The sequence below is a fragment of the Cavia porcellus genome, unplaced genomic scaffold (assembly GCF_034190915.1).
Source record: "Cavia porcellus strain 051 isolate PalLab524CR breed Dunkin Hartley unplaced genomic scaffold, mCavPor4.1 scaffold_21, whole genome shotgun sequence".
NCBI lineage: Eukaryota > Metazoa > Chordata > Mammalia > Rodentia > Caviidae > Cavia > Cavia porcellus.
In genome coordinates this window covers 63,120,887-63,391,603 of record NW_026947504.1, presented here as the reverse complement: position 1 = coordinate 63,391,603, position 270,717 = coordinate 63,120,887, and the positions used below count along the sequence as shown (strand labels likewise).

General features: G+C 39.1%; 4 protein-coding genes, 2 long non-coding RNA genes and 2 pseudogenes across 10 annotated transcripts; 3 read left to right on the top strand and 5 right to left on the bottom strand.

The window, feature by feature from the left end:
* Positions 1-2,867: 2,867 nt before the first annotated feature.
* On the top strand, positions 2,868-25,527 carry Med4 (mediator complex subunit 4). 2 transcript variants are annotated; one of them, XM_005007069.3, is made up of 7 exons: positions 2,868-2,970; positions 10,304-10,370; positions 15,416-15,586; positions 17,379-17,436; positions 19,003-19,089; positions 20,504-20,635; positions 22,386-25,527. In XM_005007069.3, exons 2-7 carry the CDS (start codon positions 10,317-10,319, stop codon positions 22,556-22,558), a joined length of 675 nt encoding a protein of 224 aa, XP_005007126.1. In that variant the 5' UTR covers positions 2,868-2,970; positions 10,304-10,316; the 3' UTR covers positions 22,559-25,527. The 2 variants fall into 2 exon arrangements, with proteins under 2 accessions (XP_005007126.1, XP_003477529.1); XM_003477481.5 differs by having other exon boundaries at positions 2,870-3,031.
* Positions 25,528-28,459: 2,932 nt separating this feature from the next.
* Positions 28,460-65,975, bottom strand: LOC106025117 (nucleotide triphosphate diphosphatase NUDT15; the record flags this gene model as incomplete). Its single annotated transcript, XM_013140926.2, has 3 exons — positions 28,460-28,801; positions 62,168-62,364; positions 65,818-65,975. Coding segments are annotated over 3 exons (516 nt in total), but the record flags the coding sequence as incomplete, so codon positions are not given.
* Positions 57,371-59,930, bottom strand: LOC100715452 (nitric oxide synthase-interacting protein-like; annotated as a pseudogene).
* A 2,077-nt stretch (positions 65,976-68,052) lies between the features above and the next one.
* On the bottom strand, positions 68,053-70,626 carry LOC106025151 (transcriptional coactivator YAP1-like; annotated as a pseudogene).
* Nudt15 (nudix hydrolase 15) lies at positions 68,053-129,594 on the bottom strand. Of its 2 annotated transcripts, XR_010041827.1 has the most exons (4): positions 129,190-129,594; positions 123,122-123,318; positions 75,149-75,396; positions 68,053-70,661 (listed from the first exon to the last, which is right to left on the bottom strand). XR_010041827.1 is itself a non-coding variant. In XM_003477315.5 (3 exons), the coding sequence occupies exons 1-3, from the start codon at positions 129,345-129,347 to the stop codon at positions 75,236-75,238; spliced, it is 516 nt and encodes a 171-aa protein (XP_003477363.1). In that variant the 5' UTR covers positions 129,348-129,594; the 3' UTR covers positions 68,053-75,235. The 2 variants fall into 2 exon arrangements, 1 of the variants encoding a protein (XP_003477363.1); XM_003477315.5 differs by having other exon boundaries at positions 68,053-75,396.
* Positions 129,595-130,771: 1,177 nt separating this feature from the next.
* Sucla2 (succinate-CoA ligase ADP-forming subunit beta) lies at positions 130,772-208,041 on the top strand. 3 transcript variants are annotated; one of them, XM_063232779.1, is made up of 13 exons: positions 130,772-130,923; positions 131,479-131,587; positions 133,286-133,341; positions 160,626-160,806; positions 167,572-167,671; positions 167,840-168,002; positions 178,370-178,498; positions 180,777-180,915; positions 196,698-196,859; positions 196,954-197,096; positions 197,906-198,026; positions 206,320-206,408; positions 207,269-208,041. In XM_063232779.1, the coding sequence occupies exons 3-13, from the start codon at positions 133,333-133,335 to the stop codon at positions 207,341-207,343; spliced, it is 1,311 nt and encodes a 436-aa protein (XP_063088849.1). In that variant the 5' UTR covers positions 130,772-130,923; positions 131,479-131,587; positions 133,286-133,332; the 3' UTR covers positions 207,344-208,041. The 3 variants fall into 3 exon arrangements, with proteins under 3 accessions (XP_063088849.1, XP_005008834.4, XP_063088848.1); XM_005008777.4 differs by lacking the exons at positions 130,772-130,923; positions 131,479-131,587; positions 133,286-133,341 and adding an exon at positions 148,463-148,618; XM_063232778.1 differs by lacking the exons at positions 130,772-130,923; positions 131,479-131,587; positions 133,286-133,341 and adding an exon at positions 148,486-148,670.
* On the bottom strand, positions 137,130-148,398 carry LOC134472002 (uncharacterized). The gene is made up of 2 exons (XR_010041828.1): positions 148,004-148,398; positions 137,130-144,800 (listed from the first exon to the last, which is right to left on the bottom strand). It is a non-coding gene; the product is annotated as an uncharacterized LOC134472002 (long non-coding RNA).
* A 24,566-nt stretch (positions 208,042-232,607) lies between the features above and the next one.
* Positions 232,608-249,647, top strand: LOC134472058 (uncharacterized). The gene is made up of 3 exons (XR_010041883.1): positions 232,608-233,047; positions 244,145-244,236; positions 249,329-249,647. It is a non-coding gene; the product is annotated as an uncharacterized LOC134472058 (long non-coding RNA).
* Positions 249,648-270,717: the final 21,070 nt, after the last annotated feature.

The window sequence follows — 270,717 nt, the reverse complement described above, 5'->3', positions numbered from 1 at the left end:
ATGCTAGGAAAGCATTTTACTATTGAGCTCTATCTCTAGTCCCTTGGCATGTTAAGTAAATAAAACTTCACAAGACAGTAGTAGCCTCTTGGAATCTATAGATTAAGGAAGTACTTAACACCTGAAATTACAATGAATTCAGTAATACTTTATAAGATAACTTGTATTTTGTTCATCATACCAGGCTCTGTACAATTTGCATGAGAGTGTATCTGTGGGAATGATATTACTTATGAGTCTACAGACATTCTTTAGTGTGCATACGAATTTGCAATCAATCTGAGGTCTAGAGTTTACAATACAAATATGTTTCATACACTGATTCTCAGTGCCTGCAAAGTAGCACTTGTAATTGGTTGTTTTAATTGACTAGAATGTTTCAGTAGAAGCCACACTAGTATGATTTTTCCCTCCACCAGAATTATGGTCTAAAGTGACCTTGTATGTGCTGAGTAAACAAAATCAACACATGCTGCAGGAGTTTGACATCCTGTAAACTTAACATAAGAAATTATTGTCTAGTGTATTGAGAGGCATATTTAGAATGCAGTTGTAATAAAGAAAGCTTGAATCTAATTCATTTCATTGCCTGAGAACTGACTGCATTAATAGAAGGAATTAGCAGGAAACAGTAATGGGAAATAACCAGAAAACAAGAGGTGTCAGTGGATCTCTTGCCTTGTGCAGGGGAGGAACCATCTTGACTTATGAACACAAACATTTCAATCTCTTTAACACAAACAACTACACTGTAGAGATACTTAGCCTTCAGACTGAGGCATTAGGTGTTTTAAATAAAATCTATCTTTATTCATTCTAACTGAAGTTTACCAAATGACTTTCTAGTGATAATTAGCTTCCCATGTAGGTTTGCTTGTGAGAGAAAATGCAGATAGCATTATCTCTCTTCATTTTAAGTAAATAAATTGGCATTTTGGATTATATAGCTGTTGCTATGAATGAATTCATTCAATATGAGCCTGTTAAGGAATTCTCCATTCTGGAGCCCAGAAAAAATCAGGCTCCAAAGGACAGATGAAAGGTTGGAACCTAAAATGAAGGCAGGCAGCATGGGCACCATTGCCAGCTGCTATCTGTACGTGGCATCTGCATCTCATTGTAAAATCTACATAGCATAGTGCAGAACCCTTCAGAATGGGGTTGACAGACTCTGGATTTTCCTGGTAGGAAAAGACACTTGCTACATTGCTTTCTCCAGGAATAGTGGGCTAAGGTGCAGTTTTTACTTTGATGCCTAGTTCTGATTTGGAATGTCTTATGATTTAAGCATGGTATGTGCCCCAAAACTCACGTGTAAGGCGTTAGTTACCTAAGTGTTCAGAGGAGTGGTTTGGGAGGGGCTCTAACTTCATCAATGGATTAATTCACTGATGAATTAGTAGATAAATGAGCTTCTTAGGAGATGAAGCCTAACGGGATGAAGCAGGTCGCCAAGTGCCTGGCTGTAATGAGTATGTTTTTCTTTATCTCCTTCCTCTTTGCCATTCTCTGCTTCCTGGCTGCCATGAGGTGAGCGGGTTTCCTCTGCCATGGAGCTTCTGCCTCATTACAGGCCAATGGAGCTCACTGACCGTGGACTCTGAAGCCAGCAGTCAAAATAAAACTTTTTCTCCTTTAGAATATTTTTCTCAGGCAATTTGTCATAGTGATGGAAAGCCGACTCACACACAGTGTGTGCTATCTCCTGACTGAATGGACAACTCTTGTGAAGACAACGAGATATACTGTGGTACCTATTACTGTTATCCCGGTATCCTGCTGTGAAGTTCTGTACCAATTTCACTGCATTATCTTGATTGGCTTTGTTCTGTCTTATTCTGTTGTATTTTACTACCTTCAAAATAAAAAAAAATTCTTTACACCTCTTAACTGTCATTCACATGCTATATTGACTCATTATTTCATTGTGAGATGTAAGGTACAAAAATGAGTTACAAATATGGTGGAAGCAACTCAAGTGCCCATTATCCATGAACGGATGAGTGAAATAATATATATGTAAAATAGGGTGTTATTCAGCAACATGCAGCAACATGGACGAACCTTAAGGGCATTATGAAAGCACAACAAGCCAGATACAAAAAAGATAAATATACCGCAATTGTGCTCATACGAAGTACCTAATCTAACTCATAAAAACAAAGAGGAAAGTAGTTGTTGCCGGGGGCTTGGTAGAAGGCTGGCATGCGAAGTTAGGTTTCATGAGTACAGCATCACTATGGGAAGATGTAAATTGTTTTTGGAGATGGATGGTTGCTTAACAGTATTAATATACTCTGCACTTAAAATGATTAAAGATGGCACGTTTTACATTGCTATGATAAAGAATTGAGAAAGCAGGTTTTTGGTTCTTGTCCTAAAACACTTACTAAGCATCTACAAGAGGTCAACAGGAAGGCGGAAGAACATTATGGAAATACAGACAACAGAGGTTAATCCTGAGGAGAAGCCAACAGTGATGACAAACCTTTTAGAGCTTTTACTGTAACAACCAGCCCCGCCTTCCAACACGTGTGCCATGGGTTCACAACCAGTGCAAAGATCTCAAGACAAAAAACTGGTTGTTCATGAGGTAACTCGCGCAGCTACTTAGAATGCATTTATTAGCAGCCTCCTGAAGCTACTGAAAAACAGACGCTTCAGGAGAACCCCACTGCACTGCACTCTTGTTCTCCGTCTAGAGGTCGCTCCGAGATTGTACCGGAGAAGCCCTCTTTGACCCAGCAGATGGCGCTGTCGCCGGCGCCGGCGCCTGCAGTGCACCTCCAGGAGCTCAGGGGGCGCTCTGTGTAGGCCGCTCTACTCCTTGCCTCGCTGACCTTTCCTTCCGCCTCTTCGTACCCAGCGTGCCCTGCGCAAGCGGAAGCTGCTGGTTTGCTGGAAGCATGGCGGCTTCTTCGAGCGGTGAGAAGGAGAAGGAACGGCTTGGAGGCAGCTCTGCCTCGGCAGGTAGTAACAGTACGCGGGAGCGACTGTTGTCTGCACTTGAAGATCTGGAGGTCTTGTCAAGGTGATGCTACGGGCCAGAGTACCCGGCTAGGGCCTTTCTGGGGCGGGGACCAACTCGGAACCGACTCGCTCTGCCTTTGCGTTGGTCTCAGGAGCTCGGCGGGGAGGGTCGAATTCGATGCCAGTGGGGCCCCAGTCTCCTAGACTTGGGGTTCGCAAACCTTCTGGGACCCTGGGCGGCATTTTTTTTCCCGTTAGAAAATATTTTGGTACGACAGTGATTCTGCAGCCCAAAGACAGCCATCGCGGAACGTAAGAAATCACTAGGTTTGAACCTGTTTCTTCCACGGACACTTAGCCAGCACTTAAGGAACACCTCCTGAGTACCAAACTCGGGAAGACTTTAGTGGTGGGGCGACTGGTTGCCATCGTGGAGGAGTCGAGTGTCAGAAGAGCTAACTGTGTAAGCCGTGGCGCTGGGCCCTTTTTGATATGAGCGGTGAGCTTCAGGGCAATGGAGCATGGGGACATCTGTTCCGGTTATAATCAGGGGAGGCTTCCTGAAGAAAGGGCTGTTTAGAAAGAATGAGTTCACCAGACTTGTTACCCAGCAGAATTGCTCTTGTTACCCAGCAGTTGTTGGGGAGGACCGGAGGGCAGCCTTTGTGGTAAAGAAATGAGATGAAATTGGGTGCCTGTTCTCCATATTCAACTGTCTTTCATGGTCAGTCTTTCAAGTAAGATATTTCCTTAATGCTCTCAGTTCAGGTATAAAAATGCATTGGTTCTCCCACTTGCAGTGCTGCTCAGATCTGTCATAACTGTTTCTTAAATGCAGACTCCCAACAGTTCTACTCTCCTTCATGCTTTTTCACTTTATTCATCCATGTTGCAGAAAAACAGAACTAATTTTTTTTTTTTTTTTTTTTGTCTTTTTCCTTTTTACCGGTACCGGGGATCAAACTCACGACTGCCTGCTTGCAAGGCAGGCACTTATGCCGCTGAGCTAAATCGGCAGCCCCAGAACTGATGTTTTAAAAGGCATCTTATACTACTTTTCTGCTGAAAAATATTTGGTAGATTCCTGTTGTCCAAGGAGATAAAATGCAAATTCCTTAGCTGAATGCGCAGTAAAGACGTTCTCTGTTTCTTCACACTCCATCCTGTTGTCTTCATTTGCTGCTGCTCCTTTCTGCCTTCCCTTCGCCTCTGTGAGGACAGTCATACAGCTCTACGAGATACAGGGGTATGCAGTGGTGGACCCATAAGATTAAAATGGAGCTTCAAAATGTCTGTGGTCATTATAACATAGAATACTGGTGTGAGCCTACTACAATGCCAGTTGAAAAGTATGGCATATATAATTGTCTACAGCACATAATTGATAATAAGACCTCGATACTGGTTTATGTATTTGCTAGACATTTTATCATTGTTTTAGAGTGTCCTCTTACTTGTAGAAAAATTTTACTATGAAAGAGTGTGCTGTTTTATGCCAGCAGCTACCTAATTTATACTGTGCTTATCACATTCTTGGATTTCCCCTCATACAGCTTCAACAATGACGGAATCATTTAATGATACATTTCCCAGAAATTTTCTACCCTTAAGCTAGATATACTTCCACAAGAAAAGCTAGCTGTACTTCTTCATGTTCAGGGCAATCAATCATTTAATCTATTTTGTTTTTGTTTGAGACCAGGTCTTACTTTGTATCTTAAACTGACCTCAAACTGGTGCCTCAACCTCAGCCTGGGTTGCACCAGTCCATTGTTTAAACTATTTTAGATTCAGATACCACTAACTGAAATTTTCAGGCAGCCAGTGGTCAGTATGAAAAACAAACAAACAAACAAAAAAACCTCAGCTCCAAGGCAGCTGTCTTAATGCATTGCATCTGTGTACATGTTTATATAGATTCATAAAATGCTATTTTCTTCCTTTTGTTTGCTGAATTTGTTGTTTGTGATGGAGAATGTGTTAATTTTCTAAGTAGCTAAATCCTCTTAGGTGTGTTCCCACATTATTTCTTAGTAAAAAGATACCAGGAAGATGGAACATTTGAAGTACAGTGTTTTCAGTTAAATTATAGTTCTATTCCCTGACCATCTTTGGTGTCACTGAAAATTCATTTACTTCATGTTAAATTATTCTTTGTAAATTATTAAAATACAGGTTAACATCCATAAATGTTGCCAAGCCCACTGCTCTTTCAAATAGAACTATTATTTGGAAAAATCCACATGCTTAATCTAACCAGTGCTTTTAGATCCATTGGTCAACCAGACTCAGTCTCTGAAGTACCTTGAAGAGACCATGTAGTTCTGATGCAAATTTTTATTTCAGTGGATTCAGAACAACTAATTGGAAAATACGTGTGTTGCTCTTGCATGAATTGGTTTTTCTGCTTGTTCTCTTGAGCTATTTCTTTACCTGGAAGAATTTTGGTTTTTGTTTTTGGTACTAGGGATTGAACATATGACTGCACACTTGCAAGGCAGGCGCTTAGGCACGTGAGCTAAATTCCCGGTCCAACCTGGAAGAATTTTTATCTGAGGACCATATCTAATATTTGTTTGGCTTCTTAACATCTTTGCTAAAGACTCTTGATGAGGCAGCTTAGGGCTATTAGTTGAGTCACACTATTCTTTATTGTTTGATAATTTTGACCAACCGTCTGTTATGGATGGTAGTGGTTAATTTTTCTGTAAATATATTGCTTGTGGAAGGAAGTCTCACCGTTTTTAGGAAATAGCTGTTGTATTTTTGCTGAGTGCCATTCTTAGAATTTAAAATCTTGTCTTGCTGTATTCACAAAACTATTACTTCTCAAAACCAGCTCCCCTCCTTTCCCCCCTTACATTGGGAAGGGAGGCTTTATCAGTGAACTGCATTGCCAGCCCTTTAAAAACAATGTTTCTTTTGTTTTGTTTTTTCTGAGACAGGGTTTCACTATGTAGCTAAGCTGCCCAGGCTGGGTTGAATTTTGTGTTTCTCTAGCCTCCCCTCCTAAAGAATTGCAATCATGTACACCACAAGAGCTCCCTCTTCTACTTTGGCCCTGGAAATTCTTTTCTGAACTTAACTTGTTCCATAATTTACCTTTCTGTTTTTATAAGCCTTCCCATGTAAGGAAAAGATTTTGAGATTCTTTTGACATTTGACAATTCACTAGTCAGTTTGAGGTCTTGCCTTTGATTAATTGGCTGCTGGGCTTTGTATCTGTAGTGTTTTTCTGAAGCTGTCAATACCTGTAGGATTGTATATACATGATCTTCATGTACTTGAGAGGACACAGTTAAGTGACTTAGGTGACTTATCAGTATAGTATGTCCTGCTTGATGAAATTATTTGATGCTTTAAGTAGTAAATCATCATTTATAGTTTCCTCAGAATCCTATGTGTTTCTGAAACTCTCTACTGCAGCTCTTTAATTTTATATAATTGGCTGAAATGCTGGGTTCAAGAGCATTCTGTGAAGGAAGCTTTGGTTATGTTGTCCTTTCTCCAGGAATACCAAAAAGATTAATTGTCATTAATTTAACAGATTGGCAATAGTCTTCTTATTTGAGGCACTTTGCATTCTGTATTAAAAACCTTTGTATTGGTGGTTTGTTTTGTTTTTCTTCGATTTTTCAGGTGATTTGTTTTCTGTTGTTTTATTTGTTTATGCATAGAGGCTGACAATAGGTAAGTGAAAATTTACCTCTTGTGACCCTGAAAATGGTTGGTGGTAGTGGTAGAGAAGACAAGATTGTTTGCTTCCTAAGGGTCATTGAAATGTCTCTGCAGAGTGAAGCTGCTCCATTGTGCTTGATTTAGCAGGTTCCACTATGTGCTCCTTTAAACATAGCTACATGAACTTATTCATGATCTGTGACATTTGTCATTATCTTCTGAATGAAGTTTGTGTGTGGCTTGTGTTTTAAGAAAAATGAGGCTGTAGGTAAAGCTTAGTGGTAGACTACTTGCTTAGTATGTGCAAGGCCCTGGGTTCAATCCTCAACACTGCAAAAGAAAAAAAGAAAGAAAGAGAAAGAGGAGATCACTGGTATACCTTACATATCTTTATGTCAGGCCTCAACTTTAAAAAATAATGGATTTGAAATTTAGGATAAATTTTTGCTGTCACCCAGTTATATATCTATAGCTTGTAAGTATTTTTATTACTTTGTAAATGTAATAGAATGGAGTGGTATTTGGAGGAATTTAAAAAGTTGGGGACACAGGGTCAGGGATTTAGCTCAGTAGTTCAAGTGCCTGCTTGGTAAGTGCAAGGTCGTGAGTTAGATCCCCAGTACAAAAAAGGGGGGTGGGGCATAGATTATGGACATTTTTTTTTGAGACAGCATGGCTATGTAGCTCAGGTTATTCTTGAACTTATAGTTTTGTTGCATCAACCTCTCTTAAGTGCTGACGTTTAGACTTTGATTTCTAAATCTGTTTGTAACTTACTGTCCTCTAGAAACCATCCATCCTGGTAGACATCCGGAGGTTTCCACACAGCCAGTTAATTCTCTTTACCTATAATTTACCTGAAGGGTAGTACCACAGGTTCTAAGGCCTATGTAAGTTACGGTTCTGTGGGGAAAGTGTGGTTGGATTCTAATTAAGAATAAGAGGTATATGTCTCTGGTGGCAGAGTCGGGCTCTTTATTTTCACAATTGTAACCAGAATGAGCCTGTAGGATTCCTTTGGCCTCTTCTCACAGTGCAAGGAAGACAGTCTCTTTGTCCAGAGACTGCTAAAAAGCTGCCTGAATCTTACAGTCTTTTCTCTGGCGTATCCTAGTGCAAGCCTTGTAAGGCTTCCTGTGAATTTGGACTCAGAGATTTGTTTAAAAAGAAAAAGATTTAATTCACTGCCACACCCTGTCATTACCCTGAGTCCAGCTTTTCCTTACACCAGAGAAGTTCTTGGCCATGTCTCTCCAGGGTACAGAAGAAGGTTCAGATGACATGGTCTTTTCATGCAATGTGGATTTAATTCATCAACAAGTTCAGTCAGCTCTATCTCCAAATGTATACAGAATCTATTCATGTTCCTCCATTTTTATGAGTAAATCCTAGCGGTTAGGACCGAATCAAAGCCACTGTCATCTTTAGCCTGGAATACAACAACAAACACCTTGCTTTGTACCTATTCAGGTGCTCTTAAAACTAATTCAGCAAATAGCTCAGTGACTGTTTAAAAGTGTAAATCAGGTCATGTCATTTTCTTCTTTAAAGTGACCCGGGGACTTACTCCACGTGGAATGAAGCACTGATCTGTCTGTACTGTTGGAGAGCCTTACTCCCTGCCTACCTTTGGCTTACCTTGTGTTCCTCTCCTTGGTACTGCCGCAGCTTCTCAGAACTAGTACCTGTTTCTTTGCCCAGTGTCTTAGTTACTTTTCTCTAGTTGCTGAGACAAAATACCTGGTGTCTGAAGTTAAAAGCAAAGAGGTTTACTTAACTCACAGTGTGAGAGGTTTCAGCCCATAACCAGCTGTGTCCAAGGCAGGGTGGCTTGGCAGAGAGGCCTCCCAGGGGACAAACGGTTCATGATGGCAGATGACAGCGAGAGCAGCAGCTTAGGGGGAGGCAGGCCTCTTACTGTCCCTTGCATTGTATCCAGTCTACCAGGGTTAGGGCAGTGCCAGTCCGTGAGTGGAGTGATCCAGAAGTCGCCGCCCTTAATTCTAGCATTGCACCACGAATCACTCATATACTCTAGATTCAATCACCTGAAAAAGCCCCATCTAAAACTATGGCTTTGAGGCTTTGAGGACATGTAGATACAAACCATAACACCCAGCATTCTTCCTCCTAGACTCATAGCTGGCTTCTATTTCATTTGTGTCTTACTTCAAGATGTGTCCGTATAGAGGCATTTCCCAACCACTCAATTTAAGTAGCCAACCGACTTTACCAACAGTCTGTACTGTAATTCTTTGCTTGTTTTTTCTTACCAACTTTTATTACTCTGGTTTTATTTCTTCTTATATTTATTCTTGTTTCTTGTATTAGAATTTGTGTCACTTTCCATTTCTATAAGTATCTAGAAGTGCCTGGTGCATCACAACTACCTCAATAAATATTTGATGAATGAATAAATGACCTTGCCTTTCCATATCTCTTTTTATTAGTTAAGTTATTCATATATATATATATAGTGGCTTGAAAAAGTAGTAAGGAACGGGTTCAGTCTGACTGTCGCCATCCAGAAAAAATGATGTGAAGCTTGCAGAAAAGAAGGTAGACATACAAGAGGTAAAATATTTTGGCAGCCAGCAAGAAGGTACAAACACTAGTTCTACCTAGACCAATGTCAGGTAGGTAGTTGTGAAGCTTTCCTCTCTTTGATAACTTTTGAAATGTACCATTGAGCAGCAAGTTTGAAAGTGATATATAAATATCACCTGTTACATATTTTTCCTATTTCTTGATAAGGTTTTCATAATTATATATATATTTAATATAATTCATAATTATATATATATATAATCATATATTTCATAATCATAAATATATGATTCTAATTATCATATAGGAAAATTGATATACCTATTGAGTATTCTAGAAAGATGGAATTTTATTATGTGTAAGAATTTCTGTTAGCTGATAGATGTTAAGCTAATAAAGTGGAGAATGATTAAATCATTAAGATGACACATGCACTCTTTGTTTTGTTTCACCTTAATGTGTATATTTCATTCACTAGTCATCCCATTAATGAGAAAGCTTTTCTGTAAAGAGGCAGATTGTAAATATTTGTTTCTGCCATGACTACCTGCCTCTATCTACTGTTGTAGAGGGAAATCAGCCATCAGCTTAATTTACAAACTGCAGGTGTGCTGTCGGCCACTGCAGACTGTGAGGTAGGCGTTCTCCTTGTGTAAGTCACTCATCCACTGTTGCACCTTCTACCTGGGCTGCTTAGGAGTGAAACGAGAACTTAGCCCTCTCAGGAAGCGCTGTGAAGGCAGCCTTTCCGGGCTTTTCCTGACTTTCCTGCTTCTTTTTTTTTTTTTTTAATCGGTACCAGGCTTGCCTGGTTCTTTACAGTTGTCCTTGCAAACTTCTGTTCATGCAGTCAGCTTAGGTTTTTTTTTGATATAATTATGGTAATAAGTAAAATGGTATAAATAAATTCAAAAGGAACACTAGCTGCTCTACAGGAAGAGTGTGGAGCAGCTGGTGAGAGCTGAGGTGCTGAGTGCACCGGAGGGCAGTAGCCATTGATAGCCAGCGTGTTGTAGTACCATGAATGAACCAGGCAGAGACTAGTTAAGAAAGTTTCTATGATATTTACTGTGTAAAACGTTTTGCTTCTTGGTTTGTTTTCTTTTAGGGAACTTATAGAAATGCTAGCAATTTCAAGAAACCAAAAGTTGTCACAGGCTGGGGAGGAAAACCAGGTAAGTGATCCATTAATTAAAATGACAACAAAACTCCACCTGGGTAGCCTCGGGAGTCCCCGAGAAGCTGTGGTAGGATAGCACAAGTTGGAATGCAGTCTGGGCAGTTTAGCAAGAGCCTGTTCCAAAATTAAAAAAAAAAAAGAAAAAGGCAGAGGAGGGGGTACAGGGGGCTCAGTGTGAAGATCCAGTGTGAAGATTTAAACCTCAGTTTATATAAACAAACAAAAATCTCAGTAATACCTGTCTTATATTTTCTTTGTGTGAGAACAGGAAGGTATTACTTGAAACTTTAAATTGCTAATTTTTTTATATCACATACATAACTGCGCTTAAGGAAGAAGTTTCCTAGGGGTTTAGCAGAATTTTATTTTTGTGTTTTTAGTTCTAGTGACAATTACACATTTATTCATTTTTATGTTTTGAATGAACCAATAAAGTCTTGGTAAATGAATATTAAAACAGCAGGTTGAATCTAAAGTTAATATTCTTATAAATTTAGCACTTAATTATAGGTTTGTTTTCCGTAGAACATCCTGAAAACAGGAAACCTGGAAATAAAAGAACACTGTTAATAGAAGTTTTCTTGTGGGTGTAAATATTATACCCACGTGGATACTTTTTATTTTCCTTATACTTTCTTGTTCTATCAAATTTTCTACTGTGAAATTTTTAAAGACAATTGACCGGAGCCGCGGGAGACAGGAGACCAAACTCGAGCAGGATCAGCTCTCAAACTTTATTACGTACAGCGAACCGGACCTGACAAGGTCCGCCACCCTCGGTGTTGATTCCTCTTCCGCCGTTGGGGGCAGGAACAACCTCTTATAAGGGGAAGCAGTATCCAATCACAGAGAAGCGCGCCTAACAAGCTGATAGGCTAGCGTCACGGGTAACTGGGCAGACATGACAATTTGGCGGGCTTGTTCAGGCCGGGAAGAACCCGGAAGCAGGAAATGGGCACCATCATAGGCGGCTTCCCACATCTCCCCCTTTTTTATTTATTAAAATAGGATGGTCTGTGGGTCCCTCCAAGGTGTCTATGACCTTGTTGCTGTTAGACACCTAGGAGTGGGCCTACCTTATAGGCCGAGGCATGAGAGAATGTAGAGGTCTATACCCTGCTGTGCATCACCCTGTTTTGTGCATATCCTTGCGCCAGGACCATGCTCAAGGTGAGTGGTTCATTTTTTCGCAGGGCCAGGCTTTTGTGAACCGAACCTGGATGCATATAGACATTCATTCCTGCCTTCCCCCCAACCTTTGGGGCGGATGGCACTGCAGTACCCTTGGTCTCGCATCTCAATGCCAATAATTTGACTCCAGAAGGGACCCCTGGCCTTATAGGCCATGTATATCTGAGTGGAGCCTGTCTTAGGTTGACCGGGAGGGCTTTTCCCGTCTTACCCGTCATTGGCTTGCCCACTCAGCTCTTATAGCTGATGTTCTGCAATGTGAAGGAGATATGCGGCGGCCTGCTGGCCTGATGGGCCACCTGCTGCCATTTGCATGGCTGCCATAGCTGTGATCTTAACCTGCTGCTGAGTTTGTATGAAGCGATCTAACAAGCATTTAATAACCACAAGCCCTACTAGGATAGCCATGGCAATTAGGATCCAAAAAGAGGTAATCGTGGGACAGAAGGAAGAGAAATGGAGGGTCGACCGGAGTTAAGCGGGTGGGTCATAATCAAGGACTGTTTGATTGATGGTGTAAACCCTGGGTGAGGCGGGCGAGGCCGCCGAAAAAGGTGCCAATGTGGGCGGGTGGTGCCAAGGACCCCAAAGATATTGTGGTGGTTCTGTGGAATCTGAGCATATCACAGGGGTGATTAATAGGAACCCACAGAATAGAAAAAGCTCCAAACCAGACATTTTAGTTTGTAGATGGTCTCGGGCGCTGAGCGTCGGTCCCAGAAGGGTCGAGTTGACTTGTGTCCGCGGGCTTATCTTCCTGTGCTTTATCAGGAACTGGTGGGGAGTTTACTGCTCGCGTCAATCTTTCCGGGACCCACAGCGGTTCGCAGCCTGGTTCCTGTGGGAAGACACAAACCGCACCTCGGGTCCAACTAACCACTGGATCCGGGCCCATCCATTGTCCTGTAAGGACATCTTTCCATCTCACCAGCCCTTTGTCGGCCGGGGACGGGTTATTGTGCTCCATGGCAGGGGAATGATATGGTAAAGAGTGCCAATGATATTCTTCCTTTGGGCGTTAGGCCGTGGCCTATCCCCTCTTTTTGCTTTTGTAAGACACCCTTGAGTGTCCGATGTGCCCGTTCAATGATGCCTTGTCCTTGAGGGTTATATGGAATGCCGTGCTTAAGGACAACATCCATTTGTTGACAGAATGTTACAAAAGTTTTGCTGGTGTAAGCAGGACCATTGTCTGTTTTTAATATATTGGGCTTTCCCCAAGCAGCCCAGGCTGCAAGACAATGATTAATAGCATGGGTGGCCCTTTCTCCCTTTCCAGCCAGCCGTCTCCAGGCCTGGAGGCCACAGCGGCTAATTTGTTCATAAACCTGGCGAGGGTATTGAGTTTGATCTTCCTCAAAGGTTCCTCGCCCTAATAGCATATCCCTGTTCCACTCTCTCTGGTTATTTTCCCTGTTGGCTGCCGCCTGCTCTACACAGAATCCGGGGGAGAGGCAGGCGCGTGCCAGCTGGGTCCAATCTCCAGGAGTTAAAAGCAGACCTGCCAATGCCTCTAAAAGCACCATGATAAATGGCGCATTGGGCCCATAAGCTGAAACTGCGTCCTTGATAGCTTTAAGTTGTTTAATTTCTAAGGGCTCATAATATCCTCCTCCTCCCCTGCCTCCTACTTGTACCGGGAATGCATGGAGACCGGAACACTCAAAGGGAAGCCGCGACCATACCCTCTGGTGGAAGGAACGTCCTCCTCCCTCCCCAGATGGGGGCGCAGAAGGCAACCCAGGAAGTAGCTCTCCCTCTAACCAGGGCGGTGCCATAGGTTGTGGTGGCAGCCCAGGGAGCAACTCCTCTTCCGGCCACGGCGGTGCAGTGGGGCCTGGCGCCCTGAAAGGAGTGACCATGGGTCGCGAACTTGCCAAAGGGCGGAAGGGCTTAAGCTCTTCCCGTAAGGCGGAGTAGCTCGGGCAGGGTGGTGTTTGGTTCCCCTTTTTATCTTCCCGAGCCCTAAGTTCCTCTTTTAACGGTGTAGGAGGGTCATGCTTAGCAAAGACGACCTCCTCTTCTGAGCCTTCCGAATCCGAATCAGAATTAGAGCCCTGAGGGTCCTCCGGAGACCCACAATCGGCAGTGGCTCCGGGCTCCTCTGAGCATTCCGATCGAGCTCTATCAAAAGCCTGTCGGGCTGTATTAGCGAAGCGAAAGCAAAACAGATGCAAAGGGAAAAGAAAAGAAAAAAAAACCCAGCGTCCACTCGTGTGGCGCTCAAAATCTGTTAGGTGCGTCCACCCAACCCAGGTGACCCAGTACTCACCTGTCCCGGGAACCGCTGTATCTCACGTAGCTGATCAGGGTGAAGAGAAGAGGCACTCGCGGCCTTCCATTGTTATTGGGCCAGGTCCTCCGTCGTACCGCAGGCGACAGCAATCGCACCTCCCGGCCGAAGAGGCACGTCGCTGAGTCTTTTACCTTTTTCCCCGTACGGGCGGCCACCAGATGACCGGAGCCGCGGGAGACAGGAGACCAAACTCGAGCAGGATCAGCTCTCAAACTTTATTACGTACAGCGAACCGGACCTGACAAGGTCCGCCACCCTTGGTGTTGATTCCTCTTCCGCCGTTGGGGGCAGGAACAACCTCTTATAAGGGGAAGCAGTATCCAATCACAGAGAAGCGCGCCTAACAAGCTGATAGGCTAGCGTCACGGGTAACTGGGCAGACATGACAATTTGGTGGGCTTGTTCAGGCCGGGAAGAACCCGGAAGCAGGAAATGGGCGCCATTCATAGGCGGCTTCCCACAGACAATTGAATGATAAATCTTATAGTAAATGCTATATATATACACATATATATGATAGAATTTTCAGCGTGGCTAAAAAGATAGAAATATGAAATAAAAGTGGCCTTTATTTTAAGAATGTGGAGAGACTGCATGACCTCTGGGGTCTGGCCTTCTCTCTGCCCCACACGTGGTGTGGGGGCATACACATAGCTTAGGTTTGGGTGGAGCCTGAGGGGCTTACTGATGCACAGGTAGCCCCCTGGAATTCATTTCGCGCCACAGGTAAATTGCCTGGGGGCGGGGAAGGTGACCTCAAGATAGAGCCCTTTGGTTCCGCCTCCCAGCCTCCCACCGCTACAGCTTCCCATGCAGGGCAAAATCCTTTCAATAGATTTGTTTTTTTGTATTTTTTTTTTTTTTTGTATTTTTGAGATAGGGTCTCATGCAGTTCAGGCTGGCCTTAAGCTCATTTTGTAGCTCAGGTTGATCTTGAACTCGCAATGATCCTCTGCCCCAACCCCCAGAGTGCTGGTATTCCAAGTGTGTATCATCACGCCTGGCTAATTTTACCATAATTCTTGAAGAGAGAAAATTAGCCAGGCATGGTGGGTGCACACCTGTCATCCCAGCACTGGGGTGGCTGAGACCACAGGATCACTTAGAGTTTGAGGCCAGCCTCGGCTACATAGTGAATTTTAGGTCAGTTTGAGCTAGATAGTGGGAGGAAAAAACAGACAATGAACTAGGAAGGTTAATATTTTTAATAAAGAAGAAAACTAGCGGAGAAGACAGTGTGTGATAGACTTCCCTGTCGTCTGCCTCATCAGATTAGTTTTCCCTTAGGACATATTTGGGGGCGCAGGAATCTGATGAACGGGGTAGCGTCTTGTTGAGTTGCCCACAGTTGGCTTTGTACTCTACCCGTCCTGGTTCTGAGATTGCATGTGTGTATGAACATGCCTGCCAGCTTTATTAACAAAGAATAGGAATAATGATTTACAAGTATTAAAATTTTATAGCCTCAGCAATTCATGTATGAATTCTCTGTGTCGTTGGAATGTGGGCTTTTAATATTCTGTTTTTTGATGTGGTCAACTATTATCTGACAGGTTCTTGAGCTGTTAATCCACCGAGATGGGGAATTTCAGGAACTAATGAAATTGGCACTTAATCAGGGAAAAGTCCATCATGAAATGCAAGTTTTAGAAAAAGAAGTAGAAAAGAGAGATAATGATATTCAGCAGCTGCAGAAACAGCTAAAAGAAGCTGAACAGATACTGGTAAGTTGATCGGTTCATAAGGCAAGAACAGCATTTAAACTGTTGCTGAAAAATAAACCAATTGTCACTAATATGAAGGGCACAAAACTGTACTTTCATGTGTAAAAGTGACATTCTGTCAGGAATTGTTTTTAAATTTTAGTTTTTATTACTATGTGTTACATAATGATTATATTCATTGTGGCGAAAACACACTGTACCTGAAGAGCACATATACACAAGGACACCTTAATTCTTTTTACTATCTCTTCCTCTTCTTCCCCTCTTTTTTCATCTCTTAGATTTTCAGTAGTTAAAGGAAAAGCCTTTGCTGTTTTACATTTTATTTTCAGACAGTCTGAACTTTTAAAGCACATTTTCATATTTAAAGATTTTACAATATTGAAGTATCGAATGGAAAGTTTTGCTTTTATCCTGCTGTAATACAAGTTTTAATTATTAGTGGTCTAAATCTTGAGTTTTTAAAATTTGTGAAATCAAAAAAATATATACTAATTTCACAAATTGATTAAAATTTACATTAACTTATTTGGTCTTCCTCTTAAGCCTATGGCATTAATACATGTGTTAGGGAATACATGTGTTTTTGCTTTGTTCTCACTTACCCTTTCAGAGGCAGTTTAGTAGCCATTACTGCCCTAGTTATCTTACTAAAGACTAACTGCCAGGTGACCTTCATACCAAAACAGCTGGGTTTGAGTTTCCTAAGAGCCGGACATTTCTGTCATCTTATCTTTGAGGAACCTCTTGAAAGTGTACCAAAATGGGCTCTTCATAAATAGGCTCTAATAGTTCGTGGTACCTTAGAAACTCCTCCTGAGGAAACAATCCCAAGTAAATGCTTTCAAAACATATGTGTATTAAAATACATTTTTCCTTATGAAATTAGTATTTACCTATCAAAAGGAAATTCAGAAGATACAGAGAAGTAGAAGGAAGAAAAATTGCCTTTAGTTTTGTTGCTCATACAGTGTCAGTATTTACTGTTTGGTCTTTTTGCTTTTTGAGACTCAGGAGAGTGTTTTCAGCTGTTGTGATTTGGAAGAAATTTGGAAAACATTTTCCATACAATTGTATCCTCTTCCAAGTTTATATTATAAATAATGTTTGGTGAGTATCTTTGCAGATAAAATTTTTTCCTTCTGCATTTTGGATTGCATTCTTTAGATTTCCAAAAATTACTTTTTAAATTACGGAGAATGAACACAGGACCGTTAGAAGAAAATTTTTTGTTAGATGGTAGCTTCTTTGTGTATTAACTCAGTCTTCCTAATAGTTTTTTTAAAGTCAGTGTCATTATAAATGTGAACAAAGAAACCCAGACTTTAAATGGTTACTTAAGTTTCTTATGGAAGCTAAAAAAATAGATAGAAATTAAACCTAGGTCTTTCTGACTTTGTACTCTTGATTATCTAGAATGCTTTTACTAGAAAAACATTTTTATGGGTACTTTTTCCTTGAACTAGATACAAGTATAGGATGCTTTTAAATGATAAATGGTCTGGATCTCTTCTGCATATTTATGCTATGTGAAATAAAATAATTAGCAAATGAATTTATAGTTTGTAAACTATTGTGAGTGGGAAACTGGTGCATGAATATAATCCTTCCTTCCTTAAATATAACTGATATAAATGGTATCAGGTGGTATTTCAGACCATTAGAGATAAATTGGAAGATTTCCAAGTTTTGTAAATTTTTCTTGTGCACAAATGTCTTGTTAACTAAGCCAAGAGCTTTACATGATATAGTTAAGAAATCATATATATATTTTTAATGTTGTTTAAATTAGGCAACAGCTGTTTACCAAGCAAAAGAGAAACTCAAGTCAATAGAAAAAGCAAGAAAAGGTTAGTGCCACGGAAAAGGTGGGTGGCCTTCTGGAAAACCTAAGTTCTTGTTTCAGGAAATTCCTTTCATTGGTAATCATTTTCTGCTGTTGCAAAGGTTCTAATAAATTTTCATTGTGAGTGTGCTGTATTCTAGTATTGCAGTAGGCATCTCTAGAGAGAGAGAAGTATCCCATCTTTTTTGAGGTTATTATAAGAAGGAATAATAGAAGCCAGTTGTGTCTGTGTATTTGAGAGTGTGCAGTAAAGAGGATGGTTCGTAAAGGTTGTTGGGAGAAGGAAAAAGAGATGGTATTTGAATTGGACCTTGAAGGCTAGGATAGAGAATGAGAGAGCATATCCATTGGACAACTAAACTGGACAAGAACGTTATGGAATCTACTAGAAACACCGTTGGGATGTTGAGCACATTGAGTGGAGCCTTCCTGTCCTGCATTAAGAGGCTTGTATTACCAACTTACTGAGTCTTTTCATTCGCCTACTAAAAGTGGAATTATAATTAAAACTTTAGTTATTTGCCTTTAGTGATTTGTTGATTTGAGTTACATTTTATCATCTCAGATTAATGGTTTAATTTCTTTCCTCTTTCCTGTTTCTTTGGGAACCTACTTTTTGATCGTTAGTTGTGAAAAATAGCAAATATCCTCTGAGAAACAAAGTAGGTTTCTCTAGCAGTAAACAAGTCTCTAAGAGAGATGACTAAGGCTGGCTTTTGAAATGTAAAGCATGTTTTCATTTTATTTTTAGCCCTCAAATATTTTATATTCCTCTGTACGGTATTTTGTTAGATTGAGACAAATCTATAGAAAAATCAATTTTAAAAATTTGTTCTTACTTTTCAGAGGTAACTACTTCTGATGTTTGATACATGTCTTCTAATTTTTTTCTAAATTTATAAATATGTATATGGTAAAAATACTAAAAAATAAAAACATTTATTTTAAAGCAGAAAATTGTCACACTATACAGTCAACAGCCTTTTAACCAAATAAATGCATTCTATACATCTTTTTGTGAGGTCTATTTAGATCCTAAGCCATGTTACACACAAAATTGTGTAAACTCCTGCTGATTTCATAAGTTGGATGATATTGGGCAATGAAACACTGTTTTCTTTATTTGTATTTACTATTGCTTTCTGAAGAGTAATGTTAGGTGTTTAGCAGTAGTTATTGATTGAGATTATTGTGTAGTGTACTAGTCTCTCAAATGTTTATTTTAGCTGATTTTGCTGTATGAGTTGCATTTTTAGTTTGGATATATATATATATAGTTTTGGTTTGTAATATATATGGAGGTATTGTTGGGGAAGTTAAGTGGTTGAGATAATCCTATTTTCAGATGATTTAAAATTAACTAGGTATAGTAGTGCAATTCCGTAATCCCAGTACTCTGGAGACTGAGGCAAGAGAATCTCTGATTCTCTGAATTATACAGAGCCTGTTTCAAAGGAAAAAAAGAAAAAACAGAACAAGACAAATAAAATTAAGTATACTGTGTAACTATGATGCATGCCCTTCTAAACTTGTATATTTATTAAACTTTCATTGTTTCCTTAATTCTTAGGTGCTATCTCCTCTGAAGAAATAATTAAGTATGCACACAGAATTAGTGCAAGTAATGCTGTATGTGCCCCACTGACCTGGGTTCCAGGTAAAAATACTTTTTTATATGTAGTTTAGAAATTTTGAGGTTTTATGAATACAAAAACAGATTCAAATATAGAATACATATTTTAGAAACATCTGCCAATAAAGATATTTTCAAATCCTTGATATCTTACAAATGATGATATATGCCATAGTTTTTATAAATAAATTATATGCTATAGGTTTTCTATAAAGCCAGTGGCACTAGGGACTATTTCTTTCCTTTTTAAAAAATTATAAGTTGCCATTTAAAAAGATTTAAGTTAATTTGTGATATATCTACAACAGTGGATTTATATGTCTGTAAAACCCCAGCTGGCCATAAGCCCCCTCCTGGAGCCATTAGGATTTCCACAAACAGTGGAACCTGAGAAACACACAGTCCCAGCACTCTTAGGTGCTAAATTTACACAAAGTACTTGGCACCCAGCAGCAAACACACAGGCCTAGGAAGAGCTGAGAGAATTAGAAGTAGCAAGAGAGACACAGTCTACCAGTCATATTCACAGTGAATAAAATAAAAGACACGAAACCTAGGGAGGAGCAGTAGCCTCTTAGGAGGAACGAGAGAATTACCTCCCCGCAGTCCCTCCTGAAGGCGGTGTTTACCACTGCTGAAAGTGCTGAGTTATGGTTTTGAAAGTAAGTAATCTGGAGTGAGTGAGAAACATTACCTAAAGATGTTCAGGACCTGCCATGCTTTTATCAGTCCCAAGCTGCTGGCTGCTGTTTAATACGGTTTCCTGATTGGAGTAAGAACACCTACTCCTGGGGCCTGGGATTTAGCTCAGTGGCATATGTGCCTGCCTGGCATCGGCAGGCACGTATGCAACTGAGGTTGTTAGGTCAATCCCCAGTACCAAAAAAAAGAAACACCTATGCTGTTACCCACTAGAAAGTTACAGGAATTAATCTGTTGATACCCACTAGAAAGTTATAGGAATTAATCTGCTGATACCCACTAGAAAGTTACAAGAATTAATTTATGACGAGATCAAAAAGTTTGGTTAGAAGAAGGTTTAATTAAGTAAACCTTCCAGTAAATACTACATTCCTTATACGTGTTCTGATCATTGTTATTCTTCTTAGTAAAAAATAGTATTAAGTTAGAAGAATTGAAATTACTGTGATTTTTTTCAAATTGTCGTTTGAAATGTTTGTTAAATGACTGTCATCTCTTTTTCATATACAGAACAGTATATTTATTCTTGGGAAGATTGAGAATAAAAGTACATGTATTTTTAAAATTAATATATTATGCTCTTAATAACAGTTGATAAGGTGAACTTCATATTCCAAAATTTAAAATGTAATTTAAATTTTCAGTATGCACCAAGAAAAATTAGTACTTTAAAGAACATTGATGTTTTTTGTTGTTGTTAAATATGATTGGCTTAAAAGCATTCTTTATGGTTTAGGGGACCCACGAAGACCGTATCCAACCGATTTAGAGATGAGAAGTGGATTGTTGGGTCAGATGAACAATCCATCCACGAATGGTGTGAATGGTCATTTACCAGGTGATGCCCTTGCAGCAGGTAGACTACCAGGTAATGTTAATCAGAAGAATGTTTCCAAGGAGACAAGTGGTTTGAGGACCAAGCAGAGATGACAGTGATGGGCTTTGAGGCTTTCTACATTTGAGCCTCCAAAGCCAACTCATTGTCATAGCTAGGTACTCAGCCAGTATATCCTGCTTTCTGTGTACTCCATTAAAGACTTCTAGATGGAGGTTATAAAATTAGCTTTATCACCATTACATGTAATAGTCTGCCATATTCCTCAGGCTTTGGGGTCTTCCTGTGGTTTTTTTCCCTGCTCTATGCCAGCATTTTTGCAGTTGTGAAATATGCTATATGAATAAACATGTGCTTATTTTATAAACAATTAAGATGCAGTTTGTAGGTAATTTGTTTTGATTTATGTAGTAGAACATCAGAACATCTGTAAGATACATAAAAGGAAAAAATTAGCCTTTCTGAGGCAGTAACTTTGAATATTTTAGCATTTCCTTTTTACTCTGTATTTTACGTTAAAAATATACTGTTATGTATTGCTTCTTTTGCTTGACATTATAGGTTAAGGATGTCCAAATGTTACTGAAAACGCTCTGTACATACCATTTCTGTTACCTGCCTTAACGTGCACACTGAGGGTGGCGGTGTGTACATAGATTAATTTCCTTGGATAGACCTCATCTTTGTCGTTCTAATTGTACTGAATTACATACCAGTCTCAATTCTGTCAGTAGATCAAGCATAGCAGTAATGTGAATGGAAAAATTGAAAGAATTATTAACTCATAATAATGTACTAATGGGTAAAAACTGTTTTTTAAAGCACATGAATAACAGACATGGAGAGCTGTAACTACACGTAGGCAGAAGCAAGAGACCCGAGGAGAGGACAGACTAGAAAGGGTCCTTCCCACCCTGTCCCAGGTCTGATATGTGGGCTAACCATGGCGACTCCAGGTCAGAATACGAGGTAACAGAGGCCCTTGCTGGCAAGCAGGAAGTTGTGCAGTGGGCCTTTAAGATTGTAGAGAAACTGACTGGCAAACTACCTTCAGGACTGCTACCAGTGTTGCCTGAGGGTAAACCCGCTATGATTTGCATACCCACCAGCCCGCAGGAGTGAAAGCATACAACACTTGGACAAGGAAAGAGAGTGCAGGCCACTGTCCTGCAGAGCTGTGGTGTTGTGCCCTGCTCCCCACCCAGCCCATACCTTTTACCCGTAAAAGCTAGATGTTGCGGAAGCTGGTGGAGGAGGGTCCAGGAAGAAGGGCGGATTTGAACCAGCTGGCACACATACCGAGTTACCACCAAAGCTCCCTAGAATTCTGCCTTCTCTTAATATTGAACTTGTTTGTATGATACTTCCTTTATTAGTCAGTTTTTCTAGAATTATGTATAATAGCATATGTATCTTACAGAAAAAAAACTTGTCAAGAGGCTATGTGGATAGTTTCTTACAGAGTAGTATGGTATTTTTTATATATAAAATAACCTCCTATTTGCTAAAATATTGTACTTTTCATTCATTGAGCTTTCTTATGGCCTTCCTTACTTTGGCCAAATGAACAGTTTTATTTTTAGCCTTAAAAAAACTTACTTCAGGGGCTATACATGTGTCCTAGTGATAAAGTGCGTACTTCGCATGTTTGAAGCCCTGGATTTGATTCCCGGCACCACAAAAAAAATCATTTTTACTTCAAGTTATCTAGGAAAAGGAAAGAAAAATATTTCTTAGAATCCTTCAAAAGATAACTGTTTTCATATTTGCTTCTTTTCCCCAGATGTCCTTGCCCCACAGTATCCATGGCAGTCAAATGACATGTCTATGAACATGTTACCACCAAACCACAGTAATGACTTTTTGTTGGAACCTCCTGGGCATAATAAGGAAAATGAAGATGATGTAGAGGTTATGTCAACGGACTCCTCAAGCAGCAGTAGTGACTCTGATTAAAAACATGGGACGGCCTGCAGAACTGAAAGCCACAGAGTTCTGGTTCTCGTACAGTAACAAGGAGGTATAAACAGCAGAGGCAGAAGGAGAAGCCACATAAATGTTGGCTAAAGTGGATTTGTGCAACCCATTAAAAATCAACATGGGTTTTCCTTTTAAAGCCCCAAATCATGGTTTTAGTTTTAATCCACCAGGCAAATATTTGGGGATTAGTTAAAATTCACTCTTGGAAAGAAAGAGTATTCAGTAGTTCAGTGCTTTCCTGCTCTGTTCTGTTCCTTTTATGATGTATTTGTGCATAGTTCTGAAAATAAGATTTGAGAGACATAAGCCCTGCACATATCATTAATATACTTTCAGGAATTGTTTAAAACAGGGCAGTGGATTACTGAAATATGTTGTGTTTCAGAATAAAAATTCATTGAAAGTGAAGTCTCAGCTTCAGTTTCAGGAGCAGAAGAACAGTTGTATTATTTTTTAATTGTAATTTTTGTAAATAAATGTGTTTCTGTTTGTATAATTTTCTTTTCTGCTTTTTAAGATAGGGTCTTGCTTTATAATTCAGGCTGGATTTTAACCCACTGCATACCCCAGGTTAGCCTTGAACTCATGGCAATTCTCCTGCCTCAGCCTCCCGAGTGCTAGGATTATGCATCATCACACCTGGCTATATATTGCTTTTTAATTTAAATTTACATTCTTTGAAGTATTTATCTTAATGACTGGTCTGTTATATGGATGAGTTTTATTGTATCTGCTTTTTTATTATTGGATACTTTAATGTCTTTTTTTTTTTAAATTCTTGCTGCAAAATTTTAGGAAAGATTCAGAAAGAATATGTATTTTTAAAAAATTCAATATTGTATCAGTTTTGAGTTGCTGCTGGAACAAACTGCCACAGATTCATTGGCTTAAACAGCATAAATAAGATACCCTATAGTTCTGTAGGTCTGAAGTCCAAACTGGGTTTCACTAAGCTAAATCCCAGATGTGGCCAGGATTGCTTTCTTTCCTGGAGGCTGCCGGGTTTTAGGAGGTTGCCCTGGTTCTGTGGCTCTGGGCTCCCAGTTTTTGAATTTCTCCTATTGCATCACTGACATTCTTCTGCCCACATTGTCCAGGTAAGAACAAGCCTTGTGGAGCCAGCCTGATCCCCTTCAGTGTCCCCTCCAGCGGTACACTGAGCCTGTCCTATTCTAGTCCCCTTTGTTAAGGATGGGCCTGACCTTGTGAGCTCCTCAAGCTGAAATCTTGAATGATTTCCTTTCTCCTGATTTTCTTACTCTTTTATAAAGGACTGGTCTGATCTTCATCAGCAATTCAAGCTAAAGTCCATCACTTTCTCTTTCTGAGTAAAGTTTTTTTTTCCTATTTAAAAAACAAAGAATCTGTGATTATACTGGATCTACTGGATTATTTATAAAAATCAGCAGGTTAGGAACTTTATTGTGTTTGCTATTGTGTTGTTAAACTATGATGTTCAGTAGGTTAGGTGTATTAAATACATTTTTCGTGTACAGTATTTCAAATCATAATGGTTACCAGGGTATAATATCATAAGTCTAGGAGCATCTGTCTTTACAGTAATCAAAATGTGAAAGTTGGTACAGTGGTTACATACCTGTGATCCCAGCACTTGTTAGGCTAGGGCCAGCCTGCGCTGCATATTGAGACCCTGTTTCAAACAACAAGAAGAAGTGGAGGCAACTCAAGGGTCCCTTGATGGATGAATGGATGAAATGTGATTTACAGATACAGTGGAATATTAGCCTGAAAAGAAAAATTGTAAAGAAGCTGTATATGTGGCTAGACCTTAACATAATGGAAGTAAAATAAGCTACCCACAAAAAGACAAATACTACATGATTTCACTTTTATGAGATACCTGGAATAGTTATTTATAAAGACAAAATGAAAAGGTAGTTACCAGGAACTAGGGGAAGTTGAGTAGTTAGCATTTAGTGGGTATAGAATTTGAACAAGGGAAAATGAAAAACATTTTGCAGATGGATGCTGATTATGCAGCAGCACTATAAAACTTAACTGCCAGGGCTGGGGATTTAGTTCAGTGGCGTAAGTGCCTGCCTTGCAAGTGCATGTCGTGAGTTCGATCCCCGGTACCAATAAAAAAACAAAAAAAAACTTAACTGCCAAGATGAAAAATTGGAGCCCTCGTATATTTCTGCTATGGAATGGGACAGTCACTTTGGTAAACCATTTGGCTGGTCCTCAGAAATGAAACATAGTTAAAACTGTATGACACAGCGATTCCATTCTTAGGTCTGTATCCAAGAGAACTGAAAATACAACTACAAAAGTTTGTATGCAAATGCTATCAGAAGCGGTACTCAGAGTAGAAAATGGAAACAAGCAAGTGTCTCCTTGATACATGGGTAAATAAAATGACATAATGGAACAACTTTTAACCATAAAAAAGACGGAAAGATTGATACATGTCTTAGAGCAGGGATACCCCTGGAGGACACGTGCTAAGAGAAGCTAGCTACACCCACATGTGAGTCCGTTAGTGATTTCAGGGGTGCAGGGACAGGTGGATGGGGAGTGATGCTAATCTGATGCAATGAAAAAGTTCCAAGTTCGATGGTGATTGAATAATTCTGAATGTACTCAAGCCTGCTGAATTGTACTTTAAACATTTTTAATGGTGTATGTGCTATTTTGATGAAGAAGTGTAATATGGATTTGAAACGTCGATATGGTGAAGCAACACTTAGGGAAGGGTGGCAAGCATTTGGGCTCACGGAAGGGTGGTAGACGTAAGGCCCTTGCACGTAGTTGGCACACGGGTGCAAAATGAAATGTTTTGTAGGACCTTGAGTACAAACTTAACAGTTTTCAGTTTTTTGAGGGATACAAAGTGGAAGGCATGGATTATTCCTGTCCATCAACACCTGGTGTTACCTTTCATTATTTTTTTTAATAATAAAACTACTCAAATGCAGCACTGACTTCTGTGTACAGCATAAGTAATTGATTGCTCAGAGAGACTGAATATGTGATTTTATGTTGGAAGAAGGCTTTGTCTATCTTCTGCCATATCGGTGACTTCTTGAGTTTTCTTCACAATTCCTATTAGGATCCTTGATGTCTAAAGAGTATTTTATATAAAAGTATTTGCCTTCCTTGGAAAGCTGGCCGTTGAGATGATTTAAAAAGTGTCTCTTAAGGGGCAAAAGCCTGGGGGAGTCACTGGTGTACCACTGGGCTGACTTCTACCAACACGTTGCCAGAGTCAGCGGGGCAGCACCTGCGTATTTTGGAATAGACAATACCTCAGGGCCTTTAGTATGTTTTATTTTTGACATCCCAGGGTTTAATTTAGGAACAAGAACCTGGCAGAATGCAGTATACCTTGAGGACTCTAGCTGACATTTAGTGCTACGAAAATGTTAGTAGGCAGTGTTAATCTTTGTTGTGATTATCAAGATAGCTAAGAAACTGCTTAAGAGTTCAAAATCTGCTTACTGCAGTCCTTTAGAGACGCACTGAAGGACATTTACCAAATAATTACTGGCTGCCACCTGAGCATTTCAGAGGCTGAGGTAAATTCAATCCCTCTTACACAAAGGCCTTATCTTTTTACTTTTTCATATGAAGAAAAGCTTAGACTCATGTTTCTTTTGCATTGAGACCCTGTTTCATGTCAAGTTGGGTGAATTAAAAAAGTAAGACAAACCCCTCAGAAGTTCTGCAACAGTTTGTTCACTAAAAAGTTAAAGAAGCAGTTATAGTAAGACTCCAAGTTTGTGATAAAGCTTTTGAAGCTATAAGACGCCTGCTTGCAGAGGTACTACAATAAAGTTGGTATCTCAGCAAAGTCCTAGTCAACTATATCTGAGCTAAGCCTTGGGGACGGTTCATCCAGAAGGCTTGTCTGCTTTATTCTTAGAAGCCTCAAATGTGCCCTTTTAGCATAAATCAGGAGCAGTCAGCCAATCAAGGCAGAGAGTGAAAAAATAATAGAAGGATGTGGAATAATCATATGGAGTAGAAAAAACTAAGAGTCATCAGTGTATTTGAAGTTCAAGGAGTACACGTTTGTCATGGTTGAACAAGCATTCTAGCAAAGAAATAAGAAAATAGAAAATGAGATCTATAAATATATAATACAGGAGAGGTATATGCATATAACTTTGAAAAAACTGAAAAATGATAATCCCTTATTGGAAAAAGATTCCTGTATAAGAAGTACTATAATAATGCCAGTTTTTTGAAAGAGCAAAATTAAAACCTAAAGTTTAAGAGGAACATAGAAATTCATAGAAGTGGGATTCCAAAAAAAAAAGGTGGGGAGTGTATGGCCCAATCTAGCAAGTCTCAATTGTTTTGGTCTTGGTTTCTGTTATGGCTTCTATCTAAATGTCCCCCAAAGTTCCATGTCCTGTGGGTGGGGCTTAGGGAGGTGGCTGGGTCATGTGAGTGATCCTGGGGTTTAGGAAGTGGGACTAGTCATAGTCCACTGTTTGGAGTTAGTGTAGTTCTGGGATCAGCTGAATAGATTTACTGAAAACAAGCCCCTCGCTGTGTGGCTGGCTGGCCCAAAAGGTGTGTACCCAGCTGGGATAGGAGGCAAAGGCAGGCTTGCTGCTTGCTGCTTCCTGCCTCACCGCATGAGCTGTTTCTCTTCTGTGATGCCCCTGCCCTGTCGCCTGGCTTTCCAGCCAGCTGATTGTGGACTGAGCTTTACAAACTGTAAGCCAAAATAAATGTTTTTTCCTTTCACTGTGAGAGACGTAATTAACACAGTTGCCAAAACTCTTAAAAACTACAGAGTTGTTATAGGGTGATCCTTGTGTTAGAAATTAAAACTGGCCATGCGCGGTGGTGCACTCCTATACAGCTGTTCAGGAGGCAAGAGAATCACAAGTTTAAAGACAATCTGCAGTATTTTAGCTGGGGAATTAGCTCAGTATTAGGGGGGTCCCTGAGTTTGATCCTCAGTATCCCCACCCCATAAACAAAAAGTAAAACTGAAAAAAATTCATCAGGTAGCTGAACTAGGAGGTTGTAAGTTTGATATTTAGCTTGGTTTATATTCTGAAATCCTATCTCAGAAACAAAAAAAAAAAAAATTGAAAATGAGCTTAAACTTTCATTAATCATTTACAGATAAAAATCCTGTGCGTACTATAATTTTTTTAAAAAATCTGTTTCTGAAAATATTATTCATTAGTGAGAAAAGTGCCACTGATATTTTTGCAAATCTCTTTAATGTCTCAACAGAAGAAAACTGGATTCCCATTTCTGCTTTTATATTCTGACACCATGTATCAGGCAGAGTCTAGAAAACGTGTGTGTATGATGGTGAAAGGATGAGAGTGGAAAAGTTAAATGTTGTTTTAGGATTATAAAAGCAGGTATCTTTGGCCTTGAATACCCTGAAAGGCTCTTGAGGAGTCCTACAGCCCACACCGGGAGAACTGCTGCCCTGCCCTAGAGCAATCCCTGCCTCTTCTGTACAAAGACACTGGGTCTCGGGCAAAGTGAGGCACTCACAAAGCCCTGGCCTGTTGATGTGGGATCCAGATCTTAGGTGGTTTGTCTCACTTCTCATAGTTTAGGGTCTCACCCAGAAATCTGGGAAATATATAGCATACTGACCTGGCCTGTTCTTACTAGTTGCAAATTGTCACAATATATTGCCAGTTCTCTTAAACAATAAAAAAAAGAACGAACGAAAAATCAACAAACAATGAATTCTGTAACAGGCAATGGTTTAAATCTGCATTGTGAGACCTGAGGGGGGATCTCTATTTTAACTGGAACACTAGAGCAAATCCTATTGCACTCTGCCTGGTGTAAGGTGTAATGATAAACCACACAGTGAACATCACAGATAAATTTGGAAAACAGATTAACCACAATATCTCTATTACATATTTTGTCCCTGAAATACCATTCAATGACATGTTCCAGAAAGATTTTTCTTGAGGTAGTGAGTATTAAGAGAATACAAATAAACCAGATTCACATGTAACTTTTTCAATAAAAATGGGAGTTTTCAATATTTTCATTCTTTAACTTGACCTTATTTTTGTAGTTTTTTTTTTTTTTTTTTTGATCAAAGACTCTTCTTAGTCATGTAGAGATGATTGCCTTTGTATCCTACCAGGTGGTTCAGATCTTCTTTAAATGGATCATAGCCTTGCTCCTTTAAACAACGCAGTGCCCAGAAAAGCTGGTCCAGTGGAGGGAATTCTTCCCATGGGACCCACTCCCAACCTCGAAAAAAAGAGGCCACATTCATATGGTTAGCTGGCAGTAAACAGGAGTATTTATTTTGATAAAATAACATATTTAGAAAAAATAACTAAATTTAAGTGATCTGTAATTAATAAACTCCAATAGTGATGCCTTGCAAGAACTTATACAAATATAATTTGAATTTAGAACAAAGATTTTAAGAAGAGAATGGTGATGACATAAAACACTGTTATTTGGATAGGCAACCAAGTTTACAAAGACCAGATGGTGATAAGAAAAAACCAAAACAATACAACAACAAAACTGCCTTGGGTTTGGTATTATTCAGTGCTAATTTAAATTGTTTACCTATTGTTCTATACGGCTGAGAAGTACTCTCTTGCATAAAATAGGGCATCTGTTTTTTCCATTCCTCAGTTGATGGGAATTTAGATAGTTTCCAAGATTTGGCTACTATAAGCTGTACTGCTATAAACATGAGTGCGCAGGTATCACTGTGGCATGATGTCCTTAATTCTTTTGGGAAGATACCCAGGGGAACATCTGGGCTGAATGGGACCTCCAGTTCTAGGTTTGAGGAATCTCCACACTGATTTCCACTGTGCTTGCACCAGTCTGCATTACCAAAAGCAGCAGAGAAGGGCTCCTTTTTCCCCACAGTCTCTCCAACTTTCATTGTTGGTTGATTTCTTGATACTAGGCATTCTTCCTTGGGTCAGGAGGAATTTACTGTTGTTGTAATTTGCATCTCTTGAGTGAAGTGTGATGTTGAAGATTTTCCCCAAATTTATTTGTGGTTTGTATTTCTTCAAGCAAATGTGGTTTCATTATTAGTGTTTTCCCTTCATGTTGTCTATATCCGCCCCACAATGGATAATTAACCAACAATAGTTTTCCTAGTTATGATTAAATTTAATTTTGGTGTGAGAGACCCACTCATTTAGCTTCCAAAATTTTTCCAAATGTAAATGATCAATGATCCCAATATTCATGTATACTTGATTATTTAAGATTGCAGTACAATCCAGTAAGGAGCCCAGAGATTTACTGTGAACAGCCCCATGTGGTACCAGGGTATCTACCCTCCAGATCAAGCTACAGAACCTTCAACCTCCCTGAAGTCTCCACTGTGCCCTTCCAGGAATGCCCCACCCTGGGGTAACCAGCATTCTGGCTGTTCCTCTGGGGTTCTGTCTTATTGAGGGAAGAGTTTGTTCACTGCCTACTTTGTGGTGTGACTCTAGAGTTGTACCACATTCATTCGACTGAGGGCTTCCCAGATCATGGGATTCCTTCAGACTTCCCATGCACCTGCTTATAGCCTGGTCTAGCCCTGGGTGATGAATGCTGTCACTGCAACCCCAGTGTGAAATACAAAAAAGAGAAGTGTTGACAGTGTTGATGATCATAGAGGCCAGTACTGGATACTAGAGCCTTCCAGCAGAGCACTACGCTCTACTGCTCAGGAAACTTACAGTGTCTTCTCTACTAATGTAAGAGTACTTTTATATATTCTTGTGGATTTTTACTTTAAACTTTCTATTGTGAAATTTTGAGACCTATAAGAAATTACATAGATAATACCATGGAGTTCTATGTCATTTAGTGTTTGCTTAGTTTCTCCCAGTGACAATGTCCTTCCAGAATCATAGAACTTCAGACACAACTGTAAAAGAATGACTCCCTGTTCCTGAAATATCACAGATGATCAGTGCCCAGCAGTACCTCATCATCCTTCATCTTCTCCCATTACACACGGACCATGATATTAATAAAGCTAATCACATCACACGTCAACTTTTCATCATGGTCAAGTACAGTACTAGTGTTCCACAAACATGATTTAATTTCATTCAGTTAATGTTGGTTATTATTGTACAATAAAAAGTAGTAATAGGTCAGTGTTTTAGTGCTACTAGAGCTTGTGGGGCCGGAAGAAGGCTCCTGGAAAGACCGCATGTGTTCTTAATCAGATTGAATGTAGGGTACAGGCATTTACAAGATATGCCTACAATGGCTGCCCACAGAGTGAAATTTAGAAGAAGGTAAAAGATCTATCCTTGCCCTGGAGATCTGAAGGATGCAGCCAAATATCTAGAACCCAAGGAAATGTCCCTTTGGAGTCCATATCAAGAGGCAGAAGTATCTAGCACGGAAGAGTCGGGAGATCAAAGTGTTGGCTCTAGAAGCTGGAGAGTGTACCAGCAGCCAAAAGGCCAGCGCTTCAAACTGAAAAATCTGCACTGAAATCCAGGAGATGATACCCATTATAAAGGGAGAGACTGGTGTCGATGTCCGCTCCCGGCCGGCAGGAAGGACACACGACAAAGTCTGGTAGTGGACAACCTTTTCTTTTTATTTTCCTTCTCCGTACAGCCTGCCCTGGGTTCTCCCAGCTGAAGCCTCCTCTGGTCCGCTCCCCGCGGCTCCTTTTGTGCTTTAGTCTGCCCCAAAGCCTCTATCGGTCCGCTCTCCGCGGCTCCTTTTGGGCTTTTACTTCTGGGCTTCTACCTGGCTTCTTCTTCCGCCCAGGGGTGGCACCGGTATATATACGGGTACAGTGTCCAATCATGTTAAAGTAAGCAAGGCAAGCTGATTGGCTAACATCATCAGTTGCCAGGCAGACTATATTGTTGAGCGGGTTGTTTACGCGGTAAGCAGGAAACTAACATATTTGATGGGAGGGGTAATCTACCTCAGGCTTTGCTCTTTACCACAGGCCGCACGTCCGCCGCGCAAGGCGAGCTATCACAGACGCGGCTCCCAACATCTCCCCCTATTTTATTTTTTATGAATGTGCGCATCGTAGCCCTTCCTGGACTGGGTGCAGAGGCTTATGCCCTATGTGTAGGTCCACCGTAGGTCCTTGGCTTAGACCCTGGTTGGCCATGCCATGGTCTGTCAAGGCCCTGAGGCCCTCGTCCTTTTTCTAGGGCCAGGCACAAACTGGACGGAACCTGGATGCACACAAGCTTGCACTCATTTCCTCTCCGTAAAGAAATCCCCTCGGAGAGAAATTTAGACCTGGGCAGCATCTAACAGTCCAGCGGCTTACGTGCAGGATGGGGTAGGGCCTGGCTTAGGTCGAGTCGTGCTGGGGAGGCACGCTCTTACCCGTCATTGACTCACCTACCCTGCTGTGTATTGTCACCTTATGGAGGAGAATGAGGGATGCCCGCCATATCTAGACTCGGTCGTGGGCCAATTGAGCAAGCCATGCATATGCCTGAGGATCTTCTTGTCCATTTCGGGCTACCGCTATTTTTATTCATCTTATTGGTTGGTCTGTGATGGATCTCCAGTAGGGCAGGTCTGATCTTCAGTCGAGGGCTTTGTTGCCCGTGTCAGTCTCTCCGGTATCCACAGTGGTTCTCGTCCCGGTTCCTGTGGGAAAACACAAACCGCGCCTCGGTTCCAGCTGACCACTGGATCCGGGCCCATCCATTGTCCTGTCAGGACATCTTTCCACTTCACCCACCCTTTATGGTTGGGGGAAGGGTTGCAGTGCTCCACAGCTGGGGAGCGATTATCATTATTTAAATTTTAAAAATTGTGTGTGAATAGTGCCATGGATAATCGTGCCTTTGGGGCCAGGCCTTGGCCTACTCCCCCTTTTTGTTTTTGTAAAATTTGTTTGAGGCTTGTATGAGCCCTCTCAATGATTCCTTGACCTTGGGGATTGTATGGGATACCATGTTTTAATTGAACCTCTATCATTTTGTAGAACTCATTGAAGGCTTTGCCTATATAGGCTGGTCTATTATCAGTTTTTAATATTTTTGGTTTGCCCCATGCGGCCCAAGCTGCCAGGCAATGATTGATCACATTAGACACTTTTTTACCTGTTTCTGTTGTTGTGAATATGACGTGAGAACAGGTGTCTGTGGAAACATGAACATATTTAAGAGTCTCAAACTCCTGTATATGTGTGATGTCCATCTGCCAAACATCACCAGGGATCAAACCTCGAGGGTTTACTCCCATCGGTATGGCAGGTTTGTATGTGGCACAGGAGTCACATAGTCGCACGATATCTCGTGTATCTGTTTTAGAAACATGGAAATGGTTTGCTAGTGTCCTGCCATTAACATGAAATTTATCATGGAAGGCACGGGCTCGCTCGATTGGTGTTAGTAAGGTAAAAATCCATAACGGGCGAGTGGCAGTGTCAGCAGCCGCATTCCCCTGTGCCATGGGCCCCGGCAGGGATGTATGTGTTTTTATGTGGGTGGTGAAGACCTTATGGTGTCTGTTCTGAAGCAATGTCTGGATAGACAGGAACAGTCCAGCCACTGTGGAAGTGGATCTAATTAAACTGGCAGTCTCAAGCACTTGCATAGCATTGACCACATACCTAGAATCGGAGACAATGTTAATGGCTTCTGAGAACCGTTTAAGAATCATTTTAACGATCTGCAGTTTTACCACCTGAGGCTGATCTGGTTTAAATTGTATGGTAACCGGGGGCTTGCCTAGGATCACATAGGCGCCTATCCCCGTCTTGGAGCCATCTGTGTATATTGTAGTTGCTGGGACTAATGGCTCAGAGGCAGTAACCTTTGGAAAAATTATAGGGTGCTGAGTGACAAATGACAAGATAGGGTCTTTAGGGTATTGATTGTTTATATCCCCATGGAAAACACATCTCAGAATGGCCCAGGTATCTATGCAGGCAGCCAGGGTCTTGATCTGGCTGGCGGTATAGGGTACTCGGATGGCTTGTGGTCCTGAGCCAAAATGTTGGACAGCTCTATCATGCGCTTCAAGGGCCAATGAAGCGACTGCCTCCGGGTAATGCTCTATGACTTTTGCAGGTGAGACCTTAGGGTGTATCCACAGTAGTGGTCCTTTCTGCCAAATCACCGCTGTAGGCTGTAGACTAGTCTGTAGCAAACAGACATCAAAGGGTCGCCCTGGTTTAATTCTGTGTAAGGTAGCCCCACCTAAGGCTTTTTTTACTCTCTGTAAGGCAGCTCTTGCCTCAGGAGTGAGCCTCCTGTGGGAGGCTATATCTGGGTCTCCCTTCAGAAGGTCGAACAGGGGTTTGAGATCTGAATTTGGTATATGTAAATATGGCCTAATCCAATTAATGTCTCCCAATAGCTTTTGCATGTCATTTAGGGTCCTACCGCCATCCGTCCTAATGGTGACCTTCTGTATAAGTCTGGAGGCGACACTGAGGTCCACACCTGCTGACCCAGGGGTGGCCCTTGTTGAAGGCTGCCACCCTGAGCTGTCCTGTCTCTGGGGCGGGGGCCCGCCTGTGAAGGGGGCCCCCTCTGGCCGTTTTTTGGCTCTCTAGCATCTTGTCCACAAATACGGTTGCCCTGAGCATCAAAGACCGACCTACACTCCTCAGCTTTGTGTGATCCCTTTTTGCATCGCCCACAAACATATGGTTTTTCATTCCTAGGGCGAGGCCTAGCATCTGCATTGTTTGGGCAATGACGTTTAATGTGTCCTGGCTCCCCGCAGGCAAAACACCCTTTAGCCTTACATTCCCCTTCTAACCCGCGAGGTCCCCTCTGCTGTACAGCCGCGGCCAGGAGAGCAGCCACTCCCGAGTTGGAGAGCGGCCCCCCTATCTCTCTGCATATCCTAATCCAGGCGTTGAGGTCCTTGTTCTTATGAGGAGCTATCGCTGCCTTGCACTCCTTTGTACATTGCTCAAAAATCAGCTGTCTTACCAGCGGTTGAGCCACTCCCGGATCAGGAAATATCTTATCGGCAGCATCTTGCATTCGGGCCACAAAGTCAACAAATGGCTCTGTGGTACCCTGAATTATTTTTGAAAGACGCAAGGAGGCTGTTCCGGCACCACTTACCTGTTTTTAGGCGCGGAGCCCTATGGCATTGATTTGTTCATAGACAGCGCCGGGGAACTGGGTCTGGTCATCAGCGTGCCGACCTTCTCCCATAAGCATTTCCTTGTTCCACCCCCGGTTTCCCCGATTGGCGTTTCTCTCAGCCTGCTCTGCAGAGAACTCTGCGTACCAGGCTCGCCAATCCAGGTAACTGCCCGAGGGCAGACACGCCTTTGCCAGCTGAATCCAGTCCGCGGGGGTGAGGGGCCCAGAAGACAGATTCTCCAGCATGGCAATGGTGTAAGGCGCAGTCGGCCCAAAGGTTGTAACTGCATTTTTAAGTTCTCTAATCTGCTTTATCTCAAAAGGCTCCCATACATTGCGTCCCTGGCCCATAGCTACTTGTACAGGAAATATCCCGTAGGGGCCACTATCTATCCCAGGTGGATGTACCTCATGAGACAAGCGTCCCCCCTGCCAAAGCCGCCTGTAAAAATACCGACCCGCCGGCGGCGGAGCATAAGACAGCGGCCGTGATTGGGCGAAAAATGGGGGCCCGTGCATCACTTCCTGTTCTGGCGAAAGGGGAGAGAGCTCCCAGGCGGCCGCCTCGTGGCGAGGAATCGCCTCCGGAAACGGCCCCCAAGGTGGGGCGGAAGGCTTCGCCTCCCTCTCGCGCCGGGGAGCGCTCAGGAGCTCTCTACTCCTCCGCAGACCAGGTTGAGCAGAGCGCAATTCGCGGGGCAACGCTGGAAAAGAACCCTGCGACTCCTTATTGAGCGATTTAGGCTCCTGACAGCTGGTCTCTTTGGCCTCCTTGCCATTCAACTTTCCCTCGTCCTCGGAGTCAGACGACTCCGAGGCTAGAGCCCCGTCCTCCTCCTTAGCATCCTTGTTCCCCTTGACGGACCCCTCTCGGGAGCTCCCTGACTGGGCCTGCTCAGATACCCTGCGTACTTTTGTAAGCTCTTGAGAGCTTTCTCCACAACCACCCTCGCTCTTAGTGTTGCTACCTAACATGTTTCCCATCTTTTAATATGTTACTCACCGCGTGAGGCCCAAGGAATCCGCCACTTACGCGTGAGCCTGAGGGGAGTCTAAAAGCCCTGTAGGTGCGCGCCACCCAGAGCCCAGGCTTATCCCCAACTCACCTGTCTCGCAGCTCTGTACTGGAGCGTTGTCCACTTCCACGTCTCGGGGGTGATCAGTCCCCGGGCGGGCCTCCAAATGTCGATGTCCGCTCCCGGCCGGCAGGAAGGACACACGACAAAGTCTGGTAGTGGACAACCTTTTCTTTTTATTTTCCTTCTCCGTACAGCCTGCCCTGGGTTCTCCCAGCTGAAGCCTCCTCTGGTCCGCTCCCCGCGGCTCCTTTTGTGCTTTAGTCTGCCCCAAAGCCTCTATCGGTCCGCTCTCCGCGGCTCCTTTTGGGCTTTTACTTCTGGGCTTCTACCTGGCTTCTTCTTCCGCCCAGGGGTGGCACCGGTATATATACGGGTACAGTGTCCAATCATGTTAAAGTAAGCAAGGCAAGCTGATTGGCTAACATCATCAGTTGCCAGGCAGACTATATTGTTGAGCGGGTTGTTTACGCGGTAAGCAGGAAACTAACATATTTGATGGGAGGGGTAATCTACCTCAGGCTTTGCTCTTTACCACAGGCCGCACGTCCGCCGCGCAAGGCGAGCTATCACAGACGCGGCTCCCAACAGACTGGAGCTCTTCTGAGGCGATTAGTAAAACTCCCTGAGTAAAACTGGCCCCAATGAAGCTCTTGCAAATCAAATTAGCAGAAATCCTTCCCTCTCTTTGTCCTTCTCATACCGTTTTGACAACAATCCTCCTTCAAGTGAATCTTCCACACCCACAAGCATGCTGCCCAATTTAGCTGGGTGAACCCACTCAAGTTGCCAATTAGTCAATGACTACAATAATAACTATCAAGTTTACAGTGATATGTACCAGGAATTGTGTTGTATATAATTTATCATCTTCATATCCTCAATATTCTGACGAAATTGTATTGTCAGTTTGCACCACTATAACAAAATACCTGAGGCAGTGACTGATAGAGAGGATATGTCCCTTTGACTTGATCTGATTCAAGCTGAGGTCAACAGGTTCCATTTCTTTAACAAGTCAAAGCAAACTGCGTGCCTTATAAGCCAGAAAGCAAGAGAAATAGGAAGGGGCTGGTGTGCACACCTCAAGGACATAAAGGCCACCCTGCCACTCCCAACAGCACCCTCACAGGACCAAAGCATTTACACTAACACAAGGACCTTATGAGTCCAAATGAATCCTAAATTGCAGTAGAAGTATTCCAATTTCCATTTGCAAGATCATTCTTATTTTTTCAATGAAAAAATTGGCAACAAAACAGGTACAATTTTTTGACTAAACTCACAGGTAGAGTCACGATTTGAATTCGAGAAGTGTGACTCTATGGCCTTTGCACCATAGAGTTGCATAACATTTAGGAGGCTACATGTTAGCCATGGGATTATTAACTACAACCATAGAGCAATTTCTGTCCCTCTGGGTGCTAACAGCACTGGCAGATAATCTGGTCAAGTCCTCCAGGCAACACTGAACACATCTGTATTGCTTGTTTTCACCTTGGCTTCAGGATCCCAGGAGCTGCCTGCAGACCCCAACTATGGCCTCTAGGTGGCAGGATGCACACCATTTGTTTTTCAATGCCTCCTTTTCTCTGTTATTCAGAGCAGGAAAGAGGCACACTGGAGCCATGGGTAGCTTGGCCAAGGGTGGGAATAGATAGGGTGGAGAGAGGAGCAAAGAACAAGAAGAGAAGCTATGAGATGAAGTCTCCTGTGCTCCAGGCCTTCGTGTTGCATTGCAGGCGGTGAAAACAACTTCCACTTACTCTAGCTTCTCTGTATTTTTGCCATTATTGTTTGTTTTCCTTAGTGTGAGGGAGAAAAGTGACAGAGATAACAGGAGAAAAAGAAACAGGTGTTTCTTCAGGGCATAGGAGGGCTGCTGAAGAGAGGCCGGTACCCTTCAGAAGCTTCAGGGAAACCCCCAGACATTTTATTTGGAATTTAACAGGGACTGAGCTGAAGGGGCTGGTGCATGACATATTGACAGCTGAGAGGAGCCTGTGCACATGAGCCAAGAGCAGGAGGTGTGACCTGTGTCTGTGTGAAAAGGACACAAGGGGGCGCTGTCCAGGATCAAAGGGAGCTGGTATATGAAAAACCTGCCAGGCCCAACTTTTGATTGTTAGGGCATGACATGTCTCTCTAGCTACTTCCTTCTCAACAGAGGCATCATATTTGGGGTTGGGATGGTTCACAGTGTGACAAGTCGGCCTCTCGCAAGGTTGCATGGCATAGATGTCCCCGAGGGCCTGCATCTTGAGCATTAAATTCATGAATCTTAGATTAAATGAATGTCAAATCATGTTTAAAGACACGCTGCCATGAGCAAAAATAGGATAATAGTGATGAGGGGGGCTTAAGATGGAAAGTGGGATAGTGCCCCATGAATCTAATGGGGGCCACAAGGAAGACCAGAGTAGAACTGGAGGCTGTGTATCTCTTTCCCAGTTTTGCTGCAAGTTCTCTGAGTCTCTTTACCTGTCCTTTTATAATATCTGATTGGTGTACAAAACAACGACATTCTTCCAAAAACATTGCACAGTCCCCCCACCCAGCTTTTTTTCAGCTATAAGTACATCAAGCCCATGTCCCTGCTGGAGCACAGCTGCAGCCAAGGAACTCATTTGCTCCTGCTGAGATTGAACACATTTAGAGACTGCATCAATAGAGAATCTTACATCATATGAGAACTGACTATAACAATGGACATTCATTCCAATTCCTCCTGCCCCCATTCCTATGGCTGAAAAGATGCCCATTCCTGTCCAGATAGGAGCTATTGCAGCTCTGCATGTTAGTGTATGAGGGATGTTGAGGTAGAAGTTTGTTGTCTCTGTATGATTTGCGTTTTTGATGGAGTGTTACTTGTGGAGCCACTACTTCTACTGTAGAAAAACCCTATCAGACAGACAGGAGGCAGGTATATGCTCCAATCCCACAGACAAAGAATTGTCCAGAGTCTGAACATATTGTTCATGACTTATGAGACACATTTTGAGAGTGAGTGCAGGAAGATAAAGTACCTATATGTGAAGTGGCCTTGGAGTCATTGTCAAGGTGTACACAGATCAGATTTGTAGGCCAGAATTGTCCTGGTTCTAATGGGAGGGGTCCAGCAATTGTAGCCAGTGGATGTATTTGAAATGTGGATTGGTCCATTGGGACCAGGTAAACACGATATGGATCCTGTAGTAAAGGTAGACATAGCCAAGAATCAGAGAGAAGAGCATCATCCTCCGACAGCTGGAGTGCTTATCTTACAAACTGGTAAGTTTTGAGAGGTGAGGTCTGGGTAGAGGTACAGAAGTGAATTTGGAGGGTGAGGAGCAAAATAAGAGAGTGTCTGTGATAGGCTGTATGGTGGAGAGAAGCGATTGGTGAAGTGTTATAGATTTTTTTTTTTGAGAGAGGACAATCTATATATGAAATCCCCAATTCAATGGCATGGAAGTAGTGTGAAAATTTCTGCTCTTTTATGGAAACACGACAGACCCATTTCCAATATGTCCTGCACATGTGGTAGTTATGTTTGTGTAAATGTAATCATCATGATTGTTTCAAAACGGAGGATTACTACTTCCATCAAATGGAAGATTTACAACTCCAGTAGGGGCAGTGAAACCTGGAATGATCAAAACATGTCACATATTAGTTAGGATTTTGAGGGCCGAGGTACAATCAGGGAGCAGTGACTGCATATACGGGTTGTCCAGGATGGGACCTTTAGGAGCCAGGACACTGCAAGAGATGTTAAGCATTGAGGGTCCTCAAGTCCGATTGGCCTGAGCAATAATGGTGTAGATGTAGCCAGCTATGCAGCCATGTTTGGTCACACAGAAGCTATGGGATGGGAGGAGGGGAAGTTGTGGATGAGATGGGGGAATTAGGAGTAGTATCCAAATTTGCTAGGTCATCTTGTTTGCTGAGACAATAGAGAGCAGTGAAGAGCCCAATTATGAATAGGAAGAATCCTGTGAAGTCAACCTTGTGTGCAACCTTAGAGTCCTCAAGAAAGACTGCTGGAAGGACTACTATAGAAAAATGAACTCTAAGGCTATACAGAGCCAAAACACAGCATGAGTAGCAAAGCATGTGTCAAGTGGGTGTCAAGCATGTGTCAACTAATCTCAGGCCTTGTCATAGGACAAAGCTGCTTCTGGGCTCCCCACATGCTGGCCTGACTTAGAGATACCAGCCTGGTCACTGTCCTTCTCCTCAACGTTTGCCTTCAGAGACCTGAGGCACACATAGTTAGTTACTGTCTTCTCTGGCGTACCTGGGGTGTCTTACAGGATCAGTGATGGCCCAATGAGACCAGATGAGGAGCCCAGGCAGAATACACAGGCCAGAAATAAGAGCAAGAACCGATTTGCTCTGGCACTCAGGTGGTGTTAGGCAGAAATGAACATCCCAACAGCCCTGGCTGATGGTAGGCACAGGGTGGCAGCAGTGCCACGTGATCAGTAGACTTAGAGGACAGGCTGTTACTGGCTGTCAGAGATAAGGAAACATCAGCAAGCAGCCTGCCTAGCGAAGGCCCCACACAGAGCCCCTGCTCACAAAGCAGAGAAGCTGAAGTTTGCCTCTGATCTATTCCATCTTTCCAGAAACCTCACCTCTCAGAAGCCCTCTAGGGCTCTCTTCTGTCACCCAGAGATGCATGGTCCTCATTATGTACCCAATCTTCTGACCTCTGTTCTCTGGAATTGATCCTGAGTACAGGTGTTAGAGATGACAGCTGACAAGCAGGTTGCTTTCCAACTCCCTGGCCCAAAAAGGCTGCTGAGGGAGACTGCTATGGGGCAGGAAGACCCTTAACTGAGTGGCTCATCCAGGCCATGGAATCAGCATTAACAACGTCATTTTGCAATTAGGCTATTAAGGGACCAAGAGGATGGGGAGGGAGGAGTCCCTCCTGCTCCCATCCCCATGGAGCAAAGCTGCTGGTCTAGCACGCGGGTCCTAGTGTGGGGCTGAGTTCTGCAGCTTCGGGCTCAGCTCTACCTCTGCCATCCCTGCTCTGCACTGCTTTCCTCTCTGTGGCCCCAGCACTTATGCAGGGCTAAGCCAGGACACATGGGTTCTAGGTCCTCACCTGGCTCAGCCTCAGTGAGTGATTTAGGGAGCACGAGCAAATCACTTTCCCATCTGGCCTCAGTTTCTTCAGGAACTGCGGTTACTAATGTGTGACAATCTGGTGTGCCAATTGGCATGAGGCTCCAGTGAGATAAATACATCTCAGACCACTCAGGTAAACACAGAACAGAGCCAGGGCTCAGCTTAGGGCTCAGCTCTGCCTGACTTCTCAGTCAGAAGTGTCAAACATTGTTTCTTTTGATGTTTCAGGTCTTCCCTCACCCTTTATTTTATATTATTTTTTAAATTTTACTCTACTTTTTAATTTCTCCCTCTTTTCTCCACTTAGCCCTTGATTTCAATTTGGCCCAGCTGCTGAGCTCACATGTCACACCTTTCTCTTTTCATTGCTTCTATTTCTGTCACACAAATGATTTTTGTACTCTTGCCTATTTGCTGAATTTTCAAACACATTTGTCAAATTCACTCTATTTCCTCATTTGTTGCAGATGGAGAATATGTGCAAAAATTATTTAGCCCTCATTGGGATACCATTGAGGATGACTTTGAGGTTCCCGTGCATGGTTATCCATCATCCTGGCATGACAGTTTTTAACTTATGTTCCTGTGACTCTTTTCCTTTTGTGCACGTGGATGCCTGCCAGACTTTGGCATCACCCATAACACTTCTGTCTCTCAGCTGTTCAATCTGTAATGATATCCACGTCTACTCTAGTTCTCTAAGCCCTCTTTGCCTTGTCTTTAACCACTGAGCCCTCCACTCCCTGGCCACTTCCCCGTCTTTCCAAATTACTTGCTGCCTCTTAGCTTGATTCTTTTCACACCTGGCCAAGATCCCTGATTCATCACAGCAAACGTCTCCCTGCCAACATCTCACGTGCCTTTCTGCTGCCCTGTTTCATTCACTCAATGCTTTCTTCCCCAGTGCTGGGAATTGAACCCAGAACTTCACAATTGCTAGGCAAGTGCTCTTCCACTAACGTGTAACACCCCCAGAACGGCTGGTCTAATGTTACTGTCAGCTCACACAGCAATGTTCTCCTGCATCAGAATGCAAATTTTAAGGAGCAGAATTCCAGGGCTGCACTGAAGGAAGAGAGAAATGATTGATGACGTGCAGGCCTTGTTCGTTTTCTCCAATGTGCTTAATCACATAAAATAATTTTTCCTATCAGTCACTTGCCAAAAGTGCTGATTGGAAAAGTTGAACATATTATCTGTGGCTGGGACTAAAACAGAAATATTCTAGGCTGTGAAAAAGAAACCCCAGCAAGGACTGATGTCAGGTATTATCGCCCACCCTGTGGAGAATGTGGGCAATGATTGAAGGGCACACGGGCACAGACCAGCTTTGGAAAGAATAGTACTCTGTCCCGCAGTATAAGAACTGGGGAGGGTGCACGTCCAACACTGGAACCGGTTTTTGCAGGAGTCCACGGATATTTCTGAGCCTTGAGATCACACTGGGCAACCACATTGATAAACTCTCCCATGTTGTGGCATCACTACCGTGCAGATCTTAAGCTTTGGATGAAAAAAGGAGTTCAGTAAGCATCTCAGTCCTTACACCTAAGAAGCTGTGTCCTAACAGACATGCTGGTGTCTGCGCATGTCGCACTATCTTACTTGATAGAGATATTGTCACACCTGGAATCTTGAAAACCACTGAGACCTTCCCACAATTGTGTTTCATCCATTTTCTGCATATAGAAACTTTATCCTTTGATTTTCAAAATCTGCTTTGACTGGCCTTTCTGTGTAACTTAATATCTTGGAGAGGTATACCTGATGAGCGTTGAAACTGTTAGGGCGAGTAATATGTTGCTTTCTGCTTCCTGTGCACAGGCAACCGCTCGTCTGATTTCTGACACGTGATTATTAGCTTGCATTTTATATGAATGAAAGTGTACACTATGCCTCTCCTCCTGCCTTATCTTCACTCAGCACGCTCAACTTGAGATTTATCCTTGTGTTCCAGCTCAGCAAAGTTTCTCCATTTTCATGGTTGACATTCCAGTATATTGATTAAAAAAAAACATAATTTGTTGCTTCATTCAGCAGTTCACACATATTAAAAAGTCATGTTTACTATATTGTATTTCAAAATAAAATATCAAAAATGATTTCCTACTAGCAAAATATAACATCAAGAAAGAAATGTGATGACACTATGCAATAATGTAGATGGTTAAATTTTTTTTTAAAATTTGGTCATAAGTTTTCCTTTTTTATTGAAAGAGAAAAATAACAAAACAAAACAGTGAAAGGGTACAAGTAATACAGAATTTCAAGAAAAAAATATACAGTAAAAGATCACTAGTTAGTAGATTACATATTGTCAACTTAGTAGTTGTTCAAATTACAAAATTAAAGCATGCAAAGTTGACATTCAAACAGTGAGATTGCACACAGTTCTGTTCAGTGATCCAACAAAACTTGTAATATGGTTTTCTATCTTACACACTTACATATATATGCAGTTATATCCTTTAGATCCCATTCTTTTCCTCTTTTTTACAATAACAATTACACATTTTGGGTTTTATTACTCCCACAGTTCTTATTACTTTCCTTTGAAGAGAAAAAATCCAAATGTGACAAAGCAAAACAATCAGTTAGAAGAGAAGGCTGGGCATAGTACATGATGTAAAAACAAATGCCAGGTGATCACCAATGGTTACCACTATGCCTCTTGCTATCTTAAAAAGAGTTGCCTATATCATCAGGTATGATAGAACTGAACCAAACAGTACAGAACAAAACCAACAAACCTAAACATTAGAGACCGTACAGGACTTCAAAAGAAGATAATAGTCAAACCATAATGGGCATCATAGTAAATCTCATTGCCTTCAAAGTGATTTCCTATACCCTCAAACTTGATACTATCAAACAAAACAGAATAGAGTAAAATCAGTCAAAACAAGATGGGGAGACCAATACAGGGCGTCAAATCAGGTTAATAGGAAAACAAAAAGGGTACTATATCCTACTATTTTTTAATTTACTTTTCCCTTAATTAAAAAAATAGTAGGAAAAAATCAATTATTTTTTTTAAAAAAGGAAAAAAGGGGAAATTGAGATAAAAAAGGACATAACAACAGAACAACACAGGTCAGAACAGAACAATTTAAGCATCATAGTGTTTCACAACCAGATAACCAGACGTAATAGTAGTTACCATAATGTCTCTTTCCTTGAAATATTTGAGTATAACTTCGGATACGGTACCATCAAACATATCAAAACAGTGTGAAACTATTCAAGAGAATGAAAGCATTATGAGGTATTTAGAAGCAGCTAACAGAGAATCAACAAGTGTTTCTATATTATCTTTTTGCCTATAAAAATTTTGTTTATACTATCACATATATTAAAATATAATAAGATACAACATGTTAAAACCAATGGAAACAGACGAACAACGGCTTGATGTGACTTCAAAACAATTTGATATTAAATCAGTACTAGCTATTATGATGTCTTGTTTTCTTCAAAATAGCTATTTGTACTATCCCAGACCATCAAATCGAACAACCCAGATTACAGCCATTCCAATTAATGAGTGAAAACATTATATGGCTTCAAACCAATATAATTGGGAATCATGATTACCACACACTTTTATGTATTCTTATCATTTCTTGCACTAGGGAAACTATTCGGTACTTGTACCTGTGAGTTTGATTTTCTTCACTTGTGAGTATGGTCTCCAGCTGCGTCCATTTAAGATGACTAAAATTAAAGGTGACTATGGTGCCAAATGTGGGTGAGAATACGGAACACCTGAAATGCTCAGACACTGCTCATGGGAAAGAAAAGTAGGACTTTACTTACTTGGAGTGGTACAAAAAATCATCAGCATCCATGGCTACTTCTTTCCATAAACCTCCTTGCTTATCTCTGGTGAAACACCTTGAAACAGAGTGACTGGGTCAACTTGCAAACGCATGTGTCACTTTCAAAGGAAATATCAAAGGCATGGTTCTCCTTACATCCCAGTCTCCTTGCCCTTCCTAACTTTTTTTCACGCTTTCTCTCTCCAGATTTCTTTCTGACATCAGTTTCTTGCTAAGTCGCACAGGCTGATCTCACACAGGATCCTCTTCTCTCAGCCTCCCGTAAAACTGCTGTTTAAATTCCAAAAATGCATGCTAACCTGATTTACTCACTAGAGCTTTAAATTTCTGCAGACTTGATCATAAACCTCAGACTATGGTGTCAATTGCTAATAAAGACACATTTGATTTTTTCTGTATTTGTTAAGTATTTTATTTAGATTATCTTAAAAATGAAACAGAAGGTACAGAAGCAGATATCACATTGTAATGATCAAGGCAGTATTTTACATGACAATAATCATAACAAGACAGAGTATGAAGTAAATGTACAGGCACAAAATGAGGTACTTAAATTTTAAGCAGGCTGCACATACAAAATATAAGCTGATCACAGGCATTGCCAAATTCATTTATAGCCTAGAACCCCAAATTAGCAACCATTGTTGCTGGGTACTGCCTTATAACCCTTTGAGAGTTCCTCTATATAGCATGGAAAGTACTTGCATGACACTTAAAGATGGCACAAATTGGACACAGTTCAAAACATACTTGTACTGTTTTTCTGCTTCAAATATACCCAGTAATTCTTACTAGTAAAAACCTTTAAAGACATAAGAGCACCCTAAAAATGAGTTAAAAACTTAACGAAGAAAATGCTCTTTGTTTGTAAAGACTTGTTACAAAACTAGTAAGTTTTTATCTTTGTTGGGTGTCTCATTTCATGAGAAAGAGAACATTCCTAAAACTTATGGTCATATATCCCTTTCTCCTAAGAGCCAAGTTTGAAAATCATGAAAATATCCAAGGAAAATGTTTCTCTACAATCATGTGTCCATTTGCAAGGTTGATGAGTTTCTCTTAATACGTGAAACTTATTATAAAACAAAAACTAGAACTCACTACATACACTTACATGGAATTCTGCCTCATCAGAAAAACGTTTGTGATCTTGCTTTGAATTGTTGCTATTCCTTATGGAGCATTCAGAACCAAGGATAATCACACAAGGAGCTTGGTTAAAAAGTTTCTTACATTTGTTGGGAGGGGGATGGACAGGGAAGATATCTAACACAGTCATCTATTTAAAATTTGTTAAAGAACATTCACAAGGTTGTTCTTCACTCGGTACGATCTAAACATTGTATAGCATGGCTGTACTCTCTACTATTGAACCTCAGGACAAAACAATCACTTGAAGAAAGTTTTTCTCAAAATGAAGGCGAAATGCCTTAAAGGACTGTAAGGTGGGCTCTGTAAGAAACTATTTATACAAGCTCCTTCTGTGATTCCCCTGTATTCTGAATTGCCCCACAGGGAAGAGGAACATTTCAAAGCAAGATGGCAAGCGTATTTGTGACAAAACAGAATTCTCTGTAAGTGTATGTTGTGTGTGCTACTTTTTGTTTGACACTAAGTTCCAGGTTTTGAGAGAAACACACACCTTGGAAATGAACATGTGACTGAATGGAAACATTTTCCTTAGATACTTTCTGGACTTTCAACTTAACTATTAGATGAAAAGACAATATATGAGTGTAAACTTTGGGAAAGTTATTTTTCTCATGAAATGGGGACTCTGACAAAGATAAACATACATATTTTTTCTTGATAAGTATGTTGATAAAAATATAGTGGAGTAAATACAACTTTTAAATCATCCTACATTGAAAACTAGGTAGTGCACCTAAAATTAAATTGTACTAAGATTGCAAGATAGTACCTCCTTTAGATGAGGATAGCTACATTTCGTGTCCTTTGTGTCAATCATGGTACTTATACAGGAATTCTATACCTGAAAATTCTGTAATGAAATGCTAGCCCAAAGGCTTTGAAGAGTTCTGTTTCAAAATGACTGCTACTATTTATTTCCTGTGTTATTCTACAAAATAAACTTACCTAAGGAGATAAGAGTAAAATACATGTGTTTTCCTCAGTTCTATTGAAAATGGCTGTTATTTTTGGTTTTCCCTGAAGACTCTGAAAACTGGGTACCAAAAGTATAGGACATATGTTTTGGAAAGAAACAAGCATAGTTGTGATGTTGTACTTAAAAGGTAAATCATTTTCCTGAATCCTAAAACACATCGAAACTAACATGCATGCTATCTCTGCTCAACAAATGCAATGTGCAGACAAGTTTGGTTCACAAGCAATTGACTCACTCTTTGTGAAGTCCAATCATAAACAGTAAATGTAACAACAATAACTGAAAATTATCTATTTTCTAGTATACTCTAAGAATGAAGGATCACACCTAAAAGTAACTATAACTATAAATTTCTATTATCTTCCAAACACTTAGAAAAGGCTGTGTTGACTTTAAGCCGGTTCAAGTTTTGCGTGGGTGAAATGTCAAGCTAAGTAGGAGGCACCTTTGGAAAATGATCCCAACATTCTTCTTCATCCATGGATGGGCAAGAGACGTACTCAGAGTGTGAAACTTCAGATCCCTCAATTATGGAGCCGTTTTCATCAGGAGTTAACTGGACAGGCTCCTGCGTGAACACACAATCAAAATTGTGCAAACCCAAGTCTGCAGATATGCTGGGTGGAAATGGAGGTGGCACCTGCTTTCTCTCCATCCTGGCCCAGTCCACTTCGCGAAAGAAGGGATGCTTCTGAATATCGGGCAGTCCATTTGGAGGTCGACAACCCAGTCGCTGCTTTGGGTCTTTGTTTAGAAAAGCATACAGGATGCCTGCAGCCTCCAGAGAGAGCCAGGCAGGGATGGAAATGTTGCTTTCTACTATTAAGCGTAGGAGGTGCGAGATGGACTTTGCCTCGGAGGCCTCAGGGAGCTCTGCAACTACAAAGGGGGACTCTCCCACCATCATCTCAAAGGCTATGACTCCCAGGGCCCACCAGTCCACAGGGAATCCATACACTTCTCCGCGGATTATCTCAGGAGCCAGGTAATTCACAGTGCCACAAAAGGTGCTGGTCAGGTCTCTGGGCCCCATTCCTTCCTTACTTACACAGAAATCTGTGATTCTGATGTGCCCTTGGGGATCCAGCAGTATGTTGTCGAGTTTGAGGTTTCTGCAGAGGATGCCTTGCTGGTGCAGATGGTTGACTGCTAAGGCGATCTCGCCACAGTAAAACTGGGCCTGTGCTTCTGGGAAGGCTCTCTTTCTCTGTAGGTGGAACATGATGTCTCCTCCACTGACATAGTCCAGGACAAGCATGATTCGACTTTGGGTCTCCAAGTAAGCATGCAGGCCAACGAGGAAAGGGTGGTGCCCCACCTGCTGCAACACTCGCCTCTCGGTCTCGGCCCGGTGACTGTGGACGCGGCCTTTCTTGACTACTTTCATGGCAAACGTCTTCTCTGTGTTTCGAAGTTGGACTAACATTATTTTAGAGTAGCTTCCTTTACCAATCACCCTGAGGAGATGAAAGTCCTCCAAAGCCAAAGCAGGTGAGGCCTGGTCATTTTCCTGGGCATTGGTGAACTCTATGTGTTTGGTGCCCTGTTCTAAACCATGCACACTGGGAGGGTGACATGAGCTCCCTGCATGTGCCTGCTCCGACACCCGGGGTGGTGGGTTCCCAGGCATCACTGGCTGCGATGGAAAGGAGCAACACTGGCCACACTGGATGGTAAGAAGTGTGCGGCACCTCTTATGCACCAGCATTCTACAATGGGTGCATATGTACGCCCGGCGCCCAAATCCCCCTGCAAGGTCCTTGCACACGGCACAGGGAACTCGCCTGATGAAGCGCTTGGCCCGGAAACTGTGGCCTGCACCATAGCTCAGCTCTTCCCCGATGGAAGCAGCGCCATGTTGGATGGAGGCAGCTCCTGGGCCGGCCACCTCGGGTTGCTCTGTGGCACAGGGCAATGTGTGGATGGAGAGCTGGGACTCTTTCTTGAGCCCAGGTGGGGCAGTGGAGTCTTCCGATTGCCAAGGTGATGTGGTCCAGGGATCTCCTTCCTGCCGTACAGCTTTTGGGATGAAAAGCTGCTCACTGTTTAAACAGCCCACCTGTCTGAAATCATCCCAGCAGGCCGGCAAGGGGCTTGAGGTCCCCAAAGGTGGTGTGGTGACCCTTTCCCCCAGCTTCAGAGCCTGTTGGGGAGAGGTGAGGGTCACGGAGGTGTTGGGGAAGATGGGCCCAAAGTAGGGTTCCCCGTTCAGGAAGTTGGGCAGGGAGGGCTCAGGGAGGAAGCGTGGCCTGAGCAACCGCCCTGAAGACAGCACCCTGATTTCTTCACGGCCCCCTGGAAAGTAGTCTCCAGCATCGGTCAGGCCAGTGTGGATGGACACTGGGTCTTTCAGGGTGGCTCTGGGCCCGGTGGCTGTGACTGGGGTCTCACACCTCAGACCGGTTAGCATCTCTGGGGGCTGTGTTCCTGGATGTGGGGAGTCCTGGCCAGAGTTCCTGGGATTTTCTTGGCCAGGTGAGACTCGCACTGGAACTTCTGGCTTTATGTTGCCCTTGCTACTTTGGCTTGAGGAGATGTCAGCCAGGTAACCTGAGGTTTCTCGGGAAGGTAGTCCTGAGGCCACCGTCCCAGGGGTGTCTGAGAGGGAGCAGTGTCTCTCCCATAGCGGCCTGCAGCGACTAGCTGGAGCCAAGCGCCTCCTGAGCCTTTCACACAGACTCTCCCTGCCCAGGCTCCTTCGTCCACGGTCATGGTCTCGACCTCGGCCTCGCCGAGTGGGGATGCAGCTCAGCATGCTAGCTTTTTACCTTCTCAGGAGCAGCAGATCAAGACAAGGCTCTTACTTCGGTGGGAGCCTTGAGGCAGGCTCCCAAGTTCCGTTTGGATGTGTTGCCAAGGAAGTGAGGTCAGGTCTCAGGATTCCACACCTGGAATCCTGCTTAGCAGAAAATCGTTTCTCTGCTAAGAAAACCCTGTGACCCACCTTTTTCTTTATAATGAAGCAATCACTGGCTATCTAATACAATAGAAGTGAAACGCTTTAATTATTTTAAAAATTATGCCAAAATGGCAACTGAAAAGAACAATAAACATGTATTAACTCTGATAGTTTTTTTTCTGGTTGTTGTTTAATATTGCAAATCGAACTTCTAACGTGCAGTTTACCTGGCAGGTTTTGTGGCATTGAGCTATATCTCAAAACCCTCTTTGATAGTTTCTGTGTGTCAAGAATTCAAGGCTGGCTTAGTGGCGCTATTTGCTTTTGACTTTGTTTTTTGTCAGGATTTAGTCAGGACACCAATTATTATTTGAAGACCTAAGTAGATCAAGGAGTACGTAAGAGTGTTTTCTGTGGGGGAGACAATGGATCAAGCAAAGGAGATGGGGGTGGGCGGTCTGCAATGGAGTAGAGGGCAGGAGCGTTCAATTTTAAAGAGAGCACCATGTCAGATCATGCTGAGAAAGTGAAGGAGGAAGCCGTGCAGATCCTGGAGTTAAGGCTGTGCCAGAGGGAACAGCTGTGGCAAAGTACCGGAAGCAGTGTTTTGGAGCAAGGGGAGGATGTCAGTGTGGGCGAAATGCAGAGAGCAGAGGTGGAGCCCGCAGGAGATGGAGACAGAGGCAGCGCAGCTTGTTCCCAGGCTGCCCCACTTGGCCGGCTCTCACTGCCTTCTCAAGGGCCTCCCTTCCTATCTGATCACTTTCTCCTTCCTGACCTGATTATTTATGCTCGTCTAGAACTATGTCCAGTTGCTGCTCCAGAATACAACTTTCGGGAGGCCTTAGCTTCTCTAGCTGTGGTCCCCATTCTCTTCTACCCTGAAAATAAACACACTTTCAATTTTCCACTGCTTTTCTTTGCCTCTCATTCTCTTTTTGGATACCATTTTTGTCCCTATCATACCACCGGGTGAACTCACATCAGGGTATCCAGTGGTCTCCCTTGTGCCAGAACTGAGCGAGTTTTGGTCAGCATCTCACTTGGCCTTGTAGCACTTGGCCTGCCTGCCCCATCTCCTTACCATATTTTGCTGGAGTCCTGCATTGTCCCGCGCTAACCTGATTTTCATTTGATCTCACTGGCTGCCCTTCGATCTCCTTTGCTCCCTTCTCTTGTCCTACCAAGCTGGTACATGTTGGAAGGCTTTAAGTGCTCTTCTTGGATCTCTTATTCTAGGTATTCTCGTCAGTGCCATCACTTGAAATATCATAGATCCATGTGTCCTCCAGCCTGGATCCATCCTCGGAATTCAGCGTTTGTTACCAGCTACCTGCCCATCTTTAGATTGCATTGTTTTTCCTTTTTGCTGCTGTGGGGCCAGTGTTAACATTGTTCAAGATTTTAGAAGCCATTGGTTGCCAAATGGAGATGGTAAGAAGATGTTAATATGTAATCTGTCAGGGACTGAACTTATGATTTGTCTAAATCATTTTAGTAGCTGTCCAGATGATTTTATTTTTTGTGGTGCCAGAGCCAGGCTCATAGCTTGCACTTGCCAGGCAGGTGCTTCTGAGCTGAATCTCTGGCCCTGCCCTTGGGACTTTTAAAGACTTTTTTAAAAACCCATCTTATTCATACAAATCAACCTTTTGTTTTCCCTTTCTTTTTTCATTTTTTAAAGACTGGCTAGTGCAGGCTGGACTTGAACTCATGCTGTAGCCCAGGCTGACAGTGGACTCATGGCAATTGTCTTGCCTCAGCTTTCTGAGTGCTGAGAGACCAGGCATGTGCCACAATACCCAGGAGAAGGACACTTTTTAACAATACCTGTTCTGAGAGTTTTTAATGTATCAATGTCTTATTAGCTGTGCCTCAGATCCCTGAGAGGTTTTGCATGACAGAAATTCCAGCTAAGGCCTGTCTGTATTTCTAGACAGCATCTATGTGTCTTGCTATGGTGATGAACTAACTTAAATAATCTAAACAAATCGTTTACTCCATAACTCAGAGGATCTCTAATGATGACTGTACGGTCAAGGATCTCTTTCTAACCCCTAAGATGAAAGTTTTCATGTCCCTCAAAACACTAAGGCTTCTAAATAGATAAAACTTCCCAGAGACATCCAATGCCCTTTGCTTTGCATCAAGATATGTGTTTTTATTCTTAGAAGAAAGGCTGGGGCATAGGGAAATTAATTAAAGGATGTGTTGAGTAGAAATAGAATGAATAATTAGGGTATTGATAAGGCAACTACATTTGTGTCCAGAAGATAGCTAACAATAACTGACTGGTGGCAATATAACAAACGGTTCTTCTGTGGAAAAAATGAGCAAAATTATTTTTTAACCAATTTATTAGTTGTAGTCAATTAAGAATTTACATTAATCATCATATTTTGTTTTGTGTTAGTGTATAACTACATTTGAAAGTTGTGGTTTTCTTTTAAGGTTATAGTCCTATTCTGAAACTTTTCTTAGTTGGTAAGAAGGGTGTTTTCTTAAGGACCTATTGAAGTCTGGTAAAGAATCCCAAAAGGTTCTGGGCTGGAGCTTTTTAAATAGTGGCAAATGAGACCCAGTAGCACCCTTTCTTTATGGTTAAGGTTTAAAATGTAACTCTGTGTGAGCTGTTAATTTAGAGGCTTTAAGTTGTGCAGCATTACAAGAATGCTCCTGAAGCTGCCCAGGCCTGTGGTTGTCTGTGGGAAACCATGTGGGCTGGGAGCTAGAAGGTGCCTTGGCCTGCAGAGGGCGCCCTGAACTCTGGCAGTAAGGCCTGGCTGAGGTTCAGGCCAGTGGGCAGGGAGCGTGGCACTGTGTGGGTGCCCAGTGTGCTCACTGCGGCTGCCGTGGTCTGTGCGTGGGTGCGTGAATGCTGCGCCTCTTGTGACCAGTGCTTAGTTATCTTCCCTCCCTGCGGGATGTGGCATGTGGGCTCTATCCTAGCTCTTAATGCAGATTCGGCTGCTGGGCTCCTGATTCGCAGCATTCATTTTGTCACCCCAAGACTCACCTCCGTGTGGCAGCAAGACATGAGCATATCACTGGCAGCTCTAGAGCTCTCTCTGGCCTGGCATAGGTGAGGAGGGCGGCCCTTATATTTTACCCCAACAGCTTTGCACCATGGCTGTTCATTCTGTATGTTTTGACTCCTTAGGTTAGGAATTGCAGAGTTGGCTTTCTCAGTTTATATCAAATTGTGCAACATTAAGTTTCCAAGTGAAATTATACAAAGTGAATTGTTTGTTATTTTTGCAAACAGATTCAACTGAGTGTGTTGACCCAATGCTGTAAACTTTTATTTTTTATTTTAAATAAAGATTAAAATAAAAGAGGACATGACAACCCAGGTGAGAACAGAACAATTAGCCCTTGGGAAGAGGAGAGAATAGGGCTACAGATTTAGCTCAGCAGCATAAGCACCTGCCTTGCAAGCTGGTGGTTGTGAGTTCAATCCCTGGTACCAATAAAAGAGAAAAAAAGAACAGGATAATGAGCTTAAGGCCATCCTAGAGTACCTTGTGAGCACAGGCCAGGCTCGGTTACATAGTACGACTCTGTCTCAATTGTTTAAAAAAAATTAAGTAACAATAGGTCCAAAGAGTATGAATATTTTTGCTGTGTAATTACATAGAACATAATTCTTGCTATTTAATTGAACATAGTAGGGTACATGTTGGTTTTAAGTTTTTACTGAACGAACCAAGCAAAGTAATGATAAATGATGGAGGACTCCAAAACAAGATAACAGGGAAGTAGCAGTGGCCACCGCCTTCAGAAGGAGATGCCCCCTAATTCCGCACTGCACACCGTGTCCCGTGAAGATGTTGGTTTTATATAGAATGGTTGTTCTCAAGCATGCTAGCTGGAATTTCATGTGATGACTGTCTTCCATTACCTGAGATAATTGAAAATGGGCAGTTCAGAGTTCTTTCCCATGTATCATTTCATTTCTGTGCAACCTTAGAGCTGAAGGATCTCTTGAATTTCTTGCCTCCATCCCTCCCTTCAAGTTGGACACATATAATATAAAATTAACCATTTTATATCCCTTGTTTGTTTGTTTATTTATGTATGTATGTTGAATCAGAGTTTCACCATGTTGTCCAGCGTAGCCTTGAACTTGCTAAGTTGTCAAGGCTGATCTCAAAGCTGCAATCCTTCGGCATCAGTGATCTGATGGCCTGGATTACAGGCATGCACTACTCTCCCTGGCTCAAAATCAATAACTTGAAAATGAGTAACATGGCAGCATTTCTGTGCAAACATCAACTGTCAGTCCAAAGTGTTTTCCCCACCTCAAAATGAGAACTCTGTACCCGTTAAGCAGTGCTTCTTTGCCCCTCCTTCCCACCTCAGCCACTGACAGCCTGCGTTTTATAGAGATCCAGCTACCCATTCTAGACATTTTACATAAATGGGGTAATACAGTACTTGAAATTTTTTGTGGTTGAGTGTTTCACCTAATAAAATGTTTGTGTTTTACTCCTATTGTAGAATTTGTTAGAATTTCATTAACTTTTATGGTTGAATAATACGTGTCGAATGTGTATTCCACACTATGTCTTTGTTTTTGTGTCGGAGTCTCATTAAGTTGTTAATTTGCCAAGGCTGGCCTCAAACATGTGATGTTTCTGCCTCAGCTTCATGGAGGGCTGGGATTACATGTGTATGTTCTCATATGCCACTCAAAATAACTTTCAGTAACACGAATATTTTGGTGGTGTGATATCTGTTATATATATATCCTATATTATTTTTTTAAAAAATCTTTTTGAGACAGGTTCTTGCTATGCAGTTTAGGGTGGCCTCGGGCTCACTTTGTAGCCAAGGCTGGTCTTGAACTTGCAACAATCATCTTGCTTTAGTCTCCTGAGTGCTGGGATTACAGAACTGTGCTACCACCACAGCTTTCTATCACATTTTTACAGCTCTGAAAACTCCAAGTTATTGTTGACTCCTCATAGGGAAAGGAAAGGAACTAAAACTTATGGGTTTATTAGTTGGCCCCAGATACGCATGAAAGTAGCACTTTGGAATCATGAGGACCTAGTTTGGTACCTGTGCCTTTGTTAGTTAAGCCACCCAAGGTTCCAAAATTGAACTGACTTTTTAAGGACTACATCTGAACTTGTGCTATATTGTATGGAATGATTCCAGACCTGTCAAAGAAATACAAGTTTAACTCTTAAAACTCTGAATTGCCTCATCCATGAGATTAGCCCTGAATAAGGGACATTCAGGCTGAGCAGTAGTGTTCCTAAACTCATTCATCAATCATGAAATCTAAAAGTTGATGGACACTTTTTTAAAAATATAATTAAGCACACAATTATACAGACTGCCTGACTTAAGCATGTGCAGTAGCACTGCACATTCCAACTGATTTTTATATGTAATGTTAGGGAAACATGGGCATCAAAGCAGACTAGGGAAATACATGTCATTACCACTGGGCATTGAGCATTATGTAATAAATAGAATGTTATTTGTATTATTTTAACAGCTTTTTGTTCCTGAACCTTGTCCTGTTCCTACAAATGCTGTTGGATTTAAATACACTGTGAAACACGGGCCATTTCAGAAGAGAGAGACAGAATTCCTGCTGTCAAAGCAGATCTGAGCATTCCGAATTTGCATGAAACTGTCACGGAAGAAGTAAGATAAATTTTTTAAGTTGTTGTTAAGGAAAATGAGTACAAACATTCTTAAATGATGTCTGTGCTCAAGGCATTGCTTTCAATGTATGGAAAGAACTTGCAGCAAACTGAGTGTACATTGTGACTGACTGTGGAATTGGGCCTCTCTGCTGAGAGTCAAGGTCACTGGCTGCCTGGGTTTTTTGCATGGTAGATCTCAGTAGTGTGATGACACGATTAGACTGTAGGATGGAGAAATTTAGCAGGGAGACAAATTCAGAGAGCATGTGACAGTTGAGCAGGAGAAAGGAATGACTGCATCACTGAAAATGAAGTTGAATACAGCGTGTTGTAGAGGTAGTTCCGGGTAGTCCTGGGTTGACAAGGGAGAAAACAGCTAAGAAATTTTAGATTTCGATCTTGAGTAAAAAGAAATGTTGGGACTCTTTGCAGACATACAGTTACCAGGAAAGAGACAGGTTTGGGAAGATGGGAAAATTGATTTGGCTTTAGATTAATTTAGATGTTTAGAATAAACAAATTTCTCTCTGAGAGAAAAATTTGAGAAATTTGAACAACGTAAATTAGATTATGAGAGCACAAGGCAGGAATGGAGAACTCTACTCTCAAATGCTGGAGAGATCTGGAATAAGGAGCAGTAAGAAAGGGCTCTAGATCTGAAGATGAATGGCACCTGAGCTTTGAGAGCAGGTTCAAAGGAGTGCAAAGTGGGGGGCTGAGCCTCAGGGGTTAGGTAGTGATGTATGTGAGTGAGAAGTGTGTCTAGGTACCCCACTAGCTGTGAAGGGCAAGAGAGAGAGAGCATTAGGAAACAGGCTCACTGAGGAAAGACAAGCATAGATTTCCTTTTCTCTTGTACATTCAAAAATGGGACAAATATTAAATGCTTATAGGTTGGACAGAAGACCCTAGTGGAGAGAGAACAGCTAACACTAAGGGAATTATCACTAATAAAGGCAGCAGAATCAAGAGTCAAAGTGATTTTATCTAGAAAGGGGATATTTCTGATAAGACAGTATTGTTCAGAGAGTAGGAAAAGGTTCAGAGACATTTGATTGCAAAGAAAAGAAACTGAAAAACCTTGTGTAAATTTTGGGCTCAGTTCTAACAATAAACACAAGGATCAGCAATAGTTCTAACTTGCCAGGCCACCCAGACAAGGCCAAGCAGCATATGTGTGGTCAGGTTACGTAGCTCTCTGTACTCACTTCAAGGCTCTGGCATCTGAGAGCATAAATAAAGAATTGGAGTGATGTAGAGTTTGACAGGGTCAGGAATTTGGGAGTTTAAAGCTCAACACAGCCACTGTATGTGCCTAAGCAGAGGACATTAAGATGTTAGGTTTGGGTGGGTTTAGCTTAGTTGGGAAGCAGAAGGATACTGAGGGCTTGGAAAAGTAGGAGGAGGCTTGAGTGCCTTTCAGTGATGGGAAAGCAGAGGCTCAGCTAGTACAGGAAGTGGGTTGAGGATTGGAGTGGAAATTTCAGAGATACAGCTCTTAAAATTAGGTCTCAGATGATTTCAGATGTTTTTAGAACTGGTCAGTGTGTGGCAAGTTTATAAACTGGGAAGGAAAGGCAGGAGGATCACTAGTCAATGTCCTTCCATTGTCACCCACACAATCCAGGCTCAAAGTATCAGGCAATTGAGTCACAAAAAATATTGCTGAAAACCGCATGATAAAGAGGGGTGTGGTGGTCTATGCCTTTAATCCCAGGACACCAGGAGGCCAAGGCAGGATGATCCCAAGTTTAAACCCTGTCACTTAGCAAGACCTTGTCTCAAAAACTGAAAAAGTAAAAATAGGGCTGGGGATTTAGCTCAGTCTGAAAGTCCTGACTTCAATCTCTAGTACTGGGAAGAAAAATTCACATAATAAAGTTAAAATTATATAATCCTGGGGGTAGGGTCGCATTACTAGCTGCTAGCTATCCAAGATTTCAAGATCTCGTCGGTGTGATTACTCGGACCCCGGAATAAAACCCAAGGAAGCAAGAAATTAAAATTTGGGGAGCAAAGGCTTTATTTTAGGCCAGGCCTGGTGATACAGCCTCTGGTAGCCAATTTGGAGACTGCGCACCTGACAGCTAAAAGTCAGGGCTTTTATCTTGTAAATCCACAAAAAGCTGCAGGTCACACAATGTAAGGAGCCTTGGGGTGTGGCGCACTACAAAACAGAAACACAGCAATCAATCACATGTCGTGGGAAGAGCAAGATCAGGTAAGGGTTGTGCTAACAAGCAAGACTCCCTGCATACAAGCAAGTTTAGATAAGAAGAAATCCTGTTTTCCTCAGCAGAGAATAGTAGTCTAGCAGTAATTAACAACTCCTGTTAGCTTACCTTAGCATCACATCTGTTTTTTGTAGAGGGCAACAATGGTTAACATATCAAGTAGCTAAGATTTTACAATTCTTTACAGAGGAGAGCATTGATTAACATATCAATTAGGTCATCCAGAGGGGGAAGGGAAAAACACATATATAGTAAGGACAAGTTACAGGTATTGCTATGATATAAATATAACCAAGCTATTTTTCTAGAGTACAACATTCCCCACTGATTTTAGTCATTGAGTCAAATCATTGACTCATAGGGCATCTCCTTATAACCTTTTGTGTGTCTTTAAAATCATAAGCTTTTAAGATCTTTGACATAGTTTATCAACTTGTTTACAATAGGAGGATTAACATAGGTCTAGCAGCTGTCATTATTAAAATTGTTAACCAAACGGAGAAAGAAAATCAACATTTAAATTTACTCTGTTCTATACTAAGTATAAATACAAGTAACATTTTTTTTCTTTCCTGGCAGAGGCAGTTTATTTGGCCTCTTTGACCCCTCAGGCCTGCATCACTGGCTGGCCTGCAGCTTCACCCTGGAGGCTGCAAAGCTGGTGCCCCCCCCCCCACCGCAGCACAATGATATCACGCTCCTTGAGCTTGTCCCCATTCACGGGGTCCACCATGCCCTTGCGAATCAGCTTCTCCACACACTCCAGGGTCACCCCGGCGCCAGAGGGCCGCAGCACGGCGCATGACGCGGCGTTACTCAGTCTGTCCCGAGTCACAGCGCACACGGAGCGCTCACTGCACGTGATGAGCCCCACGCGGTCCACAGAATCCTCCAGTGGAGTGAAGCGCAGGGAAGTCAGGTCGGCCATGCGCAGGGGCTCACCAGACATGGGGCAGGTGACGATGCCTGACGGCTTCTCCAGCTTGGTGGCCTTGGCCTCGGGCGTCAGTGAGGGGGTCTGCTGGGCAGCGCCTGGTCCTTCTCCTTGTCCTTGCCAGGGGCCCCGGCACTGGGTCCGGGCTCGGTGTCATCTGGGCCCGCAGCTGCCTTGGCTGAGAAGGGGCTGAGGGGGCGGCTCACGATGGCCGCCGCCGTCTCCAGGAAGCGCGCACCTGGTCCTGTGCTGCTGCCCGCTGCAGCTGCTTCTGCTCCTCCCGCCGCGTGGCACGCTGCTTCTTAGGCCTTCATCTGCCAGGCAATCTGCCTCTTCTGGTGCAGAATGTACTCCAGGATGGCCTCACGCTCACACAGGTAGCCATCCGGGGTGACGACGGATCGTGGCAAGGCTGTAAGGACAGGCAGCAGCAGGCGAAGTCCTTCACGGCATCACGGCTGAGCTGGATGTTCTGGGTCCCCTAGCCAGAGGCCGCCGTGTCCTTCTTCTTCTCATGGTAGGTGTACACAGCGCCTGCCATGCGGTTCTTGCTCTGCTGTGTCATCCTGGGGACGAAGGGACGGTGAGGGCTGTGGCCACTGAAAGGGTTTCGGCCCAGACAAGACTCTGTAGTCAGGAAAGCCTCAACCGGAACCAGGAAGCCCCATCTCCCCCGGCCCAGGAAGTTACCTGTGAGGCCACCGTCCCGCCCCTGGGAATTTGCCTATGGCGCCAAACCTAGGACCAATGTGCTACCTGTGCATGCCTAATGCCCCCCTTAGGTTCCACCCCAAACCGAGGCTACTTATGTGCCTCACTCCACGTGTTCCACGGAGAGATTGCTGGACTCCAGCAGTGCGGGGTGCCGGTCATCTCTCTCCATGCTCTCAGAATAAAGGCCGCTTTTTGTTTTATACTTCTCATGTTTTCAAAATACTTTTCATCTTTTGGAAATAATCCTATTTGTCCCTATCAGCCACTCCTCAGAAGCAAAACTCATTAGTCTTCCTTTGAAAACAGGCTCCCCTAACCCTCAGCCCACCTCTCAAATTTTTTGAAGTGATCAAGCACAAGGCTGTGCTAGATTTAGATTCAGTTTGCCGCACGGCCAGCAGAGATATCAGTTTTTCTCTCCTGTGGGAGAATCTAAGAGACAGAGATAAGATTAGGAGGAGGAGACAGAATAACAATGAGACGCCGTTTTTTGGGCTCATAGAAGGAGTTCCTAGGAAAGAATGTTATGTTAGATTTGGGATAAGCAAAAGGAGAACAGTTAGACCAAATGGACTCACAAACAGACATACAAGACAAGAAACTCTGCAGCAAAATGGCCTTTGCTCAAAAATTGGTCTTATTTTGGGATCTGGAGGAATGTACAAATTGACTGCAGTCCAAACAAACACTCCAGAGTACTTACTTTTAGGTGTTCAGAATTGAGTCTGGGGTCTTGCTCCCATCCTGCATGAGCCCCCAGATGGGATAACTCAGACCCTGGAATAAAACCTAAGGAAGCAACAAATTAAAATTTGCGGAGCAAAGGCTTTATTTTAGGCCAGGCCTGGTGACACAGCCTCTGGTAGCCAATTTGGAGACTGCCCTCCTGACAGCTAAAAATGGGGGCTTTTATCTTGTAAATCCACAAACAGCTGCAGGTCACACAATGTAAGGAGCCTTGGGGGTGTGGCGCACTACAAAACAGAAACATGGCGATTACATGTCTTCGGAAGAGCAAGATCAGGTAAGGGTTGTGCTAACAAGCAAGTCTCTCTGCATACAAGCAAGTTTAGATAAGAAGAAATCCTGTTTTCCTCAGCAGAGCACAGAAGTCTAGCAGCAATTAAGAGCTCCTGTGAGCTTATCTTAGCATCACATCTGTTTTTTGTAGAGGGCAATAATGGTTAACATATCAAGTAGCTAAGATTTTACAATTCTTTACAGAGGAGAGCATTGATTAACATATCAATTAGGTCATCCAGAGGGGGGAAGGGAAAAACACATATACAGTAAGGCCAAGTTACAGGTACTGCTATGATATAAATATAACCAAGCTATGTTTCTAGAGTACAATAGTGGGTTTAATTTTTTTTTCATTTTTGGTAACCCAGATCTGCTGTAAACAAATTCTCCATGTTTTTGTATTTCCAAAAAGTATTCATTTATGCTCATTTTAAAAGGGTACTTGCACTTTCCATAGAATCCTAAGTGAACTTTTTTTAACTTCCTTTTAAGAATGTTAAAATTTGCATTCCATTGCCTTCTGTTTTGGCTTCTATTATTCGTGACATGAAATCAGTAACAATTATGATTTTGTTTGCCATTTCTTTCTTCTCTGGTTCTTTTTAAGAGCTTCACTTTGTCACTGGTCCTGAACAATGTCCTGAACAATCACTTGGGAGAACTGTTGAACGTTACTTATTGTAAAATAGACTCTTTCTCTCTCTTTTATGGTGATAAAACCAAGAAAAATATACAAAGTATTTTTCTTGAAGTCACAACCTTAAAAAAATTAAGCACTAAGATTTATTAGTCATTTACTATTATATTTATTAGGTTCTTTTTTTAAGAGAAAAATATAAAAATAACAATGAAGTTCAATCCCTGTACCAAAAATAATAATTATAATAAAAACAATGAAACAATTTCACAATAGGTTAGTAGGACAGTTCTTACTAGGTTCTTATCTGTACATGTGAACTCATTTAATCCTTCTGAGAATCTATCTGAGGTGGTTACTATGAACACTAACGAGAAAAGAGGCCTAAACCATTCAATAACTCTCCCCAGGCCACAGAGTACAAGATGGAATGGCCAGGTCACAAGCCTCAGGATTTAAACTTATTTACATATCTATACCAACATTACTCAGTGTGGCCTTCTGGCATAACAGCTTACACCAGGTGGCTTATGGTAAATATTCTGAGATATGGAGGCTGAAGATGCTAGACAAAAGGCCAAATCAGTGTCTGCTGGTGGCCCGTTTCCTATTTCCCAGGCAGCTACCTTCTCTGTTCATCTGGATATGAGGGTCTATCTGGAGTCTCCTTTACAAGGACACTAACCCCATTCATCAAGGCAAACTCCTCATGATATGACCACATCCCACTGGCTCCATCTCTTGTTACCACTGAAAAGATTTTGGCCCACACACAACACTGTGGCCCATAAAGCCTTAGAGGCAAAAACCAAGGAGCTCTGTCTTCCCCGCCCCTAGGAATTTGCCTCTGTTGCAAAAGCAATACCAATGGGCTACCTGTGCATCCCTAATGCCCTTTAGGAACCACCCCCAAACTAAGCTACATGTATTGCCCCACTCCATGTGTCCAACGGAGAGATTCCCAGACCCCGGGGAGAGATCACCACTCCTGGGGAGAGAATACCAGTCCCCAGAGGGTCGGGAACCCGGAGGGTCGGGGGGTCTCTCCCCACATTCTTAAAATAAATGTCATTTATATTTCAAAATTCTTATCTTTTCAGCCACGCCACAATTCTATCAACCATCATCTTGGGGGCTAGAATGTCAACATCTAAATCTGGGGAGGACATGCATGTGAAGAGAGTCTAGCTCTTTGCATGTAGTAACATAGTGTAATACCCTGACAACACAGTCCCCAACATGCACTATGATACATGGTTCTCTTTACTTTCGTTTTTTTCAGGTTCAACATTCTTTGGCTCTGAATCGTGAGTCACATCTACTTCTCCTTTCATTAATATAGTGACATAATGATAATTCTCCTTCTCAATGAAAGAATTTACCACGGAGGCAAAGTGGATATTTTTCAGGTGAAGTGCTGCTTCTTCCCAGGTTTCTCTTTGAGCGCACTCTTCCCAGGTCTCCCTGGAAAATGGAAACATCACCGTTTTCAATTCTATTAATGGAATTTTTCGCTGTGAAATTCTTGATTAGAAATTTATAAGGCAAACCAAAAGCAGCTACAATTAATTTATGCTTTAAAACAATAAATTAACATCTTGTATATCCTATATCCAATTAAGACCAAAAATCTACATATTGAGAAAAAACAAACACAAGACAAATAACAACCATTTAGGCAATCTGGCACTAATTCACAGGCTTGTGCCACTAGGGAGCAGCTCAGCATGTTAACGAAGAATACAGGCTTTGCAGCCAAGCAGGCCTAGGCTGGAACTTCATGTCTGTTACTTTCTATCTTGGACAAGTAGAGTGAAATATTACTTTCTAATTGCATCATAAATGTATCTAAATAGACCATGTGTTTTCTAGTAGCCTCTGAATTGCAGCTTATGCCTCAAAATTGAAAATAATGGGCTATGAGCCCTTATAAATTTTCTTGTTTATGGAAAAAGACCAAACAGATACCATCTGAACTTAAGGGTTTGCTAAGGAAGACCAGAAGAGTCCTTTTATCCTCACCCTGCCCAGGTACGTAAAAAAGACCAGAGATCTCTCAGAGAGGGAGGAAAGTTGTGAGTTTTCAGTTTAGTAGAAATGTTTTCTTTCCTCCCTGTGAGGCGCCAACTCTGCTCCCGTAAACCGAGTGAGGGAGGCACTCTAAGAGACTCAGTCCTAGAGACTGGGTGTGGCTCCCAGAAGGAGACACCGGGGTGTTACACCCCAACCCCTGACATAGTGCACTGCAGGAACTCAGAGGCCAACCATAGTGTACCAGGGCAGTGGAGACAGAAGGGTAAGAACTCTTGCAGAAATCTGAAATGTATCCCTAGCCGTTGCAGTTTACACATGGCTGTGTATTTCTATCTGGAGAATTTAAAAGGTAGGAGACAGGCTAGAGTAGCCTGTTAGGGCTGAGCAAACAAAAAGGCAGAGTGGAAAAGCCTCATGTCTAACTGGGAAGGGTAGCACCTGCCTAAAACCCCGCACCTGGGAGCTGGGGCAGGAGCAAGTTTGTGTCCAGCTGGAGCAACTTACTGAGACTTTGTCTCAAAAGCAAAAAAAATAAAAAAGGACTGGGGATGCAGCGCAGTGTGAAGGCCCTGCATTCACCCGCCTTCAGCTGCATGCTTTGGGCTAAGCAGATGCTACAGGAGGCTGCAGAATCTCAACAGGAAGAAAATGCAAAATAGCGTGTTGGAACAAGAACTAGGGCAGAGGAGTGATGCCACAAAAATCCAGACACCCACAGCAGGGACTTGCAGACAACTGACCAAGAGCCCCTGGGAAAGACAGCACCCACTTGGATAGCAGATACCACACACAGAGGGTAGAAAGGACAGCAGCCCTTGGTCCCCCCAAAACAGCTTGTCCCTACTTCCAACTCACTGGAAAGGGGAGAAAAGTCAGAAACAGCTGAGTGAAGAGAGCAGGAGGTGTACAAGAAGCCAAACAATGCCTCTACCTCCTTCTACATCACAGAGAGATCAGAAATGGGCAGACTAAACATTTAAATTGGATTGCATTTTTAAATGCCTGGAAGTGAATTGTGATGATAATTTATTTTAATAAGCAATATATAGAAAATAACCATTGAGGGAAAGAGAAGGAGAAAGATGACTCATATCTGAAGATAATGGCAGAACAAAAACATTTTCGGTTTGTTTTTTTATCACATTTAGCTCGCTGTACAGTTACAAAAAGTCAAGTGAAGGGTACCTATGAGGAGCACCATTATCATCCACCACTCAGCAAAAACTTCATTGAAGTTCAGTGCTGGCTATGATAACTCGAAAACATTATTAAAGTTCAATGCTGATTATGATCATACAAAAATTTCATTAAAGTTCAGTGCTAGTTATCATCATTTGAAGTCAGCATTTTCTTGTTTTATTTCTAGCCATCCCTCTAGTAATAGTGCTTAGTTTGTGATATACGTTTGACTAATTCTCACTAACAACCAACATAGTACAATATATAAAAGACTGTGTGGGCAACAGTGTGTGTGTGTGCATGTGTGTGTTACTGTGGACTGAACCCAACAGTGCTCTACAACCAGGGTGCACCCCTATCTCTTTGGATTTATTTATTTTGAAACAGGGCTGTCCATGTTGTGGTCCTTCCTGTCCTAGCCTCCCCCAAGCAGCTGGGACTTCAGATGTGTATACTGTGCTAAGCAGCACTTTAATTCTTAGTATTAAAAACGTTTTAAAAATGTATTCACTAATGGGTAACCTTGTCAGAAAACAATAAACTAATGATGCTTTTGTAAATGTTGAAGGCTCTATAAAAATTTCATGTAAAAGAGCCTATGAATCACATATGTCAAGAAGCACAAGTCGGACTGAAATGCACCAGGGTTAGTCCTTATTAACTGCCACTTTTTAAGAAATACAGGGGGACTGGCACATAGTAATGAAGGGATAAATTCTGCATAAGTAACTCACATTCATCAAAAGATACATGGCATGAGAAAAACAACGGATGAATGAGCACTGTTACACTGAGAGGCAATGCAGAGTGTGCTGTACGTGTGATCTCCAGTACACAGAACAGTGAAAGGGCCCTTCCAAGATAATGTGGCAGGACCTCGCAGACTATCAGGCAGGACTACCGAACTGTTGCACAGGAAAACGGTACTGTGTTTTAAAACGTGTGTACGTATACTGTAATAGGACGTTTGAAATTTCCTGTGAAACGGCATAGAAAGCCAGTGTGTGTTCATGCGTGTGTCTCTTCTGGGTCAGTGAGGGACAGCAATGAAAAGGCAGCTGAGGGGTGGTGAGGATTTGCTATTTTCTCCGTTTTCATGTAGCTTTGAGGTTTATAGACTCAGTACTAAAGGAGAAAGCACAGCTGCAGGCGATGCTTTATGCTTTTACTGTTATTAATTTTAACCTTACTCCCACTTCAGAATCCACTTTCAGCAAAATCTCAGGCTTTCTGCCTCTTGTGAACTGGCCAACTCTTCGTGCTCCTGCTATTCCCCCATCCCAGAGCGCCTAGGCACAAAGGAAACTTGGATACTCGTCCAACGTTCCCATTTTAAAGATGCAGACACTGCGGCACAGTTCGCCCAGCTCATCTGCTTGGTGAAAGCGCAACGCGGCCAGCAGACGAGGCAGAGGAGGAGGGATGGACGGATGAATGGAAGACAACGCGGGATTGCTGTTGGTGTAGAAACACCCGTTTTTTTCCTCTCGGAGGTAAGCACTAAAAACACAAAGCGACTCCCAGGCACCGCCCAGAAAGGGCGGAGCCCGCCCGCGCAGGCCACACCCGCGAGACCGCGGCGGCCTGCACAGCGCCCCCGCCGGCCTGCGCCTGCGCAGAGGAGCCCGGAAGCGGGCGCGCGCACGCACAGCGCGGGCTCGTGCCCGGCACGTTCGGTCCCTCGGCTGCTGTGGAGATGCTCACCCGAACTCCAGGTGACCTCCGGGAAGCTGGAAGCTGCCGGCTCCAAACGACCCCTTCCTCTTCCCCAGCAGGACGCAGCGGGGATGCTCGCTGCTGGTCACCACCACGCCGACCCCGACCCCGGGCCGACTCACCGGGGGCGCGGCCGAGGCCAGAAGTTATGTACTGCTAATAATTATCCTTTCACTATTTTTGCTCATAACTATCTTTTAATTAACTCTTTTAATTTTTCAGCATCTTAGTATAACAGTGAGCTGTAGAAGGCTGCATGCTGAAAGATTCCATTCAGATGACCTTCTGGAGTGAACCAAACTCAACACAGAATGCAGATCAGTGTTTGTCTGGGACTCGGGGTACAGGGAATGGTTGACTACAAAAAGACGCAGATACTTTCTTGGATGAGTGAGTGGTTCTGTGTGTTGATTATTGGCGGTAGTGACTATGTGTAACTCATACAGCTGTGTATCTTAAGGAGCAAATTTTAATATAGATGACAGCTTTTAGTCACAATAGAAAAATGCTGTATGTATTTGCAATAAGGAAAAGTCAGGATACAGTTCAGCACTGAAAAGCACCACGATACAGCACAATTTTATCGCTCTACTTAATATAAAAAGTTGACATCAATGTGGGTGTCTTTGAAGATTATATTTCTGAGGAGGCTAGCATTAGGCCAGGGTAATGGCGTGGCAACTTTTTTGTTTTGTTTTGGTTTGGTTTTTGTTTGTTTGTTTGTTTCTCTTCTCACTGGATTCTGGAGTACTTCAGACCTGGTGATGGACACACCCACAATCAGGCCTACTAAAGAAATTCAATGACGTTTTAGACTGTTCCTGAAATATAGTAAGAAATTAAGGGAAAAGAAATGTGAGAGGTGAAGACAGTGTGTGATATTAAAGAGAAAAATTTAGTAGTCAGTTTCAATTTCCCTTTATTGCACTCTAATTCCACTCTATTATCCCCAAACCTGCAGCAAAGTCTAGCTACCTCTGCTTTTAACTGTGCTTTGAAGAGTTGGGTGCGGATTTACCTTCACATAAAGGAACAATAAAAAAGTAGCATCAGCCTAGGGAGGTTTTGAGGTCAGTGAAGAGGTCTTTGATCTCAGCGTCCTTTATCAGCAGAACTGCAACTAACCCTGGGTGCTTTATAAATGAAGGCTTCAGTGAAACCTAACAGTGTAACAAAACAATTTCAGTGTATGTACCCAAACTAGAAAATGAGTTTCCCTGTAAGCCTTATGATATAGGTAAGCCTTATGAGATACAAATATATCACATTAAACAGTTAGGAAGTTAGGAAGGAAAAAAGACACTGAGTTGATGTTCATGAATCAGCTAAGAGAAATACAAAATGTTACTTATGCTCTCCTGTCCAACTCCAGAATTTTTCCAAGAATGCATCCTTTTCCTCTCCTTCTCCACACCATTCACAGAAATATTATACTCTCCATCTGGAAGATGCTGAGTTCCCATCAAACTGGCAATTTTTTCTTGCTTGTTATACCCTTATTTTAATGACAGTTGATTTGTTTGGTGTATTTTCCATGTCTCTTCTATTTATCCTAGTAAGTCAGCTATTTACCTAAAACTTAACTGATCTCAGTTCACAATTTACAGTAAACCTAAAAATATTCCTAACAATTGATGATAATTAGGTTTTCCTCTATATTCCTGAAAAATACCTAAGAAATTGTTGGAAAATAAGATGAAGTGGTGCCACTAACTGCTTCCTTCAACCATAATGCTTCCTCAGGAGCTGATCTGAGAAAGCCCACCAGGTGGGATCCATTCCTCCACTCCACCCTGCCCTGGGCAAAGCAGTGCTGACCAGATCTGGTTTGTTCATCCCTCACTTAAGCTTCTGGTTTGAGCTCACCTAGTTTCTATTTGCTCTTTCCTCTTGGTAGTCCGTGTGTTTGAAATTTGAAGTTTCATGTACTCAAAACCTGTTTTAAAATTTTATGTAGTCCTCTGTGGTACCTATTGTAGCCAAATCACAAATGTAAGTCACACTGCCACTCAGAGGTCCAAAGAACTGCCCTCCTCAGTGCTCTTTATCACTGGTTGATGGAATTAACTCAATGCCAACATTGTTCCATGTGAACTGATCTAACATGTTCAGTCAGCTTTCTTCCCAGTGTGCTTCTTTACTTAGGATGTCCCGTATGTATGAGGCTTATGTTTGTTTTAACTCGGGCCCCGGTATAAAATCCAAGGAAGTAAGAGACTGAAATTTGGGAAGCAAAGGCTTTATTTTCAGGCCTGGCCACGGGTCTCCGGGAGCCAATTTGGAGACTGCATGCTAGAGACTGAAGGGAGGACTTTAAAAAGAGGCTGGAGGAAAAGAGGCAGGGGGAGAAACAAAGAAACCTGCAGAGCCATCAAACTTGTTGACCCGAGTCTGGAAACTGTATTGCTGTCCACTTAGCTCTGACAATCTCGGGAGTTCCTGGTGTTTCTCAAATTACTCCCATCCTACAGACTGACATTATCTCGGAGTGGCACATCTGCAGCAATATTTGCTAAATCAAATATGCTAAATCAAAATATAAAAGTGTAAAATAAAATGTGACTGAAGCAACATTATGTGGCATAGCGTGAAGGCCCTGGGCCCAATGTGTAGCAACACACAGACACACACAAAACTAATTATGGTCTTTCTTTTTAGAGTGGCACCGTTTGATTTTAAAGCCTATTACCTCTCTACACAAATATTTTGAGTGTTAGAAATTAAGTATTATAATAGCCCATTTCTTGGTGTTTTTTCTCTATATAAATCCTCCCTCATTAATATATATTATATAATATTTTAATATAACATTATATAATATAATATATTAGCTGGTGGCATTAAAGGTGCCATTAGCTCCTTTCTTCCCTACGCCTTCACTGAGAAACAGAATTTAACTTCCCTTCTTTTGAATCACGGCCACCTGTAGTGGTGTTCTTGTGTAATAGAATATGACAGAAGTTAAAGAGGAAGAGGTTTGTTTTGTCCCCTAGTTGGTAGATGTTTCAGTTCATGGTTGACTGGCACCAAAACAGGGTGACACAGTGCAGGGCATGGGAGAAGAGAAATAGCTCATGGCATGGCTGCAGGAAGAAGAGCCCTGTCAAGGAGAAGGGGAGGCTCACGGAGACGTCTAGGCCACATCCCCAGTGACCCACCTCCTCTGATCAGGCTGCACCTCCTAGCATCGCATTTAGCTATAATTTCATCAGTGAACTCAGTCCGCTGATGAATATCAAGCCCCATAATCCAGTACCTCCCCTAAGTCTCACCTATAAGTGCATGAGGCTTTGGGGTGGCATCTAGATATAAACCATAACAAGTTTACATATCTTATCCCCTAGGAATTTCACAGATTTAGAATTCAGTCCACCTCAGGGATCTATAACCTTGTAAGAAAGCTTTCTTTATTCATCCTGGTGGCTGCCACAAGATTCCATATTATTAAGAAGTCGGAATCCAAAGCTTCCTGCAGATTGGGCGTAAACTCCTCTCTGCCTGGGCTCATTTCATGTCCTTCCAGGGCTCCAAAGCTCACATTTGTCTAAGGAATAGCTTCAAGGAAGTTTGCGGAGTGGTTTGATGTGAGGGCCGGTGCTTTGGCTGAGAATATGTCGTGTCTGTTTCATCACTGCTGTTGAGAAAGTCACCTGGCGTCTGAGGGACACTGTAGCTGCTCATGCTTCGTCCACTGTCTGTGCTCCTACCTCAAGAGTGATAGGGGCCGTGCTTAAGAAAGCGATCTGAACTATCTCAGTCGTCATTGCTCTTAGTTCCTGGGACATCCTGAAAGAAGGTGCTGGGTTTCGAGTCCCACTATCTTGCTCCAGTCTTGGTAACTGGCTGTGGAGAGCTAATTCCTGACCTTTTGGGGAATTCGCTGTGCTGGAACTGATATTCCCCATTGCCTGCAGAAGCCGTTCTAGCTATTTCAGCTGGGGTCTCCTTCTGCATCTGCTGTTGGCGGAGACACATGTTGCTGCTGGTTGGAGTTACTACCACCTAGAAAGTCTCCTTGTGGTTCTAGGGAGCAAAGGAGGAACACTCTGATTGATTCTGTGGTTCATGGTTTTCCCAAAATAATGGTCAAAATCTTGGGTCCAGACATGAGGAGATCTTGTTCTTATGGTTTGTGATAGAATTGTGGCACGGCTGAAAAGGTAAGAAGTATGAAATATAAATGACCTTTATTTTAGGAATGTGGGGAGAGAACCCCCGACCCTCCAGGGTCCGGCATGGTCCCCAGGGGTGGCAGTCTCCCCGGGGTCTGTCAGTCTCTCCATCGGACACATGGAGTGGGGTATACACGTAGCTTAGGTTTGGGGTGGAGCATAAGGGGCATTAGTGATGTGCAGGCAGCATTGGTATTCATTTCATGCCACAGGTAAATTTCTAGGGGTGGGGAACATAAAGCTCCTTGGTTCTGCCTCTAACTAAGGCTTTACTGGCTACAGTGTCCAGCCTCGGGCAAGTTTTTTTCAGTCTGTGTGGTAAATTTCTCCATCCTGAAGGATTGCTTGTTCCAATCCATCAAGGAAAGGACCTGAGTGAGGCCTCGTTCACCAAAGTTTGCTGTGCTGTGGGGCCCTAACACTCATCTGAGGAAGCATGGCCCTCCTGGATCCTGCTATGTTGTCTGATTGATATGATTTAAGAAGTATCTCTGGCCAGAAGATGGCTATCTCCCAACCTCCCCGCAGAGGTGTCATCAGGTATCTCAGCAGAAGACTGTCAGAGATGTTGAGCAGTGGGTGGGTACAGCTGCTGGGCCATCGATTCCTGGTGCTGGGCAGTCATTGTCCCAGGAGAAGCAGCTCCCTGCTTCAGGAAACCTGTAAAAGATTGAGCTGGAACATGTTATGCACTCAGCACTCCTGCAGTGCCTACATTTGTGCTCCCGCAGCTTGAAGGACTTGGGCAGATTCCAGGGAGCCTCAGAGGCACCTTAGCTGTCTTGGGGTTTGTGACAAAGTTGAAGAGGGCCTCCAGGCTAGTCTCAAGCATCTGGGACTTGCAGGACCTGGTGTCCGGCAGGGGTGGGGGGTGCTATGGTACTGGCTTGTGCACTGTGGGAGAGGGAGCAGGGTTAGGGTAAAGGTGAGGGGACTGCTGCTGGGCTACTGCTGGCTGTGTCCCTTATCTGCTATTCCTGTAGCTTTAGTAGTCAAATCTTTGCTTCATTTTAAAAAGGAGGCCTTCTGTCTTCTATTTTGGAGTTCTTTATATATTCTAGAGGTCATTTATCACATTTCCCCCCAGATATTTTGTTTCTATGTGTAGCTTAAATTTTCATTTTCTTAGTAATATCATTTGAAAATCCAAACAACCAAGAACATAAATGAGCTGTGTGAGCAAAGATCTCTGATCACCATGTACCCTAGGACACCTCCACTGGTCCACATCTATTACTATGTAGCCAAATAGTAGGAAGATGAAAGCTCAAGCTGGGTCGATGGCTGCATTATGTTTTAAACCCAGAGTAAATGATGACTTCTTTACAGACTTCTTCAAAGCTTGCCATTAAAGATTGGCAAATTTTCCCAATGGGCACAGAACTTTAGCCATTCATTTGGGTGGGAAGGAAGGTATCCCAAAGGTAGAATGTAAAGTTTGACTCTATATTCAGACTTATGGGCAGTGGTAAGTAGCCTGACATACTGGTCATGGCACTGAAAGGACAAAGACAGGCGGTTTAGAGAAAAGGAAGCCTGAGAACCTTTACCCTGACTAAGAGACAGAGGTGTGACAGGCTGTAAGGAATGATCCTATAGGATCACTTTGCTACTGCAGGCAAAGGCAGAGGAGAGAGGGCAGTGAGGAGGAGGTGTACAATGGTGGTGGCTTGGGAAATAGTAGCACTACTGTAATTATTGAGACTTGTTGTATTCTACATTAAAATGCAATAAAATTTTCTATTGTATTGGATATGTGGGAAAGTATGGGACTGGAAAGCAACTGGAAACGTATAGGTAATGTTTATTTTAAAAGGAGCATATTTGGGAAGGAAAATTGGGGGTAAGTCTTGACATGGTAAGCTTGAACTGCTTAGTTCATGCTTAGACACATATAGGTGATGCTTGCTGGGTGGTGAGCAGCTGCTGAATAACTGAGTTTAGAGTTCTGAAGAAAGAAGGGTTTGAATTGGAGCTATAAATGTGAGTATCATGAGCGTATTGATGATATTTAAAACCAGGAGAATAACGAGCTCACGATGGGCATGAGTGGATTTAGAAAAAGAAATAATTTTCAAAACCAACAAAGAAAATAAGATACCAAGAATGTGGAAAAAATATAAAGGAGGATACTTTTCCAGAAACCAAAGTGTTTAAATGAGTGATGAACTGTGTCAAATACTGCCAAAGGCCAGCAAACTGAGACCAGTGAAGTGATCATTTGATTTAGCAGTGTAGCAATCCAAGTAATTTTAACCAAAATCAACTCAGGGGAGGTAGAAGACTCTTCTGGTTTATTACAGTCATAGAGAATTATGACTGGATTGTAACTAGGGGGAGGAATAAGTGTAAAGAGTTGAAATCTTAAAGGAACAGAGATGTATTAATCAGGTTAAAATTAAGTTGTAACAAAACATCAAAGTGGCTTAAAGAACAAAGAAGTTTATTTCTTTTTCTTATGTAACTGTGCCAGTGTGCAGTATACCTTGAGACCTCTAGGTGACATTTAGTTTTTTGAAAATGTTTGTAGGCAGTGTTAATTTTTGTTCTGATTATCAAGAAAGCTAAGAAACTGCTTAAGAGTTCAAAATCTGCTTACTGCAGTCCTTTAGAGACGCACTGAAGGACATTTACCAAATAATTACTGGCTGCCACCTGAGCATTTCAGAGGCTGAGGTAAATTCAATCCCTCTTATACAAAGGCCTTATCTTGTTGCTTTTTCATATGAAGAAAAGCTTAGACTCATGTTTCTTTTGCATTGAGACCCTGTTTCATGTCAAGTTGGGTGAATTAAAAAAGTAAGACAAACCCCTCAGAAGTTCTGCAACAGTTTGTTCACTAAAAAGTTAAAGAAGCAGTTATAGTAAGACTCCAAGTTTGTGATAAAGCTTTTGAAGCTATAAGACGCCTGCTTGCAGAGGTACTACAATAAAGTTGGTATCTCAGCAAAGTCCTAGTCAACTATATCTGAGCTAAGCCTTGGGGACGGTTCATCCAGAAGGCTTGTCTGCTTTATTCTTAGAAGCCTCAAATGTGCCCTTTTAGCATAAATCAGGAGCAGTCAGCCAATCAAGGCAGAGAGTGAAAAGAATAATAGAAGGATGTGGTATAATCACATGGAGTAGAAAAAACTGTAAGAGTCATCAGTGTATTTGAAGTTCAAGGAGTACATGTTTGTCATGGTTGAACAAGCATTCTAGCAAAGAAATAAGAAAATAGAAAATGAGATCTATAAATATTTATATAATACAGGAGAGGTATATGCATGTAACTTTGAAAAAACTGAAAAATGATAATCCCTTCTTGGAAAAAGATTCCTGTATAAGAAGTACTATAATAATGCCAGTTTTTTGAAAGAGCAAAATTAAAACCTAAAGTTTAAGAGGAACATAGGAATTCATAGAAGTGGGATTCCAAAGAAAAAGGTGGGGAGTGTATGGCCCAATCTAGCAAGTCTCAATTGTTTTCGTCTTGGTTTCTGTTATGGCTTCTATCTAAATGTCCCCCAAAGTTCCATGTCCTCGTGGGTGGGGCTTTGGGAGGTGGCTGGATCATGTGAGTGATCCTGGGGTTTAGGAAGTGGGACTAGTCATAGTCCTCTGTTTAGAGTTAGGGTAGTTCTGGGATCTGCTGAATAGATTTACTGAAAACAAGCCCCTCGCTGTGTGGCTGGCTGGCCCAAAAGGTGTGTACCCAGCTGGGATAGGAGGCAAAGGCAGGCTTGCTGCTTGCTACCTCACCACATGAGCTGTTTCTCTTCTGTGATGCCCCTGCCCTGTCGCCTGGCTTTCCAGCCAGCTGATTGTGGACCGAGAGCTTTACAAACTGTAAGCCAAAATAAGTTTTTTCCTTTAACTGTGGGTGTTGGGTATTTTTGCCTCAACAATGAGAGACGTAATTAACACAGCTGCCAAAACTCTTAAAAACTACAGAGTTGTTATAGGGTGATCCTCGTGTTAGAAATTAAAACTGGCCATGCGCGGTGGTGCACTCCTATACAGCTGTTCAGGAGGCAAGAGAATCACAAGTTTAAGGACAATCTGCAGTATTTAGCAAGACCCTGCCTCAAAATAGCTGGGGAATTAGCTCAGTATTAGGGGGGTCCCTGAGTTTGATCCTCAGTATCCCCACCCCATAAACAAAAAGTAAAACTGAAAAAAATTCATCAGGTAGCTGAACTAGGAGGTTGTAAGTTTGATATTTAGCTTGGTTTATATTCTGAAATCCTATCTCAGAAACAAAAAAAAAAAATTGAAAATGAGCTTAAACTTTCATTAATCATTTACAGATAAAAATCCTGTGCGTACTATAATTTTTTTAAAAAATCTGTTTCTGAAAATATTATTCATTAGTGAGAAAAGTGCCACTGATATTTTTGCAAATCTCTTTAATGTCTCAACAGAAGAAAACTGGATTCCCATTTCTGCTTTTATATTCTGACACCATGTATCAGGCAGAGTCTAGAAAACGTGTGTGTATGATGGTGAAAGGATGAGAGTGGAAAAGTTAGATGAGGTTTTAGGGTTATAAAAGCAGGTATCTTTGGCCTTGAATACCCTGAAAGGCTCTTGAGGAGTCCTACAGCCCACACCGGGAGAACTGCTGCCCTGCCCTAGAGCAATCCCTGCCTCTTCTGTACAAAGACACTGGGTCTCGGGCAAAGTGAGGCACTCACAAAGCCCTGGCCTGTTGATGTGGGACCCAGATCTTAGGTGGTTTGTCTCACTTCTCATAGTTTAGGGTCTCACCCAGAAATCTGGGAAATATATAGCATACTGACCTGGCCTGTTCTTACTAGTTGCAAATTGTTACAATATATTGCCAGTTCTCTTAAAGTAAACAATAAAGAATGAACGAAAAATCAACAAACATGAATTCTGTAACAGGCAGTGGTTTAAATCTGCATTATGAGACCTGAGTGGGGGATCTCTATTTTAACTGGAACACTAGAGCAGATCCTATTGCACTCTGCCCGGTGTAATGATAAACCACACAGTGATCACAGATAAATTTGGAAAACAGATTAACCACAATATCTCTATTACATATTTTGTGCCTGAAATACTGTTCAATGACATGTTCCAGAAATATTTTTCTTGAGGTAGTGGGTATTAAGAGAATACAAATAAACCAGATTCACATGTACCTTTTTCAATAAAAATGGGAGTTTTCAATATTTTCATTCTTTAACTTGACCTTATTTTTGTGTGTTTGTTTTTTTTTTTTTTTTTGATCAAAGACTCTTCTTAGTCATGTAGAGATGATTGCCTTTGTATCCTACCAGGTGGTTCAGATCTTCTTTAAATGGATCATAGCCTTGCTCCTTTAAACAACGCAGTGCCCAGAAAAGCTGGTCCAGTGGAGGGAATTCTTCCCATGGGACCCACTCCCAACCTAGAAAAAAAGAGGCCACATTCATATGGTTAGCTGGCAGTAAACAGGAATATTTATTTTGATAACATATTTAGAAAAAATAACTAAATTTAAGTGATTTGTAATTAATAAACCCCAATAGTGATGCTTTGTAAGAACTTATACAAATATAATTTGAATTTAAAACAAAGATCTTAAGAAGAGAATGGTGATGACATAAAACACTGTGTTATTTGGATAGGAAACCAAGTTTACAAAGACCAGACAGTGATAAGAAAAAAACAAAACAATACTAGGTATTATTCTAGTTATTATACAGTGTTAATTTAAGTTGTTAAATATTTGTCTAAAAGTGCAAAGAATTTTGTATACTATAGGCTGTACTAAAAATAAACCCTGTTTGACTATGAAGGAACCTCTGGTTGTATTGGAAAAGCTCATATTCACAGTGCTCAGAAGCCAAGATAACACCAAAGCTGAGACAGTGGAGGACACAGGCTGCTGACACTCCCTCATCCAGAGCAATCAAGCTGCCAACCTTAGAGATCAGTGCTCTTAACTGGTAAGATTGACAGCCTTGTTTCTCAAGGTCCTGGCAATTTCACAGGATTTTGCTTCCACTGTGCCTTCTACTTCCTGAAGCCCCCAAATTGTGAAAACCCAATAATATGATTATCTAGAAGAGTCCTTGTCTTTACTCAGAGAGAGTTCTGGACTCCCCACAAATCACATTCCATTGTCTTTCTTATTTAAGCCATTTGCTATATACTCATTTTAGGAGACTAGGGATCTTATTAGTCCCCAATAGGGAATGATGGCACATACCTATAATCCCAGCATTTGAGAGGCTGAGACAGGAGGATCACCACAAGATCAAGGCCAGCCTTGGCTCTACAGTGAGTTCAAGGCCAGTCTCTACTACATAGAGAGATCTTACCTCTCTCTCTCTCTCTCTCTCTCTCTCTATATATATATATATATATAGAGAGAGAGAGAGTTGAACATAGGGTATAGGCATTCAAAAATGAACACATGAATAGATATACTCGAATAAATTGCAATTAAGGTTATAATGTTAGGACAGAATCTCAGAAGAAAAAACAGGAGGTGAATGTTCCCCAGTTTATACATTTAAGCCAAAAAATTTTTTCTTTTTATATGGTAAGACTGTGTTCATTGCTATAGAACATTTTCAGAACGCAATCATTTATATACATACTTATAATATCGTATATATCAATATTCCAATTATCATCAAACAAAACTGAGAAACAACAAAACTGCCTAGAATTAACCATCCAAGAAAAATTTGTTGAAATTAAAATTTAAAAACAATGACAGCATTAATCACTTAGCTTTGGCCAGACATGGTAGTACACACCTGGAATCCCAGCACTCAGTCGGCCTGAGGCAGGAGGATTGCCACAAGCACGAGGCCAGCCTGGGCTATAGCTGGGCTATAGTAAGTTCAAGGCCAGCCTGAATTATACAATGAGATCCTGTCTTCAAAAACCAAAAAATAAAATAAAATCACTTAGTCTTGTCATCATACTTCACACAAGCAGACGCTTCATGTTTATTAACTTCAATATTTAAGTAGGCCTGAAGTTTCAAAACATGACTTCCAACTTATGTATAGTAGGTAAATTTGCCTTATACAATTTCTTACTTTTAGGAGGTGCTCTAAGGTTTTTGGTGTGTGGAATTTCATTCTCAAACAACGGTAAATGTTAGATCACGGTGTTCACTCTTGCATGGTGGCTGCCCTCACACTGAAGGGTGTACTTCTTTTCCTAATTTTATGTGGCCCAAACTCACTGTGCAGAACCTTTTCCCTACTTTTAATAAAACTTACTTTCCTTTAAAACAAAATAAAGAATTTTGAAGCTTAACACAGTGGTATACCCAAGTAGTATTTTCCCAAGGTAATACATATTCATTAAACAATTAACTTCTCATTGAAAAAGATTTTTCTCCAAGCTAGAGACATCTAATAAAGCTGTGATTACTCCTTTAAATTCTCAATGAATCCCTTCAAGCAAGCCCACTTGCTTCCAGTGGTTAACTGAGGCTTTTCATCTATGCAAAATTGCTTTCCACTTTACAGACAATATTAGAAGAGCAAGATTTGAAATCAGATCCTTCATGAATGACACAGGGAGAACATTCAAATTTGGACTAAAGCACTACTATGAGTAGTTATGGTCTTTGAGCCTGACATGGTTGAGAGCTAGGTCAGATACTGACAATCATCAATAACTTTATAAAACTTTCAAACTAGTTATATAAAGGAAGAAGCATTTAGGTGAAGAATTTAAGAGAAAAAAGTTGGATTCATGTGACAAGAATGATAGAGGTAGGAAGATGAACTGACATGTTATAAAAATGTTTGGTGGGTTTTTGCAGTTATTTTGTTTGCTTGGGTCTTTGTTTTGTATATCTTTTTTTGAGACAGAGTCTCACTAAGCAGTGCAGGGGCTGGCTGGAACTTGCTATGTATCCCAGACTGGCCTCAAACTCACTGCACTCTTTCTGCCTCAGCCTCTGCAGTACTGGGATTACGGGCTTGCAGCACGATGCCTGGCGGTGTGGTGGGTTTAAAAAAGAAAACTCTTAAAGGTGTAACTCTTCAAAAGCTTCCAACTTTCTTGTTGCTGGGATAACATTTTTGACATCTGTGATTTAAAAGAGAAGAAGTTTATTTCTGTTCACAGTTTCAAATGTTTGAGTCCACACTCAGCTCCTTACAGCAGAAAGGCAGGGCAGATGAACACTGTTCCACTCATGGCATCCTGGGAGCACAGAGCAAGGAGACCCTGAGAGGGCGGCCGAGGTCCACACACTGTCCCCAAGACCACACTCCCACAACCGCTTCTCCAGCGGTGCCCCCCATCCTAAAGGTCCATTCAGCTCTGCACACACCGAGAGGTTAACTGTTGGAGTTCAGTGTCCGTGCAGCCCAGTCACCTCCCCAGGCATCTCTGCTCTTCATACTGTCTAGTCCACAATCAAAATTAACTGGATAATTTACTTCCTCTAGAATTCTTAATTTTTCTCTAATTCAACTTTATGGGGCTGGAGCAAACGCCCTGTAACACAGATAAACAGTTGATATATAACAAAGTGCATCTACTTCAAGGATACAATCATTTCTTTATGAATCACAAATCTATTCCTAAAGATTCCTAAAAATCACAGTCTCATACAAATCCCCACAGCTGAAAGGGAGTAAGCACTTCCTAAGTTAGCCCATCAGACCAATGTTCCTCAAATTCTCAAACTGAAGTGACACAAATACTCCACAAAAAATATTAGCAAACTGAAGCCATCTATATCAAACAGTGTGAAGGGGATTGTCTATCATGCTCACTTGCTCTCAGGAGATGGGGCTTGGCTAGAGACAGCCTGGGGACTTGATCTGAACGAGTATACTTCTCCCTCCCTGGCTCCTCCCTGCTCTTGTGCTTCTTGGAAGCCCTGGTAACACAAACGGCATGGTACTGGTGCAACACTAGACAGGTAGAACAGTGTAATCCAATAGAAGACGCAGAAGCAAACCCAAGCCACCATACCTAGCTGATTCTAGGCAACAGAGGCAGAAACATAATACCCTGGAGAAGAGACAGGCTCTTCAACAAATGGTGCTGAGAACACTGAATAGCCACTTGCAGAAGTTTGAGCCTAGATCCTTATCTCTCCTTCTATACAAAAATCAAGTCAAAATGAATCAAATACCTGGAACTTTGAAACTGCTAAAAGAAGACTCTGGGGGAACACTTAAAGCCTGGGCACAGGTAATGACTTCCTGAAAAGAGCTCTAACTGCCCAGGGAATAACTGTAAAATTAACAAAGGGGATTACAAAAAGGTAAAAAGCTTCTGCACGGGAAGGGAAACAATTAACAGACTGAAGAGACAGCCTACCAAATAGGAGACTGTGTTTGCTAGCTACTCTTCAAGAATATATAAAGAACTCAAAAAACTTAACTCAATGGGTAAATGAATTAAACACCACGTCTCAAAAGAGGAAGCATAATAAAGGGTCCATAAGGATGTGGAAAACGCTCCACATCTTTATTCATCAGGGAAGTGCAAATCAAAAAATGCACTGAGAGTCTATCTTACCCTAGTCAGAATGGCTGTCATTGAACACACACACAGGGAGGGTGAGGGGCAGTTGAGGGGCTGAGGATGAGGGGCCGTTTAGGGTGGGGTGGGCAGGAGCCTTCTAGACTGCTGGTGGGAATGTAAATTAGTGTAGCCACTAAGAAAATCAGCATGGAGGTTCCTCAAAAAATTAAAAATAGAGTTATCATTTGTTCCAATTATATCATTTGTTAGTACATACCTAAAAACATTAAAGTCAGCATACTGTAGGGATACTTGTATACTGATGTTTATTGCAGCATAATAGGCAACTAACCTAGGAGATCAACAAATGAATGGATAAAGAAAATGTACAATGTTTCTCCTTTGAGGGTATGAAATTATTATGGAAACACTCATGCAATTCTGAATACACCAAAAAATACACCAAAAAACTTTTAGTGTACACTTTCAATGAACAAATTGCATGGTATGTGATCTATAGCTTAAACTACTATGAAGTTTTCAAAGAAACAGAAAAGATCCAAACAATAAAAAATCAATAAACCAAAATTTCTTTTAAAAATAGCAGATACATGAGCAAACTTCTAGTCTGACTCATCAAGAAGAGAGAAGAAAGACATAAATTATCGATACAGAAATTAAAGAGATGGGGGCTAGTGATTTAGCTCAGCAGCACAAGCACCTGCCTGGCAGGCACAGGTCATGAGTTTGATCCCCAGTACAAAAAAAAAGAGAGAGAAACACTGTCACAGGAATCAAAAGGATGATAAAGGAATATTTTAGACACATAGTCCAATAAACGTGGCAATTTAGATAAAAGAGATCAATTCCTTGATAGTAAAAATTATAAAACCTAAACTGGTAAAATAAATATTTTAAAATATGAATAATTATATTGATTAAATAAATTGAATCATATTTGAACATAGAACATACCCACAAAAAATACTCTGGTTCCAAATGGATGGACTAGTGAATGCTATCTGCATTTGAGGAAGTTATAAAAGACATCTTACAGAAAGTTTTAGAAAATAGAACTTCCCAACTCATAAGTCTAGCATTACACTTATACCAAGAAAGAGTAAAGCTATTACAAGAAAAGAAAATTAAACATCAGTATCTCTTATGAACATACGTTTAAAAGTTCTCAAAAATATTTTAAAATCAAAATTAACAACATACAAGAATCAAAATGCAATATGACCCTATAGAATTTACCTCCAAAAAATTCACCTAAACTTCTTAAAAACAATCAAAGTAATTCATCATATGAAAGGTCCAAAAGCCTACAAATAAACAAAACAAACTAAAAAGGTATTACTCTTTAAAATAAAAGACTTGTTAAAAGGTAGCACCTGAAAAAGGTCTCAGCAAATTACAATACCAAGGAATTTCTTCAACATTTGTCTGTCTCCATCTGTTAAAGAAAATGCAAATAAATTGAGTGATAAACCATTTCATGGATTAGAAAAATTAGTATTGGCTGAGCTATCAGTTCTCTCTAATATTAAATATAGGCTCAAGGAAATTTCAATCAAAATTCCAGAATTCGTTTTTGCAGAAATCTATTCTAAAATATATTTAGAATTACAGAGATCACAAATTGACTCAAGCATTAGTGCTTAATTACGTTTTTTAGTCAGTGTAACAAAAATGGAAGAGTAGATGGTCTCGTCAACAAATGGAGTTGGGACCACTAGACAGCTATATGGAATAGGTAATTACACCTGGCAAACATATATTTGAAATTCATCAGTACCTAAAAGGTAAAAGTGAATCAACCTCAAAAGCATATAATAAAGGAAAACGAACAAAATTTTTATTAACTTTTGGAAAAGATATTTTAGATTACACAAAAAACACTAACTATACAAGACATATTAACATAGATTTCAGAGATTATAAAATTTTGCTCACTGAATGATATGGCTAAGAAATGAAGATTAAGTGACAACTGGAAGAGTATGTTTGTAACACACATATTTGAGAAACGATTTGAAAACACTAAATTTAAAGCATTTATGCAATTTAAATATATTAAATATAATTTAAACTATACAATATATAAATTTAAATAATATAATTTAAATTTAAATTATAAAGGGGCTGGTGATTTAGTTCAGCGGCATAAGCACCTGCCTTGCAAGCAGGCGGTCATGAGTTCAATCCCCAGTACCGATAAAAAAATTTTTTTAATTATCTATATTAAATATAATTAATATAATTTAATTTTTTATAGGAGAAAACCTTTTGAATAGACATTTTACCAAAGGAAATAAAAGAATGACTAAGGAACACCCAAAAAGAAGTCATGTATCATTAGTCATCAAAAAATATAAATTAAAAATCACAGTAAAATGCCACTGCACATCCACTGAAATAGCTAAAATTAAACAGAAAAATTCTAAGTGTTCCTGAGACTATGAAACAATCGTGGAGTGCAAAGCGGCACGACCATTTTGTAGACCTGTTTGGTTGCCTCCTTGTAACACTAAACATACACACAGCACAAAACCCAGAAGCTCCATCAATAAACACTGAACCAAGGGACATGAAAACAATGTCCAGTAAAAAAAAAAGAAACCCTCTACCTGAATGTTCACACAAGTTTTATTCATAATAGCCCATATTTGAAAAGAAAGCAAATACTCATCAACAGGCAGTTAAATACATTCCCAATGGGTCTTTCTCCAACTAAGAACAGGGAGCCTGCTGAGCACACAGCAGCCCTGGTGAATTTCAGAGACAGCACTCTACACACATGAAGCCAGACGTGAGAAACACGCACCGCACTGTGTGATTCACTTGTAAGAAATTCTAGAGCAGGTAATAATAGCTAACATTTGTCATGTAACTTGAATTTTGATTTTTGTTTTGTGTGATTTTTTTTCCACTAAAAACACTACATAAATACAGAAAGCTGCATCCGGGTGCACCGAGTTTTGCATAATATACACCCCACCATCCCTTGTGCTGTTTTTGCCACACATCTTACTTCAAACTGGTTCTCTGTGCTCTCTCTCCTCACTCTCTTCCTCCCTGTCTCGTCTGTCTCTCCCTCTCTCTGGTGTGTCCTATACTGGGCATTAATCCCAGCAACTAGGCTAGTGTTCTTCCACTGAACTTCATCCAAGGCCTTCTTTTTGTTTGTTTTCCCTTTTTGAGACAAGGTCTTATTACACAATTTAGGCTGGCCCTGAGTTCACTTTGTAGCCCATGCTGGTCTTGAACTTGCAACAATCCTCCTGCCTCAGCCTCCTGGGGGCCCAGCTCTCCATGGCCCTCTTTATTTTGAGACAGTCAAACTAAGTTGCACAGGCTGAGCTCCAATTTACCAGCTTCCTGCCTGAGCCTTCCAAGCAATTAGGATTACAGGGATGTACCACTGCACCTAGGTTCAGAAGTTTTACTGAGATCTCAAAGTTCTCACCAGAAATTTTCATCAAATTCTTTTTGTGTGTACTTCATCCTTGAAAACAGCTGCTTCCAAATGTATGTACTGCCAAAAAGTAATGAAATGAATGGAATGTGACCTTGAGGACAAGTCTTATACACATCTAGTAGAAAACCTGACCAATTTTTCGTTTGAGTTGAAGAATGTCTGATTGAACTCTATACATTCCAAAAATTAATAAATAAGCATTAATAAATAACCATTTATTTTTCAATGTTATGTCATATGAGTAATAAGACTATCAAATTAATAAATAAGCATTAATAAATAACCATTTCTTTTTCAATGTTATGTCAAATGAGTAATAAGACTATCATAAGCAAAACCTATTTTTGTACATTTTTTACTACAGCTGCTAAAAACTGTTTTAACTTACTAAAATATTTTATGAGCTCTCATATGCCCAGTTAGTAGTTTAATCAGAAACCTTATATGTCTGCTAATAACTATAAACACCTATCTTTACAGGTACAAACATTTCAGTAGGTTAAAACACTACTGTGCATAATTCCTGCACTTTCCCTGTCAGGTTTCACAGGCACAAATAACACTGGGTGTGCTCTGGTGTCATGGGTTTCTGTTCAACTCACTGTGTGTGACGCGTGCACTGTGCTGTCCCCTAGACAGCCTTCCATTGTCACTCACACATTCCAGGCTCAAACTATCAGGCAATTGAGTCGCAAAAAATATCGCTGAAAACCGCATAATAAAGAGGGGTGAGGTGGTCCATGCCTTTAATCCCAGTACACCAGGAGGCCAAGGAGGATGATCAAAAACTAAAAAAGTAAAAATAGGGCTGGGGATTTAGCTCAGTCTGAAAGTCCTGACTTCAATCTCTAGTACTGGGAAGAAAAATTCACATAATAAAGTTAAAATTATATAATCCTGGGGGTAGGGTCACATTACTGTCTGCTAGCTGTCCAGGATTTCAAGATCTCGTGGGTTTAATTTTTTTTTCATTTTTGGTAATCCAGATCTGCTGTAAACAAATTCTCCATGCTTTTGTATTTCCAAAAAGTATTCACTCATGCTCATTTTAAAAGGGTACTTGCGCTTTTCATAGAATCCTAAATGAACTTTTTTTAACTTCCTTTTAAGAATGTTAAAATTTGCATTCCATTGCCCTCTGTTTTGGCTTCTATTATTCCTGACATGAAATCAGTAACAATTATTATTTTGTTTGCCATTTCTCTCTTCTCTGATTCTTTTTTTTTTATTATTTAAGAGGAAAAAGAGAAAAACACAAAACAAAACAAAGCAGTGTAAGGTTACACATAATACAGAACTACAAAAAAAAAAATAACAGTAAGAAATCACCTGTTAATAGATTACATATTATCATCTTGGAAATAGTTGCTCAAATCACAGTATCAAAGAATACAAAGTGGACATTCAAACAGAGAGACTGCAAACAGCTGTGTTCAATGATCCAAAAACATTAATATAGTCAGCTATTTAACACCTCTAAACACACTTGCTGTTATATCCGTTAGAGCTCTTTTTTTTCCCCCTCTCTTATTTACAACAAAATTTACACATTTTGGGTTTTATTACTCCTTAGTTCTTATTACTTTTTTGGGGGGAGAGAGAATAAAGTCAAATATGGCAAAACAAAGCTGTCAGTCAAAACCAAGGATAGACATAGCACATGATGTAGAACAGAGTACAAGGTTATTAACAATGGTTATCAACGTTGTCTCTTGTTTCCTTAAAAAGAATTGTCTATCTCATTAGATATTATAAAGTTGGACAAAACAGTAGAGAACAAGACCAATAAAACTTAGGCATTGTAAACATTACAGGACTTCCAAAGGAGACAATAGTCAAACCAGAATGGGCATCTTAGTGAATCTTATTGCCTTCAAAGTAGTTGCCTATACCCTCAAACTTGATACTATCGCACAGAATGAAACAGAGTCTAATCAGTCAAAACAAGATCGTGGGAGTATTACAGGACTTCAAAACAAGTTAATAGGAAATCGAAAAGAGTTACTATTATATATCCTAATTTTTTAAATTTTTCCTTTAATTAAAATAAACATAAGAAATAACTAAATAATTTTTTAAAAAAATAGTAGTTACCATAGTGTCTGTCTTTTTCCTTGAAATATTTGGATAAAACTTCATATACTATAGCTTCAAATATTTCCATATCAAGAAGCCCAGAATAAAGCCTTTCTAATTAATAAGTGAAAATTTTATAAGGCTTCAAGGCCACATAATGGGGAATCATGATTACCACATATTTTTATATATTTGAATCATTACTTACATTAGGGAAACTATTCGGTATTCAAATATGCGAGATTGATTTATTTCACTTATGAGTATGGTCTCAAGCTGCGCCCATTTATTGATAAATATCTCAATGTGATCCTTCTTTATAGCTGAATAATACTCCATTGTATAGAAATACCACAAATTTTTTATCCATTCCTCAGTTGATGGACACTTGGGTTGTTTCCAAGATCTGGCGATTACAAATTGTGCTGCTATAAACATAGGTGCACATATATCACTGTGGTATGATGTTTTCAGTTCTTCTGGGAATATGCCTAGGAGTGGAATAGCTGGAATAAATGGGATTTCCAATCCCAATTTTTTGAGAAACCTCCAGACAGACCTCCGCAAAGGCTGTACCAGTCTACACTCCCACCAACAGTGCAGGAGAGTTCCTTTTTCCCCACAGCCTCTCCAGCATTTGTTGTTGTTGGTTTTCTTGATCCTGGCCATTCTTTCAGGAGTGAGATGGTATCTCAGTGTGGTTTTAATTTGCATTTCTCTAATGACCAATGATGCTGAGCATTTTTTCATGTATTTATTTGTCATTTGCATTTCTTCATCTGAGAATTGCGTATTCATCTGAGATGCCCATTTTTGGATTGGATCTTTGAATTTTGGAGGTCTGAGTTTTTTTAATTCTTTATATGTTTTAGACAAAAGTCTCTTGTCTGAGAGAGAGTTCACTAAAATCTTTTCCCAGCTTGTGGGTTTTCTTTTCCCTATGCTGGAGATTTCTTTTGACATGCAGAAACTTTTTAATAAGAAGTGGTCCCAGTTATTGATTCTGGGAAGTATTTCCCGTGCAGTTTGAGTCCTGTTCATGAATTCTCTACCTACTCCTATGTCTCCAAGGTTTCTACCCAATTTGTCTTCCAATAGATTTAGTGTTTCTGTTTTAATATTCAGATCTTTGACCCATTTAGATTTTAATTTAGTACATGGTGATAGACATGGGTCTAGCTTTAGTTTTCGGCAAATGGAGAGCCAGTTTTTCCAGCACCATTTATTAAAGAGACTATCGTTCTTCCAGTGAACCTTCTTGGCTCCTTTATCAAAGATAAGGTGGTTGAGTGTGTTCGTAGTTGTGGTTGTATCTTCTAATCTATTCCACTGATCTTGGGCTCTGTTTTGATTCCAATACCATGTTGATTTTACTACTGATGCTTTGTAGTATAATTTCAAGTCAGGGATTGTGATGCCTCCTGCTTTGTCTTTGCTGCTTAGAATTGCCTTTGCGAGATTCGGAAAATGGCGGCGAGCTAGGGGATCGAGCGAAGAGTTTCTCCAGAGAATTCAAACTCAAAGCTAAAAAAAAGACAGCATGGAGAGGACCAGACAAATCGATAGCAATTCTTATTAACCAAGACAGTACAGCTGGAGGATTTAAAGTCGTGCTGAGACTGGAGGCTGCAAATCCCGTGCCCTTAAATCAACAAACAGACTCGTGGACCCAACACGAAAAGCTGAGTTGCTTTTGGGGACTGCAGGAAACTGAGACCCAGATCGAGACTCCAAGTAGCAGCCAGTTCTGCACCGCTGCACCAGAGCGGATGTACAAAGCTCTGGCGTTTCAAATCTAAACGGTGCACAGAAATCTGACCGGTCAGCGCTGAGCCGCGAGTGGGGGAAAAGTGGACAGCTTGGTGTGCGGCGGTCCCGGAACGAGGACTTGCACCGGACTCTGGTGAGTACAGAAAACCCCGCGGCTGCTGGGTTTGGCCAGAGAACAGCTGGCCCGCCACCACGGGGAAATCAATAACACAGAGTCTGGTGCAGACATATTAGCCTGGCGGCAGAAACCGCAGCTTGGTGACATCACCAGGTCCCCCTGTAGGGAGGGCTGGTGGAAGACATCTTGTCTTCCTGGCAGAGCCTGATTACTTGCTGGCTTCAGCTCCACACAGAGAACTTAGTGGGAGCCATCTTGGTTTTGGGCAGATCTGCTTTTCTGGTGCTCCTATCACAGAGAGGTTTGGAAGAGAACGGCTGGGACCTGGGCAGAATCCTGTGCCATTACTCAGCTGCTTCTGATTCAAAGAGAACTGGCAGGAGCTACTGGGGCTAAACCAAGCCTCTGCTTGGGGCCCAATAAGCAGATACAAAATAGTCACAACTCAGTGACAACCAGAAAGTACAGCCTAATTTATGAACTAACTGACACAGAGACTAGAGACTAGACTGTATCGCCCCTACATCCCAGCCTACCCCAGATAATAGCAAATTGGGGAGGACAGCAAAAACTCAAGCCAGCACGCTTCTGAAAGGCCCTAAGCAATTCGGAGAGGGCCAGAGAACTCCAGGACAGTCTGAAAGAAACCAGAAACATGACAAGAGATAAAAATAAAAAAAAATCTCCAGCTGTTCAACAGGAGAAATTAAACCCAAGAGAACTAAACACTGAAGAGAACAAACACAGTAACCATCCTCTACTCGACACAGCATCAGCCGAAATTAAAAAGTACTTACATGATCTCATAGAGGAATTTAAAGATGTACTCCTGATCCAAGTGAGGCAAGATATAAAGAGATTAATTAAAGAAATGACAAGCCCCGCCCAAGAGAACACAGATGGAAGAACTGAGGAAATCAGAAAAGAAAGAGAAGCATCTGAAGAAGAATTTAAGCATAACTTAGAATACATGAAACAGATCCAAAGAGAATATCAGGAAACTAAAAACTCCATTGAATATTGGCAAAATGCCTTGACAGAAACTAAAGACAACCTTCTGAAACTTGAAGAGAGATTTAGGGCTTATGAACGTGAAAGAAAAAGCCTCTTAAAAATAACAAGGAACCAGAAAGAAGCAATTCTAAAACTGGAAGATGATAAAAAGATACATAACCTAAGAATAAAGAATGTGAGTGAGGAAGCAGGAACATCCAAAAATGAAATACAAAAAATATTCACAGAGATATTAAAGCAAAATTTCCCACGTATAGCAAAAAGAAATGATATCCAGATAAAAGAAGCATACAGAACGCCAGCTACCTACAACCAAAACAGATCTACGCCTAGGCATATAATAATCGAGATCCCAGAAATCCACCAAAAAAACAGAATATTAAAAGCAGCCAGAGAAAAGATGCAGGTTACCTATAACGGGAAATCTATCAAAATAACAGCAGACTTATCAACACAAACTCTTAAGTCAAGAAGGGAGTGGGGAGAAATATTCCAAGTCCTGAAGGAAAAAAATATGCAACCTAAGTTCATATATCCGTCAAAACTCTCTCTAAAAATTAATGAAGAAATAAGATACTTTCAAGACAAGGAGGAACTGTGGGAGTTCGTGGCCACCAATCCAACCCTACAGAGAGCGCTGAAGGACATTACAGAGAAAGAGAGGAAGAGATATCAGGATTACAGCTACAGTGGCAGAGAGGCCTCAGTGAACGGGGCAGACCATGGAATGAGGGAATAAGGTGGACAAATTATAGCAGAAAAGTGGAGTAGCAGACATGAGGCAGAGACGGTAAGCTAGTCTTTGGTAGAGACAGCTCTGAAACTATATTTAAAAAAAAAAAGCAGAGGTCATTGCTAATGGTGTATAACGATTTAAAAGACACAGTAGTCCTAGTGCCATATTTAGATTGAATTAAATTTGTTCTGGTCTGTCCACTCATATCAGATTTGAGGACACAGACCTCTAGAACCAAAAATAGCAGGTTATACCATGGTAACTATCCTTACTTTCCTATTGACTTAGGTGAAATCCTGTATTACTTACATTGTCTTACTATGACTGATCTTAATTGTATCTGAATCATAAGACTATTGGTTGGCCTTGACTGATCCTATTTGAAATCAGTATGCGTGTTAGAATCAACCCTAAAAGTAGAGGAAACTACTCTGAGCATGACAAGATGTAAAGGATATCCATACTGGTATGAATCAGTAACAGCTCTCAAATACTACAATGCAGTCAAAGATAAGTTTTTATAAAAATAGGTGATAGTATGTTTATAAGCCAGTGTTGTCGACAAATCTATTGAAAATAACAAGAGAAAACATAGTAGCTACAGAAGATCATTTATATTATAGTTTTATAAGTCTTATCCATTGCATGTTTATCTAGGAAATTGTTTCGCTGTCTTGTTATGACTTGGTTTTCCCTATAATACAGAGAGGATAGGAACAAATACTCTGAGGAAGAGACCTGAAAAACCCGAGGCTTATTTTGTAGCATTATAATATAAATTCTAGCAATCTATTGCTTGCTGATTAAAATGACTCTGGACTGGTTTCTTCAGCTCAACTTCAGCATATGCAGAGATGGGGACGGCTATCTCAAAGAGAATGAGAGATGCGATGGTAGTTGCTATTGTCTTCCCTAATTTGGAACTTGAGGACCTAAAAAGACTCCAACATCCTGTAATGATTTGATTAGTTCTATAATATGCAATAAGTATAGAAAGTGGGTGAAGTTAGGGACAACTATTTGTAAGAAGCTAGAGACAGTTAGATAAGGTAGATCTCCAGTGGACTTGCTTTGAAATCTGTATTTCTTTAAATTGTTTTTTATTTTTTTTTTAAATGTTCTGTTCTGTTTTGATATGGTTAACCTTATCCTCTTAGAGATGTAAAACAAATAGGTGGGACTGATAATCATATTACGGAGCTTTTGTTCGGCCATAGAGCAGAATGGTTTGTAGGGTTACTTTTTTGAATGTCATTCTAAATACTTTAATTCTATAACCTGAACAGCCATTTCGAAGATGACAATTTGTAACTTATCAACTGGCAATTTCTTACCTTTTGTTTGTCTGTAATTTAGTATTATTTCTACCCTTTTTTTAAATCTCCATGTATTTTTTTTTTGTTTCCTTTTCTTTAAATAAAAAAAAAAAAAAAAAAAAGAATTGCCTTTGCGATTCTAGGTCTCTTCTGGTTCCAGATGAAATTTAGGAGTGATTTCTCTAGATCTATAAGGTATGTTGATGGTATTTCTATTGGGATTGCATTGAATCTGTATAAGAGTTTTGGGAGAATGGCCATCTTCACAATGTTTGTTCTTCCTATCCATGAGCAAGGGATGTCTTTCCATTTTCTGAGATCATCTTCAATTTCCTTTTTCAGTGTATTATAGTTTTCACTGTATAAGTCTTTCACTTCTTTCGTAAGAGTAATTCCTAAATATTTCATTTTTTTGCTTGCCAATGTGAATAGTCCAGTTTCTCTTATTTCCCTCTCTGTGATTTTGTTGTTCGTGTATAGGAATGCTATTGATTTCTGAGTATTGATTGTGTATCCAGCCACATTACTGAATTTGTTTATTGTATCTAAGAGTCTTTCAATGGAGTTTAGGGGGTCTTCTATGTAGAGTATCATGTCATCTGCAAACAATGATAATTTAACTTCTTCTTTTCCTATCTTTACCCCTTTTATTTCTCTTTCTTGCCTAATTGCTCTGGCTAGTACTTCCAGTACTATACTAAATAAGAGTGGTGATAAAGGACATCCTTGTCTTGTGCCCGATTTTAAAGTAAAGGCTTTCAATTTTTGGCCATTTAGTATGATGCTGGCTGTTGGTTTGTCATAAATGGCCTTTATTATATTGAGGTAAAGACCATTTATTCCAATTTTCTGTAAAGTTCTTATCATGAATAAGTGTTGGACCTTATCGAAGGCTTTTTCTGCATCTATAGAAATGATCATGTGATTCTTATTTTTGGCTTAATTGATATGGTGGATTACATTTATTGATTTGCGTATGTTGAACCATCCTTGCATTCCTGGGATGAATCCCACTTGGTCATGGTGTATAATCTTCTTGATGATTTGCTGGATCCTATTTGCCAATATTTTATTGGGAGATCGGTCATTAGGGAGATCGGTCTATAGTTCTCTTTTATAGTTGGGTCTTTCTCAGGTTTTGGTACTAGAGTAATATTTGCTTCCAGGAATGACTTAGGAATGATTGCTTCCCTTTCAATTTCATTGAATAGTTTGAGGAGTGTCGGCATTAGGTCTTCTTTGTATTTCTTGTAGAATTCTGCAGTGAATCCATCTGGGCCTGGGCTCTTCTTGGTGGGTAAGGACTTAATTACATTTTCAATTTCAGTAACAGAGATTGGGTTATTCAACAGTTTTACATCCTCTTGATCTAGCTTTGGCACTTCATATGCTTCTAAGAATCTGTCTATTTCTTCTGTGTTATCAAACTTTTGAGAGTAGAGGTTTTCGAAATAGGTGTTGACGATCTTCTGTATTTCTATTGGGTCTGTAGTGATTTCTCCTTTTTCATTTCTTATTGCATGAATTTGAGCTTTTTCTTCCCTTTTTTAAATAAGGTTGGCTAGGGGCTTATTGATTTTATTTATTCTTTCAAAGAACCAACTCTTTGATTTTTGATTCTTTGGATTGTTTTCTTAGTCTCTATTGCATTGATTTCTGCTCTGATTTTTATAATTTCCTCTCTTCTTTTGGCTTTGGGCTGACTTGCTCTTCTTTTTCTAGCTGTTTGAGGTGTAGCACCAAGTTATTTATTTGTATTCGTTCTGTTTTCCTGATGTGGGAACTCAGTGCAATAAATTTTCCTCTCAGGACGGCTTTCATTGCATCCCACAGATTCCGGTAAGTTGAATCTGCATTTTCATTTTCTTTTAGGTATTGTTTGATTTCTTCTTTAATTTCTTCTGTGACCCACTGATTACTCAAGAATGTGTTATTCAGTTTCCATGTGTTTGTGGGATTTTTGCAGTATCTTTTATCATTAATTTCTAATTTCAGAGCGCTATGATCTGATAACATGCAAGGGATGATTTCAGCTCTTTTGCACTTGTTTAAATATGTTCTGTGAGCTAATATATGGTCTATTTTAGAAAATGATCCATGTACTGCTGAGAAGAATGTGTATTCTGATGTTGTTGGGTGGAACATTCTGTATATGTCTATCAAACCCATTTGTTCACAGGTATGATTCAGTTCTGTTATTTCTTTGCTCATTTTCTGTTTGGTTGATCTGTCCCTTGGTGTCAATGGTGTATTAAGGTCTCCTGTTACAATTGTGTTACTGATAATTTGAGTTTTCATTTCTGTTAATAATTGTTTTATATAACTGGGTGCTCTGGAGTTTGGTGCGTATATATTTAAGATAGTTATCTCTTCCTCTTGGAGTTTTCCCCTTACGAGTATGTAGTGACCTTCTTTATCCTTTATGGTCATTGTTGGTTTAAAGTTCACGTTGTCTGCAAACAGAATGGCTACTCCTTCCTTTTTTTGGATTCCTGCTGCATGAAGAATTGTTTTCCATCCTTTGACTTTCAGTCTGTGAGTATCCTTCTGGGTTAGATGGGTTTCCTGTAAACAGCATATGGTTGGATTTTGTTTCTTGGTCCATTCTGCTAGTCTGTTTCTTTTGGTTGGTGCATTGAGACCATTTACATTAATGGTTATTACTGTTAAATGTTGGTTAATTGTAGGAATCTTATCTCTCTGCTGTTGCATCTTTATCTTTCTGTTCTGTTTAATTATTTGCTTTGCTTAGTGGTTTTTTCCTTTGTGTATCTAAACTGTCTTTCAATATTTTTTGCAGGGTCGGTTTGGTGTTCATGAAGTTCTTCAGCTGTTCTTTGGAAGTATCGTATTGCACCATCTATTTTGAATGATAGTTTTGCAGGATATATCAGTCTTGGTTGGAAATCATTTTGCTTTAGGATCTGGAATATTTCACTCCATGCTCTTCTTGACTTTATCGTTTGTGCTGAGAAGTCTGCTGTGATTCTGATAGGTTTTCCTTTATAAGTGATCTGTCTTTTCTCTCTGACAGCTTTTAATAATCTATTCTTGTGTTGGATTTCTGGGATGGTGATTATTATATGTCTGGGTGTAGTTTTATTTTGGTTATGACTATTTGGAGTTCTATATGCTTCACTGATCCTGATGTCAGTTTCTGATCTCATGCTTGGGAAATTTTCAGCTATTACTTCTCTAAATATCCTCTTGATATCCTTTATGTTGTCTCCTTCTTTTTCATTAATCCCTATCATTTTTATGTTATTCTTCTTTGCATCATCTTGCAGTTGTTGAATTGTTGTTTCCTGATTCCTTGTTATTTTTAAAAGATCTTTCCTTTCCTGTTCACTAGCTGCAATCCTGTCTTCAAGGTCTGAAATTCTATCTTCACTTTCATTAAGGCGGTTTTTACAACTTTCAGTGGAGTTTTTTATTTCCTGTATATCTCTGTGCATCTGCATTATGTATTCTGTTTGTTTCTTATATTGCTCGTCTAGGGATTCTATCTTTTTGTTTAGTTCCTCCAATTTTTTATCTGTGTTTTCTTTATATATATTTAGAATCTCTTTCATTTCTTTTATCATTTCTTCTTTTATCTGGGATATTATTTCGAGTTTGAATTTCTTTAAAGCTTCCTGGAGTTGCTTGTCAACTTCAGTAGCTATTGTGTCTGATATATGAGGTGTATGGGATATATTTTCTTCTAAATACATTCCTCCTAGGGTTTCCTGAGATGGGCTGGAGGTTTGAGGTTGTAATTTTCTCTTTCGTTTTGTCATTTTCCTATATTTCTGTGTTTCAAGTGTTATTTGAAAGCTTCCTCAGGATCTGTTGAAAATCCCCTTCTATGTTTGCAGCTACTGAGACTCTGGCACCATGCTATCCCAAGCCATTGGGCCTGCAGAACCAAATGCCCTCCTCTGCTTGTTCAGAACTCCACAGTTCCAGACAAGCTGGGCCTCAGGGACACTGTGCGCCTACCAGCCCCTTGGAAGCTCCACAGCTCTTCAATCGCCGCTGGGTTAGGGTACTCACCACAGGCCGCAGTGCCTCAGGAGCCTGTGATCCCTCCCTGCTTGCAGAGATATCCACAGTCCTCCAGACAAAGGAAGGGGCTTCTGCAGGCACTCCAGATCCGCCCAGCTCTTCCTCTGCACGCTGATGGCTAGGCGCGGCTGGGCTCGGGGGATAGTGTAGGCCCGCCCACCCGTCGGGAGCTCAGCAGACCTCCAAGTGTAGCCGGGATGGGGAGGCGGCTGTAGTGGCCTCTAACCCACTGCTCCACTTCACTGCACCCAGAAGCCTGGGGGGTCCGGAACAGTCTGAGATTTGGGCAGACTGTGCTGGGCACTCACCACAGGCCGAGGTGCTTCAGGAACCTGCGATCCCTCCCTGCTTGCAGAAATATTCAGTCCTCCAGACAAAGGAAGGGGCTTCTGCAGGCACTCCGGATCTGCCCAGCTCCTTCTCTGCACGCCGATGGCTAGGCGCGGCTGGGCTCGGGGGATAGTGTAGGCTTCTCTGATTCTTTTTAAGAGCTTCACTTTGTCACTGGTCCTGAACAATGTATTGGTTTTCCTTTTAGTTATCCTGATTGGAGTTCACTGACTTTCTTGATTGAGGAATTAGCTTTTACCTTGTTTTGAGACAAATTAAGCCATTATGCCTTCAAATACATTTTCTGGCTTCTTTCCCAATCCTGTTTCTAGGAAATCCTATTACACATATGTTACATCACTTGGAATATTTCCAGGCTGCTAATGATCTGTTCTTTTGTTGCTTGGATTAGGGTGTGGATTTAGAGTGTGATACTGGGATTAAGGGTGTGGATAATGGAAACCCCACCCTGGGTATGGGCGGAACCAATTCATAGATTTGCAGCCCAGATGGAGTCTAAAGAGACAGAAAGAAAACAGGCTCATTTGCTGCTGCTCACTCCCCTCTGCTAGCCATGCCATGAGCTAGTATCTCCTCTGTGATGCCTGTTTTCTTTGGAAACTCCCTGCTTATGACTACACAGGGCTTTGGGGGGACATCTTGATACAAGTCATAACATATGGCTATTGGGAAATGTCTTATACTTCTTTATTGGGTGCCAGACACTGTAAATATACATGTAAGGTTTTGGAATTTTTCTTCATCTACAGTATTAAGCTTGAGAGACAGTTAGGTTTCTTGCAAATTTTGTTGTTTTCTTTTCCTTGCCAGTTATCTTGATCCTTTTGAGACTACTTTTAAACTCCTGGTGGTCTAGAGTAGCTTTTACTTGCTAGCTTTTTTGGCCTATCAAGGCAGGACCCTAGCTTAGAAAAAGCTTAGACAATGGATCAAAGGAAAAAGAAAAACATTCAAAAACTAAACTAGGCTAAACTAAAAGTGAGCCAGCTCCTCTGTTCGGGTGACTAAGTAAAAGATTTAAATTACAGCTAAGAATGAGTCACTATTTAGCCAGTCCACATCAGAACCAAGTAACAATGGTAATACCTGAGAAAATTAGAAGACTCAGCAAACTGCCTGGTACCTTGAGCCACAGAATGAAAGAGTGTTTTAATCTTCCGTCACCCTTCTAATCAACAGTGTGACTGTTTGGAACATAGAACTGAAAGGAAACAACCTGACTTCACATATTGAATACATGAAATGAAATATGCTTTACTCTATATAAACATGTACCATGATTATACATTGGTTTTTAAAATAACAGAAAAAACTGAGATTACAGAAACAGAGGGAAAGCACTGTGGCTTACACCCCGTGTCCAGTGCCCGACTGTAAAGGGGAGGATTGCGGATAGTAAGCTGGGAGTCTGCAGTTCCCATTCTGTGTTGAGAGCAGTAATACTTGCAATTGCATGATGTTCCAAAAACATAATGTTTAAAACTTACAGATTTAGTTTTAGCAAATTATGAATATTTAGATATAAAGAAGAGATAATGTTCAAAACCAGATACCAGAGCCAGAAGATTCTGACCAACTTCACAAAGGACCTTGCTTTCTGAAAATAACCTGAAAAGTTAATCCTTCTCCCAGAAAGACAGAAAATTACTGCAATGAAAAAATAACCATGTTCTTCCATATCTAAATCTTTCAAATTATTCTAAGAATTCTTTAAAACTCTAGATCATCCTATTGTAGCTTTTGTCAGTGAGAAGTGGGATTCTCAATGCTATCTTTCCCAAAAATATGATTTAAAAATTCTGCAAAACTTATCAGTGTCAATACAGAAAAATGATGGAAATAAAAAAAATGACAAACCAGTTTTTGTCAAAAATATGGGAATATTAAGAACTCTCACACATTTCACGTGTACTGTATATTAGTGAAAACACTTGGGAGAACTGTTGAACGTTACTTATTGTAAAACTGGCTAATTTATGACCCAGAAATTCTGTTCTTAGGAATGTGTCTAACAGAAAGGCATATATATGTTTCAAAAAAAATTGTACTTATACAATTCTTAAATGCTGATAAAGGGCAGGGATTTAGCTCAGTGGCATAAGTGCCTGTGTGTCAAGTGTGAGGTCTGAGTTCGATCCCTGGTACCAAAAAAAAAAAAAAAAAAAAAGAATGCTGATAAGTAATGTGGCATGATTTGTAAATCTAAAATCTCATGAGAAGAAAGGTATAAAAATGTTTGCATCAGCATTATTTATAATACCTGCCCCATCAACAATCCACATGTCCACCAACTGTAGAATGGGTATTTGTGATACAGTCACACAACGGGATACTGTATAATGACTCAAACCAACAAGCTGTAACTCTACACAGCTTACAACTTCACACAGGTCCTACAGGAGGGAATGTAAAATGGTACAGTTACTTTGGAACAGTTTACCAGTTTACATAGTTTATGTATTTACATAGTATTTTAAAATGAATTTGACATAACCATTACTAGATGGGGGTAGTTCTGGATGCATACACTCCCAAAATTTAGGAAGTTGAGGCAAGAAGATCACAAGTTTGAAGTAATCTTTGCTATACAGCAAATTCACGGTCAGTGTGGGTTATACAGAAAGATCCTGTCTCAAAAAGCTAACAAATAAATAAAAATAAGCATAATTGCCTAGTTTCATGTCATCCTAGGTAACAGCACCCATAAAATCATGATCTTTGCGTGCTACTTATTATTTTCTTCAATACATTAAGATATTCTTAACTATTTACTTTTTATTTATTTATTTTGTAGTGCTAAAGATCAAGCTCAGAGGCCTAAGCACTCTATCAAAGAACTATATCCCCAGCACCTTAACTGTTAGTTTAAAATGTGATTCTCTTACTACATGTCAGTTCACTTTTTGTACCAGCAGTGGTATACATCATGTTTTTCTTTGGGTGAGCACTACATTAATATAGTCAGCATAAAATTTTATATTAATTAATTTTAATTAAGAAAACCAAGTTCGGGACCTCTGCAGCTAGCAGGATATAGGTCACAACTTGTCTTTTACCCTGGAGATCTCAAGGGATTGTCAGTCACCCATCCTCCTTCGGCCCAGAGACCTCAGTGGCAGGTAGGATTGTTAATCACCACTCCCCTTCACCCAAGAGATCTCAGCAGCCCAGATACCATCTGTGACCCTTCCACCACCTGCAGAACCTTGGTGGGCTGGTGGAAGCCTCAGCAAGCCCTCATCCACACAGAAGACCTTAGAGGGCAGGCAAAAGTGCAGTGAGCTTTCCTCTCAAATAGAGGACCTCAGAGGGTAAACAGACACAGCAATGAACCCTCCTCTCCAGCTGTAAGACCTTAGTAAGCCCGGCAAGAGTGTGGGTGAGTCCTCTCCCATGTAGACAATACCAGGTGGATTGAAGAGAACATCAACAAGGCCACCCCTAACCTGGAGGAAATTGAAAGGGCCTAGGTACCCCCAGTGACACAGTGGAGTCCCATCTGAGACATACACTATACCCATGTAGATATGGAGGCTTGGAATAGCCTAAACTTGCAGTAACAATAGGAGCTAAGGGTTGGCTTACATCAATACTCCTAGGCTAGGCAGCCTAGGAAGAATAGAGGCCTCACCCAACAGGCCCTACAGGAGGAATTCAGGGGACTGGTTCTCCTCTTCATTGTGGGACCCAGCAATTGGACAAAAATTATGCATAGAGCAGGACCCTAAGATACACACAACTGATACTTGATACTAGTAGGAATGAAAAGAACAAAATATTAACCCAAGAGGTGAAAAAGACAAAATGAAACAGCAAAATGCAATCTCAAACATACAGCCCACCACGAACAAGTACAAGAGGCATCAAAATAGAGGACATTAGAAGTCACACACCTGAAATTTCTGAAAAGATAGCAAGTGGAAAAAGAAACAAATCCAGGAGACTACAGAGGAAATCAGATTAGAAATCATCTCTGAGGTAAAGAAAAAAATGACAACCTTATTAAAGAAATTGCTGTGCATAGCTAGAGAAGACAGATAAAAAGTACAGGAGCATGGGAAAACCATGGAATCCTTGAATGAACAATTGAGGAAAGAAATAGAATGCATTAAACAAATTCCAAGAGATATGCAGAAAAGAAAAAATTCCACTGAAAGCTGGCAAAACCATTTGAATGAAACTGAAGATAGACTTTCAGACCTTGAACACAGGATCACAGCTAGCAATCATGAAAGGAAAGGACTTCTGAAATAATAAGGGAGCATTAAATAACAATTCAACAGCTTCAAAATGATTAAAAGAGAAGCAATATAAGATTGATATGTGTCAATGAAAATGCAAAAGTCACACAAATGACTTAAAAAACTATTCACAGAACTAACAGCAGAAAATTTCCCAAACATGGGAAAAGAACTAAATATACAGATAAATGATGCATGTAGAACACCGAACAGCCATAACCAAAATAAATCTACACAGAAACATAGAATAAATAAAACCCTAGAAATTCAGTATAAAAACAATAAAAAAAAGCTGTTAAAGATACACTTCATCTACCAAGGAGAGCCCATTAGAATCATGGCAGATTTTTCAGCAAAAATCCTAATGTTAAGACAAGTTGGAGTGAAGTATTTTGAGATATAAAAGAAAACAACTTTCAACCCAGATTGATGTACCCCGGAAAACTTTCTTTCAAAGTTTATGGAGAAAAAAATTACTTCTGTGCCAAACAACAAATGAAGAAATTCATGTTGACCAAAACAACCCCAGAAAAGATACTGAAAGACATACTAGAGGGAGAAAAAAATGACTACAATTTCCATAAGAATAGAAAAAACCACCAGGCCAAGCAAGCAATTAAACAAGGGAGAAAAGCAGAAAACCAGCAACAGAAAAGTAACATGACCAAGTTCAGCCAGTGCATATCAGCTGCACCCATCAATGTACATGGCTTCAATTCACAAAGTAAAAGAAGTAGGTTGACAGAATGGATCAAGAAACAGGATCCACCGATATGCAGTATACAATAACACATCTGACTCAAAAGGAAACACATAGACTAAAAATCAAAGGATGGAAAACAACATTCCTTGGCACAGGAAACCAGAAAAGGCAGGGATAGCTATTCTGTTTGCAGACAATGTCAACTTCAAACCAAAAAATGATCAAAAGAAATAAAGAAGTTCACTATATACTTGTTTGGGGAAAAACTTAAGAGGAAGAAATAGCAATCATAAATATATATGCAATAAATACAGGAGCACTCAAATATATAAGACAAATACTAATAAATAACAAAAACCAAATATGCAATAATTCAATTGTAATAAGGGACATTAATACCCCATTGTCACAAAGAGATAGATCAACTAGACAGAAAGTCAGCAAAGAAAGAACAGAATGGAATCAAACATGTGAACAAGTGGATTTAGTAGACATTTGCAGAGTGTTTCACCCAACAACGTCAGAATACACGTTCTTCTGAACACAGGACGTTCTCTAAAATAGGCCATATATTAGCCCATAGAACATGCTTAAGGTAATGCAAAGGGATTGAAATTATCTCATGCATATTATCTGAACATAGTACACCGAAATTAGATATGAATGGCAAAAGAAACTATAAAACCCACATAAACACATGGAAATTACATAATAACCTCTTGCACAAACAATGGGTAACAAACAAATTTAAAGAAGAAATTAAACGATACCTAAAATTCAATGAAAATGCAGATACAACATCCTGGAATTTGTGGGAGGCAGTGAAAGTGGTGCTAAGAGGGAAATATACAGCAATGAACTGCCATATCAGAAACACAGAATGAGCACAAATAAACCACCAAATGCTCCTCAGTCCTCTAGAAAAACAACAGCAAGTCAAGCCCAAAGCTCATAGAAAAAAGGAAATTATAAATATCAAAGCAAAAATTAACATAACTGAGACTAAGACAACAATACAAAGAATTAGTGAATTGAAGAGTTTGTTCTTTGAAAGAATGACTGAAATTGATAAACCTCTAACCAACCTTATGAAGAAAAAAGAAAGAAAAAATTCAAATTCATGCAATAAGGAATGAAAAGGGTGAAATTACTATGTATCCAGTAGAAATTTAGAAAATCATGAGTACCTACTTTGAAAGAAAACACAGAAAAAAGACAGATTTGTAGAAAAATATGAATCAGCAAAGCTGAATCAAAAAGATATAACGATTTTGAATAACCCAATATCCGCTATTGAAATTGAAAATGTGATTTCAAACTTACCAACAAAGAAAAGTCCAGGTCCTTATGGATTGATGGCTAAATTTTACAAGAAATTTAGAGAAGATTTACTTGCCTTTTTTTTTTTAATTGTTACCAGAGTTTGAACTCACAACCCTGAGCTTGCAAGACAGGCACTTATGCCACTGAGCTCAATCCCCAGCCCCTAAGAAATTTAGAGATGATTTAACACCAATATTCTTCAAACTCTTCAATGAAATTGAAAGAGAGGCAATCTTCCCTAACTCATTCTTAGAGGCAAGTAATACTCTGATACCAAAACCAGATACAGACCCAACCAAAAGGAGAACTATAGGTCAATCTGCATAGTGAATGTTGATACAAAGGTTCTCAACAAGATAGGGGCAAATGGAGTGCAACAAATCCTCAAGAAGATTATATGTCATGATCAAGTGGGATTTTTCCCGGGAATGCATGAATGGTTTAACAGACACAAATTAATAAATGTAATACACCACATCAACAGAGCCAAAGCCAGAAATTACACAATCATCTCAATAGATGTAGAAAAAGCTTTTGATAAATTCCAACACTTGTTCATGATGAGAACCCTATAGGAAATCAGAATAGACGGTCTCTACCTCAACCTGATAAAAGCCTTGTATGACAAGCGAACAGACAACATTATAATAAATGGATAAAAATGGAAAGCTTTGACCTTAAAATCAGGAAGAAGACAAGGTTGTCCATTATTATCAGTCCTATTCAATATAGTGCTGGAAACATCAGCCAGAACAATTAGACAACAGAGAAAAATAAAAGGAATAAGGATAGGAAAAGAAGAAGTTAAATTATCCTTGTTTGTAGATGACATGATACACTACATAGAAGACCCCAAAAACTCCATCAAAAGGCTACTACAGTTAATATGCAAATTCAGTAGTGTAGTTGGCCACAAAGTTAACATTCAGAAACAAGTAACAGTGCTGTACACAAATAACAAACTCACTGAGATAGAAATTATGGAAACAATTCCTTTCACAACAGCATCCAAAAAAATGAAATCCTTAGGAATCAATCTAATAAAGGATGTATAAAGGCTATACATTGAAAACTATAGTACTCTAATCAAAAAAAGGATACTGAGGAGGATGTCAGAAAATAGAAAGATATTCCTTGCTGTTGGTTAGGAAGAATCAACACTGTGAAAATGGCCATACTCCCAAAAGTATTATATGGACTTAATGCAATCCCAATCAAAATACCATTAATGTACCTTACACATCTAGAGAAAACGTTCTTAAAATTCATTTAGAAACAGAAGAGCTGTAGAAGAGCAAAAGCAATCCTGGGCAACAAAAGCAAGGCAGGAGGCATCTTGATTGTTGACTTAAAACTATACTACAAAGATACAGTGATACAATCAGCTTTTTACTGGCAAAAAAACAGACCTGAGGATCAATGGACCAGATTAGAAGATGCAAACATAACTACAAAGACAATCCACCACCTTATATTTGACAAAGAGGTAGATGTGTTAACTGGAAGAAAGATTGCCTCCTTAATAAATGGTGTTGGAAAAATTGGCTTTCTACATACCAAAACCTGAAACTAGATCCATGCCTATCACTATGCACTACCCTAAAGTCAAAGTGAAAGACCTAAGTAAAGTCAAAGACCTAAGTATTAAAATGGATAAACTAAATCTACTGAGAGACAAGGGAGGCAGAAATCTTGAAGATGTAGGGGTAGGCAAAGTGCTCATGAACAAAACACTATTGCACTGGAAGTACTTCAAAGAATCAACAGCTCAGATCTCATCTTTAAAATGTTTTGCACTTCAAAAGAAATCATCAACAAAGTGAAAAGAAAACACACAGAATGGAGAAGAATTTTAGCCAGCTGTCCCTCAGACAAAGGAGTTATCTAGAAATGATAAAGAATTGAAAAAATCAGGCCATCCAAACTCAAAGACCCAACCCAAAAATGGGCATCTGAACACACATTTCTCAGATGAAGATATATAAATGGCAAATAAATACATGAAGAAATGTCATCACTTGTCATTTGAGAAATGCAAATTAAAACAACATTGAGATTTCATCTCACTCCAGAAAGAATGGCTGCTATTATGACACTGACTGATAACAAATGTCGGTGGGGTTGTGGGGAAAAAGGAACCCTTCTCCATTGTTGGGAGGAAAGCAGACTGGTGCAGCCACTGTAAAAATCAGTAGGGAGATGCCTTAGAAAACTAGGATTGGAAGTCCCCGTCAATCCAACTATTCCCTTCCTGGGTAGTTTCCCAGAAAAATTGAAAAGGTCATGTCACAGTGATATATGTGCACACATGTTTATAACAGCACAATTTCTAATAGCTAAATCTTGGAAACAACTGAAATGTCTATCAACTGCAGAATGGATGAAAAAGTTATGGTATTTTTATGCAATGAAAAAATATAATGTTGAGGGTTTTATAGGTAAATGGAGGCAATTTGAGACTATACTCATAAGTGAAATTAATCACAGTCACATTTTAAATATTATATTGCCTCCCTAGTGTAAAAAACAATAGTAATAAAAAACTCAAAGTGTAATAAGATCCAACATGCACAAAGATAGTGTAAGAATGAAAGAGAAAGTACTCACAAGGAAAGAACAGCTTGGATGGGGAAAGGAGAAATGGAGTAAAGGAAGTTTTATGGATGTGGGTAAACACATACCACTATATGCATTTATATATGTGTAAGACAGATACTACTAATTGTTCATCAAAAAGAACAATTTCTGTTGTCATTGTTGGATTCTTTGATCATTATTTATGCCTATATCTTATAGGTATAAACAGCTACTTCTACAATACAAACAACTACTTCTACAATAACAATATGTAATACATGAACTAGTGTTGATTTCTTAACATTTTTAAAAAATTCTGTATTATTTCTATCTTTTTTTCTGTTTTGGTTTTTAAAATAAAACAACAAAAAAATCAAGTTAGGAAACAATATAAATTTTTACATGACTCATAATGATACAGAAAATGTTAGACTTTCAATTTAGCAAGTACTGGCATTAGCCATCTTTCTGACTGATGAAATGGACTGAGGATCTAGAGATGAGGGGCCCCTCCAGAGCCAACATGCTTCCCTTGCTACCCTTGTATGATTTGATCATAGCCATCTAACTTCAGGGGAAAGGAGAACCCCACATAGGCTAAAAGAAAAAGGAAATAGAACAAAATATTAAACAGATTTTAGAAATTGGGAGTGGAATTCTAAAAATGCTTTAGTAATCACTTTTCTTTTATGGAGGAACAAGATTTTACTGTAGTTTGGACTGGGTTTGAACTCATGTAGATCAGGCTGCCCTTGAGCTCACAGAGATCCTCTTGCCTCACTCTCCTGATAATGGGCTTACAGCCTTGTGCCACCATGCCTGGACATTATGTCGTTTCTTCAGTCACCAGAATCTTTCTTTTTATTTCCTGCTTCTTCTCCTTTTGTCTCTTCTTCCTTTCTCCTACTCTTTCTTTGTTTTTCTTTCTTCTTTCTTTGTTTCTTTGTTTCTTTCTTTCTTTTTTTCTTTCTTTCTTTCTTTCTTCTTTCTTCCCTCCCTCCCTCTCCCCCCTACCATGTTTGTTTCCAGATTTAGGACTGAGCTCAGGTCCTCCCCTAGAGATACATCCTCAACCCATTTTGGTGTTTTGTGTTTGGACAACACAGGGCCTAGCCAAAGTCATTCAGTTTTCCAAGTGGCCTGCTCCTTGCTATCATCCTGTCTCAGTCTCTTGAAGAGCTGGGGACAAAGACAGGATCCCGAGGCCTAGTACATGGACATTCCTTAAGAGACCTGGGCACTGAGGGCAGTCTTACAAATCATGAAAACATTTGGACGAGCCACAAAGGGAATGTTTTGGAGACTTTAGGCAGTCTTAAAGATGTGAAGTCCCTTGTGTGGTGATGCATGACAATGGTTTGCACTTTACCTTGCCACTTTCCTTCTCCTAGGTTTGAATTTCTTAGCTCTTTATTAAGGAAGCTACCAAGGACTGATGATGAAAGCATTGCTCAATGGTTTTCTGGGTACCAGTTATGGTGCCCAGGAAGCTTTAAAAAGACTTCACTATTGTATTTGTGTGAGTGCTTTGGTGTCTATCTCTGTCTCAATCTCTCTCTGTCTCTCTCTGCGTTTAATCAGGAAGAAAATTCATATTTAAAAAGTATCACATCGATAATACAGCGAGAACTTGTGCTCACATTCTGGGGAGATCTGTCCACTCTCCCCCCTCAAGATTATTTGGAAATGCCTATAGGCATTTTTATAAGTTTTTCTCCACTGGACGTGCCCCGTATATCTGTGAACAGAGTGCTCTATACATCCTACAAAACCATAGAAAGCCCCCATGAACCAAATATCATCCAGTCCAAAATGAAAATAGTGCAAGGACTGAAAACTCTCATCTTGTTTCCCCCGTGAGAAGATGTGAAAGAACCAGGCTACATGCATGTTTACTCTCATAGGTGGAAAAGAGTAAGGTCTGAAAGGTATACAGCTAGTAATCATGAAAGGAAAGAGCTCTTAAAAATAACAAAGAACCAGGAAATAATGCAACAGCTGTAAGATCATGCAAAGAAAAACAATATAAGAGCGATAGGTGTTCATTAAAAAGCAGGAGTCAGCATAAATGACATAAAAAGACTACCTGTAGAAGTAATAACAAAAAATTTCCCAAGGATGGGGAAAGAATCTGACATTCATATAAATGAGGTGTACCGAAATCCAATTAGTCAAAACCAAAATAAATCTACATCTAGACATAGAATAATCAAGACCTGAGAAAATTAACACAAGAACAGAACATTAAAAGCTGATAGAGAAAAGAAACAGATCATCTATATAGGAAAGAATCACGGCAGATTTTTCAAAAAAACCCTCAAGTCAAGAAGAGCTTGGAGTGAAACATTTCAAGTCCTCATAGAAAACAACTTCCAACCAAGATTGATGTACCTTGTAAAACTATCTTTCAAAATTCATGAAGACATAAGATACTTCCACAACAAAGAACAATTAAAGAAATTGATGACCACCAAACAAACACTACAAACAATACTGAAAGACATTCTAGACAGAATTAAAAATAGCCACAATCTCAAGAATAACAACAGAAAGAAAAAACCTAAAAGGGCAAGCAATTAAACAGAGGGAAAAAGTAGGGAAATGACATCAGGAAAAACATGACAGAGATAAGATAATACATATCGGTTATAACCATTAATGTAAATGACTGCAATTCACCAGGCAAAAGAAACAGGCTAGCAGAATAGGTCAGGAAACAAAATCCAGCAATATACTGTATGCAAAATATTTAAATCAATAGGAAATTCACTGACTAAAAGTCAAAGGATGTAAAACAATATACCACATGACAGGAAACCAGAAAAAAAGCAAAGGTAACTATTCTATTTGCAGACAATGTCAATTTCAAATCAAGAATGATCAAAAGAGATAAAGAAGGTCACTACATACTTGTTTGTAAAAAAATTTAAGTTGAAAAAATAACAAACACAAATATATATGTGCCAAATATGGGAACACATAACTATAAAAGAGAAACACTCATAGACATAAAAATCAAATAACCAATAATACAAAGCTAATGGGGGACCTAACTTACCATTGTCATTACGGGATAGATCAACTAGACAAAAAATCAGCAAAGAAATCACAGAATTGAATCAAATGTTCTTAGTACACATTCCCAGAGTGTTCTAACCAACAACATCAGAATATATATTCCCAGCTGCACATGGGACATTCTCTAAAATAGACCATATATGAGCCCACAGAACATGCTTAAGTAAATTCAAAGAATAGAAATAATTCTATGCATATTATCTGGCCATAGTGCAATGAAACTGGAAATCAATGACAAAACCACAAAACTTCACAAGCACATGGAAATTAAATAACACCCTCTGAACAACCAATGGGTTACACATAAAATTAAAGAAAAAATTAAAATATATATAATTTTAAAAATGCAAATGCAATTTATAAGAACCTGCGGGATGCCATGAAAGCAGTCCTCAAGGAAAAATGTATAGCAGTGACTTCTCACATCAGGAAAATGCAATGAGCACAAATAAAAAATGTAACACTGCACCTCAAGCTACCAGAAAAAGATGAGCAAGTCAAGCCTAAACTCAAAGAATGGAGGAAGTTATAAATACCACAGCAGAAATTAATACTATTGAGATTAAGAAAATAATTTTAAGAATTAACACATTGAAGAGTTTGTTCTTTGAAATGATAAATAAAATTGATAACCCCTAGGCAACTTTACCAAAAAAAGAAAAAAAAAAAGAAAGAAATAACTCAGATTCATATATTGAGAAATGAAAAGGGTGAAATCACTACAGATGCAGGGGAAACTCAGAAGATCATAAATACCTATTTCAAAAACCTTTACTCTCAAGAAAAAATATCTTTACTCTGATAAGATTAAAACACAGAGGAAATGAACAAATTCTTAGAAACACATAAATTACCAAACTGGAAAGAGAACATCTAAAAATTCTGAACATCCCCAGATCAGTTAATGAAATTCAGAATGTAATTAAAAACTTACCAACACAGAAAAGCCCAGGTCCTTTCTAATGGAATTGAAGGGGAAGCAAGACTTCTGGAATCATTCCTGGAGTTAAGTATTACCCTGATCCCAAAACCATAGAAAGACCCAACCAAAAAGGAGAACTACAGGCCAGTCTAATGAACACAGATTCAAAAATCCTTCATAAAGTACTAGCAAATGGAATACAGCAAGTCATCAAGAAGATTGTACACATGACCAAGTGGGATTCATCTCAGGAATGCACACATTGTCCAACATATGAAAGTCAATAAATGTAATATATCATATGAACAGAGCTAAAGACAATACCCTTGTGATCATCCTAACAGATACAGAAAAAGATTTTAATAAATCCCAGCACTCGACTTCCGGGAGAACATGGCGGACAGATAACAGCAACTACCGGAGGCTCTCTGAAAACTAGGCTCAGAAGCCAGGTATGGTGCGGACTAAAGAGACATAAGCAGGTGGAGTTATGCTCTGCTGACTCAGGAACGAACTCGGCTGAGAGAAACCAACTCGGAATGCAGTCCTGGTGCTAAAACAGGAACAGAAAAGCCTCGCTGCTGAGGCTGGACCCCACGCCATTTGGGTTTCCCGCCGCGCGGTGGCTGGCTGCCTCTACATCGGCTCGGCAAGGAGAGAGACGCACGGAAACTCTGAGAACGGGAGTCTGTGAACGGAGTCGAAAACAGGACAGGCAGGGAGGCATGTTCTGACTTGTGGCGAGGTGAGTGAGAGAAACTGACACTCCACCACAGTTTGACTCCAGCGGACTTTCTGGGCCCGGGCAGTCCTGCGGGAGCAGGGCGCGCTGGCGACTCCAGCCACACATTCCCCTGTCGGGCGGGATTGGTGAAAAGTGCCTGGCCTGCGTGATGCTGCTGGCGGACCCCGTAGGCTGGCCCAACCCAGATCCCAGAGCCTGACGGAGGCCGGGAGGGGCGGGCCCCCGCGTAGGCTGCCTGGTGTGCAGCAGTGAGTGGAAACACCTAACCGGCGCAATTCGATCAGGCTGTGGCTGACAGAGAGAGAAGCTAGGCCTCTCATATAAGCTTGCATACATAAGGAACAGAGAATATGGGAAGAGGCAGCAACAAGAAAGGCTCCTCGGCCCCCAATTCTGAGAAACAGGCAATAACAGACACCGCACCATTACACATAAGGCGCCATATAGAGAGCCTCATAGACCAATTCAGGAATGAAGTTATCAACGACCTGAAGCTAGAAGTATGCAAAATAGTTAGAGAAATACTAAGCACCACCCAAGAAAAAACAGATGGTGGAATGGAAGAACAGAAAAAGAGAGGAGAAGTGTTTGATGGAGAAAACAGGGAAAGCATAGAATACGTGAAGCAGGTTCAAAGGGACTACCAAGAAACTAAGAAGTCTATCGAAGACTGGCATAACAGCTTGAAAGAAACTAAGGACAGACTATCTGAACTGGAGGGCAGAATTGTAATATGGGAGAATGAAATGAAAAACTTCTTAAAAATAACAAAGAAACAAACAGCAATAATACAAAGACAAGAAGATGATAAGAGGAGCCATAACTTAAGGATTAAGAACATAAAAGAAGAAGTAGGGACACAAACAAATGAACTACAAAAGCTACTCACAGAAATAATCCAGGAGAATTTTCCTAATTTAGCAAAAGGTAAAGATACTCGGATGTATGAGGCATACAGGACCCCAGCTACCTACAACCCAAACAGAGCAACACCCAGGCATATAATAATAAAAATTCCAGAAATTCAATACAAGAACAGAATATTAAAAGCTGTCAGAGACAAGAAGCAGACCACTTACAAGGGAGCACCCATCAGAATTACAGCAGATTTCTCTGCACAAACCATCAAATCACGAAGAGCTTGGGGGGAAATAATTCAAGCTTTGAAAGATAATAATCTCCAGCCAAGATTGAGATATCCTGCACAACTGTCCCTGGAAATTGATGGAAAAACAAGGTGCTTCCAGGATAAGGAGGAACTGGGGGAATTTGCAACCACCAATTCAACTCTACAGAGAGTATTGCAGGATATTCTAAAAAAAGAAAAATACAAAGAATCCAGAAATAGTGGAGGCCACAACTAATGGAGCAGAGAACAAAGTGAAGAAGACAAACTGACAGCTACTGACAGAATAAGAGCTCAACAGAAATGAGGCAGAGAAGATTGGATGATAGGAACAGCTATTTTGGAGAAAATGACATCTTAATAGGTAATACTGATTTAGTATCATCTTGTTTTGAAGTCTCATCTAGCTTTTGTCCTTCTGTCTCCAATGGTCCAAATAGGTTGTATCTTACTGGATTTTATTATGTATGATAGTATAAGCAAAAACCTTTTAAAGACAAGGAGATTATACAGAAACCATTGTTCATTTTCTGTTAGTCGATTCTAAATACTCTGTAATGCTGTCATTCTCTTGAATGGTTTTACATTGTTTTGATATACTTAATGCTACAGTATACGAAGTTGTACTCAAGGATTTCAAGGAAAGAGATAATATGGTAACTACTTTTAGGTCAGGATTATCTGGTGGTGAAACACTATTCTGCTTAAATGGTTATGTTTTGATCTGTGCTGTTTCGTTGTTATGCCCTCTTTTATCTCAATCTCCACTCCATTATTTACTTTTTTATTTTTATCCTTTTAATTAAAGGAAAAAAATAGCAGGATATATTATAGTAACCCACTTTGACTTTCCATTACCTCGATTTAAAGCCCTGTATTACTCTCACCATCTGGTTTTTAACTGATGTTCCCCCATTCTGTTTTGCTGGATAGTATCAGGTTCGAAAATTTAGGCATCAGCTGTGAAGATAATGAGATTCATTATGACGCCCATTCTCATTGACTTTTATCTATTTTTGAAGACCTACAATGTCTCCAATGTTTTGGTTTTGTCGGTTTTATTCTTTACAGTTTTGTTCAATTGCATTGTAACTAACAATATAGGCAATTCTATTAGAGATAGCGGGAGGCATTATGGTAACCATTGTTGATCACCTTGTATTATGTTTTCACATTATCTATTATGTCCACCCTTTTGACTTGACCGATTCTGTTCTGTTATGTCACATTTGGTTTTACTCTCTTCCAAAAAAGTAATAAGAACCATGGGAGCAATGAAACCCAAAATGTGTAATAGTCATTGTACAAAAGAGAGGAAAAGAAAGTGCTCCAAACTATATAACTGCATGTATATTTAAGTGTATAAGATAGAAAATGATATCACAGAGTTTTATTGGATCATTGAACAGAACTGTTTGCAGTATCATTGATGGAATGTCCACTTTACAAGCTTTAATTTTGTGACTTGAACAATTATTTCTAAGATGACAATATGTAATCCATTAACTAGTAATTTCCTACTGTTCATTTTTTTTCTGCAAATCTGTATAACTTGTACCCTTTCTCTGCTTTTTTTCTTTTCTCCTTAAATAAAATTAAAAAAAAAAAATAAATCCCAGCACTCATTAATGATTAAAACCCTCCAGAAAATGGGAATAGATGAATTTTACTTCGATCTAATACAATCCATTTATGACAAACCAACATCCCACATCATACTAAATGGACAAAAACTGAAAGCTTTCAACCTAAAATCAGGAAATAGACATCAATGTTCACTGTCAGTACTTATATTCAATATAGTTCTGGAAACTATAGCCACACAATTAGACAAGAAAAGGAAGAAAAGGAATAAGAATAGGAAATGAAAAAGTGAAATTATCATTTTTGTACACAAACAACAAACTCACTGAGACAGAAATTAGAGAAACCACAATATTCACAATAACATCCAAAAAATTGAAATACTTAGGAATCAATCTTACAGAAGTAAAAAATCCATATGCTGAAAATTACAGTATTCTGAAAAAAGAAATCAGAGGAGATCTCAGAAAATGGACAGATATTCCTTGCTCATGCATAGCAAGAAGCAACATTGTGAGAATGACCATACTCCCAAAACTGATACAAAGATTTAATGCAATCCTGATCAAAATATCATTAGGATACCTTGTGAATCTAGAGAAAACATCTATAAAACTCATCTGGAAACAGAAAAAGCATAGAATAGCAAAGGTAATCCTGGGCAACAAAGTTAAGGCAGGAGGCATCACAATTTCTGACTTGAAATTATACTACAAAGCTAGTGTGATAAAATCAGAATGGTACAAACAACTCAAAAGAAAAGAAAACAAACCTGAAGATCAGTGGAACAGATTAGAAGACACAGACACAACCAGAAACACACTCAGCAATCTTATAGCTACTTTTCATAAAGGGACCAAACATTTCATGGGGAAAAAAATAGTCTCTTTAATAAATGATGCAGGAAAAAACTGGCTTTCCATTTGCCATAGAAACTAGACCAATGTCTATCACCATGTACTAAACAAAAATTTAAAAAGGGATCAAAGATCTAACTATTAAATATCTAAATATTAAAATATAAACACTAAGTGTACTGGAAGACAAAATAGGTAGAAATTTCACAGACATAGGGGTAGGCAGACTGTTCATGAACCAAAACCAAACTGCATGAGAAATACTTGAAAGAATCAACAACTAGGATCTCATATTATTAAAAAGGTTTTGCACAATGAAAGAAGTCACCAACAGAGTGAAAAGAAAGTCCATGAACTGGGGAAAAAGTTTAGCCAGCTGTTCTTCAGACACAAGATTTGATCTAGAACATACAAAGAATTAAAAATTCAGGTTTCCCCAAATTCAAAGACCCTATCCAAAAAATGAATACATACTTCTCAGATGAAGAAATACAAATGGCAAATAAATATATGAAAAAATGTTAAACATCACTGGTCATTTGAGAAATGCAAATTAAAACAATTCTGAAATTTCATCTCAACTCAGAAAGAATGGCTATCATCAACAAATTATCCAATAACAAATGCTGGTGGGGCTGTGGGGAAAAAAGAACACTTTCCATCCCTTAGTGGGAGCGTAGACTGGTGCAACTGTTGTGGAAATCAGTGTGCACATTCCTCAGTAACTAGAATTATAGGTTCCATTTATACCAGATATTCCCCTTCTGGGTATCTTCCCAGAAGAATGAAAAACATCGTACCACTGGGATACATATGCACTCATGTTTTTAGCAGCACAATTTGTTTTAGGTAAATCTTGAAAACAATCCAAATTCCCATGAACCAAGGAATGTACAAAAAATATGTATTATTATAGAATGAAGTACTATTCAGCCATAAAGAAAGATAAACTCAAGACTTTTATAGGTAAATGGATGCAACTTGAAACCACACTACTAAGGGAAATAAATCAGGAAGAACTCACATTTTTTTTTTGTTGGAACCAGAGATCGAACTCACTACAGCCTGTTTGCAAGGCAGGTGCTTATGCCGCTGAGCTAAATCCCCAGCCCCGGGTTATAAATCAGACTTGCATGTGCAAACATTGTATTTTCTCCCTAGTGTGAGAAACTAAAAGAATAAATAATACCCAAAAGGTACAACAGATTTTTTTTTGTCTCTTCATCAGTACCAGGGATTGAACTCACAACTGCCTGCTTGAAAGGCAGGTGCTCATGCCACTGAGCTAAATCCCCAGCCCCTTACAATAGATATTTTGAAGAGGAAAAGAAACTACTAAAAAGGAAAGAGCAACAGAAATGGAGGAAAGAGAAAAGAAGGGAGGAAAACAATTTCTATGCATATGTACACAAGACAGCTAAGTTTACTAATTCTATTAGTTCATTGAAAGGAACTGCTAGTGTTTATATTGTTTGGTTCATTTTGTGTGCCTCTATCTGGTAATCTGAGCAACTATTTGAAGACAACACTGCAATTGAATAACTATTGTTAACTTCCTATCATTTGGTTTTGATTCTGGATCATTTTTACTTTTGTTTTAAAAAATTTTTTTCTTTAACAAAATAAAAAAGAATCTTGAGATCAGAAGAGGACTCTTTGGAAAGGGTAAATAACTGGGGTGGGGTTCGGACACTTTAGATCAAAGATACAAAGTATGAGAATGACAAAATATACAAGTCCTGGCCTCCTCTGGGATGCCCCAAAGACTATCTGTTCCCTTTATGTCCATGGCACATACCTCACATTTCCTTCGACCTACTATAGTTTCACTTACAGGTGTATTTTACAAGTTATCTTTTAACTTAGAAAAAGAAAAACTGTAGTTCTAGTTCAATGGTCTCCAGCAGAATGTGATTTTCTCCTTTCCAGAGTTACTTGGCTGAACCCAAAGACAGTTTTTTGGGTCATAGGTGGAATTTATACTCACACATCCAATGAGCAGAGGCCATTTGTTGTGAAACCTGAAGCCCACACACCACAGATCATGTGGCCTGATGGTGCTGATTTTAAGAAATCGCAAACAATGTCTTTCTTGACTGTGGAAGAGAGAACACAGCACATTTCCTTGTCCATTCCTTTGCTGACATCCATTTAGGTTGTTCCCATTCTCTGCTATTATGAGTGCCGTCAAGAAATTCCTCGCCACAGAGAGAGAGAGAGAGAGAGAGAGCGCGTGTGTGTGTGTGTGTGTGTGTGTGTGTGTGTGTGTGTGTATGCGCGCGCGCAAAGACCTCTGAGAGTTCCAAGCTGCTCCAGGCAACTGCCCAGATGCTGCTCCAGAAGAAGACGAACCACTGCCTATTAAGGCACTGCTGGGGGTTCTTAATATTTTCTTGTGCCAAGAATCGAACTGGCAACTTTGTGCTTGCCAGGCAAGTGCTTCTACCACAGAGCTCAATTTATGATCCTAAATTTAGTTCCTTTTTTTTTGGTACTGGGAATCAAACACACAACCCAGTGCTTGCCAAGGATATGCTTATGCTGCTGAGTTAAATCCCTGGCCCCACAAGCTGCCTGGGATTCTAATTCCATGTTTCTTCTCCAGCATTTGGTATGATTTCTCTTTCCAATTTTTGCCTGTTTCCAAGCTTACTATTGCTTGCTCTTAAATATTTTTGCATTTTCTGATTATTATTATTATCTGATGACTAGAATTTTTAACAATTGAAAAGTACTGGCCAGAAGATCCCAGGATGACAGTTTTCCCACCCTTTAACTCCCAGAGTTGGAAATATTTCTGGCGATCATGCACAGGTCATGTTTCCTGAAACCTGTTGTGAATTTGTACATTTGGGCAGACAAAGCAGGACAGCTTCCTGCCAAAAGTGGTCAGTGGGATCCCGAATTAGGAGGCAATTTATTGGCAATGCCTGGGAAGGCTGGGGTGGATGCTCACAACATGGGGTGCTGTTCTGGAACCTATGTGTGGGAGGCCAGGGAAGCTGTTTCAAACCTCCCCTGCCTGAAGGAAGCCCCATCACGCAGAGCCATAGGGTCCTAAATAGCCAAAGTGCTAATAGGGAGCGAACATGATAGTGTTTGAAAGAAATTGTACTACACACAGGCTGATACCAAAGCTACTTCTAATTATCATAATAATAAACTATTTTTGTCTAAACAAAGGACATAGGTTGGAATTGCTAGAGCACCTGGGCATGTAGGGGGCAGGTCAGTCTCCTGCTAAGTTCTGGCCCAGGATAAAGGAAGGGTAGACAGGCAAGGGAGCGTGCTGGACATTGAAACTGAGCTGGTCTCCTCTGAGTGGGATCTCCCTGATAGGGAGAGCCAGTATGGGGTAAAAGCATACAGCAGAAGTGAAGTAGGCCTTGGGTGAAATGGGGGTGGGGCGTGGGGGGGGGAGAGATGGAAGGGCTGTGGCTTGAGTGTCAGGAGGGGGGAGCAGGGCCTGAATCTCCAGGGGATCCCGGAGACCAATGGCCTGGGCTGGTTGTGGTGGGCTGGGGAGGGCAGGAGAGCCTGAAGTCCCCAGTAGGAAGGCTTCTCCTTCTCCTTCCAGCTGTGCAGCAGATGCTGGGGTGAGACTATGTCCCATGGTGACACAGATCTGGCAGCAGACGAGGAAGACTGCAGGGCTGGATGGCTTGCTTGTGCCCAGCATCCCTGGCCTGGGTACCAAGGATCTGGCCACTCTGTTTCTGGTCAGCCACACCTTGAAGGCAGAACACGCTGGCATAGGTTTCTGCATCTTCCTCTTGGGTTCCGGGACCTTCAAGGAAAATCGTGCATCCAACCTCTTCTTGCCTGCTGGGCAACTCCTTCAGGACTTCCCTGGGCTCCACCTGTCATGGGTCCTATGGTGACCACTGGTAAGGGGGCCTCGAGGCTGGCTGGGCGCTCAGGGCCAATCTCTTCGACTCTCAGGGCTGCAGAAAGGAAGATCTGGGTCCTGAGCGGGCCCTGGCTGTCTCCCCTGGGAGTGTGGGGAGCCAGGGCAAAGGTGGCCCGCAGAGGGCCCGACCGGTCAGTGGACAGTCCATTCTGGCTCGCTGGCCCCTGGCACAGGGGCAGCTGCAGTGGCAGCGGCGGCGGGCAGGCCAGGGTTTCCCAGTGTGGTAGCCCAGCACAGAGGGTGAAGGCGGGAGCAGCATCGCGGCCTGGAGCTCTCGGAGTAGCTGCTCAGGAAGGTGCACATGACAGCAGCGACAGGGTGCCTCCTTCTCAAGAATCTCTAGCATCTAGGTGTCCACAGACGCCCAGCAGGCCAAACTCAATGGCAAATGGCAGACAGCTGCGGAGAGGGTTGGCTCCGGGGCTCATGCAAGGCTAGTGGGGTGCCAAGTTCTGTCCTCGAGGGTCCTGCTCCCCAACCCTGCGCCCTGGGGACCCGAGGACATCACGTGGCCCAGTGCGGCCTAAGGCCTGGTGACACTGGAAGCTGCAACCTCTTTCTGGACCTTCCCATTGCCCCTCAGCACACAGCTGGGCTGGAGAGAACCAGCCTGACTCGCCACTCTAGGACCTGATCCGCAAGGGAGGCAGTCTCTGCAGGTGGCTGTCTACAGAAGAGCGCCCCTTCCCTTACTGCTAAAGGGAACAGAGTGCAGTGTATGCTTCCTTCATTTTTTTTTCCTTCCTGTTACTTTTCTGAACTAGGGAACTAATATGGGGCCGGGAAAGTGCTCTACACCTGAGCCACATCCCAGCTATATTTTTAAAAGTAAAACAATACAGTAAAATTTTTGTTCCTTTGGATACCTTTAGAGAAAAGATATCCAAATATGTTTCTATTCTTTTATAAATTTCTAATTTTACAATTTGACTCAAAAATAAAAATTTTAGTGAACAGATCTCGATTCAGTTTTAAAGTACTAACATTTACATGATATCTTTTGTAGGTAATTATGGCACAACACTCTTATACTGAGCACTAGAAATAGGTATTTTGGTCATTACTAGATGAAAAGCCTACCACTCCAAAAAAGACAAAGCTGGGGACAATAACACATACCAGCACTCAGGAAGTTAAGCTGGGATGACGGCTGGAGCTCATGAGTTTGAGATCAGCCTGAGTGTGCAGAAAAAGCCAGGCAAAACTGAATGACCCACAAGGGCCCCAATGGAACCCCAAAACAATGAGCTTTGAAAAATAGACCTAAAACTTGTAATTAGACTTGGAGTATTTTGAGACAAGGTCTCCCTAGGGTTAGTAACCTGCAATTCACTTGCCCCAGCTTCCTAGAGTACAGGGATTACAATTAGGGGACACCTGTAAAGTGTGCATTGGTATATTTTAAGTATACTGGACTTACACCTCCACACTTGGTTTTAACAAGTTTATTATTACATATTTTACCATAGCGTAAGTACCACTTTTCTTGCTAAGTCTACTCTGCCTGTAAAATACAGGTACACAGCCAGGGCTATAGCTCAGCAGCACAGGGCCTGCCTGGCAAGAGTGAGGGTATGAGGGTGATTCACGGTATAGAAAAAAAGTTATATATATATATATATATATATATATTCACTATGAAAAGGCAGGGGGAAGAGAGAAGTCAAGAAATTGGGTAAGTCCAGGAAAGGCCGATCTGTAAGTGTGATGATGCACAATGAGGGGAGGAAGACAGAGAGGAAGAGAGGAGGAGGAGGAGCAGGATGAGGAGCAGCAGGAGGAGCAGGAAGAGGATGGGGAGGAAGTGGGGGGCAGGCAGACGCTAAGAACACACTGCAAGAGGCTGAATGGACCAAGTGTGAAGAGCGCCGTCTGGGAAAGGGTTTTCCCTGTCTCCAAGCAAATGAGGTATCTGGATGATCTGCTTCATCACAGAAAGCAGGAGGAAGGGCGCAGTAAACAGTGAAGGGAAGCAGGCTCTGCAGGTCGCGGGCTCTGCAGGTCGCGGCCCTGAGGAACACGGCACGGACACTGCCAGTGCAGAAAACACACACAGACCGCCTATTGGGTGTGACTGAGTGTGTCCCCCATAGCTTCACACACCAGCAGCTTGGTCTCCTGCGTGCTGGTGTGGAAATTAAGACTTGAGGCCCAGAAGGAGGTGGTTAGGTCTTAATATACTCAATGAGTATTGTTGGCCTGTCATGAAATCATTCAGAGAATTCATTTCAACATGGGGGTAAAGGACAGCTGTTTTGTCAGCATCCTCATTCTCTGTAAAATGGAGGCTTTCTGTCTCCTTTATGGTGATAAAACCAAGAAAAATATACAAAATATTTTTCTTGAAGTCACAACCTTAAAAAAATTAAGCACTAAGATTTATTAGTCATTTACTATTATATTTATTAGGTTCTTTTTTTAAGAGAAAAATATAAAAATAACAATGAAGTTCAATCCCTGTACCAAAAATAATAATAATAATAATAATAATAATAATAACAATGAAATAGTTTCACAATAGGTTAGTAGGACAGTTCTTACTAGGTTATCTGCACATATGAACTCATTTAATCCTTCTGAGAATCCATCTGAGGTGGTTACTAAGAACCAGATGATAAAAGAGGCCCAAACCATTCAATAACTCTCCCCAGGCCACAGAGTGCAAGATGGAATGGCCAGGTCACAAACCTCAGCATTTAAATTTATTTACATTAGCTATATCAGTATTCCTCTGTGTGGCCTTCTGGCATAACACCTTACACTAGGTGGCTTATGGAAAATATTCTGAGTTCTGGAAGCTGAAAATGCTAGACACAGGCCAAATCAGTGTCTGCTGGTAGCCCGTTTCCTGTTTCCCAGGCAGCTACCTTCGCTGTTCATCTGGATATGAGTGTCTATCTGGAGTCTCCTTTACAAGGACACTAACCCCATTCATCAAGGCAAAGCCCTCATGATCTGACCACATCCCACTGGCTCCATCTCTTGTTACCATTGAAAGGATTTTGGCCCACACAGGACACTGCAGCCGGTAAAGCCTTAAGAGGCAAAACCAAGGAGCTCTGTCTTCCCCGCCCCTAGGAATTTACCTCTGGCGCAAAAGGAATACCAGTGGGCTACCTGTGCATCCCTAAAGCCCCTTAGGCACCACCCCAACCTAAGCTACATGTATGCCCCAACTCCACATGTCCGATGGAGAGATTCCCAGACCCGAGGGAGAGATCTCCACCCTCGGGGAGAGAATTCCGGACCCCGGAGGGTCGGGGTATCCCAGAGGGTTGAGGGATCTCTCCCCACATTCTTAAAATAAAGGTCATTTATATTTCATACTTCTTATGTTCAGCCGTGCCACAACTCTATCATATGGTTCCCTGACCGGGAACGGCAGAGAAGAGACTCCTGGGACCCTGCTAGCCTGAGTCCCCTGGCGTTTGCAGACCGGACTGCGTACCAGATTAATTCCTCACTTCTCTTCACTCAGGAGCTGTTAAACCTGTTGCTGCTGGTTTGCAAACAACACTAGTCTAATTCATTTATCACAGGTGAGCAAACTCTGGAGAATTCTTCAGTGCTGGGCCAGGCCCCACGCAGGTTTTCTCCCCTTCCGTGGCTTTGCAAGATGCTCTCCCATCCTTAGACAGCCCAAGGCAGAGTTTTTCTCGGCCAGGTCCCACACTGAACAACTCTCACATCCTTCAGAGCTTTAAGCTCTCACGGGCAGAGCCATTACTAAAAATCTACGAGAAATCCACTCGTGGAATTCTCGGTGACGACTGAGAAATATGAGATTTGGAACTCATCATAACTACCGTTCACTCCAAAGGACAACGAGTGACATTCCAACCTTTGGACCACAGTCCATTGCCTCACTTGGCTGTGATTCTGTGGGCCAGGACCACACCAGATTTTATCTTGGGGACCACTTCCTGTCCCCCCCAAAAAACCATACCTGTTTATAGCTTATCACACTGATGACAAGTTTACAAAACTGTCTATATTTAAGCCTTTGTTTTGAGAATGTGCTCTTCCCCTTTCTATCCCCCCCCCCCCCGCCTGCCCGCCCGCCGCACACTGACCCATTCCCCACCGAGATGGGGGAGCTGAGCCCAAACAGTGTTGGGCAGTACCGCTGCTTTAAGCTCTCATGTGAGCTCCAGCAGCACTCTGGGTCCGGCTCTCACGCTCTCCACGCGCCCGGCTCCACGTGGCCGCCCAGCTAGGCGTCGGTCCCAGCTACCTGCCTCACCTCAGTGAGCAGTCCCAGCTTCATGCTGTAAACCCAGTTCTGCACTCCACCCTGCCCTGCACTTGTCCCCAGAGCAATTCCGGCTCTGCTCCACACGCTGCACGCCCTGGCGCTCACCCCACCCACTCCATGTGCGCTGCCCCCACCCTGGGCACACCCCACCCACCCTCAGAGTTTCATCCTTGCCCTAGGCACTGCACATCTCCCAAACAGTCCCAGCCCCCAACCCCCCAAACACAAGCGCTGCTCTGAGCACAAACACAGATGACCAGCAGATTAGTGGCTCAGATCAGAGATGTTATTTCTTGGTCCACACCAGCCTTTTTTTACATTCTTAAACCATTTTAATCAAGGTTTATTCAGATTAAATAAACTGTGATAAAAAGACAATAGAGATAAATGGGGAAGTGGCCACCTGGTAATTTTACCAGCCTTGTTTATCAATTAAAGCCTTCAATAATCTCCATAGCCTTATATGAGATACCTCAACTAAAGTTCACGAGAGTAAGACAACTCATTGTTGCTAGTCTGGTGGTGTATTCGTGCTTTCAGATACAACATTTGGATAGTTTCTGCTGCCTTCTTCTTGTGTTCCAGCCATGACAAATGTTTTCTTTCAGATCCAGATATATGCTTAGAGATGTTTCACAAATTTCTTCAGTGTTCAAATGTTAAAATTCTCATGGTTAATAGCCATTTAATGTTTTATATTAAGCTTACTGCCTATATTGTACTGTATTGTTACCAATCTTCTAAAAATGGTCATGGTTGATATTAAGCTTACTGCCTATATTGTACTGTACTGTTACCAATCTCCTACATGTTTAACAACTAAAATTAAGACATAATTATAAATTCCTTTTGCTGGGAACCACTAGCTCTTTTCCAAAACAAGAGGTATATGACATATACAAAACATCAAATCCAACACTGTGCAGAAGCCAAACTTAAACCTTTCCCAGCCTGTCTGCCTGTCCTGGCTCAGCCCTCCACTGAGCCATAATTAACTATATTCAACTGATATTAAATGACACCATAGCTGATCTCGCTCCTAAATAAAAAGGTAAAAATTAATTAAACAGGCCATCCTCCAAAACTCAGATGGCATTAGACATTTAGTAACATAAAGAGATACTTACATATGACATACATGACATGTCAGTTCCTAAAATTCTCTAGACCTTGTCCTCCTTATGGGAAGCCATTACTAAAGTATATTTGACTCCTGCATACTTACTTAGTTCTATAGATACCTTCTACTATAGACTAGATCCCAAAACAAAAAGGCAAAACCTGACTTTCAAATCTCATAGAGCCCTCCTTAATATGGCTTTTCGTGTTTTCAAGAACAGAGATAACACTTGTGATACTTGGAGTTCTGAGACAGGTAAACCGACACAAGGTGGAGCTGCCTGGGCCTCCCCCATGGACAATTCCTCAAATGCAGCAGAAAGCAAATTGGGCAAGAGAGTGCCCCATCCTGACATTCCTTTGGGATCTTACCCCAGGACTACCGGACTGTTCTAGCCACCAGAGAGTGGGTAAGCCATCCTAACTAAGAGCCCTCACAGGAAATGCCAACACTGCCAGATTCATCACTGACAGATCTGCTTAAACATGCTGCTGAAGACTGCCGAGGCTCAGGGCCAATAACAGCCCCTGTGAAGGTGTCTGTCTCAGAGTCCAAGTTCCACCAAAAGTCTCAGGTAAGACATTCTCTATACTTGTGGACATAGAGGCCATATAAACAGAGTTCTTCCTGAGTTTTCAGGCTGCTATAAAAAGGCCTTGGTCTCTAGGGGATATTGATGGTCAACCTATGCCATTTACAAACAGGGCCTATTTCATGCAGGTCCCAAACTCCTTCTCCCAGACTCCTTCTTCCCAATCCACCCAGTGGTGCCAGATCTTCCTTCCGCCACTCACTCTACAGTCCTAAATCTTAAATATTCTTTTTATTCCCTTGTGTTTTTACAGACTGACCTAGACACTCTGAGGTCTCAACAGCTTACACCTGTTATGGCTAGTAAACCTCTCCTCAGTGATATAGACCACCCCTTCCTTTCTTATTCACCAATTTCTCAGACAACCCTGGTCAAGACTGACATTTTGTCTTCTCACTTTGTTTATACTTTTTCAGGATACATAAAAGCCTTTCACACAACCAGGGAGACTGCTGATATACTTACTAAAGTCCTGTTACAGCAAATCATTCCAAGGACTACAACCAGGTTAGAGCGACCCATACCTGGTATTCTTGGCAACCTCAAGAATCAAAGTTGCTACACTGCCATCCTGGTTTCACATCACTCAGGCTAAGTGGTGCCCTTATAGCCCTAAATCTAACCGGTATTTTGCCTACTCATCTCCATCTCACCAAGGCCTCACAGCCACAACTCTCAGGCTATCACGTTTTGTTATCCAATTCGGTTTCTAATTTCTTATTCTTTTTACAGCAAGACTCTTAACAGTATTTCCTAAAGACTCCCACATCATACATATCAGAAACAAGCCTTGCCTACCTACCCTTTTAACTTTTACCCTTTCAGATGGGGGAGTAATCACCTCCAATAACTTCACTCCTCCTAACCCCACATTTATTTTTCAGAATTCTATCTTACTATGGCAATGCTTCTACCTCAACGTGGTACTGATATACTGACATAGCAAAATCAAAGGCACCTTTCCTTTTACCTCACCTGGGGCCTTAAATATGACAGTGCCATGCCTCCTCATAACATTTTGTCTCTTTGTTTTTCCAGTCTAACATACGTGCATTCACCAGTGATAAGCTGTCCTGGCTAAAACATCTGGCACCAGCTTCTACATAGGCATCAACCATCATCCTGTCGACTCCCTGAAACCCCAGTACAGTGCCCCTTTCCAGCAGGAAACAGTAACAGAAAGAAAACTGCCCTTTTTACCAATAATAATAATAAGATGGGAATGAAAGGATTTTTGCCCAGACAGGACACTGTAGCTGGTAAAGCCTTAGAGGCAAAACCAAGGAGCTCTGTCCTCCCCACCCCTAGGAATTTGCCTTTGGTGCAAAAGGAATACCAGTGGGCTACCTGTGCATCCCTAATGCCCTCAGGAATCACCTCCAACCTAAACTGCATGTATGCCCCCAACTCCACATGCCCAACAGAGAGATTCCCAGACCCCGGGGAGAGATCACCACCCCTAGGGAGAGAATGCCGGACCCCGGAGGGTCAGGGTACCCCGGTGGGTCGGGGGTCTCTCCCCACATACTTAAAATAAATGTCATTTATATTTCATACTTCTTTTCAGCCACGCCACAATTCTATCAACCATCATCTTGGGGGCTAGAATGTCAACATATAAATCTGGGGAGGACATGCATGTGAAGAGAGTCTAGCTCTATGCATGTAGTAACATAGTGCAACACTCCTGACAACACAGTCCCCAACATGCACTATGATACATGGTTCTCTTACTTTCGTTTTTTTCAGGTTCAACATTCTTTGGCTCTGAATCGTGAGTCACATCTACTTCTCCTTTCATTAATATAGTGACATAATGATAATTCTCCTTCTCAATGAAAGAATTTACCACGGAGGCAAAGCGGATATTTTTCAGGCGAAGCGCTGCTTCTTCCCAGGTTTCTCTTTGAGCGCACTCTTCCCAGGTCTCCCTGGAAAATGGAAACATCACCGTTTTCAATTCTATTAATGGAATTTTTCACTGTGAAATTCTTGATTAGAAATTTATAAGGCAAACCAAAAGCAGCTACAATTAATTTATGCTTTAAAACAATACATTAACATCTCGTATATCCTATGTCCAATTAAGACCAAAAATCTACATACTGAGCAAAAAACAAACACAAGACAAATAACAACCATTTAGGCAATCTGGCACTAATTCATAGGCTTGTGCAACTAGGGAACAGCTCAGCATGCTAACTAAGAATACAGGCTTTGCAGCCAAGCAGGCCTAGGCTGGAACTTCATGTCTGTTACTTTCTATCTTAGACAAGAAGAGTGAAATATTATATTCTAATGGCATTTTAAATGTATCTAAATAGACCATGCGTTTTCTAGTAGCCTCTGAATTTCAGCTTAAGCCTCAAAATTGAAAATAATGGGCTATGAGAACTTATAAATTTTCATGTTTATGGCAAAAGACCAAAGAGATACCATCTAAGCTTAAGGGTTTGCTAAGGAAGACCAGAAGAGTCCTTTTATCCTCACCCTGCCCAGGTACGTAAAAAAGACCAGAGATCTCTCAGAGAGGGAGGAAAGTTGTGAGTTTTCAGTTTAGTAGAAATGTTTTCTTTCCTCCCTCTGAGGCACCAACTCTGCTCCCCTAAACCAAGTGAGAGAGGCACTCAAAGAGACTCAGTCCTAGAGACTGGGTGTGGCTCCCAGAAGGAGACACCGGTGTGTTACACTCCAACCCCTGACATAGTGCACTGCAGGAACTCAGAGGCCGACCATAGTGTACCAGGGCAGTGGAGACAGAAGGGTAAGAACTCTTGCAGAAACCTGAAATGTATCCCTAGCTGTTGCAGCTTACACATGGCTACAGAGGCTAATGTGTGTCCCTATCTTGGGAATTTAAAAGTTAGGAGACAGGCTAGAGTAGCCTGTTAGGGCTGAGCAAACAAAAAGGCAGAGTGGAAAAGCCTCATGTCTAACTGGGAAGGGTAGCACCTGCCTAGAACCCCGCACCTGAGAGCTGAGGGAGGAGCAAGTTTGTGTCCAGCTGGAGCAACTTATTCAGACTTTGTCTCAAAAGCAAAAATAAATAAATAAATAAATAAAAATAAAAAAGGACTGGGGATGCAGCTCAGTGTGAAGGCCCTGCATTCACCCTCCTTCAGCTGCATGCTTTCCTTGGGCTAAGCAGATGCTACAGGAGGCTGCAGAATCCCAATAGTGATCCCAACAGGAAGAAAATGCAAAATAGCATGCTGGAACAAGAACTAGGGCAGAGGAGGAGTGACACAAACATCCAGACACCCACAGCAGGGACTTGCAGACAACTGACCAAGAGCCCCTGGGAAAGACGGCACCCACTTGGATAGCAGATACCACACACAGAGGGTATAAAGGAGAGCAGCCCTTGGTCCCAAAATACAGCTCGTCTCTTCTTCCAACTCACTGAAAAGGGGAGAAAAGTCAGAAACAGCTGAGTGAGGAGAGCAGGAGGTGTACAAGAAGCTAACAATGCCTCTACCTCCTTCTACATCACAGAGAGATCAGAAACGGGGAGACTGAAGATTTAAATTGGATTGCATTTTTAAATGCCTGGAAGTGAATTGTGATGATAATTTATTTTAATAAGCAATATATAGAAAATAACCATGACGGAAAGAAAAGGGAAAAGATGACTCACGTCTGAAGACAATGGTAGGAAAAAACATTTTCTGTTTGTTTTCTTACCACATTTAGCTCAATGTACAGTTACAAAACGTCAAGTGAAGGGTACCTATGAGGAGCACCATTATCATCCACCACTTAGCAAAAACTTCATTAAACTTCAGTGCTGGCTATGATAACTCGAAAACGTCATTAAAGTTCAATGCTGATTATGGTCATTCGAAAACTTCATTGAAGTTCAGTGCTAGTTATCATTTGAAGGCAGCATTTTTTTGTTCTATTTCTAGCCATCACTCTAATAATTATAAGTAGTGCTTAGTTTGTGATCTATGTTTGACTAATTCTCACTAACAACCAATGTAGTACAATGTATATATGGCTGTGTGGGCAACTGTGTGTGTGTGTGTGTGCGTGTGTGTGTGTGTGTGGGCGCATGTGTGTGTTACTGTGGACTGAACCCAACAGTGCTCTACAACCAGGTACACCCCTATCTCTTTTGATTTATTTATTTTGAAACAGGGCTGTCCATGTTGTGGTCCTTCCTGTCCTAGCCTCCCTCAAGCAGTTGGGACTACAGATGTGTGGCACTGTGTGAAGCAGCAATCTGATTCTTAGTATAAAAAACCTTTTAAAATTGTATTCACTAATGCGTAACCTTGTCAGAAAACGATAAACTAATGATGCTTTTATAAATTCTGAAGGCTATATAAAAATTCCATGTAAAAGAGCCTATGAATCACGTATGTCAAGAATGACAAAGTGGGGCTGAAAGGCACCAGGATTAAGCATTATTAACTGCCACTTTTTAAGAAATACAGGGGGTGGGCTTCTGGGGGAACATGGTGGACAGATAGCAGCAGCTATGAGGCTCTCTGTGAGACCCAGCTTAGAATCCAGGAATGGTGGGGAATGAGGAATCCTAACCAAGAGGAGATATACCCTGATGACCCAAGAACGAACTGGGCTGAGAGAAACCTACTGGGAACGCAATGCTGATGCTATAACAGAAGCAGAAAAGCCTCAGCATGGAAGCTGGAGCCCGTACCATTGGAAGCCACAATTTGGGTTTCCTGCCATCGCTGCTGCGTCTGAATTGGCTTGGCAGGGAGAAAGACGTGCGAAAGCTCTGAGAACGGGAATCGGTGAACGGAGTTGAGAGCTGGATGGGCGGGGAGCCGGGCATCGACCTTCAGGGAGTGAGGGAAACTGGGACTCTTCCACGGTCTAGGAGGCTCCAACAGAGGACATTCTGGGACCGGGCAGACTTGCCAGAACAGGGCACTGTAGTGACTTCAGTCACATATCCCCCTCTCAAGCGGGATTGGTGAGCAGTGCCTAGCTTACGTGACACTGCTGGCTGAGACCCAGTAGGCTAGCACAACCCAGGTCCCAGCACCTGGAGGTGCACCATAGTGGTGAAGCCTTAGGTAGACTGACCTAGAGGGTCGGGCCGCATAGGCTGCCCCGTCCGTAACTCCCTGGTGCGCTGCAGTGGGTGGGAACACCTAGCCGGTGCAATTCAATCAGACTGTGGCCGACAGGGAAGGAAGCTGGGCCTCCTACATACGCTTGCATATATAAGGAACAAAGAATATGGGAAGAGGGAGCAACAAGAAAGGTTCCTCAGCCCCCAAACCTGAGAAACAGGCAATAGCAGACACGGCACCAATAGACATAAAGCGCTATCTCCAGAGCCTCATAGATGAGTTCAGGAATGAAGTTATTAATGACCTGAAGCAAGACATAAGCAGAATAGTTAGAGAAATGCTAAGCACCACCCAAGAAAAAACAGATGGTGGAATGGTAGAACAGAAAAAGAGGGGAGAATTGTTTGATGGAGAAAATAGAGAAAGCATAGAATACGTGAAGCAGGTTCAAAGAGATTACCAGGAAACTAAAAACTCTATCGAAAACTGGCATAACAGCTTGAAAGAAACTAAGGATAGATTATCAGAACTGGAAGGCAGATTTGTAATATGGGGACATGAAATGAAAAACTTCTTAAAAATAACAAAGATGTTTCTATAACTTAAGAATTAAGAACATAGAAGAAGAGGTAGGGACACAAACAAATGAACTACAAAAGCTACTCATAGAAATAATACAGGAGAATTTTCCTAATTTAGCAAAAGATAAAGATACTCAGATGGATGAAGCATACAGGACCCCAGCTACCTACAACCGAAACAGAGCTACACCCAGGCATATAATAATCAAAATCCCAGAAATCCAATACAAGAACAGAATATTAAAAGCTGTCAGAGACAAGAAACAAATCACTTACAAGGGAACACCCATCAGAATTACAGCAGACTTCTCGGCACAAACCATCAAATCACGAAGAACGTGGGGGGAAATAATTCAAGCTTTAAAAGATAATAACCTCCAGCTAAGACTGAGACATCCTGCACAACTATCCCTGGAAATTGATGGAAAAAATAAGGTGCTTTCAGGATAAAGAGGAACTAGAGGAATATGCAACCACCAATTCAACTCTACAGAAAATCCTGCAGGATATTCTAAAAAAGAAAAACACGAAGAATGCAGAAATAGTGGCAGAGAGGCCACAATGAATGGAGCAGAAAACAAAATGAAGAAGACAAACTGACACCTAATGACAGAAAAAGAGCTCAACAGAAATGAGGCAGAGAAGATTGGATGATAGGAACAGCTATTTTGGAGAAAACGACGTCATAATTGGTAGTGCTGATTTGGTATCATCTTGTTTTGAAGTCCCATCAAGCTTTTGTTCATCTGTCTCCATAGGTCTTAACATGTTGTATCTTATTGGATTTTATTATATGTGATAGTATAAAGAAAAACTTTTATAGACAAGGAGATTATACAGAAACCATAGTTCATTATCTGTTAGTTGATTCTAAATACCCTGTAATGCTGTTTTCTCTTGAATGGTTTTACATTGTTTTGATACATTTGATACTACAGTATATGAAGTTATACTCAAAGATTTCAAGGAAAGAGACAATATGGTAAGTACTTTTATGTTGGGATTACCTTGTGGTGAAACACTAATTTGCTTAAATGGTTATGTTTTGATCTGCACTGTTTTGTTGTTATGCCCTCTTTAATCTCAATCTCCATTTTATTATTCACTTTTTTACTTTTATCCTTTTAATTAAGGGAAAAATAAATTAAAAAATAGCAGGATAAAAAAAGAAATACAGGGGGACTGGAACATAGTAATGAAGGGATAAATTCTGCATAAGTAACTCACATTTTTCAAGAGATAAATGGCATGAGAAAAACAACGGGATGAATGAGCACTGTTACACTGAGTGGCAGTGTGCTGTACGTGTGATCTCCAGTATAGAGAACAGTGAAAGGGCCCTTCCAAGACCATGTGGCAGGACAGCACAGACTATCAGGCAGGACTACCGAACTGTTGCACAGGAAAACGGTACTGTTTTAAAATGTGTGTACGTATAGTGTAATAGGACGTTTGAAATTTCCTGTGAAACGGCATAGAAAGCCAGTGTGTGTTCATGTGTGTGTCTCTTCTGGGTGAGTGAGGGACAGCAATGAAAAGGCAGCTGAGGGGCGGTGAGGATTTGCTATTTTCTCCGTTTTCATGTAGCTTTGAGATTTTTAGGTTCAGTACTAAAGGAGAAAGCACAGCTGCAGGCGATGCTTTATGCTTTTACTGTTATTAATTTTAACCTTACTCCACTTCAGAATCCACTTCCAGCAAAATCTCAGGCTTTCTGCCTCTTGTGAACTGGCCAACTCTTCGTGCTCCTGCTATTCCCCCATCCCAGAGCGCCTAGGCACAAAGGAAACTTGGATACTCGTCCAACGTTCCCATTTTAAAGATGCAGACACTGCGGCACAGTTCGCCCAGCTCATCTGCTTGGTGAAAGCGCAACGCGGCCAGCAGACGAGGCAGAGGGGGAGGGGTGGACGGATGAATGGATGACAACGCGGGATTGCTGTTGGTGTAGAAACACCCTTCTTTCTCCTCTGGCAGGTAAGCACTAAAAACACAAAGCAACTCCCAGGCACCGCCCAGAAAGAACAGAGCCCGCCCGCGCAGTCCTCGGGATCTGCACAGCGCCCCCGCCGGCCGGCGCCTGCGCAGAGGAGCCCGGAAGCGGGCGCGCGCACGCACAGCGCGGGCTCGTGCCCGGCACGTTCCGTCCCTCAGCTGCTGTGGAGATGCTCACCCGAACTCCAGGTGACCTCCGGGAAGCTGGAAGCTGCCGGCTCCAAACGACCCCTTCCTCTTCCCCAGCAGGACGCAGCGGGGATGCTCGCTGCTGGTCACCACCACGCCGACCCCGACCCCGGGCCGACTCACCGGGGGCGCGGCGCTGGCGGTCATAGCGCGAGTGGCTCCAGCCGCGGCCGGAAGTGACGTAGGTTGTGTTCTCTACTGCGGCTCCCTGGCCAACCGGTGCTCACCTTGCCCAGCCAGGAGCCAGTGCGGGGGTGTCCGGAAGGACAGAATTGCGTTTTAACCCTTTGCCCTTGCTGTGCACCTTCAGCACTCAGCTGCCCGCTTGGGTATCCGTCCAGACCGTGCACCAATCGCTTGCTTTTCTGCGTCTCTACTATCGCACGTTTTTCTTGGTAATGCTCTTCCACACCCCAGTGAACACGTTTTCACTGTGGCTCAAATCTGTTTTATCAGCGCAAGGCAGATTGTAGAAGCAGTTAGTGTAAGTGGCTGTGATCGAAGCGCACTCACAACTTTGAAGGGTAAATAACTGATCAGTAAACTGCTAGCACAAGTTATGTATTTGAGGATAAAACATACTACTGCAAATATACACACTATAACCCAAATAAAAATGAAACGTGAAGGGGGAAATGCCAGCTGAATCAAAGAACTGTAACTAAAATGAATGAGATCAAGCAAATGAACAATCTTGGAGGGCAAGACTTAATGATTAAAAACATTTTTATTTCTTCTAAAGTAATGTACATAATCCAAATGATTAAACACTGCAATAAAAATTCTACCCTCCAGCCATTGTTCCAGATAGAGCTTTATCTCTGTGACCTTAGTTTTGATATTTGCATACATGTTCCTAAGTATATGTTTATTTTATATTCTAAGAAATCCACGAAAAATTTACTACAACAATTAGGTGACTTCAAAATGGATGCGATGTGAAAGAAGTGAATGTTGTAACCCCCCAGAAAACAAGGCCCCATGATGAAAAACGGGGCAAGACGACGTTGTTTTTTTTTTTTAAAGAAGCGCTTTTATTTTAGCTTGTCCAGTGACACAGTGCACATGGAATTTGCAAAGCTGTGCAACTGAGTTAGAATTTTGAGTGATATTTATAGTTCATTTATGATTAGCTCATTGATCATTAAGTACATAGTGATGAGAAACAGAAACAAGGTGGGCCTTTGTTCCCCTTTGCTTGAGGTCAGAGGCATTTCACGGGATGGTTAGCCAATTCATAGCCCTTGATCCGCCAATTCATAGCCCTTGATCCGCCAATTCCAGGAACATTTGTGTCTCATATAGGGAACAGTGGTTCACATAGCATCATTTGTCTCTTACAAAGATAACAAAGGTTGACACAGCAAACAGGTTATTGGCGGGGGGTGATGCATACAGAACAGCATGAGGCCACAGTCAGTTAATCCATAACTGTGTGGTTGGAGCCTTGTTACTAGGGTGACAAGCTCAGCACAGAATGATAATACTGCTAATAACTATCCTTTTAACTGTGTTGCTAATAACTATCTTTTAATTAACTATTTTAATTTTTCAGCATCTTAGTATAACAGTGAGATGTAGAAGGCTGCATGCTGAATGATTCCATTCAGATGACATTCTGGAGAGGACCAAACTCAACACAGAATGCAGATCAGTGTTTGTCTGGGACTCGAGGTACAGAGAATGGTTGACTACAAAAAGACGCAGATACTTTCTTGGATGAGTGAGTGGTTCTGTATGTTGATTATGGTGGTAGAGACTATGTGTAACTCATACAGCTGTATATTTTAGAGGGCAAATGTTAATATAGATGACAACTTTAAAGAGTCACAATAGAAAAATGCTGTATGTATTTGCAGTAAGGAAAAGTCAGGATACAGTTCAGCACTGAAAAGCACCAAGGTATAGCACAATTTTATCGCTCTACTTAATATAAAAAGTTGACATCAATGTGGCTGTCTTTGAAGATTATATTTCTGAGGAGGCTAGCATTAGGCCAGGGTAATGGGGAGGCAACTTTTTTGTTTTGTTTTGTTGTGTTTTTTTCTCTTCTCACTGGACTCTGCAGTACTTCAGACCTGGTGATAGACACAGCCACAATCAATCCTACTAAAATTCAATGAGGTTTTATACTGTTCCTAAAATATAGTAAGAAACTAAGGGAAAAGAAAATGTGAGAGGTGAAGACAGCGTGTGATATTAAAGAGAAGTCAAATTTAGTATTTTCAATTTCCCTTTATTGCACTCTAATTCCATTTTATTATCCCAAAACCTGCAGCAAAGTCTAGCTACATCTGGTTTTGACTGTGCTTTGAAGAGTTGGTTGCGGATTTACCTTCACACAAAGGAACAATTAAAAAATACCATCAGCCCAGCGAGGTTTTGAGGTCAGTGAAGAGGTCTTTGTAACCTTTGTAACCAGCATCCTTTGTAACCAGAACTGCAAATAATCCTGAGTGCTTTATAAATGAAGGCTTCAGTGAAACCTAACAGTGTAACAAAATAGTTTCAGTGTGTGTACCCAAACTAGAAAATGAGTTTCCCTGTAAGCCTTATGATATAGGTAAACCTTATGAGATACAAATATATCACATTAAACACAGGACGTTAGGAAGGCAAAAAGACACTGAGTTGATGTTTATGAATCAGCTAAGAGAAATACAAATCAGCCCACTTTTAAGTGGGTTGACTGGAAACATTTAAGTAATGTTTATTTTCAAAAGGAGCATATTTGGGAAGGAAAATTGGGGGTAAGTCTTGACATGGTAAGCTTGAACTGCTTAGTTCATGCTTAGACACGTAGAGGTGATGCTTGCTGGGTGGTGAGCAGCTGCTGAATAACTGAGTTTAGAGTTCTGAAGAAAGAAGGGTTTGAATTGGAGCTATAAATGTGAGTATCATGAGTGTATTGATGATATTTAAAACCAGGAGATTAACGAGCTCACGATGGGCATGAGTGGATTTAGAAAATGAAATAATTTGAAAACCAACAAAGAAAATAAGATACCAAGAATGTGGAAAAAAAACTAAAGGAGGATCGTTTTCCAGAAACCAAAGACAGAAAGTATTTAAATGAGTGATGAACTGTGTCAAATACTGCCAAAGGCCAGCAAACTGGGACCAGTGAAGTGATCATTTGATTTAGCAGTGTAGCAATCCAAGTAATTTTAATCAAAATCAACGCAGGGGAGATAGAAGGCTCTTCTTGTTTATTACAGTCATAAAGAATTATGACTGGGTTGTACCGAGGGGAGGAATAGGTGTAAAGTGGAGTTGAAATCTTCAAGGAACAGAGGTGTATTAATCAGGTTAAGATTAAGTTGTAACAAAATATAGAAGTGGCTTAAAGGACAGAGACATTTATTTCTTTTTTTATGTAGCTGTGCCAGTGTGCAATGTGTAAGTTGGTGGGTAGCTTTGGTGCCTGGGGTCTTCTAGGGACACAGGTGACGTGCCAGTAGTTGCTTGTGAACTTGTAAGGCCGTGACGGCGAACCTTTTAGAGACCAAATGCCCAAACTGCAACCCAAAATTCACTTATTTATTGCAAAGTGCCAAACTGCCATTAAACTTAAATACGGAGGTTTTAGTGTAGCAAAAGCAACTCACACACTTGGCTCATGTGCTGACCGAAGGGCTGTGTGCTCACTGCAGTGTGTATACCAGTGTCCCGGGGCATCGTGATTTCTATAAAACAGCACTGAACTGTCTTCTGCTTACTATTTACCATGTTTATGGTGGCAATTTCTGTTGTATACTTTTTCCCCTCTGGAGACAGTTTCCTAACCCTTCAATACCATTCATGATCCAGGTTTTGAAATCACTGATCCTGTCTCGTATGCTAAGCTGTTAAATTTGTACAAGTTAAGAGTACAAGTTGCAGATCATCAAATGACAGAATACAAATAATATTAGGGAGAAAAAATATGAGGACTCAGAGAGGAAGCATAGACCTAACATCTCAAAACTGAGAATGAAATTAGATAACTTATGAGAAATTATTTGGTAATTTGCAACTTAGAAACAAATTTGTTTGGTTGTTATCAATGCTTACTTATAGTTTGACTAATTTATTTCTTTCTACAGTGTGACCTAGTGATTTTCAAAGTGTGATCCTCAAATACTTGGGAATCATGAGACTGGTAAGGGATCCACAATGCCAAAACTATTTTCATAATAGTACAGCGATACTTTATATTTTGTTTTGGTTTTACTCCATATTTATATTTGCACTGATGATTAAAAGCAGTGGTAGTAAAATTGTTAGCATTCAGTAAGAATCAGGAGTATCACACCAAACCAGAAGAACAGTTACTGAATTTTCTCTGCGATGCACATTCAGTATAAAAAAGCATGCTCCTTCCTACTGTCCTCAATGAGACAATAAAAAATAATTTCATTAAAATAACCAGGGAGAACATGTCTTTTTAATATTACGTGTGATGAAGTTGAAAGTACAGTATTCATAAAACACTTCTCCTGCAGTTGAATAATGATAGTTGTCTTATGGAAAAGTGATTGTGTTACTGAGTTGTGAGCTGAACTGTCTGCTTTTCTCATGGAAGACAAAGTGGTTTCCCAAAGTATCTGTGTGATAAACATTATCTCAAAAAAGTAATAAGGTAAGCCTGCTATATCAAGGAAAAGGACTGACATTATCTGTACCAAAATGATATATATCAAGCCTTTAAGTGAAAATTAGAATTTATGAAAATATCTGTCACCCTGAGCTTGACAGCTTCCCAACATTTAAAGACTTTTCTGATGAGACAAGTGGCCATTCTTTCAAATCATCATTAAAAAATCTCACAATGAAATGTGTTTCATTTGGAAGATATATATAGCTTAGTGAGCCCAATACTTTTTCCCAAAGGATCAATACACATGGGCACAAAATCATTCATGGGTGAGTATCTATTCAATATCCATGATAGACCAGTGATTTTCAGAATAATTGATGATGAAAAGTTCATTGATCTGATTTTATTAGGGACAGTTGAATTAGGTAGAAATATTATAGACAGTCAGATAGGGCTGGGCCCTTGGAGGGAGTAGGGTAGATTAAAACTCATTACAACTGTGGCTGGAAAGACATTTGTTGGAGGACGAGCCTCAAGATAAAGACAGAATGACTAGGCCTAAGTGGCAGCACCTGGTCTAATGAAGTCTGGATAGACAGCAGTCACTGCAGTGACCTTTGGAGTCATCGCTTCCCCAAACTTCTTTGTTCTTTCCACATACACTTGCTACATGATTTGCTTCCTTACTGGGTCAATACTATATAAGTGAGTATACTTACAATCTTATTGGTTGATCATAGCTGTAACCTATGTTGTACCCACATGGTAAGTTTTCCCTGAGGAATGGGATCCTCTTACCTCTCAGGAGCTGTATGTCTCCCCCTCAATAATGTTTCTTACTCTTGACCTCTGTTGTTACTTAGAATTCATTCTTTCTATTTTGGGGACCACGCACTCAGCATATTGGACATCTAGGAGGTTGAGCGTTACAGTATTTCCCTTATATCATATTTGGAAGTGCTTATAGCATTTGTTATCAGTTTCAGATTCTACAATGCATCCAATTTTTATTTAATTACTACTTAACAAAGACAAATATCTATAATTATGTGAGAGACTATTCTCTTTCAACTATTTTCATATACTTTAAAACACATATTGCAACAGACTGCATACAAAACAAATGAGGATTTAGCTAGCTTTTATTATAGTTCTTTGTAATATGACCTTTGGAGTCTTCAATGAATTTAAGAGGTGTAAAAGGATCCTAAGATCAAAATGTCTGAGAACCACTGGCTTAGCTGTTTGGCATTTCTAGTCTACTTATAACAATTATAACCTTTCCTTATTTGGAGTTCTTAATGCTTACCAGGACCCAAGCCAGAAAGCACTGTTACTATTCATAGAAGATAGTGTGCTGGAGCATTTTCCTTATCTTCTATACCCTTCATTTAATGTGCTAACAGGTTAGAGATTAGAGTAGCTGATCACTATGCCCTATAGCCAAAGAGAAGCCATCCTCAGCCTTAATAAGATTAAGTCATAAAACTATTAGAAATTGTCTTATGAAGACTTTAGATAAATTTTCCTAAAACAGGAAGAAGTTAAAGAATTTAAAATTTACTTAAAATTGAGATTAAAGCACAATTTTGATATCCTACATTCCAGTGGAAACATAATTTTGTCCATTTATAAAAATTGAGCTGTTTGCCTAGTCCTAGGTCCTGAACATTTTCTCTAAAAGTGTATAGTTTTATGTTTCACTTTTAAGTATGTGATCCACTTAGAGTTTTTTTTTTTTTAAACAAGATCTTGCTATGCAGTTCAGTCTGACCTTGAACTCACGGTGTAGCCCAGACTGGCCTTGAACTTACAGCTATTCTCCTGTCTCAGCCTCCCCAGTGCTGGGATCCCAGGCATGTGCCACCATGCCCAGCTGTACTTTGAGGTTTTTGTATAATACTAGAGGCACTGATGAAAGTTCAAGTACTTTGGCACCATTTGTTTAAAACACCATCTTTTCCGTGTTGAATAGTTTTTGCCCCTTTATCGAAAAAATCAGTTTGCTTTATTTTTATTGAGTTCCATCCATATATGTATGTATCTTAAATAGTCTTGATTATTACAGTTATATAAGCAGTGTTAAGCGTCAGGTAGATTGTTTACTCCCACTTGATCCTTTCTTTAAATTGCTTTAGCTGTCTATTCTTGTTTCTTGGCCACTACTTTCCATATGCACTTTAGAAAATGTTTCCCTACGGGTCTAAAAATATCTTGATTGGATTATGGTAAGAACTATGTTAAACCAATTTGGAAAGATTTAATATTTTTACTATAGTGAGTCTTCCAGTATATCACCATAGTATACAAGCTGTGATTGAAACAAATGGTTATATGTTTCAATTTTTTAAATTGTGTTATAGTAAAAGACATAGTACCATTACTGCTTCTCAAATTACCCCTCCTTGCTTCAATCACGTGTAGCCCCCTATTCAGGAAGTGTTTCATAAATGACTTTGGTTGTGCTGTCATGGTTGTCTCTGTGTCTTGGATGGATTCAAACAGTTACCTTTCACCATAATTTTGACTGTGGAAAAGCAAGAAGTTGCACAGTGCCACAGTTGGTGAGCAAATGTGGATGACAATAACTGCAGATGACAAGTTTTTACAAGCTTGCGTTGGATGACACTTGGGAGCAGACTCACCATATTTTTATCAAACCTTGTAAAGACACTCGTGAGACAGGACTTCTAGAACTGTTTCAGAAAGTGGCAAGGATGGTGGGGAAAGTGTGTTCAAAGCTGAGAGGAATGTGTTGGCAGGGATTAAAGGCGAAGTGACTTTTAGAGTAATAAATTCTTTAATTTCTACACTCTCTATTTTGACCATTCCTTGTATATCTTCCTTTATCTTGTTAATATGATGGGTTACATGTTTCAAACAAAGTTGCATCTTTTGAAGAAACCTGCTTGGTCACTGTGTTACTATTAGAGAACATAACTCTGCATGGTATAAATTCATTTTAATATTTTGAAATTTATTTTTGTTTCATTCTGCTCAGTATTTAAAATTTATTTTTCTGAGTTCGTGTTTGCAGTACATGCTGATTACATGCCTCGTGGGGAGTTGGTGCACAAACACAACACAGCTTAATATTTTTCATCCCTGCCCTTTCCCCTCCTGCTCTTAGTTCACTTCCCTATCACAAAAGATCTATCTCCTGTTTTCTGTTATCTTTTATTTAGTTCTTTAATTCATTTATACTTTGAGTTTCTCATACAAGAGAAGCCATACAATATTTAAGCTTCTCTGTCTGATTTCATTTAAAATTATCATCTCATGATACATCCGTTTTTCTTACAAATGAGTCAGATTTATCCCTTTTTATGACAAAGGAGTACTCCCCTGTGTACGAATGCCACATTTTTTTTTTATTCATCCATGTGTTGATGAACATATAGGGCACTTCCAAGATTTAGATGTTATCATTTCTGCTGCTGTAAATATGGGTATGCATTGACATTATAATATGATGCCCTCAACACTTTTGGGAAGATTCATGGATAAGGAATCATTGGGTCAAACAGAATTTCTATTTTTACTTTTTGGGAAATCTCTGTATTGATTTACATAGGTTTGTACTAGTTCATATTCCCCCCAAAATGTAGAAGGGCTCCTTTTCCCCTGCTGTCTCATTGGCATTTGTTATTGTTGTTTCTTAATGGTAGCCATTCTTTGGGGAGGCAGATGAAATCTCAGTGTTGTTTTAATTCGCATCTGTCTAATGGCCAAACATGTTGAACATATTTTCATGTGGTTATTGGCCATTTGTATTTCTTCTTTTGAGATGTGTCTATTCATTAATATTTATACTGATTCAAAGTATGCTTTCCTAGCATTAGTTGCCCATGCAGCCATGTGAAAAAAAATTATCTGACAGCCAGTGGATCTCTTTCTCAAATATTTTACCTCAAGGTGCAGATTTGTGCATCAGACCCAGAGACTTTATGATCTCTGTCTGCTAGAAAATTTAGCAAAGCTTAAGGGCCTTGACTAGCGAGCTCTTCTGAGGGGGCATGTAACAGCGTATCATCTACCTATTGCTGGACTGTGACTTGGGAAAACCTAAAACATGCCAAATCATGGGAAAGCACTTGTCCAAAAAGATGAGGCTGTCTCTGAACCCTTGAGGAAACATAATCCAAGTCAGCTGACGGGCCTGGTCGTGAGGATTTTCAAACACAAATAGAAGCTGGGAATCTGTATGTAAAGTAATACAAAAGAAGACATCTTTTAAATGTAACACTGAAACCAATGGGCATTTTCTAGGATCTGAGAAAAGAGAGTGTGTGGGTTGGGTACCACGGGGTGGATTGGCACTACAGCCTCTTCTAGTGATGGTTTTTAATCACAGTCCCTCTTAAGGTGACCTGGCTTTCCACACTGGTGGCAGGTGGATTTAGTCATCGAGTTCTTCTTGGGGACCTGAGAATCACCCTGAGGTTCTAACCAAGGTAGTCACTTTCTCTTGGTCTCTTTGTTTTCTCCTGGTTATTCCTGGTCTCAGTGATAAAATACTGAGGCGGCAGTTCTCACGACAGTATCAAGGGAGCTATCTGCAGTAAAGCCATCTTTTGTGGCTTTTTCTAGTAACTCAGGCTGACTGGTAATAAACTTGTCTTTAATAATAATCTGCCCTTCTATTGAACAGGAGCCATGTTTCATCTATCTATTCTTGTAAATGTCCTAAGAATGCAGAGGTGTTCATTTTTCTCCCAATGAATAGTTGACAATTTAAAAAAAATTGATGAACTCAGTTCTTGTCTTTTTTAGACCTTCAAGAATACATATCTAACTTAGCCACCTTATCTTTGACAAAGGGGCTAAACATATTCACCAGACCAAAGATAACCTATTTAATAAATGGTGTTGGAAAAATTGGCTTTTCATATGCTGAGGACTGAAACTAGACCCATGTTTATCACCATGCACTAAAATCCAGATGGATCAAAGATCTAAATAATAAAACAGAAACACTAAATCAACTGGAAAACAAAGTAGGTAGAAATCTTGAAGACATAGGGGTAGGCAAAGAGTCCATGAACAAAATGCAAACCACATGGAAAGTACTTTACAGAATCAAAAACTGGGATCTCATCTTATTAAAAAGTTTTTGTATTTAAGAAATCACCTGAGAATGGGAAAAAATTTTATTCAGCTGTCCCTCAGACAAATGACTTATATCTAGAACGTATAAATAACTGGAAAACATCAGGCCCCCCAAATTGAAAGATCCAATCAAAAAATGGGCATCTGAAATAAATACACATTTCTCAGGCGAAGAAATACATATAAATACATGAAGACTTGCTCAACACCCTGGTCATTCAAGAAATGCAAATAAAAACAACATTGGAGTTCCATCTCACTCCAGAAAGAAGAGCAGCCATTATGAAATTAACTGATACCAAATGTTGGCGGGCCTGTGGGGAAAAGGAAGGCTTTTCCACTGCAGGTGGGAGAGTGGACTGGTGCAACCACTGTGGAAATCAGTGTGGAGATGCCTCCAAAAACTAGTGTTGGAAGTCCCATTTAATCCAACTATTCCCCTTCTGGTATTTTCCCAGAAAAATGAAAATGCCATGCCACAGTGATATATGTGTACCCATGTTTATAGCAGCACAATTTGTAATGGAGAAATCTCATAAACAACGAAAATGCCCATTAACTGCAGAGTGGTTAAAAAGATGTGGTATTTTTATACAATGGAATGTTATTCAGCTATAAAAAGGATAATCTTGAGGCTTTTATAGGTAAATGGAAGCAACTTGAGACCATACTCATACATGAAATAAATCAAACTCACATTTATAAATATCACATTGTCCCTCTGATATAAAAAATAAAAAAATAAAAACCTGAAAGAGTAATAAGATCCAAAATATACAATAGATATTGTAATAATGAAACAGAAAGAAAGTGCTCAGAAGGACAGAACTACTGGGATAGGAGAAAGGAAAAAAGGAAGAAAGGAAAAGATTATATGTGTGTGGGTGAACATATATAAATGTATGTATGTATGTATGTGTATGCTAGAGAGATAGCTATTCTCCTAGTCTCTCTTAGTTAATCAAAAGGAACACTTTGTGTTGTCTTTGATTGGTCACTTTTGTATTTCGATTTTGTGGCCTGAACTAGTGCTGAGTTAACAATGTACAATACATTAACTAGTGTTAATTATCTACTTTTTTTTGAAATTCTTATCATTTCTATCCTTTTTTTTTCTGTTTTGCTTTTTAAAATAAAAAAATGAAAAAAGAAGAATATGTGTCTAAAGATGACTTCTATTTCAATCTCCCATGTGGTTGGGATCTTCTGCAGCCACTGCTTGGGCTCCAGTGAAAACTAGCTCACCCCCTGGCTGCCTGTCTTTTGGTCTTCCTAAAATTGGCAATATATTTATCGTCAAATGTAATTGTAGCGTGTACTGCTGCTTGTCTCTCCTTAAAAGTCAATGGTTGATTTAAGAGTAACATTGCATCTTTCCAGACTAGTTCATGTTATAACTCGGGCCCCAGTATAAAACTCGAGGAAACAAGAGTCCGAAAATTTAGGTAGCAAAGGCTTTTTTGAGCCAGTCCTGGCGGCACAGTCTCTCCCGGATCAAGCCAAAGACTGCGCACCCCAAGACTGGGAAAAGGGGTTTTTAAAAGTAAGGGAAAGTTGTGGGGGGATCCTGCAAGGCCATTAAACCTATTGACCTGCATCTGGAAACTGTATTGCTGTCCACTTAGCTCTGACAATCTCGGGAGTTCCTGGTGTTCCTTTCCTCAAATTACTCCCATCCTGCAGACTGACATTATCTCAGAGTGGCACGTCTGCAGCAATATTTGGAGAAGAAAGTGGAGAGTTAATTATCCCAGGACAGCTCGTCTTTGCTAGTGAGTGCGAAGGGGTCACGAGTTACAAGACGCTGAAACTTAAGTTTTATAAAGATCTGATATCTAACTCATTTGATACATACAGAACAAAAGGAAAGCACCCATCGGGGTTTGGGCCATAGTATTACTCGGTAATTTCTTTTAAGCTAAGCAGTTCTTAAAATTGGGGCAGGCTCATTTTATGACAGATCATCACCGGGTTGGGAAGAGGTCACCAGAAACGCAAATTCTTTATGGCCCAGATAGGTGGGTAGGGGGAGGCAATAAGGTGCGCTACAGAACAGGAAAACGGCGGGTATCTATCTTGTGGGAAAGGGAACCAAGGTTAGGTAAAAAGGTTAAACTCATACGCAAATCTCCCTGCATATAAACAAGTTACTTCAAACAAGTGCAAATTAGTGGGCCATCCTAGTCTTCTTTAGCTCTTTAGCAAAGAATAGAGGCGCCTAACCGTGATTAACAACCCTTGTTAGCTTGTTTTAGCATCACTCTTCTTGTTTGTAGAGGGCCGCTCTGGTTAACATATCAATTAAGTGAAATTCTTGCAATTCTTTACAGAGGAGAGTATTGCTCAACATATCAATTAGGTCACTTAACATATCAGTTAGGAAAAAAGGATAAAAAAAAAACACATTTAGTAAGCCACGTTGCAGGTTTGCTATAATACACAAAATGATGAAGCTACTTTCTTAGAGTACAACAGTTCATAGGTTTTAGTAAGTCCTGTAAAGACCTCAATGTATTAGTCAGGGTTATCTTAAAAGTTTCCTAGATCTAGTTTGGGATCATTGAAAGAAAAGGACACATGGACACAGGTAGTGCCATACTTGTCATTTACTTCCTGTAATGGATGTTGTCCTTGAAGAAAATCAGCTAAAGTTGGATATATTCCAGCAGAAGCTGCAGTTATAGTTGGCTTAGACTCACCTTTTAGGGTCTGAAGGGCAAGTGGTGGGGGTTGGGCTCAGGCTTGGTAACAGGACGCAGCTTTGATTGAGGTTGCTTTGGAAACCTTGTTTGTAGGCTCAGTAATAGTAGATGCATCTGATTGCACCGTAAGGCCCTGAAGTGTCTGATTTTCCTGTGGCTTACATTTACATTTTGAACACAAGGATTATCTCTTAATGCAAAGAACATCTGAGCATAAGGTATTTCTGACCATTTTTCCTCTCAGTACGGTTCTAGTTGTGAAATAGCACCATAGTCAATATTTCCTTCTGCATTCCGCTCTGCCCCTGTGGGATGGGCTGGCCACCTGATGGTGCAGAAAAATATTTAGCAACCCCTTCTCAAAACACCAGGGTCAAATAATTTCTAGTGCTTAAAATACATCCCAAAGGAGTAAGAGAATTCAACACTGAATTCCGATCTGTAACACAAGAGGAAAGATCGGTATCTCTTTTAATTTCTGTGTTATTTCTATATTCTCTCAAGGTGTCATCTGAGGTGACCTTCTCCAGGGCAGATGGCTGCTATCAGGACAGTGACCAGAAGATAGATGGGGCCAGCTTAGCCAACCTTACTGATGTGTCCCCCTACTTTCTGGCATATGTTTTTAAAAGCATATACTATAATTGATTCCAGCTGTAACAGTCATGTTTAAAGAAGAAGACATTGCTAGCAAAATTCAACCAATAATCAAGAGACATGAAAAACTGATTTTCAATTCTTTGAAATAGAAGGGGAAAAATAGCAAAGGGCAGATTGGAAGTGGGTGGAGCACCTCCCAGTCTGTAAGAGATCACTCTGGAGATAGACAGAGGCAAGTAACGACTCAGAAAAATCCTACTTTGGGTCCTAGAGCAAAGAAGTTTCCTGGACTTTTGTGTCTGTGTAATCACTCAGGCAACCTTCCTTAGCAACAAAACAAGGCTAAATGTTACTCAAAATGCATTTTAAAATTTCTATGTATCTATGTCTGCCCTGAAGCTCACAGGTTAAAAGCTGTACTCATCATCCTGCAAACACAATTTATACATTAGCAAAAGTATTTTCCTGTCTTTGGCACTAGCAAATGGTCATTCTCCATGGGCTCAACTTAAAAGGTCCTAGCTGTTGGATGGAAGGGGAACTTTCAGATAGTTTAGGGTTTCTTCCTCTCTCATCTTTAGCAGAAATATGCCTCCAAATGAGGAAAGTATGAAGTGACAGGAAAATATCAGAAAGGCGAAAGAAAGTCCTTTCAGAAAAAGAAAGCCCTTTGTTATCATGTTCATGGTGTTATTGAGAAAAACTGCCCACGAGTCATCCTGAAAAGGCAAGAATGGGGACTCTCAGGAACTAAGATTGTCTGGTCACCAGTGAAGATCAGACCAGAAAGGAAACCAGCAGAACAGGTTTGGCATCTGCTCTAAAGTGGGGTAAAGCCAGACTATCCTAGCGAGATACCATCCTCCAAGTCTTTAGAATGGCTGCTGGCCTATGCCTTCTACTGGCAGATGGAGTTCTGTGATTTATTAATAGGCATGCATATTTACATGTATAAGCTAGATTTCATAAAATATAAGCTAGATTTCATAAAATGCACATTCTAATTAGTATCAGAGTCCAGTAGGAGATGCTTTAACGTTACATTTCCTAGCAATGTTGTTTAACAAGGCAAACAGTGGAATCTAGGAACACCAGAAAATTCAGCAACTAGTGAGTCCAAACACAGCATATGGGCAATGTGGCAAAACTGGAATATCTTGTTTGCAGAAATAAAATGTCCGAACTAAGAAACATAATAATCTTCCCATGTTCTCAAATTAGGTTTATCATCATTTTAACAAAAGCAATGCATAAAAATTCAAAGCAATTGACAAATAAGTGACAATTTCTGATTACCTAAATGAGTCACAATCCAAAATCCAAGAAACAAAAGCAAATTCTTGCTGTCTTCCAATTACCTCACTGAGTCCTCCAAATGAACTAGGAAAATAAATGTAACTCCAAACCTGCTGTGTGATGTCTGATATACCGAGTTCGTGTTTCCCAGAATCAAAGAATAAATTCTAAGGAATTTTCTCAGCTTGTAGAGAGATAGGAAGGGATTGGAAAATGGGTTTCCATGGACACCACTTTACAAAAGAAGTTTTATAGAACAAAATCACAAAATGGCTGCAAAATCACAAGGCAAATGTAAAATCACAAAGTGAGTATGATGCAGGACAAAACTGTGATCAACTAATAAGATGACAAGTTTAGCGATTTAGGTAATATTCATCCAGTGTGGGGAGCAGCCATACAGCAAGTGTACCTGGAAAGAACCCATCTTAAAAAGAGATGCATCAGGGGTTTCGGCCACTCAAGTCGGTGACAGATGTTAATGTATTATTTATCTCTCAGGAAGTATTGTAGGCCTAGTCATTTTGTCTTTGAGGCCTGGCTCCAATAGATGCACCTCTGGCCATAATTATAACGTGTTTTCACTCTCTGTACTGATTCCTTTGAGAGCCTCATGATGTCTGACTGCTTATAATATTTGTACCTATATTGGCTATCTATCATAACTCCAGAGAGTAAGTTTCTCTTTTTTAAGTTACTATGTTTGCAGCAGTTTGTTATGATAGCTGTGGTGTTATGGATTAAAAGCTGGTGGTCAACTTAATGCCAGCTGAATTAAATCAGTATGGTGATGAGCGTAAATATTCCACCTGAGGGAAGTTACCAGCATAAATGGAGATGTGGAGGAGTGAGGCGTTGTGAGTTTCTCTAAGTGTTGCTGTTTGAGCCGTTGGTTCTCATGGAGGAGCTCATCATGACTAGCTTCTCCAGTGTGAGTTTGACCATTGTCAAAGGAGGAGCTCGGGACCTGTTTGTGAGGGTGGCTGTGGATCACTTTGGGGGAGCTCTGATCCTTACATCGAGCATCGCTTCCTGGCTCCAGAGGGGAAGACCTGTGCTGTTTAATCTCCAGGATGAACTCATCATGCTGTCTCTCTGGCATGTACTCGACTGTTCTTATCATCAGTGGAGCTCGGCACTTCCGTGTCTCTTGAGGATGGCTGTGGTGCTTTTCAGGGCAGCCCTGGTCTTTGTTTTGAGCATAATCTCTTTGCTCCAGCATAGAACCCTCAACTTACCAGCACAACTCCTTCACCCTGCTGGCATAGACTTTCTGGCTTCCACCACTGACCTTTGGGCCTTCCCAGCACGGATCTGTAAAGACAGGCATGAGTCCTTCTTGTGGGCTCTGGACCTCCAGCTGAACTTGTGGGATGCGCTATCATGGGCTCTAGGTTTTCATCTGGACTCATGTAGGACATTGCTGTGGGAGATAGGCCTTTGGCTGAATATTCTGGGTCTTTAGTGTTGTGGACAGATTTCCTGCAGTTTCTTGTGTTAAATCTGGGTGACCATCATAAAATAATATTATAAACTCTGTGTCCTGATTCTAAGTGTTCTCTTCACAACCTCTGACTACAACATGTGGGAAATTAACACATACCCAATTTTTATAAATGGGGAACCAGAAGCTCAGGATAATGATTTGCTTAAGAGCACAGCTGATATGTAGTAGAGCTGGAACTGAAATCCAGATCTACAGACTTTAAATCCAGTGCTCATCCATGGTGGCCACTTCTTCTCTCTTGCTGATCACCCCTTTTCACTGGGACAGAGACGAGAGTAGAAAGAGCAGGACGGTGCTCATTAGAAGTGTTAGCGGAACTTTTATAAAATACTATCATAGGTCCACTACAGATGATTAAAATTATACTTTTTGCGTATGCTGACCAAGTTACTTTTTATAATCTTCCCAGGTGGTTTTTATATGTCGGAGTTTACTATGTAGCCCATACTCATCTGAAACGAACCGCAATCCTCTGGCCTCAGCCTCCTGAGCGCTGGGATTACAGGCATGTGCCACCAAGCCGGGCTTACCCTGCTCTCAAGTGAGATGGAAGCCCTGCTGGAGCAAGTACAAATCTTGGAATTTGATTAGCTTCATTTACAAGGACAAGCCTGGTGGGTTTACAGTCTTCCCTGTCCTCAAGAGATTTGGAGATTTTGAGATCCTGAGTGTCCGTCCAGTGATCTGTGCTCCGGATTTTCAAGTCTCTTGAGACATAGACTTGTCCTTTGTCCTGGAGACAGTGCCTCTTGAGAGCACAGAGTACAGAAATCCTTCTCAAGAAACAATCACTAAGTTTGTTGCTTTTATTCTCATTCTTCTGTCCCTATTCTCTCTGGTGGTGAGGTAATTCTAATTCTATTTTTGCTACATAAACTTTCCCTGAGTTATTCTGGGCTTTGGCTTTTGAAATTCAAAGTTCAGTATCTGGTCTGTGCGTTTGTTTGCAATTTAAAACCAGTCCTCTGCTGGTGTGATTTATCATTTTTTTCTTTAGGTGATAAATATTATTGATTAAACGGAATGAAAGATACACTTTTTAAGAAAATGAAAAGAGGGGCACAAATCTTAGGTATGATCCCGAAATCTCATCCGAAAGCTTTGAATTAAGAGAACAACCAAAATAAAAGTTGTGACATTGAGAAAGGTAACTGCTGTTCTGAAGCCTCCATTTTCCATTCTGTAAAATGTAGGATCCTCATTAGGACTACTAAGAAAATGTATGTAAGAATTTAGCTAAGTATTCAATTAATAGCTATTATCTCAACCCTGAGCAGAATTTAGAGTAAGCAGATATATTGGAGTAGTTTGCATAACGCTTTTCACTTCTGTGAAATATGAAGCTAAGAGACACATCAGCTAAGGCTTTGGCTATGGATATTAATATGTGAAGGATGCAAATAGTAAAGGATTAGGAAGAAATTACAGTCTTCTCCTCAGCAGACTTATTTTCCCTTTCTTCCTGCACACCACCTTCCATACTCACTCCTAGTGGAGATACAGAAAGGTCAAAGGTAGGAATTCCACTGCACTTGGAAAATAATTCTTTTTCCTTTCTTCATCCTAAACAGCTCTACCCTCCAAAACAAACAAAATGAAGCAACAAGAAACAACAAAAACCTTAGTGTCTGTTCTATTCATTATTTTACGTTATCCTGTTTTACTCATAGCTAGTTTCTTGTATGTAAAGATTACAGAGATTTTGCTATGTAAAAGATAACTTCTGGGTAAGGTAATTTCAATCAATACTTTTATCAAAACACATTAATTGTGCATATTAATGGTGTGCAATGTGGCATGTCCTTACATGAATATAGCATGCGCTGATTCAATTCAACTTCCCCCATTCTTCTTTCTCCCTACTCAATCTCTAGTAATAACTGTGTATTCTACATTAGAGTTGACTGGGAACATACAGTGCTGGTCTTTCTGTATCTGTTTTATTTCACTTAACATAGTACTCTTCACTACCATATTAAAAGCTGATTTCTGAATCACTTAACAAGGTTATCAGGGAAGAGGCCCATCATTATTTTACTTTCTTGTCTTCTTTTAATCAAGAGGCACAGAGCCTTATTCTGCTTTTACTCATTTGTCTTTAAAATGCCTGGTCTCAGAGTCAGATGGTTGGATACTCATGATGGCTTAAGCACTTTAAAGACAGCTGGGTTGGAACTAAGTAGGTAATTTTCTTATTTGATGGGGTATGTGCTTCTAATAAAAGCCAGAACCTAACAGGGTCTTTGAAGTGCTTCTAGCCAGATTATCCAGAATTCATCTGATTATCATGAGACATCTGAATTAACAATGTTTCCACCTTTCCTTTTTTTTTTCTTAAGTCAGGGTCTCTTTTTTCATTCAGGCTGGTGTCAATCTTCCTGCTACATCTCTGGAATGGCAGGATTATAGGCCGGTGCAAAATACCTATTAATGATGAAAGGAGCCCTTTGGTCAGTCCTCTGTCAGCGGGAGAAGACAAAAAATTCCATTAGGCTTGCTTGTATGATGAAGTTTTAAGAATGGAGAATTTGGGGACTGGGACAAGGCCTTTTCCATTCCTTAAATCGATGGCTTCTGTTTTTAAATTCATACTCTCCCCCAGCTATTCCAAGATTAGTTCCTGCAGCCTGAGAAACAGGTGCCAGATCACTTCTAATGCCTTCAGTGATGCCCACCTGGGCAGAGTTGAGGCAGTGGCCCAAAGTACAGGCACACACTTTTTGGCAATTTTTTCCCCCTGGTGGTATTGGGGATTGAATTCAGGACCTTGTGCACACTAGGCAAGCAGTCTACTACTGATTCACATCCCCAGCCTTCAGCATGTGTTTCCGACGTTGTGCATGTATCGGATTCACTTAGAGAATTCTGAGAACACAGATGCCCCCTCAACCTTCAAATGGGACCCTTCCAGTTTGCCCTCAGTTTTGGTAATTAGTGGGCGAGCCTCCTAGGTGTCTGAAGTGGCTCTATTTTTTTTAATTACTGTTTAAAAATTAAAAACTCAACTTACGTTTTTTGGCACAATGCAGACATCCTGGAACCATTTATTTATTTTTTCTTGTTTTCTTCTTGGCTTTTTTGAGACAGGGTCGCAGTATGTAGTTAGGCTGGCCTGTGAACTTACTATATAGCCCAGGCTGCCTCAGCTTCTTGAGTCCTGAGATAACTGTTAAGTGCCACAACGCCCCACCAGAAACCATTTCTTGAATGAACCCCATTTTACAGATGAGGCAACTGAAACTCAGAGAGGTTAAGGGCACATGGCAGTGCTAGTTTCCTTTTTACCACACTTCGCTAGGAAGTGTTCATGTTGCTTTCCTGCTGTGATTCCAGCATTGATGCTGCGGTTAAAGTCCAAAGGTAAAAGCTTGCTCTGTGCTCACCTAGCCCACTTTAGCACTAGTTTGGCAGCGGCAGGGTTAACCGAAGGCCCCGCCCCGAAGGGGGCGGGGTGCTTGTCTACTTCACGACGCTGCCGGCCGCGTCCCACTTGTGCGCCTGCGCGAGGCGCCGAGGGACGGGGTCAGACTTAGAAATGGCGGCCACCGTGTTCTATGGCCGCTTGTTGGCCTCGGCCAGCCTTAGAAGCCACCGGCCCCGGACGGCGCTGCGGGCTGCCGCCCAGGTATTGCTGCTCGGCCTGCTCTCACCCCGAGGGTCGGAGGAGAAAGGGCGAGGTGGGACCTTGGCTCCTGTGGGCGAAGGGTGAGGGGACCGGCTCGGGGTCACTTAGCTCCCGGTGACACATCTCGGGTACTGAGCCGGGCCGCGGGCGGCTTGCCCGCAGCGCTCCGCGCCAGGGCGGCGAGCGGGTCGGTGTCTGCGCTGCTCTGTTGTGGCCTAGAGTCCGTGAGGTGGCCCCGCCGGAGCTGCCCCACTGGTTCCCGAGGGGGCCGAGCGGATGGACGGGCTCTTGAGTAGGGATGACCGGGTCTGGGCGGTTTCTGCTGCAGTCCGCGTCGGGAGAGGCGACCCAGGCCTTCCCGGCCCTTTCCTGGGGCGGGGGGAATGTCCTTCAAGTGTGCTTCAGTGTGTCTTCGGAGCTGACACAAGTTAAGACCATCTGTGGCCGCCGACCTACCCTCCAAGGAATTTTTGTTATGTTTATTAGAAGTGGTAATAAGATTGTCTTTTTCAGTTCATCGTTTGGGGAAGTGATAATATTATCTTCAGGGTCGTTTCATGTCTGGATGAACTGTAGCATCGAAACCGCCCCCCCTTAAGTATTTATTGTGTGCCAGATACTGTGATAAGCTCATTAGCATTTTCAGCGACTCTGAGGGAGCCATTAAGACCTTCATCACTAATGAAGATACAATACTGTGGCTAAGAGAATAAGTAATTCGCGCTAGGTGATGTGTGAACTGTAATGCCAGAATTATCCAGTTCCTAAATCTGTGTTAGTCTCTCTGCTTTAGCCTCCTCTAGGATTGACAGTAATAATTGACTTCATCTTACCCATATTGACAGCAAGAAAATGAGGAAAACCATAATTGCTTCGAAAGTCAGTTTTGAAGTTTTATGTGTTCTGAAGTAACTCTTCAGTCACATAATATTTGAACAGATTTAGGCAGTTTTTTTTCTTTAAAGATCTATTTATACTTTTAGCTTAGGGGCAGTGAGATTCATGAGTTTGTTTCCTAACAAATTTTTTTCCCTTAAACTTCCTTTCAGAATGCTGTCTAGTTTTTTAAGAGAATGAGGATTTGGTGAAAAAATATTTTCATTCTATTATAATCTTTATTTTCTGTGAATTCCTTTTAAAAAGACATTGTTACTCCATATGGGGATGTCTAGTACATTGTCTTTATAACAAGATCTCTTTTTCTACCCTGGCATTAAATATAGCCTTAGACTTTGAAAAGACTTTAACTCCTTCTTTAATAGATACGACACAGAGATAGTCTTCTGAAAATTACTCAGAGTCACACACTGAGTTTGTCAATTCTCTTAAACATTTTGTTGGTACGATGACCCTCTTCCAGTGTTTCTGTGTCTTTATTCAATATAGTTCATGTCATATACATATATTTGAGAGATTTGCTTGGATTTGGTCAGTATTGGTAACTTCTTGGCAATAGAAATCTTTTTCTTTTTAGTTGATATAATGATATAGATAGGGGGTTCAATGTTATGTTTCAATACATGTGTACATTGTATAATAATTACATCAGGTAATATTTCCATCACTGCAAACATTTATCATTTCTCTGTGGTGAAAACATTCAAATGCTCTCTTTTAGCTATAAATCATGCATCATATTAAAACTATAGTCACCCTACTGTGCAATAGAGCACTTGAAGTCCTTCCTATTTAATTGTAACTTTGTTCCTATTGGCCACATTTCCTTCTTGGTATTAAGAATCTTTTAGGTGAGTATCAAAAAAGATGAATACTTAAATGTGGTAGTCCTTGTGATTATACAGGAATTTGTATTACTAACAAAGTTCAAAACTGATGATATGCTAAAACTTTTAGTGCAGACTACGTTAGACATTAAAAATTAGTACAGCTGAGTTTAATTCCTTAGGGTATATACTAAAAAATGGGATAAATCAAATGGTAGTTCCATTTTTAATTTTTTGAGAAACTTCCATATTGATTTCCATAATAGCTGTACTAATTTACATTCTCATCAGTATTGTGGGACCCTCCCCCTGCATCCATGACAGCATTTATTGATTGTAGTCTCATTGGCCACTTTTTTTTAATTTTGAAGAGAATAAAACCAAGTGAAATAAAACAGAATAGTCAATCAAAAGAAAACAACGTAATATAGGACGTCAAAACAAGATAAAAGGAAATCAATCATGGCATCCATAATGCCTCTGGTTATCTTCAAAATAACTGCCCATACCATCAGGCTTAATAAAGCCAAACAAAACAGAACTGAATAAAACCAATCAAAACAAAACAATGAAAGCAATACAGAGCTTCAAAGCAAGATAACAGGAAAACAACAATGGCTACCATGTTGTTCTTGAAATAGCTGTCCATGCCATCAAATATAATAAAACCAAAACAAAGCAGAATAAAACCAAACTAAACAGAACAATGAAAACAATTCAGAGTTTTAAATCATGATAATAGATTAACAGTGGTAACTGCCTTCCCTTTTTAGACATACTCTCTTTCACTTTCACAATATCTATTGTGCATTTTGGATCCCACTAACTCCTTTAGTTTTTTATACTAGGGAAACCACATGATGTTCACCGATGAGCATGATCTCAAGTTGTGTTTACATGTAAGAGCCTTGAGGTTATCTTTATGGCTGAGTAGCTTTCCATGGTAAAAAATGCCATATTTTATCCATTCTGCAGTAGCTACCCCTACTTTTTTTCTGATTCCCTGTCACATACAGCATTGTTTTCTCTTCTGTGACATTCAGTCTGTGGGTTTTCTTTCCAGTTAAATGTCATTGTCCATTTTGACTGGGGTGAGATAGAATCTCAGTGTAGTTTTAATGTATATTTCCCTAATGGCTAAAGGTGTTGTACTTTTTAAAAAAATAAATTTAATGACCATTTGTTCTTTTTCTTCTGAGAGATATTTGTTCAATACATTTGTCCGTTTATTGATTTGGTTTTTTGAATTTTTTCCCTTGATGTTTTTGAGTTTTTAGATTGTTCAAATATTGTTCCTCTTTTCAGAGGAGCTAGTAAAATTTTTCTCCCATTCTATATACTGTGTCTTCATTGTGTTAGTTGTTTCCTTTGCTGCTGAGAAACTTTTTAAATTTGATGTAATCTCACTTGTTGGTTCTTACTATTAGTTGCTGTGCTATTGGAATCCAGTTCAGGTTGTTGAGGACTCTCCATACTGATTTCCACAGTGGTTGCACCAGCCTGCACTCCAACCAACAGTGGAGAAGAGTTCTTTTTTCCCCACACCCCTCCATCCTTTGTTATTGTTTAATTTCTTGATGATGGCTATTCTTTCTGGAATGTCATGGAATCTCAGTGTTTTTTTAATTTGCGTTTCTTGAATGACCGATGATGTAGAATATTTTTTCATATATTTATTTGCCATTTGTATTTCTTCATCTGAGAAGTGTGAATTCATCTTAGATGCCCATTTTTGGATTGGGTCTTTGAATTTGTGGTGTCTGATTGTTTTCCATTCTTTACATGTTATAGATAAAGTCCTTTGTCCAAGGGACAACTAGATAAAAATTTTCCCCTTCCATGGGTGTTGTCTTTTCACTGTGTTGGTGATTTTCTTTTGTGATGCAAAGGCTTTTTAATTAGATGACATCCCACTTATTCCTTTGAAGTATTTCTCATGTGGTCTGGGTTTTTTTTGATCATAGACTCCTTGCCTACACCTATGTCTTCAAAATTTCTACTTTCTCTTCCAATATATTTAGTGTTTGTGTTTTTATATTTAGGTGTTTAATTTCTTTTGACTTTAGGGTAGCGCATAGTGTGTTAGTCATTGACATGTGGAAAGCCAGTTTTTCCAGTGACATTTATTAAAGAGACTATCTTCCATTGTATGGTTGGCCTCTTTGTGAAAGATAAGGTGGCTGAGTGTATTTGTAGTTGTGTGTGCATCTTCTAATGTTTCACTGATCCTCAGGTCTGTTTTTTTTTTTTTTTCCAATACTGTACTGATTTTATCACAGTAGGTTTATAATATAACTTTAGTTCAGAGATTATGTTGCCCCTTGCTTTGCTTTTGTTGTCCAGAATTACTTTGCTATGCTAGATCTCTTCTGATTCCAAATGAATTTGAGAGATGTTTTCTCTAGTTCTGTGAGGAATGTGAGTGGTATTTTGATTGAAATTGTATTAAATCTGTGTAACAATTTTGGGAGTACGGACATTTTCAGTATGTTGAGTTGTCCTATCCATCAACTTTAGAGTTTTAACATCTTTCCATTTCTGATACCCTCTGTGATCTCTTTTTTCAGAGAACTATAATTTTCAGGGTATAGAACTTTTACTTTCTTTGTTAGATTGATTTCATTTCTTGGGATGCTGTTGTGAATGGTGGTGTTTCACTAATTTCTCTTGCAGTGAATTTTTTGTTTGTGTACTAGAGTACTATTGATTTTTGAGTATTGACTTTGTATCTAGCTATAGTATTTTTTTGGTGTATCTAGCTACACTTTTAAATTTGGTTATTAAATCTACAAGTTTATTGGTAGAGTTTTTGGAGGTCTTCTACTTAGAATAAGATGTCATCTGCAAATAACAGTAATTCAACTTCTTCTTTTCGTATCTTGATTCTTTTTATTTTTCTTGTTTAATTGTTCTGGTTAATGTTTCTAGGGCTAAATTGAATAAGAGTGATGCTAGTGGACTTCTTTGTCTTGTTCCTGATTTTAGAGTAAAAGCTTTCATTTTTTGACCATTTAGTATGATGTTAGCTATTCGTTTGTCATCGATGGCTTTTATCAGATTGAGATAAAGACCTTGTATTCCATTTTTCTGTGAGGTTTATCGTGAATGGGTGTTGGATTTTGTCAAATGCTTTTTCTGCATCTGTTCAGATAATTATGTGGTTTTTGTCTTTGACTCTGTAAAATGGTGTTACTACATTTATTGATTTGCGTATCTTGAACCATTTCTGCATTCCTGGGATGAATCCTACTTGGTTATGGAATATAATCTTGGTGATATGCTGCATTCTATTTACCAGTATCTTATTGAAGATTTCTGCATGTATGTTCATTAGGGAGATTGGCCTGTAATTTTCTTTTTTGTTTGGGTCCTTTCCTGGTTTTAGTATCCAGGTAATACTTGCTTCCAGGGATGATTTTGGAAGTATTATTTCACTTGCAATTTCTTTAGAGCTTCAGTGTTAGTACCATTAGTTCTACTCTAAATTTCTTGTAGAACAGTGACTCTGTCAGGACCTGGGCTTTTCTTTATTGATAAGTTAATTACTTTTTCAATTTCATTGACTAATATCAGGCTATTTAGAATTTTTAGATCTTGATTCAATTTTGGCAGTTTTTGCATGTCAAAGAACTTGTTAATTTCTTCTGTGTTTTCCATCATATTTCAGTACAGGTTCTTGAAGTAAGTATTGATAATCTTCGAGATTTTTGGCAGGGTCTATTGTGGCTTTCCTCTTTTCATTGCTTGGCTTTGAGTTGTTTGTTTTCTCTCTGTTGAGGTTGGGTAAGGAGTGGTCAGTTTTATGTATTCACTAAAAGAACCAACTCTTTCACTCATCTATTGTTCATATTGTTTTCTTAGTCTTAATTATGTTATTTACTGCTTTTTATAGTTTCCTCCCTTGTATGGTCTTTGGGTTTGATTTCTTTTTCCAAAAGTTTGAGGTTCAACATTAGGTTGTTTATTTGAACCTATTCTGTTTTCCTGATGTGACAACTCATTGCTCTAAATTTACCTTATAGAACAGCTTTTATTGTGTCTCATAAATTCTGGTGTGTTATATTGGCATCATCATTTAATTGTAGATACTATTTAATTTCTTCTTTAATTTCCTCTGTGATCCACTGGTTGTTCAGGATGGTGTTGTTTCATTTCCATATGTTTCATTTCTATATGTAGTTTTTGTGATTTCTTTTCTGTTGAGTGCCAATCTCATTGCACTATGGTCAGTTCCTTTACATTTACTTAGATATATTTTATGGGCTAATATTGGAGACTGTCCTGTGTGCAGCTGAGAAAAATGCATATTCTGATGTTGTGGGGTGGAACACTCTGGGAATGTGCTAAGTCCATTTGTTTACAGATTTGGCTTATTTTTAATATTTCCTTGTTTTTTTTTTATCTAATTGTTCTGTTTCTTTGTATTTAGCATTAAGTCCTCCATTATAATCATGTTGGCACTTACTTGATTTTTTTATGTGTTAGTATTTGTTTCATGTAGTTGGGTCCACTGGTATTTGGTGCTTTGGATATTTATGTTTATTAGTTCTTCACATTGTCTGCAAATAGAATAACTCCTCCTGCTTTTTCCTTGGTTCTTGTGCCATGGAGTATTTGCCATCCTTTGACTTCCATTCTGTGCAATTTTTTTTTGAGTTAAACGTGTTTTTTGAATCCAACATGTGATTGGATCTTGCTTTTTGATCCATTCTGCCAGTTTTGCTTTCAGGTGGTGCATCGGGACCGTTTACATTGATGGTTATAACTGATGTGTATTGTTTTGTCTATTTTCTTTTATTGGTTCCTTGTGTTTCCCCTTTGTTTAATGACTTGTCTTGCTTGGTGGCTTCTTTCTAGTGGTGTTTTTGTGCTTGCAGTCTTTGTTTTCTCTTTTTCATATATCTTTCAGAGCATTCTGAAGAGCTGGTTTGGTGGTCATGAATTTCTTCAGTTCTTTTGTCATGGAAGTATCTTATTTCTCTGTTTATTTTGAAGGATAGTTTTATGGGCTGTGTCAGTTTGGGTTGAAGGTTGTTTTCTTGCAGGGCTGGAAGTTACCTCACTTCAAGCTGTCCTTGTTTTGAGGGTTTGTGTTGAGAAGTCTGCCGTGATTCTGATGGCTTTTCTTTTATAGGCAATTTATTTCTTTTATCTAGCAACTTTTCCTATTCTGTTCTTTTGTAGAATTTCTGAAATTTTTGGTCATGGCTAGTTGGAGTTCTATATGCTTCATTTTTTTGTATGTTACATTCTTTTTCCATGTTGGGAAGTTTTCTGTCATTATTCTTGTGAAGAAGCTTTTTATGTCTTTTGTGCTATCTAAAACTTTCTCACTGACACTGATCAATCTGATATTGTTCTTTTTTGCTTCATCTTGTACTGTTGGGTTGCTTTTTCATGGTCTCTTGCAGTTTTTAAGATAGCTTTCTTTTTATCATTGCTTGCCCCAATCCTGTCTTCTAGATGTGATAGTCTGTCTTCACTTTCAATCTGTTGTGTATACTTTCAATGGAGTTTCTAATTTCCTGGATTTCTGTTTCATGGATTCCATTTCTTTTTAGTGTTGGGCATTCATGATTTCCATTGTTTTCCTGAACTCCTCTTTTTTTGTCTTTTTTTTTTTTTTTTTTTTACTTATGTCTGCTTTCATGTCTTTCATTTTGATTTGTGTTTATTTTTGTACTTTAGAGATTATTTTTTCTATGGCCTATTCCATTTATTTTTTCAGTGCTATTGTTATCATTTCAGAAAGTTCCAGTCGTTGCTTCTCTCCTATATTATTGTGCTCTGAATCTGTCCTAGTTGGGCTGGAGAGTCTGGAGTTGCTTTTTTGCTTCTGTGTCTTGACATTTTCTGCTTTCTATTTTTTATTTTATTTTGTTTGTTGATGCTTATAGATTTCTTATGGTACATAGCTTTATCCCTAGTATTGTAGTTCCCTAGAAAATGTATTTCTTAGGAATGTTTTCTAGATGTAGGTGATTTTTGATGTTTGTGTCTATTTGAAGAACTTACCTTCCTAATATATTAAGGATGAAAGTTGTTATCTATTTGACTCAGCACCCAGTCCTTTGGTATTGGATTATGGTAATGGTACAATCACAGTGATGTTGTACAGGGGAGAAAAACTGATTATAAAAGGTATGATACCCTGGTAAATAGTACAGTTAGCAATAACAATAGTCTCAAGAACAGCCTGGCTACTGACCACCTGTGGTAACTGTTAAACCTGATACCTTTAACCATAGGAGCAGATTCTACAGTTACATAATGCAGAATGCAGAAAATACCAGAAACTTGTATTTTCCCCTTAGTGGAGTGATTTTATCCTGTTGTGTGTGTGTGTGTGGGGGGGGCTAAAAGGGATGGGGGCAAGATGGTGAGATGAATGAGTCCAGTGTAGTAGGAGCAAGGCTGGAAGGCAAAGGGTATTACTCAAGGTATGGGAACCTGGGGGACACGGGAGGCAGAGCATGGAAGAGAAAGAAGAGGAGGATTCAGGTGAACCAGGAAGAGAAGAGACAGTGTTTACCTTATGAAAGTATCATAAAATCGAGCAAACTAGTTGATGAAAAAAAAAAAGGACGAGCAGATGAAAATAAAAAAGAAGGTAAGAGATGGTAAGTTGTGAAAGAAAAAGGAAAAAGAGGTGAGAAACTGAACACAAAAATAATCATAAAAAAAAAAAAAACCAAGACCAAACTAAACAAAAAAGACCCCAACCAGAGAAAGAAAAACCAAACATAGAAAAATAAGTCTAATAAAATTCCTCTGGTAGATGCAAGTCAGATCCCAGAAATATGTCGTGTACTTTAACCATGTTTGCAATGGGTTTTGAGCTGGGTACAGGGCTGATCTTGACCTCTGGATGTAGTGTTTGGGGCTGGTGTTCCATTGCTGGAGTTTTCCCTGAGCCCTTTGATTAAAAAAAAAAAAAAAAAGAAGGAAGGAAAAGAAAAGAAAAAATGGTGGCCTCACTCACCTGCCTCTATTCTGTGTGTGTATCAAAGTACAGTGCTGGTTCGCCCAAGTTAACCAACTGCTGGTCTGTGTGGGCCTCGGCTGGGGTCTTGGTGGGTCAGTGGGGTCCCCCCTGGGCTGACCCGGCTGCATGTGTGTGCCCCTGCTTTTGCCTCTTCTGCTACTTTGGTCAAATTTGTTTTGGAACACTAAATACATCATCTACTCAGTCCCTCAACTTCCCCGGGACCACCGAACTGCAGCTTGAGTAGTGAAAGAGCTCTTTTTTGCCTTGCGTACTTAAAAAAAAATTTCCTCAGATAACCACAATATAAATTACCATGTTAAATAGGAAATTTAACATTGCCATAAAGAAATATCTAATACAAGTGTATATTCAGGTTCAGGTTGCACCAGTTGTCTTGAAATAGCCATTTATAGCTGTTAGCTATTTTTAGAGGCAGGTTTCAGGCTGCTGTGGTACTTTTTGATCCATTCAGTGAATTAGGTGCCATCTAGTGATTTACATACTATGGATTTAGTGTTCTGTCTGTGTTGTAATTGTTTACATGTCTGTGAATTCTGTCTAGGACCACATTGGCTTTAGTATTTTTTTAGTGTCCTTTGTAGTATATAGACGTCAAAAAGTACTTGAGCATGTGACCATTTTTGCCAAATTTTTGCTAGGTATTCCTCCCCAAAGTTTTATTATTTTGAGGTATAATTTGTATACAGTAAAGTATAAAACCTAGTTGAGTAGCTAGACTGATTTTTATGTCTGTATACATCTGTGTACATTCAGTTCAAGATACACAATGTTTTCAGTTCTCAGAAAGCTCCCTGTTCCTTTTGTTTATCAATACTCCCCTACAGAAAGTAACCATTTATTCTGACTTCTACCACCAAATGCTAATTTTGACTGATTATTCAAGCAGAGATGGTATTAGTGGATATGGTTTCTTTTCCTCGATGTGTTTGTGGGATCGATGTGTGAATAATAGTTGGTTTATTTATTGCTCTATAGCACCTTTTTATATAAATATTAGCACAATTTACCCATTCTGTTGATAGTCATTTCATTTACATTTCTATCTGTAATAAATAAGTCTGCCATGACATTCTTATATATGTCTTTTTGTAGATGCAAGACTCATTCCTGTTGATACATGTGTAGGAATTTCTGGGATTAGAAGAGATTCCTGGGTTAGACAGGTGCACAGAATAACTTGAGAGGTCACTAATTATTGAAGTGACAGTTAAAGAATTTAGTTAAGCAAAATATTAGCCAGGACTTTATCTTACCAAATGAATCAGATATATGTTGCTCTTGCATGTGATTGACAGACTGGAGATTCTTAAACTGTAAATTGTTAAGAATGGAGATTTCTTTGGGCCTTTTTAAGGGATTCTAATTTGGTAGATGAGAATGGGACCTGAGAATCTTTTGTTTTAGAAGCGAATTTAATTTGATGCAATGTAATGAATCTACTTTAAGAAATTTATATAAGAATTCTTTAAATTCAATTCTTAAGATATTTTGTGTTTTATATAAATCATGTTTCAATAAATTTCAGTATTTGGAGAAAATGGATGTATATGGATAAAACTTAGAAATGTGGTCCAGTGAAGTTTTTTGCGGCTTCTGTAGAATTTAATTTGTTTAAGTATTGTCTTATGAGGCTGATGTGGTTGACGAGTTTGAACGAGGCAGGCGTTTCAACACATTGCATGATGAGTTTAGATTAGGCTTTGATTTAACGGAGGCTTTGAAACTAGTAGATGTAGGAGAACTAATGTGGTCATGATCCAGGAAACTGAAAAGCTAGCTCTCCTTCCTTTTTCAGTAGTGAGATGAAAACTGCTTCCTATTTAATTCTTTTTTGACAGAGTACCTGCAGCTGTGCTTTATTCAGGGACATTATAGTTTTGGTTTCCACTATATAAAAATGTATATCACCTTTTATTTTCAGTCTTTTTCCTCTTTCTTACCACTGTTTGACACATTGTTATTAATTTAATGTCCCCATCTTCTACAAATTGGAATGGAAGTCTTGGGGGTAAAGTTAGTTTGCTTTGCTTCTTCCTCTTTTTTTTTTTTTCCTGTTTGGTTTTATGATACATGATACAGGGTCTTGCTTTATAGTTCAGACTGACCCTGAACTCACTGTGTTGCCCAGGTTGGCCTTGAACTCATGATGATCCTCCTGCCTCAGCCTCTTGAGGCTGGAATTACAGCTGTGCACCGCTATGCTCCAACACTGTTTTATTGCTAGTACCTAGATACTCAGTAAATATTTAATAGGATGAATGAATGTTCTAAATTGAAAAATTGAAGAACTTGTAGTTGGCATTGCATTTGTGGGAGATTTTATGGTCCAATTGTGAAGGACAAGCCCTTGAACTGGATTTGTAAAAGAGGTGCCAGTTAGACTTGCTTAGAAGGAATACATTGAAGACAATATTGAGGGGTGGTTCTCTGAGATGAGTATTGTAGATTATGAGGTGGAGAGTTGTGTAGAAGATAGTTTATTGGAACAGGATCTGGATCGGTGGGAGAACAAACGCAGGAGAACTGAGCAGACAGTAACTGTGGCATAGCTCTAACAGACACCTGCCACTCCTAAGGGAGAGCTGGAAGTAGGATGGATGGGCCTTGTGAGTTGTGCCAAATTGTAGTAAGATGCCAAACCCTTCTGTCTCTCTCTCTCTCTCTGGATGTCAGTGGGTGCAGCCTGCCAATGGGAAGGGAGTGTGACTTTGGGCCAGGAGGTTCTAGTGCATGGGAAGCCTTGCTAGAGAACTGTCCTAGTCAGCACTCCCAACAGCTGGAGGAAGCATGAATGCACTTGGCCCTGAAGGGAGGATCTGAGCACCATAACTTAATGTCTACTGGTATCAGATAATTATCTGTTGCCAGAGAGATGTCAGAGGAATGGCAGAGAGAAGAAAGTCGGAAGGAGTTTCGGTTTGGTGGAAAAGATAAGATTGATTTTACATCTGCTGAATTTTTCATTGATGTAGAGAGGCCCTTGTAAGTCATTAGAGAGATGGTAGTAAAGATGAAATGTGAAATGAAGACCAGAGATGATGAGGAAATAGTTAAAAATACAAGGGTAACATTTGACATCTAGCTGATTAGATTCAGTTTTTCTTTTATGTTGTCATTTTCAAATACTCTGAATAGTGTATTCTGATTTATGCTAACATTTTGTTAAAGTTATGAGGAACCAAATACTCTATAAACAGTATTTCAAAGAGGTGTTTTTAAAAAAGAATAATTGCCAAGTAACTATCGTATATAAATATGTTCCTTATTTCTCTAGGTTCTGGGAAATTCTGGATTATTTAATAATCATGGACTGCAAATACAGCAGCAACAGCAGAGAAACCTGTCACTACATGAATATATGAGTATGGAATTATTGCAAGAAGCTGGTGTCTCTATTCCTAAAGGATATGTGGCAAAGTCTGCGGATGAAGCTTATGCAATTGCCAAAAAATTAGGTACTAAATTAAGAAAAACTTTTACTACCTTGTCAGAAATTTTACTTTTGGTTTGATGACAACTTTTAGCATTTATTTTTTAAAAAATAAATTATGTTTACTTGATGTAACTTGATTTTTAAAATTCTAAATTTACTATGAGGTGATTTTGCCCATAGTATGGCTTAAAAGGAGTTACTTATACTGACATGAGGAAACTGAGGTACTGTTTTCAGCTAGCATGTAATTATGAAGAAGGAGACCTATTTATTGCTTTGTATCTTAAAAAATTGGTGACTGGGATGATTTTTCAGGGAATGATAGGGGACAATCTTAGTTGTTTTTATGGCTATCCTGGTAAGTCCAGTGCTTTTCTTTTTGTTTTTGGTTTAAAAGATATGGAACCAAACTGAAGGAAAAGGAGCTCTACAATGTAAGCTTCTTGAGAGCACGGTTGTTTCATTTGTGCACTGATATACCTCAAAGTCTTAGAAGAGTGGTTGAATGTAGGTAATTGATCAGTACTAATATTTTTTAAATGAGTAAAACGTGTTGCTCATGTTCATTAGTAGAGTGTTTTATTGACAGAAACCTTTACTGATGACAGATGTTACTACTTCTATTAATTTGAGCTTGTATTGATCTTTTAAGAGCTACATTTTGATTTTAAAAAGTTTTCAAAGATTTAACAGAACATAATGAAATATAGTAGCTTATACCACATTTTCTTTATATAGTACTAATATAGTAGTAGTTTAAATGTGATCAATTTTATGGAGCTTAGTGCAATTAATCTTTCTTGAAATGTGTTTGTTGGTATGTCTTTATGCTTTGGTGAAGACTTTCCTTTTATTTGTTTTTTAAGAAAGGTATGAAACATTTAAGAAATATTTAAATTTTAAAAGCTTTCATCTTGGTTTGTAGAATTAGTTTTTCTCTCAAAAGTGAAGGTACGTACAAATTCGGAAAATTACCATGCAAGATATGTTTTTTAATGAAATGGGGAGTGATTTCCTTCACTCGGTTTCATTTACAGTTTTTTTGTTGCAAAAAAATATTTTTGTTTAGATTAAAATCAAACTTTAAAAAATTGTGCTAATTTTGATGGAATTTTTGTTAATTATAAGTGACTTGTAGTTTGAATTTGTGTGCTCAAGACCTGGTATATATCATGAAATTAGTAAAAACTTCTTTTTTCTTATTTCCAAATCATTATTATTATTATTTTTGTCTTTTTGAGCGAGTGTGTTACTATGCAGCCCAGGTTGATCTCGAATTTGTGATGATTTTCCTGCCTCAGCCTTCCAAGTGGTGGGGTTACAGGTGTGCACCACTCTGCCTGACCTATGATTGGTTTTAATTTTCTCAAATTTTATTGTTTTGTCAGACAAAATAATTTTATGCAGGAATCTTTTCATAAAACAAATAATAAAACAAATATGTCTTTTGATGCCAATTCTTTGATTTCTTTACTCCTTATAAAAAGCATTGATACATTTTAGGCACAGAAGAAAGAACAGTTAATATGTACAGGGTACATATTTGCCAGGGTATTCCTGGCAAATTCTCTGAGACCAGGACTTGTGGTCTCGAGCCTCCTCAAACAAGGGACATCTCATTTATTGAGAAAATGTGGTTTGTCACAAAACACTTAGAAGGATGATTATAGGGATTAGCTACTAATAAAAATCTTCAAGTCTAGAGAAACAGAAATGCTCCTTTTTTGGTTTGTTTTGTTTTTTGATACAGAGTCTATATAGTTCAGGCTGGCCTTGAGCTCATGGCAGTCATCCTACCTCAGCCTCTTAAGTGCTCAGATTACATGCATGCCCCACCACGCCCAGCAGAAATGCTACTTCTTAAAGGAACATATCTAGTAGCTATTGTGAAGACATTGAAGAAAATGTGTGGTTTTGGTGAGCATTACTAGCAGAAGATTATTGATTATGGGCTCCAAATGCACAACATATGGTAGGAAGTATTTTATCCATTAGGATAGCAATTCCCAGAGCCGATTTTTAGCTGTGTTAGGATTAATTTTGCTTCTTGAGTTACTTCAGCATTCACAAAATACTTACTCTAATTTTTAAAAATTTAGCTAGTACTCTGCTCACCAAACAGTGTACTGGTACATACATGAATTATAGACGTACCAAACTATTCCCTTCCCTCGATTCTGTGAGTGGCAGGAGAAGCTGAATTAACATGGGTGCAGGGCCACTAAGTCCTGTACAACTGGTGACTCCCTGTATAATGGTCTTTACCTCTTTCCCCAGTATTCTTCAAATTCTGTCATTTTCTGTGTATTTTATGATGTTGAAAAAGTTGAGAAGCATTGTCCTGGAGTCATGATTTTCCTCGTATAAATCATTGAAGTTAGAAATGCAAGAGTAATTAGAAATTTAATGCTAGTTTTAAAAAAGACTATATGCATCCACAACTTGAAGCTTAGTAAAATTGAAGATCAAGGAGAAATTTCTGGAATGGTTTATCAGAGGGATGATTGTTAAACACAGATAAATGAGGTAGTTATAATTTGAGGTCAAGTTGTAAGAGTAGTACATCATCTCTTTCTAATAGTTAATTGCTAGTTAAAGGATCTATGATTTTAAAAGGACATTTGGCAGAGTTTTTACAATTTCCCTATTGACCATAGTAGAAATATGGTTGGGATTCAGGTATAATTAAGGTAGAATCCCTGTCTGGTTCAGTAAACATATGCAAATTAATGTCTGTCAGGTATATTTTGATTGCTAATAGCTTTGCCTTTTTTATTCATATTCTTTTCATTATATTATTATGTGACTATACAAGGCATACATAATGTGTTTGTGAAAGACTAAGGCTAGGAAGGCTAGTGAATAAATATATTTCAAAGAAAGTATTGGGATTCCCAAGAGATCTTTTTTGACTGGAGTATAGTGCCAAATTGGCAATAGAGCGTAAGATTATAAGCTCTGGGAGTATAGGACAGGTGTCCTTTGCCTGCTGATCTACAGTTCCAGCATGGTAACTGATGTGTAAATGAATCTGTTGAATGAGAGTTTAATAAAGTATTTGTTTTAGTCAGTTATTCTTAAACTTATAATCCTTTTCCTCTTATTAATAGTTGATGAAAGAAAGTAAAAGATTATTTGTATATACATAGGTCTGTGTATGTATATGTATGCTAGAAAGATGACTATACTAATTTTTCTTAGTTCATCAAAAAGAAATTTGTGCTGTCATTGTGTGATTGATCATTTTTGTTTCTAGATTTTGTAATCTGAACAACTAGTTCTGAGATAACAATATGCAGTATATTAACTAGTGTTAATTCCCTACCCTTTTTTCTTTTTTGAAATTCTGTACTGTCTATCCTTTTTTTCTGTTTTGCTTTTTAAAATAAAAAAATAGTTGATGAGACTGTATGTCATTACTTCATGTATGTATTATTATATATTATATGTAATATTTATATTTTACTTTTATTATAAAGAGCTATCTTTGGATGAAAGTTTTGAAGAATTATATTTTGCCTGGAAAGACTATATTCTCAAAGGAAGTTGACACTTTGAAAGTTTGTTTTTAAAGATTTTAAAGAAATAGAGCATTAGTATTATTATTTAGCATTATTAGTATTATTTAATAGATCTGTGTGTTTCTAGTTTAATGATTAAGAATGGGTTAATTTAGCCTAGTAAAGTACCAGTTCAACTGTTAACCAATTTTTACATTATACCTATGCTGTTTGTATTAGTTATCTTTGGATGTGAATGAATATCGTTCAAGTATTATAACTTTTAAGACTTGATAGGTGGTAACCAGAGACAGTACAGTAAATGGTATGTGCTCTTTTAGCTTGAGCACTATCTCTAATCTACTGTCGTCCTTGAGGCTATCTTCTGAATAAGAAAATTATGGTTGGTTTTTCTCAAATTTTTAAATTGTCTCTAATCTTTACACTTTTGAGTGGTGGAAACCATAGTATATTGAAAAGGGTCGGTCTTGTATAACCAAGACATTTCTTCAGTTAGCTCTAGTTGCAGACCTTTGGCTTTGTATTTTCAGTTCTGAGTGGTTTTTTTTTTCTTTGTAGTGGAAAGTTTTAAATTGACAAGAATTCTGTTCATTGAAAATGTTCCTCTTTTCAACATTCAGCAAAATAACTGCTGGAACTCTTCCAAAAACTTAACAAACATCAGTGAATACCGGAAAGATTGTACCATTCTAGAGCCTGTATTTTAATGAGAGAGGAAAACAAGTTATATACATGAAAAAATTACATATTATGTTAGTAGGTGATGAGTTCTATGGGGAAAATGTAGATCAGGGGAGAAGAATTGATCACAGAGAGGCAGATTGCCATATAGTATAATCAGAAGGCCTCTTGGATGACAAGAAGTTTAAAGAAAAATTTGAAAGGGATGAGAGCCTTTCCCAGTTATCATGCTGGAACTATAAATACAATGAGCAAAAGATGCCTGTCCTTCTCTCCCAGAGCTTATAATTTTAAGTTCTATTACCAATTTGACACTGTGCTGTAGTCAGAAGAAATCTTTTTGGGATACTGTCTTTGAAATAAATTTATTCACTGTCCTTTTCCTGAAGTCATGGACATGTCCAAGAGCAGAGAAGAGACTAAGACAGCTGGAGTGGACCAAGCACTGAGGAGGATGCAGAAGCTCAAAAGGATAAGATAAGGGTGTCATAGCCATTTTCTCATGGCAGGGATAAAATACCCCATCCCCACGTAAAAGATGACAGATTTATTTTGGATAATGGTTTGTAGAGTACTCAGTGGATAGTCAGCTGGTTCCAGGGCTGGCTCCAGGGCAGGAAGTGCATGGTGGAAGCATTTGGTAGAGGAGGCCTGCGCACTTCGTGGTTGCTGGGAAGCAGAGAGCAGGAGCCCACAGTGAAGATAACACAGTGCTGCCTTTTCTTACGGCCCTTCCTGCTAACAGCACATTCAGCTGTGGATTCATCAGTGGATTAATCCACTGATAGTGTAGTGCTCCTGTGCTCTAGTCACCTACCACATTTGGGGGAACATTTTAGATTTTAACCATAGCAGCTTGGTAGGCCATTATAAGTACGGTGGCTTTTATTGCTAGCAAAGTGGGCAGTTACCTGTGGTACAGAGTTTCAAGTAGAGCATGATTTGTCACTTTAGCTGGTGCTTTGAGAATAGTTGGTGGGGGATGAGTGTCAGCCAAGTAAGAGAGGTTATGATGGGTCAGAGGCCAAGTAGCAGTTATGAGGAGTGGCCAAGATTCTGGATAAACTTCAAGGAAGAGAACTGTTGTGGCTTCTGAACAGTATGGATATGAGAAAGAATTAGTTTTAAAGAATATTACCTTAACTATGGCGTACAGTGATCTTCTGATTTAAGTAATGAATGTTTTGGGTGTGTCCAATTCATTAATTTTTTTCAACTTTTGTTTGTACTGGGGATTGAACTCTCATGGCTTGCCAGGGCAGGCGCTTATGCCACTAAGCTAAACCCCTGGCCCTATACATTGTTTGTAACAATTGTTTTGATTGTAAACTGCATTTGTTAAGTCATTCGTTGGTTAGTTGTTTTGCTCGACTGGACTAGTGTCCAACACTAGGCACACACGTAGGGAAAGACTTCTTGCATACTGTATTTCCTATATTTGGCTTGTTTTAATATGTTTAGAGATTGTTACATGCCAGACACTGCTTTGTGTTTGAGTTATAACTAATAAGATGAGGCTGTTAACCCTGACCTCAAAGTTTAGTTATTTTCCATGATACAGTAATTGATGTTGTGTTCCCAGTATGGCATATACTTTGAGAAAAAGAATGAGGTATTACCCTTGATTCTGAACAGCTCATAATATCTGGGCTAAACACCTAGCTTTCTGGTTTTATGTAGCAAATTAGAAAGAGAAGGAGAAAGGACAGTGATCAGTCTATGTGTTAAAGAATTCAGTTTCTTTATAAAATATGCACACAACAGTCTGGATTTTTTTTTTCCTTCCTTTGCTTTCTTTCTTTCTTTTTTTTTTTTTTTTTTTTTGGAGGCAGGATCTTGCTATGCAGTTCAGGCTGGCCTTAAGCTCACTTTGTAGCGAGGGCTGCCCTCAAACTTACGGCAATCCTCCTGCCTCAGCCTCCTAAGTGCTAGGATTATAGGCTTGTGCCACTATGCCCAGTGAGATTTTCTTTTATACATGAATCTAAATCCTGATAAGTACTTTTCATAATGCTACTGGTCAGTAGTAGAAACAGGATTTTCTGTTAGTGAGACAGTAAAATCAGTATCAATACTGCAGTAGTAATACCTTGTAAGTCATGACATATTCTTGCTCAGAGTAGTTGTTCTAACTCAAATTTTCATAGGATAACAGGTTTACCTATGAGTAGAGAGCCAAGGAAATATTAAGATAACATTTGGGTTTTACCTTTTTGCTTTAGATAAGTTTCAAAGCACTGGATATTTTAGGTATTGAGGAATAGTTGAATTATTATCAATATACAGTACTTTAGGAAGTAATATGAGTTGCTAACTTTTAATGTTATGGATCTTTTAGATGATGAGTGATACAGGTTTCAAATCTAAAAGATTTGTATACATGGGGTACCTCATTTTTTTGTCACTAACTAAATTATACCTTATTTAGAATTTTACTTATTGCTATTAATATGAATTAATTGTACAAATTAAAATTCACTGGTATATCCATGCATGCACACATACCTATTATTATGTATGTTAAATAAAATACTATGTTTTGCATATGAATTCTTGCTTCATATGTAACAGAGTTTTTCTTCTAGGTTCCAAAGATGTTGTGATAAAGGCTCAGGTTTTAGCTGGTGGTAGAGGAAAAGGAACGTTTGAAAGTGGCCTGAAAGGAGGAGTGAAGATAGTTTTCTCGTAAGTTATTTTGTAAACAAAAATTACCATTATTAAAGATAACTTGTTGAATTGATGAAACTACTGAGATTTAAATATTAAATGATACAAGAGTTTAGATATAAGATAGATTTTTTGAATTATTATAATTGGAAGACAGAAGAATTTGAGTTCTGTTTTTTCTTTTAGTCCAGAAGAAGCAAAAGCTGTTTCTTCACAGATGATTGGGAAAAAGTTGTTTACCAAACAAACTGGAGCAAAGGGCAGAATATGCAATCAAGTTTTGATTTGTGAGCGAAAATACCCCAGGAGAGAATACTACTTTGCAATAACAATGGAAAGGTCATTTCAAGTGAGTAATTGTAGACATGACACATTGAAGGTGACTTTCGTAGCATTTAGTTTCAAAACTTGAGTATTAGTTGTACAGGAAAGGTCAAAAAAGTACGATCTGTCCTGCATTTGTCTGTGTCATAAGCAAGGTGTTTATGTCCTTTTTATAAAATAGCATGATAAATGCCATAAAATTTAAGCTATAGGAAAATACCCTGCTATAATACATTTCATAGAATTTCCAAGTTATTCACTAGGGATAGCTTAAATCATCTCTGGATCATGTCTGACAGATTCCATAGATTAAGAAAATACTTCTTAGCATAGTAAAATACTCTTAGCAAACATAATTTACTTGTTTCCCTACATGATTTGGTACTTGGTAAATTGAAGGTGACATTAGTTAGTGGTGTGATTTTAAGAGGTGTGACACTATCTGTGCTCTCTTCTCTTCATGGAACATAAAGTCTAGAATTGAATGTATGGATCAGGTTTTTTAAAAATCTTTGGATAAACTTATTACTCGGAGACCCTTACAATCATTTTATAATTACCTGGCTTCTTAAGTACATTAATTAGGTTTTACAATTTGAGTCTGTGAGTTAGCTAGCTTGCTTTTTGAAACAATCGATACATATTTGGAAGTCCTTGTAAAGATTTGATAGAGAACATTATTGTGTATAATTTAGAGTAACAAATTTTAAGGGTCATGAAAACAGTTTTCTTGTATAGAACAACTTTAAGAAAAGTTTTTAATCCATTTTTTAAAACATTTAATACGTAGCCTTTCTTTTATAATAAATATACATCTTCATTATTAATTTTTATAGTCAGTAGAATTATTTGTCATTAATGTATATTAATTGTATACTTTAATGGAATTCATTGTTACATTTCCATACATGCATACGTGTGCATTGATCACCATCTGTCTATCTTTTTTTCTGTCCCTGGCTGTAGACATGCTTCCAGTCCTTAATAATCCTTCTTCTACTTTCAAGTGACATTTAAAAAATGTATTTAGTTAGTTTCCACATAGGAGAGAGAACTGTGATACTTGTCTTTTTGACTAACTTATTTTATTGAACACAAACACGATGTCTTCAGTTCCATCTTTTTTTTTTCTTTTGGTACCAAGGATTGAACTTAGGACCTTGTGCTTATGAGGCAGGCAGTTGTGCTGCTAAGCTAAAACCCTGGCCTTCCATCCATTTTTGGAAAGGCAAAATTTCATTCTTTTTTTATGACTTGATAATATTCTGTTTCTCTCTCTGTCTGTCTGTCTGTCTCTGTCTCCATTCATCTGTTGATGGGCGCCTAGTCTGATTCTATATTACTGCCTATTGGGAAAGTTCTGCTATAAACATGGGCATGTAGGTATCTCTTTAATATGCTGAGTTTTTTTCCTTTGGATGTATATTCAGGATTGGGGAATTGGGGTGACTTGGTCATATTGTAGTTCTACTTTCAGTTTTTGGAGGAACCACTACATAGTTCCCCTGTCATGGCTGAACTAATTTACACTCCCACTAGTATTTTATATAAACATTCTTTTTTTCTTGTCACCATCAGCATTTCTATTTTCTTTTCTTTTCTTTTTTTTTTTTTTTTTTGAGACAGGGCTTCACTGTGTAGTTCAGGCTGGTCTTGAGCTCCCTATAGAGCCCAGGCTGACCTTGATCTCATAGACGTCCTCCTGCCTCAGCATCCCAGGTGCTGGGATTACAGGTGTGTGCTACCACACCCAGCAGGAGCATTTCTTATTTTTTATTTTTTGATAATAGGCATTTTAACTGAGGTGAGACGGTGTTTCATTGTAGTCTGGATTTACATGTCCCTGATGTTAATGATAATGAGCAGTTTTTCTTATATTAATTGCCCATTTGTATTTCTTCTTTTGAGAAATATCTATTTAGATAATTTGTCCATTTTCAAATTGTATTTTTTTAAAGTTCTTTATATATTCCAGGTGTTAACCTACTGTCAGATGAATAACTGGCAGATATTTTTTCTCATTCTGTGGGCTGTTTCTTTACTATGTTAATTGTTTCATTTGTTATTACTGAAGCTTTTTAGTTTGATACAATCTCTGTTCAGTTTTTGCTTTTGTTTCTTGTATTTTGGGAGTCTATGCAGAAAATCATTTCCCATACCATTATCTTGAAGTGTTCTCTAAAGTTTTTTTTCTAATAGTATCAGCTTCAGGCTTTATATTAGAACAAATTTTTTTTTTTTTTTTGTACCAGGAATTGAACTTACGACCTCATACTTGCCAGACAGATGCTGTGTTGCTGAGCTACATCCCTGGCCCCTAGAACAACTTTTTAAAAGAACAGTTTTTTTTTTTTTTTAAATGTTGTGTTTCCCCCTACAATTAAATTTTTAGGAAAAGTTTATTGCAGCTTGTAATTTTATGAAAATGTATTTCTTAAGGTATAACACTAGGTGGTAGTAAAAACCCACTAAAGAATATAAGATAAATAGTATTGTTTTATTCTTAAGCAATTCATTTATCTTCATAGCTTCTCAGTGTGACAAAATTTAGATTTGCAAGTTATTTTAGATTACAGGACAATAACCATGTATTACATACATTTGTAGAAATTACGTTTTTATACATTTACTTACTTTTCATTGCATTTTTGTTCCCTTTTCATTAGTATTATATGTTATCACCTGTAATTTCTTTAGTTATGTTTTTGCTTTTCATAATAGCCAAAAGCAAAATGTGACTGGACAAATTGAGAAAGGAGTTCCACACAAAAGTAATACATAGTTGTAATAGTTTGGACTGAAACTAGTTTATTATTAGTAAAAAATTATTTAGCCAAAGACATTATACTGTTCTTTAATATTAGACCAATGCAGAGTTAGTTGGTTGACTACATTAGGGGTATAGCCGACTTTTGAATTTGCTTTTGTTTCTTTTCTTTTATGAGAGAACCGTAGACTTCTTTGTGTTCTTTAGTATCTGTAACATCAGGCTACCGGGGGAAGTACTTAGCATAGGGTTTGTATGCACCCCCAAAATCAGCTTTAGCACTTACTTTTTTTTTTTTTTTTTTTTTAGGCAGGGTCTTGCTATGTAGTTCAGATGAGGCCTGAGCTCATTATGTAGTCCTGGTTGACTCAACGATGATTCTCCTGCCTCTATCTACTATTTTTAAAAGTCATTTTTTAAAGTGGCATTTTGTTAAATCAGATTTATTAACATTTTCTTAGTACATACTGGTACTTACTGTTGGGCTGAGGCAAATCTAATTGACCTTACCACTTTATTTTTCTTGTAAAATACAGTCTGCTAAAAATGTGACACATTTAACGGTGTTAGTTTTTACTTCACCTGAAATAGATATAAGATGTGCTATAAGAGTTCCAAAAATTCTCTGTAAGTTTCTTTTTAAAAGATGAAGTAGTTCTTCATATTTTCTAGAAGCCTGAGACAGGAGGATCACAAGTTGTGGTTTTGGGGGGGGGGTACTAAGAATTGAACTTAGGGCCTCACACCTGCCAGGCAGGTGCTGTGCCACTGAGCTATATCCCTGGCCCCAGGAGTGTAAGTTTGAGGCTAGCCTGATCAACTTAGTGAGCTCTTTCATGGAAGAAAGAAAGAAAGAAACAAACAAACAAACAAACAAACAAAGAAAACTGGGAATGTAGCTCAGTGCAAAGACCATGGATTTAATCCCAAAAGCACAAAAATCAAAAGAAAACAGAAGCTAAAAATCCAAACTTTGAAAAGTTTTTATATTAAATTAATTAGCTTAGTTTATTTAATGTAGAAATTCAGTTTTTTAAAGTATGTGTTTTGTTTTATACTTTAAAATTCAAACCTATTTTAAGGTAGAATGTTTACAAAACCAAAAAGAAAAAAAATTTTAAGTTAAGAAAGTGAAAATATCGTTGTCACTTATTTGAAGTTATTGTCAAAAACCAGACACTAAATTGTTTTGAAATAATTTAAGATTTAGGAGTTATGTCTAATTAGAAGTTAAAGCCAGCAAAAAGTTAAACTATTATTTATTCTGTATTGATTTTCAAATGCGAGATTGGATTATTATTTTAACTGATATTTACCCATGCAGGTGGTCATTGAATTAAGCAAAAAGAACAGAATTTTTCTGTTCTTTTTAAAGCCCTCTCCCTCACTTTATAGTGCTATTGGGTACTTATGTGAGACTTTAATATGACCTGGGTTTTTTCCAGTACTGTTATCTTCTGTATGGCTTTCCTGTTTTGCTTATCATTTGGTTTAAAATAAAAAGTAAAACTAAAATAAAATGTTTATAATTTGAAGATTTATTGGTCTCTGCCTCTTAGGTTGAATTTAATGTTATCTGTATATATAACTTAAGTATATTCTCCTTCAGTAGCATAATAGTAATTGAACAGAATTCTTAAATCTGAGTCCTTTCTTGTTCTTTATATCTTTGTAAAAGCTTATAATTATGAACTGCTTTGCTAAGAACAAATAAAGAATGCAATACCCTTTTATTTGAAATGTATAGAGGAACTTAGACTATAATTATAAACCAGTTCTTTTAGACTTGCAAGTTTTCTCTTTTGTCTTAAATGAATTTTGTCAATGAATTCTTTCACTGAAAAGAATTTTGGTGGAGAACATGATAGATTTTTGACACAAACACCCAATGTTAGGCAAACTTCAGAGGTTAAGAAATAGTTCATTCTGTTCTCATTTCAGATACCAGCCTCAACTTTGGGGCCTCCACATCATCTTCACTTTTGCCTTGTTTTGGGAATTCCCACTATTTCCTTAGGCTTGATAATTTCCATAGAACAACTCACAAAACATGAGAAAATGGTAGTTATGTTTACAGTTATATTACAGCCAAAGGTTGCATATGTGAACTGGCCAGGTAGAGATATGTAGGGAAAGACCTATACGGTCCCATTCATGAAGCTTTCATTGTTCTCAAGAATATGTCATTCTCCTGGCATCTTGAGATGTGTTGATAATGCAGAATATTGCCAACTCTATGCCCACCAAGCTTCTGATGTCCACAGGGTTTTCTTCTTTAAAAATAATTTTTTAAAGTCGTAGTTGGAGACATGTAAGTTTTATTGCCCTGTTTTGAGGTGTATCTTACAATAGTGTTACTTACAACTACATTTTGTGCAGCAGATCTCTAGAACTTTTTCATTTAGCAAAACTATCCATGGTATAACTCCTTTTTTCCATCCTCCTTCCCCAAGTACCTAGTAACTATTATTTTATTTTCTAAAGAGTTTGACTATTATAGGTATCTGACAAGTGCAGGGTCCTCAATTTGATTCCTTACACTAAACAAACACACCCTTTCAGAACCAGTTTTTTTTCTTTTTTTTTTTTTTTCGTGGTGGTTTATTTTGTTGCAGAACTGGCTCACACTGAACAGAAGACACACAGCACTGAAACACTTGGAAGGTAACAGCTTTTTTACCATGGCAGGCTGATGGGAACCTAGTTCCTAGCCCTGATTTGGTGCTAAACAAAAACTTATGTTTGTTGCAAACTGAAGTTCAAAAGCTGATAATGGGTTATTCTGTGATTGGTTACATATGCTTTGTCATATGTTGTTAGGCAGATTCACTTCAAGCAGGTTTAGCTGGGGGTTTCTTACCGTATAACAAAAGGTCCGGGCCGAGGGTGAATGAATAAAATCAATCATGTCTCTGATTGAACGATCTATCCCCAGGCTGTAAGTCCTTCAAGCAAGTTAGCACAACAGGATACACTTACTGATTGTGTGGTACAGTTGGATTATTTTACAAATTGCAGCTGGCATGTTATGTTAAGACTGAATTCAACAGTCCCAACCATGAGACAGGCGGGCCTACCTAGCCTGTCCTTAATTTAGTGTTAGACTGTGAGTTTTAAAAATTCTTTTACAATTTGACTTAGCATAACGTCTTCAAGGTCCTTTCATAACGTAGAGGGGTTTTTTCCTCCCTAGAACTGAGGGTTCACTCAGGAGCATTGCATCATTTTTATCTCACTTTTTGCCCAGGATAGTTTTTAACTTTTGATCCTCCTCCTTTAGCACCTGGGATTACAAACATGTGCCACTGCACTCAGCAGTGTTTCCTTTTTAAAGGTTAATACTCCTTGTTTATATAACATTTTTTCTTTATCCATTTGTATTTTGATGGATATTCAGGCTGCTGCTACTTCTTGGCTATTATGAATAATGCTGCAAGATCATGATCATGTTGCCGATCTTGTGTTCAGTTGTTTTCGATGTATACCTAGAAGTGGAATTACTGATAATCCTATTTTTAATTGTTGGTAGTACCTTCAGGAGTTTTCTATAGGAGCATTAGCAACATTCCATAAAGATTCCAATTTCTTCATATGCTTGCTACAGTTTATTTTTCTTTTTTTTGACAGTGGTAATTCTGAAGAGTGTGAGATGATATCTCACTGTGGCTTAAATTTACATTTCCCTAAGGATTCGTGATGTCTTTTTATATACTTATGGTACATTTGATTGTCATGTGTGGGTGTGTATGGGTGTGGGTTTGTCTGTAGGTGTAGGTATATGTCGGTGGGTATGTTTTGAGAAATACCTGCTCAAGTCCTTTGTACATTTTTAAATTGGTCTGTATGGTTTTCAGATATTTTCTTTCGTTCTGTAGATTGCTTTTTTACTTTGTTGTGTATTTCTTTTGGTATACAAAAATTTTTAAATTTAATATAGTCCTATTTGTCTCTCGCCTTTGTTGCTCTTGTTTTTGGTGCCTTTATGTAAGAAATATTATCAATTCAATGTGAAAAATTTCCCCTATGTTTTCTTTTAAGAGTTTTATACTTTTAGGCCTTATGTTTAAGCCTTCAATAACTTTGAGTCTGTCTTAGGACCCAGCTTCATTCTTTTGCACATGGCTTTCCAAAATTTACAGTGTTTCCAAAATTTACATTTGTTGAAGAAATAATTTTTTCCTTATTTTGTAGCCTTGACATCGTTGTTCACCTCATTTAACTGTATATGTGAGAGGTCATTTCTGGAGTCTCTATTCTGACCTATTTGTTTGTACGTATGTCTTTATGCCATTATTATACTGTCTTTTTTTTCTAGAGACTATTAAAACTTTAATAATATAAACTTTAATAATATGCTATAAAGTGCTATAATACTTTAGCACTGATTATATACTTTTCAATTACAAATCACATAAACTGATTATATGTATTATATACAAAACTAGTAAATACTGTATACATAACCTCATCTGCTAGATTATGTTATACTACATAATTCACTAGGATACACAAATCTCTTTAATATAGATGCAAAAATTTAAATAAAATACTGAAAAATTGAATCTACCAAGATAAAAAACTTATACTCCAGGATGACAAATTTAACCTAGAAAAGCAGTGTTTTCATGTCTTAAAAATCAGTGTGATACACATAGCCATTTTCTGTGTGGATTGTCATTTATCTTTGAGTGGATATGAGAGAATTGAAGGCATACCCATGTTCCCTTTGTTCATGGGGTATTTCTCAAGAATGAGTTCTTTCATAACTTTTGATGAAATTGTTCATTGTTAGTGTATTGAAACAGCTGATTTTTGGTTGATAATTTTTATTTTGCATTTTTGCTGAACTTGTTTATTATAATAGCTGTTCTTACTAAGGAGTCTCTAGGGTTTTTTGTGTATGCAATCATTTCACCTGCGAACAAAGATACTGGGACACTTATTTTTTTTCTTTCCTTTTATGGATATTTTCTTTTCTTTTGACTGGACTTCTAGTATTGTGTTAAACAGAAGTAGCAAGTGGGCACCTGTGTTTTTGATGTTACAGGAAAAGCTTTCAGTTTTTCATAAATCAATGTGCTGTTCTTGTGGGTTTTCATGTATGACTTTTATTTTATTGAGATAATTTCTTTCAGTTTGGTTCGAGGGTTTATACTCTGAAAGAGATGAGTTCTGTTAAATGCTTTTTCAGCATCAGTTGAAGTGATTGTGGTTTTGTTCTTCATTCTGTTAATTTGATGTATTACATTTTATTGTCATAAACCGAACTATTACTGGGCTTAGGGCAAAAGCGCTGACCTTAGAGAGTCCCAACAGAGTGGTTATGGTCTCCCGAATCCGGAAACTAGCCCAGATTAATCATTTAACACACAGACCTTTTGGGAACACTCATCCAGGGAGTAGTAATGGACTGTGTTTTTAGAAATATGCGTATATCTTTTAGGTTTGCAATTTGTTAGTGTATAAATATTCATACTAGTCTCTTGGCCATTCTCTTTCTGTGTAACCAGTTATAATGCTTCATTTGCATTTCTGATTTTTGTCATTTGAGTTTTTTCTCTCTCCCTCTCCCAGTTATTCACTAATTTGTTGATTTAGTGGATCTTTTCAAGAAGTGACTCTTAGTTTCACTGATTTTTTTTTCTATTGTCTTTCTAAGCCCTGTTTCTTTATATTTCTTCTAAACTTCATGATCTTTCTTTGCCAACTTTGGACTTTGATTTTCTTGTTCCTTGTGGTGTGAATAAAATCACACGTTGGTGCTTTTTTCTCAGTGGTGGTAAGCTGTCAGCTTTTGTCTAGGGCTGTCAGCTTCTACCAGCTTTCTGGGGCTGCTACATGCCTCTCTGCATTCTTGCTTGTTCTTAGTAGCCCCCAGACTTCCCAGGTACGCTGCTTCCCTATCTGCAGGCGACAGACAACTCCCTGAAAAGCCAGGATGTAGGAAATATATTCCACTGTTCTCTTTCCCTGCTAGGAGAGAAGGCTTGTGTTTTCCCTGATAATCCCAAGCTGGGTTTGTGGGGAGGGTGAAAAGCTTGATGTGATTAAAATGAAATGAATTTTTTTTTTTTTTTTACCAGTTTCAGTACTGAAGTTCTTGACTGAGCTTTCCTGGGTTACAGCAATTTTGTTATAAAGGCTTTAGAACTGAATATTTTTGTTAAAAGTCAGTGTTTTTGTGTGTGTGGGGGGGTTGAGGTCTTGGGCCTTCTAGCTTGAAATCTTGCTGCTCCTGGTGTCCATAGTTCTCATTGAGGATTTATGATATAGGCATGATTTACTGAATCATTGTCTTTTCAATTGACTCAATCTCTAGGGACCCCTGTACCTCCTGCCCTGCTTGTATCACTTGTCCAAAGCCTTAGGCCACTCATCAGTTACATGATAGGTCCTTCTGGCATGGCCATTGCTCAGCTGAGCCATCATCTTAGCATAAACTGTCTACATGCATGATATGAGTCTCCTTGTTAGCACGGATGCAAGTGATTGAAGGATTTAAAAGTTACTTCCCAAATGCTGGGGATGAAGACCAGTGAAATTTAAAAAAAAAAAAAAATGTGTATTGAAATCTAATCACATAGTATAAAATCTTTTTCCTAAATAGCTCTTAAAAAGTTAGATTTTCCCCCTTTACTGTTTTAAGCATTTGAAGAATGATGGTATTCTCCAATGATGAATTCAGCATTATTTCTTTACACTATGCATTACGTGAGTATATTACTGAGACACTAAGTGCTAGGATAGAAAAGTGAAATTAATCTTTAGATTTTTAAAGTGAAAGTCATGTTCATTTCTGAGCATAAGAGTAGTATGTTAATTGTAAATTAAAAAAGAAACAACTAGCATTTTAAAAAATTTCCTGCCTTTAATTTTTGTTGTATACATCACACTTCAAAAATATTAAGAATACAATGTAGGATTTCATGTCATTTTTTTTCCTACATAACACCACATAGATCCAACCCATATTGATTAGTATTTTCTTAGGTCATTTAATAATGGTTTTACCATTTCTCTATTTTGCTTGTTCTAATTATTTGCAGTTTATCAATACTATAGTAAAACGATCAATTTAAGATTTTTTTTATTGATTTTAGATGATTTAAAAGTAATGTAATTATTTGTACTTAATATATTACCATCTTGTATTGTATATAATAGGGCTATTTTTTTAAATTAAGTCAGTTGAGTTAGAGCTCTGAAAACTTACTTTTTCCTTAGATTTTTGCTTTCAACTGTCGGTTTTTGTAATTTTCGAAAGTTACTACTTTAAGTAATTTAGTACGGTACTTTACTATTTCTTCAGTTTTTATGAAAAATACAGTAGTATTTTCATAAATGACTGTATTTACTTATTAGGTATAAGTTTTTCTGTGTATTTTTAATTCTTTTGCCTCATAGGCAGTCATTATCTTTGTCTTTTTAAAATTTCTTTTCTACTATTTAACAGTTGAACATTTTTAATCGGCCACTGTGCCAGAAATGTTAATTCCCAAGAAAACTTCAAATAAGAAGAGACAGTAGTAATTCTTAAGTCTGTAATGTGCATAAATAGGCTTTAAACTTTTATTTGTGACCCTAAAATAGAACCCAGATATTTTGGTTGTTTCCTTCCTTGCTAGGGTCCTGTATTAATAGGAAGTTCACAAGGTGGTGTTAATATCGAAGATGTTGCTGCTGAGACCCCTGATGCCATAGTTAAAGAACCTGTTGATATTGTAGAGGGCATCAAAAAGGAACAAGCTGTCCAGGTATGTTGTATTCTGAAAAATTTTTAGATTTTATTAGAGAATTATAGTTAATGAAAGATAATTAACTTTGTGCAAATGATTATCAAAGATTAAAAAATTGAGTGTTATCTTGTTGGAAATTCTAGTTTTTGGAAGTATTTATATTTTTATCTTCCGTAAATAATTTAATATGTTTCTTTAGAAAAAGCAAATTATTTTTAAGTGTAGCTATACCATTACTATATCTCATAATGTTAACAACTCCTTAAGAACATTTATCTAGTCATTCATGTTTCCCTAGTTGTCTCTAATTATTTTTGCAATTTATTTGAGTCGGGATCCATGTAAAGACCTTCAATATTAAATGGTTACTACTTCTCTTTTTCTCTTTTCTCTCTGTACTGGAGACTGAACCCACAGCCTTCATACTGAGCTCCATTCCCAGCTAGCTAACCAGCCTGCTGTCTGACCTTCCTCTCTCCCAACCCCTTGTCCTTCCCTCTCTCCCTCTCTCCAGTCAGTCAGTCAGTCAGTCTACCTACCTACTCTCCTGTCTGTCTATATTTTAAGAGAAAGTCTCACCAAGATGCTAAGTTGATTGAGATGGCCTTGAATTGTATGGAATAGTCATAAGATTTTTATATCTGTATGATAGATCAGTGGTTTTATTTTGGGGGCATTTATAAACTTTTAATAAGCTCATGAATGCTTAGAATTTCACTGACTTTCTGTACTATCTTTCTTTTCCACAAGCCCTATTACCTCTTCTCACCCCTCCATTCCCATTCTCCCTTCTCAAAGCTATGGAGTTTAATGCTATGTATTATGAGAATTCCTTGGTAATATTTGGAATGCCACTGTTGAATTAAACTTTGTGGTTTTGGTATAAAAAGGACTCGTTAAAAAGTTTGAACATTAAACTTTAAATGAAAATAATCATTTTTTAGTTTAAAAAACGAGTATTATCTTACAGTATTGAAGTACAGCGGTGGCAAGAATTCTGACTACCATAAAGTTTCTAAGAGATAAGGAACTTTTCCCGATGAATAGTTGAGCATACTATTTGGCTAAATGGTATAAATGTTAAAAGAGGACAGAGATTTGATGTGTTAGATGTTCATAAGAGAGTGATGACTGAACATTTAGATGTGGAAGAAAATACCTGATTTACAAGACTACATGAAAGAATAGTTTACCAAGATAATAGCATTTTGAGTGATGAGCACAAATGATGCCTACCATAGTGCTTGGCAAATTATACTGAATTGATTAGAAGAATGTTAACAGTTCTCAGATGCTTGTGTCCATAAAAGTAATGCATGATGACCTACTGAAAATCTTTCATCATGAAGTGGTACTTCATTATTCTTTATTTGAAATAGATCTTAAAGTTTTTATTCTTCCCTGATCAACAAGTTTATTTATTGGGATTTGACAATCATATTTATCCCCAAAGAAATATTAAAATAAAAAATGTGCTGCTGCTTTAGGTAGAGATTTCTCTGTAGAGTTCCTGAGTGGTGGTAACACTGTTAGAATAAAAGATATTGATATATGCTTTAGAATGTTTTAGAATTGTTGATGGTACTTTAAGATTAATAGGCTCTTGGTTCACGATTGAATTGTGAACCAGAGCATCTGGGTTGTTACCTTGATATTTTGCCATTTAAAAAGTTTTACAGGTATCTTTAATTAGGAATCTCTATTCAAGACTAAAAAACTCCTGTACTGGATTAGAGAGTTGTATTTTTGGGTCTGGCACAGCATTTTGTGTATATTAGGTGCTCCATAGAGTTTTAAAAAATTATTGGTACATGTTTGCGATAAATAGTATTTTATCTTCAACTTGAATGAGGGAATACTCAATGACTATATATGTTTTCATTGCCTGATAGGCACTTCTTAAATTACCTAAAGGTTAAGATACAGTAATTCAATATTTTGGCCATTGTTTGAACCATCGAGATTATCAGTCGATCTTTTATAAGCTTCTTTTTTTCAGTTCAGATTTGCCGTAAGTATTAGAGGCAGGTGAAGGCGATGAGATCAACACTGGAACTCTTACCTAGGTGACTGGCACGTCGCTTGGCCTCTCTGCATCTTTTCTCATCTATAAATGCACATACTACCTACCTTGAGGATTCTGAATAATAACTTTTGTGTATTCAAAATAATTCAGTAATTAATGTTTAAAGTGACTCATGCTTATTTTTTAAATGATAAACTACAGTTTTTTAAGTTTATCAGTGCTGATTTGGCATAGTCAAACCGTTTATAATAAGAGGGAAATTATTTTCAGCTGGCAACGAAGATGGGATTTCCAGCTAATATTGTGGATTCTGCAGCAGAAAACATGGTCAAGCTTTATAATCTTTTTCTGAAATATGATGCAACCATGGTAGAAATAAATCCAATGGTAGAAGATTCAGATGGAGCTGGTAAGGTATCTTTTATCAGATAATGGGTATGCATTTGTCTATTATATGCTTCACTAAGAAAGGTGAATTCATAAGGGAAGTGTACTGATTCCTGTGTAGAAGCTTACTTTATAATAAATTTGTGAAAAAGACTGCATTAAATAACTAAATTATTATGTTATTAATATATGACTACATTAACTTTAAATTTTCTCAATGTTGAATATTGTTTATGTTGCTGTAATTTGTCTGATTTGTTTCAAATCTCTTTAATAACTAATTTTATTAAGCATTTATAGTCTTTTATATAAAATTTCTGATTACTTTTTATCAAATAAATCAATTTTGATTGGTTTACATAACTACATGGAATTCCTATTTGGATGGTACATGTGTAGAGAGCATTTCCATAATTGCAGAAGGGTCTATTGGGAAGTGCTATGTTAAGAGTGGTGGTAAGCAAATAGTTATAGTTTTGGGGAATCAACCCTAATGGGTCTCCAAAAAAGTTTCAGACTCTGAAGACATGATGGGCCAGGCAATGGTGGCTCACGCCACCACTCAGGAGGCTGGGGTAGGAGGATTGTTGCGAGTTCGAGACCAGCCTGGGCTACAAAGTGAGCTCAAGGCCAGCCTGAACTGCATAGTGAGGCCCTGTCTCAGAAAGACAAAAAAAAAAAAAAAAAGACATGATGGATCTTTATTGCACAAAAGAATATTCTCAGATATGTAAATTGTTCTAGATTGTTAGCTACTTAAAGAATAAAATTAGTTTCTCATTTTGGCTCTCTTTTTGCATATGTTTAAAAAGTAAATCAGATTTGAATCATCATGCCTTCCATGTATAATTTTTTAAAAGTACAAGTCACTTTATTGTAGTAAATTTTTCTTGTATCTTTTATTAACTGCTTATTGCTGTTCATTTCAGGTCTCTTAAAATTAATTTTACTAAGCATTCATAGTCCATTTTTCACTTTTATACTTCTAATTAGTTCTTGTTCTTTATTAAGTAAAACAATTTTTGGTTGGTCATTTATATAATAAAGAATGAGTAAATACACTGAATGTAATTTAGCTTTTTTGAAATATTGGAGCTGATACATGTTTTAAATATGCAGTTCAGTGAAGAATTATCTGTATGTTATTTGCCTGATTGTGTAACATAAGAGGGACCAATTAACCTTGAAAACAAACCCACTGAATTCTTTCTGACTTTGAAACTCAATAGTCATGTTAAGGAAGTATCTTCTACATTTTAATACCTATTTTTCTATATATTCATGTTTTCTTAGTATGCATTTATATATGTTTAATTCTTGGTTGATTATGTACCTTATATATTTAGCATAGAGAATTTTCAAGGTGCCAAGAATTATAGGTATAAAGGCAAAAAAGCAAACCTGTAATCCCAATACCAGTGCCCTTTTAATGTTTTACCTTTTAAATTTAAAACTATATAATAGAATGTTTTCACGTTAAACATTTTTCAAAAGATAATTTTAAAACTGTGTGCTTTATATTATATGTCTTTGCAATTCTGATTATCTTTCATTTAGACTTTTAGAAGTAGGATTTTAGGGTTAAAAAGTAATAATATTTTTAATGTGTTTTGGTATTTGTAGTGGTAACATTTTGAGATACATTATACCAGGTAGTTTTCTCCCTTCCCTTCCATTTCTTCCCCTCCCCTTTCCTCTTCTTTTCTCTCCTTCTATCCTACTGTCCCTCGGTCATCTCTTTGTATAGTTTGCCAAAAATGTTTCTTAGGCTTGATCTCCATCAAACTAGTTATGAAGAAATGGTGCTGCTTTGATAACTAGCAATGTTGAGAGTTTTTTGAGCATATTTTTCTTCTGTATATTTTTTGATGTTCTTTGCTACCTCTGTTAGTTTCTAATGGCTGCTCTAACAGATTACTGTAGAGTTAGGTGACCCAAAATAACAGAAATTTATTTTCTTAAAGTTCTAGAGGCTGGAAGTCCAAAGTCAGCAGCTTATGAATTCTAAGTGAGCAGTGCTCTACTCCTGCAGGTGGCTCTGGTGAAGAGTCTATCCTCTGCTTTTGTTGGCATTTCTCTACTGTGTGGATATCTTATCTCTTTCCATTCTCTATGTAACCAGTCTCCCTATCTGTCTGCTGTCTTTCTTTTTCCCTCTCTGTCTTTCTATCTCTCTCTCTCTTTCTCTCCCAGGACTAGGGGTTGAACCTGAGTTACATCTCCAGCTCTTTTATTAATTTATTGCTTGATTTACAGTCTTGCTAAATTGCCCAAGATGGGCTTGATTTTGTGATTCTGATGCTTCAGCCTCCCAGAATACTGGGATTTCAGGGCTGCACCACTACGCCAAATTTACCTCTTTCTTAGAAGGATGCTTATGTTATAAGTTAGGGCCAGATAATCAAGGATAATCTCTTTATCTCAAAATCCTTAATCACATCTACAGAAATTTTACCTTAAAATGTATTATTCATTGAATCTATGGATTAGGACCTGTTGTCTTTGGGTGGTCAGTATTTAGTTTACTATAATATACCAAAGAAGGATGTGTAGTTCTTATTACTTTGATGAAGTCTTTCTGTATTCTTAAATTTAGTTTATTTAAATAATTCAGAAATTAAGACTTTGTAACAGTATTTCCTCCATTTTACTCTTTATTTAGAAGTTTTGCTTTCTTTCCATCATATACTTTTTATTTTTTTAGTCCTTAGTTTTTGGCTTCTTGTTTGTTTTTAGAAAAAAATTAAAAACACTAGAAAGTGTTTAATTTGTAAGTAAAACAAATTAGAAGATGTCTCTTCTAATTTTGCATCTTGTTTTATTCAACTAAGAATATATCCTGGTGATTTCTCCACGTGTATGGGCTTGTTTCATATTAAGGATATTAATTTTCTTGTCTGGCATTTGACATGGATACTTTTTGAATTTATCCTTTGTTTAATTTTTGGGGAGCATATTGAAAGTTTGTTTTTGCATGTAATGAAATCTCATTTTGACTTTTATACTCAGAGATTTCTGTCTCAAAATTAGTAACTTCATCTGAAGTGCATTCTATTTTTTATTAGTTCATTTTTTTTTACTTTTAAGTCTTTAATCAAGATTGTTCTTTGCCTTCTATTCTGTTATCATTAAATAAAATGTCTCTTCCCTTTCCTTTCTTTTTCTTTCTTTGTGATACTGGAAATGAACCCAGGAAATACTGAACTACATCCCCACCCTTACTATTTTATTTCAAGACAGTGTCTTGTGAAGTTGCCCAGGCTGGTCTCAAAGTGCCATCATTCTGCTTTAGCCTTCTGAGTAGCTGGGATTACTGGTGTGATCCACCATGTAATCTAGTGTCTGATTCTCTAGATCTGATTGTTGTTCTTCCTCTCAATAATTTCCCTCAAGAGGAAATCCAGCCATTTTTGATACCATGCCTGAACTTTTAGATACATGATCTCAAAATGTTGAAGTCATAGGAAGAGAGTGAGAAGGGATGTTACCAGGGTTGAAGGTGAGGAAAACTGGAAGATGCTGGTCAGATTACAAATTTTCAGTTCATCGTTGAATAAGTATGGAGACGATTTAATGTACAGTGTGCTTATGTACATAAGAGTAATTTAAGATGCATACCTCAAATTGTATACAATTTTTGTCAGTTATATATCCATAAAACTGGAAAAGATAAATGAAAACCAACAAAATAACCTTCTTTAAGAGGGATGGTTCTTACCTATTCAAAAAAATAGATTAGCAGGGTATGTAGTTATGTGGTACAACATCTGATTAGCAAGCGAGAGGTCATGAATTCAATTCCTGGTACCAAAAAAAATTGACTAGGTCCTTTTAGTTTCTTTTGAGAAATGCAATGAAAATTGCACAAAAGCAAGTGATCTTTACTCAAGGAGAATGCACCAGAGTTTTTATGTGAGCGTGTTCACATGCACAAACCTTCTGAAATCTGTAGTTTTATTGCTGGTTCTTTGAGATAGTTCTTTGTATCAGTTCCATTTTCTGATGCTGTAACAAAATATATGATGCTGAATAATATGTAAAAGAAGTTTATTTAGTTTAAATGAAAGTTTATTTAGTTTATTTAGTTTAGAGGTTAAAAGTCCAAGACTAGGTAGCCTCATCTGTTTGTCCTCTGATAAAAGCCTTGCAGCAAATGGCGTAACTGTGGTACAGTGTGTTTGGAAGTGATCACTTGACAAGACAGGAAGCCAGAGGGATTTAGGGCTAGACTTACCCTTTTTATTACAACTTGAATTTGCAGGAACTCCCAGTGTCCCATGAGAGTGATGTTAATAACTTTAGAGGTTGGCAACCTCAGTGACCTAATTTTCTTGGGCTAGGCCCTTCCTCTTAAAGATTTTACCATTTTCCTCAACATCATCATGCTGGGAGCCAAGTTTCCAATATATAAACCTCTGAGAAACACATTGAAACTATGCCCAAACTATAAAACCTGTATTGCTAGGTAAACTATCATTTTTTGATATTTCAAAACAAATTATACAAAAGTTTTACAAAAATTAACGCTATAATTGGGAAAATTAACATATATGTGGCAATATTTTTAAAGCTAGAAACATTTTTCCTCTTACGTGTTTATGTTTAAATGATACTTATCATTTTCTTTGTGTAGGTATCTTTTTCTTTCTTCTTCTTTTTTTTTTTTGATACTGGGAATTGAACTTGTGCTTGCCTGACAGGTACTGTGATTTGGGTATATTTCTTAGATTTATTTCTAGAGGTATATATTTGGTTACTGTTTTGAATAGGTTCTTTTTTGCTATTTTCTAATGTAGAGTGACTGTTGATTTTAATCATCATTTGTAAGTTTTCTGTTCTAATTTATTGTTGTATTTATTTTCGTTAGTCTTGAAAATATGCTGGGCTGGGAATCAGCTCAGTGTTAAGAGTACTTGTCTAGCATGTATGGATCCTGGGTTCAATCCTAAGCCTTGTTTAAAAAAATGAAAACTAGCTCAACTCCATTTGAACTTCTCCCATGTTTTGGCTTATTTCCATTTTCTTCTTTCACCATTTCAAATTTGCCTCATAAATGATGCATTCTGACTATTCAGTGTCCTAAGGTAAAACTTTTCAAAAGTGTGTATTTTTCTCTGACCATTTAACAGAAGCACACCAAATACTATGTTTTAGGCACTGTTGTAAGCACTTTAAAAATACAAACTTCTTTAGTTTGTGGAATGTTTATAACAGTTTTACTACTCTTATAAGTTAGGAAACTGAATTATTTATTTTGATCTTTTTAATTTTAAAGCGAATAAAACAAAATAGAATAAAGCAAATCAGAACAGAACAATGCAAACAGTATAGGACTTCAAAACAACAGGAAATCAACAATGGCTACCATAAAGTCTCCTGTTTTCTTCAAAATAGCTGTCTATACCATCATACACAATATACAAAACAGAACAAATCAATCAAAACAAAAGGATGAAAGCATTACAGAACTTCAAAACAAGTTAACAGGAAATCAGCAATGGCTACCATAATGTCCTTTGTTTTCTTCAAATAGCTGTCTACATCTTCATACATAATAAAATTGAACAATGCAAAACAAACTAAAATCAATCAAAGCAAGCATGAAAGCATTATAGGACTTCAAAACAAGTTGATAGAAAATCAGTAGTGGCTACCATAATGTCTCATTTTCTTCTAAATGGCTGCCCATACCATCACATGTAATAAAATCAAACACAACAAAACCAAAGCAAACCAAACAGAATAAAACCAATCGAAAGGATGAAAGCACTCTAGGACTTCAAAACAAGATAATAGGAAATCAACAATGGTTACCATAATATATCCCATTATCTTCAAAATAGTTACCCATACCATCAGACACAGTGAAATCTAACAAAACAAGACAGAATAAAACCAAAACTAACAAAACTATTCCTGTGGGCCGCCAAGCGAAAGCAGGGAGATACAACCAGAAAGCTAAAATGATACACTTCAAAACAAGATACTAGGAAATTAACAATGGTTACCACTTTTCCTTTTTAGGTGTTTCCTCTCCTTTCACTTTTATAATATCTGTTGTGCTTTTTGGGTCCTACTAACTCTTTCAGTTTTTTATGCTAGAGAGATAACTCGGTGTTTACTCGTATGAGTCTAAACCATTTCACCCATGAGCATGGTTTCCAGTTTAACCTCTAAGAGCCTCAAGATTATCCTACTTTATAACTGAGTAGATTTCCATTGTATGAAAATACCATATCTTTCTTATCCATTCTGCGGTTGACAGGCAAATTACCGTTGCTTTTTTCTGGTTTCCTGTCATGTGGAACAATTGTTTTCTCTCCTTTGATTTTCAGTCTGTGAATTTCCTTTTGAGTTAAATGCCTTTCTTGTATACAGTATATTGATGGATCTTGTTTCTTGATGTACTCTTCTGTGTTTCTTTTTATTGGTGAAATGAGGCCATCTATATTATGGTTACAACTGGCATGGATTGGTTCATCTCTGCTATCCTCCTCCTGGCCCTCAATTTTTCCCTTCATTCAGTTGCTGTTCTGTTTGGCGATCTTCCTCTGCTGCTGTTCCTGGAATGATGGTCATCTTTATCTCTCTCTAGAATATCCTTCAGCACTCTCTGTAGAGTTGATTTGGTAGTCATGAATTCCTCCAATTGTTCTTTATCATGAAAGTATCTTATTTTTCCTTCAATTTTGAAAGATAGTTTTGCAGGGTACATAAGTCTGGGTTGGAAGTTGTTTTCTTTCAGGATTTGAAACACTTCATTCCAAACTCCTCTTGACTTGATGGTTTGTGTTGAGAAGTCTGTCATGATTCTGATGAATTTGCCTTTATTGGTGATCTGTTTCTTTTCCCTGACAGCTTTTAATATTCTGTTCTTGTGCTGAGTTTCTAGGGTCTTGATTATTATATGCCTGGGGTAGATTTATTTTGGTTATGGCTAATTGAACTATCACCTTGCTTATCTGCATGCCAAATCCTTTTTCCATGTTTAGGAAGTGTTTTGCTATTATTTCTGTAAATTATCTTTTTATGTCACTTTGTGTTGACCCCGCTTTTTCACTGATACTTACCTTAAATTATTTTTCCTTGGGTTGCCTTACAGCCATTGAATTGTTATTTCCTGCTTCCTTATTATGATCCTATCTTCAAGGTCTTCAAGGACTAAAAGTCTGTCTTCAGGCTCCTTCAAGCATTTTTGCCAATTTTTGATAGACCTTTTAGCTTCCTGGATATCTCTTTGAATCTGTTTCATGCATTGTAATTCCTTCCAGTATTATTTTTCAAGGTTTTCATCATTATCCTGTGCTTTTCTTTTTTATCTGTATCTTCTTTAGATATGCTTAGTGATTTTTTTCATTGTTTGTGATTTCTTCTTTTACCTGAGACATTTCTGATCTGATTACTTTTACAGTCTCATGAAGTTTTTTTTTTTTTCTTCAGTTGCTATCATCAGTTATCTGATTCTCAGAGATTTCAGTATGTGACTTCCGTTTTCTTCCATGACTGTAGCTCCCAGACTTGTTCTGTGTGGGCTGGAGGTCTGAGATTGCCTTTTACTCTTTCATCTTGACATTCTCCTGAGTCCCTCCCAATAAGCCAGTTGTGAGTCCCAGGCACTTCCTGCATTGGCTACTCCTCCATGGTGTAGGGGAATGGGACAGGGGCCTGGGTTTCTCTGAGCCCTGGTTCCCAGGGAGGAAACAGGGCATTGGATGGGCTACTCCAGACTTGTGCAGCTACACTTAGGCTTCCTTGATGGCCAGAGGTGTGTGGTGGCAGGGCTGCGCTTCCTTCAGCCTGAATGTCTTCACTGGCACTCCCCCAGTGGTAGCAGGCACACAGGAGTGTGGTTATCTGATTCTCCTGGTAGTCACTAGCTGCCCAAAAGAAGCGAGGGTCTCCTATGGCGGCCTGTGGGCACACGGGGCATATCTGGTTGTATCTTCCTGCTTTCACTTGGCTGCGCACAGGAAGCAAGCCTTCTGTGCCTGCAGCAGCATGCAGGGGTGGATCTGGCTGTGTCTCCCTGCCTGTGCTGCCTGCCTACAGGAAGCAAACCTTCTGATGGCAGTGGTGGGCAGGAAACTGGATTATAAAGAGGTTCAATGACTTGCCCACAGACACATGATTAGTGGTGGAGATGAACTGTAAGTCTGATAGCAATCAACTATAGAGTTGTGCTCTTAACTCTAACACAGTTCTGAGCCACTTTGGTAGGAAGTAGTACTGTTGTAGCAGGAAGAGGTTCAGGTTACAGGTGATCATTTAGGAAGCAGAAGGTTACAAAGGATGTGGAAATGGAAAAAAGAGGAATGTGTCCAGTCTCCTTTTAGACAGATAAGTCCATACATATGTAGGGTCCGTTTTTCACCTTCCTTGTTTACTTTCAATGGAAACTTTTGCCAGTGTAGAGTACATAGTTGTAAGCATTACAGATTGGTAGGTTTCTTATATGAGGTACATATTTGATTTAAAAAGTAGTAATTTAAAAATAAATTTTTCTTTTTTTTTGTACTAAGTTGGCATGTACTGATAAACTAAAATGCCAGATGAAAACTTTTTAAAAAATGATGAAAGTGGGGCTGGGAATTTAGCTCAGTGACATAAGCACCTGCCTTGTAAGCAGGCAGTTGTGAGTTCGATCCCTGGTACCGATAAAAAGGAAAAAGACAAAAAAAAAAAAAAAAACAAAAAAAAAAAAACAAAAAAAAACAAAAGGTGAAAGTTAAAACAAAAATAAATAAGTAAATAAATAAAAGCAGCCAGGGATTTAGCTCAGTGGCATAGGCATCTGCCTGGCAAGTATGGGATTGAGAGTTTGATCCCTGGTACCGAAAAAAAAAAAAAAGAAACAAAAATAATTAAGTAAATCAATAAAAATGGTGAAAACTGACCAACAACTATTTGGATATATATATACATATATGTGTATATATATATACATGTATATATGTATAGCTGTGTTATATGTTACCACAGATGCTTTGTGCTATCTTTGCGATTTTCCTGTGAGTCTGTATTTTAAAAAATACCTAAAATTTTAGGTATTTAACAGCAAGTTTTCCTAGTAGCACTGAGGTGCTAACAGTAACCTCCGATTGCAACCTCCATAAATACCTCCAGACAGTGAGATGCCCCCTGTGGCACTAAACTACCCTCATTTGAGAATCATGTTGTGGTCCAAGTTTCTTTCTTTCTTTCTTTCTTTTTTTTTTTTCATTTTTAAAAAAATTTTATTTAAGGAGGAAAAAAAAAAACAAAGAGCATACAAGTTATACAGAATTTCAAAAAAATACACAGGAAATCACTAGTTAATTACATATTGTCATCTTAGAAATAGTTGCTCAAGTTACAAAATTAAAGCATATAAAAGGGACTTTCAAACAGTGAGACTGCAGACAGTTTTGTTCAATGATCCAACAAAACTCAGGAATGTGGTAATGTATCTTATACACTTAAATATATATGCAGTTATATCCTTTAGAGCACTTTCTTTTGTATAATGACAATTACACATTTTGGGTTTTATTACTCCCACAGTTGTTATTACTTTTTTTTTTTTTTTGAAGTAAAACCAAATGTGACATAACAGGACAGAGTCAGTCAAATCAAAAGGATGGACATAATACATAATATAAAAAAAAATACAAGGTGATCAACAGTGGTTACCAAATGCCTCTTGCTATCTTAAAAAGAATTGCCTATATCATCAGTTATAATAAAATTGAACAAAACAGTAAAGAACAAGACCAATAAAACCAAAACTTTGGAGACGTTAGAGGACTTCAAAAGAAGATAATAGTCAACCAGAATGGGCATCATAATGAATCTTATCGTCTTCATAGTTGTTGCCTATACTTTCGAACTTGGTACTATCAAGCATGATAGAATAGAAGAAAACCAATCAAAACAAGATGGTAAGAGCAATACAGGTTTTCAAATCAAGTTAATAGGAAATCAGTGTGGGTTACTATAATATATCCAGCTATTTTTTATTTACTTTTCCCTTAATTAAAGGGATAAAAATGAAAAAGTAGATAACAAAAAGGAGATTGAGCTAAAAAAGAGGGCATAACAACAAAACAGCGCAGGTCAAGACATAGCCATTTAAGTAAAATAGTGTTTTACCACAAGATAATCTCGCCATAAAAGTAGTTACCATAGTGTCTCTTCCCTTAAAATCTTTGGGTATAACTTTGTATTCTGTAGTATCAAACATATCAAGACAATGTAAAACCACTCAAGAGAATGACAGTATTAGGGTATTTAGAATCAACTAACAGAAAATGAACAATGCTTTCTGTATAATCTCCTTGTCTATAAAAGTTTTTGTTTATATTCACATATAATAAAATCCAATAAGATACAACAGGTTAAAAACCAATGGAGACAGAAGAACAAAAGTTTGATGGGACTTCAAAACCAGAGGATATTAAATCAGCACTACCTATTATGATGTCTTGTTTTCTCCAAAATGGCTGCTCCTACCATCCAACCTTCTCTGCCTCATTTCTGTTGAGCTCTTTTTCTACCATTAGTTGTCAGTTTGTCCTCTTCATTTCGCTTTCTGCTCCATCCGTTGTGGCCTCTCTGCCACTGTTTCTGGAATCTTGGTATTTTTCATTTTTAGAGTATCTTGCAGTAATCTCTGTAGAGTTGAATTGGTGGTTGCAAATTCCCCTAGTTCCTCTTTATCCTGGAAGCACCTTGTTTTTCCATCAATTTCCAGGGACAGTTGTGCAGGATATATCAATCTTGGCTGGAGGTTATTATCTTTCAAAGCTTGAATTATTTCCCCCCATGCTCTTCGTGATTTGATGGTTTGTGCCGAGAAGTCTGCTGTAATTCTGATGGGTGTTCCCTTGTAAGTGATCTGTTTCTTGTCTCTGATGGCTTTTAATATTCTGTTCTTATATTGGATTTCTGGGATTTTGATTATTATATGCCTGGGTGTAGCTCTGTTTGGGTTGTAGGTGGCTAGGGTCCTGTATGCCTCATATATCTGAGTATCTTTACCTTTTGCTAAATTAGGGAAATTCTCCTGGATTATTTCTGTGAGTAGCTTTTGTAGTTCATTTGTTTGTGTCCCTACTTCTTCTTTTATGTTCTTAATTCTTAAGTTATAGATCCTCTTATCATCTTCTATCCTTTGTATTATTGCTGTTTGTTTTCTTGTTATTTTTAAGAAGTTTTTCATTTCATGCTCCCACCTTACAAATCTGTCCTCCAGTTCTGGTAATCTATCCTTAGTTTCTTTGAAGCTGTTGTGCCAGCTTTCAATAGAGTTGTTAGTTTCCTGGTAATCTCTTTGAACCTGCTTCACGTATTCTATGTTTTCTCCATTTTCTCCATCAAACAATTCTCTCCTTTTTTTCTGTTCTTCCATTCCACCATCTGTTTTTTCTTGGGCGGTGCTTAGCATTTCTCTAACTATTCTACTTATTTCTTGCTTTATTTCATTAAATACTTCATTTTTGAACTCATCTATGAGGCTCCGGAGATACCACTTTATGTCTATTGGTGCCGTGTCTGATATTGCATGTTTTCTGTCTTCATTCTCTTTTGCATTTACCTTTCCTGAATCAGTGTTCTCAGGATTGGAGACTGAGGACCCTTTCTTGTTGCTTCCTCTTCCCATACTTTTTGTTCTTTCCCTTTTTGTTCCTTCCATACAAGCGTATTTAGGAGGCCCAGTTTTTTTTGTTCTCTTTGTCTGTTACAGTTTGTTTGAATCGGAAGGCTAGGTGTTCCCGCCCACTGCAGTGTACTAGGGAAACCCAGACCTGGGCAGCCTCTGCTGGGCCCGCCCCTCCAGATCAACCTAGTGAAGGCTTCACTGCTAGGGTGTACTGCCAGGCGCAGGGACCTGATTTGGACTAGCCTACTGGATCTTAGTCCGTGGGGTCACCAGGCCAAGTGCTCCCCACCACTCCTGCTTGAGAGGCGAATACGCGATTAAAGTCACTGCAGGGCCCTGTTCTGGCTAGTCTGCTCGTTCCCAGAATGTCCTCTGTTGGAGCCTCCTACTCTATGAAAGGGTCCCCATTTTTCTCACTCACCGCAGGTCGATGCAGGGCTCCCTGCCAGTCCCGCTCTCAATGCCGTTTGGTTCACTGATTCCAGCTCTCAGAGCTTTCGTGCGTCTTCTCCCTGCTGTGCTGATTGGGATGCAGCAGCAGCAGCAGCAGCAGGAAATTCAAATCGCAGCTTCCAATGGCGTGGGATCCAGCTTCCGCACTGAGATTTTATCTGTTTCTGTTATAGTATCAGGATTGCATTTCCAGTTGGTTTCTCTCAGCTTAGTTCTTTCCTGGGCCGGCAGGGCACATCTCCCCTTGTGTAGGACTCCTCACATGGCACTGCTCCTGCATTCTAAGCTGGTAATCTCAGAGAGCCTCCGTGGCTGCTGGTATTTGTCCGCCATGTTCTCCCGGCGGTCCAAGTTTCTATATTATGACTCTTGAGCTCTTTATCTTCCAGCTATTTCTCTGTTTAGGAACTGTAAGGAGGTGATTAGATTAGCAGGGATAAAGTACTGAAAAATGTAGTCAGAAATGTAACCTTCATAAGAATCATTTTGGTACAGGTAGAACCTGATTGCAGTGGATATAAAAGAACGCCAGGAGAAAAATTTGGTTCAAGGAGTTTAAGCACATAGATTGGTAGTTAATTATTTTCGGCTTTATGGGCTGCATATGATCTTTGTTTTTATTGCTTTTCTTATTTTTGTTTTTCTCTTTTCTCACTTTTTTTCTTTTTCTTTACAGTTCTTTAAAAATGTAAAATCCATCCTTAGCTCATAGGCCATAACAGAAAACAGACAGGTCAAATCTGGCCCCTGGGCCAGTTTACTGACACACTTAAATAGACAGGTCTTCCCAGAGTTCTGCTGTTTAGAAAACAAAGAGTAAAGGGGAAGTGGGGGCCAAGTAATTTCTCTTTTCCTTTCTCTCCTCTCCCCTTCCCTCCCCTCCTCCCCTCTCCTCCCCTTCTCTCCTCTCCTCTCCTCTCCTCTCCTCTCCTCTCCTCTCCTCTCCTCTCCTCTCCTCTCCTCTCCTCTCCTCTCCTCCCCTCCCCTCCCCTCCCCTCCTCTCCCCTCTCCTTTCCTCTCCTCTTTCTTTTTGATGGAGAAATAACAGTATTTTTGCAAGTCAGTGGGATTGGAAGTCAGAGGAAATTTTCTCCCTGTAGAAAAGCGGGGGTGGGACGTGTTATAATTTAGCAAAATCAGAATTGCTACAGCAGTATCCTTGAGTGGTGTGAATGGGTGGGACCCAGGACTATTTAGATAGGACTGTGGACAGTTCTTGGAAAGTTTAAAGAATCTTTTTTCAATTTTTATTTTTTGTTAGTACTATATGTTCACAGTACCTGATGATTACATTCCTGTGGGGAGTTGGTACATATGTGTAGCACATCTCAGTTCTTTATTCATTCCCTTTCCCTTCCCTTTTCCTTTCCTCCTTTCATGTCTTGATCACCTGTGAAAAGATCTATCCTTATTTCCTATTATGTATCTTTCATTTTGCTCTGTATTTATATTTTGGGTTTCTCATATAAGAGAAACCATGTGATAATTAAACTGGTGTATCTGATTTATTTCACTTAACATTAGAATCTCCAGGTACATTCATTTTCCTACAGATAATTTAAGTTTTTATTCTTTTTATGACAAAGCAGTACTATATATATCACATTTTCTTTTTTCATCTATCTGTTATGAGTTGTGCTGTGATAAACATGGGTATGCATGTATCACTGTAATATAATGTCTTTAACTTTTTCAGGAAGATACGTAGAAGGGAAATAGCTTGGTCAAGTGGAATTTCTGTTTTAAGTTTGTTTGTTTGTTTTGTTTTATTTTTGTCTTTTTGAGACAGAGTTTCACTACGTAGTTCAGGCTGGGTTTGAACTCACTTTGCAGCCCAGTCTGGCCTCAGACTCTCAGCAGTCCTACTGCCTCAGCCTCCCAAGTGCTGGGTTAATAGTTGTGCATCACCATGCCCAGGTTCCAGTTTTAAGTTATTTAGAAATCTTCATACTGATTTCAATAGTAGTTGTACTAGTTTACATTCCACAAACAATGTAGATTATACAAGGGCTGCCTTTTCCCCATAGTTCTTCCAAGATTTATTATTTAATTTCTTGTTGATAGCCATTTTTTTGGAGAAAGATGAAATCTCAGTGCTATTTTGATTTGCATTTCTCTAATGTTGAACATTTTTTTATGTATGTATTTGCCATTTGTATTTCTGAGACATGTCTGTTCATTTCACTTGCTTAGGGTTTTTTTTGATTGGCCTTTGTTTTGGTGGGTCTGTTTTTCTTGTGTGTGTGTGTATATTTTTTTTCTAGTTATTAATCCTGTCTGAGGAATAGGTGGCAAAATTTTTTTTCTGATTCTGTACATTGTGTATTCATTCTCTTTCCTCTGCTATAAAGGAAGTTGTTTTTTTGTTTGTTTGTTTGTTTTTGTTTTGGTCTTTTTTGTTTTTAGCGGTACCAGGGATCGAACTCATGACTGCCTGCTTGCAAGGCAGGCACTTATGCCACTGAGCTAAATCCCCAGCCCCTAAAGAAAGTTTTTTAATTTGATGTGATCCAATTTGTTGATTCTTGTGTTATTTCTTGTGTAACTAGGATTTTGTTCAGAAAGTCTTTGCCTTCTTCTATGAGAAGAGTTTTACCTGTTTTATATTCCAGTAAATTTTTTGTTTTATCATTTAAATTTTTGATCCGTTTTGATTTTAATTTAGTACATGGTGAGAGATTCAATCTTCTGTGTGTAGATGGCTAGTTTTCCCAGCATTATTTATTAAAGAGGCTGTCTTTCCTCCATTGTATATTTTGGCCCCTTTGCCAAAGAGAAGATAACTGAATGTGCCTCAGAATTTTTTTTTCTTTACATTCTCTATTCTGTTTTATTGATCCACAGGTCTGTTTTTCTTCCAGTAGTTTTGTAGTATAATTGAAAACCAGGATTGTGATGCCTCTTGCTTTATTCTTGTTCAGGATTGCTTTTATTCTTCTGAGTCTCTTCTGGTTCTAGGATTGTTTTCTCTAGTTCTGCGAGGAGTGCTATTTATGTTTCAATTGGGATTGTATTAAATCTCTATCAGTTTTGGAAGTCTGGCCATTTTGACAAAGTTGGTTCTCCCTGCCTGTGAAGGAACAGGGAGTATCTTTCCATTTCTAATCTCTTCTATCTCCTTTTTCAGACTGCCATATCTTTCAATATAGAGCCCTTTCTGTTCTTTGGTTAATTCATAAGCATTTAATTTCTCTTGATGCTTTTGTGAATTATGTTGCTTTCCTAATGTATCTTTCAGTGAGTTTGTCATTGGTATATGAGAACATCATTGATTTTTGCATTTATTTTATATCCTGCTACATTGATGAATTTGATAATTCTAAGAGTTTTGCTGGCATTTTTGGGGTCTTCTATGTGAAGTATCATGTTGCTTGCAAATAATTTTACTTTTTTCCTATACAAATAGATTTTATTTCTTTCTCTTGTCTGATTGCTTTGGCCAGTGTTCAGTTACTGTGTTGAACCAGAGTGGTGACAGTGGACATCTTTGTCTTTGAGGTGTTTTTGTTTGTTTGTGTTCTTGTTTAGTACCTACAATGGATGTAGAGACTAACTTTGGGGCATTTTAAATTCCTCAACTATTCTTTGTAAAGAAGCAATTGGTATTGATTGTGAACATGAGTTGAAATACTTTTAGAATTAAAATATTTTTCTCCTAAACAATGATTTGTCTTTCTTGATATTAACATCAGTTTCTTTGTTTCCCTTCAAAGTGCTTTGTATGGATGCAAAGATCAATTTTGATTCAAATTCAGCGTATCGCCAAAAGAAAATCTTTGATCTTCAGGACTGGACCCAGGAAGATGAAAGGGACAGAGATGCAGCTAAGGCGAATCTCAACTATATTGGCCTTGATGGAAACATAGGCTGTCTTGGTACCATATATTTTTACATTAGAGTTATTTCACTTAGCTTAATTCATTTTCTCTGTGTTTGTTGCTTATACAAACCATTTTCCTTTCTTGTTAGTAAATGGTGCTGGTTTGGCTATGGCCACCATGGATATAATAAAGCTTCATGGAGGGACTCCAGCCAACTTCCTTGATGTTGGTGGTGGTGCCACAGTTCAACAAGTAACAGAAGCATTTAAGCTGATCACTTCAGATAAAAAGGTAAGGTAGGGCTTATGCTTTTGAATTTAATTGTGAGGAGTAACTTGATAAATATTTGTAATATGTTGGTTCATTTATTAAAGGTCTAGAAATATACTGGTGGTTAAGAAAAGGGATATGTAGGATAGCTCACTGTCTCAACTGTTTCACTTCATGGCATTCACTGAAAATATTTCAGGGGGTCTAGGATGTAGACAGAGAAGGTTGCTATAATCAGAAACCATTCGGCCAAACGCCTCAGTTGTCCTCGAAGCTTCCTGACTCCTCTGAAGATTGAGGGAAACAGTATTTACGAGTATCTGTAGCACATCTGTGTCTTACTATTTGAAAAGCTGTGATGTAGTTGAATGAACTAAGACTTAATCAAAAAAAATTTGGGGGGAGGAAGGGGAAGGACAGAAAGAACACTGATTCAGCACTGTCAGTGTGATGGTGAAGATCAAGAGGCCCTGAAATTAAGAGGTAAAGTGTAGCCAGAAGTGAGCATATAAAAGTTGAGTGATTCTGAGGAGGGCTTGTGTCAAAAATTGATTGTGTTGCTGGGGATGAAGAAATGATAGATAACTGAGATCAAGTCAGTGGAATTAGAAAGTCTTGCTCACATGGATACAGTAGAAAAGATAATAAGAGCTAGATATTGATATTATCCAAGAAAATGGAAGTAAGTTCTGGTGGACAGTGGATTGAGCTAGAAGAAGGTAATGTTATGTGTTCTGAAAATGTTCCCATGTAATTAATTTTTAAATGACACAGATCCTATTGAGGGGGCAGTACTCATTCCTTTAATCTACCAAATGCTTCATTAACAGGTACTGGCTATTCTGGTCAACATTTTTGGAGGAATAATGCGATGTGATGTTATTGCACAGGGTATAGTCATGGCAGTAAAAGACTTGGAAATTAAAATACCTGTTGTGGTACGGTTACAAGGTGAGTGGTAAGGTATCTTGCATTTGTTTATAATTGCTTAATAGTTCGTAAGTCCAAGGAGTTTTGCTCATTTAAGACATAGTTTATAAATAGCTGTTGGCCATTGGTTTTCTTTTTCTAATAAATGATTTTTAGTGGTACATTTTAGGTATATATAATGATCACATTCATCATAGAGGAAGTATACCTGTATATAATACAACTTGATTCTTTTTTCCCATTCTTCTACCCTCTCTTGAGCTGCTCCTACCCTCCTCATTTACAAAGGTTTGTTTGCATTTTTGCTTTCTTTTCTCTCTCTTTTTTTTTTTTTTTGGTCTTTTTTGTTTTTATCGGTACCAGGGATCGAACTCATGACTGCCTGCTTGCAAGGCAGGTGCTTATGCCGCTGAGCTAAATCCCCAGCCCCCTCTTTTCTCATTTTTTTTAAACTTGTCCTCTCTTTCCTTTCCCCTTCCTCCATCTCTTGTTCCCTTCTCCATTTGAACATTTTCTACCTGTTTCACAGTGCCTATTATACATTTTGGTTCTATTTAGACTTTCAGTTTCTTACACCAGAGAAACAATGAGATCTTTACACATGTATGTTGGATTTATTTTACATAAGGGTATGGTCTCAAGGTACATCCATTTACCTAGAAATATCCCCAACTTTATCCTTTTTTTATAATTTTAAAAAGAAAAAACCCCAGAAAAATCAATAAGCAAACAAACCAGAAAATAACAACAAAAGCAAAACAACAATAGTAACAACAAAAAAACAATAAGGTTTTCAAAAAAAGATGATAGGAATTTAACAGTGGTAATGTTATATTGCATAATGGTATCTTCAAAATAGTTGCTCAGGTTACCAGATATAGTAATAAAACAAAACAATAAAAGGTAACAAAACTTTGGACTTCAAAAACAAGACAGAAGGAAATTTCCTACAGTGACTATAAAGCATTTTGTTATCCTCCAAATAGATGCTCAGATTACAGCTTTAGGTCTGCCAAGTTAAATCAAACAATATAAGCATTAAGGTAGTTTAGGGTTTTTTTAACTTCAGTAATTATTATCTCAACATTAGGTCCTCTGAATCAGCCAGTTGATTACAGGGGGTGTAGAGGTACGAGGTGGGTTGGGAGGCATTGCTTTTCTGGTCTCCCAGCCTGCATGCTGGCTGGCTCATGAGAAGGATTGACCTGGCTTCTTGGTTGTCTTCCCATTCTGAATGGCTGCTGCTGGCTCACAGGAAGGTTGGTTTTCTTTCTTTCTTTCTTTCTTTCTTTCTTTCTTTCTTTCTTTCTTTCTTTCTTTTTTTTTTAATTTTATTTAAAGAAAAAAACAATAAAAGGGTACAAGTAATATAGAATTTCAAAAAAAATAAACTGTAAGAAATCACTAGTTAATAGATTACATATTGTCATTTAGAAATAGTTGTTCAGGTTACAAAATTAAAGCTTACACAGTAGACATTCAAACAGTGAGACTGCAAACCGTTGTGTTCAATGATCCAACAAAAACTTAGTAATATGGTTATCTATCTTACACACCTAAACACACTTGCAGTTGTATCCTTTAGAGCACTTTCTTTTCCTCTCTTTTCTTTACAATAACATTTACACATTTTGGGTTTAATTACTCCCACAGTTCTTACTACTTCTTTTTTTTTGAAGAGAATAAAACCAAATGTGACAAAACAAAGCAGTCAGTCAAAACAAAGGATGGATATAGTACATGATAAAAAAAACAGAATACAAGGTAATCAGTAATGGTTACCATTATGCCTCTTGCTACCTTAAAAAGAATTGCCTATATCATCAGGTATAATAAAATTGAACAAAACAGTATAGAACAAAGCCAATAAAACCTAAACATTGGAGACATTACTGGACTTCAAAAGAAGATAATAGTCAAACCAGAATGGGCATCATAGTGAATCTTACTGCCTTCACAGTAGTTGCCTATACCCTCAAACTTGATACTATCAAACAGAACAGAATAGAGTAAAATTAGTCAAAACAGGAAGGTTGGTTTTCAAGCTTATTCTTTTTTATGGCAGTTGTACACCATATTATAAAAAAACAATCTTCTTTATCCATTCACCAGTCAGTGGATGTTTGGACTGTTTCCAAGATTTGGCTATTACAAACTGTGTGGCTTTAAACATGGATGTGCATATATTGCTGTGGTATGATACTTTTAATTCTTTTGAGAAGGTACCAAGAAGTGGGAATGGCTACTTCCAATGGAACCTCTAGTCCTAGTTTTTTTAAGAAATTTCCACACTGATTTTCACGGTGGTAGCACCAGTGTACCCTCTAATCGATGATGAAGTGTTCCTTTCCCCCCACAGCCCAGTCAACATTTGTGATTGGTTGATTTCTTGATAATAGCTATTCTTTTTGGACTAAGACAGAATCTTGCTGGTTTTATTTGCATTTCCTGAATGACCAATGAAGTTGGATATTTTTTCATGTATTTATTTGCCATTTCTATTTCTTTATCTGAGAAGTGTCTGTTCACTGCAGATGCCCATTTTTGGATTGAGTCTTTAAATTTGGGGCATCTGATGTTTTTGAGTTATTTATATATTCTAGATAGTAGTCATTTGTGTAAAGAATAGCTGGTAAAAGTTTTTTCCTACACCAGGGATTTTCTCTTTACTCTGTTGGTGGTTTCTCTTGTGCAAAAGCTAATGAGATCTCAATTCATTCTTTGTGATAGTTTCTGTGTGATGTTGGTTTAGTTTATGAATTCTTCTCCTACACCAATATCCAAGAATTCTTCCTATTATATCTTCCAGCAGAGTTAGTGTTTCTGTATGATTTATATTTTATTTTGAAAATAATAAAACCAAATAAAAAACAAAATGGGGTCATTCAAAACAAAAGGATGAACATATAGTACATGATTAAAACCACAATAAAAAATGATCTACAATGGTTACTATGATGACTCTTGTTATCTTCAATAGAATTGCCTATATCATCAACATAGTAAAAGTAAACATAGCAGTACAGGACAATATCAATAAAAACAAAGCATTGGAGACATTATAGGACTTAAAAGCAGGTAATAGTCAAACCAGAATGGGTATCCTAGTGAACCTAGTTAACATCTTCCGAGTAGTTGCCTATGCTCTCAGACTTGATACTATGAAGCATAACAGATTCAAATAAAATCAGTCAGGACAAGACAGTGATCAAACAAATCAGATTCAAATAAGATCAGTCATAATAAGATAGTATAAGTAATACAGGGCTTCAGGTTAAGTTAATAGGGAATTAAAGATTGTTAACATACAGTAGCCTGCTATTTTTGGAATAGTTGTCTGTGCCCTCAAATCTAGTACAAGTAGACAGACTGGAATAGAATATAACCAAACTAAACAGAATGATGAGAACAATGTGGGTTAAATCATGATACACTATTAACAGTGTCCTCTGTCTTTCCTTTTTAGACAATTCCTTCCCTTTCACTTTCACAGGGTGCATTGTACATTTTGTATTCCACTAACTCCTTTAGTCTTTAGATTAGGGAGGCAATCCACTATTTACCTAAGTGGTTCTGAACCTTTGTACCCCTGAGCTTGATCTTAAGTTGTATTCCTTTACCTGCGAAAGCCTTCAGGTTTTCCTTCCTTACAGTTGAATACTTCCTCACTGCACAAAAATGTCATGTCTTTCCTACCTATCTGTAGCTGCTGGGTGAGCTACCCCTATTTCTCTCTGTCATATAGAACATTATTTTCTCATCTTTGACTTTCAGTCCATAAACCCTCTTTCAGGTTAATTATATTTCCTGTACAGAGCATCTTTGATGGACTCTGTCTCCTGATCTACTCTGCCTGTGTTTCTTTTTGTAATGTATCAAGGCCATCTGTGTTAGAGATTATAGCCAATCTTCTCTGCCTCCTCTCTGCTATGCTATATTTCTGCTGTTGGTTGTCTACTTTTCTCCTTCATTCCACTGTCTGCCCCCTTCATTGAGGCCTCTCTGCCACTGTTGCTGGAATCCTGGTGATTTTTTTTTCTCTCTCTCTAGAATGTCCTTCAATATTTTTTGTAGGGTTGGATTGGTGGTCACAAACTCTCACAGTTCCTCTTTGTCATGGAAACACCTTGTTTCTCCATTAATTTTGAGAGATAGTTTTACAGAATACATCAATCTGGGTTGGAGGTTATTTTCTTTCAGGGCTTGAAATACATCAAGCTCTTCTTGATTTGATAATTTGTGTTGACAAGTCTGTTGCAATTTTGATGGGTTTTCCTTTATAAGTGTGTTTCTTTTTTCTGACCACTTTTAATATTCTGTTCTTGTGGTGAATTTCTGGGATCTTGATTATTATATGTCTGGGTTTAGATCTGTTTTGGTTGTAGTTCACTGGAGTTCTGGTATGCCTCACATGTCTGAATATCTTTCCTTTTCCTGTGCTTGGGAAGGTTTCCTTAATTATTTCTGTGAATAGCTTGTATATTTCATTTGTGTTTACTGCTTTTTTTTCTCTTTTTTATTTTTTTTACCGGTACCAGGGATCGAACTCACAACCACACGCTTGCAAGGCAGGCGCTTATGCCGCTGAGCTAAATCCCCAGCCTTTCTCTTACCTTTTTTATTCTTAAGTTATAGATCCTCTTGTCTTCTAGCCTTTGTATTGTTACTTCCTGGTTCTTTGTTATTTTTAAGAGATCTTTCCTTTCGCTATCACACATTGCAAACCTGTCTTAACGGTTTGATTGTCTTTAGTTTCTTTCAAGCAGTTTTGCCACTTTCAATGGAGTTTTTAATTTCCTGGTAATCTGTTTGAATCTATTTCATGCATTCTAGATTTTTTAAGATACTTCTCATCAAAGGTTTCCCTTTTTTTATGCTCCTCCATTGTTCCATCAGTGTCTTCTTGAGAGGTGCTTAGCATTTCTTTTATTAATCTTCTTATATCTTGCTTTACTTGTATTAGTATTTCTGTTTTGAGTTCTTTTATAATGTCATGAAGATATTTCTTTATGTAAGATGATGTTGCTTCCAATATTGAAGGTATGCAGCCCTCGATCTCTTCTGTGTTTACCTCTCCTGGACCAATATTGTTTGGGTTGTGGGCTGGAGGCTTCCTTTTTCTTCTTCTTGTCATGTTTCTGGTTTCTTTCAGATAAGTGTATAGTAGAGGTTCCAGTCCCTTTCTGTATTGGTTACTGTTATTCTAAAGTGTGCTGGCTAGTGATTGCTGCCCTCTCCAGTCTGCTGTTGGCCACTGAGGTACAAGCAGGGGTGAGACCGGCTCTGGTGAGAGTATGTCTGTCTACCACATTGTGAGACCGGCTCTGGTGAGAGTGTGTCTGGCTACCACTTTCCGTCCACGTTTTTCTTTTTTTCCTGCCTGAGTTTTTTTGTGGGTTGTGAGAATCCCTCTCCTTTAGTCTGGTCTTCTCCATGATGGAAAATTCTAGCATCTGAGCTGTTTTTCTCAGAGAGGTTCTTTATCTTGCTACTTACTGATCCACCATCTTTCCAGCTCAGTGTTTCTGTTTTAATGTTTAGAACTTTGATCTATTTTGATTTTAGTTTTGTGCATGATGAAAGATACAGGTCTAATTTTAATCTTTGGCATGTGAGGAGCCAGTTTTTCCAGCATTGTTTATTAAAGATACAATCTTTCTTCCAGTGAGTAGGTTTTACATGTTTGTCACCATTGTCAAAGATAAGGTGTCTAAGTATGTCTAGAGTTGTTTCTACATCTTCTAATCTGTTACACTGATCCTCGAGCCTTTTTTTTTTTTGGCCAGTACCATGCTGTTTTTTGTTTGTTTGTTTGTTTAATCACAGTAGTCTTGTAGTATAATTTCAAGTCTGGGATTGCGATTCCCTCTGTCTTGCCTTTGTTGCCCAGAATTACTTTGCTATTCTAGGTCTCTTGTGAATCCAAAATAATTTTTGGATTGTTTTTGTTATTATGTGTGATAATGATATTGGAATTTGATCAGAATTGCATTAAATCTGTATAGCAATTTTGAAAGTATGACTATTTTCACTATGTTGGTTCTTCCTGTCCAAGAGCAAAGAATGTCTTTTTTCTGATGTCATCTTCAGTCTTTTTCACAGTACTGTAGTTTTCAGTGTAGAGGTCTTTTACTTCCTTCATTAGATTGATTCCTAGTTATTTCATTTTTTTGGATACTATTGTAAAAGGGGTTGTTTCCCTAATTTCTCTCTCTCTTAGTAAGTTTGTTATTTGTGTACAAGAAGGCTACTGAGTTTTGAATGTTGTTTTTATATCCAGCTATACTACTGAATTGTGCACATTGTTATATCTTTCTAGAATATCTTTTAGAATACTTTGTAGAGCTGGTTTCCTCAGGTGCTTTTTTGCCATGGAAATATCTTATTTCTTCATCAATTTTGAAAATAGTTTTGTGGGGTACATCAATCTGGGTTGGAGGTTGTTTTCCTTTAGGGCCTAACATATTTTACTCCAAGCTCCTCTTAATGAGTTTTCATTCAAGAAATCAGCTGTAATTCTGATGGGTTTTCCTGTATAGATGATTCTTTCCCTTCTTTTTTGTACCAGATACGGAGCTCAAGACCTTGCCAGTCAGGGTTTGTGCCACTGAACTATATCCCAACCACTGGTTATTTATTTCCTTTTTCTAACAGCTTTTAATATTCTGTTCTTGTGTTGGATTTCTGGAATCTTGACTCATATGCCTTGCTGTAGATTTTTTTTTTTTTTTTTTTTTTTGATCCTGGCTAGTTAGAGTCCTTTATGCCTCATTTATCTGTATGTCAAATTCTTTTTTCCTTCCAGGGAAGTTTTCTGCCATGACATCTGTGAGGAGGTTTTTTTATATCATTTGTACTATCTCTTGCTTTTTCATTGATTCCAGTCAATCATACATTATGCTTCGCATCATCTAGCAGCTTCTGGGTAGTTTCTTGTGGTTCCTTGCTATTTTTAAGAAGTCTTTCTTTTCATGATTGCTAAAAACAAATCTGTCTTCTGTGTCTGAGATTCTGTTTTCATGTTGGTTTATTCTGCTGTGGAAACTTTCAGTGGATTTTAGTGTCCTGGATATCTAGTTGAGTCTGTTTTGTGGATTGTATTTCTTTCCTATCTTGGGCATTCATGGTTTCCATAATTTTCCTAAACTATTAATCTATATCAGCTGTGGAGTCACTGAGCATGTTTTTCGTTGTGGTCACCATCTTTGTAGTTATCTGAGAAGTTATTTCAGATTTGATGTTTTTCTAGAGCCTCATTCATTTGCTGTGTCATTAACCACTTCAGAGAAGCTGTGTGGTTGGCTTTCAGATGGTCTCAACTCATTGTCTCCTGGATTTGTCTCTGGTGAACTAGATATCTGGGGTTGCATCTTGTTTAAGTGTCTCCTCATTTTCTTTTCTTCTTTTTTTTTTGTTTTTAAATAGGGGTTGGTGGTTATAAATTGCCCATGGTAGGTAATGTTATTTTTTAGTAATCCTTAAGAAATGACTATTTCCGAGAAGGTTCTTATAGGTGTAACTGGCCTTTGGGTTTTGAGTTTGTCACAAGATCCTGTCTCTTCAATTTCACTGAGGACAAGAAAGTTGCTGCCTGCCTGGTCCAGCCCCTGGTTTGTTGATACTGGCTACAGTATTTTTGGTGACCCTTCGGCAATATCAGTCTTGGTGTACCAGGAAGAACAACTAGTTAGAACAGTTATGTCACTGTGGCTAAAGTGATATAATCAGCAGTAACGATAGCATTAACACAGCCTTGAAAATGACAAATGGTAAAATGACAGAATTTTCCAGTTCAATAGAAGGTCCTCCTTCTTTGTTGAAGTTTCTCTCCATTCTTCGTGTGAGCTTCAGTTTGCCCTTCAGATCCTTCCTAGGTCCAGGGGACCCACTTCCTTCTTGCTCTTCTTCCTGTTGCTGTATTCCATTGTCTGAACATGAAATCTCAGAGAGGGTCTTTCTCTGCTGCTTACCACTCTGCAATCTTTCCAGAAGTCCTCTAATACAAAATTTAAAAACTGTTTTTAGAAAAATTATAACATTTAGATAAGAAGGTTCATAGTTTTGCTTGGTATAATTTGATGCATTTTTTACTTGTGATTTATTTGGAATTCTGATTTGCCTTAATTATGGAAATGGTAAGGTACACAGTATTTTATAAGATAATGTTAGGCTTTTGTAGTATTTTCTTTAGGTTAAGAGTGTTTATATTAAATGATAAAAGTACTCCTGTTGAAGTGTCATATTGTAGCAAAGATTTTTAAAATACTTTTTAATATATATTTAAAATACTCATATTTTCTTAAATCTTTTCTAGGTACACGAGTTGATGATGCTAAGGCACTGATAGCAGACAGTGGGCTTAAAATTCTTGCTTGTGATGACTTGGATGAAGCTGCTAAAATGGTAAAGGAACTTTGCTAACCAAGGGCAAATTCATAATGTATAAAGAATTTATAAAGCTTTGGACTCTAATATGGACCAGCAAATTTAATATTGCTAATAATTAGTGCTTTAACTAAATATGATATTCTGCATATACAGTAATGAACTGTTAAAAGTATTCATACTTGTTAAGAAACAGCAAGGCAAACTCTTCAGAGGATGATTGCAATAGGTATGGGGCCTGGTGAAACACGAGGTTTTGCAGTAGGAAAGAAGGATTGTGCTCAACTCTGAATACAACAAGGCATAGTGGGAACTGATAAACAGGGAGTCATTAGGTGGGGTGAATGCTCTACAGGGAAACAGAAGGTGAATTTTTTTGTTGTTGTGTTATTTGTTGGATTTGGGAGTTTTTATTTTGCTTTCAGACATGGTAGATAGAAATTGGAATTTTGGTTGGCACGTGTTCACATAGTGGTAGAAAGTACAATACAAACTACTATACCAAATTCCAGTCCTGCTATTAGAAGTTAAGGTTGTATGATTTTTCAAAATATTTACTAAAATGTGCAAAAAATTGTGGTGTATCTAACAAAGACACTGTTTTGTCTTTAAGTAAGATAGATGTGTATCTTTTAATCTGTATATATCTTTATTAGAGTATTAATTGAAGTTTAGGTTATGAAGAATAGCAAACTTCACTATCCTTTGAGAGTACTATTGTTAATTCCTTGTAAGAATCTAATTTGATTTATAATAGTGTCAGTGTAATCTTGAAGTTTGAAAAGGAAAAAAATTGTGCATTAATTTTATATTGATCTATAGTTTTGAATTATCTTTGTATAAAAATGGAGACTAAAGTATGCTTTCTTTCTTTTCAGGTTGTAAAGCTCTCTGAAATAGTGACCTTAGCCAAGCAAGCCCACGTAGATGTGAAATTTCAGTTGCCAATCTGATCTGAGAACTCAGTGGATAGCTAAGGTTTTAAATGTGCTATATAATCTTTCAAAATACTGTGTTCTGTATTGTTCTTTTTCTTTTTAGTGTATGGAGATTTTAATTGTCATATAGGCACACAGACCTTTAAAAGCATTTGGTTTGCATTTCATTCTGTTGTTCAGAACCTTCTATGTAAAGAATACATACTGCAGGTCCCTAGTTTCTTTTTTGTATCCATCTTTTTTGTTTCTTCAGAATGTCACTTGCAATCCTGTTTTTTTATTGTTGGATACAAAGTTCTTCATTGATAAGAATCCTATAAATAAAGTAAATATGAAGATAAAGCTTTATTCTTTAGTATTAAAATATATTGTATCAAATAAGTAGCCTCACTAGTAGAGCAATTTATTGAAGCAATGTTTTATATGTAAGAAGTGTTTATCTTCAGTACCAAATGCATAATAAATATATTGATCATTATTTATAAACCAAGCTTTTCAAACACTCCTCAGAATATTCTTTTAAGTATTTCAGTAAAGTAACTTGTTAATTGTTTGAATGAATGTTGTTTTAATCATTATACAACCCTAATAACTACAAGTCTTCATGATTCTGTGGTATTAAGAAACACCTATAGGTTTATATTAAGTTAATAAGGACTTGACAGATAAAATTGAAAATGTCAACGTAAGTTAATAAAAATTTACTAATGTGATTTTTTTGTTTTGTTTTGGGTTTTTTCTCCCAACACACTATAACATGTGTTTATCATTTTAAAATGCACGTCTAAGGAACCAATTTTTAGATTATATACCTGAGCATACGAGTACGTACCTAAAGCTACCTATATAGAATTTACTGGAAACTTGCAGTTTGTCAGTGCCATCTGGTCTGTCTTCTGAAGAAAACATTGTAATGTGTTTGTATACAAACATACTTTTTGTTCAGTACATAAAATAGTACTGATATTTAAGCAGTATTGCGCAGGGTACCAGCTAAGCAGTAGAACATCTAACCATACAAATGAATTTGAGACTTACCTATTTTGGTGTCTTTTTTTTTTTTTTAAACTTGTGGTGATCTTCCTGCCTCAGCCTCCTAAGTGCTGAGATTACAGATCTGTGCCACCATTCCTGACTTATTTTGATTTTCTTAAAATGTGATCAGATGAATATGCTATCAGAGACAGAATAGCAGTATGGTTTGAGTTACTAGCTGTATGAGTTTGGTCAAGTGGTACTATACTTCAATATCCTTACTCTTGGAATTATTTAGCTGGAGAAGAAAAAGAGAGAGACAGACCGAGAGAGACAGGATGGGGAGAGGAAAGAGAAAGAAAATGAGATGGGAGAGAATGAGAGAATAGAAACATGAGATAATTTATATATAGAAAACAAAATATTTAAGCCAGATATCCATTTGGTAGTTAAAATATTTTGTGGAGAATGAAATGGTAAATGGTGTGTGCCATAAACCATTTAAAATTGTGTTAAAGTTATAATTAAAACTGATTTTTTAGTGTTTTACTTTTTAAAAGTTGAGGGAAAGGAAGGAGAAATAAAAAGAATCAAGATGTATTATGTATATGTACCAACTTCCCCTGATGAATATAATCATTATGTACTACAAATGTACTTACTAATAAGCATTTAATAATATAAAATATTTTAAAAAATTAATTCTGAAGAATGCCATCCAGTGATTAGCTCAGAAACCATTGGCATTCATGTTTTGGGGGCATCAAGCCAGAAATTTAAAGCAACACTTGGTATTTCAGAGAGGATATACTCTATTGGTTATACCGGTGTTTTAATTATCTTTTTACATAACACGGTACCGAAAATTAGTGATTTTTGAACATTCATTATCTTGGTTTCGTGAGTTGAATTTTAGGAGCTGTTTAAGGGTATGGTTCTGGTGCTCAGTGTCACTGAGCCTGGAGAACCTACTTCTAAAACGCTTACTTACCTGGCTGCTGGCCAGAGGCCTCAGTTCACCATGTGGGCCTGTCTACCTGACTGCTTAGGGGCCCGGTAGCATGACAGCTGGCTTACTCCAGCATGTGATCCAAGGGAACAAAGGCAAGGCACAGTGCCTTTTGTGTTCTAATCTCAGTTTTACATACACCACAGTTCACTAGAATAAGTCTTTTAAGTCTAACAACCAAAAGGAGGGAAATTAAGTTCCCCTACTTGAAGGGAGATGGAAGAGAGAATTTGTACCATGTTTCAAAAACAATCACAACTCATGTTCGGAAGCCAAAAATAACCAACAGTGTATGTTCAATTGAAGATTTATAACTGCTAGAACGGAGTTAGAAATCTGAATTTAGGCGCTTACAAGACTTGATGCAGAGGTGAAGTGGGGTAGAGCATTAATACTGACTTAAAAGTCAGTGTCCAAGTGACAGCTGAACAGGATGGAGGAAAGAAGAGTCAGTGGTGATACAGGAGCGGTAATACAGCGCTGTGTCGACTGGGGAAGAGGTTTGGCAGCCCACTCACCTTTTCAGTCTGCTCTGTCAGCTGCCTTCTCCACTCTGAAGACATTGGAAGTGTTTGCCGTTCATGACTTTACCTCCCAATAATAAGACCGTGGACAACTTTTTGTTTCTGTACCTTTTCCTTCACAAGTAACCAGTTTCTGTTTTTCATTTCTTATACTCTTTTATGCACATTCTTGTGCTGTGTTTTGCCTTCCTTTCAGTGAGTGGGATAGACCCCTGTCATGATGACATGCCACCCTTGTTTTCAGTGTAGTCAGCTGGACACATGTTCACTGTAGCCACTGATACTGGAAGGGCTGACTTTCCCAGGAGCCAGTCAGTTGTCTAGAAGTTTTATTTGCCCCCTTCATTGTCTGTCATTTTGTCATTATAGGCTTCGTTCTTTTAGCTGTAATCTTTAGGCTCTTACATGAAACAAATATGCACTGATTTCTAGATTTCAGCTTACCCCAGCCATTGGATGGATACCCTGGTGCTGTGGTGGGGAACCTATGATACATGTCACAGTGGTCTGTTTGAATCATGGAAAGCTCTAAAAGGTTCACCATCTGTGTGTGTGGCTATCTCACTAAAATACACAGAATAATGCCCCTTTCATGAGTGTTCATTCACATCCTAACTCTTAACCTGTGTTTATGTAGCTTTACATGGTAAAAGAACTGCAGGTGTCATGGCTGTAGACCTTAAAATAGGGAGATTATTCTAGATTTCCTATAGGCCAATCTAATCATCATTGGAGTCCATAAAAGCAGAGACAGAGGATATGTCAGTGCTGGAGCTCTCTCGTCTGGTTTGTTGCTAACTGAACACTAACATCTATTAATATCTTTGGTGCATGGCTATCAACAGTTATATACATGTATATTTAATGTCATGGAAAGAAGCAAAGGATTACTTACCTTAAAGGATTTAGGCATCCATCTCTGACATCAAATAAAGATCTACATAATTGTTGATAGCTGTGCACACAGCATGTGTGGATCATAATCCAGTCTTTCTTACATTTGGTTTCTATATTTTTAAGATTATAAGAGGTGAATTACGTTGTGTATGTCATTCAGCCTCATGTAACTTCTCCTCATAGTAAAAACTGATGTATGAAGTAGAAAGTATAACTACATTTCACATTTTCATGGCAGTTGCTGAAAGATTATATTCTTTACTGTCACATTCACAAAATATTCCCATATGTTTGACAACACTGCATTTTAATTATAATAGATTACCCTTGCTTTAGTGTTTAGTATAGATTTGACCTCCATCTGTTCATGGGACATTTGTAAAAGTGTGACTTCTTTTTTATTTTATTTAAATTTTTTTTTAATTTTAAAGAGAATAAAACAAAAGAAAACAGAACAAAGCAAATCAGAACAGTGCAAGCAACACAGCACTTCACAACAAGACAACCAGACATAAACAGTAGCTACCATAATGCCTCTTTGAGATAGTTGAGCATACCTTCACACACTATAATATCAAACATAACAATAGTATAAAACCATTCAAAAGAATGAAAGCATTACAGGACTTTAAAACCAAATAACAGGAAATGAACAGTGGCTACTGTAATATCTCATTTTCCTTAAGGTTTGTTTATATCATCACATAATAAAATCAAAACACAACAGAGTAGAACCAATCAAAACAAAAGAAAAGCACGGTAGGACTTCGAAACCAGATGATAGTAAATCAGCAACGGCTGCTATAATGTCTTGTTTTCTTCAAAATAGCTATTCATACCATCACACTTAATAAAATCAAACAAAGCAATAAAACCAAACCAATGAATGAAAGCATTATAAGATTTCAAAGCAATATAATAGGATACCATAATTACCATAAAATATCCCATTATATTAAAAAGCTGCCCCTACCATCTGACAACATAAAATCCAACAAAACAAGACAGAACAAAGCCAAACCTAACAAAATTGTGTAAACAATGCAAGAGTTCAAGATAAGACAATAAGAAATTGACAGTTTCTATCTTTCCCTCTGAGGTGTTTCTTCTCCTTTGCTCTTTCATTAACTATTTTGCGTTTGGATCCCCTTAACTCCTTCTGCTCTCCTCTCCTCTCCTCTCCCCTCTGCTCTCCTCTCCTCCCCTCCTCTCCTTTCTTTCTCTTATCTTTCTTATCCAGTCTGTGGTTGATGGGCAAGTTTCTCTTGCTTTTTTTGGGGGGGGGTCTCCTGTCACATGGAACAGTTGTTTTCTCTCCTTTACTTTTCAGTCTATGAATTTCCTTTCCAGTTAGATGTGTTTCTTGTACACAGTATATCAGTGGATCTTGTTTCTTGATCCACTTCTCCCTGTGTTTCATTTTATTGCTGACCTGAGGCCATCTACATTAATGGTTACAACCAGCATACATTGGTTTGTCCCTGTGCTGCTGTCCTACTATTGGCCCTTCACTTTTCCCCTTCACTCAGTTGCCTGTCTTGTTTGTTGATCCTCCTCTGCTACTGTTCCTGCAACCATGGTCATCTTTATCTCTCTCTAGAATATTCTTTAGCACTCTCCGTAGGGTTGGTTTGGTCGTCATGCATTCCTTCAGTTCTTTATCATGGAAGTATTTTTCCATCAATTTTGAAAGATAGTTTTGCTGAGTATATAATCTGGGTTGGAAGTTGTTTTCTTTCAGAGTTTGAAACACTTCACTCCAAACTCTTCTTGACTTGATGTTTTGTGTTGACAAGTCTGCTGTGATTGTGATTGGTTTTCCTTTATAGGTGATCTGTGTCTTTTCTCTGACACCTTTTACTATTCTGTTCTTGTGCTGAATTTCTGGGATCTTGATTGTTATATGTCTTGTATAGGTTTACTTTGGTTATGGTTATGGTTATGGTTATGGTTATGGAGTCCTATATATCTCAGTTATCTGTATGCCAGATCCATTTCCCATGTTTGGAAGTTTTCTTCTATTACTTCTGTGAATATCCTTTTAATTTAATTTGTGTTGACCCCTGCTTCTTCATTGATACCTATCACTCTTAAATTATGCTTCTTTGCATCATCTTGCAGCCATTGAGTTATTTCCTGATTCTGTGTTATTTTTAAGCGATCTTTCCTTTCATGATCACTAGCTGCAATCCTGTCTTTAATTGAAAGTCTGTCTTCAATCTCTTTCAGGTGGTTTTGCCAGCTTTCAATTGAATTTTTCATTTCCTGCATCTCTCTTTGAGTCTGTCTCATGCGTTGTTAATTCCTTTCTACATTCATTCAAGGTTTCCATCATTTTCCTATGCTTCTCTTTATTGTCTATGTCTTTTTTATACCTGCTGAACAATTCTTTTAGTATGTTTGTGATTTCTTCTTTTACCTGAGGCCTTATTTCTGATTTGATTACTTTTACAATCTCATGAAATTGATTTCTTAACTTCAGTTGTTATCCTCTCAGAGATTTCAGGTGTGTGACTTTGGTTTTCTTCCATGACCATATCTCCCAGAATTACTGTGTGTGGGCTAGAGGTCCAAGTTTGCCTTTTGCTCCTTTGTTTTGGCATTCTCCTGGGTTCCTCCCAATAAGCTGGTTGTGGGTCCCAGGCACTTCCCACATTGGCTGCCCCTAGGAAATGTAGGGGTATGGGGCAGACACCTGGGTCCCTCTAATTCCAGATTTACAGGGAGGTAGCAGGGTGTGAAGTGGGCTTCCCTACAGCTATGCAGCTACACTGGGGCTTTGCTGATGATCAGGGGTACGTGGAGGTGCAGCTGCTTCTCTCAGCCTGTGTGTTTACACTGGGACTCCCACAATGGTGGCAGACACACAGGGGTGTGTTTGTCTAATTCTGCTAGTGGATGATCGTTGTCTGAGGGAGCCAAGGGCCTCAAGTGGTGGCCTACAGATGCACAGGGCTTACTTACCTGGCTGTGTGTCCCTGCTTCTACTGGCCACCTGAAGGAAGGAGCCTTCCGGTGGCAGCTCCCTGAAGGTGAAGGTGGATCTGCTGGTTCTCTCTGCCCACACTGGCCACCTGAAGGATGTGGCCTTTTGGTGGCGGCACACAGCAGGCAGAGGTGGATTTGTCTCCTTTGGTCTGCTCTGGGTATGTGGAGGAGAAGGTCTTCAGGTGGCGGTGCCCAGCAAGCAGAGGCAGATCTCCTGGTTCTTTCTGCCTGCCGTGACTTCTTTTTTTTTTTTTTTTTAATGCTTTTTGATTATTTTTTACTGACTTCATTCTTAATTATTTTAAAAACTTTTTGTATATTTGAAGTTAATCATTTGTCTATCACATATTATACATGTCCTGTATTTTTAATGTGATCAAATGTCTTTATGGTGTGTGGTTTTCATAACATACTTTAAAGGGCTTCATTTGTTTTAGTATAAAATCTGAACATGAGCTGTGAATGCTTTTACTCCCCAAATGGCTAGTCAGTTTCCCAAATACCAGTTACTTACAAATTTTGTCCATCTACATAAAGTTGGAATTCCATCTTTATCATTTGCTAACTCTCTGTGTGTTCTTGGATGTGTAATGCAATTCATATAAACAGAGATATTCTTCATTAGTTTTTACTTAACAGGATGGGAAAGCAGCCTATTGAGACTATGACAGATAGTGTCTTAGCATTGTTTTCTCCCTCATTTAGAAAATATTGAACTTTGAAAACATATGAGCTGTGTTTTTTAATACCAGATGGATGTCAGTATGAGATGATAAATGGAAACCTCAGCTTGTCTAATGATGAATTGGTTGGCTGGTTGATTTTGCCAGACTGGCCCTTTGAATACTAGGCAGAAATGCTTTACCAGAAAGGCTATACCCCAGCCCAATCTGAATTTTTTAATTTAATGTCTTGTCTTTGGAAGTTTTAAGCAAACTAATCATGGATTTCTTAAAATTGTGATTGTTTATATGTATCATTGTGGATCAGTTTTTTAAAAACCATGCTTTTTGACCAGGCTGTTGGTTCTCATGTGTTTGGTGTCATAAGAAAGCAGGGTCAAGGGGCTGGGGATTTAGCTCAGCGGCATAAGCACCTGCCTTGCAAGTGTGTGGTTGTGAGTTCGATCCCTGGTACTGGTAGAAATACAAATAAAAAAATTAAAAAACAATTGCCTACGATATTAAAAAAAAGAAGAAGAAAGCAGGGTCAGTGTGAAACTTTGTGCCACTGCTGACTTTTATGGAGTCCACTGATCAGTTACGGAGCTACATCTAATGCCACAGCAATCAAATGGGTACTTGGCCTGGTACCCATTTGTAGTAGTCTCATTTGCTGAGAAGAAAGAATAGTAAGAGAACTTAAACAATTTAGACAACATTTTATGTTATCAGTGCAATGCCAAATAATTCAACTCCTGTTATTATCATTTATCCTTGAACAGTGTATGGCAACAGTGTATTGGGGGAACAGTGTATTGGGGGACATGTGAGTAAATGCTTTCAGATGAAAGATATTGTGGTTCTAGAACTGGTTCAAGTACACCATTATTTCAAGGATGAACTTCCAGTATCTATGCAATTCATTCAACAAATATTAAGAGCCTCCTATATGCTACATAAGAACAATAAGAGATATGAGCTGTCATGAATGTTTATGATTTAATGGGAGAGCTAGACATTTAAATAAGCAATTAAACATGAATAAACATATAACTATGAATTGTGACCCTAAAGAGAAAAGGCAAATAGTTTAATAATTATCAGGTATAAATTTCAGTTTAATGGAATTCAGTTTTAAGTATCTAGTACTAGGCTCAGTATTAGAGACACAGATAATCAGGAAAACATTCTTGTCCTCACATCTACTTGGAACTCTGTCTGAATAACACTCTGTAATTCAATTCCCGTTTGATTTTGTGGATTTCTGTTGGCTTGGTTATTTTACCTGCCATTCTTCTACAGTGTCAGTTTCTAACTGTTAGCTAGGGTTTTCTGGTAACCACTCGAGAAAGCAGAGTCACTCTTGAGTATTTGTAAATTTGAGTTCAAAATATTTAGATGGGGCCTTGAGATCTGCCCCCCCCCACTAAGTGAGCTACTAAATTGACAGAATCAGCAGAATTGAGAATGTTGAACATCTGTCATGAAATTGTAGTCTTAAATTCAAAGGGATCATGGGTACACTTGTTTCTTTATTCCTCATATCTGGATACCTTCTAAGTACAAGACACTGTTCTAGGCACAGTTGTGTCAAGGAACAAAACATACACATCCCTGCCCTCAAGGAAACTTATGTTCTTACCTAACACCTAACTTACTTCAATAGTTGATTGTTCCTTTCAATTTAAATAGTTTCACTCCTAGCAATTTTATTCCTGTAGGTGAATTATTGTATTTTCAAACAGTTATAAATATTGTAAAGAACTTCATTATTATGATTCAGATTTGTTTGCCTGAAGCTTTTATCTGCTGGTCTGAGTTTTTATCTTGGAGCAACTCTTAAGTGTAGAAAATTCTTTATATGGAAGCAATTCAAATATTTAAAAAATCTACAGCTATACCATCCTGAAAGCACCCAAACTCATCAACTATTTTAAAAGTAAGCATGCTTCTGTGAAAGCTCTCTGTATTTTCATTTGGTGTGTATAGCTATCTGCAGATAAATGAGTGCATGGATAAAATTTACTCAGATAAGTCAATATTGCTGAACATGTTGCGTAGTTCTCAGAATTTGTAGTACAGGTATATGAACCTCCTCGTGTTGAAATGGAAACTTTACCTTTTATGTGCACAGTCACTAGTTGCTCACAATAATCCTGACCACGGGTGGCTGGGGTCATTATCCTCACTTAACAGATGAGAACACTGAACCAAAGTCACTTACCTAAAGTCTCCTATAACTGAAACAGAACTAGGTTTTCAGCATCCAGATTCTGTGTATTTTATATTATCACACACCTCCTGTATAATCTTGCTGATAATGATGTTAGACTTTAGATTTATTCTATTCTTTGATAGTAGTTGCTGGAAGAATCATGAACTCAATCCAGAAACATTGCCTTTCTAAGTATTAAGACAACTAGAGCAGGGGCAGTTCTCGGATGTATTCGCAATACACTGCTTTACCACAACTGTGCTGTAATTTAAAACACACAGACACACACACACACAGAGAAAGATACACATAAGAAAATGGGGAAATAAGGAAATAGAAGGTCTCTAACCCTCACCAACTCTCCCAGGCAGATCAACAGGCCACAAAGGGAGAACAAATGTCAGCAGAAGTTTATGAAAAGTTCAAAGAAGGGATGAAAAAAAATAGATGAGTTCAAAGAAGACGTGAACCAAAATTACACAGCAATATCATTCAGTATGTCTATAGTAAATGGATAAAAAACTTGACAAGGTGACCAAAATCTTTCAAAATCTGAATTCAACAAGAATTTCTCAAAAACATGTCTGATAGAAATACCTGAAATAAAAACCTATAGAATTCATACACTACAGAAATGACCGACGTGAAAGCAGAATATGTGATATTGAGGCAACACTAATACAATCATAGTAGGGGCTATTTTAACACTCCACTTTCAGCAAGAGAGAAACTAAACAAAAATTTCAGAGCTGTACCACACCCTTGACCATATGGACTTAATAGATATGTACAGAGTATTCCCCTTCTCTACAATAGAGTATATATTCTTTTCAAGAGCACATAGTACTTTTTCCAAAATATCACTACTAGTAGAGTCTGCCTAAGCAACACATGCATATCAGTGTTTATAGCAGCACAACTCATAATAGCTAAATCCTAGATGTAGGTATGTACCATCAACAGATAATTGAATAAACAAGATGTAATATATATAATGGAATATTACTCTGGTATAAAGACTGATAGGTTTGAGACATTTGTAGAAAAATGGATGCACCTGGAAAACAATGTTGAGTGAAATAAAACACAATTTTTAATACTGTATTGTATCTTCCATTTGAGCAAGGCAAAGTACCAACGAAGAGAATAATAAGGATGGATAGAGGGGCAAGAAGATGGACTTCTTGCAGTAGGGAAGTGGCCCAAGGGAAAAAGTATCCTGACAGAGGGCTCAGTGACCACCCCATTCAAGACTCTGGAAATCCAGGAGGCGTTTTTCTCTCCTTATTTCCAATAAGACTCCTAACTTCTTCCTTTGGTTCACGACTTTATTCCTCAATGTTGTTCCTGAACTCAGCACATTGACATCCAACAAGTTGGAGTTATGTTTTCCTCTATCAGAAGTTTCACAATATCAATTGGTACCAAGAAGTACCAAACATTCTGATTTTGATGCCATGCAAGTACCTTTCTTTGAAGAATAGCTTTTGTCCTTTTACCTAGTTTCACTAGTTGTGGCTGAGATATATTTAAGGAAACATAGAAAACAGGAATAAAAATATTTGGACTTTTTTTTGTTAATTAGCAGTTCCCAAGAGTATACGTCTCACTGTAAGTCTTCCAAGGACTGTGTGTCATTGTCTAAAGCTTTTTTGAAAGCTAGCATCTCAATCCATACCTGTTTTTGAAGCACATGTTCTGGTGGAGAGGTGATTGAGCTGTCCACCTTTAAATCGATGGTAAGCAGAAGTGGTTTGATGCTAATTACCCTGATCATTACACACTGCATGCATATATCAAGTTGTCACACTGTACTTGACAAATATGTACAATTTCTGTATATCAACTTAAGAAAAGAAATGATACAGTGCTTTTCCTTTTTCAGTTTTTGGTGCAGAATGTAACTTAAGTAATAACAAATGTAATTTTATGTGATTTGCCTCTTTTTCATGGCTCATTTTCCTCCAGTATAGGGACTTGCTATCAACATCTTTTCTTATCCTCTTTCTTAAACAAAACGTTCACTGTAAGGGACGTTTCCTTTAATTTGCATCCGTAAAATCCCTCTTGTGACCTTTTAGACTTGCCAACAGAAGAGCCATTTCCTGATCAGTAGTAGCAGTCAGCTCCTTTACAATACAATCTTCTGCCAGCCTGTAATTTAATGACTTACATGCATATAACTTTAAAGAAAAATGAAAATGGAAATAAGGCAGATAGAGATATCTGTGAGATATCACATTTTTGAGAAAACAGTTTACTTCATAAATGTTTTAAAGATAGTAACCAATGATGCAAGGTAGTTTTGAAGAAAGCTCATAGGACATCCTACAATAAAAATTTCCACATCTCTTGTGCTAGGTTCAGTTCAGTTTTCAATATGGTGTTTCAGAAGAGATGATCACAGATTAAAATATGCCAGATACGAAGGGGTAAATATTTTTTTGCTAGGAGCATTGCAAAAATTTAGCTTGGTAAAAAGATGTGACAGGCACAATGACTACTGTAATATCCTTGAAAGGCTAATTGATAACAGGTTTGTTCTGTTTTGCTTCAGAAGCATACTATGTGCCAATGAAAGCATACTATGTGCCTGTCAATAGATAAAAGAGGTGAGGGTATCTTGTAAGTTATCGAGTTGTTGACTGTCATCTAAGAGGATTCAATGGAAAGGTAGACAGTCATTTGCTGGACTTATTGTAAGGGGGTTTCTTGCTCCATGTGGGTGGATTTCCAACTGTGGTTTTCATCATGATAAAGAGAAAATGTCCATTTAAAACAGTTTAAAAAAACATTGAGTCCTTCCACATCATACAGTATGGACTAAAATTTTAGGTGAAAGATCAATTGATTTTCCAGAGGAACAATATAAGATGTTCATTATATTTGTGTTGATGCTTAAAAATATTTATAATCAAACTGCTACTCTAAATCTGAGTGTTACAGACATACTTGCACTAATTTTTTAGCAAATAGATGGAGCAATTTCTCTGGCCTTTTTCATTCAGCTTCAGGCAATGGGAATTATCCTAGATCCTGATGCAAGTGATGAGTCCTGGGAATCGTAAGCCAAAATATAATTTATCAGTGAATAGACTTTAACAAACTAGTCTTTTTCCCTAACAAGATACTTTCTGAAATCCTTGGCATATGTTCAAAGTTGTCTTTGTTTTTTGAAAATGCCATTTTGGTATGGTGACATGAAGCTAGATCATTCAAGATGCTAAATCGACCCTAGAAAATGCATATATGAGATAGTCCAGGATTTCCTAAAGTAAGAAATTATTCTCTTTGCTTTATGAAAAGAGAGAAGAAGAAACTTTTTATCTGTCCTTCCTGGCAAACAGGTCTCATAAGCATTTTTGATCTTTTTGGAACATGCTTCTAGCCTATCATTGGTGAATATCCACATTCACTGTTCCTCATTCAATAAATCCAAACTTTTAAAAAAATTTTAAAGAGGGTAAAATTAAGCATAACAAAACAGAACAAAACAGATCATAAGAAAATAATGTAAGAGACACAGATTTCAAAGCAAGACAACCGGAGATCTTTATGTCTATCACATTGTCTTGTTTTCTTCCAAAAGGTTGTCCCTATCTTCACATACAATGAATGCATACAAGACAAAATAGTATAAAACTGATCAGCACAGGATGATGAAGGCATTTTAGGTCTTCAAGACCAGACAATAGGAAAATCAATAATGGCTGCCATAATGACTCTCATTCTCTTCAAAATAGCTGTCCATACCGCCTGTATTTTGAAATTAAACCAAAACAGACTAAAATCACTCTGAACAAAATAATAGTATTACTGATACAAATCCAAACCTTTTAAGGACCATGTTCACTGTTATCTGTTTCACAGAGGGCCTGCTTAGGCCTCCTGTAGCATGTTATACTCTTAGCCTCTCACTTTTCTGGCAACAGAACTAAGATAACTTGCATGTATTGTTTCTTTTGAAAACAAGTTCTCTAAAGCATGAAAACCAGTGAAATGTCACATGTCGACTGGCTGCATAGCATAGGAAAGTCTCCACTTCAACAAATACTCATTATTGAAACAGGGAAATCTGAATAAACCCTCTAGACTTAACCTGCTTTACTTGCTCCTGACGTCCAGTTGCCTTTCCCTGTAATTCCTGTAAATTTCCCCAAGCCTTGGCTTGAAGGAGGTAGATTTGAAACTTGGCCTTCCCCTTCCTCACCTTGGCTTGCTCTGAGTACATTCTTTTTCCTTTTGCAAGACTCATCATTTCTAGGATTCAAGTAACTGTTCAGTAAAACAGGTCTGGTTCAGTAGCAATCTGGTGAGCCATTTGGGAGACAAATCCAGGCATTTTACCTGTGATTTAGTATGAGTACAAGCAGCTGCCTGGACCACTCATTGCAAGGGTTGTCCTGAGGATTTTCCCAGTTTATAGCTGCTGACCTGTAGTACTTAGTTTCATTTTTGCAATAGAGAAATAGTTTGAAAAACATCTTACTGGGTAACTTTAGTATAGTTAGTGAATTCTATTTCCTATGTCCTCCTTCCCTGAAGTTGTGACTTTATTGCAAGGGTCTTAACATCAGGGTATCTGATGTTAGAGAAGGGTTAGGGAATCTTGGCTTGCAGAGTTTTTGTTTTTTTGTTTTTGTTTGCTTGTTTCTGAAATCTGGTTCCAGTGACAGCATAAGTAACCAAAGTGTATACTTCTGACCAGCAATGTCTAAAGTCTGAAGAGATGGGAAATATTACTTTCTGTCCTCCCCTGCAGCACAGTAGATTATATTCTCCAAAACTTGGTGACTTGCAGCCATAGCCTGGCCCCAGTATTCTTTCGAACTATAAGCAATTACATGAAATATTTTGGTTCTAGAGATAGCATTGAGCAGAATTTAATATGTAAAGGTAAACTACTCACAGAATCCCTGGAAAGAGCTTTGGAGTGTTTCTTTGACCATTCTGTTTTTGTTTGGAAGGAATTTCTTTTTTTTTTTTTCTGGTAAAAAAACATCACTTCGGATGTCTATGTCTGTCTGTCTGTCTGTCTGCCTGCCTGCCTATCTATCTATCTGCCTTTTATTTAAATTTATGTATTAATATATTTATATATTATGTGCTTAATTTAAAAATCCCTTGAGAAAAGCTTTAAGATTACTTTTAAACATAATAATAGGATTAACATATAAAGGGCCTTTAACGCTTGCCTATTTCTAATTTGTTGAATTTGTGCTTGAGAGTTTCTTTCAAACAGTCCTAGCTAAAATGTAAACACCTAAGAGTCAGCTCCTAAACTCATGTAAGAAAGAGACATGAAAAACAGCATGAGACTTATTTTTAAACCACATTATTGGGGGACCTACTTCATCTGGAAAATCTGGTCCAGTTCTATTTGAGATGAATACTAATTATTAATTGGTAAAACAAAAATATAGGGTTTTAAAAAGTTATTCACATCCTCTTCCTGCAGCCTCTTGGCAGCTTAGTGGTTGGGATTCAATGCTTGGTGTCATGCTCTGGTTCAGTTCTGTTAGTAAATCATGATGACTTTTGTTGACCGAGGCAAGAAACTACAGCTTCCACTTTCCTTTTGTTTGCTTTTTTGAGACAAGGTCTCACTATATAGCCCAGGCTGGCATTGAACTCATGATGATCCTCCTGCCTCAGCCTCCTGAATGCGGGGCATGTTCTATTATGCCCAGTAAACCTGCCCTTTTTAAATATTCTTGTCAGAACAGTTCCTTTAACCTCTCATAAGAGTGCTCTCAGGTCTGAAAGGAGATCTTTCCCTTTCTCCTTACTAACACCAGAGGAGAAACTGAAATGAAACACAAACCTGGACTCTAGTAGACACTCTTGATCTACTCTGTTCCCACTACTTTGATTTTTTTTTTTTGTACCAGGGATAGTCCTCACCATCTTGCACTTACCAGGCAGGCCCTTACACCACTGAGCTACATCCCCAGCCCCTAAACCTACTACTTTCCAAATGGGCCGCTTCCAGGTTCTCTGTCTGTCCGGCTTTTGTACCCACACCCATATACTTCCTTGGAAGGGATTTCTTAGAAATTCAGTGCTTGCATTTATTTCCTTCAAAGAGGGAAATGTTTGGAAAATTAGAGTGAACAGAACAATTAAAGCCAGAATCAATGTTCTATAGACTCTAGAAACCTTGTAAGATTTTTTTCTCTGAAATGTCTGAAACCTACAGTTTATTAAACAGATAGGGAAAGGGTTAGGAAGCCCTAAGGAGGCTTTTCGAGGTATTTTCTGTTTTGGGGATGTGGAAATGTTCTTGAGAGGCTATATCCTAAAGTCAGTTTTCTGATTAGGAAGCAAGCCAAGTTTGAATGACTTTGGTAAATTTAAGACTCACTGAGGGCAGTGGATGATGTCACTAGAAGATTGACAGTCAAAAAGGTGGGGGGAACTTTTTGGAAGCTAGCACATGAAGAATCTAAATGCAAGCTTCAAGATTTTGTTCTCTGTATTTCTTTTGTATGTATACATATGTATATTGTATATTATGTTTTCAGGCATCAAGTTGACAGGAATAAATAAATCGTTCACAAATTAACTTTCAAATATTTTAAAATAAGACTTGTTTAATGTTATTGGTTTTGTAAAATAGCAGCTATGTCTGAGATCAGCAAGATACTCACATAGAGACTAACACCACAAGAAGATAACTGAAGATGATGACTAACTTTGTTTAAAACTTCAAAATTTCCATGAGCATTTCAGAGCATTGGGAATAAAATGAGTCATTTTTTATAAAGGAAATTATAAAATGAGAGTGTGTTTAGGAGGAAAAGCTAAACAAATGTAAGGGTTTGGACAAGTAGAAAAGGCTTCAGAACTTACAGAAGAGTTTTGGAAAAGGAGTGTGTCTCCTGGAAGATTTGATGCATGCTCAGTGGAATGAAATATTATTCGTAGCTTCTGCTAGAGGATGAGCATCATTATTGCAAAGTATATTAGTGAAAAACAAATTTGAGCCTTGTGTTTAAGTGGCAGTTTTCTTAGGGCATCGATCTACTTTTAGTGGGAAATTGTGAGATTAGGTTTTCTTTGTTTGGTCACTTGTGTATTTTTTGGTCTAGAACTAACTTGGGATTTTTGGAAGACCCCTGGGAGTCTGAAAGGTACATACGAGACTTATGTCTTTAGTAAGACAATTATGGATTTGTTTCACTCATTGGTTTTGTTTTGTAAACTTTGTCTAATGGAGTAATGCTAGCCTAGAGCTTTGAGATGAAACCCATGTACTGAACAGACAGATAACAATGTATCCAAGTAAGCTTAGCCCGCCTGAGAACCATTCTTTCTTGCTCAAATGTGGCTAAAAAGGTTATGACTTGATCCAAACAACAACCACTTCATCTCCACTGTGGGACGAGATCAGATCAACAATTGAGACAGGTCTATCCTTGGGCAATCAAAACCTAACTACAGGATGACTGACCAGTGGTGTTCAGAACTAAGGCTGGGAGTAGGGGAATCAGGAATGTGTGATGTAAAAGAAATGTAAATAAAATGGAATTTCTGCTTATTGTGGTTTGTTTAAATGTACCCTCAAAGCCTCATGTGGTCATGAGGGACAGACCTTTCTTGGGTGGCTCAGTTTAGCTTTGTGATTGGTTCCTTGTCTAGCACAAGGATTGGTGGTGTGAGTGCTGCTCCTGCCCAGGGGTAGGTAACCTGCATCCAGTATAAGGGTGGGAAGGAGGCCTGCTTTTCCCCTTTTTACCCTGTTTACTCTGGTCCCTTGTGGCTGCTGTGAAGGGTTGCCCCTATGCCGTGCCATCCCGCTTTGGAGCCAGCTGAGTATAGACTGAAACCTCCAAAAACTGTTAAGTTCAATAAAATTTTCCTATGCTACTTTTGGGTGTCAGGTGTTTTATCTCAGCTATCAGACAAAAGTAACCAAGACATTGATAGTGTCAATCTTCTGAAACAAGGCTGGGAGGTTGAGAAGGGAGAGTTCTTGTGCTAGAGTGTCCCATAGTCTTTACAAACTTTCCTGCCTACGTGGTTCCTTGATAACCAGGTTGCTCTTGATTACATAAACAAATGGAGAGAACAAGCAACTCAGACAAGAAGCAAAGAGCTATATGGCTACAGGATACAGGAAAAGAGGACACTTTATATGATTTATTTTGTTGAGTGATTTCTGGTTTTGGCTCCCTGTTGTGTTCCACCTTAAAGTTTATAATGAAGCATAAGCATTCAGCTCATACCTAAAATTCAGCTCATCTCCTCTTCATGGATTTCTAACAAGAGTGGTCTCCTACCATTTGTTCCTCCCCACACCAGAAAATTCACAAATACTTCTAGCTGACTTCAGACAGTGGGCTCTTCTCAGATCTGCACCCTGACTTAGGGGGATGGAGCCAGAGTGGTTGCTACCCCAAGCCCTCAGGAGTGAGGAATGAACAAAGAGAAGGGGACTGAACCCAGGGAAAGCCTGAAAAAACCTTCTAGACTTTACCTACTTCACCTGCTCTTAGTTAACCTTTGACTGCATACTGTTTGTCTTCTCATAAACATTCCTAACTGCGCTCATCATGGAGGCAGATTGAAGACCTAGATGCCTTTTGATAAGCCTCCTCTTTTACAAAATCTGTCACTTTGGTGATTAGTATACTAGGTGGCACTCAAAATGGGTCTGGTTTGGTAACAGTACAAAGGAAAGAACTCGTGGTCTTCTGATTATTTCAATGTCTGAAATAAGGTTGTAACTACTCAGCATTTAGGTGTGTAAGGCAACAGCACCATGAAGTAAATGTTATTATGCCCACTTTCAGATGAAGAGGCTTGGGAAAGTCACATAGCTTGCCCAAGATAATACAGGTCATAAATGATGGAGCTTGTACCTTTAATCCCAAAGGTGATGTTTTTCTGGTTTGGTTGTCAAAGGTTTGTTGAAATTAGACTATGTAGTAGATGCCTATCAGATTCTTGTTCACCATCACCTTTCTGGTTTCCCTTTGCTCCATTCATCCACAAAATTGGGGTAGGAGTTACTGTGTTTCTACATGACAGTTTACAGCATTTGTTTGATTATTGGCAGAGACCTGGTCCTTTTTCTAATATTTCAATTTGGGGTTTAAGAACTGGAGATAGGGCTCTTTTTAGGTGAAAGAGCTAGAGTGTATATATCTTGGAGCAGTGTTGGTCATGTTCTACCATGCAGATGGTCAGAGGAGATTGGTCTTCAGTAACAGAGAAGCATAGAACTGATTCTGGGGGGGAAAAAACAAGGAATGATGCAGAGAGGCCTCTGGGTTCCCCATGGGCTCCCCACAGCGATGATTCCACTCTGGAGGCCAGCTGCATCCCTGTCTTTGAATTTTGTGGGACACCCCAGATCTTTCCAACAAATTTCTCTTTCTACTTAAACTGTTTCTCTCGTAGCCTAAAAATGAGTCTCCCAACTTGGTGTCCAAAAATGGGGCAAGACATGTTTTTGAAGAAAAAGCAGCGCTGATTTATTTATCCTGGGCCCAGCGACACAGTGCCGTTGGAGTTTGCAAAGCTGTGTAACTTGCTTAAAACTTTCAGACTTTTTTAGAAAGAGCATTTACAAAGAGAATGGCTTATGGGCGTGGATCAGGAAATGAGAAAATCCTTGATCTGCTAAGGAATGAGGGAGACCTTTGTTTCCCTTTGCAGAGGACAGAGAGGTCTAGCAGGAATTTACAATCTTTTGTCAACTAATTTTAGCACTTAATTTTAGATAACATCTATCCTTTGCAGAGGGTAGCAATGGTTAACATATCAATTAGGTCACCTAGGAAGATGGTGCATACAGAAAAGGATGACAGCGCTACAGGTAATTTGGTCATATAACTTGGACATTGGCAAACATAACACAAACATAACGAAGCTCTTTTTGTTAGTGTACAACAGTTCAAATTGCATTCCTTGAGCTGTAATCAAGAGCCATATTAACAACACCAGATTTAATGAAAGATTCTAGAACCATTCACAAAATGGAAACAGAAACAGTGTGATGTGGGAAAGGCAGGCATAGGAGGCCTGGAGGCCTCAGCTATAGATGGTTGTGCAACAAGTCTGTCTTGTCCCCTCCACATTCATGTCAGTGCCGGAGCTTCATGGTCCCCAGCTAGAGAATCTGATAGGCCTCTGCTGGGCCTCTTCTTTCCTGTGGGCTGTGGGTTGTGTGGGGTCTTTTCTAGAGAAAAGGGAAGAAAAATACTAGCTGAAAAATACAGAAGTAATTGTATGTCTGATATGTCCTCTTAAAATATTTGTCACTTTATCCAGGTATAATTGGACACACCTGTCATCCCAGCTACTTGGGAGACTGTGATGGGGATGGGAGTCACACATTGGAGGCAAACCTGGGTAACTTCGTGAAACTCTGGTTCAAAAAATAAAAAGGGCTTGGAGTATAGCTCAGTTTGCAGCCCTGCATTCAGTTTCTCCTGTTACAAAAAAAAAAAAATTCATTTCACTGTATGAATTGCTTTGCTTGTTTGATTAAAGTTTCTCTGAGCTTCTTTTGAACCTGGAACTCTATACAACCTTTGCCTCAGTAAGCCTTGGATTCCTCCAGGCTGGGGAGAGAACAGAAGAGGAAGTAATTAGAACGAAATGGCAGCTTGTCTAGAAGTTCTGTGAGAACCTTCTAGGATTTCAGGAGAAAGAGCAGCTTCCATTGATAGCCATCAAAGGTCAGGCAGGGTACAGAGGCCCTCAGGCTTTGTGAGAAAGACAAAGTCCACAAAAGGGTGGCTCAACCTGGAACTGCCTGGGATGAACTGTAACAGCTCCACTGCAAGTTCAAAGTGAGAGATGAAGGATCAGTACAACTGGATCTGGTTCAAGGGAAGCACCTGGTTTCACCAAGAGGTGGCCAGAGAGAAGCCCTACCTGAGGCTGGGCAGGCCCATCCTGCTCCCCAGCTTCATTCCAGCTTTAGAGGTCTGAACAAAAAATTTGCTACTGTCGCTGATCACCTGGGCTTCTTCCAACATTTTGCCAAAATCCATGCTTTGGTTCTGATGATGACACATCTGAAAAACTTGAGACAGGCATTTGTTCTGATAGTTTTCACAGTTATCATATTTTTTGAGCAAGATATTTTAGCTCTTTTTCATTGCACATATTTATTTTCCCAACTGTTGTCATTTGTCAAACAGAAGCTTTACCAAGTGTCTTAGGATTGTAATGGCTAACACTTTAAAAAATGAATTTGGTTTTATAAGTCAAGCTGACACAACAAAATTTCTCAGATAAATTAATTCCCCAGCTTTGCTGTTTCCAGAATGACTTGTACTCTAAATTATTTAGTTCTTTCTGTCAATCTCCTTTGGGATGCTACTGGAAAAGCAGAGGGATCCTGGTCCAGTTCTTTTCTTTCAGAGAAGGACTCATGTAACTTTGTCCAGACAAACGAACATGAAGCAAATTTAAAATATTGTTGTGTAACTAGTTCAAAATCTGAAACTTTAAATTTTTCCTTCTTAGTGTGTATTTTTTAAATGCCTTTCCGTATTTCTGTAGAAAGCATTATTCATGTTTTATATCCAGAATACCTGGGTTCCAATCCTGTGTTTGTCATCTGTTGGTTGCTTATCTCCAAGCTAGGGATACCAGAAATGCTTACCAGAAGATTTTAGGTGTTAAGGTAACAGCCAACCAATCCTGACAAAGGTTATTGTTTTTTTTTTTCAATACCAGGGATTGAACTCTGGATCTCATGCTTACCAAGCAAATCCCCATCCCTGGTTATGTTATTAAATATCAATACTCATTATTTTGACAGTCACAAAATATATGTGTATTAAACAGATGTTATCTTAGAAATGTATTTGATTTATATGATACCCCTTGTATCAGTTCAGGGCTTATTACACCTGATGAACACAAAGAACCAGGAATCTTCTAGGCAAGCCACAGAATCTTTCGCTGTTGGCACAGAAAGGCAGCTTTTGAAGAAGTATGGCATAGCTTGTGGAGGCTACAAAGGCCCATGCTTAGAGCCTCCCAAGGCCCAGATGCAAAACCAGTCCGTAGGGATGTGGTGACCCTTGCTGTTGGCACTGAAACACCTCAGCATTCTTGCTGGCTGCTACTGCAGTCTCTGTTACCACTGCCTCTAGAAGCTGTGTGTGGTAGCTCCTGCACCTTGCATGTCCTCTGAGTAAATGTGTGCAATTCTGTTTCTCTGCATCAACTGCTGAGACCAGCATTTCATCAGCAGCTCCCAAGGCCGGGTGCTGGCCCCACTACAGGGAATGCAGAATAGGAAGGCACTGGGTGTTATCTACTGTATTAGTTTGCTAGAGCTGCTGTGACCAAGTACGCAAATTAGCTTTGAAAAAAGGCATTTTTAAAAATTCTCTTTTGGGCAGATACTTGGGAAGATGGCAGATTGATAGGAGGGTAGCGAGCCTCTCTGAGAAAAAAAACTCAGATGCTAGAATTTAACACCATGGAGAAGACCAGATAAAAGGAGAGGGATTATCACAACCCAGGAAGAAACTGAGGAAAAAGAAAAAAAAAAAGAAAGAAAGAAAGGAAGGAAGGAAGGAAGGAAGGAAAAACATGGACAAAAGGCTGGATGGGTCCTGCATCGTGCTGGGCCTGCCTTGAAGTTAGGCAACCCATGGTCGTGCTGAAGTTGCAGTAGTGCCAAAATCAGGGTTGGTGAGCTCAAGGCCCTTGGCGGGGGGGGAGGGGGGGATGCAGCACAACAGAGAGCTGAACCAGTGTGGAGAGCTGCACTAAGCCATCGTGAGTGCCACGAATTTGGTCCCACAGAGGGGATGACCAGCTGGACGACATATTGGAATTGGCAGGACAGGCCTGAACTCGGGACTGCAGTGGCATCAGTTGGCTGCTCCTGGCCCAAAGAGGACTGGTGGGATCTGCTTGGGCTGGGTCATGCCCCTGGTCGGGACCCAATAGCCAGGGACAAAACTGTCCCGAACGTGTAACATCCACATCGCACAGGCTAACATGCTGAAGACACTCACCAGTTGACTGGCTCAGAGGAGAAGGGCCAGCCCATATCGTCCCTGCATGCACCTCAGATAACAGTAAACTGGAGAGGGCAGCAAGCCCCCAGCCAGCATGCTTCAGAAAAACCATAAGCAATACGGAAAGGGCCTGAGACCTCCACCACAAACCTGTCTGAAAGAAATGAGAAACATGACAAGAGAAAGAAACAAGGAAAAGCCTCTGTCTGCTGACCCAGGAAAAATAAGTCCAGGAGAGGTAAATACAGAAGAGATCGAGGGCAGCAATCATGCAATATCAGACACAGCATCAGCAGACATAAAGAAATACCTTCATAAAAAAATACCTTTGTGACCTCATAGATGAACTTCCAACTGAAATTATAATTCAAATGAAACAAGATATAAGAAGATTAATAAAAGAAATGCTAAACACCTCTCAAGAAGACACAGATGGAAGAATGGAGGAACCCAGAAAAGGGAGAGAAACCTTTGATGAAGAATATAAACAAAATCTAGAATATATGAAACAGATCCAAAGAGATTACCAGGAAATTAAAAACTCCATTGAAAGCTGGCAAAATTTCTCGACTGAACTAAAGCTAGACTTTCAAAACTTGAAGATAGATTTGCAATGTGTGATCATGAAAGGAAAGACTCTTAATAAAAACAAGGAACCATCAATCCAACCCTACAAAAAATACTGAAGGACATTCTAGAGAGAGAGAAAAAAATCACCAAGATTCCAGCAACAGTGGAAGAGAGGCCTCGATGAACGGTGCAGACAGTGGAATGAAGGACAAAAGTAGACAACCAGTGGCAGAAAAATAGCATAGCAGGGATGAGGCAGAGAAGGTTGGCTATAATCTCTAAAACAGATGGCCTTGATACACTAACAAAAAGAAACACAGGCAGGGTAGATCAGGAGATAGGGTCCATTGAGATACTATGAATAGGAAATATAATCAGCCTGAAAGAGAGTTAATGAACCAAAAGTCAAAGAAGAGAAAACAATGCTCTATGTGACAGGGAACCAGAGAGAAATAGGGACAGCTTGTCCAGCAGCTGCAGATAGGTTGGAAAGTTCTGTGCAGTGGAGAATTACTCAGCTAAGGAAGGAAAACCTTGAGGCTTTAGTAGGGAAAGAAATACAGCTCAAGATCAAGCTCAGGGTTAAAAAGCTTCAGCACCACTCAGATAGATAATGGGTTGCCCCGCTAATCTAATAACTAAAGGAGTTAGTGGGACCCAAAATGACGAAGCACCCTGAGAAAGTAGAAGGGGAGGAAGTGTCTACAAAAGGAAGGCAGAGGACATTGTTAATAGTGTGTCAGGATTTAAAAGCCACATTATTGTTATTGCTCTGTTTAGTTTGATTTTATTCTGTTCCAATCTGTCTACTTGTACTAGATTTGAGGGCACAGACAGCTGTCCCCAAAATAGAAGGGTATACATAGTGACTATTCTTAATCGCCTATTAACGTAAACTGAAGCCCTGTGTTACACTGTCTTACTATGACTGATCTTATTTGAATCTGGTTTGTTAGATTGCTGTTTTGTTGACTGATTTTATTTGAATTTGGTATGCTTGATAGTATCAAGTCTAAAAGTAGAGGCAACTACTCTGAAAATAGCAAGATGTAATAGGATACTCATTCCAGTTTGATTATTAACTGCTTTTGAAGTCCTACAATGTCTCCAGTGTTTTGTTTTTATTAACATTGCTATGTAGTGCAATATTCAATTATATTATGCCTGATGACATAGACAATTCTATTGAAAATAACAAGAGATCATAATAACTACTGTAGATCACCTAGTATTGTGGTTTTATGTCTTTTTTGTTTAATGTTTTTCTAGGTATTTGTTTTGTTGTCTTGTTTGGATCTGGTTTTTCCCTATAATACAGAAAGGATAGGTATACATGTAGAGATTCACACGTGTAGAGACTTCTAAACAGTTTACGAGAATAGATTATATAATGCACGATGTAATGAACAGATACTCTGAAGAAAAAGAGACACTAAGATACTCAGTGCTAATTCCGTAGTGTCATGTTATAAAATCTAGCAATACTATTATTCTCTGTCCAGAGTGATATTAGTCTGTTTTCTTTTGATTAATTTCAACATATGTAAAGATATGCACAGCTATTTTGGAGGTTTCTGAACTGGAGGTGCTGGCAGGTGCTCCCTCTGGAGGTGCTAGGAGGGAACTGCCGCAGGCCTTTCCAGTTTCTGGCTTGCCTTGGCTTCCCTCAGCACAAGGCCCCCTTTCTGTGTGCCTGTCTGTCAAATCCACCCCCTCCCCTTGCTTCTGCAGTAATGAGGATTGAACCGGGGTCTTCACCTGAGCTGCATTCCTAGCCCCGTCCCACTCTTTAAATTTTGTTGCAGGTCTCACTAAGCTGTTTATTCACCCAGGCAGGGTTTGGACCTATAATCTTCCTCTCCAACCTCCCAGAATGCTGGGATTACAGCCTTAAACCACAATGCCTGGCTAAATTTCTCCTTTATTAGCATTCCAGGGATATTGGATATTAGGGTTTACTCTACTGTAGTATGATCTCAGCTCATTATTTCTGTGAGACCCTACTTCCAATAAGGTCCCATTCTGAGGTACTGTGGGTTAGGGCTTCAGTGTGTGAAGTTTTGAGAGCACACACTTAAAGCCATAATACTTACTCAAATGCAGGAAGGGCCCCGAGAGAGAGAGAGAGAGAGAGAGAGAGAGAGAGAGAGAGAGAGAGAGAGAGAGAGAGAGAGAGAGACACACAGAGAGAGAGAGACAGAGAGAGAGAGAGAGAGAGAGAGAGAGACTATAGATTCAGAAAATAGAATTTCCAGTCCATGAAACTGTATTTTTATTAGTGATGTTTGACCACATCATGATTATATGTAACATCTTATTTTTTAAAATTTCCTCTAACCCTCCCTCTTCCTGCACCTTGATCCCCTTCCCAGTAGTTTATCATTGTTAATAGTCATAGATTTAGGTGGGCTAAAGATTGTTTTCTATGAGTATTAACTTAAATTGAAGAAATTAAAAGCTGTAAAGAATTTAAAAGGTTGACCTGATAATTTGTTTATTCCAGGGGGAAAAAAATACAGGTTCACAGAAGCTATGTGACTCACCTAAGTTCACACAGCAAAGATAAAAATAGGCCTCGCAGACACCTCGTTCAGTGCTCTTTGCTCCAGAGCACACTGTCTCTTACATGTTTTCTAACAACTGGATTTCTTTCAGATCCAAGCACCCGCTTTACATTTACAGAAGTCCAGCTCAGTTTCTGATTCTCTAGAGGACTGTCCCCAGAGGACCTGACAACCCGCCGTAAGCCTTGGGCAGCAGCCAGCAGTGTTGGCAGGCAGTTCTCTGACCTGAGGTTGCCTGCAGGATTTGACAGACAGCCCTGCCCCTGGCCGTGAGGCAAAGGTGAATTTTGTGCAGAATCAGCTCCTGAAAGGGGCAGGTAAGTTCTCTTGAAAAAGAATGAGAGAGGACCTAGGAAGGAGAAGAGACTGGTTTTCTTTACTGGAGATGAAAGTAAATAAAAACCATTTCAAAAATAACATTAGGAAAGAAGCAAAATAAAACTTTATCCTCTGCTATCATTTTAGAATTATGCTTTTAGCATCAAACTTAATTTTTAAAAATAGCTTGATGGTTTTTCTTCACTAGTTTTTAAAATTTTGACTAGTATGTGATGCAGTACATTATGATTACATTCCTTGGGGTTGGTACATATGTATGACATATCTTAATTTTTCACCCCATATCTTGATCCCCTTCCATTTGAGAAAGTTCTGTCTTTCTACTTCATATTATTTGAGCTTAGATGTTTGTCACTTGGAAAATGAGGGGCTTAGGTGCTCTTTGATGAAAAGTTACTTTTCTGAGATTCTTGGTAAAGTTTGAGTTCCCAGAAGGTAGATAGACGTAACTTTGATTTTTAAGGGATTAAGGTAGAATAGTCTATTTTTTCCTTTTAACATTGTTGGTGGTATAATGATTTGTGATAATGAGATGGCTTCTAAAGACATTCATCTCTGACAGGGCATTAATGTATGTAAAGTCTAGAGTTTCTTTCCTTTCTGTATTTAACTGTTTTCCTTCTTTCCCCATTCCATCGTATTTTTATCCAGTGGTAAAGTTTACATTTGAGAATTATCCCATGTACATGCTTCTCTGGGAACATACATGAATAAAAAATGAGCAAATCAGGCTGGGGATTTAGCTCAGTGGCACAGGCCACTGCCTGGCAAGTGCAAGGTCATGAATTCAATCCCTGGTACCAAAAAAAAAAAAAAAAAAAAAGTGAGCTGTCATCGGGAGCCCTGTGTGAGGCCGTTGGGGACTGGGTGTCTATGCCCAGCAACCTGCTCACATATGGGAACATTTCGTTTTCCTCAAGCTAATTGAGGCCCTTGTGAGATAAATTGCTCTGATGAAAGCCTCTGGGAAGTTTTTATAGTTGCTGCTCCTTTGAGTTGGGGAATGTCTCATAGAAAGCAGCCCTAGTTTCTCTCTGGTAGGGATGCCTCGTCTCAGTGCGTGGGTTTCTACTTGTTACTCTTCTTCCTTCCCGCCTGTGATAGGGGTTTATTAGAACCTCTGGGAGAGACAGGGTGGTGCTGATCAAAGCGAATTGCTCAGCTGAGACTGCTGTTGTATGTGAGTTGAAGAAAGCTGTGTTTTTGGCTGAAGTTGGCTTTTTGATTGGACGGTCCCACCCTCCCATCCCCATGACCTTGGAGAATTAGAAGTGTTTGCCATGCCTATCACTGTGATTCACCTCTGGTTAGTGTTTGTTACACGAAAGTCATGGCACGGAGCCCAGTGAACTGGCTGAACATCAGAAGAACTGGAGGACGTTCTGTGGCTCCCCTTTGAGTCAGTACTCTTCCTGGGTGATTCGAGTTTTTAATAATCTGTCTCTTACTATATTAGCTAGTCTTCTGGGGCCATTGTAACAAAGGACTGTACCACAGACAAGATGGCTTCAATAACAGGAATTTATTGCCACACAGTCCCGGAGGCTGGAAATCTAGGATCAATATTTGGGTGAAGTTGGTGTCTTCTGAGGCCAATCTCTGTCCCGTATCAGCCTTCTCCCTGTGTCCTTGCATGGCCTTTCCATTGGGTGTGTCCATCCCTGGCATTTCTCTTTTTATGTCAAAATTTCTTCCTCTTATAAGGACACCAGTTAGATTGTGTGAGGACTCCCCCATGTGACATACTTAACCTTAATTACTTTTTAAAAGCCTTTTATCTCCAAATAAAATCACATTCTGAGGCACTGGAGATGGGAGTCTTCAACTTCAGGCCAAGAGGACACATTCTGCCAATAGAACATATGTTTATTTACCTGGAAGGGATCCTACACCAAGGAGTTAGAGGCTAATTGGTCCTGGAGCGGACTGCAAACACAGGTTCTTCCCACTTACATTATAGATAATGAGCATGACTACATTTAAGAAGAGAGCCTGAAACTCCTTAATGTTCATATTTTAAAGAGCTGGGTTAAAAAAAGATCCTAATCACCTTCACCACAATTTTCAGCCTGTTTTCATGCCAGCCCAGGCTGAAGTTATTGTCCCTGAAGTTACATCCCACAGAGATGGAAGCAAGACCCCAGAGTTCTCCACCCAAAGGCAAGAGGTTAAGTGGTGACCACCTGCTTCCTCACAAGGAGGCCCTCCTGGCTGCTCCAACCCTCAGGTTCTCTCCCTGTGATCTTGCTTAACAACAGGCCAACCATCCAAGCTCATTTTAAGTTTTTCTCAAGAAAAAAAAAAAACAAGTTAAATTTACCTTATGTTTTAGTTAGGGTTTTCAAGGGAAACAATTTAATATAGGACACATAATTTATAGGGTTATTTTATAAAATTCACCCAAAGAGTCAAGTATAAAGGAGTACAGGAGATCTGTGCACACACTAAGGACCCAAGGAATCCATAGCAACGTCCTGCCTGAGTATAGCTAAAGGCTTACAGCCCATGGCAATGCGCCCTGCAAGTCCAACTGGGGGGCTTAGAGCCCATGACAATGTCTCATGCAAGTTTGTATGAAGGATCTGTACTGAGAAGACCCAAAGGCCCGTGTGGAAGCTAGAAAGTCTGTGCCAGCAGGCCAGGGCTCTGCAGTGGAGTCAGGAAGTGAGGCTCAAGGGTTGCCGAATGAACCTCAGTCACTCTCTGCAACAGCAAGGTCCTGAGTTCCTCTGATGATGAGAACAGCTGAGTTCATATCAGGAAAACCAGTGTGACACACTTTTCCAGGAGAATCCACAGCATCATCTTGCTCTCCAGTTCTCTTTTTATGGTGCTGGCAACAATCCCCAGGTGGGCCTTGCACTCCCAGCACCATGCTGATTCAGTTCAGCGGGGTGTTACAAGTTGACCACTAGCTGTCAATCCACCACAATTTAGCTACTCATCTCCTATGTTTATCTTTTCTTTCTCCAGTCCTCATCCTGGCTCCTCCCAGCCCTTCCCTTTCTTGGGCTGCTCCTCCTGTTCTACAAACATTTGCTGGTGTTGTTGTGCTCTAGGCTGGCAGCATCTACTGTAATCTTCTGTGGTCATGTCCCTCTACTGTGCTCCCGCTGTCCCCTGCTCATAACTCCTTTCTGGAGCTTCTCAGTCTCCACTGTAATTGCGGGTTTATGTGTTGCTTTCCATTCCCTGACCATAAGCAACCACTCTAAAATGTAAGTTCTATCATTCAGGTATAGTGAACTTGACAGATCAGGAGATAGGTGCCCTGCAGAAGATGGTTTGTTCCAGTTCCCAGAGGAGTAATGCTATGCTACATGCAGGGTTCAGGTGAGTCAGAAAACAGAAGGGGGCAGTGGGACAACGTGAGGAAGAGATTTGATTGTGGCTTCTATGAGAATGAACAGGTAAGTTTGAACAGTTGCAGTAGGCTCTGGGTATAGGATTGTCCCTGATTTCCTAGTACTGACTGGGAATGGTCAGGGGCAGGGAAGAGAAGCCCGGAGTGTCAGAGCCAGCTGTGGGGTGTTTGCTCTGATTTACTGGGAAGGTGCACTTGTAGGAGTGTTGCTTAGTGGCTTTAGGAATTAGCTAGCCTTGGGATGGTGTCCCTCCAGGGACAGCAAGACCCCAGAGTGAAAACACCAGAAATATATAAAACAATGAATACATCAGCGAAAGAACAGGAATTGCATCCCTTTTGCTTTGCATGCTGTATTTAAGATCGTGTCTGGAACATTTAACATAGGTACTTATGGAATGAAGGGAATCCCTTGTGTTCTGATTACTCTTCAACCCATAAACTTTGAATTTAGTCTGAGTGACAGTTCAGGCTGACAACTGAAGAAGTTCCTGATCTTTGCCATCTATACTTAGGCAGGAAGTGCTCTGGATCGATACTTCATCTACCACTTCACATAAATATAAATCACTGTTCTGTGTCTGGCATTAGACAGACGCAAAGCATATTTTACTCTCAATAGTTCAACATGGGACATTGTAGAACTGGAGAATTTTTCTTTTTCGATTTGATGTTATAGGTTTGGTAAAATAGAGACGACATTTCAGTGCTAAGCGCTTTCAAGTTTGGATCACGTATTTCTAATGCTCTGAGTAAACACTGTAGAGTCCTGGTGTGGTAAATCAGCTGTGAATGAAGGCTGACTCACTGTTTCCTTGTGTTTGGCCTTAATGCAAATGGAAATCCATTTCTGGTGTTTCACTCTCCAGGCTAGTCAAAACTCCGACATTTACTTCTGTCTATTTTAGCAAAAAGAAAAATTGAAAATAATTTCATGACAGTCCTGTTATTATTGCTCATATTCTCAAATTACTATGCCAGGTATTAAATATATAATTTTCGTTATGATATTGGAGAGTATAATTGTTGATACATTGTGTCAGCTTAAGAAGTTTAGAAGCTTAACTAACTCAGCAATTTTTACATTCTGAGGTGCAGAGGACATGCCCTTACTGCTCTAGAATGGATGATGTTTATTGTGTCAACTTGTGAAGTTTACAAGTTTCACTAAATGACTCAGCAGGGGCAGGGTCCTCACTTTGTAAACATCCTGAGCCTGTGCAAGAGGAGAGCACGGAGATGGTGCAGGTGCTATATCCACCAGAGAGCAGGTAGCCTGCTTACAGTATAAGGGAGGGAAACAGGCTTGCTGTCCCTGCTTTGCTCTTCCACAGCCATGGGCGGGTGCCCCTGTGCCACGCCACCCTGCCTTAGAGCCAGCTAATTACAGATTAACCTCCACAAACTGTAAGCTAAATAAACCTTTCCTGCCTTCATTTTGGGTGTCAGGTATTTTGTTTCAGCAACTAGAGAAAAGTGACTAAGACAGGGAGGGATAAATCTTGTGCAAAGAACAACTTTGGATGTGAGATTGCTGGGATTATGAAATTCTCTGTGGTTGGACTATGAGGAGAAGCAAGAAAGGAAGAGCCTGTCATTCTGTGGAGGGAGCAGGAGCAAGTGATGAGCTTATCTTCACTCAGAACTATTTTTACACACAGGTACAATCCTTACATCACATATTTTTGCTTAATTGTCATTTCTAAGTACAAGAGAGTTGCTCTTCAATAGATTAAAGACTATCCCATAAATGCATAAAATTAAATCCAGTAATTAAAAGATAGGCAGTCTTTTAAAAATCCCCTTCCACCCTGCCTCTTTCCCTCCTGTTCTAAATTTCCTTTCTCCATTTCATTATTGTTGATGTTATTAATCTTGTCTCATTATTCTTATAAAAATATGATCTCAATAGGTAATACACACCCAGTCCCCTGGTGGCCTCTATTTTATTTTCTATGAATTGGACTACCCTAGTTACCCTCCATAAGTGGAATTATGCAATTTATCCTACCCTCACTAGCTTATTATGCTTTCAAGATTCAGCTGCATTTAAACATTTTTTATTAGTAAATATTTGCTGTACATAATGATGTTCATCATGGGGAACTGGTGCATATACATAACACATCCTAATTCTTTTTACTTTCCCTTCTCCCCTTCTTCCTTCTCCCTCCATCTTTTGGTGCTTGTCTCATTTGAAAAATATCTATCTCCCAGTTTCCTATTATCTATCTTTTATTTGCTTTTAAATTATCTTCATTTTGAGTTTCTCACATAAAAGAAACCATGTGATACTTAAGTTTGTATGTCTGATTTATTTCACTTAACATTATGATCTCAAGGTGCATCTACTTCCTACAAATGACTCAAATTTATCATTTTTATGGCACAGTAGTACTCTATTGTGTAGAAATATCACATTTCCTTTATCCATTCATGTGTTAATGAACACATAGGTTGCTTCCAAGATTTAGCTACTGTGGATTGTGCTGCTATAAACATGAATATGCAAGTATCACTGTAATTCGATATCTTTAACTCTTTCAGAAGATACCTAGAAGCAGAATAGTTAGGTCAAATGGAATTTCTAGTTTTAGTTTTTTGAGGAAGATCCTCATGAATTTCTAGGATGATTGCACTGGTTTACATTTCTACAAAGAATATAGAAGGGTTCCTTTCTCTGGTGCCAGCAATTATTATTTGATTTCTTTATTATAGCCATTTTTGTGAGTGTATGTGGGGAATAAGGAGGAATCTCACTGTTGTTCTAGAGGCATTTTCCATGTATTTCTGTCTTTCCTTGTACTGTGTATCAGCACTTTGTTCCTTTAAGGTTGAATAGATACCACACTGAGTGTATACCACATTTTGTTTAACCATTCATCCATGATGCACAATTGAGTACTTTCTATTTCTTAGCTATTATGACCATCATTACTATAAACATCGGTGGACAAATTGTCCCTCTTATGTTCTGGGAAAATAGTGAAGAGGAAGATAACTCTGTAGTTTGCTGTCCTCAGCTCAAGGTCACTGCAGTCACTACTTTTGCATCCCAAATCTTGGTCTTTGTGTAAAAGTCTCTGGGCCTACAATTTAGAGAATATTGTCACAGGTAGAGTTGAGCGGTGGCTGGTCATACTTCTCTTTGGTGTTTTAAAGAATCCTTGACCAGTTCTGTATTTGAATTCTCCACTATACCTTATAAAGTGAAAAAAAGCCAGGACAGAATATTGAAACAGTTGTATGTTTAAATTTAACACCTATAACTGTTCTAGTTTTAAAATATAAAATTAATAAAACATTCATTATTAGCTTTATGATGTGAAAACTAGTCAGTGGAGAAAAGATGAATTAACTAAAAATTAATTCAGGATGGAGCAAATATTTAAATTCAAACAATGAAGTAATAAAAGTATTTGAAAAATTTAGTAGATTAAAAAATCATTTTAGTGGGAAAAACTTAATTTTTAAAATTTTACTAGTACATGCTTGTAGTTCATGTGTTTTACCATCATCTTGGGGAGTGGCTACATACAGATGGCATGGCTTCTTTTTCTTTCTTTCTCTCTTTCTTTCTAACCACCTTCCCCTCCTCCAACTCCCCTATCCAGTTTTTCATTCTTATTGATATTAACCTTAGGTCATATTATGGCATATGATATTTACATTAATTGAGGTTATTAGGTTTCTATATATGGCATATCTTTATTCTAATTATTTTCCCTTCCCCTCCTCCCTACCCCATGAAAAAATTTTAAAAACATAACAGAAAATGCTGAATCAGAAAAGATATTGTTGACATTTAAATAAATGAAAGGATAACATTTCTTCAAGGGAAAGTCCTCTGTAATCAAAATCAGAATTTACTCTTTTGCTTTTGAACCTTTAACATTTTGTAGTGTCACTTAGTTCACTGAATAGGAAAGGTTGTGCTAATATTGATTGAAGAAATTTTTATGCCCGTATTTTGTACTTGAGTGACTAAAGATAATGATGTGTAATTTATCAACAATTGTTACTTTTTTATTACTTTGTTGTGAAAATTTGTTTTACCTTTTTTTCTTAATATTAACAAATAAAGTAAAAAAAAAAGAAATGAGAAAAAATACGTGACATATTGCAGGCTAAATGTTTTTGGTCTAATTTATGAAGAGGCTCTATAATAAAAGAACAAGCCTATAGAAATATGTACAGAAGCTATAAATGAATCAACAGGAAATGAAATGGAAGGTGAAGGAAGTGGAAGTGGCTCAAACATATATAGACAGATGCTCAAGCTTACTTTATTAAGAGAATATAGACCAAAACAACACTAGGACATTGCCTTCACATGTTACACTGGAAAATCTGAAAAATTGGGTAACACACTCTTACTAGTGAGAGCTTGGGAAACAGCCACTCTCTTCCAGTACTGTGAATGGGCTCAAGGGCTTCATATGTGCCATGTAAGCACTGATGTGCCAAGCTGTATTCCCAGCCCTTCAATTTTATTTTTATTTTGAGACAGGGTCTTGTTAAATTGCCCAGGGTAGCCTTAAGCTTGCAATTCTCCTAACGTCACCTCTTGAGTAGCTGGAATTACAGGCAATCAGCCACTCTTATAGCTCGATGATGGAGGTTCATCAAACTCTTAAGATTTTCCATGGAGATCAATGTGCCAATATTTGTCTCTACTACAAATGCATGTGCCTTTTGACCAGCAATGCTAATTTTAAACTTCTAGGATTTCATCTTACTGTTTTATTCAGACAAGTATAAAATGACAGATATATGAAAGCCTTAGTTGCAGCATGGTACAGAATATTGAAATCATTTAAATGTCTACCAAGAGGGATTAAAAAAAGCATTGCACATGTGTTTAATGGAATGTTGTATAATCATTAAAAGTGAAGTAGATTTTTTGTACGCTGAGAGGGAATGAGCTTTTTTTTTTTTTTTTTGTTGTTGTTGTTTTGAGACAGGGTCTCGCTATGCAGTGTAGGCTGGCCTTATACTCAGTTATGTAGCTCAGGCTGGCTTTGAATTTATGGCAGTCCTTCTGTCTCAGCCTCCTGAATGCTGAGGTTACAGGAATGTGCCACCATGCCCAGCAAGGTTATACATATTGTTAAGAGAAAATAGAAACAAAAACAATGTGCAGAACAATATGCATACTGTGTTCCCACACTTAGAATATATATTATGGATATACTTCCAAACACTCACACCTGAGCATACATATTTATCTTCAGAAGTATAGAATATCTCTGCAGTTTACAAATGTATCTGGGATAGCAACAGGGTTACTAGGAGGCGTATATGTACCATAGATAAGAAGATCTCTGCACTGGAACCTTTTTCTGTTTCTATATCATAAGCATGAATTACCAGTTTAATAGGTAAGCTACATAGTCTGTAATGAATCATTAGCTTAGAAATTTAAGTGCCCCCCTCCCTACCTGGGTGACCCTGGGTCAGATCCTGGATGTCCAGTATTGAGTCAGCATCTCTGGATTTTAGACTTACTAAGTCCTTTCCCCTCATTTTGCAGCTCAATCCTGGGTGATATCTCAAGTGCCGCTTTATAATTATACTAGATGGCAGCACTATACTTAATAGCTTTGAGATTCAGCTCATGCTGCCATGTTGGCAATGAAAGATACAATGCAGAGCCCTTCTGGCTTAAAGGAAGGAATTTTCTTTCTTCTAAGAACCTTTTTGTGTAACTATTTGAAATTGCTTTTTGATGATAGGAGCAGAGACCCGAGCATTCTGATACTTACATGTATATATGAAAGCCCATTTTGGAAGCAGATAGAATGCATTTACAAGTTCTATGAATGCAACACAGGATATAAAATAGGCATTTGACAACATAGATCATACAATGGGCATAAAAATCCACTGGGCAATGAAAAAGCAACCTGAGATTTAGTTATACCAGATAAATCACACCCAATACTAGAAGTAATATATCCTGAGCCAATACCTTCTTAGCATTCTAGACTTACTAAGTTTAAGCATCAAAAACTTTGAATACTTTATGTGTCCCTTAGATAGGAAGCCTCAGGTCACGCTTGGTCTGGTAAGTAGGAAAACAAAATCGATACTGATACTGCAGCTGCTTAACGTCTCTGTCATAACCTGCTGGGCCTTTATGAAACCAGGAGTGTTCAATGGAGTAGACAGTAGCCTAAGGTAAAATGCTTTTCTTTTTCTCTTAATTACAAAATCAGTTCCCAAACTACCTTCCAATTCTTTCTCAATGTCCCAGATTATCTCAGTCCTCTGGTAGAAAGCTACCTATTGACCAAGTTAAGAGCAAATTAGAAGCAAGTGTTTCAATTGTTGGGAGTCAAATTCAGGCTGAGGTGCCACCAGAATTCACATAGTAGTCCTTTTATGTATTTCTCACCTAATAATCTTCAAGAACTGCTTGATTTAGGAAAAGCCACAGTATGGGATACTGCAACTTCAGGAGATGCTGTTAATACCACCCTAATTCACATTTAAACACTCTGGGTACTTGATTCAGGTAAAATACTCTTGGAAAAGGCAATACTATTTAAAGCCAGATGGCTTTTGAAGAATAAAACCCTTCTACAAAAGTTCCTGGCTATTAATTTACTCAAGCCATGCCTGGTTTAAAAAGCTTTCTGGAGAATATCAATTTGTGCAGGACGTTGAGGATATAAATCAAGCTGTTGTCTTCATTCATCCCATTTCCTGTAATACCTGTCCCTTAGTTACACACCCACCAATAGAGGCTAAGCATCTTATGGTTTTGTCCTTAAATAAAGACTTCTTAGCATACTACTAACTCAGATTCACAATACCCTTCTGCTTTGAAATGAGAGAGATCTAAAAACTCAAGAGACCACTTAATATTCCCGGATGGTGTCACCTCAAGGGTGCATGAGCAGTTATTGTTTGTTTGGTAATGATTTGGCCCAGAAACCTCAGAAAACAACTTAAAGTGGTATCTTGCTATAATATGTCAATGACTTATTGATTGCTAGTAGTATCAAGCAAGAAATTTTCTTGCTGATCAAGGAAGTAGTTTCCTAAACAAAGTCATGGATCTCCCTCAAAATAGTCCTTGGGGTTTGTCCTTGCTCCAGCAGTCCATATATTGGCTCCCAATTGGAAAGTGACAGTTGCTTTATTGTCTAACTGTGAGTCCAAAAGACAGTGCTGAGAGTTACTAGGCATGGTAGGTTTCTGCCAGGTATAGATCCCAAATTATGGGTTAATGCAAAATCTACATGAAGCATTAAAGGTAGTTTCTCTACTGAACAAAAGAATGTTAAAGGGCATTTGATCAGTGAAAGACTGAGTTAGGTTGAGACCCTGCTTTGGGTGTCTCTGACTTGGAAAACCTCTTACACTATGCACATAAAAAGCTGGATTTGGCTTTAGAGTCTTAACCCAAAAGTTGCGACCTGTCATGGTTTGTGTCTAGATGTCCTCATGTGGTTATAGGTGGGGCTTTTCAGAGGTGGCTGGATCTAGAGTGTGTGATGCTGGGATTAAGTTATTTTGGAATCAAGGATGTATGATTATTAAATTAGTCCACTGATTGGTTTGGCAGAGTTCTGAGTAGGATAATGGTGCCCCACCCCGGGTGTGATTGCTACCTGCACTAAGAGCGGGTAGCCTCGGTAAAATATAAAGGACACAAAGAGAGCTGCTGTGGTTGCTTGCTGTTTGCTACCTTTTGCCTCCCTAGCTTTGCCATGGACTGTTTCTCTTCTGTGATGCCCCTGTGCCATGCCACCCTGCCTTGGTACCAGCCAACTTTGACCGAAACCTCTATTAAGTGTAAGTCAAGTAAACTTTCCCTCTTTTAATCTCTTTGTGTGTCAGGTATTTTGTCTCAGAAATGAGAAAATTAAGCAGGACAGGACCCATCTCTGTAGACACTGTAGACTCAGTGGTTAAAGGATAATAGTTGTTGCAACTGTTTTGTTAATTAATGAAGCCTCTAAATTAAGCTCAAGATAACGTATGGAGGTCACAAATCCCATCAGTTCCATAGAGTTCTAGATGTCGGGGTGTATCACTGGTTTATGGAGAGAAATGACACAATATCAGGCCTTCCTATTGGATACTCCTTTCATCAAGTTGCCACGAATGTCACACCTTAGACTCAGGTACCCTAATCTCAGCTTCAGCACTAGAACATCAGTGTGTAGAGATTATTGAACAACTGTACTCCTGAAAGCCAGATTGAAAAGATATGACTCTAGATGACCCGAATCTGACACAGATGAGAGCTGTTTTATAGAATGATGTGTCAGAAAAGCCTGGTATGTAGTGGTCAGGCTATAATAATACCATAGAAGCAAAATCCCTTCCCTCTAACACTTCTGGTCAGAATGAAGAATTTATTGCCTTTTATTTGGGCCCTGAAATTAGGACAAGAAAGAAAATTAAATATCTACATAGATTTCCTATGCTGCTATCTGGAGAGAAAAGATGAAGGTTAACAGGTAAAACTCTCCAATAAAATATAAAGACCTGATCTTACAACTTCTGGAAGTAGTATAACTTTCTAAACAAGCAGCAGTAATCCATTGTAAAGGACCTCAAAGTGATCCCTTACAAGCTAAGGCAGTAATAAGGCAAATAATAATATAAATTATGTAGCCAAAACACAAGTCTCCATGAAGGATTTCCCATAGCTATATAAGCTGTGACCCTAGTCCTAGACCCTCCCAACCCACTCAAAATATCTAAATATTACTGAACAGAAATATAAAAGTGTGGTAATTAGGGATGTTACATGAATGAGGCAGGATGGCTCACAGACTGGCAAGAGATTGTGGTCCTGAGACTGATCAATGCAAACTTGTTAAACACCACCATGAGTCCACACATTATGAAAGGAAAGCTCTTTTGGATCCTGGTAAGAACTACTCTTACTGGAAGAGGACTTCATGAGATCAGCAAATAAATTGTTCAGCATCATCAGGTTTGCATATAAAACAACCATCAGACCCATCCAGTGGCCCCCACTTTTAAGGCCAGTCAGCATCAGGGTACCTACCTAGTGAAAGATTGGAAGTTGATTTTACACAAATTCTCTTAAAAGCTGGGTATAAATATCTGCTAATATTTATGGATGGTTTTACATGATGGATAGAAACTTCTTCAGAGTAGAAAAGATCATGAAAATATATAAATATCTCATAAGAAATGATCCCTCTCAGGTTCCCAGAGTCTCTTCAAAGTGACAATAAAACTTCATTTATAGCAAGAATAATCCAAAAACCTTTCCACTGTCCTTGTAGTTAATTGTAAACTACACTTAGCTTGACATTCCAAATTCTTAGGAAACATGGGAAAAAGAAACCCACTTGTACTCTTTTTGTTTTGTTTTTGTCTTTTTCCTTTTCATTGGTACCAGGGATCAAACTCATGACTGCCTGCTTGCAAGGCAGGCGTTAATGCCACTGAGCTAAATCCCTAGCCCCTACCCAGCTGTGCTCTTGGGCAACTCTTAAGCAAACTGTGCTAAGATACACAAGAACCTGGCACTAAATTGCTTTTCTATCCCTCCTAATAATCCAAGAAATTTCAATGTGTCACCTGAAAATAAATCCCTTTGAGATTTCATATGGTAGATACTCCTTGAATACTACCTTCTAGTTTAATTAAAATGTAGACCTTGCCTTACAATATGTCGTTAACCTAGATAAAACTCAGCAAGCCCTCTTGAACTATGGAAACAAAATCTTTCCTAATTTGACTCAGAATCCTGCTGTTCTTGAAGAGTGCTACCAGAAGACAGGTTTAATGCTTAAAATGAACAGGGCAAAGTCACTAGAAAATCAACTTCAGCCCAAATGGAAAGGACCATACCAAGTTATTTTAGCCACCCCTAGTACTACAAAACTACAAGGGTCCTGGTTGGTTCATTTAATCAGAGTAAAACTTACTCTACCTGATCTCCCATGGAGTTCTTCAGACTCACAGGAATGTACTTATGAACATGTAGAGGAGTTACCAGCAAAATAAGTAATAGGATGATATTTCCAAATGGGTTTGTTTGTGTTTGTTATCCTTGTACTGCTGCTTCCTTGTTGCTTTGAACCCCACCTCTTTTCTCTATGTTGGATCTCAGTTTAAGATGGCATGACTCAGCTCAGGCTTGTTGTGTCTTTGTTGTGGTTTCTTGGCTTGCAGGTGGTCATACACTAACCATTTATGAGTGCTACTTACATAGCAAATAGCTCAAATTGTCTCTCTTTTAGTTGCTGACATGCACCTGTCAGAACCACACAGGAGGTAAACCATCATTAGTATACTTGATACTATATTAGTATACTGGCTTGTGTCTAGGTGTCTCCCCAGAGCCTCATGTGGTCAAAGTTAGAGCTTTTCAGTGGTGGCTGGATCTAGAATGTATGATGCTGAAATTATGGGTGTGATGCTGGATTAACCATTTACCAGTTCAAATATGTAAATAGAGGATGACAAAAATTGCATATTTTGTTAATTTTTATTTGATAACAGGGAATATAAAAATGATGGTTTTATCAAATTTATTCAATTCAAGAATCACTTGGTTGAAATGACACCTGCTCAAATAAGCTTGGGACAGTGAGTACATAAACACGCTGCCCTAATGATGCTTGTGGTAAACTGTTAAATGGTTAAGGATGTGATACTGGGATTAAGGGTGTGTGATTACCAAATTAGTCAACTGATTGGTTTAGCATAGTTCTGGTGTGGGTAAGAGGAAGGTTCATCCACTCTGTTTGTGAGTGGTACTACCCAAAAAGTGGGTTGCCTGGAAGGGATAAAAGGGAAAGGCAGCATACTGTTGATTTTGGTGCTGCTGCTTGCTGCTTTACTGTCTGCCGTCTGCTTGCCATGGACTGTTTCTCCCATGATGCCAGCCTACCTTGGAATCAGCTGACTATGTACCAAAATCTCTACAAACTGTGAGCTGAAATAAACCTTTTATCCTTTAACTTTGAGTGTTGAGTATTTTGTCTCAGCAATGAGACTATAATTAAGACATCTACTAATAGCAAAAGCATTATATAGTATGTTTTCTTATGTTCTCTGCAGTAACATGCATAACTGTGGGTGGAAGAAAGACCACAACCAGGCTATGAAGTCAGTGGAGTGACACAGAGGAAAGAACTGAATTTCCTTTATTAGTAGCATAATTGGCATCCCAAGTCCTCAGAAAAAATAAAATAGTCATACCCTATGTAAACCTTAGCCAAATTGTGCCAAGAGACCTAAGAATTTTACTCTAAATTGCTTTTTATATCCCTCTTGATGATCCAAGCTAATGTAAGTTTTGAAAGACAGGGCATCTTTATATTTTAGACATCTCTCTGACTTTGCCTCAAAACAGTGACCTTCCCATCTCCTTGAAAAATAACACTGTAGAGTACAATGACACCTCAGAAGAACTTGTCCTGATCACAAACGTGACTGAAATTTAATCCATTTTTTGGGGAGGAAGTAACAAAAAGAATAACAAAATATTTACTTGGATACTTGAAGTCCTTATGCTCTGGGATGAAATAACATTGGATAATTAAAACAGGATTCACTTGAAATTCAACAGGAGCAGGAAACATAATAACAGACCATGTCAAGCTGCTTCCTTCAATATACAGAAATATTGGGTGTCAACACACATACAGAACCAAATGGGGAGACTTGTTATATAGCATTCCATATGCCTAGATAATTATTATTTGGGCATTTTATCGTGATTTCACAGTACATAGATAGCTTGGAATCCAGCCATGTCCCCTTCAGACTTGGGATTTAGCACTTCTTACAAACATATTTGAGAACAGAGATGGACTGCTGTAATATCTCTCAAGTGAAGAGGAAATTTCTTCCAATACGGGCAGAATTTATTCAGGACCCTCCTACGATGATGGAAAGGGCCACATACTATAGTTTTGGTGCTTGCAACCATTCTGTTCTCATAATGGTACTTTTAGAAGGAATCTATAACCTGGAATCTTTTCTGACAAGTTCCTGGTGGTGCAATTGGACCAAGAAAGAGCTTAATTTTGAGATTATTTTCTACCATCAACCTAGTTATGAGCTTGGACAAATCAAATGCTAATTTTTTTCCTGATATGTTGGAATACCCAACCTTGAAAAATCCATTAAAGTATATCCATGCACACATCGCAACCAAGGAAAAATACAGTAAAAGCTTTTGAAGCCCAAAAGTCTGCCATGGAATTTAGCCAACTAGTCCTCCTTTTATGAAGCTCTTGGCACATTCACAATGGAAACTGGGACAATGTGTGTCTTCTTGGTAAGACTGCTGTTTTTACATGAGCATCTCTGGAAAACATCAAAATCTTTAGAGACAATATTACTAATTTAGAAAAAACAAAGGATGGCGTGTCTCACATACTTCATGGCCAGCTCAGATGTTTGGGGCTTTTAAGCCCTCTGCTCTCAACTTTGGTAGTAGTAATACTCTTTACAGCCATATCTATTTTACAAACATATCTATCTATCTTGCTTGTTAAATTGTTTTGCTCTAGGCTCCTGAAGTTTCAAGTAAAACTAATGACTTTCTAGGGATTTTAGTTTATCTCTAGTCAAGAACCCAAACCTTGGTCTCCCTTCCATTAGGTACTGAGGGTTTTTTATAATCTGCAAGGATAGGTGGGGATTACATGACAACCTGGAGAAGTTACAGAAGATAACTTTAGTCTTTGTCTCATTAAGAATAAGAAGGAAAAAACCTTTTATTAGGAAAAAGGGAGGGACAGTTGGAGGCTATATAGTGGGATAAAAGCCAAATAAAATTCCTAGGTCTTCTTTTTGATTTGGCTCATAACCCAGTGAAACTGGTATGAATTTCTTTCTCCTACTTTTTTCTTGTTTCCTTATCTTTACCATTGTGTTATTTCAGCAGCTGAAGCATCTCAAGTCCCTAAAATCCTTCAGCCTTACCATAAAGCCCAGACTGAACCACAAGGCTAGAATATTTGCACAAGATGATGGCATCAGCTATAAAGGAAGCCAGCAGTTCCAAGAAGTGGACTGCATGATGGCCCAAATGTTTCAAAAGAAGGAAAAAGTCATTTGAAATCATGCCCCTCACCCATGGAAAATTATTGGACTTTAACCCACTCCAGGAAATCAATAAAAGTTTGCCTTCCTTTCTTTGGAGAGCAGGCTGTTCTTTCTCTTAATCGCTGCTGTCTCCCTTAAACTGAAACCCCAATTAAAGCCTTGACAATATGTGTTCTCATTTCCATGTTTTCTGTGCTCAAAGAACCAATCTCTGGTACTGAGTAGGTTTCTGTATCTCACCACTGAAACACTCACGTTTGCTGCTTGTGGTAGGGCATACCTGCAGTCCCAGTGACTTAGTGGTTTGGGGAAGAGGAGCAGCAGGCTTGAGGTCAGTCTGGAAAACTTAGTGAGACCCCACCCCTGTCTCAAAACAAAAAAATTAAGAAGCCCTAGAGAGACACCTCTTCTTCAGCGCCAAGGTCTTTGGATTAGTCCCCAGGATCACAAGACAAAAATAAACCAAAGCCTGAAACCAAGCAAAAAACAAGCACACACACACACACACACACACACACACACACACACACACACACAAATGCTATGCTCCGTTTTGCATTGTATTTAAACTTTTGAATAATTTTCAGGATAATTGTCCCAAATTTACTTACAGAAAATCAAATTAGAAGATTCAATTTATTCAATTTCTTTTATGTGGACATTGCCAGCTCACTGTTTCTGGTGATTTGTGTTATGTAGAAGAAATAAAATAATTAATCTTTCAATTTTTTGGTTCATGTTTAATTCTTCAGACTGGCAAACTAAGCAGTCTGTTTTTCCTTTCCAAATGGGATTACTAAAGTTGCTTTCCCCTTCACAGAATTGGACCACAATAACAGTCAGCATTCATTGAAAGTTTACATAGTTTGCGGGAACATAGAGGAATGCCTTTTTGAATGAAAAAATTTATCTATTGTTAAAGAACATACCTAAACTAACAAAACCCCTTCAGTTGAGTTAACAAATGGCTAACACAAAGAAACAATGAGAACAGAATAAAATCTCTGAACATTAAAAATGGTACACAATCAAGTCTTGGTTTTACAGAAGAGACCAAGCGTGTTGGAGTATTCCTTTCTGCACATACTTGGCAGGTGCAGAGAGATGTCTATAAAGAATGCAAGAATTTGAAGTGCAGTTCTATGTAGCTTATTGACTCATGTTAGTATTTATTAGTTAGTTGACTCATGCTAGTATTTATTAGTAGTAGTTATTTGCATCATGTTTGGCTATCTTTGGGTCTTGTGTATCACTCCATTAAGACTAGAGATCTTGGCTGTTGATTTAGCTCAGCGGCATAAGCGCCTGCCTTGCAAGCATGTGGTCCTGAGTTCAATCCCCAGTACCGACAAAAAAAAAAAAAAAAAAAAAAAAAAAAAAGACTGGAGATCTCAGAGGGAAATATATGATTTGGTAAGTATTTGGGGCAAGGTTGCAGAAACAGTGAATTCTTGACACTCCCAGCCCTGGATTTTATAGAGGAAAGTGACTGAGATGTGTCTTCACTTGTAGACTGTCCCACCTACCGCATTAGAAATAGTGTCAAGGAGCCCAGAATGACAAAAGTCTATCTCAAGTAATTTGGATTTTGTACATCAAATATCATACCTCACACACTACCTTGGTGAGTTAAAAAAATTGTAATAGGATTTTTAAACAATTGGAAGAATAAAATACTAGTTATTAAAGGTTATCCTTGGGTAAACAGATTTCAAATTATTTTTTGACTATTTTCATTAGGTTTTAGGAACTTAAAACTTAACCATGTATATTAGTTTAATTTTTGTTGTCTCAGACTGATACAGGAGAGTATGGCAAAGCTGGCTGGGGAAGTAGGCACAACCTGTTAGTTACAAAACCCAGGGCACGGTCATGGAACGGTTTCCAAGGGTCTGCACACGAGAGCTTGAATTCTTGCGAGAACCTAAGCAGGTGTTCAATAGGACAGCCTAGACCTAACATCAGCCCGAGGCACGGGTGATACAAAAAGGATCTACACTGAGTTTTTGCCACTGTTTTCTTTCTTGGGTGGCAGCCCCAACTTCATGTTGTGGGGTGTACTTCTTTTCCAACTTCTGCTTGGCCCAAACTCACTTTGCAGAGCCTGTTTCTTTTTATTTTACTGTTAATAAAAATTTGCTACTGCTTGTCCTTGTCTTAAACCACTTCTTTGCTCTGGACAGAAAGAACCTAGAAACCTCCTCCAGTAGGAGACTCCAGCCTCTCACAACTAGGAACAAGACTGCGTGGCTGGTCAAGTGGTTCTCAGGGAGCCATGGCTTACTAGGTCTCCTGCAGATCCCACTGCGTTCTAGTCTGAAAGTTCATGCTCTGCTTTGTATAAAAGAAACATTCAAGAGTTTTTGAACTACAGTGAAGAGTCTCTTGGTGTTTTTACTGTTTATGACATCGTACCAAAATAGCATTGTTAATTCACCTCCTTTTTAGCAAGTTTGGGTACAACATTTATTATATATGGTTCCATGTGGCCATTATGCTGGAAAGTATTTTTCAATAACCTTCAAAATAATTCATTTTTCATGTGACTTCAAGGAAGAGATATTTATGGATTGGACAATTAAAGTAAAATTAACATTAATGTGGTTCAGAAATTATAATTATATGTACAAAGCAAGTTCCTAACATGAGGAGCTTAACTGAAGTCCCAAATGCTGAATGTGGCTTCATGTTATCCTTTTGTCACTCCACTTCGTGTTGTTGTTGTTAATCTAGAGTCTCAAGCTTGTTTACAAATTAAAATCACCTGTGGGGGTTTACAGTATCCCAGGACTTAAGGCTAAATCTCAGATTGATTAAATAAAAATATATGGTCATGAGACATAAGCATTAGCTTTTGTTTTTTCAAAGTTTCCCTGGTTCTAATATTTGGCTAAAATTGAGAATTACTGGTTCATTGAACCTATTTCTAATGAAAATCCTACTCCATTTTCAAGCCATATGGTACACCCTCCTTTAAAACATCTGTAAACCTGTTATCCCTCCTTCCTTCCCTATACTGATTAAACATTTCAGTTATAATTATTAATATGTTTTGTCACCAGTGTATAGGTCTATGTATGGCAGGAGATTAAAATTCCATTAAGAGAAGGTCTATCTTTTATTAATGGTTAATCCTTCATGGTACATTACAGTGTCATTGTGTATAAGTGGAGATCAATAAATGTTGGTTAAAATTAATAGTATAAAAGCCAGGCATGCTAGCACATGCCTATGATCCTAGCACTTGGGAGGCTGAAGCAGGAAGATCATGGCAAGTCTGAGGTCAGCCTGGGTTACACAGGGAATTCAAGGCCAGCCTGAACTACATAGAAAGACTTCATCTCAAAAAACAAAACAAAACAAAAAAAAATTGAAAAAGAAGTAATGTAAAGGAATAGTGAAAACTTCCATTCATATTGGAGGTTATTACTTTTCAAATGTATTCAGCTCCCTCTCAACAAGTAAGAATACTAAAAATATATAAATATAAAACAACTATTATTAAATACCAGATAACAAGTGACACATGGCTGAGATCCTTGAGAGAAGGAAGACAGACATGATGACTGCTACTATCCCTCCAGTTTTCTGCTTGGAGATACTTTCCGTGGAGCTGAATGACAGTGTGTTGAACCTAAGCAGGGAATAGTGACTTCACTGACTTCAGGGGACAGTGATCAGAGTTGACAGAGGCATAAAAGCAGCTCAAAGTTGTGGTGTGGTATGTAGAAAAATAACTCCAGAAATTTGTGCAGGGTTCCTTTTTGTCTTTATTGAATACTAGAACATGAAGATATAGCATGAAATATTATAGAGTAGGGCATATGACAAGAGAGATGGGATCTGACCACACCAGAAATGAGATGGATGGAATGCAGGGGTGGGGGGGGATGAATGAAAAGAGAGGAATTAAGATGTGTGATGTAGCTGAGTTGTCTAACAGACTGGAGAATAGTTGGCAATCACTGGGACCATACAGTAGAGACTCCAGAAGAGCCACAGCTTAATAATTTAGGAGATGAACATTAGAATAAAGACCGGTCTAGCTTTATGCTATAAAGAAGCTTAAAAACAAGGTTCTCAATGTTCAAACTAAGAAAATATAACATAAAACCAGTAGAAATGGACCCAGAAATACAGAAATTGAGGAATTATCAGATGGAAAGAGTAAATCAGTCATTATGACTACAATTAATTATCTTTTTCAAAAAAATAAAGAATATAGTAGGAAAATGTGCAACACATAAAGAACTTCTGGAGATGAATAATGTATCTAAAATGAAAACTTCAATAGTTAGAGCAGGTTAAACAATGGAAGACGAAATCAGTAAATTCAAACACATAATAATTGAAGCTAAAGTGAAGCACTGAGGGATAAATGACTAAAAATAGCAACAGAAATAAAGAAAAAAATGAATAAAGACCTGCTAACTTATAGAAAAGTATCAAGTTTGCTCACATACATGAAACTTGGATCCCAGAAAAGTGGGGCATCAGAAAAACAAAGAAATGAGATGGACAGAGGGTCGGAAGAGCAAAGAATAAAAGAAGAGAATTAAGATATATTATGTACATATACCCCTTCCCCAAAAGGAATGTAAACATTATGTACTAAAAATATGTGCTAATAAAAAACAAAAAGGTTAATATATAGAAGTCAAAATAAAAGAAAACCACAACAAGCTATATTACAATACAATTTCTTAAACCAGTCATAACGAGAATAACTGAAATGCAGTTGAAGGGGAAATACATTGCATAAGCAAAGAAAAAATCATCACAGATATATTTTGAAAAGTTTAAAAGTGAAAAAAACAAAGGAAAAGCATCTTTAAAGTACTAGGGGAAAAAAGTCAACCTAAAATTCTGTATCCACTGAACATCTCTTTAACCTTGAAATCAACAACAGCTAAGAGACTTTATTACCGGGAGATAAGGCACTTAAAAAATTTGAACCAAGTTCTTCAAGTGGAAGAAAAGTATCAGTTATAAAATGGAATCTATTCAAAAGAATGAAAGTGCTACAGAACGTTTAAATTTGTTCCAATGTAAATAGCCTCCCAATTTTGTATCCTTTAGAAAATTTCTTTAAAGAACAATTAACTATTTAAAGCAAAATGAATTAAGGAAGGTCAGAATGTATACAGAAGTAAAGCATAAAAAACATAAAGAATGAGGAAATATTATTTAGGCTAACTGCTATAGCTGAAGTAGAATATCATTTGGAAATACACTGTGATAAGTTAATGATGTATGTTTTAGACCAGAGTTTTCACTAAAGAAAAAAAAAGATATAAAACTAGTCAATAGTGGGACAACAACAACAACAATAATAATAATCTAAAAGAATGGAAGAAAAGGAAAAATGAACAAAAAGAACTGTGACAAATGTAAAACAAATAATAAGATGGTATATTTAAAATACAACCACACTCTTCCAGCAAAGATGGTGGATAGATAACAGCTGGCTACAGAGGCTCCCTGAGATAGTCAACTTAGAATTCAACATAATACAGAGTGGGGAGCCCCAAACAGAGGGAGATGAATTCTTTCATCCCAAGAAGAAACTAAGGTGAGAAGAACCAACCAAACTTATAGTCCCGGTGCTATTACTGGAACAGCTAAAGGTTCAGTGTTCCTGATGCAGCTGGAGACTTGCTGACTATCCAAGGTTCCGCTTGCAACTTGCCAAGCCATCCGAGATCCTGCTGCTTTCACTCACTGGAGGCGCAGTTACATTGAGTTTGGGGGTTGGTGAGCTGAACAGAGAGCTGAGTTGGCAGGGTACCTGCATCGACCTGTGGTGAGTGACGGGAGTGAAGCCATTCCACAGAAAGGGGGGCTCCAGTGAATGACATTCTGGGACTGGGTGGAACTGGCAAGTACAAAGGGCAATAGTGACTTCAATCAGTTGTTCCTTTCCCAAACAGGATTGGTGGAGTTAGCTAGACCTGGGTCACGTGACCTGGCTGGGACCCAAAAGGTTATCTGAAATCAAGTTAGTGGTGCACACTAAACACATTAACCCAGTGAAGCCGCAGAAGTTTGACTGACCCAGAGAGGAGGTGGTGCAAAGTAACACAGTGGAGGCCACAGCAGCTTGACTGACCCAGAGGAGGCAGTGCATAGAATACAGTGCAGGCCACAGCAGCTTGACTGATCCAGAGGGGAGGGGTCAGCATATGCTGTCCCTGTGTGCAACTCATTAGCACACAGCAGTGGGAAGTGTCACCTAGCCAGTGCACTTCAGAAGAATTGTAACCAACAAAGAAAGAAACTGGGGCTTCCTGGAAGAAGCAAAAAAGGTGGGAAGAGGAAGCAACAACAAAAAGTACCCAGGTCCCAACTCTGAGAACACTGATGCAGGATAGGTAAATACAAAGGAGAATGAGAACATCAAACATGCAGTATCAGACATGGCACCAGTGCACATAAAGAGATACCTTTGGGACCTCATAGATGAGTTCAAAAGTGAAATATTTAGCCAAGTAAAGCAAGATATAAGAAGATTAATAAAAGATATGCTAAGCACCCCTCAAGAAGACACAGATGGAAGAAGGGAGGAACTCAAACAAAGGAGAGAACAATTTGATGAGGAATATAAAAATATGGAATACATGAGGCAGATTCAAAGAGATTACCAGGAAATTAAAAACTCTATGGAAAGATGGCAAATCAGATTGAAAGAAACTAAGGATAGATTATCCAAACTGGAGGACAATTTTGCAATGTGGAATTATGAAAGGGAAAACTTTTTTTTGTCTTTTTCCTTTTTATTGGTACCAGGGATTGAACTCACGACTGCCTGCTTGCAAGGCAGGTACTTATGCCACTGAGCTAAATCCCCAGCCCCAAAGGGAAAATTTTTTAAAAATAACAAGGAAACAAGCAGTAACAATACAAAGGCTAGAAGATGACAAGAGGATCTATATAACTTGAGAATAAAGAATGTGAATGAAGAAGCTAGCATACAAACAAAGGAACTACAAAGGTTATTCACAGAAATAATTAAGGAAAACTTCCCTAACATAGGAAAAGGAAATGATATTCTGATATATGAGGCATGCAGAACTCCAGCCACCTACAACCAAAACAGAACTATACCCAGGCATATAATAATAAAGATCCCAGAAATTCAATATAAAAACAGAATATTAAAAGCTGTTAAAGACAAGAAACTGATAACCTATAAAGCAAGGCCCATCAGAATAATGGCAGACTTCTCAACACAAACCATCAAGTCAAGAAGAGCCTGGAGCAAAATATTCCAAGCCCTGAAAGAAAATAGCATCCATCCCAGATTGATATACCCTGCTAAACTGTCTCTAGAAACAAGATGCTTCCAAGACAAAGAGGAACTTGGGAAATTCACAACCACCAATCCAACTCTACAGAGAATACTGCAGGGCATGCTAGAGAGAGAGAAAAGTACTAGCATTCCAGGAACAGTGGCAGAGAGGCCTCAGTGAATGGAGCAGAAAACAGAATGAAGAAGACAAGCAGACAACTGATGGCAAAAAAAGAGCATAACAGAAATGAGGCAGAGATTTTGGTAAAAACTGATATGATTGATAGTATCAAGTCTGAGAGTATAGGCAACTACACTGAAGATGACAAGGCTCTATGATACACATTCTGGCTTGATAACTGCCAGTTTTTGAAGTTCTATACTATATACAAAGTTGTGTTTTTATTAATACTGTTATGTACTGATATATTCAATTATACTGTGTCTGATGATATAGTCAATTCTATTGTGGATAGCAAGACACAACACAGAAACCATGGTAGAACTCTTTGTACAATGGTCTTATATGTTTATTTCGTTTCACGTGTGTATAGGAATATGTTTTGTTTTGCCTTGCTTTGTTTCATTTCTCCCTCTAATATAGAAAGGACAGAGATATATGTTAAGACTCATGCATGTGTAGAATCTATAAACAGTTTATGAGAACTGATCTTATGACACATGAAATGAACAGATACTCTGAAGAAAAACGGACACTAAAATACCCAGTGCTGATCCTGGAGTGTCATAATGTGAAACCCAGTGATAATATTATTCTTTGTTCAGAGTGATAATAGCCTGCTTGGGTTTATTCATTCTCAACATAAATGAAGATATAATAACTGCATGTATGTTTAAGTATATAAGATTGATAATCATATTTCTAAGTTTTTGTTGGATAGTTGAACAGAACTGGTTGCAATCTCACTGTTTGAATCCCCACTTTATATGTTCCACTTTAGTATTTTGAATAACTATTTGTAAGAAGACAATCTGTAATCATCAACTAGTGATTTCTTACTGTTTATTTTTTTCTTTAAAATTATGTATTATTTCTACCTGTTTTCTGTTTTGTTTAGTCTTTCTTTAAATTAAATTAAAAGACATTACAGTACCCAGCGCTGATCATGGAGTGTCGTGATGTGAAATCCAGCAATACTGTTATTCTTTGTTCAGAATGATTTTAACCTGCTTTAGTTTATTTAATCTAAACATAGATGAAGCTATGGATAACTGCATGTATGTTTAAGTGTATAGGATTGACAACCATGTTGCTAAGTTTTTGTTGGACAGTTGAACAGAACTGTTTGCAGTCTCACTGTTTGAATTCCCACTTTACATGTTCCATTTTTGTATCTTGAACAACTATTTGTAAAACAACAATATGTAAACATCAACTAGTGATTTGTTACTGTTCATTTTTTTCTCTAAATGTATGTATTATTTCTACCTATTTTCTGTTTTGTTTAGTCTTTCTGTAAATAAAATTTAAAAAAATACAACCACAAATACAAATACAATTAATGGTTACATAAATATAAATAATCTGAATACTCATTGTAAGACTGGGAAAAAATATGCAACTCAATTATTTGTTATTTACCAGAAACTCACTTTATATATGATGACAGGCTGCAAGGCTGAAGGACAGAAAAAGATGAACACTAATGATAAGAAAGCTGAAGTGGGTACAATCAGGTATAGTAGTCTTCATCCAAGGAACATGAATAAGGGTAAATAGTATTTTATCTCTATCCCTTTTCTCCTTCCATCTCTTCATTCCATTTTCCTCTGAGAATGATTTATCTCCTTACTTCCTATTACCTATTTTTTATTTTGCCCTTTATTTTTACTCTGGGTAGAAAAAAGGAGTTGGAATGTGTTTTGTAGATGGACTGACTCCACACAAAGAATGCAAACATTTTGCCTGCAAATAGGTGCTAAAAGAGAAGGGATCACAGGGTGAGGAGAGGGACAGGGAGAGAAGATGTGACAACTCCACACAAGGCACGTAAGCATTGTGTCCTACACACACGTGTTGATAAACTAAAAAAAGGGGAAAGAATATTTTATGGCAATGAAAGGTGTATGAGTATACTGGGTTTAATCTTTTAAGAAACCTGTCGAACTATTTTTCAGAGTGGCTGTACATTTTGTATAAGCACCAGCAACGTCTGAAGGTTCAGTTCTCCACAGTTTGCCAATCCTCGGTGTTTTCATCCCAGTGCAGTGGTGTGAGCCACACAGGCTGGCTTTCACTGAACGCTCTAAAATGCTGGCCAGCCCTGAATGAGTGGGTGTGAAGCAGTGTCTCACTGTGGTCCTGATGTGCATTTCCATGGTGACATTTTCATGTCCAGTTGGATTACTAGTAGCATTGACTGAATGTATGACTTTTGAGGTGTTACAGGACTTGTATGGTGGGCTCTTCTGGTCACATGGTCATTTTATTTCGCATGGCCTTGTGCTCTATTTCTTCCAGGATCCAACACCAGGCCAGGATCTCCTTTCTAAAGATATATGGTTATCCGCTGCAGAAGACATGAACTTTGGTTCAGAACTTCAGGGTCAAACTGTGACTCGCTAAGGCTTTCCGTCCTCACCAATGAATTGTCTATCATTGAGGTGGGTTTGTGAACAACAATATAGGAATCCAAGCAGCCAAATGGATAAATTTGAAATTTAATTAGTTTATCTCAGGACCACTTGTATACAGACTTCTCTGTTTCAGAGTCCAAATAAGTGGTCCCAAACTGGAAAGTTATAGAGATTTTAAAATGGAGAACCACAAAAAGACATCCTATTGGAAACAATTTAGCTAGAATTTTACATTAATTTTTGGCTGACACTTGTATCCTGCTTCTTTTGTTGAGCAGGTTAATTTTTCTCTTGTGGGTGCAGCTCATTCTGCTTTTCTCATGGGATTTACACCTTGAGTAATTTTCCATTCTCCTGAGTCAGACACAGGACACTAGATAAATGGCAGGGCTCAAGATGTCAAGATGGCGTCAGTTATGCCAAGCTATAACGATCATCACAAGACTGTCAGGTCACATGACTACATGCTTGATCTGCTGGTATCATTTACTGGGATATTCTTTGGTTTGAGTCCTACATAAAGTTAGTAGAGTTTATGTCCGCTGAGATCTGGTCAGAGCAGTAGTTCTCGATGTGGAACAGGCTGGTTCCTGAACCAGAAGATATCCACCAGGCGTTAGGCATCTTTCTTCATGGAAAGTGGCACAAGGTGCAACGTTTTGGACTTTTACTTTGACAGGATGACTCAGCACACCCATGATTATTAAATCTCTACGGATTTTATGGAATTAGTTTGTTCTTCACAAGGCTTAAATCATATCATCTTGATGTATTTTACCAAAGCCTTTCACGTGCTAGTCTTCTTTTCCTCATCTGGCTGAAATCATCATAATATCACCAATGCTGTGGATAAATGTCACAGTAAATGTGTTAGATTTTGCTGAGTCACAGCCAGCTTCTGCCTTTGCAAGATGTTTCAGGCAGAACCCAGTTTATATGATCTATCTATGCCCGGTCTAAATCTGTGGGTTGCATCAAATAGCCTCTGTCTGACCTTGAAAGATGCTTAGTTGGTGGTTCTGTCTCAGGAGACATGGGAATATTAGCTTTGATGAACCCCCCCCCCCATTACTGGGGATAGAATTTAGGGATTTTACACTAAGCTCCATCCCTTAAACGAATTTTTTAAAAAAATATTGAGACAGAGCCTCACTAAATTGCTAAGTTTCCCAGGCTGCATTTGAATTGTCAATTCTCCTGTCTCAGAATTCTCCCAGAGTGCTGGAATTATAAGCATGTGCCACCATACCTGGCTTTGCTGTGTTCTTGATTCTCCTGTGATGGAAGTCCTGTCTCAGTATTAAAATCTTTCCATGCTATACAGTCCCTGATTGTTCTAAGTGACACAGGGAAGGCAAAGATGAATTAAGACTGCGTTCTCACTGATAGGCTGGTTGGGACTGTGGGATAGCCATCACTCAGACTGAGCTTTCAAGACCTGACCTAGAGAAAGAAAAAAGGCCTTTGCTGTCATGTGTTTAGAGTCACAAAACAGCCACGTGGTCTAGTTGTTACTGTCTTCCTATGAGTCTCCCCACAAATAAGAACAGGAATAGAATTTCTCAGGGGTTAACTAATCATATGCTAGTGCATCACTAACCAAATTAAACTTCGGTTACAAAAATATCACACATTAGCAGGTGTAGTCACTCTCATTATTCGGGTGTTTTGTATTTGTGAATTTCCCTACTTGCTAAGATTTTTTTGTAACTTCCAAATCAATATGTATGGTGCTTTCATGGTCACTAGTGGACACGTAGATGACAAAAAATTTGAGTCACTTAAGGAGGTGTCTCAGATGGACTGCAAGGCAGCGCCACCTCGTGGTCTATTTGTGCCATGCTTTGTATCTTTATGTATATTTAAAGATGCCAAAGTGGGCGACAAAAATTCAGGGATGAGATGAAAATTCAGCCCAGTTATTATTCACTGTAGAACAAACAACATGCACAGCAGTAAAGTACCACCTGAGGTCCTCTGGGAAATGGTGGGTTCAGGTGGTGATACACACCAGAGGGCCTGCACTTCCGGACCAGGCAGAAAATATTGTAGCAAGAGACAAACTCCAGAGAGAAGCAGTTTTGTGGCAGCTACACTGTGGGTGTCCATCTACTGCACTGTCGGGAAGTAGACCAGCTTTGCAATCTGACACAGTCAGCAAGATCTTGTGGGATAGCAGGATCCATGGTGGGTGGTTGCTTCCACCGGGAGGTGCTCATAGTATTTGTTGTGTGAAGAAGGGAGCTGGGCAGTGGTCCTTGTGGGAAGTCCTTGTCAGACTGAATCTGGTGGCATGGAATGGGAAACTTGTTTCTGTCATAATGTGGTTTTAATGATCTTGTTAACTATAACTTCTCACTATACTTGGGACCCAAAGAGTGCTCAGAAGCAATACGGGTGTGTAGGAGGATAGGATACTGGCAGATGAAATGCAAATAGAGAGGCATTTTGGGAAGCAGTCGATGAGGCTTAGAACTATTTGTGAAGCTGGTAGAAATTCCACATGGTACTGTATTGTGATTGGCTGTTAAGTTGCAACTGCAATGGTGGAACGAGCTGCTATCCAAGTTTTAAATAGTTCTTTGAAATGTGCAATTCTCTATGGAGTGATAGATTAAAACTCGTGTTCTCTTTTTCCAATACATTCATGTTCTCTCTCTTTTTTAATACTTCGTGAGTTTTTCCTTTCAAATCTATTTCTGCCTAGAGTGGGGAGAAGGAGAGATATCAAAAAGAGTTTGCAAGATGATTAAAGCCTGAAAGGAGCTGTCTAAAGTTTTATCTGTCAAGTTAGGGATTAGTAATGTCACCTTGTTAAAACCCAAAGGACTGCAGGAGCTGTATTCACTGAGAAATTAAATTGGATCAAAATCAGGGCCCAGGTCATGACTGAATTATTCATTGACAACATTATGTCAAAATTGTCTCAGATTCATTCTTACAAGCAAAAGTGATTTGCCCTAGTTATGAAAAGAAAGCTTCGAAGACCCCTGAGGAAAACAGTGACAGCAGATTTGATAGATTGTGTGCATCCCAACTCTTCTCCGCTCTGGGCTCTTTCTCCCGTATTCTGCCAGCCCCTCCACCCCTCACTCTTACCTATTTCCCAAGGTCTAGTAGTATAAAAGTCTTTTATTAATTGTTTGTTATGGAAATCACTGACAAATTGAAACATCTCACGTCAGCACAGCTCCCAGAGGGCTAGTACAGGGTAGTTTTCTCATCCTGGGGGGTCTCTCTAACACTGATGAATTAAGTGACAAGATTTTGGGGGCTTTGGGAGGGTAGGTGGCTGGTGTCTCTGTAGTTTCTTGGCATAAATTCTCCCCGGAGTGAAGTTGAACTGTTGGAGATACGATGATTTGGGGAGATATTATTTTACCTGGACTCGGGCAGGGTGGTCACAGGGCTGAGTCTGTCTGATACTTGGGATTTTGCTTTTCTGTGGTTAATGGGACTGGGTTCTCTGATCTGTATGCAGTTTGGGATGAGACTTGGCGGCGGCGGGGCAGGGCAGGGGTGACCACCATGCTCTCTCTCTTGTGCTTCCAATAGCAGCTCAGTTACCACAGGGCAGGCGTCTGGGAGAGGAGAGGCAGTTTGTACTGCATTTCAGATACACCAGTGGAACTTAGCACTTGAAAGCAGTCTCCAGAGAGTGAGATAATTTGAGAAATAATGAAAATTACCCCTCAACTGATTTTTAAAGAAGATTTCCATTCCCAGCTTTTATAATAAGTCCATCCTGCATTTGACACCTGAGAGGTCATGAGGTCTTGCCCATTGTAATTACTGGGGTAACCGCCTTTTACTGCCCACACCAATCCTATGACTGTTATGAAATACAGACTTGAGGTTGTATGTGTGGGAACTCGTGGCTTTGCATCTGCACTGGGTCTGATCTGTTGAGAAATAGACACTAAAACATCATTAGGCATCTAGAGTTTTACTGCAGAAGCACGGGGAGCAGAACTTCAGGGCCCCGGCAAGTCTGACACCTGAAAAACAGAGGTAAGGAGGGCTGCCCGGGAGGTTTTAAACTGCAGCGCTAAAGTCCAGTCTGGCCGGGGTTCTGGAGCAACCTTCAAGCTAAAAGTGCCCAGTGTAGGATCATATCTCCTGGCCCCTGAAAAGACCCTGCACGCATGGTCACTAAGACCCTCGCTGTGCTTGGTCACTGGCTGTGAGTGGCCTTGGAGAGGAAGCAGTGCGGATCCTGAGGTCAGCAGCTGGGGCTGCCGGTCAGCCACGTCAGGACGTCTGCCGTGGCTCATTTCTGTGGCTACTATATCTTCTAGAAATATTATTTTTTACTGCTCTGTGCCAAGAGTCTGATGGGAGTATCGATTGAGGTGCTGTACCTTCTTCAGAAAAACAATCTGTGAACTATTTCTGCCTAGAATTTATACGTTGGGGAAACTGACCAAGACATGAAAAACAATAAATGTGATTTATCTCAGCAGCAAGCCTGCTGGTTCATATATGAAATTTCTGAAGCTGTTTCCAAATTTTCTGTTGTTTTATTCATCTTCCTGCTTGAGTGTCATTTTCATTGCTTGAAACCAAAGAACACTGAGTGATCACCTATGATTTTGGATGTGTGAGTGTTTTCTTTTCCCTCTGCTTGTTACTGGGGAAGGCCGCAGGGTTATAGATGAAAGAATATGTTAAACATTTGATGCATGAGTGGTGACCAACAACTTTTCCTCTTCAAAACTGATGTTGTATTTCAACAGTAAATATTTTTGACGTGTGAGTAACAATACTGCACTTGATTGTAGCCCAAAGACTGAGAAGCGATATGTATAACTATAAACTGCATGATGGTGTAAATGTTTATTTTTATAAACACATCATATTCCTATTCTTTATTGTATGTTGTAGGATCAGCAAACCTGCATGTCCATTTTCTTGGGATCTACACTGGACTTGAGAATTAAATCAACGTAAGATGGATTAGCAGGAGAAAAGTATACTCATTTATTTCACACAGGTTTTATGTGGCGTGAGATCTCTTACAAGGAAATTAAGAGCCAAAGAATCAGTTCGAAAGTTACTGGACTGGACAGTGAGTAGAAAGCTGAAAAGCAGCAACTACAAAATATACAGTCAATGTTTAAATTTAAAACCTTATTACAGTATAAGACACAGTAAAAAAAAGACACATTGCCGCTAATTCCCTGGAAAACGGTCCTCACTTCAAACACCTCCCCGCCATCTTGTCTTCCAGAAGGTTCTGGAAGTTCTCTTGTGTGAATGTCTTTAGCTGTGCTATAGAGAAGACTCTTCGTTTTCTTTCTAGTATAGGCCGAGGGCCTTTCACGTGGAAACTTTACTGTTTTTAAGAAACAGAAAAGAGGTTGGAATGATACTGTACCTGCTGGTTCCTTTGTGTCTTTACTGAAAAATAGCCCACAAATTGGAGTAGTATATATTTATCTCCTTTGATCGCCACTATGGATGAAATACAATTCCACAAAGAATACACAAGCCATGGTTCCCAGTGTTGAAAGGAGGCAACTACCTTCTCGAAAATCTTCTGTCTCTACTGTCTGGAATAAAATTCAAAATACTTTCCCTAGCACTTAAGGCCACTCAGGAATGACTCTGGCTTTTTTCTGGCCTGGATTCCCATACTTGTTTATCACCTAGAGCAAACCCACCTGACTTTCTGGCACCTGCGGTCATCTTTTTACCGCTGCAGGACTCTGTCACTGGCCCCACACTGCCGCATTCTGCCACAACCTTATCTGCCCTCACGGCTGACTTGCCCTGTCCTCTACCTGAAATCTGTGGTCTTTTCTCACCTCCTTCTAGGCTTCTGTGCTTCCTGCTCACAGGTGGTCATGAGAGTCCACGCTTGGAGTCCCGTACTAGACTCAGAGTGGGCTCTTATGGCATGAATCTGTTTTCCCTGCAGTCCATCACCTGTGTCTAATAATGTGTCCCGAGTGATAACTAAAATCCCACAGGAAGAAGCAGATGGAAGGGTACCACAGGCAGCAAGTGAACAGTGAGTTCCTCAGGGCTCTGCTGGAGGGCGATGCTTCCCTTTTAAACGTGTATCTTGAAATTCCAGGCTTACAGAAACGTGATAATGACAGTACTCCTGTGTACCCTATCCCCAGATGTGTCAGTGGCTAATATTTTGACACATTTATTTTATCAATTTCTCACTGTACATATTGTTTTTCCGAACTATTTGGGAACAGCTTACAGAAATCATGCCACTTGTTCCTAAATATTTCACAGAAGAATTACTAAGAATAAGGATTTTTTTTTTTACCTAGCCACAGTGTGGTTTATCAAAATTAGGACATTTTTCATTGACACAGGATTAATCTACTCCTTAATTGAACTGTTTCAATACCTATTGTATCAGATTCTTCCCTCCCCACTTCTGATTCAGGATCTCATGTAGGATCATCTATTACATTTTATTTTTGAAAGAGTTGCTGGCCCAGACCGGACACTTTAACCAGGAGAAGCCTCAGCCAAATTAAGGAGCTCCTGCCTCCCCCGCCCCTTAGAGATTTACCTGTAACCCTATACCCCCATCCCTAAGAACCTGCCTCTGGCGCCAAACGTGTGCCAGTGGGCTACCTGTGCATCCCTAATGCCCCTTGGGGTCCACCCCAGACAGAGGCTACTTATGGGCCTCACTCCACCTGTTAGAGAGTGTGTGAGTGTTCCAGAGAGAGACCGCCGGCCCGGGGTGGAGATGCTGCGCCCCGGGGGCCGGGGAGTCTCTCCCTGCATTCCTGAAATAAAGGTTACTTATATTTTATACTTCTTATCTTTGCAGCCACCGCCGCCCACTCCTTCCACGGCCGTCCACTCCACTCTTTCCACCCTTTCCACTCTCTCCACTCCTTCCTTCCCCAATCCTTCCTTCCCTCCCCTCTTCCTCCTCTTCTCAGACCTAACAATTTTCATTACAGATAAAGTTGTAAGGACAAAAATGACATTAATCTGCGGCTCAGGTTCTACCAATGCAAGGTGCGTGTTTTTGCTCACCCAGCAAAAAAGAGTCTTGTGATTTTAGACAAACATAGCCTGTTTCCTGGTGCTTTTTATGTGCCAACCTCTTGGTAGTTTTGCCCTGCTCCAGGGGTGGAGGGAAAGGCATCCCTCTCAGTTTAATGATTCTGTTGGCTTGTGGTTATTTACATTTCCCAGAGACTAACAAGGAGGTAGATCCTGTTAAATTCAGGACAACAGGGAATACTCACTCTGAATGGGCTTTTGTGAAGGAAATTGCTGATGTTAATTATTAATCATATTTATTTTAAAATTCAAAATTAACACAATCATTAAGTCTTGTGCATTACATAAACACTGAATATTACCCTTTCATTTACACAGATGGAAATACTAGCTTTCACCTCTCAGGGGTTGACAGACAAATTACTCCAATCACTGCCAACCAGAGATGCTAGTGGAGGAAAGAGGATGTCATGTTTGCCCTGTTAGTGTGCTCCTGCCACTTCACACCGAGAGTCCAGGCTTTTGTTCTTATTCTAACTGGCCCACTTTCAGGAAGGTAGCCAATCTTGCTTGGCTGCCACCTCCTAGTCCTTCGCAGGGAGAATTCTTTGTAAGGGATGTTTTTCCCTCTGAAAGACTTCTCACTGCCAATCACTCTTTCTGGATTATCCATTTTCCCTTTTTGGAACTTCTGTTCCATTTTTGAGATCTGTGTTTGCAGTCATCTCCTCTGTGAAACCTGTTTAACAGTTCTGTGTGTTTTCCTCCTCATACCTCGAGCACTTCCTTAGTGGTAAAGTAATTGGATTGCTCAGCTTCTCATTACCTGAAAGAAATGCCTAATGCATCTTCATCATGAAGGGAGTTTTGTTTTGTGGTTCTGAAGCTTAAAATTCACGATGAGATTGGCTCTGTGGATTTGGCCTCTGATGATGGCTTTTTTGCTAGTAGAATCCTGAGGTAACACAGAATATCAACTGGACGATGGAGTGGATGTATTTGTGTATCTCTATTAATACATGATTTTTCTCCTCCTTATAGAGATACCAGGATTCAGACATGAGGCTCTATTCCAAATCTTTGACTTCCAAAAGGTACTACTGAATCTGTACTCTCTTGATATCATAAATGACTAAAGCTTAAATGCTGTATGAGTTGAATGGGAAAATCATATTCAAATCATAGCAGAAGCCCACTGTGCTGTAATTACTTGATGGCCCTTGAAACCATAAATCAGTTTCTTTCTCATCTTATGAACAGCAGGGTTCCTGGCACATGCCCTTTGACCACAGAATGAATGAATTCCTGACAAATCTACATTGATCTTCTAAGAATCTCAGAATTTTCATCACTGAATTGTGGAGTTTGCCAATTCTGAGTCTTGGTGTTCTTCCTCTGATGCCCTTTGGTTAGTTTTTACTTGGGTGGAATACCACAACTTTATTGCGTTTGGGAGCGTTGGAGATCGCAAAGCAGATGTGTGGGTGGGTGGGGATGAGAACTTCATTTGAAGGCGACTGGAAAGCAGAAACCTGGAGGGCTCCGTAAATTCATCTTGTCACCTCTGCTGCTCTTTGATTGATGGGTATTTTTCTCATTCTCAAAGACCTCTGGGATGGTAACTTTGTGTGGCTCCAGACAGAAACCTCTACCGTGGCAGAGTGATGAAGCATAGTAGAAAGGTTAGCAGCATAAGCGGGACTCTCACATGCCCACCACCGAAAGCAGCTCCGTTAAAGCTGTCAGAGTGGTGCCTGAAAAGAGGCGCGCCAGCCCAGGAGTTGCTCTCCTGTGAACTCTTCTGGTCTCTGATGTTTCCTGGGCTCACAGTCTTTTCCTTTTAGCTGTCAGTTCAGCAGCTCTAGGCCCGCTTAGATCACTGGCCCTTCTCATAGTTGGGAACTTCTGGTGTTAAGCCCGTGTTCATCTCCATGCCTCCCACCCCACCTCTGGTCCACTCTTTGTGTTTCTTCCAGGGCTTAGAATTCTATCCATATCTATCTCAGTCTCAGGGCACAAGCATCAGATGTTCTGTTAGTGCCTGCCATGCATAAGGTGTGGATTAAAAGGGCCAGGGTTAGCTATTTCTCAATAGAACAAAATTTTATATCTTATATTCTGCAGGTGAATACGGAAGTATGTCATCTGCTCATTTTAAATGCTAATACGAATGAGTGCATGTCTCATAACTATCACAGTAGTGGGAGTTGTAAGCGGTGGGCGTGGAGGGTGGGGAGGGTCCCATGCATTGTACTTTGCTTCTTCATTGCCAATAACACCTTCACTCTATGTTTGTGTTTCAGTGATGTTCTTTTCTTGCTAGGCCTGGTCTATTGTTAGCACAGCACATGTGGGCCACACTGGTAATTCGGGTGTGTTAGGAGGTTTCGGTTTACAAAAATAGGCAAAGCTTGCATTTTCACAGTTACCTCCTCTGTAATTAAAGTAACATTTTTTAAAGTTAGAATAGGATGAGTTTATATTAGGTGGAAGAATAGCTCTTTAAAGAGGCTGAATTATATCTTGAACCATTGCCATATATAATAAAAGGCTTGCTATTGCTTGAAAGTCAATATGAACATTGGCTGTAATTGGATGGTGTAAATCAACTTTTTAAAATTAATTAGGTTTTTTTTTAAATCATTCCTGGGGAAATAGAGTAAATGGAAGCACTTTGTTAGAATTTTTTTTCTCTTTTCTTTTTCAAATACAGTATACTTGTCTTATGGAAGATTAAGGGAAATCTTTTGCCTTTGATCTTGGGAGCCATGGATTTAAAGCATATATGTTCGATGCATATGTCTGCATGCTTCACTGTGAATCCTAAATGATTTGCTGAGCTTGTTGGTTGAAACCTAGAAGTTATGGAGCTGCAGTTTTTAAGAAGTTATTGAATGCATCAGTGCTTATTTAGGTCCTCTCCTCTGGGACAAGTTAATACTGGAGCAGTGCCTTACACCTTCAATAAGAGAAATGATGACAGATTGCTTGTACGAATGACTCAGAGCCATTTGGGAGAAAAATGAAGTTGACCAAAGGAAGAAAAATATCTCCAGGAGAAAGTGTACTGCCTCAATGGAGAAAAATATTTTCTCTGAAGGCAAACATTTACTGCATTGTCTTTGCAAGTAATAGAAATGAAAGTGCTATTTGCTTGATTGACTTTGCTTGAGCTAAATGCCTCAATTTGCTACTTTTTATGTCAGTGGAGGCCTTTCCTATGAGTAAATATCTGCTACTAGTGATGACTTAAATAACTGAAGCGCAGGCACCCAGAAAGATACCTTTAGTGATTTTTTGAAATATTTGGGATCCTTTGCACTAGGAAGTGTTAAGTAGTGTCAGTTTAACTAGGGTTTCTGCTGTGTAAATATGTTAGTGAGTTTCCAACCGGAAGCTGGGTGGAGTTCTTCGCTATTCCTCCATGCAGAATGTGAGGTCAAATTTTGTTCCTTGGTGTAATTCACTGCCAATTAATGGAAGGTAGTGAGAGTGATGCCCCAGTCTAGATCATAAAATCAATATGGCTGAGAAATGGAACTAAATTTTTTTGGGATAATATTGCTTTCTGACTCTCTAACCCAAATCACATTCTAGCTGAACTGATAAATATTTTAATCTTATTGAATTTGGTATAAGCTAACGAAGCCATGCTAAACTATAAAACTAAATTATAGAGTTTAGTCAGTCAAGATTGGTGAGAATGGCAAATTTTAGGTTAGACTTGATTGAATTTTTTTTCCTAGTAAGAAGAGCAGGATATAAACATAAGATCAAGACTACTGGTGGGTGTAGGAGGGTGTCATTTCTTGGAGTATCCTTTGTGCATAATACAGATATTTAGTCTAAACTCAGTGGTCTTGGTTATGTGTAATGAAGGGGAAACGTGTAATGGGTAAAACAAAAACTCATGGATTATTGCTTCTTTGCTGCACTGCAGTAAACAACTTAATTATATAACGTATCTTAACTCAGGATGTCTCAGAAAGCAGACCCCAGGGCAAAGGGTATGCCTTCTTATGTTACGAAAGAGTACAGTACTTCCAAGCACACCTAAGGGACAAGAGAAGTGAGAGAGGGAATGAGAGGGAGCCATTTGACTTACCAAGGGTGATTGCACTTGATCTCAAGAGTACCATCTTCCTAGAGGCTGTCTAAGTGAGTTATTGCAGTTTCTATTAAGCGAAGATAATGAAGAATTTATCTGCGGTCACCATTTCCATCAGCCAAAGTTCTGTTTCATGGAACATTAATTCCTCCATACTTTTGTGTGTCAAATGGGTCTCATGATGCTTAACATCTCTGTGTCGATAGCAAAGTCACAGGGGAAGAATGAAGGTACAGGCATGAGG

Excerpts from the sequence above, each read along its gene's own strand:
- Med4 (XM_003477481.5), top strand. The coding sequence starts at position 2,907 with ATGGCGGCTTCTTCGAGCGGTGAGAAGGAGAAGGAACGGCTTGGAGGC. Across the intron at positions 3,032-10,303 it reads GATCTGGAGGTCTTGTCAAG|GGAACTTATAGAAATGCTAG; the intron begins GTGATGCTACGG and ends GTTTTCTTTTAG. Across the intron at positions 10,371-15,415 it reads AGGCTGGGGAGGAAAACCAG|GTTCTTGAGCTGTTAATCCA; the intron begins GTAAGTGATCCA and ends ATTATCTGACAG.
- Nudt15 (XM_003477315.5), bottom strand. The coding sequence starts at position 129,347 with ATGACCGCCAGCGCCGCGCCCCCGGTGAGTCGGCCCGGGGTCGGGGTC. Across the intron at positions 123,319-129,189 it reads GGAGGTCACCTGGAGTTCGG|GGAGACCTGGGAAGAGTGCG; the intron begins GTGAGCATCTCC and ends TCCATTTTCCAG. Across the intron at positions 75,397-123,121 it reads TGAACCTGAAAAAAACGAAA|GTTGGGAGTGGGTCCCATGG; the intron begins GTAAGAGAACCA and ends CTTTTTTTCTAG.
- Sucla2 (XM_063232778.1), top strand. The coding sequence starts at position 148,548 with ATGGCCGCTTGTTGGCCTCGGCCAGCCTTAGAAGCCACCGGCCCCGGA. Across the intron at positions 160,807-167,571 it reads TGCAATTGCCAAAAAATTAG|GTTCCAAAGATGTTGTGATA; the intron begins GTACTAAATTAA and ends TTTTTCTTCTAG. Across the intron at positions 196,860-196,953 it reads TGGAAACATAGGCTGTCTTG|TAAATGGTGCTGGTTTGGCT; the intron begins GTACCATATATT and ends CTTTCTTGTTAG.